This window comes from Ammospiza nelsoni, chromosome 6 (assembly GCF_027579445.1).
Source record: "Ammospiza nelsoni isolate bAmmNel1 chromosome 6, bAmmNel1.pri, whole genome shotgun sequence".
In the NCBI taxonomy this organism is placed as follows: domain Eukaryota; kingdom Metazoa; phylum Chordata; class Aves; order Passeriformes; family Passerellidae; genus Ammospiza; species Ammospiza nelsoni.
This window is the reverse complement of record NC_080638.1, coordinates 28,759,485-28,992,150: the sequence shown is the minus strand read 5'-3', so window position 1 is coordinate 28,992,150 and position 232,666 is coordinate 28,759,485. Positions and strand designations below refer to the sequence as shown.

General features: G+C 37.7%; 6 protein-coding genes across 11 annotated transcripts; 4 read left to right on the top strand and 2 right to left on the bottom strand.

Annotated features, from left to right (window-relative positions):
• Positions 1–11,116: 11,116 nt before the first annotated feature.
• Positions 11,117–25,554, top strand: PTGR2 (prostaglandin reductase 2). Of its 3 annotated transcripts, XR_009418605.1 has the most exons (11): positions 11,117–11,178; positions 16,115–16,183; positions 17,358–17,476; positions 18,505–18,696; positions 19,618–19,788; positions 20,778–20,987; positions 21,393–21,514; positions 22,740–22,827; positions 22,923–22,947; positions 23,545–23,584; positions 24,754–25,554. XR_009418605.1 is itself a non-coding variant. In XM_059474079.1 (10 exons), exons 2-10 carry the CDS (start codon positions 16,147–16,149, stop codon positions 24,816–24,818), a joined length of 1,044 nt encoding a protein of 347 aa, XP_059330062.1. In that variant the 5' UTR covers positions 11,118–11,178; positions 16,115–16,146; the 3' UTR covers positions 24,819–25,554. The 3 variants fall into 3 exon arrangements, 2 of the variants coding, with proteins under 2 accessions (XP_059330062.1, XP_059330063.1); XM_059474079.1 differs by lacking the exon at positions 22,923–22,947 and having other exon boundaries at positions 11,118–11,178; XM_059474080.1 differs by lacking the exons at positions 11,117–11,178; positions 22,923–22,947 and adding an exon at positions 11,334–11,564.
• A 3,704-nt stretch (positions 25,555–29,258) lies between these two features.
• TMEM62 (transmembrane protein 62) lies at positions 29,259–47,912 on the bottom strand. 2 transcript variants are annotated; one of them, XM_059474232.1, is made up of 14 exons: positions 47,814–47,912; positions 43,915–44,026; positions 42,889–43,026; positions 41,811–41,856; positions 40,472–40,613; positions 40,149–40,273; positions 39,893–40,015; positions 38,869–39,024; positions 37,250–37,409; positions 35,548–35,661; positions 34,506–34,590; positions 32,875–32,979; positions 32,006–32,124; positions 29,259–31,125 (listed from the first exon to the last, which is right to left on the bottom strand). In XM_059474232.1, the coding sequence occupies exons 3-14, from the start codon at positions 42,926–42,928 to the stop codon at positions 30,799–30,801; spliced, it is 1,542 nt and encodes a 513-aa protein (XP_059330215.1). In that variant the 5' UTR covers positions 42,929–43,026; positions 43,915–44,026; positions 47,814–47,912; the 3' UTR covers positions 29,259–30,798. The 2 variants fall into 2 exon arrangements, with proteins under 2 accessions (XP_059330215.1, XP_059330216.1); XM_059474233.1 differs by lacking the exon at positions 47,814–47,912 and having other exon boundaries at positions 43,915–47,714.
• Positions 47,913–50,924: 3,012 nt separating this feature from the next.
• On the top strand, positions 50,925–109,966 carry UBR1 (ubiquitin protein ligase E3 component n-recognin 1). Of its 3 annotated transcripts, none has more exons than XM_059473673.1 (47): positions 50,925–51,064; positions 61,288–61,544; positions 63,652–63,730; positions 65,030–65,140; positions 66,483–66,613; positions 67,623–67,761; positions 68,280–68,342; positions 68,639–68,762; positions 70,486–70,593; positions 71,043–71,131; positions 71,831–71,929; positions 72,617–72,774; positions 73,417–73,516; positions 73,790–73,918; positions 74,131–74,311; positions 75,167–75,228; positions 75,444–75,554; positions 76,521–76,586; positions 76,696–76,797; positions 77,419–77,482; positions 77,896–78,020; positions 78,940–78,992; positions 79,976–80,078; positions 80,611–80,659; positions 82,186–82,340; positions 83,231–83,330; positions 84,977–85,086; positions 85,734–85,823; positions 87,381–87,568; positions 87,684–87,889; positions 89,839–89,932; positions 92,225–92,377; positions 92,801–92,898; positions 93,478–93,571; positions 94,987–95,135; positions 97,444–97,499; positions 97,806–97,902; positions 99,068–99,135; positions 99,981–100,131; positions 100,968–101,055; positions 101,731–101,864; positions 103,039–103,147; positions 105,203–105,259; positions 105,744–105,821; positions 106,479–106,649; positions 106,800–106,901; positions 107,350–109,966. In XM_059473673.1, exons 1-47 carry the CDS (start codon positions 50,984–50,986, stop codon positions 107,489–107,491), a joined length of 5,274 nt encoding a protein of 1,757 aa, XP_059329656.1. In that variant the 5' UTR covers positions 50,925–50,983; the 3' UTR covers positions 107,492–109,966. The 3 variants fall into 3 exon arrangements, with proteins under 3 accessions (XP_059329656.1, XP_059329655.1, XP_059329654.1); XM_059473672.1 differs by having other exon boundaries at positions 67,620–67,761; XM_059473671.1 differs by having other exon boundaries at positions 67,620–67,761; positions 97,444–97,505.
• A 4,622-nt stretch (positions 109,967–114,588) lies between these two features.
• On the bottom strand, positions 114,589–120,349 carry LOC132074962 (photoreceptor outer segment membrane glycoprotein 2). Its single transcript, XM_059475070.1, has 3 exons — positions 119,769–120,349; positions 115,853–116,099; positions 114,589–114,855 (listed from the first exon to the last, which is right to left on the bottom strand). The coding sequence occupies exons 1-3, from the start codon at positions 120,347–120,349 to the stop codon at positions 114,589–114,591; spliced, it is 1,095 nt and encodes a 364-aa protein (XP_059331053.1).
• A 15,438-nt stretch (positions 120,350–135,787) lies between these two features.
• LOC132074856 (uncharacterized) lies at positions 135,788–139,318 on the top strand. Its single transcript, XM_059474893.1, has one exon. It carries the CDS (start codon positions 135,788–135,790, stop codon positions 139,316–139,318), a length of 3,531 nt encoding a protein of 1,176 aa, XP_059330876.1.
• Positions 139,319–151,044: 11,726 nt separating this feature from the next.
• TTBK2 (tau tubulin kinase 2) lies at positions 151,045–232,129 on the top strand. The gene is made up of 17 exons (XM_059473477.1): positions 151,045–151,159; positions 151,630–151,988; positions 173,332–173,491; positions 177,313–177,460; positions 182,982–183,055; positions 184,070–184,210; positions 185,962–186,066; positions 197,660–197,725; positions 198,291–198,383; positions 199,370–199,495; positions 202,445–202,602; positions 203,548–203,764; positions 205,170–205,381; positions 206,549–207,137; positions 212,294–212,542; positions 222,287–223,548; positions 224,541–232,129. The coding sequence occupies exons 3-17, from the start codon at positions 173,423–173,425 to the stop codon at positions 225,007–225,009; spliced, it is 3,978 nt and encodes a 1,325-aa protein (XP_059329460.1). The 5' UTR covers positions 151,045–151,159; positions 151,630–151,988; positions 173,332–173,422; the 3' UTR covers positions 225,010–232,129.
• Positions 232,130–232,666: the final 537 nt, after the last annotated feature.

Sequence of the window (232,666 nt, the reverse complement as noted above, 5' to 3'; positions counted from 1 at the left end):
TCTCTCTTTGTATAACATTGATGTTATTTACTAGGAATTAGTATTACAGACAATAATCTAGGCTGTTTTTTTAATACTCTGAATGGACTAATTTCTTATTGAAGCATGCAGAAGTTATTTAATTCTATCAATAGGTTATTTAATAAAAGGAAAATAAGATCTGCCTCATTGACATCAAGTAACTGGTAATAATTAATGGTGCATTGTGTGTAAATATTTGCAGGATTCTGGAATAATTGTGTTATGTATTATTTATATGTGCAAGATTTATATGTCTATGTATGTATGTGCATATACAGAAGAACATCCTCAAAGTCATCTCTTACAGAGAACATCAGCTAGGAAATCCTTCTGAGCTTCAGTAGCTCATATATTACAAGCAGCAATCTCAAAGCCCATTTCAAATAATTTGACACTTACAGTCATTCAAGGAACTTTCAGCCCAAACAGGTTTTGGTGACAATGACTCAGAACCATTGCAATTTAAATTCAAACATATGCTGCATAAATCTAGGGCCATCAGGGGAATCAGAAAGTTAGCATTTGCTAACACCAGGTTACATTGGTAGCCCATGGTACTCTCTCATGAGGATTCTTCCCTATTCCATCACATAAATAAATTACAGAACAGCAAGAGAACATAAACCACAGTGGGAGACACAACATATATAAATAAGACATATGTGACAGGCAGGTACCAAATACAGAGGATAATCTGCAACCACGTAATTACGCACCTTGATGACCTTATCTGTCCTTCTACTCCTTAATTCTTCTTTTCTGTCACTCTGTGCTTGCCTCTGCTGGCAGTTTGCATTGGTGCACGCCAGGCTGCAGCTTCTTCTGTCACCGCCATTGCACTGCAGCATTTTTGGTGAATTGCTGTGCAGTTTTTATTCTTCTCAGATTCACAACCAAGTTGCATCATTCTGATTTCCATACCTGGAATCCAGTAGTATTTTGGCAGTCCTCCATGATTCCTTCCAATACCAAGTTGTGACCTATCCCAACCAGCTGGTCTGTTTATCTCTGTGATCTCTGAATATTCCTTATTTTTTGCATAAAGTACATTGCATATTCCATTATAAGGAAAATTAATTCAGCTACTCTCTTTATGTTTATTAGTACAAATCTCATTATGGAGTTTGTTCTTTTTTCCTCCTTTTATAATTTTTTAATACAAAATTTACAGGGGTTTTTTCTTGTTCAATGGGAAGAACCTTAAAAGGCTTGTACTTGTAGTACAATCTACAACAATTTTTTTTCATTTTTACATAGGGCATAAACCACAGTTTCATAGCAACAGCCCTACCTAGAACGTGGTACTCCAAGGCAGGAATGCTTCCCAAATATGGATTTGGTTATATTACATACATGGTCCACAGAGCATTTGAGTGTTATTTATGTTTTCTGTTAGCCAACAGAAATATATATCTTCATGGCTGCCACAGGACTGCCAGCCTGAAAGAAATGCAGCAATTCCAACAGGAAGCAATGAAGTTTTTTATCAGTGCATCTTGGACATTTTGCTAGTACTCTCAAAACCCTCCCCTCCTACACACTAAGGAGGATGTTTCCTCCCTTGCAAATGCATGCTCCTCCCTCATCTCCCTCGACCCCTGCTCCTGCAGAGATTTCTCCAGCTCCTTGAAGGCACAGTGCCCTGAGAAAGAAAAGGATATTATCTGGAGGAGACTAATATAACCAAGATCTACAGTAGAAGAGCTAGGAATACACATGATCCATGAAGGCAACCATGGAGAAAGTATTCAAATCCCAAGCTCAAGTATTCTGTCTCGGCTGGATTTACCATAGTTTCTGTTTATATGTACTTTTTAGTTTCTGCACTCTTTTCTCATATGTATGAGAGAAGCATCCTCCAATATCACTACTGCTTCAAGCAATAAAAAAAATCAATCACGGTTGTTTTCTCAGCAGAATCTCTTCCACACAATAAGTGTTCTGAATATGTTGTCTTTGTTGTCTGCTAACAAGAAAAAGCAGAAATCCACTGTGCTCAAGGCAGGGAATAGCAAATCCACTGTGCACTAACAATCACCATAGAATCATGACATTGGGCTTCACATATCAATGTACATCACAGAAAAGATGGAGAAAACTTCTGGAATTTCTCGAGAATGGGAAGTGGTTTAGGAAATTTGCATCCAAAAACTGCAGGAGGAAAAAAACTGCCCAACTAAGAAAAAAAGCAAAACAACCCTTCCCAAAAAACTGCACAAAACATCAAACCACACAGACAACCCCTAAACCTCCTCTTATCTTGAAACTATGAATAGTGAGAAAAATTACCAAGTCATGGGATCATTATTCTTAACATTTGTACCACTAAGAAAACAAATGTTACTGCTGTTCATTTCAGGCAACTAGAACAGTTGGATGTTTTTCCTTTTGGTGAAAGATTAGTGGAAGCTCTTGAAAAGATGTATATTGGCTGAGGAGCAGAAGACATCAGAAGTCCAAAGCAACACAGAAGACAACAAAGAGAACTTCATAACAACAAAACACTGTCACAATTGATTATGAAATCTGATTTTCTAATTGCAGAGTGGAGCTTTGCTGTGCAGGAAGCACACATAGAAATCGACATGGACATAAAAAATTAGGTAATGGAATTAAACAGGAGCATATTTCTGGAGAGTATTGTTATTAAAAATTACAGCTCTCTCCTACTGCATGCACTTCAGTCTTAGATTCATCAGCTCTCATTCAAATATTGCCAGCAGACCCTCAGCTACAATTCTCTCAGTTTGTTCCAGAGAACAGCATCCAGACTTCATTTCTCTGACATCCAAACAAAATTCTGTCAGGTCATTTTAGCCTCCCAATTGTAGTGCTTGAAATGGTGAGAAAAGTCTATTTGTAGAAATAATTTCACAAGTTCACTTGGACAACCTCACCTATCAAAAGCTCCTTGATTTGTAGACCTGGTATCTCCAACTAGTCATGTATTGCTATAATTAAAATACTCAACATTTTTGCCAGAACTAAGATATAGCCTATTTATTCCTGTCAATTATCATTCATGGTTATATTTAAAATTAATGTGACTTGCAGTGCTTGCAAAGCCAGTATGCATTAAGTGATCTAGAGGTGTGTACTGTAAGTACTATCTTGCATGGCACACCACAGAAAGCTGCACAAAAAAACAGAAAGAAAGGCATCCAAACAAGCTCTCATTTCCTCAGTAGATGTAGAAACAATACCCTCAAAATGCCTTGAGAGGCTGTCATTCAGGAATGGCAGAAAGCCTCTTACTGCCTACCAGCTATTCTGGGTAGGACACAGAGCACAGTGGTAATCTGAGCCAGTTTTGATGAGCTGCCTCAGCCCTTCCAGTTACCAGTTGTTGATCACTCCCTAAAAGACAGCTCTCACAGTTGTCCTGCAGCTGTTTAGCAGAGTGAGAAGAGTCGTTGTCTAAGTTTCACATGTTCAATAAAATACTTTATCACCCATGATAAGAAGGGCAAGTACAGTCTCCTAGAACACAGTAGCTGGCACCATTAATTCTGTTCAGGCCAGTTGTGTTTACTGATCCCTCTTCTTTTCCTGAGAGGAAACAGCTGAATGTATCTGTAAATGCTCATTCCTAGGCCAGCAGAATACAACAGCTGATTTACTGATATCATAGTCACTAATAATTGACTGATAACAACCAAGTGCTGTAAATTTCCAGAATGTTCACATACTGAATGGATGAGAAGCTTTCTACTAATATCCAGCAGCCCTGAAATATGCCCTACACAAAGCTCCAAAAATATGCCTTTGGTTATCTTGAGGCTTTGCAAATCTACATAGTTCTTTTTGACAAACCAGTACTTGCTTTTCAGAAATAGCACTGCAGAAACATGATGCTAGTGCAAGAAAAGTTCCTTCAGAAGCAGCTTGCTCCTCATTCATTTTCCTCCTTGTTTACACCTACATTTATTCTCCTTTCATCAGCTTGCATCTTTATCTACGTCCCAAATGTGTTTTTCCACAGTTAGGTTGAAACCCACAGCATGAATTTTTCAATTCTATTTGATCAAGGATTAGCATTCCAAAGAGTCTTACAAGGAAGCCATACTACATATACTGCGTATGACTTCCCACAGCCCTACACACATCCCTCATATGAACAATTTTTTTCTGATTTTAGAAGACCCATTTATTTTTATGCTTCTATAAGCCATTAGCATTAGTTCTTCTAGCATTAGAGTGCATTAATTAAAAATACAGAGCAGTTTTCCAATTAATTTGAACTTCAGTTATGAAAAAGAATACAAATACTATGAAGTGATCTGTTAATATTAGGATTTCACTATGCAGCCCATACTGTCACCCACGGCTGCTCTTGGCTGGATGCAGCAATCAGTAGCATTTTCAACAAATTGTGCTCATATATTTTCTGTCCTTGATTCAGACAGAAACACTTGTCTTGACCATTTGGTGTCAGCAATTTGAAACTAAAGAAACTTAGCACAGTTCAAGTTTGATTGTACAAGGATCATTTTGTGTTCTGAATAATTCATTTGAGCTTTTGTGATCACATTTCTTCCTTCACCACATTTTTCAGGATGTCTATTATGTTGTAATCTCACATAATGCATCTTAGTTTATAACAACTTCAGTTATTTCTAAATGACAAATTTAGTTTTCTTTTCACAAAATGTTGCAAATTTCCATGCACATAGGTTGTGAAACAAATAAAAATAAGGGATAACTTGCATTTAATATCTTTTTTCAAATTTGGCAACATATTTTAAAGAAACTGGAAAAGCCAGCAGTAAGAAGAAATACTTTCAAGCTTATCAGTATTCTTCATTTAAAAAGCCTTCAATTTTTCCTGGTTTGAATTACAATTTTGCACTACAAAGCATATACAACAACTACAGGCCATAACAACAACATTTCAATTTTAACTTTTCAGTGGTGATGTTTTATACTATATTGGGAAAATTCAAGGTCTTTTTGTTGTGGAACAGACATCTTAGAGTATGACAGAGAAACCATACTTATATTAATATTCACTGGTTGCAGATTTCAGAAAGAGTACTAGTAGAACCTTTTTTTTTATAATGTGTAACTGGGAGATATCATTAAATGGAGATGGCACACAAGGCAATAAAGAAAGAAACCTCCTACACAGACGTAGGATGCTTATCTAGTGGTGTGGTTCTAAAATAGAAGTTCTTAATTTTCCCAAGTGTGCTGCAGTAGAAAATGAAAGATATGATTCTGACATGATGCTGCACAAAAACAAGATAATTTTCATCTACATAATGCTTGGATCATTTATAAAAAAGGAGTATTTACACCAAAAGAGATTTAAGCAACTGTAACTATCAAAATGAAGACAACAGGAAGATCATTCTCTGCAGCAAGCATTTCAGTATTTTGTTTCTTCCCTTAAGGGTGAAGAATAGGCACAGACTGATAATGAACCAAAATCCTGAATAAAAGTTTATGATGATCAAATAGTAGTAATCAGTATCAGATTAAACTGATAACACATTGTAGTCACTTTTTATGGTATTAGAAGTTTTTCTAAAATACCTAATGGTTAAAGATCAGGCCCAACATTCATGGGAAATACTTTTGTGCCTGTGTTTTCTTTACAGAACTCACATCTCAAGGTGTGTTATTGTCATAGGATATTTTTCTTAATTTACTAAAGAAGCATTTTTATCTTAAAATGAATGTGATTCTTCAAGATGTGTCTTACAGATAGTCTTCTGTGTAAACCTATGTCAAAATCAGTAGTTTTGACTAGCAAAGTATGTTTATAGAGCAAAGCTTCCTTACCGTCACAAAAATTGTTAATGACAGAGCAAATCCAAATCCTTCCTATGCCCTTTGGCCTGTCAGAACACAGATGAAGGTTTTGAAATGATGACAAAGAAAGATGGGTTGAGACATTTCCGAGCATGAAACATCAGGAAACCGAGTTACCGTTAAAAATAGCAATTGTTTCTTATCTGTATACTTACCTGTACAGATGAAGCCCACTTTGTGATTAGGCAGCAATTAACATCAGAAGGCATTAGTCTCATATGACATCTTAGTGTCACCTGCAAAACTCCCCCACAAATATCCCTGCTTCAAGCTAATGCTCAGTCCATAAGTGATACATTGTGGAGTTCGTTTCTTTTTACAAAAGAGGACCTGCATAAATAAAAATTGCAAAAGCAGAATCAACTCAGAAGTGTATGGCATAACTTGAGTTGGATGATAATTTGCTCTCCCCAGCTGTCTACCCTTTCTAAAATCTTCAGCCAACAGGGAGTTGAGCTGGTCACAAATCACCTTTAAACTGGCTCCACAGCATGGAATGTCACTCTGACATGAAATCAGCTGAATAGCTCAGTTCAACCTCAGCAGCTGTCTCAAGCTAAAATTTTTTTATTCGTATATCACTTACACTGATTCAGAGTCACCGCACACAGCTGTAATGACCCAAGGTGTTACTGTCCTCTCCTGAAGTTACTGCCTCCACAACTTTGCTGCCAGAACAAATCATCTGTAAACTCCTAAGCTATTTCATGCAAAGGTGTGTGGATTAGCTCAAGTTACACTCAATAGCACTCCGTGCTCTTGGCTGACATTGCATGGAGTGAACAGGGGAGGTTTCTCATTTTCTGGTCTCCTGGCTCAGTAACAAGAGCAAGAAACTTAACTGAAGTCTAGTGAACTAATAGTTTAGAAACCCACAAACATCTAATCTACCAGGGATGACTTTGCAGTAATTTTTCTTACTGCAGCCTGAAATGGTGCTTTAGAATTTGTAGCATAAGTGAACTGGTTTTGTTACTCAAGAACACGGGGTTCTCCCACAAGGCCTCCTCATCAGTGGAGAAACACACCTTTTCTCAAGATACCTTACTTCTCTGAAGAATAAATTAAAAACGTTTCCCTAACTTTCTGTATCCTTAGAAAAATGCTTCCCCCCAGCAGAAGATGAATCTTTCTTTCCTATCATATAAGAAACATAATACATAAAAAATAAAGATTTAAATTGTGCTGAGCATTTCTATTCACAGATTCCATGAAGGACGTTCCTTGAGAGATCTCATAGACCACTCTGCTCCCTACACACACATGCTAAAGAATCTGCTGTCACTTTGAGCTCATGTACATCCCAGGGAATTTTTACAGCCAAAACACACCTGCACTTCAGTTACATAAGCAACATCTGCATTATTCATCTACAGAGATTTAAAAACTACTTATTATGGTGACATTAATTAAAAATAATAAAGAAAAGGCACATATCTGCCAAAAATGAGCTACCCATGAATATGGCAATGTGTAAAAGGAGAATTATTATGGCTTACACTCATAAATATGACACATCAGCCCATCAAATCCTGGAATTTAGATTACTTTGTACTTTAAAAACATCTAAGCCTCACAGTGTAGGCAGAATATGTAAGTTTGTTGCTTCTATATTAAGAGCAGGTAAACATGAAGAAATAGGTGGTTTGGAGTCAGACATAGTCAGTTAATCTTAAAGGAGAGGGAAAAAGAAGAAAGCCTCCAGACTTTGAGTTCTATTTTAACTATTAGCTTTGGTTGCACTGAAATTGATGGCAATATGATTTTAACCACTCTTAACAAGACAGCTGTTTCACTTTTACACTTTGTCCAAGCTCACACATGATTTTGGGAGCCAATGACTTTTTATCCATGAGCCTCATCCCCCCCCACCCCCCACCCCCCCCGCTTTGTTTTAAAAGGATCAAATGGGGATTTTTATCTCACCATGTGGTTAAGAAATGTTTTTGCTTTCTCAAATTTGCCTGAAGTTGGTCAGAGGATACCTTGAGGATCTGTTCAGTGATGTAAGGCTCCCCTGAATGACATTCCCTATTTGGGTAGGCAACAGTGACTTGTTGTCCATCACCACAACCATCTTCCAGCTCAAACACATCCTCCATTTAATCTCTGCCCCATCTCTGACTGACTGTAAAATTATCACATCAGTGTCTGTTTAGACTTGTTTATAAGTGGCAGCAGCTGTTAATATCTCTTCTGTAACAACTATTCCACAATGGCCAGCTTGCATAGACGGTTTTATTTCACATGTGGGGTGACTTTGTGCAGCTTAGTTGAGTCTGAGGTGAATCAAGCTAAACCCAAAAAAAGCATTTTTAGAGTAGAAAAAGTGTCCACAAGCCAAGTCAGTGCAGAATAGCTTTTGAACTTTAAATTCACACCTAAGTTTATTTTACAACACCTTCACTTAACAAGTACTTAACAAAAGAGACGATGAGGGGTGGGTGTGTGTGTGTGTGTGTGTGTGTGTGTGTGTGTGTGCATGACCATAAAGGTTAAACAGCAGACTACAGATGATTGCTGCAACTACCTCCAGGATAACCTTGTTTGTAGAGAAAACACAGCCACCCTGTGCCAAGCAAGAGAAAACAGGGTTGTACAGAGATTTTGAAATACTATTTTATGTGTTTGGGTTAAGGGCCTTGGGGTTTTTTCCATACTTCTATCAAACACCAGATGTTGTATTGTCATTATATTATATAATACCGGTATAAAAATATTTGTACATGTGCCAATATACAACATATTTTTGTCTTTCCTCACTTTCCTTTTAATTACTACTAGTCATTGAGATACACAACTTCTAAATGAACAGGAAGTTCTCCAGTAATACATTACATAATATGTTCCTATTTGCTCATGTAGTGACCTGTGACATTGTTTTCTAAATGAATTATTTTTGTAATTGTGCTGCTCTTTTCTTGCACAAGTAGGAGGCAAGTCAGTGCTCATTCTCTTGAACACAGGCCTCCTACACACAAGATGTGCCCATTTGAAACTCTGAAGATGATTTCAACCCTGATGACTTGCTTTCAGTGCATTACACCCGCAATCACTGCACCTGTAATGAGGTCAGATGATACAAGTTGGGGGAAAAAACATATGGAAGTATAAATCCCTTTATTAACATACATTAACATACATAGTTTTTCCCTCTCTAGACTATTCCAGTTCCAATGATGTTATTTCAACTAATGTGAAATGCAAAGTTTTGTATATTGTGGTGGAACAAATATAAGATATTACAGTGCTATGGGTCAAGCTACAACAGAAAGGTTTTGCCTGTCTTTATGTGAGAGGCAGAGTACAAAGTCATCATCATCATCATTCTGGAAGAGTTTTTCCAGGCTGAAGCAATCACTTCAGGCTGCACAGTAATTGCCACCAACTCAGTGGCCATTTGGAAGACCTGTCTGTCCTTACAGCGCAGTGAATCACTACAACATCGGACGAGTACACAGAGTAATCACGTCAGGCAGTACCATGACCTAAGCCTCATCCCAGGAAAGCTTTGGGTCTTGCTACAACATGTTTTCTAATGAAAAAAACATCTTCATCTGTATTCAAGCACAGAAATAGCACATATGTAGTAAATACATTATACTGCACACAACAGCAACTTCAGTGGAATTTTAGGAATAGCTATCAAACGACCCTGTATCGCAGCAACGAACAAAATCTCATCCACTGGAACATGTGAGGAGCAAAAGTCTCTCAGTGTTACACGAAGAAACTGTGCCCTCAAAAACTGTAAATGCCTTCTCCCAGTACCTCAGTTTAACAAGGCTGTGAAAAACACTAATCACTTGTTTTTAAAATTTTAAAAGTTTGATAGCAATAAAATGGTTATAAAAATAGTAATACAATCAGAGTAATAATAATTTGGACAGTTTGAATTAGGACAATTTGAGATAATAGAAACAAAGAGTTACGGACATCCGAGTACCTTTTTCTGGGCAGCATAAGCCCAGAAAAGAGGATTAAGCCATTAACAGAGGATTAACCCTTAAAAGCAATAGCCCGTTGAATATTCATACATCTCATACATGATGCATAAATTCCATTCAAACAAAGGACTCGGTCTGGTCATCGTCAGTTTCTTCCTCTTAATCCTAATGGCGTCTTCGGTCCTGAGCAAGGCAGGAATAAGTTAGTTTCTTCTGATACGAGAAAAATAAATTCTTTTTCTCTGAAAGATTTAGGTGTCCTGTGGCTGGTATCTGGTGTGAGTACCTCATTCCTTTCTTAAAAAAATATCCCACTTACATAGTTCCTATTTTAACTAAAAAAGTTACCTTTTAACTACAAAACTACATTTACCATACTATTAAAATGTTAATGCAGCACTACTAATCAATACAACAAAATACATAGTAAATATCTGTGTAGAGCCTTATAACATGCGCTTTTCACAAAGGCCAAGTGTCAAATCCTGCACTTGGATTACAGCAACCCCATGCAGCACTACAGGCCTGGGGAAGAGTGACTGGAAAGCTGCCGGGAGGAAAAGGACCTGGGGATGCTGGTTGGCAGTGGAAGGAACATCAGCCACTGTGTGCCCAGCTGGCCAGGGAGGCCAGTGGCATCCTGGTGTGTGTCAGCAGCAGTGTGGCCAGCAGGAGCAGGGCAGGGATTGTGCCCCTGCACTCAGCACTGGCAATGCCGCACCTTGATTTCTGTGCCCAGTTTTGGGCTCGTCACAACAAAAAAGACTTTGAGATGCTGGAACAGATCCAGAGAAGGGCCATGGAGGTGGTGAAGGGTCTGGAGCACAGGTGTGATGAGTGGCTGAGGGAGCTGGGGGAGTTTATCCTGAGGAAAAGCAGACTCGGTGGATGGAGAACTTTATTGCTATCTACAATTACCTGGAAGGAGATTGTAGTTGCATGAGGATTGGTCTCTTCTCCCAGGCAGCTAGAAACGGGACAAGAGGAGATGGCCTCAAGCTATGCCAGAGAAGGTTCAGGTTGGACATTACGAAGAATTTCTTCACTGAATGGTTTATTAAGCATTAACTGGAATCTGGCTGCCTGGGGAAAGGGTGGACTTGCATTCCCTGAAGGCGTTCAATGAGCCGTATGTGGCACTTAGTGTCCTGTCTAGTAGACAGGGTGCTCAGTGAAAGGTTAGTCTCGATGCTCTTAGAGGCCTTTTCCAACCTTAATGATTCTGTGTGATTGTGCGATTCAGGGGACATCCTACCACAGCGCCTCACACCGCCGTAGCCGGGCTCGGGCCATCGCCGCTTTAAGGCTGGGCCTCCCCGGCGTTTCCCTGTTTAAGGTCGGCGCGCGTGCGCGCGGGGCTGGGCCGGGCGGTCTGGGGCGCTCGGGTCGGCTCAAGGTGAGCGGGGGCTGCGGGCGCTGAGGGGATGCAGCGGTGCCGGGCGCGAGCCGCACTTCGGCCTGGGGGCCGGGTGCTTGGTAGAGCTCGTACTCCCCTTCCCAGGAGTCGTATCCTCAGGCATTAGCACCTTCTGGCTGCGGGGCAGGTGGGAGCACAGGTGCAGAAGAGGTTGGGAGAGGCTGCTAGCATTTCCCGGTCCCTGGAACGAGAGCTGGAATCGGCCTTTACTGAGCCCTCTGATCAAAGCGCGTCCCGGGGCGGTGGAGGCGTTCCTGGGGAGAGGAGCGGAGCCCCCGCAGCCCCGGACCAGCCTGTAGGACTGAGCTCCCTGTGCTGCCTCTGGGTTCTCTCCTGGGCTGCTCTGTCTGCGGCTTCCGAATCTGGTAATGACCCGTCTGCAGGGCTCTCTCCAGGGCTCTTCCACCTCTGGCAGCGCTGCTTTCTGCCTTGGTCTTTGGGCGTACCTGACAGCCTGGGTAGTCACTAGGCTCTCTGAGGGGCTCTCACGTCGGAGCCTGCAAACTGCATTGTCGCCTTCTCAAAAAACCCATCGGGTGATGCTCCTGCCACCATGGGAGCAATCTGCATTCCTTACGTGGAATTTTGCCAAGAAGGAATAGGCCTTTTGTATATAGACCATATACAGATATGGTACTTTAAACAGTTTTCAGCAACTCTAACACAGTGCAACTACTTTGTGGGGAAAAAAAAATTTCAAGATGTGGTACCTAAAAGCTTTTAGGGTTTTTTTTTGCACCTGAATTTGAAAAAGTAAAGTTTATACAGTCCTATTGTATGTAGATATTAATGAGTATGCTTACTGGAACTTTTGATTTGTAGGTCAGTGAAATCTGATAAAAAGCTGAAAGATGTTAGGCTTCTTGGGGATATAAAAAAAAGAGATGCCTGGATCAAGATCCTAATACTATTGTCTTTCTTTCTCATCTGCTTCTTGGAGGAAAGATTGGAGCCTGCCCTCAACACTTAGACTGTGTCAGAAAATCCACATGAAGAAAATACTATGAGAGAGAGACTTCTCATCAGAAAATTCAGTGATGAAACATGTAACATTAGGAAATCTAAGTTTATTGGTTCAATTCATAAAAGTACTTAGCTTTTTATGGCATGTATTTTTCTCCATTCATGACAGTTGGTATTGATTCTGGCTTACCATTAATTAGCATTCATCAAATGTAGGACTCCTTAGTGGAGCTGGTGGAAACTTTGATACTTAATCCATTACATTTGCTTTTCCATTTACCTCACCTTGCCAGTTACAGTTGTCTCTTCTTGTTTTTTAGCCAGTCATTCCCACCTCAGTTTGCTTGGTTGTCTCATTCATTGTTCCCACTTGCTTCAGTTCTCTCTCCTCCTTCTGTTTCGCCCTTCTCTGTTTTACTGGCCATTAAGTTGCTGTTCTTGTCATGTTCCTCTGTCCTTACTGATTCCTAGTCCCAGCTCTTCCCATCTTTTCTTCCTGCATGTTCCTCCTTCAGAGTCATTCTTGAAATTTCTTTCCTTGAGTTTCCTTTGAGGATCTTTGCTCCAGCCATTTTGACATCACAGTTTCAGAGGACTTCCAGATCTTTTTCTCTGTTTAGATGCCTGCCTTCTTCCTCCTTGTGGCCTGGGCCTGATACAGGACTACCTGTTCTTCCTTTTGCTTTTTAACTGAACTGCATCTGGCATGGGCTGTAATAACTTGGAAGCAGGTGACTTGTTTTGGCAAAGAGTATAGGCAGTCACAGAAACAAGAAGTTCTGGGAACCAAGCCCAGGGCAAACAAACTGGAGCATTTTAGCACTGAGGAATTTATTTAACTTTTTGAAAGGAGTTGTCACGTGTCTCTGAAACAGTGGGGAAAGAAAGGCAAGGGGAGAAGTAAAACTGGGCTGAAACATGCTTGAGACTCCCCTGAAGATGCTGCTGTTGTGCTGGTTAATGCTCCTGATCTGCTCATAGGGTGGATCAGGTGATTGGCTTAGCACAATGATGTTAAAACTTGGAATTTTTACTCTATTTAATTTAAAGAGTTAAACCAACTCAGATTGATTTTTTTCTGGACAAGCTAAAAAATAATAATTGTGTTGTCTTTTTAAAAAATAGTCAAAAACATCGTGCACACTGGCACTATGTGTGTGTTGAAAAGAATTGTGTATATGATACAAATCGCCTTTATTTTGCTTTTTATAGGAAATCTGTTCTCTTTTTCCAAAAGTTTTCTTTGCTGTACAGTGCTAAAAGATGGTGCCTCTACTTATTTTCTTTAGCCACCTCTGTATTGTTTTCAGTGTGAGGAAAGTTTGATTCTTACTGTGTTATGGTGTTACTGTGACCATTTGCTTGTGTAATGGTGCTGCTGACTTCCACTGTAGGTGCAGTCCTGTTTAGAAGTGAATGTCCATCTGCAGTGTTGTGTGCTGTGGCAGCTGTCACAGAATTGGAGACAATTCAGTTGCCAGTTTCACTTTTTGTCCACCCACTCGTAGTATCTGGAAGATCTTCAAATTGAATCAGTACACAGGCTCCTCAAACAAAAGCTGTGAAAACAAATTGGGAAATAAACAGTTTTTGTTCCTTCAAAATGTCAGGCATTCAGAGAAGTAGTCTAAACTTACATTGGATAATTTTTCTACTCATATCTATCTATGCTGCTCTGTATTGCTTTGTCTTCCTTTTAGTACATTAATATCTTGGAATTTTTTTTTTCTTTATATAACTGGGTTTTTCCCCCTCTGTATAATCATAGAAAGCAGATATTTCAGGAGTATGTTAGTCACAATAAAAATTATCTTCATCCTCTCTTGTTCAGATTGGGGCTTTGTGTTTGCATAATACACATATTTAGTTTTAGGCTAACAAAAATGGAGGTTTGACAGTGGACTGCTCTGTAAGGCGTGAGCTGTACAGCAATTCTGCCTGCTCTGTGCGGTTTAAAAACAGAGGCTCAAACCCTCAGCCATGGGTGTGGATGCTGTGTATCGAGGAGTGATGTGCCCAGATTTCATGTCAGATGCTGTTGGCTTATATTCACTGCATTCTTAACTCATTGTTTGTGCCCAGAGCAGTTTGATCGGTGGTTATAAACTTCAGCTGAGTTGCAAATGTGTGCAAATCATTTACTAGAGTGGGCTTGTCCTTTTAAACTGCGCTGGGCACATCTGACAGTTTATAAATGCTTCTTGTATTAGCAGAAATTCTCAGATGCTAAATCAGTTGCTCTGGGAATAATAGTTGTGCTACTTGAATGTAATTTTTTTGGGCAGATGTTATCAGGAAGAATTTGGAGTTTTGTTCTGAAAAATATTCTGTAAAATAAATACAGAGATGGGCCCATGATCACACAGGAAGCCTATAGCTGAACCTACCAAACTTTCTCTTAATCCATCCTTCCTGTTAGAGTTTTACATTATTCATGTTCTAGAGATTATATCAGCTGTGTGGGTATAAAGATGGATTTCTCTTTCACTTTTCAGTTGTTAAGTCCTTAATTTTCAATGCTCATTTTTGTCTATAAACAGTAAGTAGCAATTTCATCAAAGTGTGGAGGTTTTTCCTTTTGTTGTAGACTATTGTTTTACCCTGTTTTGTCCAAAGAACTCTGCAGGTCGCTTGTTTTTCAACATTTTGTGATGCTGTAAAGACACATTTGAGATTCATTCCTTGTAGCATCCTTAGGTGTTGAAATACTGGAAAGAAGTTCACTTTTTAGTAACTTTTCTCAAATAAGTAGCTTTTCAAGTGCAAACACAATAAAAGCTTGATCTGTTTCTTTAACAAGATACTTGTGTTTTGAGTCAGCTGTGTGTTTTAGATGGGAGGGATGGCCAGGGATATGCGCCTTTTCTCCTAATAACTTTTTAGTTGTTTTGTAGCATTCCAGACTGTAGTTCTTGATGGTTTGTGAGTGCTGTTATGTAAGCACTGTAGCAGTACAGACAGAAGGTTCTGTATTTTGCAGTGTTCAGAGAACAAGGATGTCGGATAAGTGGTGATGATGTACTCTTTCTGGGCTCATCTTTTAGATTTACTCCAATTTGCTGTTCTTGTCAGCAAAATAAACATTATGACAAAGATGTTAGCTATCATGTTTCATTCTTTAATGTCCTTTGTTCGTATGGAGGTTGGTTATTTATGGCTCTTGGCTGAAAATAGTAGTCACATTTTTATTTTGTATTAGATCTGAAAGCATGTGAGATCATGTTTTTTCTCCTGTTAAATCAGGGTAATTTCCTCTTAACAACTTTGGGTCTTACAGGTGCAAAATCACAGATTTGCAATCCTCTTTTAAAACTGTTGAAATTCAGGGACAAATCTTTCTGTAGAACAGATTGAGTGATGATCTCATTCTTTCTCATCTTGGAGCACTGCTAATAGAAAGAATTGCCTTTTCTTACAAAACATCTTACACAACAATATCTTTTTATCATGTACCTGCAGACTGCTATTCTGCTGTGCCTGTCTGCCTTTTATTGAGTGGCACCTGACTTTGTGTGCAAAGGTGCCTCTGTGTCTGATAGGTGGGAACAGAGTGCTGTTCTCAGTCAGCACAGGAAAGCTAATCAGACACCTCTCCTTCTGCCTGGTAGGGGCTGGTGATGGTCCTACAAGGAACATGGTGCATTACAGTTTTCCTTCTTTCCAATAGTTGCTACTGTGACATTGTATAAATCAGAGCTTTAATAAGATAAACAGGGAAACTCCTTATTCACATGTTTGTTTATGTTATGATTGAGGTTGGTTTATATGATTCTTTATATGATATATGATTTATATGAGGTTGGTTTATATGATTCTTCCTTGGGCATTGATCCTGAAGTTGGGGAGGTCTGTATTTCATCCCCAGTTTCCAAATTACTGAGTACTTGGCCTCATGTTCTTTTTTTTTAAAAAATATATATTTCAAGCCTTCAAACAACATTTTCTTTTGTAGAAATCCAGTGTGAAATTGCCGCAAAAGCAGAGATGATTATACAAAGAGTAGTGCTGAATTCACGGCCTGGTATGTATTTCTCTCCACTACAAAAGCAATGTGTTTGTTCTGATTGCCTAATGCTCCAGAATGGTGAGGGTAGAAACAGACACTAATTTGAGATATTGACATTTATATATCTTAATATTGTATGCAGCAAAAAAGTTTATTTAAAGGGCATTTATTTATATATAAATGCATTGATTTCCATTAATATAAATACATATATTTGTAATAAATTTGCATTTATTAATAAATGTAAATTGTGTTAGTATAGATACATTTCTACTGAAAATGTAACATATATTCAAACAGCATTTGTTTAGTCTGTAGATTTCTAAACTGTTGTGTGAGAAAAAAAGGGTTAACATGTAATATATGAGGAAACTCTTAAGTGTGGAGGCTGAAAGTGAAGAAAGATTAGGGCACATGACTTTTTAGTTCTCACATTTATTCTTTTTGCATTGTAAGAGGTGTCTAAAATATTTGGTTACCATTAATTTTTGTTTCCTTGTAGTAAATATTGAATCTTTTGCTCCTCTCATGTTTCAAAGGGTTTGGTGTTTAAGTTTACACTGTTGAGGTTTTGTTTACTCTCTTGTTTACACATTTGCCTTGTTGTGGATCAGCACAGTATTTTGAGTAGTGAGTTCATAAATCTGGTGTAGAAGACATTAAGTTTTGGAGAGAGTATTGTATGCTGCTTAATGCTAAAATAGTTTTAAGTATTAAGAACTATTGTGTGACCTGCAATTAAGTCTTTCAAAGGGTGCAGCAGGAGCCTGCTCTAGCTGTGCAGTCACTCTGACCTAAAATAGGCAAGGCTGTCTGGCTGTCTCAGCACTGGTGGTTCCAGTTGGCTGATTGACCTGCTGCATGTGGTACCAACCTGAAGATAAAGCCTCCAGTTCTGGGGTCCTTGCCACAATTTTATGGATGTTTCTGGGAAGCTTTAGTGTAAGGAAGTCTCTATGAAGGGATGCCCTTGCAGAATGTGCATGTGTAGTGGCTTCTGTATTCCCTCAGTCTCACTTGAGTCGGAAGAGGCAGAAGGGTGAGAGTAGTTGGTTCTAGTTTTACACCTGAGTAAATATTCCACCTAATTTATCCTAAAAAGGGCTACCTTAAAAAAAGGCCTTCCTCTGTTGGTTAAGGAAAGTTCTACATTGATTGATTTATTTGTTAAATTCTAATATAACTGTAGGTAAGAATGGAGTGCCAGTGGCTGAAAACTTCCGACTGGAGCAAAGTACAATAGCAGACACAGTCCAAGCGGGACAAGTGCGTGTTAAAACTCTCTATCTCTCAGTGGACCCCTACATGGTAGGTGATGGACTCAGAGCTAAGCCAGAATTGTTCTTTTAAGTACCTTCAACTCTTTACCTGTCATGAGGTTTAACACCAAAGTTACCAATTACAGAACAAATATGTATCTAGTGTAACATAGTAATTGTATTCATTCTGACGGAGTTATATCGGGAAGGAATTTGGCATTAATATGTTTGGGATATGTATATATAGGAATATGACTTCATTGGACCAGGAAGAGACTGTAAGCCATTACAGATTTGTTTGGATCATTTTTTTCTGAACTTAGCCTTTTTTGTATTCTTTTTTTCCAGTCATGCAAAATTACAGAAATCATGTGGTTGAGAGAATTGTGGGTTGAAATGGAAGTGAAGGTAGAGGAAGAACCAGACAGATACAGTCTGTAAAATTCTGCTATACAGAGAATTCTGATGATTTATTCCCTCCATAGATGGTAATAGTAGAAGAAAAAAAAACCAGTCTAGATTTCAAGAAAGTACATTTAGGTTGAGAATTAAGAAAAAGTTTAAGAATCTTGAAATACTGGCTGTAGCTACATGGGAAACTGGAAAGAAAATGTGTCCCATTTCAAGATGTTTCATTAAACAGATCTCTGTCAGGGGTGGTCTACATATACTTGACTGCTCTTCAGTGCGCAGGTGTAGACTAAATGACTTGTGGGCATTCTTTTTCAGTCCTGCATTTCTAGGATTCCTTCAGTTGAGGAATGGCATTTGTAGGGTTCTCATCAGACCCAAGCCAGTCATTGTCAGTTGTGCTAGTGCTTTTGAGCCACCATCTATAGAATGTGTTGGCTTTGGTAACACTGATGGAGATCAGGATGGTCCATCCTCCTTTTGTACTGAGCAAACAAGGGGAAAGAGGGATCTAAGAAAAGATTATGAATACTTGGGGCTTGTTGAGAGATTTTTGAGTAGCCCTTTGTGTTTGAAGTTCAGAACCCATCTTTGTCCCCCACCCAGCTTGAACTGGTAAACCAGCTATGTTCCACCAGAGCCTTTCATTAGAGCCTTGTCTTTCAGCGCTGCCGAATGAATGAGGACACGGGCTCAGATTACCTGCGGCCCTGGCAGCTGTCTGAAGTTGCTGACGGTGGGGGCATCGGGGTGGTGGAGGAGAGCCGGCACCATAACCTTGCTAAAGGAGACTTTGTAACCTCCTTCACTTGGCCCTGGCAGACAGCAGCAATTCTTGATGGAGACTCGCTGCAAAAGGTAATAGAAATGCAAAGCCCAGGTGGTCTGTGACTGTTTTTTTCCTAAATCCTTTTTTCCCCCCCCAAACTTCTATTTTTTCCCCCTAAATAGCTGCTAATGACGCTATTTTTTTTTGTGCAAAAGAAACATACTTATTGAAGCAATCAGTTCTCAAAAGGCTGATCAACTCATAGGTGCCAAGATTTATGTATTTTTTTTTAATAACAATTTTGCCGGTTAATATATTAACCTTAATATATTAAGGCCAGTATTATTTTAATTGTTATTTAAAAAAAAATCCCTGAAGCTACTCCAATAAATAATTCTCTTAATTATTTTAATTCTAATAGAACTTCTTCATGAGAGTGTAACTGTAACACATGAAAGACTTTAGGTATATTTAATCTATTTTTCTAACTTATGTTAGTAAAAGCTTTTACCTCAGGTTTTACATTCACATAAGAAAGGGTATTTAGTATTAATTTGGAAGTGGAGAGGTTTCAGTGCGTTAGGGATATTGTGTTGATTGTTCTCTCATCACAGAAAATTACTGTAGTTTGAGAATTTATACTTTCCAATAAACTCCTTCCTTTAGGACCCTCTGTTACTGATCTGCAAACACCATATTTGATTAAATGGTGCATTTTTTCCTTTTAGGCTAGCATGGAGATAGTTCACCATTGTTGGAAACTTCATATCTCCCAACTGTTTTTTAACACTTCCATAATTTAAGTTTTTGTGAGTTACTTTGCTGAAAAACTTTTTCTAAAACCACAGAGACATAACATTTTTGTACAGACTTGTTTAGAGATAGCTCATCCCTACCAGTTTTACCTTGCCTGGTAAATATCCTGAATTAGTTTTCTACCCTCAGGCAATCTTAAGAGCAGAACCTCACCTTAGAAACAAATGACCTCCTACCTACTTTCTGTTCCCTAGCTGGAGCCACAGCTTGTAAATGGACGCCTTTCCTACTTCCTGGGTGCCGCTGGCATCACGGGACTGACGGCCCTGTTGGGAATCAGGGAGAAGGGACATGTGGCCGCGGGTGCAAATCAGACCATGGTGGTGAGCGGGGCGGCCGGTGCCTGCGGCTCTTTGGCCGGCCAGGTAGGTGCAGCTTAGGGCATGCAAACATACTCTGTTAGCAAGTTTGCTCTTCTGAAACATGCTGCTTATTAAATATACGGATAAAATCTTTGTAAACGTGAGCAGATATCATCCTGTGGGACCGGCCAGTTTCACAGATTTGGCACACGCTCTCAGTGTGAAAGACTTGACATGTGAAAATCAAGTTTCATGAAATAGGGAGAGGAGAACAAAGATGGTGGTGATTACTTGTTGCTAGCACAAGTAAACTAGATGGTGTATATATACATGTATTTATTATACATTTATATGGTAGCCTGCCATCCCAACACTATTGACTGGGGACTTCCATTTTTTTTCTCTATTAGAAAATAGTAATGTGGTAAAGCCTTTGTGCTGTGTTCCATGACATCCTTTGTGTTTTGAGATTTACAGTCCTTTTATCCTCCTCTGCTTTGCAGAACCTGTTTGTGGTGTGTATGTGCTTATCTACAAATATCTCTCTCTCTCTCTCTATATATATATATATATACAAACAAAATTGATATTAAGCAAACTTTAGACCTACTAATAAAGAGAAGCTATGAAGAAACAATGCATGAGCAAATCTATGAAGGTTGTATTTAAATCAATTATTGTCTAATTTTTTTTCCTTTTATTAGTTATGTTATGGTACTCGGCAGATGGTCATTTTCTACTATATTTGGTTCTCCAGTACTGGCAGTCATTGTTGATTCCACAAACATAGTCTGCACTCAGTGGGTTTGAAAAGATGGTAAATTTTGATTGTGCCCTGTGTGTAGTTGTGAGGAGAGAGTGACAAGAAGTGGTTGTGTCACATGAGATGGGAGTGTTTGCTGCCAGGGGTTTAGTGGGATGGGAATAACTGTAACACCCCTTAGGACCCCCTTTCTTCCACTGGTACTTTTATGCAGATGGATGATCTAATTTGTGTTTGGGGTTTTTGGTTGGTTTGTTTGGTTTAGTTTTTTTTAACTGTGTGCCTGCAGATTGGCCGTCTGGAGGGCTGCTCTAGAGTCGTGGGGATTGCTGGCACAGATGAAAAGTGCTCCATTTTGGTCCAAGAAATGGGGTTTGATGCTGCTATCAATTACAAGAAGGGGGATGTGGCAAAACAGCTACGTGAACTCTGCCCAGGTGGTGTGGATGTTTACTTTGACAATGTTGGTGGTGACATCAGTGATACAGTTATAAGTCAGGTGATTATTCCAGCTGTCAGGTTTATTCTAGTTATTCTCCAATGTCTGCATGCTCAGCTTTCAATTAACTCATACTGGAGTCCAGCCTGTAATACAGCACAGCTTTCCACTTCAGTAATCGACTTCAGGTGCTGATTCTGGGGGCCCACAGCAAGATAATAATTTCCTATATTCCTTCTATTTTGTGCCTTTTTAAATTACACTAGCCTGAATAGCAGTTATTTACCCACTATTACCTTGCATTTTTACCTATTTTAATGTTGTCATAGATTCTATGGGACTGCATGCAACTCTTACAGGAAATGTGGCTAATGAAAATTTTGCAATAACATCTATTGCATCTGAAAAATTTAGTTTCTGAGACTGAGGAATGCCATTTTTCTCACTTTATGCTGTCCTAAACAGATGAATCAGAACAGTCATATCATCCTGTGTGGACAGATTTCTCAGTATAACAAAGACGTGCCTTATCCCCCTCCACTGCCTCCTGACACAGAAAAAATACAGAAAGAAAAGAACATCACAAGGTACAGTTCTCCTCCAGAACTTGTGACCAGGTTCCAGGTAGATTGTTCATATGGTGTTTGGACAGTAGTCTGTAATCTGCAGTAGCTACTTGTAATTGGAACAGAATGTTGCCATGCCTAAAAAGGAAAATATAATCATGGTATCATTAGATCTTTTCTCTTACATTTGTCTTTATCAGCATAAAAAATGGGAAAGGATGTTTTTATATAGAATCATATAATATATGATATAATTTGTTACATTTTGTTTGAGGTTGCTTGATTCAGTCCTTTAATCCCTGACAATTCTTTAGGACAAGGGAAGGTGTTGCCATAGTTCTGTTCTCAGAAGTTTTGCAAAGTGCCTTCTCTCAAAATGTTGTAGTTCAGGCATAAGGATGCAGCTGATGCAGTGATTTTACTGAAGTTACATTTTTAGTATTTGGGGGTTTATTAGATAATGGAACTGTAGGTGTGACAGATATATATGGGTAGAACATTTTTATTATGTTCTGACTCTGGGAATTGCTGAATTTCCTCTTAGGGTTCAGATGGAGCTAAGGCAGAGATTAGGAGGAGAGTCTTGGATTTTTTCAGTCATTGCATTGCAGGACATTTGGGAGACTTGATTTCTGTGCAAATCAATTCATCTCTCCTAATTAAAATCTTTCCTTGTCCCTGTTACAGTTGTCTGCCCTTGTAAAACAATGGATAAAATTAGTAAAATACACCATGTGTAGTAGAATGCAGTGGAAAATTTAGTCAATAGGTCCCTACAAGTAATTATCATTTTTGATGATAATTTCCATTTCTCAATTGCTATGGAAAGCCATGACAGCAGGATATGCAAAATTGTGGGGAACCTGAAAGTTAAGTTAGTCTCACCATCTGGTTGCAGGTTCACTAATTATTCTCCCTACCACTGAAAAAAAAGAAAAAGAAAATGTAAAAAATAATAGTAATTTGCTCACATTTTATGGATATTTACTTATTCTGGTGATACTACTTTACTACTTGATTTTTATTACTCTTCTATCTGATACTTGAAGAAATCTTGGTAAGACTGATGTTACTGTCAAGCTCCCACTGCAGGAAGTTGTCACAACAAACTAGCAAGGCCCTGAGCTACATTGCTTTATAATTTGTGCTCGTAACCCTTCAGTTTCATCAAGGCTGTTTTCTGAAAAGATTTTCAAGGACATTGATCAAAGCTTCTTAAACTAAAGCTCATTCTTTTCTTTCACAGGGAAAGATTCTTGGTGTTGAACTACATGGACAAACAAGAAGCTAGTGTATTACAACTCTGCCAGTGGATCCAAGAGGGTAAACTGAAGGTGAGAACTTCTAGGTTTAGTCTATGGCCTTTGATACTATCTCCTACTACAAGAGGACTAATTTCTTTGTCTCTGGCTCTCTTACTGTGCCTCAGGATTGAACAGACCTTTAAAAAATGTGTAAGTATAATTGAAAGCTTATTAGGTAGCACTGTTTTTTAAAAGGTACTTGCTGAGAATGGTCTGACTGTAGTATGACTGACTTCTCTGATTACATGCTGCTCGTGTCTGTGTTCTTTATTTCAGCATAGGGTGGAAGTGCTTTTTTACTTAAAGATTCAGACTTCCAAAAGTATTTTTAAAAAGTACTTTCAAATACCTGCTAAATTAAGTGTCCTGAAAGCTTTTGAGGATCTTGTTGGAAATTTTACTTCAAGCTTTATAATCACCATTTATTACTTTGTAATGAGCATATGCTTAACTGTGCCTTCCGTGTGAGGTCTGTCTGAATTAGTTTTTGGTTCTTCAAGTGATCAGTAATTTTCCAGGAAAAATAGCAAGACACTAAATTTTGGTAGGGGCAGGGATCTGATTGAAGAATTAACCCACCTGCAAATTTATCAGAAAATATTCACGGCTCTCTTGATGAAAGAATCTGGTCCAAACAAAGCCCTGTCCACTGTAGCGAGAGAAGTCTTTAGATTTGGGTGGTTTCTATGGCAGTTTCTTGGCATGTTTCTAAGAAATGTGAAATGCTCCTCTTGTTTGCATTGACAGGTCAGAGAGACTGTGGTAGAAGGCTTAGCAAGCATGGGTGGTAAGATATTTACATCATTTTTGAAGAATAATGACCTGATTATATACCATGACAGAGGTTAACTTTGTTCCATTTGTCAGTTTAGATTTTTGTATTTTATCAAAAACATTATTTTTGTTACAATAATTTTTCACTTACTATTAAAATGTTCTGTAAGAGAAATATTGTATATTTAAAAATAATTTAATATAAATTTAGATTTTATTGTTGTTGTTGTTTTAGTACTGAGGAGAATTTATTCTTAGACTGCTATCTTAGCAGCTGGTGATAATCATCCTAATCTTAGAGGTTTAAAGTGCTGCCCCTTTCTTTGAACTTGTGTATAAGGAAATGGTTTTTTAAATCCTTGAATTTATACTTTAAAAACACAATATCTAACAAGTTATTATATTTGCTAACAAAAAAAAATTAAAAGTATACAGAAGAAAGGACAAAGCATCTTACTAAAGAAAGTAAAAATTAATTTCTTTTAATAGAACAAAATGTTCTGTAGTTTGTTCAAAGTATCTGTAACAAAGGAAATACAAAAGTGAAGGGAATCTGGTAATATGAACCATGTGATGTGTATTAAAAATGTGTCCCCTTCAAGGAAGAGGGAAGAGTGTGATTAGTCCCTTTAGCCATTAGTCCCACAAGATTGAAAACTAGTAGAATTAAATAATAACTAAATCTCCTAGATTTCAATTTATTCTAGTCATTGCTAATTCCTCCTTACTGGTATACATATGTATTTTGAAGTAACTTAGTATGATATATGACTGATATATTTGACCTTCATACTTTGTTTACTCAGAGATTCTTTTGTACCAGCTTCTCCCACTACTGTACAATATTTATAAACATTTTCTTTCGTATATGTTTGTGACCTACAGCATTTGTGAGCTGTCCAATCATGTCTTATGTAGCATCAAACTGTTGCTTACAAATAATTCTTTTTAAATTGTTACACAAAGCTGCCCTTAGCAGTTTATTACAGGCTAGCTTTTTTTGTTTCATCTCCTTCATAATTTAACACATAATTAAGGATAAATATGATTCGGTCCTAAGTGGTGTGTCACCTTTTTTGGGAGCTGCTTAATACATTTGCTTCTACCATTTTTGGTTTCTTTTTTGAAAGCTACTTGGCTTGTTTTGCTTGGCATAAACTTACTTCATTATTTCTCTTGAAGCTGCTTTCCAGTCCATGATGAACGGAGGCAATATTGGAAAACAGATCGTCTCAATTTCGAAGTAAAAGTCATTGGTTGGAGAAAAATAATTGCATTCGGTCTCTAACAGTGGGCAAGTTTTTACTTACTAATTTCCATTTCTTAAATAAACCGTTAAGTTGTTCTCTATGTACTGAAAGCGAGATTTTGGGATGCTAATAAATTAAATTGAACTGGAAACAGCAATGCAATAATTGATACTCAAATTGAGTAATAAGTTCTTGACATGATTTTGACAGTTGCAACCTACAGTTGCAAATATTTAATGGGTGTGGTTTAAAAGAACATTCTGTGTTGTCCCAAGCATAGGCTTATCACCTGGTTGGTGTGTGACAGCACTTGACACACCAAGGTGAGGAATTCCTATTTCTTTATTGTATTCTGTACAAACTAGAAAATTGGGGAGCAACTCACAAAAGTCTGGCTCATCACCTGTGGAGAGCTTTGTGGACAGTTGGTTAGGTGAGAAAGGTCACGTCGACATAATGCCACTGGTTAAGCTTGAAGGGGACAAGTATAGGAGTCAGTAGTCAGTGTCCAATAACAGGCAAGGACATTGTGCCCTTGGTGCAACAGCAGGATAGGGGAGAACATCTTTGGCAGAAATATGAAGAAAAGTTTCAATAAAATATCCACAAGAATGCAGAAGTAGGCGTAGTTGGCTGATAAGTACCTCGCCTTTGCAATATGTATGAGCCTCATTAACAGTGACACAAAGATGTGTACCTATCAATAAAGTTTGAGATTTGCTGATCACTCATATTGCATGCCGCATTTCTCCCGCCGATCCCAACAACCACCATCAAAACTTTACACCATTTGCACATTTTAGCAAACAAAGCCATCAGCATTCATTGGTTACAATTGATATAGCTTTTTCATTAATTAGTACTCAGACCCTTATTTGCCAGTTCTATCTCTTGCTTCTCATGCTAATTATTCCACATGTGCACTTCTTCTCCCCATTTCATTTGTTTGTTTTAACTTGGTGGAGAGGGGTTGGTGGTTTCTATCCCCTGCCAGGACTACCTTTCCCCCAGTTACTGTTCAGTCCTGCTGATTTCACTCCAAGGGCTCTTATCCAGACAGCCCAGTTATTTTGGGATTGTGTTCCCTTTTCCTTAAAACAAAGGATTAGCCATGTCTACAAGTTTCACCTTACAATTGCTTAATCATAACTGCCTAGCTATAGGTACTGATTAACAACAAAAAACCTGCAAATTTTGATTCAAATCTTGAGGAAGTAAATATCACAATATTTGCTGAAGAGCTACTTGAGAGTGAGTTCATCTCTGGCACCATGAGTTGACATACCTTTCATGAGTAATTGTCCTCTAGATGGTTATTTTTTACAACTGGAAGAAAATATGATAAAATTATAATATTCCCAGCAGTATTAATTTTATAGGAATTGCTTAGTAATAATCCACATAAGTCAGCAGTCTGTTAAGGGCTGTGATGTGAGGGGTGATTCAGAGTGAGATCATGCTGAGATACTGATTCCTTACCATAATAAGGGTAGCTTGATTGCAGTAGCATTCTGGTAGTTGGGTAAGCTGGGGAGGGCAGTACAGGCTCTAGCAACATCAGTCAAAATGGCTTTAAGACAGAGAGATAGGGACAGTGAAAGTAAACCTCACCCGGATAACCCCAGTGTTTACTATTCTCATAGAAGTATTCCTTTACGTGTGAATCCTGGTTCATGTCACATCTTAAGAATAAAAAGCCAAAAGGAGAAGATTCTTTAAATTAAGTGCCATCAGTTATAGAAACTACGATTTTTTTCATCTTGTCCTAATTTCTTAATATTTGTAATAGTGTAGTTCTTCAGCTATTATATATTTTGAGAGGTGACACTGTGAGAGGTGTCATTTAACAAAGGGTGACAAATAACTGGTAAGAAAAATCCAGTATGCTTTGGAGGTTGCTTCTCATGGTAATTAGTCTACATGCCCAGTCTTTCACTTCTTTTGGGTTGGTGGGTTTCTTGACTCGGTGGTTGTGATCTGCCTGTGTCAGAATTACCTTTATCCAGTCAGAGCCAATTTCAGCACAGTTGCTGAGTTCTTTATTAGTTTCTTCCTTATCATGGGAGTTCTTCCAGATGTCCTTATGGCCTATAAACTGTGCATTCTTTGTGTCCTTTGTCAGTACTACATTCTTCCCAAGCTTTGCTAACCTCCCACTAGGCCTGAGGTCAAGCACATCAAGCCCTAAACTTTAAGGAGGCCAACAAGTACTTTGTATTTAACACCTGGGCATCACTTACAACTTGCTTGTTAGCTCTTACCTGCTTTGTGGGTTGTATCTTCTTTCTTGTTAATTAGGCTTGAAAAGATATAAATATCAAATAACATCCTTTCTTAAGCGAATTTTTACATAATTCACATTTTACAACAATAAGGCAAGACCTGTAACTCTCTGGGCAAATGGTAATTATTTCTGTCTCTTGAGATGTCAGCATCATAATCAGTCTCTTCCCTTTTATCTCATTGTCTTAGTTTCCCTTTATTGCATTCCGTGTTTTTTATGTCAAGCTGTTCTCCTTTTCCCAAAAGCACACTCATACATCTGTTTCTTATCTCCATCAAGACAGCTGGTGGTGTTCCTCAAACAGGATTCAGTACCTGCAGTGTAAAGCCAGTATCTGGCCCAGAGCCAAGATACTTGGTTTATTTCATGTTTGGGTGCTAGGTATTAATTCCACAAAGCCATCTTGGAATGTGTCCATTTGCCTCTCTCTCTAATACATACTCATTTTTACTCATAATTGACTGGCATCATATTTGCTAACAAGGTCTGTGTGTGCATAACTGCTCATCTTTTGAGTCAGTGGGTTTCTTGAGTCCCTGGTCATGAGCTTGCACTTCCAGATTTACTTTTTCTCTAAGAACACCATTTCTGAGCCAAAGCAGTTCACCATCTTGTTTACCTTCTTGATTTAAGATGGGCCCCTTAGAACCTATTGGCTGGGGTCCTTGTTTCTTTGTTCCTCTACTGATCTCTTTAGGTCATCTTGACTTTCTGGCATAATCCAGCAGTTTTTCCATGTACACGGAACAGCAGCTCCTGTAACTCACAGAGCCCTGGCACAATTTCTAGGAAAAAAGTACAGTCTTTTATTCAAAAAGGTGTTAAGGGAAGAGTCATATAAATACTGACTAATAGTCACTCATGCTAATTACTGATGCCTATGACAAAATTCCTAATGCACATGTGCAAATCTGGGCGCTGTGCATTGTATTATCATTTACACAGACAAATTTAAATTTTCTGGGGTGGGGTGGGGGGGAGATGTCTCTGAGTATTACAGTCATCAAAGGTAATTCTAAGTTACATTTTCCTTCTAACAGCTAACAAATTGCTATTTAACTTGTATTCTGTTACAGTTTCTGCTTGAGCCTCTCTGAAAAATTGGTTGTTAACTAAATAACGATTTATAGTATTCTGTTGCTTGGGCCTCTTCACATAGCATTCTATTCCTGAGAACTCTTCACTGCTCTATTACTCCAGCCCCCATTGTTATGGTTTCAAAATGGACCTACAGTTGTTAGGGGCCCTTATGCATGTCTACCTTCATGTGGCATAGTGACCACAGTAAGGCAGTTCAGCTACAATCTTTATAAATAAACATGTGCAGAGGATAATAAAATGTAAACAGTATTGGGCAGAGACACCTTTTTTCCTTAGTTTTGGTTAAGCCAATATTCTGCTTATTTATTAGTCTTGTGCATTTCCGTTTCCATCCCATTTCCCTTTGTACCTTGAAGTATTGCTGTTGTCTGCCCTATATTTCATTTTCTTCCTTTCTGCTTTTTTCCCTTCCATTTTCATCCCTTTCCTGGTTGTTTTTGACTTTGTTTTTTTTGTTGTTGTTGTTGGTTTGTTTTTTTTTTGGTTTTTTTTTTGGGTTGGTTTAGTTTTGCCCTTTTTTTAGTTGATCTTGTTTCTTGTCCTCCTTTTTGTCTTCTTCATTGACAATGAGAAAAACATGGTGTTTTTCATAAGAGCACCTATTAGTGTTTAGTGCTAAATTGTACAGTTACGTGTCAGGATTTCATGCAAAATGTCACCAACACCATGAAAAGACCTTTCCAGCCCAGACATAAATGTTTCTTACTGCAGTTTATAGTAGCTGTTGTTACAAAAGTGAAGAGGAAGCCAAAGGAGGTTGTGTGTCAGCTTTCCTGGACCCCCAGAATTTTCTAGACTGGTAAGTGCGCTTTTGTTTCTCTTCTTAAAAAAAAATTTTAAAAAAAATCAGCCTCCACACAAGCCATGCATGAATGCTCAGTGTGGGGGGTTAATCAAACAGTGGGTTCAAGTGTGTGCAGTGCAGACACTATTGGAGAGACCAGCCTAAGGGTGAAAGTATTGGGTAATGTTATATTTAACAATGGTAACAAGTCAAAAGATCTGAAGTATATTATTGCCACTTCCTGTTCTCGCTAATCACATAAAAGTAATTTAATTGTGAAATGTCATTTTATTATCAATTTTTCAGTATTGTATCTCACAAATAAATTTTGTGCCATCCCTGATTTTTTAACAGCTTTGCAAAACAAACTTTTGTAGCAACAAATTACATTCTTTATTCTCTTAACAGTGTATTTACCTCATGTAAATGGGTGCTTGCTCTTTTCCCTATTACATTGAAGACATTACATTATTAGTAGTATTACATTACTATTTTCCTATATCATTGAGGAACAGAAATGAAGGAACAGGAAAACTGTTGCCTGTTAGAAATAACAAAAGTCCTTGTTGTAATCAATATTTTCTTCTGATTTATTTTTCTGTGTTCTACTACAGTTGCTGCTGGTTTTTTCCAAAGGGACCATAAATAAATTAGCCCTCTTTTTTTCTTGAGAAGCCATAAGTAAGTTACTGTAAAATTACCTAAAGTATTTTAAATGTTCCACTCACAGCTGGTCTTTTGTGAAGCAACGCAGTGCTCTTTACAGATCAAGGCACCTCAGCTTTCTTGGCTCTGGATAATCCCATTCTTCGTTATTGTAACTAATTGTTCTATAATTTTTGAACATAGGAAAAAAGTGAAAACAAAGAAGTAAGTTTTCTTAGGTCACTCTTTGGTGCATTTGGCCAAGACCCAGAAACACAGCTGAGACCCAGAAAAACAGAAATTACAGACTTTATAGGCATCAGACCATAGTATTCCTACAGTCTCTCCCATCCTGAGGCTATTGTCTCTATTCTTTGCTTTGAAGCTGAAAACCCCAGCACCACTGATAATTCACTGTTGTTTCACCAGTCATGGGTGGGAGGACTGGCAACCTTAGTAGTGCAAAATGAAACTCCTTCCTTCCAGAGAGTGAGCCTGTTAGTTAGCCAGCACTCCCAGGGCAAGAGCTATAGGCCACAACTCAGGTAAACATGAACACAAATACATACACACACCTATGATCTGCTTGTATACAGCATTATGAACTGAAAACACGTATGGGCATAGGACTCTGGCTGTGAAGGCCACTATAGCACCTTGGCAATCACTATTACTTCATAAAGACATCTGGTCTAGTCTTGTAAAAACACATGTCAACCCTGAAATAAAAATCAAGGAATCACAAATCCAGAAGCTCATCAGGTCCTATGCTCATATTTTGCAGCATTATAAAAATCAATAATTAATTATTTTTCTATTCACAGTAGTAATAGGCAAACATTTCCATTTGTGATCCATATGGACATATCTATCTCTGTATCACTAAAAAAACCTCATTGATGAGATTATTCCAAAGTTGACTGTACTGATGTATAATCCATAACTGTATTATATAACATGTATTATACAGTATGTTGTATAATAGAAGGAAAGTGTGTATAACATATTGTACATTACCTATTTAATACAGTTCTGTAGCAGTGCAGGTGCAGCTTTGGGTCTTACCACTTAACGGTGGGGTGTATGGAATTCCAGCATCACAAAATGATAAGGTTGTACCTTGAGAGTTTTTAAGACAGAATTTGGAGTACTTATATTGTACTTCAGGAGCTTTGACAGTTTTTTATCTCTGTTATGTAAGTTCTGAGCTGTGATGATTTCAGTGTCCAGGTTTTATAAATGAGAGCTGCGGTCAGTAGCACCAGCCACGTTCTCATTGGGGACAGGAAGAAGGCCAAGGTGCCGTATGTGCGCTGCAGGAAATAGCAGGAGTAGACCTGCCAGGCCAGGAGCAGGACCATTGCCAGGTGAACAGGCACGGCCACGAGGCGGCGGACGTGACGGAGGTGGGAACGGAAGCTGTGGCCATGGCAGCGCAGCAGCAGGCACCAGCACAGATAGGCCATCAATGGCAGGTTGAAAAACATCATCTGAAAGGAAGAGTGAAGAAAAATAAGACAATGAGGAAGTCAAGGGTTCTGGGTAACATCTATGACGGCTTAAAAATGTATGCACAGATAAAGCTGTCCCATTCTAAGGGCTGAGTACAATTCCTAGAGATGGAATCTCAGGACGCATCTCCACGACTGCAGCTGATAAAGCTGGGACTGCCCGGGCCTGAGTCCCAGGCCAAGAATTCCTGCCCATTCCCTTGCAGTAAGAGGCACTAACACACATCTGACATTTCCTGGAAATGATTCAGGGAGCCAGACTTAGCAAAAAATTAACATGGCAAAACCAGACAATCTGTATGTCAGCTTAACTCTGACCCAGCCCACTGCAGTGTCCCACTGGTACAAAGGAGACACCATGAAGAAGGAGGCAATGCTGCTTTGATCCTCTGTCTTAAATGCCAAGGAATGACACTTTGTCTTTCAGATTAATGGGGAAAACACTCCTGGGAAAACTGGACTCGTGTGCTTAGACAGTGACACCTACTGATCTGAAGAGTTATTAACACTGCAAGGGCTACCCTGGCCATTCAGTTTTTTGCTTACATTGTGTGAGCCAAGGGCAAAACCAGAAAATTCATTGAAAATGTAGAGTTATACATCTGTAGAGGCAGCCTCTAATCCAGATAGCCAGGGAGTCCAAAGCAACATCATTTTATTAGAGAAAAAGAGAAGTTTGTGAAAATAATGCACAACCTCCTTCCTTTCTTTAAATCTGCAGAAAGGTAAGAAAGACCACGGTAGTCAGGCATGGTCAGTCTTTACTTCCAAGACTTCTTTCTTTAAATCTATTAAAAAATGGAAAAAAGCCCCTGAGAAAAAAGCACCAGTTTTTAGCCTTTATTTTATAAATACTCACCTGTAAAATCCCAACCACAAATGTCATACTGCCCTGTAAGAAGGAACCACCAACAAATACTCCAAAGGAAAAACAGGCCCCCATCTGGCCATCTATCAGTTCACCTACAAACCATGGTCCTGCAAGAGAGGAAACCAAACATCACCATCAGGAAACAGAACAGAGACACAGCCCTTTCCCACACGGCCCTTTGTACCCTGAGACTTCCCTATTGCTTGTCCAGAGTAATCAGCCTCATGTTTTCATATGCAGCAAACAGCAGTCTGGTGTGAAAACACCACAGTTTGACGGGGTTGTGGCATGCAATGAAAATACTTTTGAATTAGTTTCATCTCTCTGTCAATTTTCAACACCACACATAATACCTTCCTTATGAGAGAGGTGAAAAGGGTAGCTTTTTCCCAGAATTACAGTAAGATATATGAAAAATGTGGTCACAAACAATTCCAGCCTGGCTCAGCATAGGAATTAAAACAGGCAGGCTGCTCTGTGTTATACATACTACACAGACTAACAAGAAAATAGCTATTTCAGTAACATGTTATCAGAGGAGAATAAGCTCAGATTGTTAGCTCTGATGCCAACAATCAAAAAATAAGTGAAAACCAAACTGAATTTAAAAATAATCACTTTGCTTTTAGAGTAATTTAACAATCTAAGTGTTTAATTAATTCAGGGCTTCTAAGTTAGGCTCTTACAAATAAGCCTTTAGTCTCTTGGACATTAACTTTTAAAGTTCCACATAGCTTTTTTAACTTCAGTAGATTTTCCCCATTCTCTAAGATGTTGGAATTCTTAAATTTTCATCAGGATCTAATGTGTAATTTCAAAATACCAATTTATGTCCTCCAGTACTCTAGGCTACTTACCCAGAATGGTGTATAAATTCAGAAACAGAATTGAGTAATAGAAGGTGTTTGTTTTACTGAAGACATGAAGAGAATATGAAGTCAGAGTAAGTAATCCCAGCTTTCCTAAACAGAGACAACATTTAAGAAAAACACACTTAATTCAGTTTGCAACACCTTCCCCAGATATATATGTATGTATAATACTGGTTTTTCTGAAACAAATCTGGGTATTATTTACTCATTATTTTAAATAAGGAATATAAAAATAATATTTGGTATGTCTACAGAAAAATGCAGAGGAATGCATTACTATTACTGTGATAACTGAAAGTAAAGAACCAATAAATATAACAATCTATATCAAAAACAGCAGAGGAACCTGTCATTCTAAAGGAATACACTTACTGTATGTAAATAATACTGAACGACCATTCTATACCCAGAAAATGAAGTTAGCTAGAATGAAAAACATGGAGAAAGTATGTATTAAATTAAAAATAAGAGAATCAAAACAGTAACTTTGCAAACCCAGAAAGGTGGGTCAGCGTGGACTAGATTTGTTGGATTTCTTTAGATTAAATCTACTTTACTGAGATCTGATAGCAGCTCAAAATTAAGTCTTGGCATTAAAATGACATTATTCTGACAAGTGTGTGGTGTTAGCAGAAAAAAGCAGTAGTAGCTCTCTAAATGAAGCAGGCAATTCACAGATCAAGAGAACCTCCCTAAAAAGTTAGCTTGTAGACTTACATCTATTATGTGGCCTTCTCACAAAGAATTAACCCCTAGAGGGCAAGCTTCACCTTTGGAAATCAACAGCTCTAACAAATTTGTTCACTAAGATGTCAAACATTTATCATCGTCCACATGGACCTAGATGACCACAGAGTCAGCTTTTTTAATATTTAGCTGCTGAGTTCCATAAAGGCAACTGAAAATCTGTTTCTTTTCTATGTAAGCAGTTGCTGTAGCTACCTCAGGATGCTACACAATTAGGAGTATACAGGAAGGTACAAACACTGACATGAATAGGAAGGGAGGTGGCTTCCAGAAAAATCTCATTAGTAAGGTGTGGTTCAAATGACTGTTTAAAGGATAAATACCATGAGCTTAATAGTAATAATTTTAATTTACTAGATGTATCACAAACAAAGTATCAAGTTATGACAGAAATGGCCTTAATCTTATTTTGAGAAAGACCCAATCCTGTTAGTGTTCTTTGCAAAAGTTAACAAATGCTATCTTTACAAAAGGAAATCTGTTTCTCCACTCAGGCAAGAGAGAATTCTGTAAAGAAACAAGCACACATACAGAACTAATACAAAACAAAACATTCCCTATGTATTGGATTCTTCAGTGAGAAAATTAAAATGAAACCTTGGACTTCAATCAACTCAACTTTTGTTTAAACAAAGATACCTGCTCAAGTTTCTAGTTTACTTTATTTGATATATTGGAGGTTTTCCAGCTTCCCTTAAAAGCGAAACAACAGCTTCTGAGAAACCAGTCAAACCCCACAGTAGGAGATGTAAAATGCATATGGTGATTAACAGCACAGTTACTTACATATTGTTAGCACACTGGTCAACAGTAAAAAGTTTAGGGAAAAACAGAACTACTAAAAACCACAGGTAAATGTTAGTTGATACCTTTGAGTGCTGGCTTTTGGAGGTGTCGGAAAACAACAAGTAAGGTAATCTGAATCAGCACAGTCAGTCCAAAGAGCACTCGGGCCTGAAAAGACAGTTTTGACTATAAGCCAGCCCTGGAATAATTGCAGTCTTGGAGCATGCCTTATGGACACTGAGAGAATGGTACAAAGATCCTCTTTGAAACACATATTCAAAGCTTGATGGTGTCACTGAACTGAAGAGTAAAAAAGGAAACTGAAGAGTTTCTCAGATTTGTATTGTACTGACTTGAATTCTGCTCAATATCTGAAAGCAATAGACCTGAATCTTTAAAAATAGAGTTTGTAAACTCATCCATTGAAAAAGTGTAGTTACAATTCCAAGGCAAAACATTGTCTGAGCACTGTTCTGAAGAGAAATGCAGTTCAAGACATGGTGTAAAATGTGTGACTGATTAACAAACCTAAGAATAATTTTGAACCAATTATGATAAGAACTACTGTCACGTGGACTTTCTTATGCAGTTCTAGAAGTGCACCTAGGCTACTAAGACATGACATCCTTCTTTGCTTGTACTGGGCTGTAACACATCTGGATATGACCTGGCACTCACTAAAGTCCATGGGGATTTTGCCCTCCACTTCACTTCAGCTAGTTATAATGTCAGCAGCTGACAATGAGAATATTTGCAGCATTTTTTCCAGAAAACATATCGCAACAGTTCACAGTGAATTTCTCTTCAATTTAATGTTTCCTTTTTCTACTATCTCCAGTAGCTCTTTTTCAATTTCTTGCTTGTACAAAATGTGTGTACACTTATGCCCAAAAATGGATAATTGGGACTAAATCCAGGATGTCAACTGTTTGTATAAACCATCGTTGCACATTTGTGGTTGAAATGTGCAACTTGAGAAACTTAAAATGTTTTGGAATTCCAAAAGAATCATTTCTGGAAAAAGTAACTGCATTCAAGTCTACAAATCTTCAGGAATTATGAAAAACCCTACTGCAGACTGGGAAACCAACATGAAGTAACAGCTGTTTTGTTGAAAGTACTTACTAGAACATAGTGGTCAGTGAGAAGAATAACAGATGACCAAAAGTCAAATCTAAGAGAGAGGTTTTCTTCCATACCAAATAAATGGCCCCGTGTGCCAATTCTTCCTGAAGCATCCTAGATTGACATAAAATGAGAGCAATTACATAGCAGTGGTACAAAAAACTGTCAAGTAAAGTTAATAATTATCATTGCAGCTTTTCTAGAAAGATACAATTGATGTATGCTTCTCTGCATAGTGCTGTAATAAATTCCACCAACAAAGGATTACTTACAGTCAATTCTGCAGTTTCAAGTAAATTGGTGATTATAAAATCATAATCTGAAAGTGCTACATTGAAGTAGAGCCTGTCAGAGATTCAGCAACTTAGGGAATACTGTGACTGTTTACTGCCCCTCCCCACAATTGTTTTCTGAAAGTTCAATTCTAGGTAATAGCCCATATTAAAATATTTTCAAATTTTGTTGTGCTTCATTTCTGGTGTATTGTCATAAACCCATATACATAAACAAACATTTGTTTATTGTTTTTTGTCATTTATTCAACACTTTGAGCACAGTGTTCCAGATGTGGCCTGGCAAGCACTCAGTAGAGCAGGATAGTGACCTGTCTTGGCTGCTGATGCCCTTGTGGATGCACCCCAGCATCCAGTAGATTTTCTCTGCTGCACCAGCACACTGTTCATTCACACTGAGCTTGTGGTCCACCAGGACACTGAGGTCCCTTTTCACAGAGCTGCTCCCCAGCCAGGCAGATCACAGCCTGTGCTGCACTCCTGGATTATGTTTTCCCAGGTTCAAGTGCTTACACTTTTCCTTCATGAACTTCATAATGTTCTTCTTGGCCCACAATTTGCCCTTGATTAATCTGTATTGGGTCTTCCCAGTGATGTGCTTCATCTGACTTCAGAAAGCCCCCCACAAGGATTTATTTCCTGAATTTCCCAGAGACTGAAATAAGACTAAGGGGCCTATAATTTCCTGGATCCTCCCTTCATGCCTTCCTATACACAGGAGAGTCATTAGCCTTCTGCCAGTCTTCTGGGATGTCCCCTGATCTCCCCAACTTCTCCAGGACTATGGAGAGTGGCCTCACAAAGATGTCAACCAGGCTTCTCAACACTCTGGAGTGGAAACTGTCAGGGGCCATTGATCTGTAGGATCAAGCTCCTGTGCCAGGTCTCACTCCAATTCTTTTTTCATTGACAGTGGGTCTCTGTTTGCATCAACCTTGATCCTTGCTTCCAAAGCCTGAGGCCCAACACTGCTGGTGAAGACAGAGGTGAAGAAAGTGCTGAGAACCTCTGCCTTGTCAGAGCTGTTGGTGACTAATTCACTTCTGCTGTTTAACACCTGGCCAGTATTTTCCTTCTGTTGCTGCTTGCTGTTTATACACCTTTAGAAAAATTTCTTGTAATTTTGTACATCTCTGGCCAATTTCAAGTTTGCACTTCTGTCATGTCTTATTCTACTTCTTATGAAAAATAATATTTCTTTCTTTATTCCAGCAGCTTTATGAATATTTTGGTGCTTAGCAGTCTATGTTTATTCCTTTATTAAATCCTTTGGGTTTTGTTATCAGACAAATATGAAAGTAAGTCTGTTATCATGTATTTTGTTCCTAGTTATGTGAGGCAGGAGGGTGACAGAGAAGCCGTGATGAGAAAAAAAAAATCAATACAAAGAATGCCAACAGGTACCTTACCTGGACAGTCACATCTATGTGATGGAACCCTTCACTGTAGTTTTGTGGGCTCCACTTCAGCACATAGAGAGGGCCAGACACCTGATGTGCATTCCCCAGGTGAACTCCATCTATGTAGACTTTGACAGAGATAATGACAGAAGGAGAGAATGCCAGAATTCTAAGGAGTAAATAAAGAGCAAAAGAAACAGATTTGTTACTGGACTTGCAGGTATGTAATTACTTCCTTAAGAAGAAGTCTCTAAAGGTTAAGCTGCCTTGTAGTAAAGGGTTCAAAATATTTAGAAATTACAACAGTGAAATATCTGTAGGCTAATGGTAACATGGTAGGTTTTTCCTACAGTTAAAGACAAAGTTGTTCTGTATGGCACTACACAAAAGAACAGGGTAGAAAACTGGATGTGGAACAGATCAAAAGGTGGCAGAAGTTGTAAGACCTTGACAGAAATAATTTTAGAACTCTTGCTTCAAAACATCTCCTAACAGAAGTGGGATGCATCCTCCAGCACACATAGACACATAACCAAAGACTTGCAGATGTCTTCATAAAAAATTGCCAGGCTCTCTCTCTAAAGTCCTTTGTTGTTGGGAGTGGGTTTTTTTCCCTTTTTCCCCCTTTTTTTTATTTTTGCTAGTCAGAATGTAACCTCTCAGAGTTTGTTACTGCATTTAGGACAAATGGAATGGAGTGCCAGATCTCAGATACCAACAAACGTATTGCCACCTGGCAGTAGTGCTTATATTCACAGAAGCAGTGATACTAACACAGACTCAAAAATATTGTAAGTGCAATTCCTTTCATTTCTGGTAATATGAATGGCATTACAGAGCATGTTTTAGTCAAATGAAGGTGTTTCATACAGTTAGGGTGAATAAATCTATCAGTTCCTATATTTAGTATAATCTTAAGATTGTTCAGATAAGGTTCTGAATGGGAAACTGGAAAGTAATTAGGACATCTAGTAGGATACTGCTCCCTAACTGAAAAGTATGACAAACTTCTTTTTATTGTAACCCTGTGTAGGCAGTATTTCAAGCAGATTAGTCTTACAGCAAATATAAAATGCTGAAAAGGGCCTAAAAATATGAAATATAAATGTAAAAATTAAATAGATAAATAGATTAAAAGATTGAGAGATTTAAAATGAATATGAAAATTGGCAGATGCTTCTCATGTTTTAGTATATAAAGGATGTAGAATTGAAAAGACAAAGCTAAGAAGTCTGAAGTGAATAGAGAAAACATTTAGAAAAATACACAGACAAAATTCTGAAATTAGCAGAGTTGATGTGAACATGTGAGATAAATAACACAGATTACATAACAATCTATGCATATTGATTACATATGAATCTATTTTAATTACATATTAATTGATCAACTTTGGTTACATAAAGTTCGTTTGACCTTAGGGGAAATAACTACATAATTTAAAAAAACCATGAATTACTACTACCCAAACTTTTTATCACAGATATGATACAAAGCAAGCTCTCTGGAATGATCTTCCAGAGAAAAATTAATTCTGAGAACAGTAGACACATATATTAAAAAAAAGGTTTTGTGTATATACATATAAATATAATTAAATATTGTGAAATCAAGACATTACAGGGTACCTGATATGAGTGGAATAAAGAATTTTGACTAGTGGTTCATGAGTAGAACTGCTGTAAAGGAAGGATTTGGGATTGGTGATGAGAACTACAGGCCACTCTTCAAAGTTGAGATCTGCAAAGCTGAGGAGGTCATGATCAAACGCAAGGATCCTGTATCTATAAAGAAAGGAAACAAATTTTGCTAATACAAACTGCTTTGTGAACAGCTGATTTCCAGCTCCTCAAATTCCTAAAGAACCTGGCATTATTTTCTGTTTATTCTCTTCTGTAGTTGATCTTACATTCTCCAACTCTGCTATATTAACTGTACAGTTGCTTACCTCTGATGAGGTTAATTTTATTATAAATCATGGAAGCAGTACTCAAAGTTCCAAGTGTGAAGATCTATGGAATTTTGCACATGAATCAGTCAGATGAACATTACATTAAAGAACTCAAATATAATGTACATTTCCATAGTGTCTGTGTAGGTACTCTAGTTCAGGACAACAACCCCAGTGTGCTCCTCCCCTGTATCCATACCTGTATCTTTCTTTGGATTACTGCAGAATAAAAGCTAATATACAACTATCCACTCCACATAGCATCAGACACTTCTGGATATGCAAGTAAGGTAACATTTCTCAGGAGGACTATTTCTGTGTCAAGAATTCTAACAGCTATTGCAGAGCATGTAGAGAAGAGAGATGCTGAATTAGTGAGAGAAGTAGTGATGCTGAATTTTACAATATATTTGTCTACATTTAATACTAAATACATACTATCTGGATACACATTTAGATGTCCCCTTTTTAGTTTTTAAATATCAAGAATGAATAAAAAAAATTAATTTATTAGCACACTGTTGATATGGGGAAAAATCCCAAACATACACACAAGGCCTTTTTTTCAAAAGCACTAATAATAGTAATAACCAGTCAGGCTGATCTCATGCTTCTTTCAAGTGCACCACAGAGCATAAAAGAGAATCACAGTACAGCAGGTAGGTTTCATATAATAATTTGCTCATATGGGCTTTTCTTACCTCCTATTATCCATCCAGTCTCCCAATTCAAGTTCCAGAGTGCCACCACGGTGTTGACTGTGCAAGACTGGCATCAGCCCACCCATTGTATGGAGATGTCCACATAAATAGGCTGTGGCAGAACTAATAAGAATTGTGATTATTTGGGTAGGAAGGAAATATCACTGCAGAAAACCTGAAAAGTGAGAGATGAGCATGTGAAGACAGACAAGAAATGTACTTCATGCTGAAAACATAGAGGGCAAGAAGATCTTACCTCATTAGTGTTCGTATTCCAGGGGATGGGGAGATGATTGTGGAGGTGGGGTAGTGGCCAAACCAGATAGTATGGTTGCTGTGTAGACTTTCTGTTGCCATCAAAGACAGCTCTGCCATTTGATTCTGAAACAGGCAGGTGATAAATCCATTTTGCTAAATAAATGTCTCACATGCATTATAACTTAAAAACCTAAACACACTTATAGAGGAACATAAATCTTTCAAACAATTTTTCTATATTTAAAAAAACCCAAACCTCCAAACAAACCACTACAGAAATAAAACAGCCAGCAAAATGGAATGCAAAGACTTATACAATACCATGTTTAAAATCCCAAAAAAATTATAGGGTCTTTTAGGGCCTGGGCTGAGTGTGGCATCCACGCAGATGAATGAATAGTTCCCAAAAGAGGTAGTGTGGATGTAATGGAAAGAGCCATCTTTATGCCAGGCAGAGTATTTCCTAACAAAACAAGATGGAAATACTGCTGTTAGGAAAGCTTGTACCCATGACAAACATGCATTGCTTTCTCTCTTTCCATTGACAACAGCAAATTTCACTATTTCTAACTGACAAATTGGGAGTGCTTTTGATACTTTATGCTAGATGGGAATTGTACATATCTTCCACTGGCAAAGACATGACATTTCAACTAATAGTACCACCTAAATTGCAATTCTGTAACTAAAATGATTGTGAGTTAAGCTGAGAATCACTAAAATTAATTAAATTTAGGTTGGGTTTTTTTTTTATTTATTTATTTTGGGGTTTTGAAGTGGTCCTTTTGTGTGCATTTGGGGTTTTTAAAGTTGTTTTAGTTTTGTTTTACTCCTTGCATGATTTGTGGAAACTAAAACATTCCTGAGTTCAGATGATGAGTATAATTTGAGCACAGCCATCCAGAAATCAGTTCATGTCCCTGTTCCTCCACTAATCAGAACAATAAAATTGCCAGAAATGTTGACCTGAATACAATACAAGCCAATATATTAAAACCAAGTTTTCAATACTTCTAATGCTATAAAACCCCTTTCAAAATATTTTTTTAAGTTAGCAGTATCTTTATGAACATCATCAACTTCAATAAAATTTCTTCATTTAGTCCCACTTTGAGTATGTATAAGTTGATTAATCCTCTGCTAATGCTGAGAACATATAATAGGAACCTATGTTTTTGTGTAAAAATATTGTATTTCAATACGACCCATTGCCCTCTTTAATTTTAATACATAATGAACACCAGAATGTGGTACTGAATAACTGTTTTTCCTAGCTTCTATTTTTATTTCTGCAAACAATTTTTGTAGTTTTAATATTTTAAAATATATTTTTATATATTGAAAAAACAACTCCATTTCACTCTTCCATCTTCTTTCTCCTAGAGTGTGACTGAAAATTTTGTAGACATTGACAGATTTAACACACTCAATTACAAAACAAAGAGAGGTAAGAGATAAGAAATCTGCACAAAGAATTCTCTATTTTCTCAATCGATTGTGCTCTACTAACTGACAATGCAAAAGACAGAGGGAATAGTAGATATGATCCTGGGCTAGAAGAAGGTCAGTGAAAAAGCATATATGTAATAACTGAAAACAGAGGATTGTTTAGTGAATTTGACCTTGGATATAGCTGCATCTGTATGGTAAATAAAAGTACCTGTAATAATTCTGAACACTATCCAGGCGTGGAATGTTGAATGAATCTGTAAGGGAGTAAAAAAGGAAATAAGGAAATTTTCAGATCAAATTGATCATTGGCCCCTGTATCTAACTAGGTAATGTGGAGATAAAGCAGTCTCAGCAGGTGCTGAAGAGCTACTTTTTAAAAAATGCATGATTGACAGGCAGACTAACTGTGCAGAGGAGACATTATATACTCAATGCAGTTAAATGGCGATAGTTTTCTCATTCAAGTTTCAATTAAAAAATAAAGGCATTGTGGGAATATAAATTGTTATTTAGCAGCCAAAAACTAAACCTGTCTCCATTTTGACCACAGAACCTTTCAAGAGCTTTTCTGGACTGGGTGCATGCTCTGTAAGTAAGACTTAATTCTTTCATGGAAAATAAGGAGCATCTCATCTAGAGAACAGCATGTGTAGAACAGACATCAGCTTGGGGAGGTCTGTACTGCAACAGCTCCACTTCTCCTAATAAATGCTGGTGACAGAAGCCTAACAGGAAAATGAGTCTATATGACAAAGCATGCACTTTCCCCCCTCCCAGGGCAGCTTCCTGTACAGCCTGTTTATACAGCCTACACGACTGTCAGCTTGTGTTTGAATGCTTACAGTGTGGCAACAGCTGATGGATCTAAACTCCCATGACTCCCTTCTATTCAAAAGAAACCAAATTTCCTTTAGCTGCTGGACATGTGACACCCTTTAAACTTAAACCTGTGAGGGGGAAGTCTATGAAAAGTAAATTGAAACCATTTCTTCAGTATGGTAAGATTACAGTTTGCCCCTCCATTAAATAATGTGGTATATAAAATAATGACGTGGAAACTAACCTCTGAAGTTCTACCACTTGCCAGGTAAAAGACTCTTACCTCTCTGGTACTAAAACTCACTCCACTAAGAGCTTGTAAACAAAGTGTGTCCCCAGTAGACATGGATGGTAAGTCCTTCTCCTAATTCATGAATACTAACACACTAGTGAGTACTAACATTTTACCTCTATATTCTGTGATCTGCAATCACAGGAAAGATAGAAATGTTTAATTTTCTTCTTACCATGATTCCCTTTAATGTCTATCCACTTGGTTTTTTCCATGACCCTTGATCTCTTCAGGATTGACTGATAAGTTTTCCACTCATCTTCTACCTGCTCAGATCCCAGTTTATCTCTCGTCTTAGCATCTGTCAGATCACCTGAGAGTGTACAAAGGTGAGATATAACTAGAGACCTACACAGCTTATACAAATACTGTAACTAGACAAGCATGCCATCCCTGCCTCCAAGTCTAAGTGGCTGCAGGCCTGGGTGCAATCTGCTTATTTCTGTATCTGGTCCACATGATCAGTGTAAATGCCTTCTAAATGCAGATGCAGCAACCTCACCAGACATCTACTGACCACATCACTGCAGCACTTTCACTAATTAGATAATAACTTTCTATAGAAGCAAAACTCCAGGTCTAGCATTAAGATTCTAAAACCTTGCACACAGCAACGGCTCAAAGTTTTTTCAATTATCTTGTCAAAACTTCATCTATTTCAATAGCAAGCTGTCATATGAAGTGGCAAGGCTTATTTCACCTCTCTTGGTATGATATGTTCAAATGGAAACCAGCAATAAAATCCTACATTAATTCACAGGTGAATTTCATACAAATGAACAGGGATTGTTCTGAGGGGGGAACTGTATCTTAGTGGCTAACTACAGACATTGCTCACTTCTGTAATTTCAAACATAAAGAATGTAGAATCATGACCAGAGCAAGAGGGAGGGTAGCTGATAGCAAGGGCTATGATGCAGCAACACCTACTGAGAAAACATTAGCTATCTTGTGTGATTGTGTCTGTTATGCATAGAACACACTAAACTCACTGAACAAACTGAATGCTCAATAAAATAATAATAATTCCCTTGTTGAGAAGTTATTTTTTTCAGCTTCTAGCAGTCTCCCTTCAGCTGCAATTCAATTTCTATTACTTAAGATATGTTTAAAGTTCTCTCTTGAGATCCTACAATTTTGCCTATTTGCTGCACCTTTGACAGTCCACTCAACAGGAAATTTACACTTTTCAACTGCTTACCTGTTGCTAGAACAAGTGCTGGCTGAATTACATCAATTGTTTCTGAACAAAATTTCTCAAAGTCAGGAGCTCGTTTGGGATCCCGAAATTTGCTGATATGAATATCTGACACCTGCCAAAGAGAAGACTGAAACACTGCCCCAAGTAAAAGGGTTATTGCTACCAGGCTGTTCTCCAAAGCCAAGTATACATTAGAACGCAACATAAGAGCAGTCACAGTGATTCATGTCAGTGTAAGGGATACAGGGAGAAACAAAAGTGGATGACTAGGGGAGAAGGAAAGCAGTACAAGCAAATGATATTGCAACTCTAACCCCTAAAATCACATTTACATCAAGAAAATTTCCTTAAAACTAAGAGCATACAAAAGTATGAGTAAATACTTAGGTATCCACAGTAAATTGTGATGGCTGCAAGTGGCCTGTTGCCTTTCAAATTCTGGCGGTTTCTGTGCAATACAGTGGTCCTGCTGCAAGTAAGAATACAAAGCAGTTCTGCAAAGCAATAGGTTAAAGCTACCTAGAACTTGAAATGTACTGAAAATTTATTTTGTACCTGGTGTGACATTTCCAGTAGCTGAGTGAAAGGATTTTTAACATTCTATCCAAGCATTTTAATGGATCAAACAAGTGTGTTTAGATCTCATTCCATGTGCCTTCAAGAAGGCAAATATTGCCTAAGAAATGATGATATGACTTGTATGTAACTGTAGAAGATGCTGTTCATTTCTGAATCAGTGAAAGCCCTCACATCAGAAGAGCCATTTGGGGAGAGTAAGAAATGTAAGATTTTTCTATTTTTTTACATTTGTGGTTTTTCGGTACAAAAAAGACCCTTATGTATTGCTTCAATTCCACTTTCCATTCTACTTCAGTCAATTAATTAATTGTCTTCCTTGGTTTGAACAAATGGTATTTGATGCTCAAAAAGCAGTAAGCAAATGCTCATCTGACAGTATCACTTGGAAAGAAAAACATTAACTTTTACATTCAGTTTAATAAACCTGTTCTCATAAAGCTTTTAGTTTTTGAAAAATCCAGATAAAATATCTTGGAGAAAAATTATTTACTTCTACTTATTCAGTCATCTCTATACGAAGAAAATATTACCTGAACACAGTTTTTAAATTCTGCTTAGGAAAACTCCCCATTCGGAATGACATGGAATTTTTGCCTAGATCAGAATTGCATGCTAAGAAAGGCAAACACTTTTAGATATAACTTTGTCTTCACTTTCATTGATGTATTCAAACTAGTGTGAAGCAAAGAGCACAGCAAAACTACCTCGGTACATCAAACCTCATTTAATCATTGACAACAATACAACTTGTTTTGCTTCTTTTCAGCCTATGGATTTGCAATTAATTTATCTCAGCAATCAAACACAGAAAATCAAAACTTCTACAGTTTTCATTCTTGAGAAAAAACAGTCTTAAAAAAAACCTTAGCCATGCTCTACCAGTAGCTACAGCAAATGTAAATTTCCAATTTTAGAGCAGAGAGTGGTTTGGAAGCCTAATTTCCTACAGTGACCTTGCCACTTTTCTTCCCCATGAGTTTAAGATTTTTAAAAGGGTTCAACTTGTAATTCCTAAGAGTTACAGTGTCTTGGGACTTCTGAGAGCTGGGACTAAGTTTCTTTCATCGTTAACAGCCATGACATATGAAGATCTCAGAAGTGGAGCTTCTTCCTTTTTTTTTTTTTTAATTTTGAATTCATTTCAGATGATATCCCAGTAGATAAAGAAAAGATAAAAACACAGTGGGCAAGATGAAAAGCTTGAAATGCTCTTTTTTACTTTCCAAAATGTAGGTGAAAGCCCATTTGCTGCTCCTTCCCCGGCTCTGACTGATGTGGATACTTGGCCTCTCATTGCTTCATAGGCAGTTACTTTCATTAAAATGGGTTGGAAGAGATTCAGGGATGAGGAAAAATCACTGTCAACATTCCTTATCTGTAGCAAAGATGTGGTTCAGGAAATGCGGGTGTTACCAAAGGAGAATTATAAGGTTAGAGCAACAGTAGAATGCTTTCAGCTGAGAAAAATGGGAGAAATAATTATATGCTTGTCAAATACTGAACTAGAGTGTCTATTTGGCAGTGGGTAAGAAAGGAAATTCTGCCACAATAAAGATGGATGAGCCATTAATAGAAGATTAAAGTAGAAAGACTGTGATTTAGTTCTTTTAAGAAGAGACAGTCATGTGTTTGGGAAGAAAAACAAGGCAGGAACTGCTGGGGGCAGAACTGACCATCTTGAGCTCTATTCAGTGACCTAGGCTAGACCCATGTAATCACCAGGGACCCTGAAGCCTGGTTCCCATAACATCATCAGGCACAAGGCTGGATTTGGTGCTTGATTAGTTTCCAAGTTAGGTCAATGATAAAGCAGCTGTTTAAAGGGCACGTCTGAAAGAGAACATAACCACTTGAAAGTAAAGCCAAGTCTCAAATTAGCTGTGCTGTGACCTATCCTTGGGAGAACTCCACTTGAAGTGACACAACCAGAGAGAACACAGTAAGAGAAACATGGGCCTGTGCATGCTGCTTGTCAGCATAGCTCTGCAGCTGCTATATGCTGCTCTGACTCTTCACACAAGACAGCAGCTCAGGACAGGGGCTTTCCTTACATTATTTCAAGCATATCACTTGATATTTGTACTCTGAAGTAAAAATAAGCCTTAAGTCACTTAAGGAAAAATTACTGGAAAAAAAATTACACCACCAATTAGAGAGAACCAAAGGACCAAACATATGCCAGCTTGTCCACTAAGAGCACTGCCTGCAGCTAATAAAGTCAGGCAAAGTGTTCTTGAGATTGAGAATGAAAACAAAACAGTAAAAGCAGCTATTTGTTGGAAGGAAATGCACAGCAATCCCTGGGACATTTCAGCCACAGCTGAACTACAAATACGTAAACATCTTTGTGGCTAGTTCTACACCAGGTGCTTTGGGAATACTCTGGGGAGAAGAGTCAGAAGAAGTCACAGAAACGCTAAGACGTGACAATTTGCTTCCAGGACAATGCCAGGTCAACCTGGATTTTATGTTTAACCTGGAAAAAAAGCAGTGTATATTTAATTTTCTGAATACTGGCACAGTACCTTCTACTGCTATAAATCAGTAAAGCTATTTCCTTAGCCACACAATTTTTCTGAGTTTTGGGATAGGGAAAGGGACAGGCAGAGCCTGTATTTCTCCCTCCCCAGGATATCAGATAATACCACATCAGGTACTGATGCAATATATAGGGTAGTGTAATAATTAGGTGATTTTTAATTACCAACTTCCACTACACACATCTGTGTGATAAGGAAACTTCTCTGTGCAACCATCGAGGAGCCACAGCGGCAGTCACTCACACCACCTTTGACCGAGGCCCCTTCACAGCTACACCCCCCACACTCACAGTCAGACCAGGTTTCCTTGCCAGCTGTGCCCTAAGTTTCCTATAGCAGGGTCTCAGACTTCGGGATCATTAAAATAATTTAATCTTGGTGCAGTAATTAACAAAATAACAGTCTGACTTGGGTACCTCTGAGAAGGTGCCCCAAAGAAAGGAATCTCCAGGCTTTTATACCGTCACAGTCTGGGAGTCATGGGCTCCTGCCGTCTCTGAGTGTCCTGGCCGGGCCACAAGTCCCCGTGCCCGGCGCCCTCCGCCGCGTAAAGGGTCGGGCAGGTCCCGGCCTTTCGCCTCGGGCTCTCGCCCCCCGGAGCTCAGCCTGTAGCCAGCCCTGCAGCTGCACATCGAGCTGCCGGCACTGAACATATTCTTCAATATGTTCAGTGCCCGCGACATTTGGGGCAGCCTGGCCAAACGCCTGTAACCTGGGCTTGGCTGCGCGCCTCCGCTGTGCCCGCGCTCGGCGGCCCCTGGCCCCCCTGGCCCCGCTTACCTGCACGACCCAGAGCAGGCTGGCGGCCGCCGCCCCGGGCGCGGGCTGCGGGGCCCAGCGGCGGCGCTGCCCCGGGGCCGGCGGCGCCCCCGGCGGCCCGTACCAGTCCAGCAGCAGCGCCACGGCGGCCGCCGCCAGCAGCCCCGCCGCCAGCCCCAGCATCGTGCGCCGCGCCGCCACCGCGCTCGCCCCGGGCGAGCCCCGCGCCGCCAGCCCCGACACTTCCACGTCCACCTCCCCGGCGGCCGGGCCGGCCCGCGCTCGGCCGCGCTCGGCTCGGAGGACCGATGCCGGCGGCGCCAGGGGTGGGCGCTCCCCTTGTGCTGGAGGTTTTGTCCGGCGAGGCCGGGGGATCCCGGCTCTCCCCCCGCTGCGTGGGCCCTGAGCGCTCCCGCTTTTCCCTCCAGCCTCAGGGGTGCCTGGAAATGCCTAGGTTAAAGCAGAACGAAACCCAGGCGTACGAAGAGATCCGCGTCTCATCCTGCTTCCTTACAAATACAGCGTGAAAACTTTCGCTTTTCTTCCTTACGGTATTATTATTCTGCCTGCTCGGAAATCTAGGCAGTTGACCTATTTTGCTCCTGACAGAAGTATTTTTATGGTATTTTGAATATTTTTATATATATATGTACCACAGTTTTAAACCTTTCTATAGCAAGTGCACAGTTTCATAATTGCTATTCTTTGCTGTCAACTCAGTTTACTAACTGCTGCCCATTTACTGTTGAGATTTTTTCTTCCCATCTTAAGTATGAGTTTAGGTGAAAAAGCTTCTGTCAATTCACATCACTCTTTGTTATTTAACATAATATTCTCAAACGACTTCAGGTATTAGAAGTTTCTAATTCAATGTTGTTTAGTTGTAATGATATTTTCTCATATAATTTGTCATTGGACAAAGATTTGCTTTTTAACATTGATAATTATTAGTTTTGATTGATCAAGAAAAAACAGTTTCAGATCAATTAGACTGCATTAATATAAGACACATCTTTTTAGATGTTCTTCATAATTTAGTTACTCTTTTGCAGGACTTCATGTAAGTTTGCTTTGTTTTTTTTCAGCTGCCTTTCATCTTGCTTGTGTACTCTTCCCTCCAAAAAAACACCCTGAAGAAATATTTGTAAATAAACATCAATCAGCAACCCTGGTAATCTTCAAGAGTAATCTTGAGAACTGGGGCTTGCTCACTGTCTTCCATTTATTTTAGCTCCACCATTTTATTTTAGCTCTAGCAAGGCTGTCAAGCATTTTGTCTGTATTAAAATTGATCTGAATTCCTGTTTTGTTCTTCTTCTTTCCTGTATTACTGTAGTATCCATGGAGATCTTGTTTTGTCCCATTTCTGCCTGGGCAATGGTGCCAATTTGTTTTTTTTAAGACATTTGCTGACACTTTCTTTGCTCTCAGTGCATGTAGGTTCCAACTTTTTTTTTAATAATAATTTTTAAAAATACATCTAACAGTAAGTCTTGTTCAATTAAAGCAGTTGATTTACATTAGCATAACTTCTAAAAGTCCCACAGTAAAGCAAACCCACACTGACAGTTAGCTAAAAGAGGTGGCCAGGCAAGCTGCTTGCCTTGCAGCACGGGGGGCTGCAGGGAGCCCTCCTGCTGCCTGACTGGGTTTGTAGCTGTCCTGGAATTCTGCCTTGCTTCTCTTGCTCAACTACCTTGGAAGCTGGATTATACAATTGCTAGTGTTGAAACCAAAACAGGTAGAAGGACTCCAGTAATTACAGTCCAAACTTGGTTGTTGTGCAAACAACACTTCTGGTTCGCGGGCAGCCATGCTACTGAAAAGAATTGTGTACAGATCAGCAATACAGACAGTCAGAACAAGATTAAATTGTTAATTATCTCATGGCAAAATTCACTTTGTATTTTTTACACTTCATACTTAAACCTGTCTCAGTGATGGTGATTTTAAGTGACAGATTTCAGTAATATAAAAAAGTTTGCAGGACTTCTTAATATGAAGATGACTGGTAGATATGGCAGAGGAACTACATTCAGATGTTCTGAAGATATAAAAGAAGAACTTTGAGAGTACCTGTGGCTGTGTGCAGTGCAAAAAATTATTGAATATACCTGAAAAAGGTTACCTGTAAACTTTATCCCATCCATACTGATAACTAAAGAAAGTCGAAAAGCTGCTTGGAGGTTTGAAACAGTGGGAGGAGGCAGTCTTCCCAATATCCAAGATATCAGGCATTCGATATGGACCTCAAGATCCAATGCTATGGCTATTTGTCTATTTCCTCGGCCTTAGGTGCAAACACAGGGAATTGTGGAACTGGACTGCAACAATCTGGAAAACTTCCAGCAATGCATAGGCCTTGTTTGTCACCTATCAGTCAAGATCCTAAATGCCCCAATCTGCCAAATCTGCTAAACACCTAGAACAGTTATGAAATGCTGTTGGAAGGAGGTGCGGTGGAAAAATTTTGATCTTGGAGATCTTTTGGTCTTTAGGCATTTGCCTAAAGCTACTGTTGCCTCCTACACCAAGTTAATAAAATTTTCCCTTTGCTTAGCCCATATGGGAGCCACATGGAAGTGGTGTGACTTTGCACCCGTGTAGATGAAATTACTTGTGCTATTATCTTGCTAGCAATAAGATGAGGGGACATAGTCCCCTGCACCACGGGAGGTTTAGGTTAGACATTACAAAGAATTTCTTCACCGAAACAGTGATTAAACATTGGAATGGGCTGTCCAGGGAGGTGGAGTCAGTGTCCCTGCAAATGGTTTAGGAAAGAGTGGACGAGACACCCAGTGACACAGGCTGGATGATGAGGTGGTGTTCGGTCATGGCTTGGATTCGATTATCTCAGAGGTCTTTTCCAACCTAATCGATTCTGTGACTCTGTGACTCCGTGATGCAGGGCGCGAAGTGCACAGGCAGCAGACGGTACAGTTCAAGCGCCTGCACAGGAGCCCCACCGCGTAGCTCAGCGCACAGCCCCCACACGAGCTTCGCGTGCCGGCCGTTCCGAGCGGCCCCGGCCAGGCCCTGCTGGGCCTCCCGCAGGAGGCGCTACCGAGGCCCCGCGCGGCGGCGGCTGCGCGCGGGGCGGGCCCTAGGCTGCGGGCGCAGCGCCCGGTGACGGCGCCGGCTCCTTCCGGGCCGTGACGGCGCCGCCGGCCGCGTCCCTCGCTCTCAAAATGGCGGACGGAGTCGACAGAAGTCCTGTGGCGAGAGCGGCGGGCGGCCGGGCCCCCGCGCAGGCCCCAGAGCGAGCTATGGTGAGGCTGCAGACCGGCGCCGCGGCGCGGTACCCTTTGCCCGCCCTCGGGAGCAGCCCGTGCCCTCCCCGCGCTGCCGCCCCGCCGCTCGGCCGACCCGGGCTGGCTCTCCGCGGCTGCCGAGTTGCGCCATGGAGGGCTGGGACGCGCCGCTCCGCACCGCCGGAGCCAGCGGAAGGCGGCTGCTCCAGCCGGGGCACGGCCTGGGCGTTGGGGCCGGAGCGGGCGGCCCGGTGCCCCCGTGCCGGCGGCGGGCGCGGCTGCGCACCCGCTCCCGGCGGCCTGCGCTGGCTGCGGCTCTGGGGCTCGCCGCCTCTGCCCCGGGAGCGGGGAGCCAGCTGTCACGGGCCCACGGGGACGCGGTTTGGCTCAGTTCCCCGCTGCATCTCTCAGCCTCTGTCCCGGGTCTTCAGTTGCGCTTAATGGCTGAATTGAATGAGATCAAACTTTGGAAAGCTTCAGAAGTTGTCCTTTAAACCTTGTAGTGTATATGCGCATTTTAACGATAGTCCTTTACCTTTCTCAATTAAAGGTGACTCCACTGTGGAACAAAAAAGGCTGAATAACAAATTATTGTGTGAAGCAACAAATAGTATAATTTAGAAAGAACATAGGAAACGGTTATTTGTTGAACAGAAATATTGTTTCTATTTTCGTTCTGCAAAATAATTGTATATGGATTTCGTACTTTGTTATTGAACACAATTTGCTATTGACCCTGTCTAATGGTAGCCCATAGGTGCCTTCTGTGGTTTCCTCCACAAACTTGTGTAGTGATTACTATTTTTGAAACACTTTATTAGGAGGACTTTAAAACCCAGAGGCTGAGAACTTAAGAAAGGAAGGCAGATGGATGTGTATGAGGCACTTTATATTTTATGTTTTATTTTCTGTAACAGTCTGCACACATAGTATAGTTTTGAAACTGTTGACTGCTGGTGTTTAAAAATTGGGTGCTGGCAAGCCTGTAGAATAGCTACTTTTTACATGATGCTACACACCACTAATAAAAGTAGAAAGCTGTTTACTCATGGAACTTGTCTTACATGTGGCAGCACTAAGCCAACAACCATTATTCCCTGTACCCTTCTCAGAATTTTAAGTATCTGCAAATCATTAGAAATGGACTAATTAGAATTTAGTCACAGAGTTCATTCTTAAGTGCTGGATATTTCTGTAACTGAAACAGGCCTATGTGTGGATTTTTTTTGAAATCAGGAACAACTTGATTTTAAACTAAGAAAAATGTGATTTGACTGCATAGTGTCAAAAATTGCAGCCCAAGACAGGCGAGTTCTTAAGCTTGTGAGCTGTGCCTAAAGTCAGTGGTACTGAGGGTAGTAGAGGCAATCAGCAGCAAAGCAGTGCAATCAACCTTCATTAGTTGGGGACATCAGAGGCTGAGTTAGCCCAAGCAATCCATACAGCTGGTAATAGTGGTATTTGGAAAAACGGGGAGAGAGTTGTTGAAGAGATCCTCAGCTGCTCAAAGGTGATGCTGGTGCACTAAGTTGTCTTACTTTTTATGTGATTTCAGCCAATTGAAAGTGTCTGGACCAGAATTATCATTCTAATGAAGGTAGCTGGCCATCCAGACTGTGTTGCCTGCCATACATCCAAGCAAAATTCAGGGATTTGACAGGGAGCAGGGGCTGAGGGTATGTTATAAGAAGGGAGAAGAAGAGCCTGAGATGGGTACTTAGGTTGTGTCTGACAGCATTTGTGATGTCAGACAGCAAACCTGGCTATAGTGATGCTGGAGACTGCTGTAATCTGGAAGTAGTATCCCCAATTTATTGCTGTCCTAAAGATGGTACTAAGTAGCTAGAATTAATATATCCTGCCCGACTTGTGCTTTCCCTGTGCAGAACTGTTCTGAAAGTCACTGTGGTGCTAGAATTGGACAGTGGTGTGGAGTGGAAAGAACTGGTTAAATAGGGTGAGCTTGGGCTTGTCAAACTAAACTTGTCAAATCTGTCTGAAGATCTGAGCAGTCAGACAGACTCTGGCTCCTCTGTTCATCTCTGACTTTGGGTGCTGTTGGCTGCCGTGCAGCACCACATGTGGCTGCAAGCCTTCCCAGAATGCTGGGTGCATGATGCAGGATTACCTGAATGGTTCTGCAGGAGCCAGCCTGATTCTGGAATGGATGGTGATGGCTCGGGTAGTAAACTCTTCTGCACCCAGCCCAAGTCAGTGGTGTCTTCTCTGCATTTACCTCCAGCACTTCAGGTTGGGTGACTGTGGGTGAAAATACTTAACTTGGTGTTTCACTGCATTAGTTGGAATTCAGGTCCTGTCTGGGCGTCTGCTTCTCCATAGTGGCTGTATTGCTTTCTGAGCTGCCCTGGAGGAAAGTGGGCTGAATTTAATGCTAATTAAGTAGTAAACCTTGTCTACCAAACTTGGGTTTACTTTCTTTCCTTTCCCAACAGCATCCACAGTTTAGATGGCTGATGGGCTGGACTTGGCTTGTCCAGTAGTTGGCTAGCAGGCATTGCTGGTGGCTTGACAAAAGCCTGCTTTGCAGGCTGGATCTTGCCCTTGGTTGGTTGTCCATTTGTATTCTAAACAAATTCTGGTTTGACTCCTGCCTGCTTTTGTGTCTGCTACCTGGAACAGGGCCTTGATATTAAGCTATTTGAAGGATTTTAAATTTACACTGAATCTTCAAATGTTCATGTGTGAACCTTCTCAGTAATATTTGCAAAGAAAAGGTTTTTTTTTTAAATGTTCTTTCTTTTGCCATCAGTCACAACTCGTAACAAAAGGTGAGATGTAAGTGGTGCACAAGAAGAGAAAAGCTTTAACTATTAGGATATTTTCTTTAAAGACAGGAAAATTCCAAATTTCAGTTTCATAATGTAAAGCACGATATAGGCACTTGTGCATTTTAATGTATTTCAGATCTCTTGTGTCATTCAGTGCTGTTACATAGTTGAGGAAATGTTTATGAGGACTCCTGCTACCCTGGATGTGTCCTAATCAAGCAGTAATATGGAGGGGATATTCATGTGCAGGTTGTTTCTTGAAATTAGTGAAATCTGAGTCAGGCCTCTTATTTGGAGTTGCAGTGTCTTCTAAACTGAATTGACCTGCTTAAACCAGATGACATGTCCATATAATTTTACTTTGCTAAGCCAAATTTGTTTAAAACTTTGTTTTAGGTAAGCCATCATATCCTTTATCTAAGCTCTGAAATGCACATGGTCAAAGCTGCTGTATTTAGAGCCGTGCAGCATATTGGCAGAACAGTGTTTACTGTGCACTTGTGTCAGTGTCCAAGGAATGGAGCTGTGAAAGTTGCAGCAGGTAACTGGAGCCTGGCCCAAGTCCTGTTTGCATCCCTATATGTTTACTGAAGTTCTTTGACATTGTTACAGCATCTGGTAGTGCTGTGGTTTTTTCTTTCCTGTCTACTTACACTTGGTAATGTTTGTGACTTTTGTTAGTGCAGGGGTGAACTGATTGTAAGGGTGGTATCTGTTATCTTTGCTTGAGTCCACATAAAGTGCACAACATATGGTTGCTCTAGTCCCATTACAGTATTGCAGTTGTGAGAGGTATGTGGCTTCAGGAGAAAGCAGTGAATATTCCTGATAGCATGTAACTGTTTCAGTGTCTCCTAGATGTCACAGCAGCAGAGAAGTTAGGAATAAACAGGTTCTTGTATAAGGGAAAGTGTTTGAGGGATGCTGAGTGAGTGCTAAATATGGATAGAATCACCTGGATATTTCTGCACATTCTTTCAGTGCAGAATTAGCGTGTACAGTGGACCTTAAAATTGATGATAAATGGAAAACAAGTGTGAATACACAGAGAATTAACAAAAAGCAGTGGGGTTGTTTTCTACCCCCTGCACCCCCCAATCCTTCCATCAATGAATTACTTCTTTGTAAATATTCACTGTAGTTGTGTGTTTTGAAGTGCAGCCTGGTGCTTGCTGAAACATTTCATGGATGTTATGTTCCTTCAAATGTAGGAGACCACAGGATGGATGTTAAGGATTAAAGAAAGAATAAAAGTATTTCCTTTGTTTCTCTAGAAACAAAATTAAAATTATGTCAAATAAGTAGTCAGAACTTCAAATTCAATTTCAAAGTCTCACAAAATAAGTAACTCTGCAAAGATGATTTTGTTATTTTTATAGGGAGAATAACTTGTCCCGCAAAATATTTTGCATATTGTTTTGGCTTACGGTGTGGTACTAGATTTCTGCTTCCTCTGGTGTTAATTGTTTGTTGCTATCTATCAAATGCAGGTTTCACCAAAAAACTTGGAACATAAAAAGGTGATTAGATTGCATGTCCCAAAGACTTAAAAATTAGTTCCAGGTTTCCTGGCTATTTTTCCTGTTGCAACTACTTAGTAGTAGTATCCTGCTAATTTTGCAGCATATTTAGGCTGGAGTATTCATTTGGTAGGGAGGTACAATAGAGATACCTCCAGCACAGTGGCGAGAGCTACAAGCCATGATTTGACTCCAGCTGTCTCCTTGGGCAGCAGATTGCTTTCAGGTGCTTCCTCCCATGAGCTGCAGCTGTGCTCTTGGGTTTTGAAGGTGCCTGTGATTTAAAAGTGACCTGCAGTTTCCAAGAAGTTGAGCAGCTTAGGTCTGTGTGTTGTTTACTCTGAAGAAGACCTTAGTTTTAGCTGTCCAGCAGCTGAAACAGTAGCAGATAGTGCTGGTGGTTGCTTGTCCTTCTCCGGTATTTGCGCTGGTGACTGCTGGAATCGAGGTAGGTTGTGCTCTAGACAAAGCTTTAGTAGTCTGTGATGGTTTTGAGTCTCATTCCAAGAGGGCAAACACCTGCATCATTAAAGCATCTTTAGGCATGGATTGGCAGCCTGCTTTGGCTCAGGGGCCAAAGTTAAATGACTGAAAAGATCAAAAAGTTCTTTTATGTCTTCATGTTGAAGTTGATGTTTTGTTAGGACAACGTTAGACAGTCTTAAACGTTACCCGTGTTGTGCCAAGGGAAAAAAAACTTTAGAAACCTAAGTTCCTTCTTTTAGTGTAATTACTAACATGTAGAGCAGACTGGATACTAAAGTGAGATGACAGATGCATCAGAAAACAGATATTTTGTATTTGAGTTCTAAAGAGTAATTTTTACAACTTAGATTCTCTACTAAAACATTGGCTGTGCTTTGTTGGAGAATGTGAAACAACATAATTCCTGTGACAAAACAAATTAAGTTTCTGTTTTAACTCCCTGAATTGTGCCCTTCCAGAGATAGAATTTATACTCCTAAAAAAAAAACAAAAACACCTTGATTTAAGGCAAGGAAGAAGAAGTATGTAAATTTCTAGTGTTTATTTTTGAAGCCTCTTCTTTTTGGTATATATATGTTTGAGGCTGAAATGGATTGCCTTGTCTTCATGTCGTTTTTACTAAAAATAATGCCTAGGTGTTCTGTACTCTAGTTGGATTTTATTTTCAGTGCATTAGAAAACTGGCAATTTTAAACCAAAATAATAAGAAGGAAAAATGGAGCCAAAATGTTGAAAGCAGAATCTTTATATGAAAATGTTAGTTCAAGAATCCTTTGAACTTTCCTTTTCAAAGAAATTTTTAGTATTCTGCTTACTTATCAAAGAACTTGTGCATATTTATCCTTTTAAAATGTCATATGTTTCCTCAGTTAGATAATATCAGAATAAAAGTTTTCTGAGATGCTGTTCTGCTAATCGCTATTTAACTTGTACAAGTGTTCTGTGCCTTAAAGTAAAGCTGCCTTTTGCATTTGGTATTTATGTTGCATGGCACTGCCTGAAATCAGTATGCCCCCAGCATTTCAAATATTTACTTTTAAAAGCCTGCTTTTTCTAGCTGCTTTGACAGGCAGCTGGTATTGTCGTCTCGTGCCTGACAGATTTTTGCTATACATAACAAAGGATTTTATTATTCCTTTTAACTGGAATGCTGGACCAGGTACGGGTTTTAGCTCATGCTACTGGTAGTGTCTGTTCCTTCATAATTTCTTGTTTTATGTTCATAAATATTAATATTCCTTTTCACTGGTTAATTTATATATCTAAATATAGTCTTGAAATTTAGGCAATCACTTTTGCACTAAAAGATCAGCTTGTCAATCAATGCAGTTAAAGTACAGCTGCTTTTTGTAATATTGCCTCGTGCAAGCTGTTATTTGGAAAAGACTTCAGAGTTCCAAGAGAACTGTGCTTAAAAGGTAGATTAAAAATTGTCGTGGAAGAAACAGCTCCTGAATTAGTGCACATAATAAACCTCAGCAATGATAAGGAAATTTTGTCGTAGGGGCGAGAAATCTCATTTGATCCTTGGTTAGCAGCTGAAAAGTGAATTGAGTGTTGTTAACTTTTCCTCCCCTTTTTTTCTTACACGCTTCTTTCTTTCTCGTTCCTGTTATTATTGGTAGTATTCTTAAATGGAATGTGTTTGTGAAAGACAAAATTGGATATGGCTATATTTGCTATATCCATGACAGATATTTTGCGTATTTTATAGCAGTATTTGTAGGCAATTAGAATTTCTCTACCTCTGACCTTTTGGCATGAGGCTTATTTAAAGGGTTTGGAAAAAGCTACAGACAGTCCTTTTACGTGTAGGATAAATATGCATGTTTGGTTGAAATTGACATTTGGGAAAAGCTCTATGTGGTTACACATGGGAAGAAATATTAGTTTGATCCCATAGAGGAGAATATGATTCCCATGTAAGACAAGAAATTGTTTCCTAATGGTTTGCTCTCAAGTGGTATTGTGAAGCAGTGCTTGTGTCACAGTATTCTTCTGAAGAGTCAATAAAGATGACAAATTACTGCTTTTGTTATAATGCACAAATCACATGTGATAGACAAAATGATTTGTGTGTCTGCTCTTCTGACAAAACTGCTAGCTGTCGGGATCATTAGCTTGTCAGAGTGACCCCAAGAAAAGTTTGAAAGTCTGTTTTCACAGCCTGGTGCTTGAAGAAGGAGTCAGGGCTCTTCATTTCTCGGTCTTAAGGTTGTTTATTTTATCTTATCTATGAAATTTTCTCCTGCCCTGCCGAGGTCAGCTCACCAAGACAGTCCGAGGCACTCTGCCTGCCCACAGGGCGGTGTTATGTCTTTATACTACAAACTACAAATACAATGTTTACAATTACTTTCCAATTCCCATCACCTATGTTAGACAGTGAGCTTCTACTCTAAACCAATCTTTAAGTGCCAACATCACAGCAGAAGATGGAGGCCAAGAAGAAGAAGGAGAAAGGCTGGACACACCCAGTTCCCTCCATCTTGCCTCCTGAACCCCCATACCAAAAACCCTGAAATCTACTTTTCCACCCTGTGATAACTTCACTAATATTCTACTTAAACTGTTGTGGCTTGCTGATCTTCATAGAAGGTTGGTAATTTGCTCCACAGGTCATAATCAAAACCATAGGCATTTTGGGCTCTGTGAGTATAATGGATATTTCCTGGGTGATGTACAGGCTGAACATATATTTTAGTGTTCTTATCAGAAGGCAGACAGCCTGCTTGAGAAAGTTCTCTTGCTTCCTTTCTTCTCTCTTCTTTCCTACTTCCTGTCCTCTCTTGGAACAACATTTAAATAGAATTAAAAGCTTTGCACAAGAATGCTTGAAATGCTTGTGAGTTTGACTGTGTGAGAACCCATTTTATACTTCTGGCAGGTTTTCAGGGAAGCTTAGCCTTGTGTTTCTTGAAGCTATGACATGCTCTGGACCAACAGTGCAGATCTAAACTTGCACCATCTCCTGGGAACCTGGGTCATTGAGCTAGAAGGGGACACATTGGGATTCTCTTGTGCTCTCTGTGTAGCACAGAGTGTGCTACAGGGCCCACATCCCACCCTCCTGCATTTAAAAAATACAGTGACCAAATTGGGAGGGGGATTTGAAGAAGGCATGATGCAGTATAGGTAAGATAAAACAAAAAGTAGTTACAGGAGGAAACATGTTTAAGCAGAAACACTAAATTATGAAGTTTAATTATGATAATAATAATTCACTTCCACTCATTTAAATCAGATGCATAAAAAAATAAACACATGATCAGGTAATTCAGTTTTCAGCTACCTCTTACCATTGAATATCTTTCTCAGAGCCATCAGCTGTGTGTGATTTTTTTGTTTGTTTTGTTTTTTCAGTGTTGATATGCAAGTATCTGATAAATTTGGATTTAATTTCTAGTTATTTTTTGCAATTTAGTGTCTTTATGCCCTGGGTAAGCATTGCTTTTATTTAATAAAAATGTTGCTAGGTGGTTGAAAAATTTGAATAAATTAATTAAAATAAAAAGGCACGCATTTAATTTGTTTCATTTTCTTTTTGTTCCTTAGATCTGAATATGTGAAAATAAATGCATATCTATATATTTGAGTGCATGTATGTATATGCATACAGATTACGTATGTATTATGCATGTGTGTATGCTACAGCTTTTATGACCAATAATTTCTGTGGTGCTTACTGTTCAGGTGAAATTCTGAAACAAAACCAGATTTATTTGTTAGCATTGGAATTAAAATAACTGTCTCCTTTCAATTAATGGATGGGTCTTCATTTTCAGATAATAAGGGATAGGTTTGAATGCTTTGTGGTTCAAGGCATCTGATTAGACTGATCAAGCTGCTGCTCTTACAAAATAAGAATATTCTAATATGATTGTGGGCAAATCTGCTGTTCTGCTTGACCACATTATCCATGGCTTATCTTTTTCATCAGCTTCTGCCGTGCATTTTCACCATGATAAATGAGGTAATGGGCTACCTAAGGGTAATGCTGAGGAAGATTAATGGCCAAATAAATAAATAGAGGATTGAGGATTTTTTGCTTTTCACATAAAAAGTTATGTCATCTACTTCTTTGACCCTTCTTTCAGTCTGAACCCTTTGGTGGTTGCTTTGCTCGCTCCCTGCTTGCTGGCCTGGAAAAAATACCCTTTAGAGCTTTATGAATTTACATATGTATTTTTTTTCTTGCGCTCATCTTTAATCTTTTGTGCAGTTTTGGGCCCCACAATATAAGAACGATGCAAACCTATTGGAGGGCAGCAAGGATGGCAAAGGGCCTAGAGGGGGAGGCTATATGAAGAGCAGCTGGGGTCACTTGGTCTGTTCAGCCTGCAGGAGACTGAGGGGAGACCTCACTGCAATCTGCAACTGCCTGGTGAGGGGAGGAGCAGGGGCAGGCACTCATCTCTTACCTGTGGTGACGAGTGACAGGACCTGAGGGAACAGCATGAGATTGCATCAGGAGAGATTTGGGTTGGATATTACGAAGAAGTTTTTCCACCGAAGGGTGGCTTGGTACTGGTCCTGGAGAAGTGGTTGTGGCTCCAATCTTGCCAGAGTTCCGGAAGCATTTGGACAATGCTCTTATGCACACACTGTGGTTTTTGGGGCTGTCCTGTTTTGGACTTAAAGATCCTTGTGAGTCTGTTCCAACTTAGGATATTCTATGATATGTGGATTTTAACCAAGGTTGTGTTTGAAAGGATGTTCTCTTTTAGAGCCTTGACTGTTTTGCAATAGGAAGAACCAAAAGTTATTTCTAAATCATGGGAATAATATGAAAAAATACAATTCCGAATTGAAAGACAGAAATAGGACAATTGGAGAGAACTGTTTGGAGAAGTAAAGAAGTTGGAAGTGAAGTTAGGAACTAAGAACCTCAAGTCAAAATACAAGTACTTTCATTAATTGTTTTACAAAAAAGAAATTGCATTTTAGCCTGGTTTCATAATGACACTAAGCTTCCATGAGCATTTGGGCTCTTTCTTCCTCAGCAGCTATTGACCTCTGATGATCAGTCCAACAAGGCTTTCAGAAGACGTTTTGTGACTATCAGCAGGCAAAGGAGTGAATCCCAAACGTTTCCCAGCTTTCCATTTGTCAGCAGCTGAACAGACATCAAGCTTTGTGTATTGGTTGGCCTGTGGGGGAAGAGTGTAGTTGAAAATTATTCAGTGCATGGGTTTCTCTAACACTGTAACATTGCACTTGCCAGCTCTTGGCTTAGAGTGTTTTTAGTAGAAGACTTCAAAGGAACAGAGGTGGTGAAAAATAGCAGAGAAATCACTGGAAATCCATGGTTTCTTGGATTTTATTGCTCAAAGAACTGACTTCTGATGTAGAGAAGAATTCTGAACTCACAATAGAAGTGTGTAATCCTATTTTCTTTATATTTCCTTATTTGTTTGTTTATCCATGGGTGTACTTTTTGTTGCAGTGGTGTGATGAAAGATTCGACTTCCAAGCTGCATTTTTACAGTGCTTGGCAAAACATGTGCCAAATATTTACTCAGCTGAAATGGACCCCTTGGTGGAGAAACAAGAAGAAATGGTCCAGGCAGCAATATTATACCCCCTGGAATGTTATTTGTTTGGGGAGGACCCAGATATGTTCCTGGAGAAACTACAGCAGAGTGGAACCTCCCAGCTGTGTGGAAAGGTGTTCAAAGGAGGGGAGACAACGTACTCCTGCAGGTGAGGATGAGGGTGTGTTGTTATCAGTGTTCCCATCTGAGGTAATGCAGCAAAGTGCTTTAATAAAATCAGTTGTGCTGCTAACTAGACATTGCTTGTGTCATGGGACTTCTTTGCTTAACTAATGTTGGCATTTGTTTCCCATTTCAATCCACTTTAGAGTGAGGAAAATTGTGTATGAAAAGAGGCTTTAGTGGAGAAATGGGGAGGGAAATGGAAAAGTTACTAAAAGTACTGAAAGCTGTTTGTTAAAAGTGTTGGATGATAGTGTATGAATATGGAGTCTGTGCCTGAATTGAGGGATACAGTACTCACTCACCCTTTCAAAGTCTGAAAAAGAATCCAGCATTTCTGAGCATCATCAGTCCTTTGCTTTGGGAATAGCTGGATGAGCAATGGTAATTTTTCACCTTTTTTTCTCATCCTGCAGTATATTAAAGGTGGCAGCTCATTGAATTGATAGAATTAATTTTATTAATTCCTGTTAATACAAATACATTAATGAGTATCATGAATAAAATATATTATTATTAAAAAGCTAGCAGTTTTTGTGGTGAATGTAAAGATTGCAACAATTCTGGCAATTGATGAGCATTAATATGATGTTATTGCCATAGTTTATTCTAATTTTCAGTTTATTTTAAAGGCTTAGAAGATTTAATTAGAAATAGTAAGAGAATATTATTAAGGATGAAAAGCACGATCAGTAAAAAATCCATTCCTTAGAATTTAGGAAGTGTCAAAATAAAAGCTCTCTATATATTTTATTTATGAATTTCCCTGTAAAGTTTTAATCAATCACATACTCTTCAGCCTTTTCTAGAAATCAGCTAGTGTTGTGCATGAAAGGAGAACGATCTTTGAAGAAGTCCTGCTGTGTGTACTAGAAAGCGTATAGGGAGTGGGACAGCTGCATGAAGGAAAAAGCAGGACAAGGCAGTTTAGTGCTGTTAGAACAAGAATAATTCTCTTCCTACCTCTCCAGAGTTCATGTATGGTAGCAGGCAAAAAGACAAAGCTAAATGTCTGAGTTGGTCTCTTTCTTATTTTTTTGAGTTGCAGTCTTGCAAAAATGTGGTAGTATTTCTACAAGGTACTGTATTGTACTTCTGCAACTGAAGCTAGGTATCTGTTTGCTTTAAGCTTCTAAAATACTAAAAATAAAAGATACTCTGCAGTTTCAAAATCTGAATGTCTTGAATTTCAGATCTAGCGGGCACGCCTATCTTCTGTTTACTTTGATTAATCTTTCAGTAGAGTTATGGTAATAAATTAATGTTACAGAAGTATTAAATTATTGTAACGATTATTATAATCTGAAGGTTTGGAAGGAAGCTATTTCTGTAATCAGAATTACCTTGATATTTTAGTTGTAAATGAGGCTTGAACTAAATGTTGAACAATGGTTTAGAGTAAAAAATTTGATACTTTGTCATTTAGCACCTGTCATCCACATTTTGCATAGAATAAAGATGCATTTAAAGAAAAAAATGTCCATGTTTTAAGGAACAAGGCAATGTATAAAACTATGTATGTGAAACAGAGGATAAAATGGAATTAGATTGCCCATGAGTGTAATTCCCTATTTTCAGGTTATTGAAATGCATGAGTGAAACTTTACATTTCAAAGTATGCATTCCTAGCTTATTTAGTAAGGAATTCATTTCAGACTTCAACTTCTGTTTTAAAAGTTAGAAACATAAACTTATAGAGGTGTAGCAAAAGTTTAATGAGCAAACTGACTACTGACTGATGTTGGAAACAATAATAAAGGTTAATTCAGAGTCCTCACTGGTTTTCCTAGCTGCTTATTCTTAGCAAAACCAGAAAAAGTTTTGCTAAGCAAGTTTTGAAAGTTGAAATTGAGCAAGTTTTTGACTGAACTTGATGCAAGAGATTTCAGCACATGGTTCAAACTTAACAAGACTGGTTATTCCGTGTCACAGAAGGATGATGAAAATCAATGTTTTTATAATTTGAATCTGTTGTTAATCTCAATTTTTTTCTTTTCTTTTTTTTTTTTTTTTTTTGAGCAACATATTCTTTTGTGCATGAAAATTTCAGGTGTTTGTTTTAGAAAGTTTTCCACTTATCATTTCTGTTGCAGAGACTGTGCAGTTGATCCAACTTGTGTGCTCTGTATTGACTGCTTCCAGAATAGCATTCACAAGAACCACCGGTACAAGGTAGGAAAATCTTCATTTAAGAAGTGATACTTGTAGCTTTAGAGGCTATAATGAACTGCATATAAACCATTAGTAATTTTACTATTGCAAAATTAAATTCTGGAATTTATGAATTAATCTCTCTCTCTTGTGTTTTTAGCTATGTAAAACTTCTAAGAACGGCAGCTTCTTAATTGAAGAAACAAAGGAGTGTTTATTAATGCATACAGCATAATTCTCTTTGGCAATTTCATGGAAGTGTAGGTCAGAGCAAAGAGCTGTGACTGAAAATGGCAGTTGTGTCCTAAGTCCTAGTCAGTTTTGTTGGGATACAAGTAAGGTGAAAACCCAGGGAAAGCAGACAGTAATGATTACAGAGCGCTTTGGAGCCACAGCTGGGCTGAGAAGCTGTTTTCATTTTTGTGTTTTTCAGTAAATTCTTCAGGCAGAACATCAGCTATGGAAGTAGGTAGTTAGATGGGAGCAGATTTGTAGCATTTTCATCTAAAGAATAGAGAATGTGCCCTTTATAGATTCATAGAATAATTTATGTTGGCAGGGGAGGTCACCTAGTCCAGCCTCCTGCTCAAAGCATGTCTAATTAGATCAGCTTATTTTAAAATGTTTCAGGTAAATAACAGATTTTTTAATGTCTTTTTATTGGGTTGGAGGTTTTTTAGAGTTATTACAAGATTGGGGATTTAGAGGAAGCTAAGGGTAATTGGTTTTGCCTGAGTTTTGTCTGAACTTTTTGCCAAAATGGAGGCTCAGAATTTGTACTCTTCTGAAAGTGCAATGCAAAGTTAAAGTTATAAAAATGTGTTTAGATGCTGATTGTGTCATCTTTTCTTTGGTTAGAACTACTACTAACTGTCTGTTTAATGTGCACATTGTTTTTTTATATTATTTTCGAACTTGGTGAAGTAATTTTAAAGAATGCATAGCTTTGCTATTATTTTGTGAATAAACCCAGAAATATTTTGCCATTTATAAATAAGAACACTCAACAGCAAAGGCTTTTTCGCTTACTTTCAAGTTAAATTTAGTTTGGACTTGCATAGCTTTCTGTAGCAGCAATTTATTTATTTCTTTATTTTCTGCTCAAAAAGTTTATCTTTTACCCCCCTTCTCCTTTGCGAGGGGTAAAAGATAAACTTTTAACAGATAAAAAGTTTCCTTTTATCTAAAAAAAGTTATGGTAAGACTCTTCTGTTTTTAAGTAGATATTTATATTTGTGGTTGATTTAAATAATTCACAATGCTATTTTCCTCTTGCTTTTTATGGCCATATTTCATGACTGAAATACATGGGTTTTCCAGATGCATAGCTCCACTGGAGGTGGATTTTGTGACTGTGGGGATACAGAGGCATGGAAGGCTGGACCACTGTGTAGTAAACATGAGCCTGGAGCATCAAGTTCTCCAAAAGAAGTAAGAACATGGCTTAAAGTGAAATAAAAAAATTTATAAATGTTACTTTGTTATTTTTAAAAGTGCTTATTTCTGTATATGTCTTGTATAACTCATGTAACAAGTTCAGTCAAGTTGAATCAGGATTTCCTTGGTCAAGGTGTTTGGGTTCAAACATGTATATTAGACATCCTTTGAACTTTTTGCTTTTTGTTTGCAGGCAGTTTCATCTACCTGTCTTGTGTGCTTGAGTCTTTCATTTGGAATTGAAATTGCAGTCTCTTGTTCTTTTCCTTGCAAAGTATATTAGTTCTTATTTACAAATAATCAGTTTCCCAGCAGTTAGCAAATGTTTAGAAGTTTGATTTTATTTTTTCTGTTTTCTACATTACTGCATTAGTGAAAAATTGAATTTGTCAGTTACTTCTGGTGTGTGATCTGTCACTATGACTAAAAAGAATGTTCTGTGCCTTGAAACTAACCTTTTATGCTAGGATGTCTCATGGTTATTGTACCTGGTAAAAGAGCATATTAACAAAAATATGCCATCTTACAAGGAATTCTAAAGACAATGTACAAAAATCAGCTGCTTGAGGTAAAATTTGGGGTTTTTTTCAGAATCCTTCATTCTGAGATAATTTAGGATGAAAAAAACCTCAGCATTTGTCATTGTAAGCAGACCCCAAATCCCTGATGGTTTTGTAGCAGACATAGTTATTGATGTTCCAGTCCAAAAGTTGAATGGAAAAGGAATAAAAAAAACTGGCCTTACAGAAAAATGAGACAAAGTTTTCGTTCACATTTTTGTCCTTCTTTTTGAAGAAAGTTAATGGATTTCAGAGATAAAAATGGTTGAAGCTGCAATAAGGAGTGATTTGTTTACCAGGGGAGCTTGTTGCTTGGTCTGCAGTGGAAACTTTTAATATCTATGGGAATGCAGAAAGCTTTTAACAGCTTTTTTGAATGCAAATTTAAAAAAAAAACCAAACAAAATTTTAAAAATTAAAAAAAAATTAAAGAAGTATTTTTAGAAAAGAAACTAACACATTTGATGAGGCCTTTCATATTCTAGGCCTGGATAAAACATGGATGCATAGAGACAGGTATATGAAACTGTTGGAGCACTACTGAGAGCCCTTGCAATGAAATAACTTTGTAAAGAAGAAATTAGGTGAGGTTAATTTGCTTGAAAATTATGAAAAGGATTATTTCCTGATTGTAGTACACATATGTATATATAATTTACAGTATATATGTATATATTATAGTATAATTTCCTACAATATTAATAAGGTACTATATCAAACCCCATTTAATTTTTTTTAGATTCTTTTCCATATTAATATTATCTCATGTTTTACAGAATTCTGAATGTCAGTTGAATGAAGAAATTATGGAGCATTCTAGAAGAGTGTTTCCCTCTGTGATAAAATACATTGTAGATATGCTTATCTGGGAGGAAGAGAAGGAACTGCCTGTGGAGCTCACCATTAGGTAGGGAGTATTTCCAACTTTCTTTTCAATTCATTAGCAACTTGAATTATAATGTTGCCTGAAATAATATCATACTCATGCAGACATTAGTGCTGAAATCCCTGTAAACAGCATTGTGGCATATATGACCTAGAGTTATGAAGAGAAAAGCTTTTAATACTTCATGGGAAAAGTAGTGTGAGACTGTCCTCCCTCAGTCACTGAAGGGAATTGCTCCTGAGCCAGCCTGATCTACAGTGAAATGGCAGGTCTTCATGCAGGGGAGGAAATGTCAGGAGTGGAGAGACTCACCAGGTGCCATTGGCTGTCTTGGGAGACACTGGTGGGGTGCTAAGGGGCAGGGGAGCAGAACTGAGCTGGCAGATTTTCAAGGATACTTTCCACAGTGGTTGAGAGAAAGATGTGGACAAACCTATTAGCAAGGTCTGTTGCAGTAGGACAATGGCTAATGGTTTGAAACTCAAGGAGGGTAGATTTAGGATAAATACAGGAAGAAAGTTTTTGCAATGAGGGCGGTGAAACACTGGAACTGGTTGCCCAGAGGGTTGGTGGATGCACCATCCCTGAAAACATTCAAGGTCATGTCGGATGGGACTCTGAGCAACCTGATCTAGTTGAAAATGTCCCTGCTCATTGCAGGGGGGCTGGACTAGATGAATTTTAAAGGGCCTCTCCAACTCAACCATTTTGTGATTCTGTGAAAATGGAAAAAGGCTGTGTATCACATTAAAAAACAAATGGGTTCATAAAACAGCAGAGAAAGGAAATTATAATAGAATATCAAAGAACTTCAAAACTTCTCTTTTGTACTTGATACATAATTTCTATGGCTTTTTCTGGCACAGATGGTGGGGGATGTAATTAGCATGAAGAATATGCTTGATTTATTTGAATAACTTTTTAAATTGTATTTGGCATTTATCTCAAGCTATCAATTAAGCTGTATTTGAAAGGATACTATTTACAATTTTACTTTCATTTGTATGATATGTTACCTTTTTCCCAGCAGAGAGAAGGTAGACAGCTACTACTGTGTCCTTTTCAATGATGAACACCATTCTTATGATCATGTCATCTACAGCCTGCAAAGGGCACTTGGCTGTGAACTTGGTGAAGCCCAGTTGCATACAACTGCTATAGATAAAGAGGTTAGTGCATTTGGGATATCAGAGAGTCACCTTCTAGTCATTAAGAGTTACTACTATAGTCACTTGGTTACAGAATCTTTGTTTCTGGTTGCTGGAGCTTGAGGAAAGAAAGACGCATGGCTGAGCAACTCTTAGGCAGCACTTGTTCCCCAGGTGTGGAAAACTTGTTTAGGAAGCACGTATCTCTGGTTATATTCTGCTATTTCATGTACTTTGTGCCAGGAGGAAAGTTGATATGGTTTGTGTTCAAAGTATTGTGCAGAAATCTCTTTCATCTTTTTAATGTGTACATGAATTTTCCTTAAGATACCCACAACTTGGTCGTTGTGTTGTTGATTTTAGTGTTTTTCTTACAGACAATGATGTTAATTTTTATTTGCTTCTTGGTGTTTAATAGCGCTGTGAGTGGTGTTGGGCCCTGTTTTTCCTATTATGTATTAAAAGCATAGCAAGGATCGGACTTGTGATGCTTTAGGTTTGCTTTGTATTGGTCTCATGCTCAGTATTTTCTTAAACAGGGTCGTAGAGCTGTTAAGGCAGGACATTATGCCTCTTGTCAGGAAGCAAAAGAAGAAATTAAGGTAACTTCCTAAAGTAATTTTCACAAAAAAACACCCCATACCAGCCTAATTAGTATTGACACTGAGCACTTTTTGTCTGCCATACAGTCTTTAGCTTAGTACGTCCATGGTTTTATAATTTGCCTGTGAACTTTTTTGAATTGAATTTACAGTACCACATTTGAGATAGATATCTTCAGAAATAGATCATCAAACTGTTTTCTTTGTTTTGCTTGGGAGAGATGGTGGGGAGTGAAAATAAATAATTAAATAATGTTATTTTATTTTATATGCACTAATATTTACCTGACTCCTAGAGGCATTCTGAAAATGTTTCTCAACGGCCTCTTCACGTGGAGGTTCTGCATGCTGATGTTATGGCACACCAGAAGTTTGCCTTGCGCCTTGGTTCTTGGCTGAACAAACTCATGAGCTATTCAAGTAAGCATTGCTGGGTTTTGTTAAAATAATGCCATACCAGTATTTGAATAAATTAAGCAGTGTTATATATGATATTCCCTTAATTAAAATACTTTGATGTTGTTTCTAATTAGAAAATTATTAGTGCAGTAGCAAGGGTGATGATATCTGTTAGCAAGGTTATGAATAGCAGTACTTTTCTTTCTTGTTGAAATAAATGTGTTTGTTTCCCTGATGGAACACTATCTCAAAATTTTATTATTTTCACTTTTAGCATCACATGCACTCAGTGTGTGACTCTTTTACTTAAAAGCTTCCCTCCTCAGTGCTGGTGCAAACCCACAGAGCATCTCTGTCAGTGGAAACATACATCCTCTGCTTACATCAATTTCTGCTTCAGATTTGATAGCTGTGATTCATTAGGAAGTGCCAATAAAAAAAATATTAAAATCTTAATTAATTTTTTTTCCAGTACTGGAAAGTCTATTTGAAGCTTTTAAACATTGTGCTGGTGTTTGATGATGCTTATAGTTTTAAAGATTCCTGAATCAATGTACTTTTGATTTACTATTTTTTTTCATACCTGTGTCTTGCCACACTAAAGCCATTATAAAATTTCTCCACACAATACAAATATGAATAGATTAAACTCTAATAACTTCTTACCCTCCTCCTTGATAGGTTAATCTGGTGGTCTGCTTTAGCCCCTTTGTAAACTTCAATGAAGTGAATGTCTTCTAAGATTTTTTGAACGCTTGCTTGAAATACACAGATCAGAACTGTACTTTTTTTGTAATTCTTTACAGTGTTTTACAAGTTTTAGTGTTCTGTTCTTTTCAAGTTTGTATTTATTTTGCTAACAGTATTTTCTTGCTGTTCTGAGTTCTTCAGACAGTTCTTCCAGTTGGTGCAAGTTTTTTGAGTGTGGATTATTTCAAAGTTTCTAGTGAAAGTTTGATTTTTACTGAGGTCAGTTAACGGATACTTTTATGTTTTAGAAGAGTCTCTAAGTACAAAGATTGAAGTCAAACGTTCCTGTCCTTCTGGATTATATACACAGAGGCTTTATGAGCCTGATGTTCCATACTCAGCTGGAACCTTTGCATGGTCAGGTGGTTCCTGTTCTTCTCATGGTTTTGTTTCAAGTGGTAGAACATGGATCAAGAAACATTTAATAATGTTTATTTCCAAGTTGTCAGGAATTTGATTCATGACTCTTCACTTTTCCTTTTCAAATTAGTAACATAAGGCCTCATTTTGGAACATTAAAAACCCGAGGTTGACAGCGATAAGTTGATCTCCAAAACTGCTTCAAGTACTGTATCTACTGATAGGTGCAAGAAAATACTAAAGAATTTCTGAAATTCTACAAAAGACTGACTTTCAAGGCCTGAGGCAGTGGCCAGCAGAAACTTGCCTAGTCCTGAGCATTTCTATGCTGACATAGTAAAGGCTTCTTGTGGATCTGCTTTGCAAAGCTGTCTCAGTTATTTTCAGTTTAAAATACTCTTCTGCACCACAGGATTTATTAAATTAGGTAGGCAAGAATAATAGGAAAAAATTAGTGAGGCAAAGCGTATATGGAAGTATATTCATTGAGAAAAAATGTTAAAAGTAATTCTTACTTAAGTGCCTTCTTTTTTTCTTCTTTTAAGTAATAGATTTATGTAATTGTAAATTTCTTGTGTCATATAATTTTATTATTGAAACATTCTTGTACAAATGAGTAGTTTCATCCCTACAGGTGACTTTCGCCGGATCTTTTGTCAAATATGTCTCAAGGAAGAAGCTGGATCTGAAAAGCCCTGCTTTATAAGCAAGTTGATGCTATGGGATGCAAGGCTTCATAAAGGTTTGTTTATCCATGTTGCTAAAAACGAAAGATTTGTCAAATTAATTTTTCACGTGTGTAACATATAGATAAATGTGAGTGCTATGCATGTAGAATTACAGTTCTTTTTTTTTATTACAGTTTTTATACAGCTTCAATTTTTACAGCTGAGCTAACTTATATTTGGGATATGTATTTGCCACCTCAATTTGTCCTGCTTTATGTATCTTGAAAAATCTTTTTACAAAATGCAACCTGACCCTGAGTGACTTGATTACTTGATGTTTTAAATACATACCAATAAATGTCAAAACCCAAAAGTAATTAATAACTGTGTTCGTATGCTTCATAACCATGTCAAGACTTCCAATGATTTTTTTTAATCATAGTTTAGTAATTGGTTCCTGTTTTTCCACAAAATGTGCATCTTAGTACAACAATGTGACGTGCATTGTATTGGCTCTTCGCAGGGGCGAGGAAGGTTCTTCATGAACTTATCTTCAGTAGTTTTTTCATGGAAATGGAATACAAAAAACTTTTTGCTGTTGAATTTGTGAAGGTAAATGGTTTGATTTTTATGCTATGAATTTGTACTAACTTTATGAAATTTCCCCCCTAACTGAAAATTGTTTCAGTATAAATAGGGAATTTTAAACGAGCAGAACCTCAATAACTGTCTCAGCCTTTATTGGAGTGCAGTTAATTAATTCCCATATCACTGGTTTGTTCCTTAGGATATGCTTGTTTGATTGCCATATTGTTATTATTCTGTGTATATTTTGAAATGCCAGATGAACTGCAACTGAAATTGGCCTTTCTTTTTGAAAATTCGATACAATAATTAAGACATATACAAAACATAAAACAAAGTATGTTTTGTTTTAGGGTGATACTTTTTAATTCTGATAAAGATGATTGATACTTTTTGATTTTCTCTGGACTGAAACAAAGCAAACAAAGACTTGCCTTACCCATTGCACATGTCTTTTACACACGGTTGTTGAACTATCCATGCAGTTCATTGCAAGAAATAATTCTGTTTGCAGTCTGACAAATCAGTTACATTTGTGCTTATCTTCAGTATTAAGGCAGTGGGGGCCATACTGACTTGCTTTGGTGTATTGAGGATATTGTGCTGTTTTTCTTGGATGTGATTCTATTAGGTGGGAGAGACACACTGAGATGTAATTCTTGTGAATAAAAAAGTAAACATTTTTGCTAGCATTTGTTTAACGTCCTCAATACTCTCTTTTTCTAGTATTACAAGGCATTGCAAAAGGAATACATCAGTGATGATCATGACAGAGTTCTGTCTGTGACAGCGCTCTCAGTTCAGATGTTCACTGTACCTACTCTGGTATGTACAGCTTGGCTCTGCTCGAGGTGTAAAATAAGTTGGAGAATTGCTAGTAGTACCACCTTTGCAGATTGTTGTGTTTGGTAGGGAGACTTTAGCATTGCTGGGTTGAATATGAATGATTTTGAGATTTGTGAAAGCCAATATGAAAGCAGGAGCTTGAGTTGATGTGAAAATTCGTTACAGAACATAGAGTGAATGCAAATAAGTATAAGTTCCTGGCACATTGTACTCTGCATTAACTTTGTGTATTTATTTACTGCTCACATTTACCTGTCTATGTGACTTTCAAAAGAGGGCAAGGGGGTAAAAAATAGTTAAGTGTCTTCTTGTGGGGGTGAAATATGGGGAGGAAATATATCTATAACTTTTAAAAGTTATATGTTTCTTAGCTGAAGCACTAATGCAAAAATTCTTTTCTACATGATCTTTCTAGGAAAAAAATGGCATATCCATCATATAGATGCTCTCAGAATTGAACAAACATACGTAGTTGGTGAACAAACTTTGTAGTTGATAGCAGTTGTGTTCCTGTGCAATAAATACTGTGGGAGTTTTTTTTATTTTGTGCTCTTTGCAAATGCTTCAAAGAATTTTTAATGAGGAAGAGAGGGATTCAAAGGAAAAATACTTTGATGATAACATTAACAAAAACAGGAAGAAAAACATTTCACTTTGTTCTTGCAGGCCCGACATCTAATTGAAGAGCGAAATGTAATCACCGTCATAACAGAGACACTCCTAGAAGTGCTTCCAGAGTACCTAGACAAAAATGACAAGTTCAACTTCCAAGGCTACAGTCAGGACAAACTGAACCGGGTATATTCAGTAATATTTGACCTCAGGTAAGTGTAAGGCTGAGAAGCTAGAGCAGTTCAAAAATACTGGTAGCATGGTGAGGTGTTTCAGTGCAGAGTCGGATGATTAAACTGCTTTAAAACCAAAGCCAAACCCCTCAAAAAACATACATGATATCTTAACGTTTTCTTTTCAATGGAAATTTAAAATTTTAAAATACTGAAATTACATTCTGTAAAAACATTTTTGATTTTCAATTATCAAATTGCATATAATATTTACATTAATAAATAAAATGTATCTACTCTAAGACAGTATGGGAAATTTATCTCTCATTTGCTGCTATTCTAGGAAAACTGTATAATCCTTATCTGCATAGGGTTTTCTATTTTACTGGTACCAAATTGCTCTAATAAAGTGAGTAATGTTTATTACTCCGTTTATTACACCCCAAACACCTTGGAATTAAAAAAAAACCTGTTAATTTCTAGTGATGGAGTCACACCAAGGTATTAGTAGTTCTAGTATTTGGGAAAATTTTCTGAGTACTTTAAGATGAAGAAGTGATGAAATTTGATTATGTAATTGATGGTATTAAAACAATTTAATTTCAACAACTCTTGACGTACAAGCATAAGAGAAGTCTGAGCGAAGTATGAAAATTTTTTCTTTTTCTTTTTTTGGGACAGGTATATCTTAGTCAGCAAACCTACAGTATGGACAGACCATCTGAGGGAGCGTTTTTTAGAAGGATTTGTTTCTTTCCTAAGGATTCTAACTTGCATGCAGGTACAATATATTTAAATAATTTCTTTCTGATATCCTGTTGTAAAGTGATTACAGCTCCTCTTTTTCCCATAGTATTATAATGGATGTAAACATGCAATTACACTGTTGAATTCTTCAGTCCCTGTTTTGGGTGGGTGAAGAAGACATGTTTATACAAGTAATACTCATCAGATTTAGTTACATATGTTTTATCTTTTGACTGTGGAATTTTCTGTTGTATTAAGCCTGTGATCACTGATTTAGACAAAGTATTTTGTGGGATTTCTATTTCAGGGAATGGAGGAGATAAAAAGACAGATTGGTCAGCACATTGAGGTAGACCCTGACTGGGAAGCAGCTATTGCCATACAGATGCAGCTCAAGAACATTCTTTTGATGTTCCAGGAGTGGTGTGCCTGTGATGTAAGTATATACATTTTCTGTGATTCTTGCCTGTATACCTTTTTGGAATCTTCCTGACAGCTTTTGAAATAGCAGCTTTTAGAAAAGCTCACAATTGTTCAGTATAGTTTTCCACAAAAAAATTGGTCTGAAAGAATTAATCTGGGTGTGACAAAGAGAGAAAGGAAGAACTGTAGGATTTTTTTTTATTCTGCATGTATTTTTAATTCTAGGAAGAGCTGCTCCTCAGGTCTTACAGAGAATGCCATAAAGCTGTGATGAGATGCAGCACAAACAGCCGCTCTCGGGAGAAGACAGTGTTTCACTTATGTGGCCATACCCTGGAGAGCAGACCTTACAGAGTGTCTGCAGATCCTGTCAGCATACATTTGCCACTGTCTAGGACTCTTGCTGGTAAGTGATCTGTTTTGATTGCTGTTTAAACCGTGCTTGTTATCCATCTGTTTCTTTACTCCAGAAAACATTTGGGTTAAGTGCTTCACAGATGAGTTGGTCTCTGACTTAGTGACATTCTCATGATCAGGAAGACATGTTCCCCATATGTGCCACTAATGGAAAGTTTTTTCTCAAAAAACATTACCATGGAGATTGGAGGATGTCTTTTTAAATGGAAAACAGAGAAGTCAGTCACGAAGGAAAAAAATTTCTTGTTAATGAGATCCTTAGTTTTCTCTGAAGTGTTTCTTGTTCTGTTTCTATCTCCTTTATTTAAATGAATGTCCATTATTATTTATCTTGAATTTAGTTTCCAACCATATATATCTTAGGATGGTTAAAATGTTCCTCCTTGCACAACGCCAGGACAGGCTTCCAGTCAGAGCACAATCACTGCTTTCTATAGAATACAAATGAAATCATATGCTATTATTAAGCTGTAGATTCTTTATCACGTCATTGGATACCAGGATACCATCTGTTAATCCTTGTAATCTTGAAATTAATTTACTACTGATATATGATTCAAATATGAAATAAAAATTTTATTTATTGTATATTATATAGCATCTCAATTTGGATGGTGTTCACTCATTCATTTAGTATAAATTTATTAATGAAATAATGGTTTGTAAGCCTAGTAAGAACTATTGTGATTAAAAAAAGGAAAGTATGAAGTCTTTCCTAAACAAACTTAGACTTTTTTTTCTATAATTCTCTGAATTGTAAATGATTTAGCTGACATTAAGAAGGGGTTGGAGAACCTTCACTGATTTTGGTTTATTTTCTGATTTTTCTTCCTTGGTTTTGTAGGTCTTCATGTACGATTAAGCAAGACTGGAGCCATCTCAAGATTGCATGAGTTTGTTTCTCCTGTAAGATACTTCTTTTTTTTCTCCAAATGCTTTTATGATTTATACTCTGGAAAGAAAAAAGCCTCAATCTATATGCTCTAACCTTCATGACACACATACGAGTTATTTTTCAGCTGTCAATACATCTCTGTTCTTTAGGACTTACACTTTTAAAACCACTGGCAGATTTATTCTGAGGGGGTTTTTTTGTTTATTTTTCCTTTTTTAAATTCTAGGAAGAATTTCAAGTGGAGCTGCTAGTAGAATATCCTTTGCGGTGTCTTGTCCTGGTTGCACAGGTTGCTGCAGAGATGTGGAGGAGGAATGGGCTCTCCCTGATAAGCCAGGTACTCCCTGGAGTGTTCAGTGCTGAGCTGATCCCCTAGGTGTTTGCAAGGGTTGTTCAGTAATGCTGCCAGGGGTTCATCCAGTGCAGAGAGAGGTCATGGGGTCACTCCTACAGTAAATAGAAAGTTTCTGGGTGGAAATTTAGGTCACATGGTTTTATTTCTATCTTCAGCAATAGCTTACCTCCTTGTCTTAGAGGAGTATTTTCATCTCTGCTATGACTCTTTCTTCTACTCTGTCAAATAGTATAATGTTGCTGATGTCTACTTGTAAGCTACTTTCAGATCCCATAATCACTGCCAAAGTACTTGTTGAACTCTTGCTTATAGCATAAAAAGTTAGAAGTTCCTCATGGTGTATGGACATTATTAGTGAAACTATTAGTCTCACACTAAACATTTGACAACCCTATAGCTAAACATACAAACATTTTCTAATACTTGTGACTTCTGTTGCAAGAGTAAAGGTAGAGTCTGCCCTTGCATTTACCTCCTTTGGCTTCACTTTGGGGTGGTTTTGGTTTTGTTGTCTGGTTTTATTGGTTGTTTGGTTTTGGGTGGGGGATTTTTTGTTTGTTTGGGAGTTTTTTGTCTGTTTTTATTCCCTTTGATGGCAGAAGTTCTCAGCTAACCTTGCACAAGACCCTTTGATGAAATCAAAGTAAATCTTGGTAAACCCCTGTAGAATTATCTTTTTGAGAACTGGGGTAGGAGAAGGAGGATGTTTTGACTTAACTCCAGTGGCTGCTTCTGAATTATGTCCTCTTGGAAGGGGGTGTGAAGTATGGCATAGACTTTTTCTGGATAAGTGAAAAAACATTTTTCACTTCCATTTAAGTACATATTTATTTTGAAAGAAATGTGGACTTTCTTTTACTCAATAAAGATGTGGTACAGTTTGAAAGGTCTCAGAGATTAACTGATGTACATTACTTTATATCTCTCTCTTGTTTTTGCATTTCTTAGGTATTCTATTATCAAGATGTTAAATGCAGAGAAGAGATGTATGATAAAGACATCATCATGCTCCAGGTACAATGTTCTGAATCACTGCATACTTGTCATTTTAAAAAGTTCAGTTTAGTTTTCATTGATTTTGAAATAGCAAGTGATGTTCATATTAATTTGGGTTTTTTGATAGATAGGTGCATCTCTTATGGATCCAAACCAGTTTCTCCTGCTGATACTGCAGAGATATGAGCTTGCTGATGCTTTCAAAAAGATCAAACCCACCAAAGATCAGGTAAGTAGCAAATTTTTCTGCTGTTTAATTTGTCAGCTTTGAGTATATGAAACATCAGTAAGAAAAACTAGCTACTGTTGAAAACTGCATTTTTAAGGCCACACTACCAGTCAGTAAACACCGGAGCTTGTGGTTAGGTAAATATTTTGGAATTTGTAGAGGCTTCCTCAAAATTAGCAAGCAAGTTTTGCCCCTTTTGGACCTTTATTTTGGGTCTATAGAGACTTGTCTCCACAGGGAATCTACCACAAACCATGTAAATGACTTTGCTATAGCATTTCTATTCTCTTAAGCCATGTTATGTGCTTTTATTTTGGTTGGAAGTTTCTGGGGTTGTTATGCTTCTTCTTGTGGCTTGAACTTTGATATAACCCTTCATTTGGGATACGTTTTTTAGCTGTTTCTTTTCTTGCGTGTGAATCTTGCACTTTAGTTGCTGTATAATATCTCCTCTGCCAGAGCAGACACTTTTTCCAGCTTGTTAGAATGGAAATTTCTTCCTAAAGTACAATGTTTTATCAGTATAGTAGATATGAAGGCTGAGCTCAGCGTCATTTAGTGGATGGATTTTCTTGCACTTCTGTTTTTGTTTTTTTAACCTGATTTCTCTCATTCTTGCAGGATTTGATTAAGCAATATAATGTTTTAATAGAAGAGATGCTACAGATTCTCATCTATATTGTGGGTAAGTTTCATTTCTCTGTGTTGTTGTAGTAATGGAGGATTGCTTTGACAGAGCAGGCTTGATGATTTTGTTAGACATAGTATAGAGAGGATACTGAGGAATATCTCTTTTAAATAGATGATTCAGTATCACAACTGTTTGTGAGATGGAAACAATAGGAGTTGGACAGTGAAAAAAGCTGTTAGGTAGCTTCATAATTGATGTTAAAGTAGAATATGAAGAGAGTCCATCTTGACCCATGTTGTTAGGAATCTAGGCTGAGAATCATTTTTACTCAAACACTTGGGACAGGCTTCTGACAAATGCAAGCTTATACAATGAAACATCCCAGCAATACCATTATGGTGAAAAATTCAATTTCACTTCATACCTGTCATATTTGCCATTCCTCTCCTTTTGGTTCATTCTGACAGGGGAAAGATATGTGCCTGGAATCAGTAATGTGACAAAAGAGGATGTAATAATGAGAGAAATCATCCATCTGTTGTGCATTGAACCAATGGCTCACAGTGCAATTACCAAGTCCTTGCCTGAAAACGTGAGTCCTGATTTATTTACTTTTTTTCCTTGATTTACTTTTTCTTGTTTTATGTCTTTCTTCTTTAGCTTTCATATCCTTATATGGAAGCATTTCTAATATAAAGCTTAAATGTTGGTTTGAGAATTACAAAATGGCATGCCAAAGAGGTTTACACACCTTACTGATGTAAAGGTAAATGTCATAGATTCAAGTATGGCCTGATCTGGAAAGACTTGTATGGGAATTACACTTTTTGTTTAAGAGGTGAATTTTTTCTAGAATATTCAACTGTAGTTCTCCTAGGTTCAAAAATAAACGTGAAATTTTCTGGTTTGGCCCTGTAGGGTGATGGAGCTGGATTCCATTCTGGCCTGCATACCACTGATAAATTTAAGCTGTAATTTTGATGACTTAAACCTGTGCAGATCCATTTGAAGTCAAGTATTGTTCATGTCTATTTGAAAACAAAGACTTCTTGACATCCCATTACAATTGTGGAAGATTGAAGCAAAGGCAAGGGATGTGGATTAGATTTTATAGTCTGGAAGTGTTCAGGGCCCGCAATCAATGCAAAAACCCTAAATTTTTGTTGTAAATGAAATAGCCTTAAATATTATCATAGTATCCACAGGCACTGTTTAAAATATCTAAACCTCTTTTATTCCCTTTGTTAAGGTTGGGTGAGCATTGACCTGTTTCTAGAGATCAGCTCTGTTATTAATGAAGTTCTACATTATTAAGTGAAAGTATGATGTCTCTTTGATACTTCCTTGGAAAATGCCAGTTATTAATATCTGCTTTCTGATTAACAGCGGGCAAAAGATAATAGTTCATGAATTAGGGAATTATCTAAATTTGTCTATTTTTGTTACACATAGCATAATACTGAAGATACTTGAATCATTATATGTTTATCCCAAACTAAATTTTTTACCAGGAGAACAATGAAACTGGCTTGGAGAATGTAATTGATAAAGTGGCTACATTCAAGTAAGTTCTTAATGTTGTTTTATAAATAGCTTGAAAGTGAAATAAAATTTCTTAAATACGTTTGGGTTAAACAATATGAACAACTGTCTCTGTTCAGCTTATATTTTGCTATCTTGAAGTAAATATATTTGCAAATATGCTTAGGAAAGAACAGTGTGTGAATATCCTACACTGCTGCTTTTTCTTTCCCTTTGCCACCCTCTTTCTTCAAATTTGGGTTGAGGAGTCTTGGGAGTTCAGTAATCTCAAGTCCAAGTGGGAGAATCTTTGAAAGTTCATTTTTTTTCCTAAGATAGAAATTTAAGAGGTCATTGTACCTTTGACAATCACTATCTAGTAACTGTTATGTTACTTAGGTGCTAATTTTCTGCAACTTACCCTTTTTTCTGGAAAATAATTTAATATATAAATATATATGTTTGTGTGTATGCAAGTATAGAGAAATAGATTGTAGTTGAACAAAACCAGTGCAAATGTCTGCTACTTTTGTGAGAAAAATGTCTTATTTTAGTATACCTTATTTTAAATTTCATGTGGTTTGCTTGTTCATGTTCAGTTAAGAGCAACTGTAAGTGTACCTGGGAATCTTACTTGGGAAATTATATGAACAGTTAAAAAAATCTCACTGGCTGGAAAGCAGCAAGTATTACTTGTTTTATACTTTGGTTAAAGAAAGGATTGAATTTTATGCAGCAATATCCAATGTCTGAAATTCTAAGCCACACAGTTAAAAAGAATTTTTAGAGGCTATTCGGTGTGCTTTAGATGGTATAGACTAGAAATATTTTGCTGCTGAATTGTTTACTCCTGTAAATCCTGTATTGAAAATTTAAGGGTCCTAACTGTGCTCACGCTCTGCTTTTAATAAATTAGTGAGTAGCCATTATAATTCCTGCTTCTTTAGAAAACAAATTGTGTTTGCCTTTAAAGATGTGCTGAATGTATATTAATAATCTGTATATTATGAAATATTTCTCTGTAAGGAAACCGGGTGTCTCTGGTCATGGAGTTTATGAACTGAAAGATGAATGTTTGAAGGAATTCAATATGTTCTTTTATCACTACACTAAGACCCAGCACAGCAAGGTAAGCAGTGTAAGATTCACTCTAAAAGGTTAAAAAAATAGTACATACTTACCAGTATTTAAAGAATTTTGCTGAATTAATGCAATCTAAAGAAATTGGTTCAGTAAAGAGTGTCTGCAGCTACCTTTGAAACTAAATGTTCCACGAAATTAAAGTTTTCAATACAAATCTAGATGGTGTGGTTTGCATTTGTGTTTCCTTTTTGGCACCTTGTGTATTTACTCTGTTATCACATTTTGATCTCAGCATAGAGAGTTAAGAATTACCTTTGTACTGGGAACCCCCAAATTTTGTTTTTATATCTCTTAGTGAGGAAGCAAATATGTCCAATTATTTATCTTTACTACAAATTTAAATTCAAAACATAATGTTAAACATGTTTCAGACAAAATTCTAGTTCACAACCAGGAATTTACTGGTATCTCTATGTATCTCATCATATTTCTAGTGTAGGGTTTCTTATAATTTCATTAATCTCATGATTATGTACTTCTATAGAGGTGCTGATACAGCAACACTCCTTTTTCTGTAGGCTGAACATACACAAAAGAAAAGAAGAAAACAAGAAAACAGAGATGAAGGTAAAATTCTAAAATTAATGATTCAACAAATGTGCTAATTGGTAGTATATGTAGTTGTATGTATATATTGAGCTTTGGGAGATGTCTTGTGACTTCACAGTGGATAGGTGAGTTCATATTAAATTTGTTGTGATTTGTAGTAATTGTCATTAATTAGCACCTGGCATTTCTTTTGTTTTTTTCTTCATCATGGACAGGAATTCTGGAATTTTAGTTTACGTTTAGGGAAATAAACATGGCACTGTACCTATTGAAAAACCCATGAACTCAGAAATTTTATGGTGGAGTAACTAAGAGGCAAAAGTTGTGGTGTTTTTTGTGAGCAGTTTCTTTAGACAATATTAAGACATAATAGTGGCATGTAGAGAAGGTTGCCACAGGAAATAATGCTCATATCCATTCTGTAATATGAGAATGAGACTTAACTTTTAGAAAGAATTTTTTATAAGCTCTGAATACATAAAACAATGAACCCCTGTGTTTCTATTGTAACACAAATATTGTTTCCCTTTTGCGTTTACATTTACCCATTTAAGTCACAAGCATTTAATTGAGTTGATTTGAGAAAGACATCATAAGCTGAACAAATAAATACAGTGAACAATTTAATAAACTCAACTTTGCTCCTTCCCCTTTCAATCTGGCAGCTTAAAATGTTATCAGGGGAATTATTTCGTGGAAATTAAAAAAATGGGGTTATTTAGAATAAATTGTCAGAGACTCATGTAATTGAACAGTACAGTTCCAAAATACCAAGGTATCTGTTTACCCTGATTTGTGTTCTCCTGAGGCTGCATTTATTGTTGCAGGTACTTCCTGTGTATTCTTTTTTGTGGCTATGTTGTCTTTGTCAGTAACTTCATTCAGCCAAAATTGTCTAAAGAATGGTGGTTTCAGAAACACTTCATTCACAGAAGTCCTCTGAAAAAAGGCAATCTGAAAATAGGCATCCAGGTACCTGAAGAAGACTGGAGTCAGTGGCTCCTGGTAGGGAGAGGCTGTGGCATTAAATGAGGTGCTGTCAGTAGATGCCAAGATTCCACATCAGAGTTCCAGTATTAAGTCAGCAAATGTACATAACCAGAAATGACTGGAATGCCAGTAGCAGAAAAAATTTAGAGCTCCATGCATGTGATATTGTGGTGTGGGACTCTACAGTCTGGAAACTTCACTCCTCAGTTTTGTTTAATTACTTGAAAACCTTTTATCTGATGCAAAGCACAAACTGTACATTTAATAGTGAGACATAAATCAGGCAGTTCAGAGTGTTAAAAATTTGTGTTTACAGATGTAACTAATACTTGTGATTGATTAACTTAGCTTGTACATGTTTTTTATGTAAATACTTACTAAAAGTACTCTAGTTTTGCCAAAGATGAAAGTTGACTTACGCACACAATCGTGTTTGAGCATGGTTTTACTCATTTAAAGGTCCAGTTTTTCTTTCACTGAAATTAATATGTTTGTGCTCTCTACTTCTGGGTGGGATGTCAGTTCATTGATATGTTTGCACACCTGTTTTCTAGCATTGCCACCACCTCCTCCTCCAGACTTCAGTCCTGCATTCAGCAACGTGGTGAGGATTCTGAACTGTGATGTCATGATGCACATCCTGCGCACCCTCCTGCAGAGGGCAGTGGAGCTGGAAACTCACTTGTGGACTGAGGCAATGGTCCAAATGGTAGGGTTAGCCTTGATCATCTTCCCATGGTCCCTCCTGTGCTGACTGCTTATGAGAAGACCAAAATATGTAAAGATTACTTGGAATGATTTTGTCCCCAAACCTGTTTTTATAAATCTTACTGGCAAAGAAAATATTTTTATTATTAATTATCTATCTCTCCTGTAAAATAGAAACATGATGCATAACAGTATTAAAGTTTTCTATTTTACTTTCCTCCCTGTGTGACCTCATTGCTGAAGCTGTTTCAATATGTAATCCTCCCTGCCTCATATTTTTACTGCAAGTTAATGAGTAACTGTTTGATAATTGGAATTCCTTCATTTTTTGAGCTGCAGTCTCCAAATACATGAGGCCTCTTTGGGGCCTCAGTCATGAAATAATAGAATTTTTGTAAGTATTTAAACATTTAATTTTACTGCAGTGGCTTAAGTCTTTTAAAACATTGTTGAGATGTTCTTTGGAGGCAATTTTTTGTTTGTTTATTTTAGCAGGGTTGTTTTTTTAACATTTATAGAATTAGGACCTGAAATTATAGACAGTCTGAATTAATCAGTTTTGTAAGAATGTATAGATTGTTTAATTGCCTTGCCAATCCTGCTAATCTTTGGATTATGGAATTAGCCAAGTACAGATTTTGTATCAGCAGACGGACAAGATTTCACATATTACTAATATAAAAGCATGTGCAAGCTGATGAATTTTAGTGCAACTAATATGTAGTAAATTTGCATTGTGCTTTCTTTTATTTCACTTTCCATGTATGATCTCTGTATTTTCATGTGTTTTATCATTGTGTAATACAGAACCATATTAAGCATCCTAATCTTTTATGCCAGTTTTCCATATCTTAAACATTGAATGAGACTTACTATTTTTCTTTTTTTCAGGTTCTTCATCTTCTTTCTTTAGGGTTACTAGAAGAGAAGCAGCAGTTACAGAAGTCTCCTGAAGAAGAAGTAACCTTTGATTTTTATCACAAAGCAACACGTATGTTTCATTTTCTTTAAACCACAGAGTAAATTAGACTAACTTGATCTTTTAAGGACTCAAACTAGAAGAAATTATTCAGTGATTTAGTCAGAAAGGTTTTATTTTATGCTATATAATTAAAACTTGGTAATTTAACTTTTTTAATAATTATGAAACCAGGTTTGGACTAGCTTCCTCTGTTCCCAGTTGTCAGGTGGATTGAAGAGGATATGTGCTTCTCTTCCTGGGAAAGAAATGAAAAGTAGTTCTAGTGTTACATAATTGAAAGTGGTTTTTCCTTCACAAGAACTGCATTGAAATGGAAACTAAGAACTCTTTGAAAAATGGCAGTGGATTTAAGTGAACTGTGTCCATCTTTGGTTCTCTCGAGCTGTACAATTAGTGATTTGCTTGGAAGTTAGTCTTTTACTATGGTAATGAAAATAGAAACAGAACGTAGTGGCTCTGGATTGTACCCTTTTCTCTCTATTGAGCATTTCTTAATATTACATTCAGGACTACTCTGTGGGAGTTGGAATCTGCATTTTCTAAATAATCTTCCATCTTCTCTAGAGCTTCTGCTTCACTGTGTAAAAATAAATTTTAAAAATCCATTATCAAGCTAAACATAACTGCCATTTGTGAGATGCAACAGAGATAAGAATTGTGAAGTCATGGAATCATAGAATTGTTCATATTGGAAAAGACCTCCAAGCTCATTGAGTCCAAATGTTAAGTCAGCACTGCCAAGTGCACCACTAAACCATATTCCTAAACATCATATCTATGTATATTTCAAATACCTTCTACAAGAATAAACACATAAAACTACTGAAGTCTCTTTATTTAGTTCTTTAAAAATTTTGTGTTTGAAAAGCACTCCCAATGCACTTTATTTTTAATTTTTTTCTTATTGTTGAGAAAGAAGTGTCATCATACTGAAAGTGTTAAGAAGCTTCATGTAAACTATAGGAATACAATAGAAGTAATAATTATAACTGAGATGCTAGAGAAGGCTTTTGCATAACCAGAAAAATCAAATCCTGATTTACATGAAAGGGATGCAAAAATAATCAGTATTTTTGTAACAAAGCTCTTATCGAGACACAATTCATTAAAAGTTAGTTTCTTTAGCAATGTATTTGTCTCCCTACTAAAAATTTAAAATTAATTCTGTATGGTAAGTGCTGCAAAAGAAATATCTTTGAACAGAATGGTCTCCATTTTAAAGCATTCTTTTGTTAGAGAAGAGCCTAGAATACTATGGACTCTCACCAAGTTGTGAGGGAGAAAATAATTACTGTAATTACAATAGCTTTTGTGATTAGAAGTAAACGTGTACACACTAAGCTGTTAGCAAACACAGGTAAGCTCTAAAGAGCTTTACTGCTTCCTCCTGAAGTGAAAGGCGATTCTTTTTTAAGCAGACATTAAGCAAAGATTTTTTAAAGCAGAAATAATTGATCTACAAGGGGATAAATTATACTATACATAACTGGAATAAACAGATGAAACTGTAACCAAAATGTAACTACACAGTTTGTGTTCATGTATGTATATTATATAGTCAGCAATATTTAAAGGCATGTCCATGGCTGTAAGTACATTAAAGTGTTAGGCCTTTTTTTCCCTGAATGCCCTTTTCTATTTTTCACTTTGTAAAGGAATGGGAAGCTCAGCCTTGAATGCTGTGAACGTGTTAATGCTTGTGGAGAAATTGAAGAGAGTTCCCCAGTTAGAGGCACAGAAGGACACAGTCAATTGGATACTGCAGGTACACAAAGGAGAGATAAGTATAAGCTGATTTCAGTTGTGTAGAAAGTTAATGTGAAAGATGTTATGATTCCTATATACAGTTCCTACATATAATCCGTTTACAGCTGCAATGATTTCTTGAGAAGTTTAATCTGTTGCAACATTGTACTTGCTACTTGTACTATGAAGTATTGGATCAATTTTTGCTTAGGTAACTCATTCCAGTAATGACATATTTACACACATTCCTTATATATCTGTTGCAAGTAACAGCAAATAATGAGTAAGGCAGTGTTCTGGGAGTGCACATAGAGTCTTGGGTTTTTCTGTTATTTAGGAGTTTTGAGTGGTTGAATCCATTTGAAAATCTGAAAATAATGTGAAACGAAATACCAAGAGTTTTAATCCTGTCCATCATAGAATGGATTGAGTTGGAAGGGACCTTAAAAGTAATGTAGCTCAAAGCCTCTGCCATGGGTAGGGACACCTTCCAACAGACCAGAGTGCCTACAAGTCCAGGCTGGACTTGAACACTTCCAGCATCCACAAATTCTCTGGGCAGCCTGTTGCAGTGCTTATATATTGTAACATTGGAAATGTATTAATTTACATTGTTATAAGAGCCAAATTGTGTTTTATTTTTAACATCTGAGTTTCTGTTTTCAGATGTTTGACATGGTGAAGAGATTGAGAGAAAAGTCTAGTTTGGCAACAGTAGGAGCTACATCAGGCTCAGAAGCTACAAAAGGTGATGAGGTAATAATAAAAATAAAGCTTCAGTAGAAGCCTTGTATTTAAATGTTTTGAATAGCTATTTTCAGTGATGTGTCTAAATTTATTGTTGCCTAAAATGATAATTTTTCAAAAAACTGATCTGTGATATGTTGTGTGCAGCTAGGGTTTAGTTTCCAAGATTAATATTTTTAGTACATGAAATATGTGCTAAACATGTTTCATGGAATTATTAGCAGCTATTGTGAGAGGCTGTACTTCTGAGTTAAATGAATCAATTGACGGGGCCGAAGGAAATAATCTGTGCTCATCTTTCCATTTCTTGTCTTTGTGAATTGACCACCTTTTTCTTATACTGTCACTGCACAATAATTAGAAATGCAAATCCACTTCAGATGATGTCTTGTAGTTATCTGTCAAGAGGTTAATGTCCTTTGTCCTGGTTGTATAAATGCATGAGCCTTAAGCAATTATTCTGACTGTCAGTTTTTTCGCCCTTCCCTCAAAATAACTTCTGAATCTAGTGGTCAAATGACACAATGAAATGGAGATTTCAAAGATGACTTGAGTCCTAAAGAGTGGCTGTGTTTTCAATTGACATTGGAACAGAAAAGAAGAATCTGATTACCCTTAGGCAGTAGGTGAAGACAGACTGGTTTGCTCTTAGACGTTTTGTTTGGCCTTAGCTTGCTGCCAAGCAATCTCTTGGCTCATCATTGCATGCCTAGTTCTAAACTTACCACACAGCATATGCCGTGTCTCTTTTTTCAGGCAGGTGTCATATGGGATTTGGTAAGGTACCAAACAAAATACAGTAGTCCATAAGAAATTAATCTCTTTCAGTTCTACTTGTGGAGCAAGTTGTTTGATTTCCTGGAAAAGTCATGGTACTGTGAATGGAAACCTTGTGTATAATGTTACATTTGTCCCTTAAGTAATTGGATAGGAAGAGTTAGGTTCTATATGTTTTAATAAAGTCTATCTGTGTTTTTTGAATTCTGGATTTCTAAAGCATAGAAATTCTTTTTTTATGGTTTCTGAAAATATGATACAAGAGTAAATGTTGGAAGAACAATAGCTTTCCAGTGTACCATAAAGAATAATGAAAATACAATAGACAGATGTATAAAATGCTGACACATTTTGTTGTGTCATGGATAGGCAGTTCAAGATGAAATTTTCTTCAATTTCTGTAAGGAAGATACTGAATACTCAGTAGGGTTTCACTTATGGGGAGAATAATAGAACTCTGGAGAAAACTTTGACGTACACCTCACTAAAATTTCTTAAGAACAGACAAGTACCTAATTGAAATGACTCAGAGATTTTTGATCTTATCTTTGAACTAGGGATTGTAGTAGTGACCTTTTCTAGACCACAAAAGTCTGTCCAGTCAACATGTAAAGATTTGAGTTCTGTTCATTTCTGTTTCAGATAGCAGTTAACTTTTTTCCCCTCATTAAAGTGTTGTCAGTTAAGGGAATTTGATGTCGGTGGTTCAAATGCCTATACTGGGGAAAGAGTCTTCTCATTTTTTGATGTTCTTAGTTGCCTGTAATTTCTTTATTCTCTTACTGTAAGACACAGAGCACTCAGGATAAAGAGAAGGCTGAGCGGAAGAGGAAGGCGGAAGCAGCGAGGTTGCACCGTCAGAAGATAATGGCCCAGATGTCTGCCCTGCAGAGGAATTTCATTGAAACCCACAAGCTCCTGTATGAAAACACACTGGAGACCCAGGGGAAAGATGATGCTATTATGGAAGAAGAAAGGTAAGAGAAAACAGACATATTTGTAGTCTATGACTTGTTAGATGTCAGGAAAAACTCAGTTCATTTAGAAAATCCAGCTGGTTATTTTATATCTTTGTCACTTCTGGTCTTACAGCACCTCTTCAGCAATTGATTACTCCAGAATTGCTTTGGGTCCCAAACGAGGTCCATCTGTCATTGAGAAGGAAGTTTTGACCTGTATTCTTTGTCAGGAGGAACAGGAAGTAAAGTTTGAAAGTGCTGCGATGGTATTATCTGCCTGTGTGCAGAAGTCAACTGCCTTAACTCAGAATAGGAGCAGAATTCTTGAACTCTCAGGAGGTATGAGATTTTTTCTTCTCTTATAGTAAAAGCACTTCTGTACCTGGAGCTCAAACTCCTTCAACAACTAAACTCTTTTCTTTGATCAGGTTGCTAATTGGCTTACTGTACTTAAGAAAAAAGGATTCAAACTTCTAAATTGCTTTAAAATTCATGTCAAATTTAAATGAGAAGTATATGAAGATTTAGGTTTGTTGGTGAAGGAAATCATAAAATGCTTTGATCTCACAAGACTTAATAAAACATGTAGATTTAGTGGGAGTAGTTAGTTTGGAGAAAAGCTAACACTGTTTACAGTTCTGTTTATTCAAGTACAAGTGCAAATTTTCCCAATGTGGACGAAATAAATGAATGTTATCAGAGGCCAGTATGCCAGCCTGAAAAGGGTTAGGGTGTTTGGTTTGGTTTGGGTATTTTTTCCTCTTATATGTCTAGGAAATAATAAAAACAACAATATAAAGAATGATAAAAATCTAAGCAAGGATCACATGATATCATCTGATGAGTGAACAAAAAATTGAATACAATAAAGTTATGCAATCATGAGAGTTACATTTGTGTAATAGCATATTGGTAGCAGGGAGCACAAAGCCCAGCAGAATTTCTTTTGTAAGTAGCAGCTGACTAAACATGATGGAAATTTTGGTCTGTTACTTAAGGGAAAGAAGAAAATAAATACAAGGATATGGGAGAACCTAAGCATTCACTGACATTTTTGTTCTCTTTTTGAAAAGGGAAGTTAATAATGTTTCAAGAAAGATGCTGTCACAACTTGTAAATTAAATTCTTTCTTATTTTCAGATGTGGGGGTGTTTTTTTATGGTTTGTGGTCAGCTTATAGATCAAAATGAATGCTATGTACTATTTTTTTTTTTAATTGACACTAATATGTAGAAAATAGCTTTGAATTATGTTTGTGCAGTTCATTATTCCTGCTTTAGTTCAGAAGCAATCAAACTCTTGATTGTTACCAGAGGAAAGTTCATAATATTTTTCATATTTCTCCGTGGTATTACCCTATTTTTTATCATGCTTGTAAACCTTTTCCAAGCTGTTTCACTAATAAGATATTTTGGTTTTTTCCTCTGGGTCATTAAAAAGTACTGAATTGTCATAGGCCTAGAACAAACTCCTTCAGAATCCTGCTTGATCCATTTTTCTTTATCAGCAAACTACTGGTAATGGCATTTTTGAGACAGTTGTATAGATTTTTTTTATCTAGGTCATATACTAATTACATTTCTTTTTTCTGTGGTACTCTGAAGTACAGATTAAATCCTACAAGATACACTTGTATATTTTCTGTAGTGGCATGTTGAGCTATTGAAATAATTGAAAAAAGAAAAGAATGGAGTTCCTTTTTCTGAGGCTGTTTTTGGGCATTGTTTATCGTACTTATAATGCACAGTCCTCTGCTGCTCATATAATGCACGGTCCTCTGCTGGTGATCAGTTACCAGGAATCCTCTAAGAGCTTTTTTCTTTCAAGATCTAAATAAATGTAAAAATGCTTGATTTTTGTTATTCAGCAGTGCTTTCTGTGTTAGTGTTTTGAAAATATGTGGGATTAATTGGATAAATTATTCATCCTACTTGTCCTTAGTAGTTTCATTTTCATTTAAAAATAAAGTAAAAGCTTCAGTGACAGTGAATCCAACCACAGATCTGTTCCAGTACAGAAGCACCCTTTTTTCTTCCTAACCAATTTGAAATTTGACATCTTTCTCTGTATGGAGAACCTTCAGTAGTTTAATTGGGTATTGCTTGTCATTGCTCTGCTGCATGATTGGTCTGGAAAAGTTAGCCCAGTGAAGCTTTAGTATGACTGTGCAAACTGTAGGAAAATAAGATCTGAAGGTTCATGTTCTGTATATATTGTTGATTTCTGTTCATACTGATGGGAAGTTACATTACTGTTCATTCCATAATTTTTCTGCTGTGTGTTTCTAGATACACTAGATCCTCTCTTCATGCACCCTGACTTACCTTGTGGGACCCACACAGGGAGCTGTGGTCATGTAATGCATGCGGCCTGCTGGCAGAAGTAAGGATGTGTCTTTGCTGCCTTTTAATGGTTTTTAATTAATCTATTTTCCAAATCACCTTAAGAGTACACTGAAAACAAGGTACAGTAAGTGGATATTTAATTAAGGGATCAAAATTTTTTGTACTCGTCTAAAAATCAAATACGGAACAAGAGATGTTTTGACTTGATGAAGATAATCATTGTCAAAAGTTTTAGGGCCTTTTATGACACAGAGAAGAATTTCTAAGGATTTATTAATTTATGCAAATATAAACAATGGAGTGAAATTGGTCAAGAGTAAGAAACTATATTGAGTAGGTTTACTTTTAGCAACAGTACTCTACAAGTTTCTCTCCAGGTCAATACTTCAAGGGTGAAACTGATCTATTCTAGTGAGTGTTTAGAAGAGATTCTAGCGTCTAGAACAGAATATGAGGAATATCAGTGGTTAAATCTTGTGACTCCTCCCATATCAGCGAAGAAACTCTTAATGAAAAGTAAGGGTGTAGAATTGATGCAATTGCTGTAGACTTGATTGGATTTCTGTGGTTTGAGGGACCCACAATTCAGACCAAGTGTTTTGGATTTGAATGGAACCTGGACATTAAAAGACCAAGGTTCCTGGCTTGTGGGATACAATCATCCTACGTTTCACTCCACGTAGGTCTGGCAAGTCTAAACTATGTAAGCAGTGTGAGGTAATAATAGAAATAATCCCACTGAAATATTATCAACAGATAAGAGGTGGGTCATGCAATCACAAGCTGATCTTGTAACTGTCTCTTTATACATATGACATATGTTATAAACACTCTCTTGAGGTTTGTTGTTTGTACTTGCACCATTTTACTTTAAAAAATCTTACTAAACTTCTAGTGTTTACCATTCACTTTTTACATTCAATATGTGTGTATACTGCTGGTTTTTACAATAAAACATCAGTACAGAGTAAGTAGGTGCACACACTTAGAATGAAGCTCAGGTGTGTTCCTTGGGTATAACACATCTGCTCTTGGCAGATCCATCTACATATGCATAGATCTAAGTTGTGCAACATTGGAGCTCAGTTCCTTTGCTCTTTTTAAGAGAAGATGACTTGCTGTATGGGTTAATGGGATTAAAATGAACAACAGGCTCTTCACATACAGTATGGCACAGAAGGTTTTGAGTATAGTCTTTTATTTAGTACATAATATTCCTCCAAACTATGCCTGCCATACCTTTCTATGTGCAGCCTACAAGTGCTGGAAATCCCCTAAAACAGAATAAGTCAAAATGAGTGGAATATCCTTGTAGTTGCCATGTATGAGCAAGAGGAGTTGCTTGCAAAAACATAGTTGTGTGAATGTGGGGAAAATCAATGTATGGGTTTTCGTTTGTAACAAAATACTTCCCAAATATTCTATATTCATTAGAATTTCTGCAGATGCCAGTGCATATACACTTTCTCTTCTCACATAAATGGAATTTTATTTTATTTATGATACATGGTTTAAAGCAAAAAAAAAAAAATTTAGTTATTACCTTGGTGTGGAAGTTAGAAATTTTCATATTTCTCTCTAAGATCCTACTTACTTGATCTGAACATTAAAACTGAATTTGTATCCAGAGAAGAAGATGTAAATGTTTGATGTTTTTGTTCCCATAAATACCAATGAGACAATAATGACATTTGAAAGCTTACTTGCATCCACTGAGGGGGCAAAAATTATAATGAAGCCTGTAAAATATCATAGTTGTTTCTTATTTCCTTTTTGTTTAAAATAGTTGAAATATTACATTCTAATATATATTATTCTCTCTTCCTGTTAAAAGAAGGCTGCAGTTCCACTATCTAGTCATGATGCCCAGTAATTGCAATGAATAGCTGATTAATCATTTGGGAAATGTTACCAGTAGTGTTTCCTAAAATTAAATAACCATATGTTCAATACCTGTTTCAAATTTCCTATAGTAAGTTGCATATGAGAGTTACTAGATGCAGTATTTCATTATGTTGAAGATAAGAGGGAAGAGTAGAAAAATGTAAGGACTGCTTGTCTGCAAAATTTTAATGAAATTTGTAAGGGTAATATAAGTGAGGGAAACTTGCAATCATTTTCCCAGTAGTGACGCACCACGCATTTTTGCATTAATTCATCTGTGTGCTCAAAGGTTTTATTTTTTTCCCATCCAGGCATGTAGAAGAGTTACAAATCAAAGGAAAAGACTCCTTTGTTGCCTTGGATAAATGTTTGCTGTACAATTATGCTTGAACCTTTGTGTTCATGTTGCTTTTGAGCCATTCTCCTTTCATTTTTAATGTTGTAGGTACTTTGAAGCAATACAGCTGAACTTCCGACAACGTCTGCACGTTGAACAGATATTTGACCTGGAGAATGGAGAATATCTTTGTCCCCTTTGCAAATCTCTGTGCAATACTGTGATTCCTATTGTTCCACTGCGGGCTCAAAAAATAAACAGGTGAAATACCAGATTGGTTAACCTCTACTTTAAAAAAAAAAAAATAAAGGAAATATTATAGGGCTGATCAGCTTTTCAAATTTTTGGAAAAAAAACTTCAAAAAAACTCATCTGTATAAAATACTGCATATCTTCTTATTGATTGCTTAGCCAAATATACATCTTTTGGCAGTAAATACTTTATTTTTTATAAAACATTTTTGAGTTGCCTAATTTTTGAAGCTGAAATCAAATGAGAAAGTACCTAGACCTAGTATTTAGCCTTATGCTTCATTTTGTACTGTTTGCTCAAAATTTCTGAAGCCAGTAAAACTGAGCTAATACTGTTTGGATGGGTTTGGATCTAATTGTGTCCTCTGCTTTTTAAGTTAAGGTGATTCTTTAAATGTTAAAGTAAAACCTGCTTTCTATTTTTTTTTTCAGTGAGGATGCAGAGGCAGTAGCTCAAATCCTGTCCCTAGCTAGGTGGCTGGAGATTGTCACAGTCAGGATATCAGGCTACAGTGTGAAAAATGCTAAAGGTTTGTTATCTTAATTTTTAAGCTATTCTGTGGGATAGACATCAGTGCATGTCTTAACTAGTACCAGTAGAAAACTTCAAATAAAGAATTGAGTTTTGCTCTCAATCAAGACAGTATCAAATAAAGCTGGGGATAAAAGTTATTGCCCGCCCTTTCTGAGTCGATATCTTGATTTCAGTCCCCTCACCAATTTTCTGGCTTTTGTTAATTATTTTCCATCTTTCCTTTGGAAAAAAAGGCGCACTTGGAGAGGATGCCAACAGACTAATGCTCATGGTTAATAAACTTTTATATGGACTGTGAGGTAGTAAAAAAGAGAACAACTAAATTATAAAGGACAAAATGAAAGTAGGTATGAGTATTTAGAAAACAGGAGGCACAGAGAGTCTAGTGTTTTGGGGAATAGAGGCAAAAGTTATTTAAAGGGGAATCATGGAATATAGTCTAGCTTGTGAGGTATGTTTGCAATTATTTTCAAATCAGTTTCAAATAAAAACACTACTCCCTTTTTTTGACTGCTTAAAAAACTGTAGCAGCTTCTTTGCTTTTTAATGCAGATGTATTTTTTTTTTCTGTTAGGAGAGAAACAAAGTCTTCCACCTTTCACCAACAAGGGAACGGGGAACTCAGCTTTGGAATTCCATTCCATCCTTAGTTTTGGAGTTCAGTCGTCGTAAGTGTTACTAGCAGTGTTCTCTGCATTATATTAATTTTCCCTTCAATATCTCAGGTATACTTCAGAATGTGTATTGAAGGAAAGCTGTGCTTTGTTTGGTCTGACTAGGGGCTTGCTCATTACTTTCCATAAGCATTCACTGAATATTGAATCTGTGAGGAGCTAGGTGGACCTTTGGTCAGGTCCAGTCTGGTATTTCTTATGTTCTTGGTACAAAGCTAGAAGCCTGGAATCTTCTAATCTACAATTCCAGTGATTTGGGTTACTTGCTGTGCCTCTAAGCATGTTATTTATTGTTTGTCTGCCTTAATTTTTCTGCCATGCATCTGTTTTGGGCATGGATTTCAGGTGGTTTTGGACATGATAATGGGATGGGGATCACTTAGAGGGATAGGGCTCTTGTCTTGTTCTGTTTCTCTTCTATTCTAAATTAAACTCAATGCCAACATTGAGTTTATTTGAGACAGCAATTGGTGATCATGTTCCACATTACTAATTGTAACACTAAGCATGTTCAATTCCTGTGGGCAAAAGCATTTTCCCACTAAAACAGAATGAATGGTAGATGCTTATCAAGTGAGCTCAGCTGTCCCTTATCTCTTTTTAAATCATGCTGTAAGTACTCTGCTACTTCAGACTGTCATCAAAGCTATGCAAAATACCCATGTATATCTTTTATTTGTACAAAAATAAAAAAATGTTCTGTTGTCAGAAACCTGAATCAAATTTTTTCTTGATAACTGATCTTCATGGGAAAGATTCTGTAGTTTAAAGTTAAATAGTGTTGTTTAAGTGTGAACCTGGCTAAACCCCAGATTTTTGGCTATAATTGTTTTGTCCATAGAGATACAGAGAATTAATATGAATGTCATATATTTCTATTAGAAAATCCTATGTATGACTTGGAAAAAAACCCACAAGCCATTAAAACTGCTAAACACTTGTTTACATAAAACTACATTTACAGAAACTAACCTGATGTACTTAGGAAGGAGCTTAAGTGCTAAAAAATGTGTTTAAAAACACACTTCCATTTTTAGCACCTTACTATTTTCACTTCAGGACTTAAAATTACTGTTTCTTACAATGTTTATTTTCATCATATTTTACTTTAAAATATTTGCATTTTTCTAATGTGAATTATAATGTCATACACAGAAATAATATCTTCCAGCCTGGCAGCTCTTAATCTCTCAATTTGTAAAGTCTTTTTTGTCAAAGTCCTTGGTTTACTACTGAAAACTAGGGATTTTTTTTTCATCTCTGTCCAGACAAAGGGTCTTTGTTCTCAATATTTCTTTCATAAATAACAGTCCTGGTTTGGACTTAGACTTTGCTAGTGATTGATTAACCAGTAAGTAGTTATCACTATTAATAATTGAGACTGAAATTTTCTCATGTTGGTTTTGCAGAGCCAAGTACTCAAGCAGTATCAAAGAGATGCTTATTCTCTTTGCCACCACCATTTACAGAGTTGGGCTCAAAGTTGCTCCAAATGAAGCTGATTCCCGGATTCCTATGATGACCTGGAGCACTTGTGCTTTTACCATCCAGTGTATAGGTAAAGTATAATTTCAGCTTATTCCTTCTCATTAATTTAAAATGTTACAGTTGCTTGATTGTTTAATTTTATACAATGTGATTGTACAAATAATAGTTCTGCATAAGTACAAGCCATATGTAATAGTATAGCGAATTAAATGATATGTAATTACATATGTAATAGCAGAATTATTATCTATAATCCAATAGAAATAGTAGGATGTTGTTCTTACATAGTAGCTCATGATATATGGTATGGAATGCCAACATTGAATTTAATTTGAGACAGCAGTTAGTGATCATTTTCCACATTACTAATTGTAACACTAAGCATGTTCAATTAATATTTTCAGGTTGTTAAAGATCATTGACTTGCAGGCATCTCCTACACTAAATGTCCAATAGCTGTGAAATAGTATTCTGTCTCCTTATTTGGTTTTATCTGTATTATTTAAAAAATTTTCATGGGATTTGTAGAAGAAAGTCCCTTGTATTCTGAAACTGCTAAGTAGATACCTGGTAGAAAAAGAAACAAAAAACCCACCAAAAAAACTACCAAACATTCTCTGCCATGTATCTCTCAAGGCAAAAAAATTAAACAGAAAAAAAATTTTCATTGTGTGGGATAATTTTATTTTGTTTCTGTACTGCATACACAATTAAGTTTGTGTAATGAACATGAAGCTGTGGATAAATCTGTAGATGCTTCCAGATAGGGAAAAAAGCAAGATCTAGGTCTAAAATGCATGATGAAGGGATTGAGAACATAATTGTACATGTCCATACATGTGATTTGTCAACTATACCAAGTATTTCTTGATGAAGATGTAGAAGTACAAGTTTAGTCTACCTTGAATCTCTAATGGAGTATCAGGAGTTCAGAAGGTTTTTAGGTGGATTGGGAATATTCTGATAAAGCAGAAATAGAACTGATTGCATCTTTAGTGATGGATTCTATATTTTCAAATAGGTTAAAATTGGTCACCCACTTTATTAACATTACTGTACTTAACGCTGTGCAGATTGGTTTTGTTTGATATATGAAAAAGGATATTGGTGGCTGTCAAGGAGGAGTTAGCCAGCAAGTGCATAAATGCAGTAACTGTTGTCACAGGTCTGATATTGAAAGCCTGTGTTAGTAAAAGAAAATTCAGGTACTCTTGAGGAGAAGAGTATAAGGCCAGAGGGATCACTGTGACAATTTGACTTGGCCACACCACTTCCTTGGAATCATTTTTGTTTGCAAATGGAGCAGACTTTTGTGGAATTCTAAAGCAAAACTGCCTGCATAGCTTCAGTATGCTGGTCTAAGAGTCTCGTTATAGTGTATTATTGAAACCATTTAATGGGCATATAGCCGAGCTGCCTAGACAAGGAACTTCAGAGGAACCTCTAGAGGAGGTTCAAAACATCTTTGACCTAAGTGAAGTGAATTGATATCATTGCTAAAGGCCAGACTCCTGAAAAAGAAACAAACTCAAAACCTGCCAGAACCAAAACCCCTCAACAAAAAGCCTCCAAACCAGAATCTCCCAATGAAATAAAATTTTAAAAATTCCAGGTGTACTGTTTCATCTCTGGAAAGTGACTGAAGTACAAAACCATTTGAACTGATACCTTTTTACTCAATTGAGTTAATTTGATTTCTTATTTTTTATTGGCTTATTTTTTCCTGATTATTCCTTCAGAACCAAAGCACTTAGGGAGTAAAGATGAGCTCTATTCAAAGTTGGGAGTTTTGTTTTCAAAGTATTTCTGTTAAACTGCATTCAAATGCAGTAGTGCAAATTTTGCCAGGTTGCCAAGGCAAATTGTGGCTGCCCCAACCCTGGCAGTGTTCAAGGTCAGGTTGGATGAGGCTTTAAGCAATGTGGTCTAGTGAGGGTGTCCCTGCCCATGGCAGGGGAGTGGGAATTAGATGAACTTTAAGGGTCTATTTCAGCCCCTTAACATTCTATGATAAATATGAGGGTAAGATGGCTGCATAGCATCTCTGTAAATGTAACTTGATGGTTTTGAGCATTGTATAAGTGTAACTGAAAATAAATCTGAATCCATAGAATGAATGTTTTATCATCATTCATGTGAAGCAACATTCCTTAAAATCCTTAGTTTGCAAAGGCTGAAAACTGAAAATTTTAAAATTGCTTATTGCAATAATTTATCTTGGAAATGATCAGTGCCATTTAAGACAGATTTGGTTTTTTCAAGAGAATTCTGTTATAGCAATTTGGGTGAGCTTTAAAAAGGAGTGTATATAATAAGAATAAATTAATATTAGGTTGTGTAGAAAAAAAACCTTATTTTTTTCTGTGTTTAATTTTAAGAAAACCTCTTGGAAACAGAGGGCAAGCCTTTATTTGGATCCCTACAAAATAGACAGGTATGGGTGAGTAAGACATGCAATATATTTTAAACAAAAAAGTATTTATAATATACATGCATCTATAAACCTGTCAAAACTGTTAACATCAAGATCATTCTCTGCTGAGGGAGAACTCTCAATGTTTGGATTCATAGCATAAAGAGCACTTTGAAAGAATAATGTCTGCTTGTATATGGATGTTCATATTAAATTAATTTATACATGTCTTTTATGTTTATGTAGAAGTAGATATGTTTTTACAGTTCTATATCACTCTTATATTTAGCCTTTTTTCCCGTTCAACCCTTTTCTCTTGCGCTCTAGCACAGTGGCCTTAAAGCATTAGTGCAGTTTGCAGCTGCTCAGAGAACAACATCCCCACAGCTTCTGATACAGAAACACCTGATTCGTCTTCTAGGAGGTACTGTAGTCCTTTTGTTTCCTGCCTTTTGTGTTGTGGAAGTTTCTGTTGCAAAGTGGCACACAGGTTAGTGCAGCACAGAGGCCAGGGCTGGAGTACTTGACAGCAGTGCTCACTTCAGTTGCCTGAAATCATGGGGTGTAGATGGAGCTCACCCCACGTTACCCAGACCTACAGATACTCAAGTCTGGAAAAGATGGGTAACAGCTGTCTCTGGCAATGTTCAGAATTACTCAAATTCTCTTCTAAACAGATGAATAAAGCCACAAAATAGGTTTTTCTTAATTGTGAAACCTCATCTTCTTAGCATGGAGAAGAGCAGGCTCTGGGGAGGCTTCATCACAGCCTTCCAGTATCCTACGAGGGCTTATAAAAAGGAGAGAAAGGGACTTATTAGAGAGGTAGATAGGGGCAGGACATAAGTGGAATGATTTTAAACTGAAAAAAACTAGGTTTAGGTTAACTATTAGATGGAAATTCTGTACTGTGAGGTGGTGGGGCACTGAAACAGGCTGCTCAAAGAAGTGGTTGCCCCATCCCTGGAAGTGTTAAAGGTCAGATTGGAGGGAGCTCTGGGCAGCCTGATGTAGTGAGTCACACTCCTGCCTTTGGCAGGGGAGATGGAGCTGGATCATCTTTAAACTCCCTTTCAATGCAAACCATTCTATAATTCTGTGACTTTCAATACTTTCAAAAGTCTGCTTGAAGCCTAGCTTAAGATATTTCAGTCCCAGGGAGAGCTAGTTTGAGGCATGTAGTTTCCCCCTAGTTTCTTATTGATTGGGTTAGTCTAAGAGTCTTATGTGGTGTTCTTAGGCTTTTGTATTGGGCAAGGTTGTGAGGCATCTAGTGCTGAGGTGCCTAAGGACCTTCACCTTTAACACTATGTGTGATTTATTAGAGGTGGAGAAATAAAGATTTATGTCGCAGAATTTTGAAGATATATTAATTAAAATTGTTAACTGTTAGTGCATGTGGAAATAGCTAAACATGCACAGTCAAACCAGTGGTAATCAGTTAATTAAACAGATCCTTAAGGATCTGGACCTTTGTTTGATGAAAACACAGAAATTATAGAGGCTCTAAAATCAGATTCTGATACTACAGTTCAACTCAAAAGAAGAAAATACGTGCTAAATATTTAACTGATACCTTTATTTTGTAGTTCTCCTACCAAGCTATAAAGGGGAGGACACTCCATCACTCTTAGAAGTAGATATGTTCCACATTTTGGTAAGCAGGTTCATTTTATTCTTCATGTTAATACTTTCTTTTGAGCACAAATTTTTGTGTACTGTACTCTGTAAATAGTATCTGTTCATTTGCATGAGTCAAGTGATTATATATGAGCAACAATCAAATGATTGCCTATAACTGCTGTGTTTACTTTTAGTTCTGCTGACTTTCAAATCTTTGCTGTCTTGTTCTTATTAAATTTCCTTCTTGCAATCTCAATCTTCTTTTTTCCACTTCCATTGTTACTAAGGATTAAAAAAAAACAACTTAAGAAACGCACTCAGTTTCTTTCCCTCACTTTCCCTTTGTCTCAATCAGTATCTCATACTCTGATTTCTTTACATCGACTCTCGTTACCTTCTGTAATTTTCTTAGCCTCTTCTTTCTGTTCTTAATACAAATATGCATTACAGATTTTTCTGCTGTTCAAAAAATCCAAAGCACGCAGAAAACAGCCAATAAAACCAGACTCACCAAATAAAATCTGTCTTGCCCTGGCTGTCCTTCTATCTAATGCTTGGTCTCACTTCCCACTTTTTTCAATGTGCTTTGACTTGTGTCAAAGAACAGAAATCAAGCTTTTTAGGAACTGGGCATGGTATATCTCTAAACTGACAATTACTATTCAACTCTGTCTGAGTTTCCTACATGCCCTATAGTGCTCAAATGGTTAATATTTTCCAGTGAGTTTTTGCTACTTTGCATTAAAACAAGTAAGGTAGATTAACACACTCAGAATACAAAAATAAAATACAAATGTATAGTGAGAGTATAGTTGCTACCCTTGTATCTATTACCAAATTTTTGGCACTTTAATATTTGTCTATTCCTCTTCACTGTAGGTGGGAGCTGTATTATCCTTTCCATCTTTATACTGGGAAGATGCTGTAGACTTGCAACCTTCATCAGTTAGTTCAGCCTATAACCACCTCTACCTCTTCCATCTGACAACACTGGCACACATAATGCAAATAGTCATCTCTTCAGCAACAGGTAGATGTGTATTTGTGTTGCATTTTTCTGGCATTTTTGCACAGTTTCTTAAAAATAATGGATTGATACCATTAATGTCTTCCATGTATAAATGTCCTCATAAGAGGTGACACTTAGGCCTAGGTAGTAATAACTGTTTTCTGGTAAAAATGAAGTAGCATTACATCAAGTTCAGAGCATTTTATTATATCACTTCTGTGTGCTTAGGCTAAGAAACCAAAATAGTTATTGATATATCAGTACTTGCTCCAGTCAGTCATTTTAGAGGGGTAACTTTCCCTTCTTCACTCCTTGTAAGAGAATCAAAGTTCTGCCAGCATCACTGAGCTGCACAGTGATAACCCATATGGATTTGGGAAATAAAATTTTCTTTGCTCTTCAACTTAGTAAATACCCAGATCTGAAATACAGAATCCTGTAAACCGATAGGAGAGAATTAAATTTTTCTCTCTAATTCATAACATAGTTAAAAATTGCCTGCAGACTTTCTAGCTAGTACTTTGTTTTTTCTTCAGTATGATAGGAATTTTTAAAAAATCTAGACATTTAAAAAAATTTCTGTAGCTTAAGCTGTGTAGAACAACTTCAGAAGTTCAAGGGAAGGAAGCAGTTCTTTACTGAGGATGACCAATGAGAGTGTAATCCTGATTCTTCCTTACAGCATTAAGTCTCAGGAGAACATTTTTAAGATAAAAAACAGCAAATAGAAAAGAATTAAGCAAATTAAAGTGGAATTAATTCTATAATTGAATTTTAAAAAAAGGTTTTAGTATTTGTAAAAGAGAAGTGTGTCAGGATGTAGTGCATTTACAGTGGACTCTTCTTTTTGTGTGCAGAATCCCCTACTGCTCACTCATCTGACAATAGTGAGGAGGCACAATCTGCACAGTCTTTCTGTAGAGAGGTTTGCCAATACACCAGTGGGTAAGTAACAGTTCAATTGTAGTGTTAAATTTTCTTGGAAAGACAGCAATCTACAGGATTGACCAGGACAACAGAAAAGACAGGAAAAAATTACTTATTTCATATAGGGAGTAGCACAGTGCCTTGTGCTTTCTTCCCATGCTCCTGAACACTGCAAGTGGTAAAAGAAATGCTTTTAGTTAAAGTGGCTGCTTTTTGTGGACAGCAGAGTGAATCATTAGCCTGAGGATGAAAAAATACCTGTATCCATTGTGGAGAGAAATACATCCAGCTGCAGTGTTTATTTTTTCTTTGCTTTGATTATTTTGGTTTAGATCTCTTGTGTTATAAATGGAAATGAGAAAGAAGGAAATGGTCCTACTACAAAAGGGGGATAAGTGTAAAGCCGAACATTGTCACTTATTTGAGTGTTAGTGCCCATTTTCAGACTTTTCTGACAGGTACAGCTGTCTAATTTGAAGATTTATTACAAGTGTGGTTCATAAACTCAGTACTCATTTCTTGTGAAAAGGGGAAGTTGGAAGTCAAGTGCTGGTGGCTGTGTTTTACAGAATTTGGGACACATGAGGGTTGCTTCTACACAGCTACAATTCTACCAATGCTAGCCAAAATATGATAGTGCTAGAATGATTTGCGGTATGACTACTGCAGCTTTTTCTCATTTCTGTTTTACAGTTGCTTCAGTCAGGATATTCCAGGCTGGCTTGTGTGGGATTGTGTTAAAAAAGGCATCGTGCCTTACCTTCGTTGTGCTGCTTTATTTTTTCATTATTTGCTGGGAGTTTCTCCACCTGAGGAGCTATTACAAGGTAAATATGAGAAAACAAATGTATGACCTTCTCTGTCTTGAAAGAATTTTTAAATGTTCACAATAATTTAACAATATTCAATATATGAAAGTAAGACTTGGAAGGTAAAGGAATTACTAATTCGTAGAGGAAGGGACAGGCAATTGAAGCTGAGTTGTCCTGACCTGCATAGAAGATGCAAATATGTGAATGGTCAGTGATGTATTGATAGTGAGTACTTGTTGATAAAGATTCAGCAGTGTAAAGATAATTTCAGGAATTTAGGTTACATTGCCTGAAATGTATTTTGAAAGCCCAGTGTTTTTCTGTAGTGCTAATGTTGGTAAATGCTAAAGATACAGGGATTGAGCCAAACAAAACCGAACAGGTACAAAGCACAGTATAAAACTTAAGCCTCTTCCTTGAAGGATCCTAATACATTACTGTTACTAACCCCAAAAATAAATATTTTGTTATGTGTCAAAATCCAGTGAAACACAGAATCATCAACTATTTGAAAACAAGAGCAGTAATTTTTGTGATTAACTGAGACAAAATATAACACATATATAACAACAAAAATGAAAAATTTATTTGTATAAACTGTGAACTAAATTAGAATTTTATTAGAATATGCAAGTCAAAATCTCTGCACATTGGGATATGCCGTTATCCTTACCAGGGGTCTGGATCTTTGATTCTGTAGGGAGGAGTCTTTCTGGTGAACCAACAATGTAATTTTCTGTAGCAGAGACAATAAATGACCACCCAGCAAACTATAAAATTAGCCCAATTTCATGTAATGTTAGCACTGACTTGATTACAGCAAAATTTAATATCATTGAGGACTGTCAGAAGGGTAGTGAAAAAATAAAATGCAAGTACAGAAATCTTCTGCACTTGTGTGACATATTATGCAGTAATTTAAGCAAGGAATTTTGTTATTACAGTAACTTATGTATTAAAAAATACTTAATTATATATGTCAAATTTGTTTAAACAGATCCTCAACTAATCCAAATGATAGCTCTGATTAAGTTGGCAGAATAATACCCAGTTGTACGATGTAGGCACTATGATGAAGCTGTAGGATACAGACTATTCAATGGAAAAGGGATCAGGAGATTTCTAGTTTTGAGAGAATTATTCAGCAGTGCTGAAACACTTGAGCACTCATTCGTGTTTTCTTTTGCAGTTTCTGAAGAAGGGCAATTCAAGGCACTTTGTAGTTACCTCTCTCTACCTACAAATTTGTTCCAGCTCTTCCATGAATATTGGGACACAGTAAATCCACTGCTTCAAAGGTACTAACTGGGACTGGACAGGCCATGTTCTTCTACTGTGATGGCCCTGTGGGAATTCTAGACCAAAATTGTTAGTGAATGACTAAGCTCAAACTCATACTGAAGTTCTAAACATTTTGTACAGGTACACTAAATCTCTTAAAGCACTTCAGTAACATAAAGCACTCTCTATTTTATGATAGTTACAATATTAACTAATTATAGTTTAAGGGACTAGTGCTTGCAGACCTATATGAAACCATACAGACAGAAGTTATTTTAAACCATTGCGTGTTTGATATGGCACTCAGTGCTCATTTGCCTATTTTTAATCTGTCCTCAGCAAAAGTGCTGATTACACGAGCTATAAAATGAGAGTGTGGAAAATCATGTAGCTGGCAGGGTGAGGCTTTGTATTATTTCTTCTCAACATTTGCAAAATAGACCGGTGGATGTTGAAATTGGCTTAATGGTTAAAAGATACAATTTGAGCATTATGTACATTGCCATCTGCACTCATGGAATCATACAATGTTAGAGGGTTGGGAGGAACCTTAAAGACGATCTGGATCTCAGCACCCTGCCATGGGCAGGGACACCTTCCACTAAAGCAGGCTGCTCCAAGCCTTATTCAAGCTGGACTTGAACACTTCCAGGGTTGGGGCATCCAAAACTTCTCTGGGCAACCTGTTCCAGTATCTTACCATCCTCAGAGGAAAGAATTTCTTCCTGATTTCTAACCTAAATTTCACTTCTTCCAGTTTGTGAAAGTAGCAGTAAAGAAAACATTTTCTTTAGCAGTAAAGAAAGAATCGGTTAAATTCTGCATTCAAAACCTCAAATTAAATGAATGGGCGCACCATACCTCATCCCCAGTTAAGACTAGAGCAGCTATATTGTGTTGGAGAATGTGTATTTAACATGACCATTTGAGCACCTGATGACAGTAATGATTATTCCTGGTTCTTGGCAGAATTCTCTGACTCACATTAGCTTTTACTTCGTTGTTGTTTGGTTGGGTTTTTTAACCTCTAGTTGTTTTAATCTTTGTGGTCTAGACAGTCCATATAGCTGACCTAAACAGTTCCCTACATACAGTTTTATTATCATCAGTTCCATTTGTAGTGTATATTATTACATATAAATTTATAGATTTGTTTTTACAAGTAAACTATTAAATGACTTTTTCTTACTTGTTCTTACATATTTGCTTAAAGACATAGAAGTTTTTCTAAGAGAACACAAAAAATATGATGCTTGTGAACATGGGGAAAGATCACTAGAAGCAGGATTAACAAATAGTTACTGTGCTACAGAAAAAGAGATTTCAAGTAGGAGGCTGCGTATTTAACATAATAGTAACAGTTGCCAGATCATCATGCAGGTTTCCGTATGTTTTTTCACAGATTGTTATTTCAGAAGGCTGAATTTGATGATTGTTGAGAAATGTGTTAAATGAAGCATACTAGATTGACCATCTGCTGCAGTTTTTCTCCCTTCTCTTTTTTTTTTTTTTTGGTAGAAATAACTTAAAAGACATCTTAAACATATCAGTTCCTCTCTTCTGTAGCTGGCCACTACCTGCCATTTTTTTGATAGACACATTTGGCCATTCTAAGCAATTATGTAATAAACCATTGTAAAATAGCCATTCGGTGATGGTTATTTAATAAAAGCAGCAAATATTTTTCTATTAGAATGCACAATATTTATTTCTGCTGTATCTTCTAGCATATGTATTTCAAAAGGTGCTGTGTATTGTAGCCCTCGTTGAGGAACTGAGTATGTCTGAAGACTACTTGCATTGTTTAACTCTGTGTAAATCTAGTGGTTTTATGTGCATGATAGTATTTTTAAGTCTTTTTTCACATAGGTTTTTCCTCCTGTATGCAAAACATTCTCCTGATGAAAACTATTAAAAAACACCCCTGTTTTTATCTTGCAAAGTTTTAGGTAGAACTGTCAGTGCTTTTTATCAGTGTTTTGTGTTTGCTTATCACTTACTAGTTTAATTTAATGAACCTAAATGTATATTTTTATCAAATACTGTAATCTGCAAATGTTTGTTTGAAATAGGTGGTGTGCTGATCCAGTGGTGTTAAGTTGTTTGAAAGGGAAAAGCATTGCAATAAGGTAAGCTTGTTGTTGTTGTTTTCTTCTGGTTTTGACTTAAAACACTTGAAAGAATGAAATGCTTATTGTGGGCAAGTCAGAGACTTCATGTTTTATTCCTTCTGCCCTACTGCTAGAAGTACATTTCTCTTTAAATCTCTTGTTTATTATTCCTCATACATTGACTCTTTATTGAGATTGTACAACATTGTTAGACAAGTAATCTGTCCTGCTCTAGGAAAGACCAAAAGCTAACTGAAATAGGAAATGTCTTCATACATGTATGTTGTATGTGAAATTTAAGTTCAGCACCTTTGCTAGAATATAGAAATGTTGAAGCTCCCATGTGGAGCATCTCATTTGGGATTCCGGGACTGAAGAATTGCTCTAGAATTGTAGACTTCTGCAGAAATGACCAAAAGCTTAGCAGGAGTTTGTGGTTATTTAGTCCATTGTTTGCTTTGATCTTTTTTATTCTCATAATACTTGTATTCCACTTACCCAGGTATCCTAGGAAAAGAAATCATTTAATAGAGCTTCCTGAAGACTACAGTTGCCTTCTGAATCAAGCCTCTCAGTTTAGGTAAGATGTGGCATATTTAGTTGTTTTCTTAGGAGTTTTGTCGCTTTTAGTGAATTTTATATTCTTGCAGTTACTGTAACTGGTATTGAAAGAATACAGAAATTATTTTATAGTGAAGGCGTTGTTATGGTTATACTGACCTATACTAGCACCTGTTCATTTTAAATGTGAAGCACAACAGCTTGCTAAATGAAGTCACTTGTGTTTGATAAGGCAGCATATAAAATTTTTATAGCTTAGTCTGCTGGTCACTTTTCTCCTGCAGAATGTGCATTTGGTTTGGCCATAAGCCCAAAAATTATTTTTGCACTGGACACAACAAGCTCAGATGATGGCACTGTTTTTTGCCAAGAAGTGTGAATCATAGGATAATTGAGGTCAGAAGGGATTTCTGTTGATCATCTAGTTCAACCTCCTACTCAAAGGAGACATCTTGCAGATAATTATTTCAAACAGTGTAAAAATACAACATGAGGAGGCAGATATGTTATTTGATTGTGATATGATATGTCTTAGGCTTTTGTTTGATTGTGATTTGGGGTTTTAAATTGGTTGGATAGGTCTTTTTGGGGTTTTCTTAAGGAACATAAAGCTTTAGTTAAAATTTCTTTTAAACTTTTGGTTTCTGCTGTGACATGCTGGTTACGCTTCTTTTAGATGCCCACGGTCTTCTGATGATGAGCAAAAGCACCCAGTATTGTGTTTATTCTGTGGGGCAATGCTGTGTTCCCAGAACACTTGCTGTCAGGAGCTGGTGAATGGGGAGGAGCTGGGAGCCTGTACTTCTCATGCTCTTCAGTGTGGAGCTGGAGTCTGCATGTTTCTCAAGTAAGTAGCCAGAAGTCACAACATTGTCAAAGCGTTTGCTTCTTTTTGTCTGAGATAAAGAAACAATACTTTGACATAAATTATAGCTCACCAGAAAGGGAAGATCCTGATTGGAGTTGTATTTTAAATGTAGCTATTCTTTTCTTTAAGAATCAGGGAATGCAAAGTTGTCCTCATTGAAGGTAAAACCAGGGGCTGCTTATATCCTGCACCCTATTTGGATGAATATGGAGAAACAGATCCAGGTCTGAAGTAAGTAAATGCCTGACTTCCTAATTCTCCATTTTTATCTTTTTTTCCTTCTTATACTCATTGGACAACACATTCTTCTGGCTAGTGTGTACAACACTGTATGTAATGCATATCTTGACCTGGGGAACTGATGGCAGTTTCCAGTCAGAAGTGGGTAGTTTATAATGAGAAAATACACTTTTTTAGTACTGTTAAACTTTCTTACTTGTCTCAAGAATGCTTTGTATGCATTTCATCAGAAACATATGAGAACTGCCATTGCTGAAATATCATCACAGAAATGGCAGTCATTGCTTGTCACAAGTAGAGATATTTTTGCATTTCCGACAGACTTGTTTGGAATTTAATTAGTATTTAATTAGTCTAGAGTTAATGTTAGCCTATTAATTGGACAGTTTGTCAGTTGCTATTCTGATATGCTAACTGGTTGTTCTCTTTTCCTCTGAAGAAGAGGAAATCCCCTGCACTTATGTCAGGAGCGTTACCGGAAGCTCCATCTGCTGTGGCAGCAGCACTGCATCATAGAGGAGATTGCCAGGAGCCAAGAAACAAATCAGATCTTCTTTGGATTCAACTGGCAGCTGCTCTGAGTCTCTTGATTTTAGGGAAAACTCTGACCTGTGGCAATGCTTTGGAAAAGGAAAGGAAGGTGGCAGTAAAAAATCTACTCAAGTGGTTTCTGTAGTTCAGACAATTAATTGATGGATTCTCTAGGTTGGATGTATCACTGATGCATTGAAACAGAAACTCGTATCACATATTTTCCTCTTTTTTCCTTTCCAAAAAAAGGAAAATCACATTCTGTAATTATTACTGAACCAGAAATATTTCCATTTTTTTCAGAAGTTCAGATTGTTTTATGTGTTTTCATGAGGACAGTTCCCAAATGCTGTTTTTCAGAGCACACACCACACTTGTCTCTTCCATGACTTGAGAACATATGTAAATGGTGTTGCCAAGAAAAAGCCTCCTTTACCTTCTTCCTGGGTCTATTTCCCAAGCTTAGTGAAGCTTTAAATAGATCGAGATCGTATTGGAGTGGAAGTGGTGCAAGGTCTTTAGTCACCTGCAGCAACAGGTAAAATAAAAAATAAATTTTACAGAAAAAGCTTGTATTCAGATATACCTTGGGATTTAATGAAGAATTTTCATTGATGAATTCTTTAAATGAGAAGTGTGGAATAGATAGTGCATGGAGGGATTACCATCTTGCTTGTTGCATCAAAGAATTAAGTCTGTGCTTTTTGCATTGCCAGAACTGCACTTTATCTAATGAAATTATCCTCCATTAGTGTATATCATAAGAGGTCTGGGGCTTCACCATTTGCCTAGGTTGTGGTTAGTTTTACTTCTTGTACAGTTTATCTTCTGAGGCCTTCCCCAAGAATCGAAAGAGAAAATACTGCAGGTATGTAGTTGTGGTGTAGCTCCGTAAGCTACCGAGCCAGAGACCTCAGTGAAGTAAACAGCCTTCAAAGCTGTCACTGGACTTAAATCAAGGCCCAAAACCAGCAAGTTTTAGAATCAGAAATAAGTTTGCCCTTATCTAAGGGATTTTCTGCTCGTTATCCTCTGTCACTGTTGTTTGAGCATGTTTTGGAGTCTGCATAAATGAAATTGTGTTTTGGGAGGCATGTTCAGTGGTTCAGTGCCAGGTAGAGCAGAAAAGGGAAGAAAAGGTGGCTAAATCTGTCTCTTTGCCCTTCAGTAGTTAATAGCACATTGTGATTGAACTCTCTCTCAATGATATGTGATTGTGCTTCAGTTCTAAATGTTTGTTGTTCTGTTTTCTGAATTTCAGCCATAATATACATGAGAGAATTTGTAATGTGATGGATACAAACTCTTTCATATGGAAATGGCATCTCCCGAGAAAGTTTGAAGTTGTCACTATCCTTCATTTCCCTGCCCCTTTGCTATTTTTAGATTCTTTGGTGCCATTTAAATCAGGCTTTCAAGGGGACTTTTTCAAATTAATGTCTGAATGTTTTTGTGTGATTTCTTTATTGTTTTCTTTTCTTTTCCCACAATTACGTGAGAGATAGTAGAATCACAATTAATGATTTAGATTTAAATACCATTCTTCTGGGTTTTTTAAAAATGTTTTTTGAGTATGTATGTATGAGTGCACTGCACAGCACCATAATGAATCTAAATATGGAATACCAATGATCTCAAACATTGTTCTGGTTTCAAATACTTTTTAAAAACTTCTGCTGTAATCCTTCCCCAGTGATATAAAAAGTTGGCTTTGATATATTTTCCAGGTATTCTCTTACTTGAAATTAAGACCATTCTCCTTATTTTGATTCTGTCAGATTTTAAACCTGAATATTAAACTCTTAGAAGACAAATATTAATGCTGTTAGTCTTCTCTAAAACATGTTTTAGAGAAGTTTAGAACAGTTGTCATGAAAACTTGCATGCGCTGGTGATTTTTATATCATCAAAACACTGCTTACAAAGAAAAATATTGAATTAAGACTGGCAAATGCCTCATTGGTACCAAACCTGTATTCTCTTACTGTTTCCCTCTGATATTTACATATTCAGTTATCAAGACCTTTCAGTTATCTTGCACTTCACTGATACAAAATTTCCATTATCCAGTATACAGTGAGATCACTTTATTTTGTTTTCTGTCTGAACTGTAGTATACAAGGACAGGAGCTGGTAAGGGCAAGTGAGCTTCTTTAAAGCTCTGGAAATCTCTTTGTAGTTAAAGAAGTGGGAGAGGAAAGTTGAGTTTACATTTGCACATACTAATTTAGCAAATGGGCTCCCCTATAGTTCACTGACTAGCGTGGTCATCTTTCATTTCATAAATTACTATGCAGTTTTGTTCACTGTGAGTATAATCTGTATTTAGTGACTGCAAGATGCTTATGCCACTTATTTCTGTTCCATCCAAGCTGACAGAAGTTATTTGATAATGCACATACTGGTATCTTAAATTGCAAAAATGTAAATTTGAAACTTGTATAATGTTCTTGTGCTTTTGAAATAAAATATCTTGTATATGTATATTTAAAAAAAAAGGAAATAAAGTAACTTCTTGTAGATTATTCAGTTTTTATTTGGAGGCACTTTGGCACCGCACAGTCCATTTTACCAAGTGTGTTATAGTGGTGTCTGTCAGTATGGGAAAGGAGAAGAGCTGGAAAATGGTTGGTAAACTATCAGTTATCCATGTAGGCTGTATCTTGGTCATACTGTAAGGAATGGTAGGATGCCTTTTCTTATGTAAAGATACGCTCCACGTGAAACATGTCCTAGTATTTTACAGATGCAAATTCCTACACTGTCCACATAAATTTCTAAAAGAAGTTAAAAGTACAGAATTTAATATTTATATGCCCTGAAACTGATCTAGTTGAGTGCATCTGGTTTTGTATCTTCTTGAAGAACTGGCTGTACTGTTTGGCAGATACTTAGTCTCTAGAAAGAGAAACTTTATGGTGCTGGTCTCACGTGCTGTGTGATACATACTTTTTAAAAAAAAAAGTGACTTATTATAGACCTAAACAAGCAGTCAAGACATCTTTTACATAGATATGGCCAGTTCTTCTTGCTCTTAAAGTTACAGGCTGCTGGTTGTCATCATGTTCACTGCTTTGTTCAAGCTTTGGGCACCATTTGGGTGTTAATGATGTTGCTTTTTATACTTATTCTCAGTAAATGGTTTTTAAGAACTGATTTCCTGAAAAGGCGACAGGTAGAGGTAGATAGGTTGAAGTCTACTAATAGAAATTTTCTGAAGAAAATTAGAAGAGGAATCCTGTTAATTAAGGGAAAAAAGAAAAGACACAGCAGTATTTCTTGTGTAATAAAAATCTCAATGTACAAAGTTATGTAGAGGAGTATTTTCACTATTATATGCTCTGCATTATGGTTGAAATCCACTTATTTTCTAGACAACAACCTTGAATAATCTCCAATGTAAACTATTCAGATTCATAATACAGCATCTATGCTGTTACTTAGATTCTTCTAACCTATTACTTGACAAGGTGTTCAAAGATTTTATCAAAAATAGAAGTAGTTTAATTTCTGTGGCACAATCTCTTCTCTTTGTTATTATCAGTGTTTTCCAGGTAGGCTAAATTGGAAGGTTCATACAGGAAAAAATGGCTAATAATGAAAATCCACTTCCTTACATGTGTCTCAAATCTAGTTGTTTCTAATCCTAGCTACATTTCTCTGAAGTTGGTTTCAGTACAGTCAAAATCGTTCACGAAAGTGAAGTAAAGGAAATTTGCATTGAAGGAGAGCAAGCTGAAATTCCAAGAGGTGATATATATGTGGTTTTGTGTAACCATGAGTAAGAGACCAGGTACAGAGTTAAACATGAGATATTGAAGTAGGACCTGACTTTTGGTTTTGCTGTTCATGAGATCAGTGTCAAAAAGGAGTATAGTTTGTGCTGTATAAGTACAGGTTGTCAAACAACTTAGAGTCCATCAGACTTAATTTTAGATTTCTAGGCTTTATGCTTGAGTGAATGAGCTGCAGCAAAATGTTGTGAAGCACAAAGTGGGGACTGTGGATTTCATGATCATTTGAAGTCCTTGCTGTATTTGTGAAGATGTGTTGTTAGCCTTTCTCAGAAGACTGCAGAACTTTATCTCCTCCTTAATTGTGCCTGAAATTTAATATTGGCCTCTTTGGGTACAAGAATTGAGATGTTCATCCCAAGGTGATGAAGATCTGCTTGAACTATGTTCATTTAAACAAAATCCTAGATGTGCTGCGTGTTTATATTTCGTACTATTTTTCTCTGTGATCAGCATAGAGCAAGTGTTTTCAGTGGCAATGCTCAAGCTTTTAAGGAAGAGCATGGTACATGCAGTTTCTAAAGAAACTCTCATTGTGCCTTCATCAGAAACTGAACATTACAGTGTTTATTTTATTTTTTAAATTAATAACTTGATAAAGAAGACAGTTTTATGCATAGGTAAGTTCCTTACTCTGGCATTTTCTGTATTGTTATAAATTTTGACTGGATTAGGCATTAGTAACAAATAGGATAACAAGTGTCCCCTGAATCGTATTTATTTCTGTATCTGAGCAGATGCCCTGGCTTAAAGGCTTGGCTCACTAATGCCGTCTCTGTCTTTATGAATTACGGAGAGTTAAAGATGGAGTCTGTGCTGCTGCCTGAGTTTGTTTCCTTGATCCAGTGCCTCTGGTGTTAAATACTACAGGAAACCTAAACGGTCATGACAGGTGCTAGAAAGGAAGCTGGGATATGTAGGGTGTAGCACTTCCCATGTTCTGAGGAAATCAGTAAATACAAAGCAAAGAAGAAAGCATTTATTAACAAAAGTAAATTTTATCCTGATACTGTGAAGTGAGCTATTATCTTTTTGTAATGTATCCCTATCGGGGGAGACTCTGAATGCCTAGACAGGATAGAAATTAGCAGTCGAATGACTTAGTGATTACTGGTAATAGGTCAGACAAGAACTGTTGCCTGTGAGATGTATGCTGAAAGTAAGCTAATTTCAAAACCAGTCACATTCCACTGCTGCAGTTTAGCTGAGAGACAAAGTTTAATATGCTAAATGCTGCTGAATCCTTTACGGTAAAATGTGTTTTGTTCATATGCAAGTAAATTAGCTGTGTGGGGGACAGAGAAAATTGTATAGCTGGATACTTACACCTCTGCTCTTTGTGGTAATGTGTTACAGCTGCTGCTGGATGGCATTTTTTTGTCTTGATAAAGATGCTGAGGCTGGCTCATCAGTTCACTCTTCCTTCCAAATGTATTTTTTCAGAGCAGACTCTTGACAAACCCATTAACTTGAAAGCTATCAAATGAGTGAGCTTACGGTTCTTATAATTCTACAAGCTTTAGTTATTGAGGTCTAGGACTGTTGTACCAAAAATAGAATAAAATTGTCTTGAGGAAGTGACTATTGACTCACCAGATGACACTTGGCATACTTATCTGAAAAAAATTACACTGTATTTAAAGAAAAACATGCAAAATCTGATTAGTTAGCAATACAAGGAGTGTCTTTTCCCTGATCTCTCAAGGAACCACAACTCTCTGCATTCATTCATTTCCAGCCTGTATCATCAGCTAATTATAGAGCTGCTGGTAAGTACTTCTGGCTTCCAGAAATGGCTGAAGGAATTACACACCAGTTAAGTTTTAATCACCCACTGGGCAAAGTGATTGCAAGGAAGACAAGAAGTAGGCATACAGGTAAGTGCAGTGCAAAGGGGAGAATTAAGAGTTCTTGTAGAAAGAAGTCTCAGTTTATAAATCTAGTTCTTTGAAGGGGTTTTAATATACTTAAGTGTAGGCCTATCATGTTGGGCAGTGAAGGAATTACAGTTGAAATTATGGTCATGCACATAGACTCCTGGAATTACACTACAGATTATTGCATTGCACAATTTATTTACAATATATCCTTATAGTATAATTTTTGCTTTTTCTCATGGGATACAACAGTATTTAGGTAGAGAAATTTTTACTGTTATTTTGAACAGTTTCAAAAGCAGGAATGGTTTTATTTAAAATATTTCAGTGATAAAATTTTGTTTACTTCATTATCTAAAGAATGCACTCCCAGCAGTAACATGTAAAATATTTCATTTGGTCTTTCCACCTCTGTTTTTTATTGGTACTTTTCTCCTGCTGACTATTAATGATCAGTTACAGTCCTAGGGCATCCTGTAACTTCAGGTGTTTTATGCATTGAAAGCTTTCACTCCATGCATTGACAGAGCTCCTGAGGACTGTAGCAGGGGCATGATGTGCAAGCTGTCAGTCTGTCTGCCTTCATTGATTACAAACCTCTTACCTTCCCACCCCTGGATCAGTGTGCTAAGTACTTTTGAAACTAGGAGCTTTCAAGCATCTAGGATCGTCAGCGTTTGTTTCATAGAAAGTATCTACTTGTTTTTAAACTTGTGCTATCACATGCTAGTTGGAAGTTTAAATACCCCTGCACAAGCCAGCAGTTTTCTTAAGCAGAGAACTCCTCTCAGTTGTACTCTGACTTTCAGGGAAGTGGGGCAACTAGCATTGCCTAAACTATTGGAGGGGAAAGTGAAAAGGTACTTCAGACATTTTGGGAAAAACAAGTGAAATACTTTTGTGGTAACTTTTATTGACTTCACCTGAATTTCATATACATGGTGGATTCTTGTAGGCTGTCATATATGTATATTTTTGTTAAAATTTCCCCTTTCCTAACTTGCACCAGCAGAATCTTCAGGTTTTATCTTCTTTTTTATAAATAAGCTTTTTATCCAGTGTAATAATTTCTTTTGGGATTTCCCTGCTCCTGAGATTTTATAGGTGTAATGACATCTTTGGTTCCTATTCAACTAATCTGTATGTTTGTACATGTAGACTCACCTTGTCTGAAATATTTGCTTGTGCATAATGATTATTGTGATGCATTCAGACCATGATAGAAGTCTCTAAGTAAAGTAGAGAAAGTGGGGGAGATTCCAGAAATTTCTTGCAGTGTTGAGAATCAGGAATTTTACAAGTAAAAACACATCCATCCAAAGAAGTATCAGCATTTTTGGAGCTGTCACCAGTCTGGTTTGTTCAACTGTTTTACTAGTTTTTCTACTTTTTTTTCCCCACCAGATAAAATCTGGTGACTGTAGGACTGTAATAGAGCAAAGCTACACTTGTGATGTCATTTCTTGGAAGATTTGCCTACCTAGCTGCAGGGATAGATTTTGTTGTAATATTAGTTTTGTCACAGTCTGTGTTTTGAACATTAATGTTGGGGTCGTTCATGCCTGAGACAGTGGAGATTTGGTTGGCTTTGCCGAGATTCTTAATGATGTTGATGTTGTATTTGGCAGTTTCCACAAAACTATTTTCTAGTAACCAACCATCTGATTCACCCTCCAGATCTCCTAGCAGAAGGACATTCTTCATGGCTGTCTGCAGGTACCGGACACCAATGAGTACAGAGAGCTGTAAGAAACAGTTCGTGGTTAAACAGCTGAAATTGCAGCCTGTCCTATCGCTCAGTTTTCTGACTTGTGTGTTTACAGGCCTCATAACTGTGTAAAGCAGACAGACTCTTTATCCTAACAATATGTCTAACCACTTTTCCAGTTAATTACATTTTAAAAGAAAGATAGCGGGGAGAGATGGATTGATTCTCTCTTCATTCTTCAGGTAGCAATCCTCCTTGCATATAAATACCTAGAATTCCTTGTGAACCTTGTGGCCTCAGAGACTGCAACTAACTGATGTCAAATGGATGATCAACTAATGGATCCATCAGTCACTAGGAAAGAAAAAATTGTAGTATGTTAATTTCAGTGGATTTTTTTTTCCACTGACATAGATTAAATCAGTATTTCTTCTGAGGAGGTTTAATTATTCCCTTGTAAGCCATATGTGTCAAGCATGCCAAGGCATGAAAATTAAGAAGGATGGCAGAGGCTGAAGTCTAAGCTTAGGAAAAAGTTCCACTTTCATTGTTCTGTTGGAATCAGGATCAGCTTGTCAATATTTAAGGGAACACAGAGAGCTGCCTCACAGCTTTTCACATGCTTCAGGTTATTTCTGCCACCACAACCCCTCCTAGAACTGCCTGAGGACTGTTGTGAACTACTTAAATTACAATGTTAATATTTATGTAATAAAAAGAGCAATAGTCAGAAAACTAAAACATGCTAAAAAGGTAAGAAAACTATTGGAGCCTGTGCCATTGGGGAGTCCTTTACTTGCAGATGACAACATCCAGAGAGCTCTTCCTTATAGATGTCAGCAGGAACACTGCAGCTTTGCAGGCGTGTAGCTTGCCTGTGATGTGCTTATTTTGATTGCATAACCAGCAGCCCAATCTACTTCTAAAGGGATGATATGCCACGACTGCAAGTACTGTCTATATGGTGAAACTATGTGATATGAAAAGGAGGCTTTGAGATATTAATAAAATGCTCATTTTTGTGAGACTTACCTCGAACAACCAAATAAGCAATGCTGCAATGCCAATGGATCTCATGATACCAGTGTAGTAATCCAGCAGGGCCTGTCTGCACCCCTTCATCCAGATATTGAGCTCCTCTGTGAGGAAATCATAGTTGTAGTGAGCGCTGTTGTTTGTCAGCTGGTACTGGATGCAGGGCCGTGGTGAGCTGGGATTGCAGCAGCTGAAGGGGACTCCATCCACCAAAAACTTCCCGTCAACGTTGCTCTTCAGACGGCTGCAACAGGACAAAGTCTGGGCATTACAAACCTGGTGACAGCAGCAGGCAGTGCCTGTGATTTTAGAATAACACAACTCTGTTGCAATGTAGGCCTCTCCAACATAACAAAAGGAAAATGAGGATATACTTTCGACTGGCAAAGTTGTTTACTGCAGGAACACTGAATATTGAATTAAAGTGTGGTGTAGGAGATGTTGCCTTTTTAGGTATCTTTGTGCTGAATACTAAAGACAATTTTTGGACTTGTTTATCTTGGTGGAATTCTAATGGAAGTTATATCCCTGTAAATCCTGTATTTCACTACTTCTGGATTAATTTTTCAGCATAATCATTCCATGAGAGGGATCCTAATACAAGAACAACTTTGTATGCCACAGGAAGCACTGGAAATCATCTGCTGGCCTTTTGCCACTGTACCCATTGCAAGGACTGGTCCGGCACATGTTTTGAGACTAATTCACAAGGAAAATTCTACTTATTGTAACTTCACTTTCTGTAACTTTAAGAAATGTATTTGTTGCTAAAAATACTCATTTCCCTCCTCTATAAATCAGGTGGAAAACAAGTGGTGAAAGAAGAAAGATAAAGGGGAATAGGAAAAAAAATTATAGGATGGGCAGAGAACACAGTCTCAAATTAACCAAGATTTTCTGGAAGATAAATGAATCTTTGGCATCTGTTTTCTTCCGAGAAAGAGATTTTTCCAGAAACTGGACAGTGTCTAAGATGCTGAGAGACACACTCACACCTTGGGGAAGCAGCCTCTAAGCATGTATCTATTCTTATGCTTGGTGGAAAAGGCTAATTTCCTGAGACAGCCCTATCGGTGAAAACCATGTTCTGGTTTATCAAGTCCAGGCCATTTACCCTTTGTAAGGGGACCGGAATACAGGATAGATAATTCCACTTAGATATACAGCATTCACTATTTGTCAGTAGTAAATTTTCTATTATTTTCCAAAACTTACTCATTTATTAATGTTTGCAAATAATATTTTTCTGTTCCAGTACAGCTGATCTAAATGAGAGGGAAGGAAATCATTAAAAGAAGCTCATTAGGTAAACAGAGCAGAAACACTGTGGTCCAGTCTTGACCTGGAATTTGGGGCCTTCAAATGTAACACAAGTTGCTAGGAAGCTCAGTATTTGTGTCAGTGCTATGATGGCAGAAAAATTGCTTTTGTTTTATTGCTGTGAGCCCACTAAATACAACCTCCCTTTTTGTTTCTTCTTCTTTTCTTCCTCTAATTTGGGTTGTAGTGGGGATTTTTTTGTTTTACTTAAAATTCTCTCAAAAAACATTTTCCTCAAAGTTCTTTCCAGGTAAACCAGGAAGTTCACCTGCCATTTCCTGCTCCAGTAAGGAGTGGGATAGGCATGAATTTTTCTCCATTTTCAAGTCTAGCTTTTCATTTTGTTGCCACCATATCCCTGGCTGAAGTGCGTGAGCCATGTTGTGGGCATAGGCAGAACCAAGCACTGGAAGGGAAGGGAGCCAGAGAGGCACAAACCAGAGGGCTCCAGTGTGGGAGGAGAAGAGAAAGTTCACAGAGGAGAGAAAGACTGGCACATTGTGAAAGGGAAGATCTTACCTGGGATGGCAAAAGGCCCTCCATGTTTCAAGGTATTATATATATTTAATGACCCCAATATAGTACAGCATTTAAGATGGTTGAAATACAATCTCTTAAACTCTTTTGATTTCAAGCATCAATTAAAACACTTTCTTTTGTTCCGGGAGTGGTATAAAGAGGAGTCCTTTCTACTGCCAACAGTAGCAGTTTTCAGACTTGGGTTATATCCTCCTGCCACTGTGTTTCCTCTGCTAGTGGTAAATTAAAAAAATATTTCATTTGTGTCTTGGTACTGTTAGAAGGGAAGACTTCAGTAAAAGAATTGGTGGAGCTACACATTCACTGCTATTTGCTGTTACAATTCAAAGTAGTTATGGTATTGTAAAGCAAATCTTTGCTTTTGAGCAAAGATGGTTTTTACCCAACCAAAGCAATGGTAGCATTGTAGTGCCGTAACCTCATGTTCCTACTGTTCCCACTGACTGTTTCCATGCCTTGTTAAATTGTGGTGTTGGCAAGAGATCTGTAGAAGAGGGTTTTGCAGGAAGGTGAAAAGTTCAGTTTTGCAAAGCTTACATGTGAGTTCACAGTATATCAGATCTCACCTGCTTTGCCTCTTGATCTACAAACTACTGACACAGAGTACAAGTTGAAACCAAGAAAGACTTGGTTCCTTCTCCATCCTTTCAGAACATTACCAGCTGGGCTTTGCTTCCAAGTATTTCATATCAAATGTTTCACTAGTAGATTTTTGGAAGTCATGGTATAGTTTTGTTATACAGTACCAACTTGGATTCTGCCAGTCAAGATAAAATTAAGCAACTATCCACAGCAAAAGACATTTACAAATTACTTTGCTCACACACGTTTCACTGCCACCTTCTGCCTAAATGGGGCAAAACCTAACTGACAGTGTATTCTCAAAACAACGGCAGAGCACAGAGGAGCCTGCAGAATAAAACACAACTTAATTAAAACCCTGGGTAAAACATTACTGTTTCTGCCTCTCTCACAGAAATAAAAGGAAGTATATTTTACTTTTGACCTCACACTAAGCTACTACTCCTAAATTCCCAGGGATAGTCTTTGTTGTCATGTCACTTTTCAGCATAGACCCAAGACTTGAAACAGCTCTGGTCAGTCTGTTTTGTGTGACACTTTCTAACTTCTCTCTCTTGAGAATGCCTGTATTGCTTTATTTCCACAGACAAGTGTCTTCTGTATGCTGATGCCCTCTTGTTTCTATTCTCCTAGGTCCTGCCCTCTGGTATATTTGCAGCTCTCTATATATGCTTTGCTTATGCTGGCAGTTTCAAATTGCAAATTCTGTAAAATTAAGACCTTTGGCCTCCTTTTCTCTGGCTTTAAACTGTCACTGATTTTTGAGTTCAACAAAATGTAGCATTTACAAATGCCAGTCAAGCTCTTTCCATTTGTCTTTCCTGGGAATACGAAGCTACTACTCTCTTGTCAGTGAAGACCTTTTTCAGCTTTAGAAGAATTATTACAGACTGGATTGTTTACTTTTGTAAGTAAATTTTTTTTTTTAATTTTTACCTTTTCTGTAAGTATTACCACTCTTCTTTTTGTGCATATAATTTCACAGTTGCTACATCATGTGAAGCACCACCAGCAGAAAGAAATGGGGGATTTCTGCTTTTTATGCAGTATATGTGGTGTTTGGCAGTTTCTCACATGTGAACGTACAGATTTGAACTTGGGATTGCAAAGTCTAATACCTTGAAGAAGAGGGGTCTTTCAGTGCTTAGAATTTACTGTGCAACGTACTGATAGTACAATCCTTTTTTTCTTACTGTTATCAGCTCACAATAAATGAAATTCAAAATTTGAGGTAGCTAATTCACCACACTGAAAAAGGAAATACATCTTTGCTTTGTTTAGCATCCCTAAAGGCTTAGCAAAGGGCAGCTTTTGATTGTGCATGTATTTAGCATATTTTAGCATATTTTGTGAGTAACCTAGTCATTCTACATTTTTTGAAATTATGATGCAAAGGTCCAGAAAAAAGGGCTTTCCAGTCCCAAAAGAGTTTTTCTTCTAGATTTTTTTGCTGTGACTGATAAATACTTACTCCAGAACCTCCTTGGAAGCCATATTCAGATACCGAGGAGATACCCACTGAATTTCAAACCAGTCTCTAAAGCCATTGTTTCCACAGCAACGGAATCCAATTTGTAACAAATCCACTGTTTTCTTTAAGAAACATCGCCCAGGTATGTCTGTGTCTTTATAGAACTTAATGGCATCCCTCAGTCCCAGATAGAGAGACTCTTCCAGCTCGTTCCTCATGGTATAGCACATGAGAGCACCCACCAGGATGCAGAAGGTAAAACAGAAGGTACATACGATGTAGGGCAGCATTACTAGTTTCCAGCGAGAGAACTTGTTTGCATCTGAGCAGTCATAGCAGATTTTGCCACCCAGAAAGTTGATGATACATGCTATGACCCCTACAGAGATCAGCATGTTGGGGACAGAGTTAATGTCCCCTTTTGCCATCACTTCATTGCGCTTCTTGATCTCTATTTTCAGAAAGAGGCCAAGACTGAAGAGAATGATCCCACTCACTACAGAAACCCAGTTGAGGATCCATAAGATCTGAGCCAATTTGTCCCTCTTGGTTTTGGTGAATTTGACTTTGAGGACAGCCATAGTCAGACACGCATTAGGAAAAGAAGCGTAGGTCAAGGGAAGCTCATAAGCTGATTACGAGCATGGATCCAAGGCGTGCAGTGGAAATCTGAAGAAGAGGGAGAGAGATTACTGTCTGTTTGACCAGGTATTTATAGAGCCTACAAAGAACCTCCTGTACAGCCTCACGCACTCTGAGTCCTGCCAAGGGAGTGCCCCCGTGATTTTTTTTTTAAGTGATTCACATTGTTACAAAATATAAGTAGTAATTTTTAATTGCTGTAGTTGGTCCTTAGAACTAAGCGAATATTATGAACAGAGACTCTGAATTCCTATGAATTTTTGTCAAGACCAATTTTGTGTGCAGACCTGATATCTAAAAGTGAACTGGCCTGATGTCCTTCCCTTCAGAAGACTCCCAGCATCTTTCCCTTCTACTTGTTGCCTGTACTTTTTTTAACAATTACACATATTTATTATTATTAGATTCCTGTGTTATGGTCAGGTTTGTGTTCAAAAGGTGAATAAACATATATACAGCCTTTTTTTTTTCTTTCCAGAAATCTTGCTTGTCTTGTTCCTTTGGCAACTTTCATTAGAGTGATTTTATATTGTAAAATTCAGCATTATATAATTATACGGTAATTTAATTCCAGTAATACAATGGCATTTATAAACAGTAAAATGTAATCCTGTAAATCTGGGGAAATAGAAAATATCATGCTGCTTATATATCTCTAAGTTAGTGGATGCTATTACTGAATAAAACTTATATCAGCAAAAACAACATGAAAAACACCTGGGGCAGACAAGCTGGACAGAAGTAGGGCTGCACTGACCCAGTAGAGGGTCCCCAGCTGCAGTGAAGCTTAGCATTGGATAAGCAGATTGTTGCAGAGTGCAGTTGGAAAAGGTAACAGAATCCCAGCATCTTCATGTGTTTATGTCGGAAGGAATCAGTTCAGTTTGTACAGGCAAGGAATAGGTTGTGTGATTCATATTAGGATATGGTTAAATATCTTCATACACTAAGATTTTAAGGCCTGTGATATCTAATTAATTCAAGTTTCATTTATTTACTCCTGCATTTACAGAGAAAACTAATTCCTCTTAAAGCTATTCAGCTCTGTGTATCTTTTGTACAATACAGAGAATAGTGTGCAAAATGTACAGTATTTTTCCTTATCAGTCTATTTCCAGAGGTGTTGAGGCCAACAGCTTTCTGAATTTTAAAGTTCAGAAATATGGTCCTAATTGTAATGATTGTTAAGGTTGATTATTAATTATGACTGAATATTTATTGTGATCATATTGTGATAATCATATAAATTATAGACACCTTACAGAAATGTCCAGAGAATAGTCATTTATAAAATTCCACCACTTGCTTCACACCATTTTTCTCCAGTACTGTTCAGACCTATTTGAAGGGATCATGCTCTGGTGGTACAGAATTAAGCCTCCCTATGAGTTCAGCTGACAGCCTGAATAAGCCTGCTAAGCCTGGAGACAGTATCTTTGATTGCTTCACCAGTTAAGCAGTTTGTGACTTGACCTTAAATAACTGTAAATGGTGGCTGCTAATAGATCTATTTGCCCCTGATGCCTAGGCCTCAGAGCTCACAACAGCGAGAATCTGTTGTGAAATTTACTGATTGCTGATACACAGCTCATGTTCAATGGCCAGCACACATGAATGCATCACTCACTGTTCATTTCTGAATGCTATAACTGTGGCTCACCTAATTGCCTGAAGAACACCACAGATGCAACAAATGTCTCAAAATTGTTCAGCACACATTTAGTTACAGTGTCACTGAAAACACCCTACTTGCTAAACATATTTAGTTTTACCATTTGGACAAAAGTTGTAAATAGTTCTACTCTACTTAAAATTAATCTACTCCAGAGGCATTGTTGCTTTTGGAAGATACAGATTTGAGACTTTGTCATATTCTAGCTGTAAAGAAATTTGAAGTTTAGTTCCATCAGCGAGGATACATTCAATCTCATGGAGCTATTCCATCCCCAATTTTCAGATGCCTGATGTTTAAAAAAAGTTAAAAACTTCCGTGCAAGAAAAATTCTCCTAGTAATTCCTTGTCTCCAGACATTCTCATGAGGCATTCTTAGCTTCCTTTGTGAATTTTTAGTATTGTTGTAGGATCATATTTCATGGAATATTGACATTTATCTTACAGTGCTACCCACACCAGCAGCATAAGATCTGTGATTTCATGGAGTCCTAGTGCCAGATAAAGGGGTGGAATGACTGGTTGTTGTAGTTCAAAGGCCACTTGTTGACTGACCCTGGCTGTCACTGATATGCTTGGGATTGATCTTTGGGAGACACTACTACTCATGAAATCCTGAGTGCATTGAGTCTGGGACAGAAGAGCAAGTGATCTATTCCATTCCTTGTTCCTAGCATTCTACATGGATACTTATGTTAAGATTTTCACCTGTGCTGACAGTTTACTGAATTTATTACTGATAATAAGACTCTCTTCACATCAGGAAGAATTTTATAAATGCATCATAACATTATTCTTTCCCTGTTTAACAAAGTATTGAATACATTTATCAGTGTAAGATCTATTGTAACACATGCACAGCTGTGCAGTATAATTTTTTGAGCACCATGAAGAAAGTTTTTCCAGCTGAAAGAGCTGAACTGCAGTTATGAGCTAAAAATGTCAGTCTTGCTCTGCAACATGTGTCTGTTCTTCTCCAAGTCATAGTTGGCAGTGGGTTACTGTAAAGCCACAAATGCTCCCAGCATTTCAGTGGAACTAACGCCTCTGTCATAGTTCTTAAAAACCTGTGCATGTGAGCCACTTCCGAGTTATGAATCATATACACACAGACATACTTTCCCCAGCTATGGGACAGTAAACTGGCTTTTATTCTATAAAGGGAGAAATACTTCTTTCAACAAAAAAAGACAAATAAATGTGGAAATCTCTCCCATACATTCAATACTGTTCTCAAGCTTTCTTTGTCTAATTAAAATTGATTTAACTTTAAACACAGCTTCCATCACCATACAATTTGCTTCCAAGATGTCACCTAGCTGTTTCTTTGCTATCAAATTCCCCTAACTATATTGAAGAAGACTTAGCATAGCTATTTTAAAATAATATTTACTTATTAGATACAAATTGTTCACAGAAATTTTGCAATTTTGTCATAAACAAGTCACATCTTATCTTACCGATTTTGCTAAAATCTGCTATTTAACTAAACACACATTGCCATTTGTGACATTATAAAAGAAACCACTAACCTGCTTCAGAGGACTGAACAGGATCTTGAAACTGGAAACTTGTTGAATTCAATGGAGAAAATACCTGAATTGGACATCCTGAAAATGGCTGAAATACTGATTTCCTGATGTTTCTGTAGTTGCTCTGTCTTCACACTGACTCACCAATGAAGATGGAGAAAACCACTTCAACTCTCCTGCCTGTGGTAATCTCTCCTTCATCTCTAATCGTAGGTAAGAGATTTATTTCAAGGTTCTAATGCCACCAGATTAAATCCTACAAAACAGGCCACTTAACTGAGTGTGAACTGAGATCTCACCAACAAAATGGTTTATAGGACTTTGTTTGACTGTTTTACCCTGCTGGAGATTTGGGCTAGTAAGCAACAGAACTGTTTTTCAGTACCTGCCAATGTCTTCAATAGCTCTTAACTTGTTTTTAACAATAAATATGCCTTCAAAGGAGGGAAGAATGAGAATAATGAAACTTTGTGATTCTGTGGGAAGGGAAAATCTATCTTAGGCAACTATTATTTATATCCATTATTATGCTCCTTACCCATCATTCCATACTTTGTTGTTTTGGATGCAATTTTCTGTTCTCTGTGCATTGAATGTGATTGTCCTAGAAAAGAATTCAAGTATCCAAGAGCAATTGGATCATCTGTATGATTCACGGTAGGTTCTGGCTTAGGAAGCTTTCCAGGTTCAAGAACATTCTAGTAGAAACCTCTGTCCTAGTCTCTTATCTAGCTCTATTCCAAACCAGAAGCAAAAGCAGAAGTGTCATGTCCTCTGGCATTTCTGAGCACAGCATGTAGCAATCTGTGGGACAGACGTGGCTGGTTTGAACCCGCAACAGTGGTGGCAACAAGCTGAGTCTGCAGCAGGACTTGGTCAAGTTAGAGGTGATGTCAGTATCAGAACTGAATCCCTAAGCAGGACCAGGTTTGAGCTGTAGGCTTGAGCTTAGCACAGCAGAGAGAGTTCAGTGGGCACATGACTAACTGCAAGAGACCCTGCACCAGGCTGTATGACACACTGTAAATGTGTAGAAATATTCTCAGAAGCATAAACTGTCATCTCCTGGCTTATGATAAGCAATGAACCAGTAGCCTGACAGGACTGTGATACTAACTCGGTGTTCTGGCAGTACCTGCTTTATCCTGCCTGGGTCCGAATGATTCAGAGCATCTGTGACACATCTGGGACCTGTTGGACCAACTGCATATGAGCCACACAAATGCTTGCATATGATCAAATACACCCCAATAGCATCGAATTAATCCTGTGCATGAGTCATTCATGCTTTGGAGTTGCAGCACTCCTGCAGACCACAGGGAATATTTTAGATCTGTTCAAATGTGTTGGTTTGTGTACAGATTAACTCCACGGAACTATATTCAAAGTTATAATGTATTCCTTGGGTATAGCACAAGCACACAAATGTACACATTTTGACCTATTGTTCAGCTGGACTGTGATATATCAGACCTGACAAATGGTTGTAGTACTTTCCTATGTTAAAAAAAAGTTCACTTGTGACAATTGTACCCATCTGCAGAACTACAAAGGCGTTATCCCTGAGTGTTAGAAAATGTTACTGCCTCAGTTACCTAGTAGCAGAAAACTGCACCTTCCCTGTGGCTGCTTTGCAACATAAACCACGTACTGGCATGCACAGAAGCAAACAAGCAGCAGATGGCAGTGCTGCTGTATGAAGGCTTTTTGTACAATACAGAGCAAGAAGCTTTTTTTTTCTTTCAGTTTGCATTAGAGATTAGAGGTCATTCACACAGCTAATGGAAACTCAAGAATGCCCCATTGTAAGAAATTACTTAAATCCAATTGTAATGCAGTTAGAGGCCAGTGCTACCTGTATTTTTTGTTCCATCTCATATTTGGAAATGGCTTCAGCTGCAAATGTAATATCAAAAGTTGAATTATTCAGGAATTAGTTCTTTGTCATGGCAGTTTATAATTAACCATGATGCACTTTCTTGCAGACCTTTGGGATGCCTGGATGAGCACAGAATAGCATTTTGTAACTTGCAGGAGTACATGGGGGATTTAATCTGTCACCCAGTGGTATAGAAAGAGATCACACACTTTCCTGCTAGCAGTGGAGATTGCTGTGGATCCAAAACATGTAAATTTAATAAATGTTTGCCCAATTACTTACCTATTTAGTACCATTCATATATAAGTCCCCAGGCAAGGACAGATGTGTTATGAATCAGCTTAATGAAATAACTAGTTGGGATGTTGCAACATTTAATTTTACATAGTTTCCAAAATTATTTTTTTTTTTATATTTGGATGGCTTTTCATTTCACCTTGTATTTAATGTAAATGACAACTAATGATATGCGATTTTGGAGTACTAGATTAAAAGGCACTTGATGAGTCTGATGGAACTAAAAGCTAAACAACGTTTTCTTCTGAGCTGGGGCAAGTCCATATTCAGGAGGAGATTCTCACTGATATGTGATAATGGAGAGAGGACATGAGCAACAATTTGCTCTTTTTGGCTTTTGTAAAGTTGTGAACCACATGGTAGACACTTTGAGAAATTAATGTTCTTCAAAGACTCAATTACTTCTATTTGTTTAATAACTTAATCCTCTATTACATTTCTGAACTTTTAGGAAGGAAGTATAGTGGTATTTAGATGATTATGGTTGTCACAACATCTGAAATTCTTATGGAATTGCAGAGTTGGCAGAGCGAATGTTGAAATTTAAAAACAAGAGGTAATGGCACTAGTCAATAATTTAAAAGGACCCAGTTTGTACATTAAAAGGACACAAAGCTTATTGAAAATGAAGTAATTTATATTTTTTTACAACTACAGCTCTACGCTGTACTACAGTTGTACCAGAAGATCCGCTGTACTATGTTCCATAAAAAATGTGAATGCTATAACTGTGGCTCACCTAATTGCCTGAAGAACACCACAGATGCAACAAATCAGAAAACGAAGTACTACATTTTTCAGATGTGTAAAGGTTGTACCAATAAGGATGCTGAAAATCATTCTCAGGCAGAAAAGGAAATTATAGCAGACCTGCATGAACTGCACTGCATGTGTACAGCTTGTCATTCAGGGTCCTGTGCATTGCAGGAAAATCCATATCAGTACCTTTCAGGCTGGCTCTGATTTCAATCCATAGGAGCTGTACTGTCCACAGCTCTGAGTCATCCACTCATGACTCACAATGAGTCATTACAAATGGAAGACCAAGGCACAGAAATAGTGTATTCACCTTAAAATCAGACCAGCAGTCTATAGTACAGCTGGAAATGAACATGTATTTTATATTGCCTGGTAACCTAAAACTTCCATCCTGGCTGTAACTTCTTTCTGAAGACTAGAATCCATTTTTACAACTTAATGAGACCATGCAGCAATCCTGCTTTTCACTTTTGTACCTTATTCACTATGGATCTTATCCTCACAAGCCAGGTATCAGGAAGCTTTTTGCAGAATGGAATTATACACATACTAAGCGGCCTGGCAGCAGAATTCTCTTTATATAATGAGGTAAATTTTCCTTTTTAAATTCCATATCTCGTAGCATCAATACTTTCGTCCACTATACTACCAACTGACCCTTCTTCTCCTAGCAAAGTAGGCAGACATACACTGTCATATTTCTCCTCAAAAGACCTCCTAAATTAATCAGTACCTCTTCTCAGCTTACTATAAACCTGATGTTGATTCTGTTTTTCACACTCCAGACATCATTTGAACTGAACAATATTACTTACTCATATTGTAGGGAATTGGAGATTCTTTTGGAAAGGAAAGACAGTTACCAAGGGGGGGGGGGGGGGGGGGGAAGAAACTCATGGGCGTTTCTGAAGCTGTCAAATAGACAGAAGCCAGAACCCAGACACAGTTCTCTTAGAACTTTTCCAAGATCCCTCTGTCCCTTGGATGGTGACTTCATGCTTATTGACACTGTGTTGAGAAATCACAATTCATGGAAAAAGACTGAAGGAACTCAGGTGCCTTAGTGTAGAGATGAACATAGTGTACAAATAATTTTATAGGTAGTTGCACAGAAGAAAGGAATAAATTCCTTTAGGTGATAGGATATGAGTAGAATAATGGGTGAAATAATTCATTTAGTGAGAATAGCAAAACAGCCCCTAAGAAACTCCTTGATTTCATCGAAGTACTTTTACAACAGGTTGATTAACACAGGCCAGGAGTGTTGTAGAGACAGTTGGAAAAGGGACTAAATGTCTCAAGGTCTGTGACTTGTCATTTGCAATTAACTAGATACTTATTTAAACATCTACAAAACTTGGTAAGAGCTTTTTCATCTTTGGCTGATAGTTCCTTTGCTCCTTGACTTTTGCCAGAAATGTGAGCTTATGAAATGTTTTTACCTTTCTACTCTTCAGTGAAAGCATTGTTTGTGCCTCCATTTATATATTAATTTTAGTTAAAATTTTCAACGGTTTTTCAATTCTAGGATATGGTATATGTTAACTTACTGACTAACCAAACCTCTGAATTTTCCATCACTAAGGTCTGATCATTCTGCTATCCACATCCTCCTTTTATTTTTTCTTTCTTTCTCTCCCTTCTTTTTCCTGACATGTGACTCTCCAAAAATGTTTGTGGAGCTTTGTCTTCTGTAGTCAACAAAGCAGAAACATTATTCAGAACTTCTGACTCATACAGAAATAAATAAGTACCACCAAGACCCCAATGTCCAGGCAAGGAGGTTCCAATGGGAGTGTTTGAAACCAATGAGTCTGGACTTTGCAGGATGTGTCATCTACTGCCATACATGTTGATTTGAAGAAAATAACAGTAGAGTTCAGAAGTTCTTCCACATTGTTAATCATGTCACAGACCATCACTTCTTCATCACACACCTATGACTGTTTGTGTACAGGTGCAGTTTTAAATATTTAAAGATTCCTTGAAGAAAAATTTGATCATACCTTTCAGACAAAAACTGTTGATGAAAATTCTCACATCTCCCTTACTACATAAAAAAGGAGATTTCCAGGAAAGCAAACTTATTTTTCCATTGCTACACCTTATGAAGCCTAGTAGCTGGTAGCATTAGAAAGTTGTGTTCCATCTATAGACATTCCTGGAAATTCTGATCTATTTCTTCAAACAAAAAAGATATTAGAAGTGGGTACCTCATTAGATATGTGACTATTTTCTCATTGCTGTTCAAAAAAAAAAACAAAAGCCAAAGCTATGTCTAGTCATGCCCAGAAATAGTTTGCTGTCACTTTGGTCTTTACTGGCTTGTTTCTATATTTTTTTAAAATTCAGACCAATTCTATTTTTTGCCCCATTACATGATTTAACATTTATTACATTTAATCTTAAATAATTATGGATAATATTTATAATTATGAAATATAAAATATCCATATTAAGATGTAAGAATATCTTTACATGACTGGAGATTATTTTTCATACAGCCAAACTTCTTAGGAAATCATATTCATGGCCATGCACATGCCAGCATAATTAAATTTTTTTGTTCACATATTTTCATAGCAACTATGTGGTTATAATAAAGTTTAGTCTGGCAAGCCTTTTGGGATTTGGAGTAATTTCTGTAATTAATCCTCCTACTCTCTAATTTCAGAGTTTTGGTGTGCAGTACTTTCCTTCTTGCAGTCTACAGCCAAGTGAGACATTGAATTAAGACAACACACTGTGTTGTGATTTAACCCCGGTTAGCAGCTAAATCCCAGCAGCTGCTCATTCACTCCTCCACCCCTCTCCCAGTGAGGAAAAAAGTGGATAGAAAAGGCAAACCTCATGGGCTGAGATACAAACAATTTAATAATTGAAAAAATATGAAAGATATTAATTAGACACTACTACTACCAATTGTATTGGAGAGAGAAATAAAACCCAAGAGAAACAAGAGATGCCCACTACAATTGTTCACTACCCACTGCCTGATGCCCAACCACTGATACCTCATGGCCAACTCCTACCCCATTAATATACTGGGCATGGAGTTCTGTGACATGAAATATCCATTTGGACAGTTTGGGTCAGCTGTCCTGGCCACGTTCCCCTCCATTCTTGTGCACCTCCTCACTGGCAGAGCACAAGAAGCTGAAAACTCCTTGATTTAAAGTAAGAACAACTCAAACCCAGCTAAAACATCAGCCTGTTGCCAACACTATTCTCGCACTAAATCCAGCAATGTAGCAGTTACTATAAAGAAAATTAACTCTATCCTATCTGAAAGCAGGACAGTTTGCTTTACTGATTTATCTTGCACTACCTGGGATACTTAAAAACCTCCAGAACAAACAGAGAGGTGCCCGTTTGCTGTGGTTCACAACTGCTGACTAACAGCTGCAAAAAGAGACACACTTTAACATTGAGAGAGACAACTAGAACTAACAATGTAAGAGCTGAACAAAGGGCATAGGACAGGTTTTGGCTCAGGGAAACTTTTTCCAAGGGAAATCAACACAATGCATCTGAGCTTAACTACATGTACTATCCAAAATAAAAAGAAAAAAAAGAATAAAGAAAGGGGGGAAAAAAGAAACTAGAGTAGCTCAATTTCATATTCTTATTTACATAGAGATTTTAATGTGCTGGTGGTTTTCTGGGCTTGGTTGTTTGGGGTTTATTTTGGTGCGTCGCAAAGATATTCTGCAAGTCTGCACTGACAGAGGAAACGCTGGTATCTGTTATGCTTACCAACATCTCTGAACCTAAAATAGTAGAACAGAAAGCCTTGAAGAACTTCTTGGTCTATTTCTGGAGTAGTGACTTAAAAAAGATTAGATCTTTTCTTTAAGGGCTTCCTTCACATAAGTGGAAACAGATTTTCCTTTTGAAAAGACTCAGTTTTAGTTTATTTTTTTCTCTGCTTGACTTTTATTTGAACCATCCAGGTTTTGTCTGCTTATAAAGAGCATGTGGTAATTTGGAAACTTACAGCTCACTATACTTTAAGTGATGATGAAGGAAAGGCTATTTGGTCTTTTAGAGCTTTCAGTGTGCAAAAAGACATGTACACCTGGTGTGATTCCCATGATAATGTGCATGTCAATTGTATTAGATAATGAATTAACTTCCAAAGTGATGAGAGAAACTATGTCCCCTGGATCTGAAACGATGAACAGGTAAACAGACAAACCAGATAAACAAGTTTGTTAAGGTCTTTCCATTCTCTTTAATTGAATCAGAAAATTCTCCTGAAGAATTGTACACCGCAGGCAACATGTCAATTATTTGGGACACAATAAAGTACTCTTCACAAATGGATTAATACTCATGAGCTCCTCATTACATCTAGCATGCGGCAAGTTTTCTTGGCATAACTTATTACTTAAATTAAGAGGTGGTTAGGGTGTTTATCTACCCTGGGAGGAAAAGTACTGCCTACTTTAGAGTGAATGTGAAAAAATTATTTGTTTGGTGCATAAGAAAAGGTGCTTATGCTAGAATAACTGTCACCTTTGCAGTGCCTTTATGGCAGATTTGAAGGAATATGTAGTTCCAGTCGAATATTTTCCATCTGAAAAATTGTAAGTGCCTTTCAAAGGTAAGCAAAACCCGTAACTCCTTTTCTCTTTTTTGTAACCCAGGAAAAGATCTACTATTGTGTATAAAAAAAGCAACTCTCTCCATCTATTGCCATCAACATTGGTTCATTTCCATTCACAAAATGAACATTTCTTCACTCCATCAGCTTGCTTATTACCTGCTTCAATTGTTAGGACACATAATACACATATGCATTCACTACATATAGAGAAATGTATGCTTATCAGCAGTGTTTACCCACACCACTATGACTGGTGGCCCACTGGTTGAGGCAATTCCCTTTGATAATGAAGAAGTGTCTTCCTGAAACTGACATGGAGAAACTCGCAACTGTTTGGGTTCACCGCTAGGTTTGGTTCACAGCTTCCACTTCTGGGTAATTCACTTGGTAAACTACAAGAGCTAAAATCTTCCTTTTCATGAAGTATCAGGAGGAGATACTGTTTCCTAACCCTACTTTTTAATGATGATCTCCTAGTGATGAATGAAGAATGGGCTTAAATTATTCACGCTATCTACTTATCCAGCTGGGAGTAGGGAAATAAAGGCACTTTTATTTTTTCCTGCTTATACGGTGTGTTTACTCAATTCATACAAGCTGCTATGAGCACAGCAAAACTGTACTTCCTCCTTCCCGCAGGCCTCCTGCAATTGGTCCCACAGGTGGACTAAGCCACTGCGCTGGCACTGTGGCCTGCAAATGCGTCCTATGGGCTGCTCTGCGATGATGGCCCCAACGAGGAGTACCCGCTCCGTGCCCACACAAGCCTCGAGAGTCGTGCCTGCAGTGAGGAGTCACCTGTGAGAGCAGTGAAGCCCCAAAGCAGATAGCCTCCAAGAAATAATGAGTTAAAACATAGAATGTGAGGCATTTGAAGAAGGCATAATATTAGGAAACACATAGAGCAATTAATCAGCTAAAGCATGAAACACAAGGACAGGAAGGAGATAGGGATAGGGGGAACTGATGGGCTAAGCATGTTCAGAGCCAACAATGTCAAACTGACCCTAAGAACTCTGCCAAGCTATAGAGACCAAGCCAAGTACACCGGGAATTAACCAAATTAGGGAAGAGGTTCAAAAGTTTAAAGAGGAAGACTCATCGGAAAGACCCCATCTATGATGAAGGCAACAGGAACGACCACCTGAAAATTCCCCAAAAGAGATGTCTCCACCTACGCTCCGCCCACGCTCCGCCTACACCACGCCCCATATGAATATGCATGATTATGTATCTGATCTGATGTAATCTTATACCCAAAATTGTATATAAGGCTTGCTTTTGCTATGTGAACTCAGAAATCCATTTCGTGATTTCTCCGACGCGTCGTAATAAAATACCTCCTGCTTATCTGACTTATGCTGAGTCTCTTAAGCAGTTATTCTCGCCTTTTGGGGCAAAATTCGGCATCATTTTCTGGCGACCCAGATGGGACCAGACAGGAGATCCGGGCCCTGAGGTCCTCCCGGGCCGGGTCCGGGGTCGGGATTCTCTGGGCGCCCCTGACGAATTTTTTTGTCAGAAGAGACCCCCCTGGACTGGCGCCTTGGTGGACGGAGGGTTCCCTGCATCTCCTGCTTCAATTAAGAGGTATTTTAATTGTTTATTGGTTTTATTGGTAGGGAAACGGGGGTCAGACGTGACCGCCCGAAGGGAAAGCTGGGGGACGCCCCGGTAACGAATCCCATTGGGTTGCTAGCATTGGGTTGCTAGCATTGGGTTGCTAGCATTGGTTTGCCAGGGTTGTTGCTAGCATTGGTTTGCCAGGAGATTCCCGGCATTGTTTTTGTAGAGAAAAGGACAAAAGTCCTGCTGAAAGAAGTGTTTGTTTATCTTGGTATTTTTTGGTCTGTATGGGAAACTGTTTTAACATTGTGTTTGATGTTGTAATACTGTGAATTAAGGGTTAAGAACTGAAACTGCTATCTGAAGAGGTCTGTCAGCCGGTGATCTTTTGTGTCTGTTTTATGTGTTTGTTGCAAAATCTTACAGAAAATATCTTGCTGCTCTCTCTATAATTTTTAGAAGAGAATAAGTTGATAGATATCCGGAAGAAAATTGTGACCTCCTGCAATTGTTGCACTGTCTACGGTTGCGATTGCACGAATCTGGCAAACTGGTGTCTCACGGTCTGTAGGTGACCTCGCGTGACCAAACCCGGTAACAGTCTGTTCTGATATAGACCATAAGGTAGGAATTCCTTTATAAAGGTGTGAGTGTATGGTTGAGAGTGAATGAGACGCAGCATCGCTGCGACGCGAGAAGCCAGGACAAAAGCGACTGAAAATTGTGTGTGAAGTGTTAAACCAACACAGGGAATAACTATGGGAAGTCAACAGAGTAAGGACGTAAATATGAAAACCCCCTTAGGATGTATCCTAAGACACTGGAAGGACTTGGGAGGGATCCCGGGGGGAAACATAAGTAAAAAGACACTCCTTAAATATTGTACGCAGTGGTGGCCGTTGTACAAGTTAGATGACAATGAGAAATGGCCGCCGGAGGGAACAACTAATTATAATACTATTTTGCAATTGATGCTTTTCCTTCGCCGACTTAACAAATGGGACGAAGTGATGTATGCTGACATGTTCTTTACCCTAAGAAATAAACCGGAGTGGCAAAAAGAGTGCGGGGTAAATGTAGCACCTCAGGACCCCCTAGTGCTAGCCCTGGAAAAAGATAAGAAAGGTTCAAAGCCTAAAGAACGGTGCTGTGATGCATGTAGCATTGGGCAGCAATGTCTTAAATTGACAAGAAGGGATAGTGGAAAGGAGAGCGAAATAAGCCTGTGGGAATACCATCCATTCGCCCCAGGACGGGAAGGGCCTCTTCCCAGGCCAAGGGAGGAACAAGGGGATCCTAGCCCCTTAAAGGAGCTGGAACGATGGTGGAAATCTAAGTTTGGGCACAGTTCTCAGAAACTAGATAACACTTGGGAGGAGGATAGTCCATTAAAATCGGGGATGGACAAGAAGGAAAGCAGCCCGCAGGGACCAGATAGTCCACAGGGGTCGGGAAGCTACAAGGATGCTGACAGCCCACCCAGATTAGAAGTTGAGAGGGAAGAAGGCAGCCCACATGGAACAGAGAGTCGAGGGGAGACACGCAGCCTCCCCAAACTAAGTCCATATGGGGATGGTAGTACACCCAAAAGTGGAGGTTTTGGGAAATCAGGTACCTGTAGAATAGAAACTAGCACACCGAGGACTGGGGATAACTCACTGGGAGGCAACGTCTCTAAGCTAAGGTATAGTGAGAAGAATGACACTGAGACATGCGAAAGGGAGGTAGAGAACAACTCACAGAAGCTGAATATAATAATTCAGATAGAGGATAAGAGAGATGGAAGGGGAACAGAAGATGAGGACAGTAGCCCGGAACAGGATAGGCGCCGGCAGATGCGGGAAGAAAGGCGACAGATGCAGAGCGAGGCGCGGCTGGACTGTGTAAACCATGCCAGGGGGGTAGTAGAAAAAGAGTTAACAGAAATAAAAGGTGAAGATGAAGAACAGGGAAAGGGAAAGAGAAAAGAGAAAAAAAAAGAATAGGGAAGACATTGAGGCACAGGAAGATCCTGGGGAAGGGACTAGTCATTCGTATTATACCAGATCTGTGGCACGGAGGGAAGCAAAGCAAGAAGAGGAACGGAACCATACAATAGCTCCTCTCCGACAACTTATGCCAATGGTAGGAGAAAGGACCAGGGTAAAGGTACCGTTCTCCACAAGTGATCTGAACAATTGGAGGGATGAGGCAAGGAACTTCAGGAGGAATCCAGAGGGAGTAGCGAAGAGGTTTGAATTAATGGCAAGGAATTTAGATATTGATTGGGAAGATATAGAGGTGATGTTGTCAGAATTGACAGATACAGAAAGGGAACTCGTATTGGAAACAGGAAAACGACATGCTCAAGTATTATCAGGGAGACTAGAAGATAATTTCCCCAGTAGTAAACCAGAATGGGATCCGGGCAACGAAGAGCACTATCGACGATTGGTGCAGTACAGAAAGCTGATAGCGATGGGCTTGCGTAATGCGATCCCTAAGGCTATCAATTGGTCGATGTTATATGACATTAGGCAGGGAAAGGATGAGACCCCGTCAGAGTTTTTGGATAGACTTAGGGCAGCCATGAGACAATACACACCCCTGGACCCAGCAACGGAAGAAGGGAAACAACACCTGTTAGGATTAATGATGGGACAGAGTAACCCAGACATCAGAAAGAAATTGCAAAAGCTTGAACATCCAGAAAATAAAAACCTGGAGGCCTTGCTGAATGAGGCATGGAAGGTATATAATAATAGAGAAGTTGAGGAGAAGAAAAGGGAGGACAGGAGGATAGCTCGAGTAGTGGCTGTGGCAGTGGCAGCTCAGAAGACAGGTCACTCGGAACCTGGAACCAGGGGTAGGAGTAGAGGCTACCCGGTGAGAGGGGGAGGAAGGTTCCAACCCCACCCAGCTAGAGTAGGGCCAGATCAATGTGCATACTGCCTACAGACGGGACACTGGAAACAGGAATGCCCCCAGTTAAAGAGAAGGCTAATGGCCACCACTACCACCACACAGCAAGAAAGTGAATGAGGGGGACCGGTGGGCCATACCCTAGCAGACCCACTGGTTAAAATGGAGCTAGGGGAAGGTAAAAAGGAATTGGACTTTTTGATTGATACGGGAGCAACCTTTTCGGTTTTAAATCAAGAATTGGTACCTAAAAGTGATGAATTTGTACAAGTTGTGGGAGCAACAGGCCAACCAGAAAAGGCTTACTTTTTGAAACCTATCAAATACAAAATTGGGAAACAAATGGGAATACACCAGTTTCTGTATTTGCCAAATTCGCCAAAGCCTCTACTAGGGAGAGACTTGCTAGAAAACTTGGGAGCCATAATAAAGTTCAAAAAGGACAGATTTGAATTTCAAGTAAAAGAAGAACAACTGATTACAGCCCTAAGCCTAACAATCAGTTGTGTGAAACCTAAACCTGAGAATCACAATTTTGAGCGAATCCTGAGCGAGGCATACCCATTAGTATGGGCTACTGATATACCTGGAAAATCAAAACAAGCAGCACCGATTGTTGTTGAACTTAAAGATGGGGCAAGACCGGTGGTAAGAAAACAATACCCTTTGAGAATAGAAGACAGGAAGGGGATTGAGCCCATAATCAAAAGGTTTTTGGAACTGGGGTTATTGGTAGAATGTGAATCGGATTTTAATACACCAATCTTGCCAGTAAAGAAACCTAATGGAGCTTACAGACTAGTTCAGGACTTGAGAGCAGTAAACGAAATAACCAAGATATTACATCCTTTAGTTGCTAATCCATACACGCTTTTAACTAGACTCAAGGATAATTTGGCCTGGTTCACTGTATTAGACTTGAAAGATGCATTTTTCTGCCTTCCCTTAGCTCCCGAGAGTCAAAAGATTTTTGCCTTTGAATGGGAATCTGTAGATAAAGGAAGAAAGACCCAACTTACCTGGACGGTATTGCCCCAAGGATGGGCGAACTCCCCTACGATTTTTGGGAATCAGTTAGCCAAAGAATTAGAACAGTGGGAAAGGCCGCTGGGAGATGGCACCCTTCTGCAATACGTAGATAACCTCTTAATAGCAACAGTGACAGAGGAAGAATGCATTGAATGGACTATTTCCTTGTTAAATTTCCTGGGTTTAAGTGGATACCGAGTTTCTCAACAGAAAGCACAGCTGGTGCAAAAAGAAGTAGTGTACCTGGGATACGAAGTCTCCAGAGGACAGCGATCCCTGGGAGCAGCTAGGAAAAAGGCCATCTGTCAAATGCCCAAACCAGAGACGGTGAGAGACCTGCGCGCCTTTCTGGGGATGACAGGTTGGTGTCGGCTGTGGATCTACCAGTACGGGATACTTGCTAAACCACTGTACGATTTGTTGAAAGAAACCAAGGATGTTCTAGTTTGGACTCCCGAGGCAGAAGGGGCCTTCAAGAAGTTGAAGCTGGAGCTAATGAGAGCACCGGCTTTAGGTCTCCCAGATGTATCAAAACCATTCTGGCTGTTCTCCCATGAACGACAAGGGATGGCCCTAGGAGTCCTGGCACAGCAGTTGGGAACACACAAGAGAGCTGTGGCCTACTTCTCCAAGCGATTGGATGAAGTAAGTAAAGGATGGCCAGGCTGTCTGAGGGCAGTGGCTGCAGTGATAATTAACATAGAAGAGGCCAGAAAGCTCACACTGGGCCAAAAGATGACTGTGTTAGTATCTCACACTGTGTCGGCTGTGCTGGAACAGAAAGGCAACCATTGGTTGTCCCCATCCAGATTCCTAAAATACCAGGCCATCTTGGCTGAATCAGATGACGTAACCATTCAGGTAACTAACATTGTGAACCCAGCTTCATTTCTAGAAGGGAGAGCCCCAGCAGAACCCATCGAACACGACTGCCTGGAAACAATTGAAGCCGTCTATTCCAGTCGCCCAGATCTCAAAGAAGAGCCGCTCGAAGGTGCGGACAACTGGTTCTCAGATGGCAGCAGCTTCGTGAAGCAAGGAGTAAGAATGGCTGGCTATGCAGTCACCACTACAGAAAGGGTAATTGAGTCAAACCCCTTGCCTGCAGGGACTTCAGCTCAAAAGGCAGAGCTGATAGCTCTGACCCGAGCCCTGGAATTGGCAGAAAACATGCAAATTAATATATGGACAGACTCTAAATATGCCTTCTCTGTTGTACATGCTCATGGGGCCATCTGGAAAGAAAGAGGACTATTGACTACAAAAGGAAAAACAGTCAAACATGCAGAAGAGATTCTGCGATTGCTAGAGGCGGTCCAACTCCCAGCACAAGTGGCCATAATGCATTGTAAAGGACATCTGAAAGGTAACACTATACCAGAGATAGGGAACAGGAAGGCAGATACAGAAGCTAAATTGGCGGCCACAAGAAATAGGGAAGCGGAAATAGCGGCCCTAATACCAGGGGAGCTGGATATTAATATCCAGCCAGATTACCAAGAATCAGATCATAGATGGATTCAAAGGAATAAGGGCAAAATACTAGAAAATGGTTGGGGTCGATTAGAAACAGGACAGTTAGTGATACCAGGAAACGTGATGTGGCAGTTTGTGAAGACAGAACATGAGAAGGCCCATTGGGGCCTAGATTCGCTTTACCAATATTTGCAGACCAGAATAGCAGGACCAAAATTATTTACTACTATAAAACACGTTACGTCCCAGTGCGAGCGGTGTCTGAAAAATAACCCGAACACAGGAACCAAAGTACATCAAGGAGCCATAAATCGAGGTAAATTCCCAGGTGAAGTATGGCAAATTGATTTTTCTGAACTCCCAAGAAAAGGGGGGTTTCGGTATTTGTTGGTACTAACTGATACGTTTTCTGGGTGGCCTGAAGCATTCCCTTGTAGGACAAATAAGGAAAGAGAAGTGACCAAAGTACTGTTTAATGAAATTATTCCACGGTTTGGGGTACCAAAGAGCATTTCTTCGGATAGAGGTACACACTTCTGTGCAAAAGTGGTGAGAGCAATAAGCAAAGCATTACAAATCAAATGGCAACTACACACACCTTATCGCCCACAGGCCAGTGGGCAAGTGGAAAAGATGAATCATCTCATCAAACAGCAAATTGCCAAAATATGCCAGGAGACTAATTTGCAGTGGTATCAGGCTTTGCCTATTGCTTTGCTTAGGCTGAGAGTCAAACCAAGATCAAAAGAAAAGTTAAGCCCATTTGAAATTTTGTATGGTAGACCTTATGCTATGCAAGTTGTAAATGGGGACGTTATAGACCAAATCGGTAATCAGTATATTTATGATTATGTAATTACGGTGGGGAAACAGTTTGATAAGAATGCTACTGTGGTGATAGAGCACCAACCTAAGCAACCTGATTGCAAATTGCATCCGTTTAACCCCGGTGATTGGGTATATGTTAAGAATCTTTTAGGAAAACCCCTACAAGAAAAGTGGGAGGGACCTTTCCAAGTGCTGCTGACTACCTTCACCGCGGTTCGGATCAAGGAGCGACCTACGTGGATCCACTATTCACGGGTCAAGAGAGCTCCGGAAAACAAACAAGAGGAGATCAAACCTGCCCTAGATGTACAGACTTCTGAGTCAGCTGTCTCCGCAGGATCACGTGAGAATTCAACATAAACTAACATTGACTTTGCCAAAACCTTTATCCCTCATAGCAGAATTTAATGCCGAAGCTAGAGCTGCATTGCGTAGCACGCCAATACAGTGGATAGGGTGGGTTGAAACATATAGTCAACAAGGACCTGACCCACAGGACCCTATTCACGATCAGCCGTGTTTTGGGTGTGGGGAAAGAAATTGTGTGGGACTAATTGGATTTCTTTGTGGAGGTTGTGATAGAAAATTTTGGAACGTACAAAGTTGTTTACTGGACCTCCAATGTTATGAGTGTAGCTGCAAAGAAGCAAGGGAAAATGACGACTATTTGGCCTTAGAGAAATTCGCCAACAGACCCATTTTAGAGGCTAGGGAATTGTTTGAAGCACCCGAACAAATTGTATTAGGGTGGTGCCATTGGAAAGTACACCGCTGGTTACAATATTGTTTGAAACTTAGTCGTTCTAAGGTTTTATCGACCCGTTGCTATTCTTCTGTCCCACGACATCCACTAACAAGTGACCAAATTGGACCTTTTAAAAAACAAAGAGATTTAGACACTGAACTAGAAAAGACTATTTTACGAGTAAAGCAAATTCACACCAAGCAACAAGAACGCCAAAAGAAACAAAATTGACAGCCAGACATTATGACCCCGACTCCACCCCAAACCTTTACAACTCTAATCATTGGACTAATGATAGTGCTTCCCCAAGGCTCTGCCCCAATAGACCCATGGTCTCATGCGCACCAGTGTATCCACCCAGAGTTGGGAACGAGAGGGCCCTATTTCGAGGTTTATGCCTTACGAAACAATCAGCCATATGCAAGTGAGGTGTGGGATCAGCCCTCCATGGTAGCATACAAGGGAGACCAAGTCCAAATTGGGTGTCGAGAACTCGACCCAGAGGAAGGGAAAACAAGGCGGCTAGTATTAACAATTAAACCCTTGATGCCAGCCTTTAAACATAACCTAATTACCTTTAGTCCAGTGAAAATGGGCAGGCCCACAGTTTGGATCCAGCAAAAGGGCCCAATTTCGTGTCAGTGGAGCGACTTCAGGGAGGATCCACCTGGATCACAACAACCGATAAAGGGGGTGATTTATAGAGAAGATTCACTTGGGGAGCTACGCCCTCAAAACATAACCTATGACCCTCACCCCCTTCTCCATTCTCCGGGAGAAATTGTAATATCTAGTGGTCCTGAGGGAGAAAAAGCACTGTGTGAGATGGCATTTAGATTGGATCAGTCAATGATGTTCACATGTGAAAGGGAGTTGAAAACACTGGGACAGGATATTAGCTCCCTCGGGCGTGCTCTCGGGCGTGCTGTCGATTATAGGATACAATTACCAGAAGACGTGATCCCATTGTATCCAGATCTAGACTTGCCTCAAGAAACCACCCTACCAGTGGAATATAAAGCAGTACACAACCTAACCTTTATAGGGCCTCAGGTGATAAGAAAATCTAACGAACTAAAATTATTGTTAGACCCCACTTATTCCCTGAAAAAGGTGCAAATGAACATTCACACCGATATTACTTATTTGCAAAAGGATTGCCGACCATTTATACAGCAAAGCCTTAAGGGATGAAATGCATGGCTAGCGACAAGGTTTCATCACAGAAAAACAAAAAGAGATCTAAGTGGGTGGATTGGCACCGGATTTGGCATAGTAAACACAATAGATCAAGAGGTATTAGTAAACAAATTAAGTACCGTCACATCGAGCTTAGGAAAGCTTAAGGTGCCTCTCAGTACATCCATGCTTACATTAGCTGAAACACAATCGCTAGTGGTGAAATTACTAACCATGGTAGCGAACCACACTGCAGAGGATTTTGTGAAGCTCGCTAACTACACAGGGGAGCTTGGCAAAGACATTGCACTCGCTATCCAATGCTCTCAGACGCAACAATGGGTACAGTCGATAGCGGCAGGAATAATGAGAGAAGGAACGGCAGGTATATTACCTCAAGAAATAAGGGAAACAATACTAAAGGACAATCATACTACACGATTTGAAAGGGACCATCAAGCTTGGTGGCAGTTAGTAAACTTCACTTATGAACCTCAACGAGAACACGTTGAAGCTTATGTCCTCACCATTAGTGCGGCAGAGGAAAGAGGTATCTTTCCCATCCTCACTTTAGAGACGATGCATCAAGATGTCATTGTCAGGCCAATAAACCATAACGTTTGGGCCAGTTATGATTACACCAAAAACAAGTGGCAATCGGTTAGCACAGAAGCATGCATCCCTAGAGGACAATTAGGCTATGTTTGCGAAAATGCTGTGGTAGAAGCCGAAGATTTATGCTTAGATGCTGAAAATAGTGTATGCACCTTAGAAATGCTTCCGCATGATAAAACACAATCACAAGTTTATTATATAGGAAATGGGTGTGCTTGCGTAAGGACAGCTTGTGACAATGTCACTATAGATAATTGCCTAGCAGAGACTAACAATACTAACTTTTGTGCATGCAACTTTACCAAGATCATAGGTTGTGATTTTCATTACACTGTCCCAATAACTACCCAACAGCTAATTAACGCAAATTTCAACCTATATCAAGAGATACCGAAATTACAAATAGGGATGGACGTCAAAATTCTCAAAGCAATGCTTGCACACCCTGAAGTAAAGAAATTGGTGCAAAAGGTGAATCAAACAACTAAACGAATGGTATGGCAGATAGAACACAATTCAGAAAGGATAAAGAACGTCCTGACCGAAGTAGAACAAGTAGGCCAGCATCACTGGTGGGACATCTTTACAGGATACTCCCCAACAGCTACACAGGTCTTCCATTACCTAGTGTACCCAATGCTAGTAGTAATTATGGCCTTGCTATTACTAACTCTTACAAACATTTGCTTGTGGTGGAGACTAAGGGGCATAATGAAGAGGACCCAAATGATTTGGGCAATGGCACAAGCCTATCAGTGTCCTGTGAGACCAGAACTTGACGAAAGAATTCGTAAGCTATAAGAAAAGGGGGGAATGAAGCCCCAAAGCAGATAGCCTCCAAGAAATAATGAGTTAAAACATAGAATGTGAGGCATTTGAAGAAGGCATAATATTAGGAAACACATAGAGCAATTAATCAGCTAAAGCATGAAACACAAGGACAGGAAGGAGATAGGGATAGGGGGAACTGATGGGCTAAGCATGTTCAGAGCCAACAATGTCAAACTGACCCTAAGAACTCTGCCAAGCTATAGAGACCAAGCCAAGTACACCGGGAATTAACCAAATTAGGGAAGAGGTTCAAAAGTTTAAAGAGGAAGACTCATCGGAAAGACCCCATCTATGATGAAGGCAACAGGAACGACCACCTGAAAATTCCCCAAAAGAGATGTCTCCACCTACGCTCCGCCCACGCTCCGCCTACACCACGCCCCATATGAATATGCATGATTATGTATCTGATCTGATGTAATCTTATACCCAAAATTGTATATAAGGCTTGCTTTTGCTATGTGAACTCAGAAATCCATTTCGTGATTTCTCCGACGCGTCGTAATAAAATACCTCCTGCTTATCTGACTTAGGCTGAGTCTCTTAAGCAGTTATTCTCGCCTTTTGGGGCAAAATTCGGCATCAGCAGGAAGCCTTCCATTCGAATGCCGTACTCACCCAGGCACAGGACACATCATATCCACCGTTTCCTACTGCCACTGTGCAGAGCCCAGGGGTGACAACCCTGCCATGCCCGAAATGGACAGCTCCTCCGGAGACGCGCAGTCACCCGCCTGCCCTTCCTCATTGCTACCCGTGGCCGGGCAGCGGCCTGCGCCCATCGGGCCCAAGGCACGCTGGCAAGGTGCGGAGAGCGACAGAGCCCCGGCTGCTGAAGTGGAGGGAGCACCACAACGAGGACCCAGCAGCCCGCCGGCAGCGGCCCTGGGGCAGTGAGCGCCCACGGGCAGTGACGACCGCGCACGGGCGCTGCCCCTGGGCAGCTCGTCGGAAAGGGGGATGCCGCTGCCCATCCCGCTCGGCCTTGGGGCTGCGGTTATACCTTCTCTCCAGTTGCCGGGCGCTCCCTACTAGCCGGGCGGGCGCCCCACACAGGCTGCCAGCTGAAGGGAGCACAAAGGCTCCCAGACCCGCAGCCTGCTTACAGGCCGGTCCACACCCAGGGAGCCACAGAGCTCGGCCTTCCCCCAAGGCAACAGGAACCTGACTCTAGAGTCAGGCAGTTGAGCTCACGGCCTAAAGCCGAGGGGCTCGAGGGGCCGCCAGCCCAGCCCCGAGGACAGGGAGGGCACACGCCCGGCCCCATGACTCCTGGCCCCACGCCTCTGAAAGACCGGGGCCAGGGACACCGGCCTGACTGTCCCTCCAACCGCCCGCCGAGGCCAGGGGACGCACAGAACCCCACTTACGGGGCCGCCCCCTGCTGCCCGGCACCCCCCAACAAGCTTATGGAGCACAGGCTCCGGCCTGCGCCCCACTCAGGGACAGGCCGGAGCCCGGCCGCAGCGCAGCGCGGCAACACAGCCGTCTGCAGAGCCCCGGGAGCCTCTTCTACGAGGCCGCCAGCCATGTGGCGCCAGCCCGAAGCAGTGCCAAAGGCGGGAGCGTGCCCTGCGGCACAGCACTTCTGCAAGCTGCCCCCTGGCAAGGGCCCGGGAGCACTCGTTCCTGTTGCCTGGCTAAAGGAGCCTCCGCAGCCCTGCTTACAGGGACCGGGGCGGGGCTGCTCCTGGGGACAAAAGGTGCCGCCAAGGTCCTGACACGGGCCCCGAGTACAGGGCCCGCACGCTGGCAGCTCACCAGCATGACCGGCAGCGTGGGCACACGCCCTGGCCCTGGCTACAGGCGGCTCATGCTGCCCACGCCACTGCTAAGTGGCTTCGCGCCGTCCTCAGAAAGCAGGGGCAAGGCCGGATGCTTTCTCCACCCGTGCATTTTGGGCACCCGCCTGTGGCTGCACAGAGCTCTTCTGTCCGTCCTGGGAAGTCTAAGCTACACTGCTCTGTATCTAAAGCACAAACACACTTCCTCACTCACACCAACTAAGGGGAAGACAGATGAAGGGGAGACAGGGGATGGGGAGACAGTCCCAGAAGAGGGAGCGAGTTCTGTGCAGCCAACCTACTCTAGGGAGCCATTCGTAACGCTGAGCGGGAGAGGAAAGCGTCAGACCTGCCCGTGCACTGAGAGGAGGCCGCAGGGGCCTCAATGCGCTGAAGCGCTTCAGGACTGGCACCAGGGACATGGGCTGTGACACGCCCCGAGTACAGGGGGTCACGCTGGCCAGGGGCCAGCGGCAGGCAGAAAGGGGCTGGGGAAAAGCCCTGCCCTGCTTGCAGGGTAGCTGGGCTGGGGGCCAGGAGAGCTCCGTTTCCCCCCTGTGGTGCGGAGACAGGGGCTCTCACCCTCCTTTACAGGGCTGCCCCTCTCTCCGGGAAGCCAAAGGAGCACAAGGGCAAAAGGCCCAAGCACAGCAAAGACCAGCCCTGCACACAGGGAGGTCGCCCAGTGCAAAGCCAGCTGTGGCGCCCTGAAGGTGCCCTGGTCTGGAAAAGCCCTTTGCCCAGAGGGCCCCTTGTGTCCCTCTTCAGCTCCCAGCTCGCTCTTCCTCGCCGTTCCACTCTTCAGCTCGAAGACGCTGTCGCTCTGGCCTCGTCGTCCCACGGCTTCTGCCAATGCACGACAACACACTCAGGCCTGAGAAGCTCCAGACCCCGTGCCTGCAGGGAACCGCCACCCAACAGCCTCAGTTGGTCACCTCCAAGCCATGCAGCCAGAATTACTAGCAGTTGGCTTTTCAAGATATTCATTTTTGGAGCGCTGTGTGTAATGATCCCTCTCTGATTGTAGACACCCCTCAGTTCTGTCTCCTATATTTGTAGATCAGAGTTTTCCTCTCTTTGGCATGGGTGTGTTATATTACGTTTCATTGTTTAGGGTTTTTTTGTAGATTTAATATAATTAGTGTTCCTTTCAGATAAGGCATTATACATTACACTACACTAGTTTATTTATACTACACTAGTCTTTATGGTAGTGTAAATATTTCTGATTAAGATACTTTTGAGTAGTTTTTATCTTAATAAATTTTATCAGTTTACCTGAATAGCTTTGGTCTGCACTCCTTTATTCTTAGGAAGAATCTTGAGAAAGATTCACTTACATGTATTAAATCTTTCATGTATAAACCTGTGATAATGGGAGATGGTAGGATTGTATTACCCTTACCTAAGTTCCTCTCTAAGGAGTTTGGAAAGCCATGGGGCAGTATTTTGCACCTCAGGATTCATCAAGAAGGATTTTCTAAGAGATTCTGTCTTCAGCTCCCACTATGCCCAGGAGAATACCCTTCTAAAAAGTTGGAGGCTTTCAGGTAAAATTATAACCTCTTTCCCTTTTAAACTATCTCAGATTGTCTATCAGAGATGCTGCCTTCTACTGCTATGTTACAACAGACTGTTCCTCAAATGTGGTCATTTTTCCTTTCTAAATTACCCTAAACTCACCCGTCCAGAAAGTGTTAATTTTTTAGCTAGGTGTTTTAGCTAGATTTCCTCAGGTTTTCTGAAGAGAAAGTCACTTTGGTACCCCCAAAAGAGAGCCTCTGATTTTCCCTCCACATCATCCCCTAGCCATGTCCTATACGTCACCTAAATTTTATGCCAAAAATGTTTTTTTTCTTCCCCATACACTTCTTCAGATTTTCCCTCTAGAATATCTCCTACAGATTAACACAGACTTTGCTCCTCAAAAGTTCTATATCATAGAAATTCCTTTTTTACTTTGATTTATTTCATTACAGATTAACTGAGATTTCAAATGAAAAATGTTCCTTCTGGCCGTTCAAATTACCTCAGGTTTTATAACAAAATTGCCTCTGCCCCACCTCCCCAAAACACCTCAGACTTTTCCCCAAAAGCCATTTTGTTGTCTAGAGATCTGTAATTTTATTGCCAAAAAAATATCTGGTCTATGACCTCCTATATGACCGCAGCTTGTGTTCCCACACTACTCAGTTTTACACAAGAATGTTCACTCCTTGCCCCACAGGTGAAGCCAGGCAATTCCAGCATTGGTCCCCTCTGCAGTTCTTGCTGCCCCTATGAGCTCCCTCATCTCTACCCCTGGCAAACAGAAACACCGTGCAGGCCGGCCGTCCATTTCTCCTCTGTCTCACTCGAGGGCGCCTCCCGACCCGCGCATGGAACCCCGGCCGGCTACCCGCCGACAGGGGCGGGCGCAGGGACCCGCCCGCGGGGCTGAGGGGCCCGGGCTGCGAGGCCGCTGCTGCGGGCGGACGCAGCGGGTTCGAGTTCCCGCCTCTGCGGCTGACAGAACCGGGGGCCAGGGCCACCGCGCATGTGCAGGAATCGCGCCCCGCGGTGCCAATCGGGAGGCGGTGGCCGCACGACGGGAACACGCTCACCCCTCCCGACCCTCAGGGAGGGAAGTTTTTACGGCGCAACCGGATCCCCATCAGGGACTCTCCCCTGCCCGCAGGCACAACCGGCAACCCGCATTCCCCCCTCAGAGATCCTCACACCCCCTCAGTGGCAGGCTCGGCATGTGCCAACACCTCAGTTACATGCAGGGTACGCTGCCTACCTCTCTCACAGGTCCTCGGCCACACCGAGTCACCTGCCTCCCTCTCAGCAACACGCAGGGCATTTGACATCCCTTCAGCGACTCTCAGGTCCCCTCAGAGGAACACGAGGCACCTGCCTCCCCTCAAACGACTCTCATATTTCCCCTCAGAGGAACACAAGCAGCATTTGAATCCTAAGCCGTATGTAACAAAAGGCTACACGTTATATTGTATCAAGCAATGGCAACAAGTAATATTGTACCAAGATGTGCGAGGGAAACAAGCAAGACACCAAAGCCAGTGACATAGCATGCACCATCAAGATCAAAACAGCAAATCCTGATAAATCTTGCAAACTGCAAAATTAGCTAAAACCATAATAGACTGAAAAAACCCAAGACGCACCAGACATGTCCTGAAGACTGAGGTTAAAAGTTCAAACATAAGGAAGACTAAGAAGTCTTCATCAAAAGACCACCAGAAGACTGAGGATCACAAAGAAACTGATGCGGGTGTGAAATCAACAAACTCTCATAGAACGATGACACAGCTTTACACAAATATGGGTATCCTAATGATACCTTGTAACTGTGACTTTACATTTTAGAATCAAACAGAAGCCAAAACAACATTGAGTGAGGTTTGGAAGAGAGATTCACCTCACTCCCAGCTGAATAAAGAAACACCTGCGCTGTAGCCCTCTGAATATAGAGTTTTGTTTTCTTACCCAGCTTTGGGCTTCACATCTACCTCCCCTCAGGAACACTCATGGTCCCTCAGCAGCACATGGGGTTTACACTCATATTCCCTCAGTGACCCTTACATCCCCTCAGCATCACCTGGAGAGCAACCTCTCCCTCATTGATCACTGTGGTCCTTACAAATTACCTCAGGAGTTCTTTGCAAGTATTCTGTCAGTCCCTTGCAGATTACCTTACATTTTACCCCCAAAAATGGTCATTCTGGCCATTAAAAATGACCTCAGGTGTTATCACAAAATTTTCTCTGCCCAACCTCTCCAAAGTACCTCAGACCTTTCCCCAAAACTAATTTTCTCCCCTAGAGATAGGTTTTTCTTCCAAAAAATGTCCACTACATGATTGCCCCAGATTACTGCAGCTTTTGTTCCCACACTCCTCAATTTTACTCCAAAATGTTCACTCCGTGCTCTCCAGGCGATGCCAGGGTATTCTAGCATTCCTCCCCCATGAAGTTCTTTTTCTCCCCTCTGACTTACCTCATCTCTTACTCCCGCAAACCGAAACATCGTGCAGACGCGTGAGGGCCGTCCATTCCTCCTCTGCCTCACGCCAGGGGCTGCCCGAGGGTGGCTCCCCGCCTGACGCCTCGCCGAGAGCGGCAGCCACAGTGGCTTCGAGTTCCCGCCCTCAGCGCTGAGGGGACCTGAGGGGCGAGGGCACCGCCCCGGGCGGGAACAGCGCCTTGTGGTGCCCCTCAGCAACACAGCCCTCATCCAGCTGCCCTCACAGATCCTCACACCCCCTCAGTGACCCTCACACCTCCTCATCATCACTAGGGTCACCCCCCTCTCCCTTAGTATTCATTCTGGTCCGTCTAGATTACCTCAGATTTTTCATTCCAAAATGTTCTATTCCACTGAGATTATCTAAAATTTTCCCTTCATAATGTCTTCATCTACATCTGTATACTACCTCTGATTTAAACCCCAAAATGCCACCTAATGATTATCTTGGGTTTTATCTCTAATATGTCCAATATTTTATCTCCAATATCTCCGATATGTCAAATATTTTCCCCCTACTGATTAGCCTCAGATTTTCCCTCAGAAATGTTCCTTATTGGTCCCGTAAAAATTATCTCAGATTTTGCCTTTAAACATATTCATTTACTCCCCCGCTGATTACCTGAGGGTTTACCTTTAAAATTTTCTTTCTGCCCTTTAAAAATTACCTCAGGTTTTTGTCACAAAATTTTCTCTACCTATCCTTCCCAAGTTACCTCAGACTTTTCCCACCTTTTCCCAAAACCAACTATTCCCCCTAGAGATTCTCTTAGATTTTCCCACCAGAAATGTATGTTAAATGTGTTGCAGTCATTGCCACTGTCCAGTGGATATAAAACTTCTCAATTTTACTCCCAAAATGTTGATCCCCTGCCCTACAGATGATGCCAGGGAATCCTATTCCTCCCCTCTGAAGTTCTTGCTGTCCCCTCTGAGTTACCTAAGCATTTCCCCTCAAACTGAAACACCATGCAGTCCTGTGACAGTGCAGGCCATTCCATTTTTCACCACAAATTCCCTGTTCTTGGTTTTCCAATTGTCCACACACATTCCTCCCCAGTGTGACATTTCTTATAGTTCTTTCATTCCCACCCCCAGGTTAACAATCCCTATTTTACAAATCCATTTCAGCTGTGCCTCACAGTTTTAGTTCTCTTCCTACCATGTGTCTTCTTCATTATCCTGTCCTATTTTCTCCCCTTAGCATTCAAGTAACCTTCTTCCAGTGTGCTCTGTCATTCCCTATAAGCATCCCCAATGACATCAAAAGCTTTACTTTCCTCTTCCTGAAAACAAAGCACTTCTGGATACTTTCTGGACAAACTCAGTTTGGGAACGTAGCAGGGGCACTTTGACCCTCAGTCTGGGTGACAGCCTGCAGCCCTCACAAATGACCCCAGAGCCATAACCACAGTGTTCTGTCATTCCCATGACCAGAGATCTCAATCAACATCTTGAGAATATTTAACGACTGAATTCATTACAAATCCATTACAAATGTGCAATTATTATTTTTTTATTTAAGGCTGTAAATATAAACACTTATGTAGAGTTTTGGTACATGAAGAGAAGGAGTGTTCATCTGAATCAAAGGCTACCATCTTCTTCTCCTGATAACTTTTAGCCTTCACTCCAGACTTTAGGAAAGTTAGAGACAGGTTTACCATAGTGCTTTGAAGGCTTTTTTGTACCTTGAGAGCATTGTTTAATAGCCTCATCTCTAGGATGGCTCTCAGCCAGAGAAACTGCCAGAGGACTGTGGGGAGACAAAGGCAAACTCTCACACAGCTTCAGAGCTGCTGGGAGAAGAGAATCTCATCCATTGATTTGCTCCCAAAATAGCACCCGCTGGCAGGTGCTTGCCGGACCAATACGTGTGGTGTTTCCATCACTTATTGAGATGAAGTCTGGTGCCAGGAGTCCTGGGGTGGTTTCTCTGACAACCAGAAGACATGCACAACGGAGGTGCACATGACTTTTCAGGTGGTGTTTTAACTCCTCTGAAACACTGAGCTGCACCATCAGAACTCAAGATAAATAAAACCTAGGCGTACAGCCAAATGGTGAATGGCATTTATGTTCAAGGGCAAATTTGGGCTGAGCCTGAACACAGCCGTCTGCAGTGTCCCGAAGGGGAGAGAGCTCCTCCCGGAGACGCGCGGCCACCCGCCTGCCCCGCCCCGGCCTGTCCTTCCTCAGCCCTACCCGCGGCCGGGCAGCGGCCTGCGCCCATCGGGGCCCGGGCAGCCCGCCCAGGTGCGGAAGGCGGCCAAGCCCCGGCTGATGAGGCGGAGGCGGCACTGCAACGAGGACCCAGCTGCCCGCCGGCAGCGGCCCTGGGGCGGCGAGCGCCCAGGGCCAGCGCCGACCCCCACACGGGCACTGCCCCTCGGAAGCTCGTCGGAAACAGGGACTCCGGTGCCCATCCCGCAGCTCGGTCCTGGGGCTGCGGGGGGGCGGCCACGGTTGTACCGGCGCTCGCTGGCTCAGCCAGCCCCGCACTGCACAGCGCCGCGTCCAGGTGCGCCCGCCCCCGGCGACCGGATTGACAGCGCTGAGAGCCAATCGCCCGTGACGAATATCGCCAGCTGCCCAATCACCGCTCCGGAAATAGGATGTGGGCGGTGCCCCGGGGGGCAGCGGGCTCGGTGGCGCCGCGGCCGAGGAAGGGCGAGCGCGGGGGCGGCGGCGCGGGCGAGCGCGGCCGGGCTCCGGCCGGCACTGCCGCAGGGATGGCGGCGGCCGCGGCGAGGGGCTCAACCCCCATGGGGAGCGCTGCGAGCCGCCCCGTGACCCGCTGAGCGCCCTCCGCCTGCGCGCTGCCGTTACCCCTCCCCGCGGGCCGGCCCGGCTCTGCAGTCGCCATAGAGACCGCGCCGCGCGCCATGGGGCGGAGGCTGGGCCGGGGGGCGCCGCTGTAGCCCCCGCCCCGCGCCGCTCACACCATCTCCTGTGGGGCCGGGGGCGCCGCCGGGACTCGCCGCCCCGCCTCGAAGAGCCGACGCCTCGGCCCCATTCCAGGTGAGGATTCGCGGTGCTGCGCCGCGGCCGCCGCTGTTACCCCGCGCCCCGTCCCCGCGGGCGCTCTGGCCGCCTCGGCGGGGCGCGGCCCGCGGGCTCCGGCGGCCGTCGGCCCGGCCCCAGCGGCTGCTGCGTGGGAGCCGCGTCGCGATTTCTGTCCCCGCGGGAGAGGGAGTTTGCCGGGCGCGGGAGCTCCGGGGACCACGGCCCGCCCCGGGAAGGGCTTATTCCAGTGGGGCAGGACGGGGCGATCCCCTCCATGGAGTTAGGTCGGCAGGTCTGGCAGGCTCCAGTAGCAGTCACCGCTGTCCCGGCCTCTACGGAGAACTCAGATTCATTGGCATGGGATTTTTTTTTTTTTTTTTTTTTGTCCCTCCCACTTGGTGCAAGAAGGCAAATGGTATACAGAAATTTACGTGTTCTGACGGCGAAAGATCTCTGTTTTAAAATAGCTGCGTCTGTATTTCCAGCTCTGGGTTGTGGCATGCGTGTGACGGCTGCTGTGTGGGCACGGCTGGATGGGAAGCGGGCTGTCTGTCGCCTGGCGCTCTGAGTGCTGGAGCCATTAGCGGCACTTGCATCGATCCGTGCATACAGATATTCCTGGCTAGGCCGCGGGTGCGCGCACCACGGCGCTCCGGGGAACACAAACTGCGTGTGGAACGGCGTTAAAAAGACGTTATTGCACGTACTTTTAGCTTCACAAAGAGGAAGTAGGAAAGCACCTGGTTCCCAAGTCTTCTGATGATCTCTGGAGCTGCAGCGGCATCCTTAGGCTTCTGTTGTCACTCTAGAGCAAAAGCAATGAGAGGACAAAGCTTGCTACGAGGTTTGTAACCTCTGCTGTGAGCCAGAGCAGTTGGAAACAACTGCTAGTGTAAGTGGGGGTGGGAGTGCAAATAATTATAATATTGATGTAGTGTCGTGGGGGGCGGAGAGAGATGGACACAAAGGAATGACCCTGGAGCATACCACAGCATTTTGAGAACCTTCTACTGTATTTATAGTTAAGCTGAAAATGGCTATAGAAAATTAGTTGCAAAATAGCCTGTAGTGGCTCACTTAGTTAGACTTTATGTGCAGAACCAGTGTAATTTCAGCTTAAATGTTCTGAATTAATAAACTATATTGCGGGAATGTTGAGAGCCTTGAAATAAATCATACTCTATTTATTTAAGTATCTTGTTAGCCTTAAAGTGTGTGGTTAGTTTTTGTGTTATGGTTCTGGAAAGAAGGAGTAGATTTTTAAAATTCATTCTGTGTAGTTAATGCCATACCTCTGTTGAACACATGCTAGCTATGCTTGTAGGTATGTTAGTTCATTTTAAGAACAGAAGGGTTGAGAAAGCAAAAGGTTAGGATGTATTTTGCTACTCTTGTTTGATTTTGGTAATGTTTTTTGAAGTCTTTATTGTATGAATTCATGACAAAAAGATACCCAGCATTTTTATTTTGTGTTAATGTTGTCCTGAATACTTTTTTGATGATAATTCATTTGCTTTACAGAGTGAATTATGTTTAACAAACTTTCTTAACTCATTAAGCCAGAGGTATACTTGTTAACATTTGTTTGGCCTGTCAATGAAATTATTTATAGGAAAGTTTGACTGCAATAGTATGAGTAGTCATTTGTCAAAAGTTATTTTGAAAACAGTTCATCAAGATGCAGTTTAAAAAATGTGGAGATGGAACCAATTATCCCTAAAAAATACTTTGTTCTTCTCTAATATAATATATTCCTGATGTACGATTATTTACTTGAAACTCAGCATCTTTTTAAACTTCCTGTTTGGGAAGGATGAAGTTAGAATAAGAAGAACAAATTGAGTGACTGAAATATTGTGACATTGCTTATGTTTAGTGTGGTCACTGTACTGCTGCTGCATACTGCAGGCTCTGATGCTTCTAACATCACAAATTCCAGAGAGGCTTTTCTCAATCTGGCTGATTATATCAAGAAGATTTTTGAGTATGACAGATGAGAGATATGAGTGGGGTTTTCCTTGTTCAAAACTGGCTTCTAAACGATCAGTTTCTACCAGTGCTAGATATTTGTGTACAGAAGGTTAAGCATTTGTTTAGTGTGTCAAGTTGCAGTATATGGTATGTTAATATACTACTGTGTTTTCTATTTTATTAAGGGCTTGTTTATCTAGTAGGAGTGAATTGGTACTTTACAAAGGAGATTGACAGTTTCTGTGTGTTCCTGTGTCTTGCCTTGTCTGTTTCTTTTTCTCTGGGGAAGCACTACACAAAGCCTTTGTGTTAGGCTGGAGGGGAGGAGAAACAGCTGCCTTTTCAGTAGGAGACCCCAGGATTAGTTGTGGTCTCCCAGGGATGTGTTGTGGTACACGGACCAGCCATTGTCCTTCCTCCTTCATTCTGCGAAAACGCTCTCACCTCAAAGGAGAGCTTCCTTTGACTGATCTCTCAGAGCAGCGAGTTGTGCCATGGATCTGTAGCAGATCAGTCTGAAGGGCCGATTGTTAAAGCATTGGTGGGCAAGAATTAAAACATGCAAAATTGCCAAAATACAAGGTTTATCTTAAGGAATTTAAGAGCTATGGGTCATGTGTGTTTAAAATTTTCTTGTTATGAACTTGACTTCTTGTTCAGGATTAGGGTGAAAAAAACTTTCTCATATCTTTTACTTGGCTTTTTTTTCTTTTTAAGAGTATAGTATCTAGGGTAGTTAAGTGGTAATTAAACATATTAATTTTTAGAAGTGGAAATAAAAGCTATTTCAGTTGGATAAGAGAGTACAGCTACATGGAGCAGTTTAATTTTTCTGCTTTCCATGCACAAGTAGAGTGCTCTAATGCTTGTACTGTATTCTCTGTCATGCAGTGGCAGAATGAAAGAGAAGTTGGCTTGCCTTGTTTTGTTAGAAATATTGAGTACTATTTCATGTGGATTTTAGTAACTATATCTAGTATGTTCTTTCATAATAACTTCTTTAAGAATATCATCCAGTCTTTACTTATCCTTTAAAACTTTAATTATTTATTTACATTTTAGAGTCAGAATATTCCCCTCTCCTTGCTTCAGGGCTAGGTGTTCAGTAGTGTTCTTTTGAGGGAATCTAGTCACTTGGATTTTTTTTAAGCTGCTTGTGAAATTGAGATGCCATTCTTTGCCATTTAAATTTATAGTCTATCATTCTCTGTAGGAGCTTATAGGTCACTAGTCTTGAAACCTAAGTAGTGGAAAATTCAAGCAATAAAATCTGGCTTTCTGATACTTCGCCTCTTGATCTGGTTGAGAATTCTTTTTCCTATTTTTGAGATGTTGTACAAGTAATAACTTTTGAACAGTTATTTTTAAAATTATTTTTCAATTAATGGAGATGAATCCCGGAAAACTTGAGAAGGTTTTTGGGGAGAAGGGAAAGATTTAACCTGAGAGGAGTGAGGAAAGGAGGGCAGATTGAGAAACTGAAGAAGTCTCGGGTGTTTTTAACGAAACTATTTTGTTAAAAAGTTAAAAATATTTTTATTGTTATGTTCAGGCATGTTTTTCTGTGGTTCTTGTCCTGTGTGTTTGAGAACTTTTCATCATAGAATTGCATCATTTAAATGTTATTTTGTGCTGTTGCTTATTGTCTGAAGAGATTAATCAACGATTAAGAATTGCACTGATGAGGAACTGTATCCACTAATTCTTTCTTTTGGAGAACTGTATGTAGCTTAGACTTGCATTTAAGTGCAAGTAGTAGTTGGAAGAGATGAAGGCCTCTTTCAGGGATGAAGTTTGCCAGATCACTGATGGTACTGATGAGGAGAGTAATTTTCTTTCCCGTACAAAGCTGTCTGATGCATAAAGGAAGAGTAAAATATGCTGAACTCGCTTTGAGAGCTTGTAGACGATGTCAAGTTTCTTTAATATGTAGCCATATTTTTCTATTAGGGTGTTACAAAGGGACTTGTTACTTGTTGCAGGGACAGGTTACTAATGTGGAGTTCGCACGCAGAAAAATGTAAAAAACCAGATTTTGTGTCATCCCGGTCTGTTTATACAGAAATAATTTTCTTATGTTTTTGATACACTTCTCTCAAACTGAAGTTATACAAAATTTGTTCCACTAGTCTCATCCACAGTTAGGAGAGATCTTGCCTTTCAGAGCTTGCATCTTTTTAGTAGTTGGGAATTGTCTTCAGTCAACAGCTGCCTATTGATTCTGAGAGGGGGTTAGTTCTGCTCTCTGTCACTTCCCAGATAATTCTTAGATAGTATTTGTTACTTTTGTCATGCTCTGTCTCAGAGTACTAACGTTTGGTGAGGGTTTTAACCACACTTATTTGATACAATGTTGTTCAACATAGTAAGACTTAGATTGCTCGGTTACATGGTGTATCAGCAGGATGTATCTTGTAGCTGTCAATTTACTTGTTGCCATAGTGATGCTTCAAATGCCACTCGTGGCAAGCAGTGTGACTTTGAGCGCATGAAGTATGACTCTAGCTTTGCAGTGTTGAAGAATTAGAAAAAAAGGGAGACAGTGATCTGTAAATAGAATATACTTTTCAGCATCAAACTGGTGACTTTTTAGAATGTATTTGTATTCTTGAGTTATATGCTGCCTTGAAATAATTATTTTCTTGTCTTTCATTTATCAGCATCTTGAGCTTAATAGATCTAGAATGGGCATAATAAACTGATAGAAAATGTATCAGATGAAGAATGACTTCGTATTCCTTGAGTTTGATTGAATTAAATGCCCTCTTCATATGTGATGCTTTGATTTTCCATCTGCAGTAGTCTATAAATAAAATCAAAGTATAATTCCCTGAGTCAAGTCAGCCTAGAACAAACTGTCATGTTGCACTCTGAGAGTTAAAGAAGAGGATTGGATCACTGTTCTTTTTCTGTGTGACGTTTTGTGCTTTTTCATTAAGATCTAGAGATTATTCTGATAATCGTGATGGTTATAGGTGAAATTACAGTTCTACAGTTTTGAGCAAGACAATGTATCCAGTGAGAAAGCCAGTTGAATAATTCATCTGGTTAGACAAAAATCTTGAAAGACTCACAGGATTGATTAGTATGAAGAAAGGATTGACTGATCTTGTGGAGCAACGTGCTAGCTAAGCCAGTCAGGTCTCATCTTAACCAGCCAAGAACTAAGAAATTGATGCTGAAGCTGAGGAGCAAATCCCAGTAAAGGGTTACCCCTCTTATAGTGAAGGAGATGTGTGCGGGAAAGGAGCTCTGTTATTGACTGACTGGTGATACTTGTTATTTATATATGGATGAACATGGATATAAGAATATTTTTCACACATTAGCTCCTGCAGAAGAAAATGTGCATTATTGTTAAACCAGTCTAGCAGTTGGCTACTGCTTTTAAATGGAAAATTATGTTCTCTGCCTGAGCCTTTTCTAGTGCCCTTTGATCTCTGAGCTACACTGAGTCAACTCACTAACTTGGCAGAGAATGATTGTAAAAATGGAGTTGTTTGTATTGTTTTTTGGCTGATATCTGTTTGTAACTCTTGCTAGGTCATGCTATTATGTGCAACTTCACCCTGAATGCATAGCTGAGATAGTCATAATCAGATCCTTTTGTTTACTGTAGCCTGCATGCTCAGCTGACAGGTTTTCCTGCCTATTGTCAGTTCAGGGAGGACACAAGAGAAAGAGGAACATTTTATGTGAAAGGCTGCTTTGAGGTGATGGTGCACTTTCTTCTCTGTTAATTTGAAGGAAATATGGGCAGCATGCTAATTTCAGACTGGACATTTCTTCCTGTTGTTCTGATATATTTCATTAATTTTGAGCCCAGGATACCTCAGTCATGTGGCAGTGCTTCTGTAAGTATCTTTCCTTGATCAGTCCATTTTCCTCTCGTAATCAGGGAGCAGCTGTACTTCGTCTGGCTTGTTGGAACTGGCAGTTAATACTTCAGTTCTATTGTAAGGCCCTGCTCACTGAAATATTTCTTTTTCCTGGAGTAAAGGTTTGGACAGAATTGATTTATGGTCTGAATCAGGACTGTGACTGACATACAAGTAGCCATGCAGTAGATGTTGGTCATATTTGGTGTTCGCATATTATGGAGTGCTTTTATATTTCTTACTCTGAAACACATAAAAACTCAATCTTGATCTTAATAAATAAGAATGTAGTTATTACTACTCTTAACTGTGTTATTTCTATTCTATCTTCTGGTATTACAAAAAAAAACCCCACCGACTGTACACAGATTTCACCCATATCATTGAATGTGTCCTCTTCCTCAGCAGAAATCTCATAACCCTGCTTGCCATATGATTGTGTGTCTACATTATGCTCTTATAGTTGACATTAGTTGTTGTTTAAATAATAATTTTAAAATGCAGAAGTATCTCACCACAGTTTAAAGCTGAATATGCTTCAAGCAAATGTAATGACTGTTGGTGTTTAAAAAACCACCATAGAACTGTATTTCCTTTATGTAAATTCAAGAACGTATAGAATACTGCTATCAGTGTAGGGTTATTACGCTTTGCCATAATGATGTCATGTGTAACTGTTTCCATATCTACAAAGTTAAATCTCCTCTCAGTCAATCTGAAGTAAAATTTCCAGTGTTAGACAAATTATTTCTATAGATCAAGTGTTCAAACATTTAAAATATACAAATATGGCAGGTTATAGATCAACAATACAATCAGGATTATTTTTGTAGCCTGGCTTTAATTTGGAGGGATTTGGAACTTCATGTCTTTATTTACATACAGCCCATATTTCCTAAAACATGTAAAACTGTTATTCAGTACTATTTATTATTTAAGTAAGGGATAAACTGAAAGCCTGTAAAGGTTTTCTCAGAAACTTTGCTCTTTTGTTTTTAGGAATAATTGTACATTTATTTGGAAGATAGTTAAAATCTGATCTTGCACTCTTCTGATGTGTAGGAAGTTCCTATAATTTTTGAGAACCTCTTGAAGCCCATGTTTGTAAAATATAAACTTACTGATTTTCATGCCTCATCGTTCTGCCATGTTTTATTTTTTCAACTGATCCCTGGAATGTTTTTTCTGAACTTAAGACAGTCCCAGCAAATGAAATATGCCTAGGATAATTGTATTTTCATAATGAAATATGCTTGTATAATTAACTTCCAAAAACAAAAGCCTCATCACTTTACTCAATCTGACCGTGTGAAGACCAAAGGAATTGTTGTGATTGTTGAGGCTAACTTTATGTGTAAAACCAGCTTCCCTAGGGCTTCTCTGAATTGTGTGTGCTAGTAGTAGTTGAATAAGAGTATATAGTGTAGAAAATCATTGTGTTGTCTTTTAAGAATTGTCAGTAATGAGGAATCCATTGAAAGAGTTAATGAGATATTCTATTAGTAGAGTATTTTTATTAATGAAAGCTAAAGATCTTGGAGATATTTGTATGCATTTAAGGAATCTAAAGATTTGACTTTTAACTTGTATGATTTGTGTGTCAGAATTAAGACCTTTTGCAATTTCCTTGACTAAAGCAATTTCTATTAGATAATCTGAAGGAACTGAGCTTCATAATTCTGAACACCAGAATGGGATATAATATTGTAGCAGCAATCCTACAATGAGGATAGAGAGGTATTATGATCTCTCTTAGTATTTATTTGCCTATTCATCCATAATTTCCAGAACTTTAGTAATCCAACAAATACATATATCAGCAATAATGGATTACTCCTTTGTGTTAGGTAATGTTTCCATTTATTCTTTGTTCCTTGATGGATAAAATCTTGTTTTATCTAAGCTGGCACGTGTGTAGTTTGATTGCCGTCTGTGCAACCTCTTGATGTCATTTGTCCTTTATCACTTCCTGATCTCAGTATCAACTACAAACTTCATAATTTTTTCCTGAGTAAAAAAATGTTTCAGTATTAAGTAGGAAATTGATTCCTGTGGGAGTAATTAGAGAGGTATTTGTTCAGTTCACTTATATTTTGGGACCTATTATTTTGTGTATGACCTGTTGATTTTCTGGCAGAAAGACACTACAGTGTGATATAAACTTAGATGTCTTACAGAAGTAGAAGTTCCATAATAACTATTACCCTTACAGACCAAACTTGTAATGCCATAGTAAAAAGTTAGTTTGATAGGACGGGGAACTTAATTAAATGGCCATAGCTATAGTGTCTTCCTTTAGTTCTTTATTAGTCAAGTCCCCTTATTTGTCTGGAATTGATGTTGAGCTAGTGGCCCATAGTTACCAAAGTAGTTTAATTTATCCTTTCCAAACTTTAATATCAGTTATCTTCTGGAGTGTTCTATGTTTCAGGAACCTTTAAATCAGAGATCTCCTTGAAAATTCCTATTAAGATACAAGTTATTCAAATGCGTCCTTCTGAACGTTCTGCCTGACCTGGCAGCATCTCGCTAATATCTGTGGTCCACTGGAAGGCAGCGGCGGGGCTCGGGGCGCCGCGCCGTCCTGGCCCCGCTCGCTGCCCGGCCGGAGCTGGCCAGGGTGCTGAGCCGCCGGCGAGCCCCTGATGGCTTCGGTACTGAGAGGGGGCTGCCACTGACAGGAGTGTCTCGTCTTCTATCGCTGCCTCCTGGGACTTGCACGGATAGCCTGTATGCCTTTGCTGCTTATATCAGAAAAAGACTCTATTGTGAAAGTTTTCCCTGAGCCACAGCTGCTGGCTTTTTAACATCTCCAGTCATGATAAATTCATCACTGGGACCAGATTCTTTGCTGTCCAAATTATACGAAATGCACCTATACCACCCACAAGCAAGGCACTTTTACAAGTGCGTTAGCATTCACTGTGCATTATGGTGAATTTTCAGACAGTGTATAAAAGGCAAAAAACATTATTCTGCCTGTAGCTTAACAACTTTCACCCAGTGCCTCAAGAGAATCCTATAGAGCAGCCTCCAAAGATGAATCTGGAAAGTAGCACTAAACATCTATAAACAACTTCAGTATTATTACAGATATTAGTTTAAGTTTTTCCTCCATGACCCACAAAGTTCTGCTTTTTTGTCTGCACCACTTTTTTTTTTTTTTTAATATTGTAAAGATGATCAGTGATAGCACTGGTTTAAATTATTGTTATTAAACATGCCCCTCTCCCATTACTTTAGTAATTCACTTTTTAAAATATCATACCCATTTGGTAAGTGTTAGGGCATATTCATTTGAATCTATATGTAGCTACATTCTCAAATTTGCTGCCATTTTTTGTAAGTAGTTGTGGTTGAAGACATGAATCCTCATTGATACAAAGTTCTGTATTTCTGTAAAAAATATAGCAGTGTACATGGAATAAATATGTAAATAATGTAAGCATATATGTGTATATCATAAAAACACACATGCACGTAATGTATATATATATATAGATATGTATCAAAAAGTGTTGTGTCATATTCTTTATAAAAAAGTATGTTAGCATAGCAGTATTATATATAATCTATGTTTCTGATTCCCTGAACTAATTTTTGCTTTGATGTAGTTATACCTGAGAATCTTGAACAGAGAAGAAGCTCTTTGATGGCTGCCTCCGCAATTATGAGGAAGTAGAAACAAGAAATGTGAGAGAAGCATGAAGGTGTTAGTTAGAACATGTAGCACCATCCTCCTTCTCTCCCCTTTTCCCATTTAATTCCTTTTCCTCAGGCCCTTTCTGGTGAGAGGTTTGGATGCCCTTCTGCTGTGCTGCTTGGCTCTCAGGCAAGAGCTGGGATTTCTTGACATGGCTGCTGTTCTGTGTAGTGTGAAGGCAAAGGCTAGAGCAGAGTATTGGACCTGAAATGTAACAGAACCTGAAGGAGGCAGCTGTTGATGTATTAAAGGCAAACCCAGAGGATTTGTTTATTTATTTAGGCTTCATGTGTGTGAATTGTATGTTATAGTCTAAACATGGTGGTGGGAAGTAATTTCCATGATTTTTTTTTTAATCTGTTGCATGTTTTGATTAATATGCCTAATTTCTTATGCATCACCATATGCATGGCAATTTAAGTTCACACACACACAAAGAAAGAAATCTCTAGCTAGTTGATTGAACTATTTTAATATTTTGAGAATATGACTATTGCTCTATCCATGAGTGCTTTTTCTCTTAGAAGTAAATGTAAGCCTCTCTCATGATTTTTTTTTAAATTTTCAGCTTTAAAATTATTACTGAACAATTGTTAGTGGTTATTGAGATCTTATTTACTAGCTGCCAGACTGAAGCAAAGCTGTTGGATGGAAGCAAATTAAAGTCACTTTTGCAATTCAATACTGCAGCCATCAACACTTAAATAAAACTTCTGAAAATGCACTTGAAACTTGAATCTCTTCTCTTGTTCCCATCACCAGCTACCAGCTCAACAAAATGTCCAGGAACAGATTGTCCTTTTATCAGCCTTGACAACTGATAGTGACCAACAAATGGATTAAAAAGCATACTTTTGCCCTGTTTTTTGCTGCATGCTGTAGGGTCTTGTATGATTTTAAATATTGCATGATGTGGTAAAAGCCTGGTCTCCTTGGGGAAGGAAGTTCTATGTCACTAAAAGTGTGTGATCACTTCTCTAGCAAACAATGTAGAAATCTTTGTAGACTTCTTTCTTGTATGCAAGTAGTGCCATGTCATAAATAGGTGTATATGTGCTGAATGAAATGAGGGAAAAAATGCCTTAATCCAAAACAAAGCAAGCTTCCATGGTATTGGATGTAGTCAGGATTTGCCTGTAATGTGTTTTCTATGGGAAAGGTAGAAAATACTAGAATTTAGTTAAATGTTGAGGAATATCCAACCAAAACCATTTAGAAAAGTGAAAAGTATATTAAGAGATGTGAATATTGTATCAAGTGGCAACAAGATTTTGGAATTTTTGTCCTTTTTTTCATCAGTTTTACATAGTAACTTATGGAAAGAGAGTCATAAGTCTTTGCAGTTCTTTTACAGAAATTGTTTATGACTACTCATAAGAGATTTAATTTTTTTTTTGGTAAAGTTAAGTATTGAGAGTTCCTTGAAGTAACAAAGTAGATACAAAAATCACTTTTGTTGTGGTTTTTAATATGTTTGTTTCTCTTGAAGCTCGGGCATTTAGCAGTCTAAAATTTTTGTCCTGTCACCTATATAAAAATTACTGTCCTATGTTTTGCAACTGCCAGAAGTAATAATCAGTTTTTACATTAAAGTTTTCTTTCTATTCAAACTGTAACCTTGCTGTATCTCTGACTGTCAGTGATTTAAAATGTATTCTGTGAATTTTCATTGTCAAAAATCTGACCCTGGATATCTGCACCAACTTTATTAAGATAGAAATAGTCTTGAGGTTAGGAAATGTGTATTAATATATTAGTTCTCTGCATTCAAGCTATCAAATTATTTGAGTATAAAGATTAGAGGCATTTCCAAGTATTTTCTGAAGTGAGGCAGAGGGAAGAAAATCTGTATGGAAACACTGAGACAGCACAAAACCCAACACAAAGTGGAAGGGAGAACATGTGTAAAATAGAAGTTGAAGTGATAGAACAAATGATATTTGGAGTTTCTGAGTGTTTATAATACATTTTTTCAAAATAACTTCACATAAGTGCCAGAGAAGAAGAGTTTACTTGAGTTGAATTGTTTTGCTTTATGATGCCACTCCCGTAACAGCTAGCTAGTCAACACTTTTAGGGTGGAAGCTTCTTTCAAGTAACTGACAGAAAATTATGCACAATATTTTGAGTTGCATCTCATCAGTTCAAATAATTTAAATATATGTTGTACAGGGAGAATAATTTCTCTGTCCTTTCTCCATCTTCCCAAACATAATGTATGAATGTAAAATTCTAGAGTAGAGTAGATATGTATTCAGCAGTAGTCATACATGGATGCCTAAGGAAAAGTACAAGACCACAGATAATATAAATTATACTTCCCTCTAGTTCTTTTCTGTTTTTTAGTAAGGGACTTCCTGCACTAAATATATTTAATATGTATTTTTGGTAACCTACAGTAGTTTTCTTTTTCATGTAGTTGACTGTTGTTCGCTTGAACCATTGTAAACTTTTAGTATTCACAGTATCCTTTTGCAAGAAGTTTCACAGATTAGTTTTCTCTGAGTCTGGCTCCTGCTGACCTATTTTGTTTTGTTTTTTTTTTCTTCCTTTATTAAATGACATCATAAATGGCTGATTCCTAGCTAAACTCTATATCTCCCTAATAATTTTGTAGATCTCTGTCAAGTACCTCTCTCTACTTTCCATCATCCTTTGAAAAAAATTGTAAGTCATTAGTTCGCGTGGAAACTAGTTTGTAGCCCTGATTATCTTGTTCTATTTTCTTTTTTCTTTCCTTTTTTTTTTTTTTTAGATAGGAAGGGCTATTGTATACAATACTCAATATATTAGTGAACCATGGATGTACACACGATCTTCATGTTGTCGTCTGCTTTGTCTGAATTCCTAAGATTTGATTTTTTTTGGACTGCTATTTAGCATTGAGTTGCCATCTTTTCTTTCTGAATATTTACTTACAATATTTCTTATATCATAATAACAAGATCTTATTCTTGATTGCTAATAGTTTCTCATGTGTTTAGTGAACAGTTAAGATTTGTTCATGTGTTTAATAATAACAGTTAGTTATTATTTTTCTGATATACATAATTTTATATGTACACACATAGAACCTCATTTGCCTTTTTATCTCCTGGTCATACAGTACCATGAAGTCACCCAGCAGTTTGTCTCAATTGTCCCTTTAATAGTTTGGATTGGAGCTTTAATGATCATCTAGATCCAGCCCCTGCCATGGTTGCCAGGTTGTTCAAGGCCCCATCCTGTCCATCTCCTTATTTTGAGGGAGCATTGTGTTTAGGTACCCAAGGAATCCATTCCAAATTTGAAAGCAGAGCTGTTAATGATCCAGATGGAAAATGGTGAGTCAGGTTTTCTATATGTGAACACTTAGTGCAAAAATATTTTTTAATGGAACTTGAGTGAAAATATTGATCTTAATAAATGATAACTCATCAGCCTAAAAAGGGTAGCTCTCTGTACTGTACTGTATATTTACAGATGATCTCGACACGATGCAAATACTGAAATTTCATAGTCTGGTGATACAAGGGTATTAAAATTAGCAAAAAGGAAGATGGAGAACTGGAGAAAGACCTTGCTACTCTGAGGTAATGATGAATGAAAATAATCATAAAGCACTTGACATAGGATAAATAATTTTAATTTTAATAAATAATTAAAATAATTAAAATAATAAATAAAATAACTTTTAATTTTAATAAATAATTTTAAAATGTTCAGTGGTGAACTTCATTCTTTTGAATGTGGTTTTGCAGGTTCTGTGAAAATAATAGGTTAGTGCTTACTAACAATGCTGGTCTCTGGATCTCAGAGGGGATATAGTACAACTGGGAAAAATACACAGGTGATGATCAAAATCAGTGAATGACCAAATAGTTGAAGAGGTAAATGAGGGGGCATATGGTAGGGGTGTATTCCTTGTGTAGGACTGAAAGGTGAACAGGGAGCAACCATACACTGCTTTCCTGTACAAGGGTTAATGAATCTCAAATGTAACCAGCGAAAGGCAAACTGGAAACAAAGATGTGCTTCCTACAGCATGGAGTTAGGTTACAATTTGCTTTATGAGCATTACGAGTGGTAAAGTTTTCATGGTTCAGAAAAGTTTTGATAAACTTGGAGACAAAAAATGTTAAATACCATCCTTGGCACTTTGTGTTTTGTGTCCCAGCTTGCTATATCCTCAGAAAATATTCTGGCAAGGGTAATCACATGCTTTGTGTGTCTTTGTATTTTTCCCTAGCCATCAGCTGCTGGCAATAGTCAGGGACAGAAGATTGGACTAGGTGGATCTTTGGTCTGATGCAGCCTGTCTCCTCTTCTGATTAGCTGTCCATGCTATCTGCTTTTCTCCTGTCTGACCTAATTTTTTTTCTGCTGCAAATTAAGTTGATATTTTTGGATTTGTCCCAACTTTAAATACCTTTGCCAAAGTTCCATTTTGGTTCTTTAATGCACGTCTTCCATTTCAAACCTTGAAGGACCTTGGATTAGGAGCTCAAGTTTCAGTCACTGTTGCTTGAAGCCACCTTCAACTGCAGCTGTAAAACAAGTGCATACTCTGACCAAGACACATTGCTGACTGAAGCTCCTGTACCTTTGTAGTTTCCAGCACCAATATTTTTTAGGGACAAACTGGTTAGGCAGTCTTAGATGAGATACAGCCATCTCCTTTGTTGTTGTGTATTGTGCTTGTAGATTTGATGTTGCCTGAGCCCATGTGATGATTGTGGAATATTCTGTGAACAAGAGAGGCTTCCTGGCACTGTACAGAACCTCTCTCTACAGCCATGCCAAACTGAAGATAAAGTAGCAACTTGTGCTGCTCTGCTGGCAGTATATCATATGTTTATTCACCTGCCTTAGTGCCTCCTTCCTTCACCAGAGCCAGACACCAAGCTATTTCCCACCTCTCCTGTCATTTGGCAGTGCATAAGGACCCACTTATGTGGCTGTGTCTTACTCTCTGGTGCTAGGGGTGTTGGCAGCAGTGTTGAATTGGTCTTGGCAAGAGTGTCACTGTGGTTTTTCATCTTTGTGCCTGACTTTTTTAGTGCTCTTGATCTGCTGCTGAAAAGTACAATGCTCCTTGAACAACTGAGGTGTTACTGCATAAACTGTAACGTGATGCTGTGTCTTCCCTCCTTAACTCTGTCAGGGATTGCTGTGTTGCGTGGCAGAATGGGTGTGTGTTCCCCTCACTGAGGAGTCCTGTCAGAGTTGGTAGATGTCCTGCACTGTGTGGACTCCCTCATGTTCATCCTGTCAGCTAGGCTCTTTTGGAGTCATCCTGCTTGGTGTAGTAGTTGCTGTCCTCATTTCACACATTAGCAAAAAGCAGAGCTTTATTTAAGACCTGTATTTAAGGAGATGGCACACCTATCTACTCGCAGCCTGTGTCCTCTCTTTATCACAATACTGCAGCAGATTTAGTTATGTGCCCTAAAGATAAGGATGCTAAGAGATCAGACATTACAGACTGAAAAAAGATCTTTTCCTCTGTTCTTTTTCCTGTTCTGCTTAGCAAGCTGTCAGGCTTCACTCACCATGTCTTTGTGATGTGCTTTATACACTGATATATCAAGAGAATGCTCAGGTTTTGTTCACGAGTCCAGGTCACTTCATGGCTGGTGCTGCAGGCTGAGCACAATGCTTCGAGAGCAGTCATGTGGCTGCCAGCTGCGCTGCTTCTGTGCCACTGGCAGCCCTCTTGATCACTTGAATGTGTCAGTGCAGACAACATTTTGCTATTCACATGCTATCTGAATGTCTCATCAAAGTTTCTCTGCCAATTTTCTTGTATTTTCCAAAAACTTGTGTTATTTCCATTTATAATTAGAGTTTGCCCTGAACTTTAGTTGTTTGGATTAAGCATTTAGCTGTATATATTCCCTTGCATCATTCTCACACAGTCCTTAGCAGCAGCTCTTCTCTGTAAATTGCTGTGTATCTACTCTGAAGAGTTTCATAGGCTTTGGCAGAAGTTCTTCAGAGCAGTGTATTGATTGCCTTCTTGTCTCCTCTAGTTGTGTGTTGTATGCACATGCTGGGCATTTATATTTTTCTTTTCTCAGAAAATGGATTTATGAAATACTATATAGTACTAGTCAAAAGGTCAATAGTTTGGAGCATCTTAAAAGATCAATTTCTGTTATTCCTTGGAATATAAATGGTGAACTATTAATATTCTGAGTTTATCCTAAAAGGATGACTTAGTATTCCGACATTTCAAAAAACTGGAAGCAAAGATTGTAATTTTGCTGGTAAATCCAGACTATAATTAGTTTGATATTATAACACTGTGCCACTGTTTAAAATATCTTAACTGTTTGACTTCAAGCTGTCTTTGTTCAAAACCACACTTCACTACCACTTTCCTACAATGAAAATTTTCTTAGGATCTTAAAAAATTATTATTGTAAAACCTTGTAAAATTAAGGTAATTGCAGAACAGAATTTTCAAGTTTCTTTGAAGAAAGCTTGACAAGTAAAACAAATTTTTATTGCAAAAGTCCATGGTTCTAGTTCTATTTAGGTATGTTGTCAATACCACAACAATCTTGGTGAATCTAAGACAGAGAAATACAGGTGCTTTTTTTTTAACAAGTGACACTTTTAGGGTTTTAAAATTAATTTTTGAGTAATTAATGATGTTTCACAATCTGCTTTTTGATTTGGAACTCACTCGGAGTTGTGGGAAAAAATTGAGAGTGAATTTCACTTTCCCAAGGGTTAGGTTCCCACAATACTACTAAAGGCTTTGCACCTGAGGTTGAAGTTCAACAACTGGTTTCAGTTGAAAGCAACACAGTTGTCCAGCCTTTCCCTGTTCCCTACAGCTAACTTCTATTCTTTCTCTTATTCTGACATAAGCCTTTGTGCTCTAGTGGGGCAGATCAAATTAGGAAATTAACTCAAGCATCTGAAAAATGTCATGGTAAAAATGTCATGGATTAAATAGAGTTTTTGATATATAACTCATTCTAATTCTCCCCTGACTGAATTTTTCTGTTTTTCTAAAGGTGATAAATTACGTTCTGCTTCTCTGATAGGTGTCACAACCATATAATCTCCTCCTGTCATATGCATGCAGATGCTTTCCTTTCTCTATGGCAAGATATAGAGTACCCTTATTTTAGTTGGTCTGATCAAGAAACACTGAAGTTTACTTCAGTGCAAATGCTTTTAAGTCCAATTTAATTTTCAAGTTGTAAATTCTATTTTGGACTTGAAGAGGGTTTTGTGAGCCTAAAACTTGTATGGTTTTGCTACATGAATTAGTTGGTTTAGTGAGAGATAATACACTCCTTTGATAAACATTGCCTTACTTGGGTTTTCATAATATTTTGGTACTTAATTCTCTTGCAAACTGAAAATAGCGTGGTAGCTTGAAACATATATATTTTTAAAATAAAACTGGAAACTAAATGTTATATTTTTAACTCCATCTTCCAACTGAGAAAATTTCACCACCTTTGTAATAACAACTGCAGAAGTTGCCAGAAGGAAATACAGACTCTTTGGCAATAGCACACAAGGCAGTTGGGAGCTTTTCACACCTGGAATCTGCAAATGGTGATGAGTATTTTTGGCACCCAAGCATTTGAGAAAGGAAAACCTAAAATTACATTGGTTCTGTGTTGAATTTTTAAAAAGATTTTCATCACAACCAGTACAGTTGGAAATTTAAGTCAAGATTTTAAATTCAGTTTTCTCATTGATGTGATGAATGATGATTTTTCAAAACACCAGCTTTTAATGGATGTATTTAGAAAATATTCAGGTTTAAGTGTAGGATGGCTTTCTAGTTTGGATGTTCAAATAGACGCATTTAAATAATTTCTATCCCTGGAATTAACAATTTGAACATGTTCTTAGCCTTTCTAAGACAGTGGGGTTTGCTGTAAATGTGGTGAAATTAGGACCTTTGAACATTTCCTGCCCTGATTTTCCCTTTATGCTGGCCTTTTAAAATGTTCTTTGTTCTTTAAGTTCTGCTTAAAAATAGAAAATACAGAAATGGAAACCATCTTAGGCAGATTTCAGTTGGTTTACTAATTTTTTGAATGAGTTGAAGGCAGGCAGGTAGGGCTCCTAGTATGCTCTGAGAGTTCCCAATAGCAAAAGGTCGATACTATTCCATAGTGGAGGCAACACGACATATGTTCCTTTCTATGGAACAGAAGTAATCTTCTGTGCTCCCTTGCTTTGTCCTGGAACTTACAGTATCTACATTAGGCCAAAATTGTCTGTGCTACTTTTTCAACCTTAGGTCTGAATTTAAGCATCTATATAGGCTGGTAAGCAGAGGTTGGCTTCAGTTTAGGCTATCTCTAAGGGAATTATAGACATGTACACAAATTACTTTCAAGGATTGCCCTTTTTACTGGAACTTTTGCACTGTTATTTTCAAATACCATATAATCTCTTAGTGTACTTGGATGGGGTAAATTCATCTTTTGCAAGGCTAATGTGTAGTTAAAATCAGTTAAAGTGAATAGAAAGGTTTTAAATAATGGATGTCTGTACAGCATTCTGGATATTAGCTCTAATGCTCCTTTACCTGTTCTTGTTTTATACTGTAATCATTTCCCAGCAAAGGCTTATGTTATGGAACAGTCTATCCTCATTCTCTTGTCCTAGTTACTCCATGACCTCTCACCTGGAAATAAATTTGACAGAGGGCTAATTGTCTTTCATTGTAGTTGTGTTATCTTGAAAAGTGCCTCTGAAGTGACAAACTGATGAGTTCATGAATACAGAATTTAATTATATCTATTGCAATTAGAGTGACTGTTATTTTTTTAGGAGAATAGTAAAGACATGTTTTTGTTTTGCTGAAAATAGCCTTGCTGCCACCTAAAAAACTGCACTGCTAAAGGATTCATCTGCTGAATGAGTAAGGGAAAGCTTGCACCTTAACTGTGTGTCATTAATTATTAATCTGCTTCAGTAGAATACAGAATATGCTGCAGCTTTCTTAAATTGTTAACAGTATTATAGCCTGTTAAAGAGCTGTGCCGAAAACAATGTATCTCAGTAATACAGATGCAACGGTATTTACTTATATGAGTCTTTAATTCATCTGTGAAATTTGGAATGGGCCAGTCAGTCTGAATTCTTCCAAATTCTTCCAATTCTTCCAATCCTTCCAAATTCAGAGAAATTTCAGTTTCAGTCTTGACCTGAGAACCACCTCCAAAGAACGCATATTTATATTTGTCCAAAAGTCCTTTAAATGTAGTCATCTCTAGTAATGTCCTTTTCTTCTGTATAAATTTGGGGAAGGTGATTGTAGTCTAAATTGCATGTACTAGAATACATGTTATCTGTTACTAGGTAAGGAATATAAAGATATTTATCCACTGCAGTACATCAATAATTAACAGATTTGCAGATTATAGAGTTTTAAGACCATTAGAGAACACATCAGAGCAACGAAACTCTGCCTGGGTTAGATTGTGAATAAGGTCTTTAAAAACCATATTTTTGTAGCAAGAATATGCCTGAGTGTAAGGATGGTGGTATTTAAGTGTTATAGGGTATAACTGTATAAATATATAAGTGTCTGATAGTGTTGTGGTTTAGCAAAAGTATAAAGCATTTTCAGACTTAAATTAGGGAAATAAGACTTCTACCACAAAGAAGTAATAAGAAAAACTTTTCTCCATATTAGGAATTGGTATGATAGAGTCTAATTCAGTGTGGATGTCTAACTCAATGTTGTTGTCCGCACAACAAGAAAAATGTGGAGCAAGGAGAGGGGTGTTTTGAAGGAGGACCATATAAAAGACCCATGGCTGTGAAGGAAGACTTAAAACTAAATGTATTTAGGTGTTTAAATGAAGTGAAATTACTGGAAATGGAATTTGGTTACCAAAACTGTAACCTGTGGTAAAAAGTTAAAATTAATTGCATTAAACCTTGAAACAAAACAAATTATATTTATTGTGAGGAAAGAAACATACTGGAATGTGTTAGCAGTGAAGAACATTTGGAGTCTTACATATTAGTGTGTGCTAATTCACTGAAATGGGTTGAAGCTATGAAGCAGCCTGATCAGGTAAAGGTTTGGGCCGATTTCAAGCCTTCTGGCCTTGAAATTTGTCACTGAATCCTTCTTCTGCTTTACTTAAGTCTTGGAAAAAATAGGATTCTTCAATTTGACATCAACATGTTTGTAATGCTTGCAGTTGATTATTAAGCTTCAGGAGGAGCTTAGCACCTTGTCTTCAGGGGCTCATGAGAGAACTTTTGCCTCCCATGCAGGACAGTTCAATGGATCCTGGTGTTTTATGGCTGTGAATACCTGGTTTTGATGATATAGAATAGATATGGTTGCTTTGTAATGATCTAGGATGAAAGAGATTTAACAAGGAATTAGTGTATTAGAATAGGATTGAGGAATTGTATACAAATGAAGATTTTGTTACCTTGGCCATGCAGATATTACATACAGCAATAGAGTACTTCTACGACAATTCTTAAAATACAGGGTGGTTCTTTGAATGTATATGTTGGACCTTTGCATTCTGGGCCAGTTGCTGATGCTCTCTTAGTCTGCTCAAGAATTCACAAATGCACAGCTGCCAGAAATACTTGTCAGAGTTGTGACTATAAATTGTAAAGTTAAATGTATTAAAAAAAGAAAAAAATAAGGATCAAATCCAGAATCAAGGCTGATAGCAGAATTAACAAAAAACTCTGAACTGTCATATCTTTGATTTAATAAAGCACTTTTCCTACAGGTGATGAATTTTGTTCATGTTTGAAAGCTTCAGCAAAAATCTTACTTACAATTTTAGATTTTGCTCTGGTGAGATGAATAGTTTCACCATTACTTGTTTTAAGCAAATATCAGGAAAAAAATAAACTTTCTTGGAATTCCAGTATAGAAGTGAACAATTTGTCAAGACCAACCCATGCTTTGATGTAACTGACAGGTGGTAGAAAGAAAAGCAAACATTTGAGTTAAAATGGGGAGAAGGGGAAGAGCCACTGTATGTGCTTTAAGTATGTAATTTTGGAAATAGATCTTTTCCCCTTCATTAGTGGGTTTTTGTTTCATCTTTGTTCCTGTGTTATGATAATTCTGTTAGAAAAGACAGTGAGTGTGGTCCGTGGTTAGTAAAGTTAAGGGGTTCACATAAATGGCTCTAGTTCTTTTTAGAATTTTGACCTTATCTGCAGGGGAGAATTTACTATCACCAGTAGAATTTGAATTGGTTTAGTTGAACCTGATTAAATTGCAGGATGGATGCTGTTATTCGTAATACACAATCTTAATTTGTTTTCCTTTCATTTGTTTGAATTAAATCAATTTAGGCTATGTATTTTGAATGAACACTCCTTTACAGGCACATAATGCACTCTCATTGGGTGTAAATTTAGATCCTCAGCCAATCCAGATTAATGTTTCTCCAGAGGGATTTCTTTTATCTGGAGTTGGTTCAACTGTCATCATGTCCTATTTAAGCAAAAAGGCATAAATACAACATGAAAAAGAAATATCAAAAAACCATGGAAAACAACCACAGTTTCTGTTGTGTCAAACAAACGTTTGTCTTAAAAAGCCAGGTTGTTCAAGCAGTGGAATGTTTACTAAAAAAGCATCTTTTAGTCCCAGTAGTAAGATTGGCAGTTAGCCACTTGGAAGGCCATACTGCTGATTTAAATCAGAATGATTTTACCAATTTTGCATATCATTTGTGTGTTGATTCAGGGAGAGAAGCATTGTTCACTTGTAGTTATGCTATTTTGAAAGCCATGGAAATAACCTAAAGCAAACATACTTTTCAAAGAGTGTTGTCTTTGGATAAGAGGGCTTATAGAAACTGTTACATTTGTATAATTACACCAGTGTAACAATAAGTCCAGTTCTAGAAAAGCTCAAAGAATTGAAATAAGCTTTTAATGGGTTGTAGTAGTTGCTGATGGGAGCCATTATGTATATGTTAATCTCCAAAGTACAATTTTTTATAATACTATCTATAAACCAATTCAGCAATGATTGCTAAAACCAGAAAATAAAATAAAAAACGAACTGTCAAAATTACCAAAGACAGGGTTTTTTCCCTTACCAAAACCAGTTGTTTATAGCCTGAGATAATTGTACTTAAGATGTATTTAATCAGAAATAATCCTAGCTATGTGAAACACATTGTAAAATGTGAAGTAGTCTGTATGCAGTGCAACTGAAACTTAAGTATCTATTTCTAACATAGTAATTTTTTGCTTAATGTTATTTCAATGTTGTTATATATTACTATAAATTAATTAAACAATTATTGAATAAGTTATTAATTAGATTATTTAATTAGTTACTAATTTTAAAAGGGATTATTAAAATTAGGTTTAAATGTAATTATGCCTTGCAGCAATTTGAAACTGCTTGTGGAATATACCTCTGAAAATGTTTAAGTTTATTAGTTCTATATTGAGATTGGTATTGGAGATTTGGGAGAGAGCAAGTTGGAAAATTAAGGAAGGCTATCCTTGATTTTTTTTCTGTACTGGAAACCGTTTGACTAAAATTTCAATGTTAGTCACTGTGGGATACAAAAACTAGTTAAGGTGCTGGATGAGAAACAAAACTTTTGCTCTATTTCTTGTTATTCTGTTAATCACTGAGTTCTGCTCTATTTCTGCAGTGACTGGTTAAATGGAAGCCATTCCTGGGATCTGGATGGTTTCTACTGACACTGACTTCGCATAGCGGCTCCATCACCTCAGGAGGTTGCAATGAGTGGAGGAGGGGATCAGCCTGACATCCTCAGTGTGGGAATATTGGTCAAAGAAAGATGGAAGGTGGTGAGTATGCCTTCCTGCAATTCTGTGTCTTCTTTTCTTTTTAGAAAGAAGTGGTTTGTGCTTTGAAATTTAATTTGAAAATTCTTATGAGATATATTTTGCTAAGTAATTAAATTAATTGTGAATGAGCTTTAAAACTACTTGTTTCTCTTACCCTACTTTAAAGAAAAGTGATGAGGATTTAGAGTGTTTTTTTCTTTTTTTTTTTTTTTTTTCCTGATAAGGACCTAGGAGAGCTCTTAAATCCCAATGTAGTGCCTGATCCAAGCACAATTGGAAGAGTACTGTTAGTATATTGAACCCAATGAGCCAGTGATTATATCAGTCCATTTTGGAGATGAGTCAGATGCCCTCCCCTGAAACCAGTAGGTTTGTGAGATTTGTTACTCCTTATTGGAAGATTTTTCAGGGCCTTGCTGCTCTTCCTTTTGTTTGTTGGATTTTATGGCATAGATTTATTCTCAGCTGATTTGTATTCATTTGATTGTGTGCCAGCATTGACTTTGCCATAAATAGCTCTGTTCCCTTTTGCTGTTCATATCCTTGATTTGCATCTTGAGGGAAATAGTGTCCAGTTGAAGCTATTTTTGCTGGGAGAAACAGGCTGAGTTCTTGTAGTTCCTTCTCCATTCCTCTTGATCGCTTTGGTTTTTTTAACTTAGAATTTTAAAAAAGGGAAAAAAAAAGACCAGTTCACAATAGAACATTTAGAGTATCTGTGTGTGTGTGTAGTGGGCTGTGAATGGATTTTGAATTGCTCACTTTATATTACTCTCCTATTTCAAGTTTTTCAGAATTGTAAGACTGAACATAGAAGATACAAATTCATCATTAATTTTAAATTCATAAGAGAGAATGATTTCAACTGTCTTGTACCCTATCTTTCATTTAAATATGCAGAAAGCTGATATTAATGTTGTGTGGGAAAACTTTATATTTCCTTTCAGGTAAATAGAACCTAAATAGCTATCTCTGGAGTATAAGTATTTGTAAAATACCTGCTTATATTTAATCTCAATACAGCAGTGAAGTAAAAACAGAAAGCATAGTCTTGAATCAGAGCAAATAGTATAAAATACCATTTAAAATACAATAATATACAAAATATAATAGATAATAACATGCATATCTCTAGCCACAAAACCACTTAGTTGTCTGATCTATGCAACAGCGGCTGTGTTTTCTTCAGGTTTATTTTCTTTCCTATGTAATGAAGACTGCTGATGACATAAGTGTCTTCTGGAAAATTTTGCAAGTATGCTGAAGTTCATTTCATGTAATTACACATTTTCACTTTTATGTTTTCCAGATACAGTATTACAGGTAGATGAGTGCAAAGTATTTCCTGTGGGTAGCTCTTCAATTTCTTATCTTCTGTAGCAAACATTAAGGATTTCTTGATGGCATCTAAGGCAATAGACTTACTGAATTCAGGATTTCATAGGAGTGGCTCCCAGCAGGAGAAACTGAAGTGTGGTTTTTGGATTTTTTTATTGTTGAGGACCTTGTTCATTGCAGTTGTGAAAACCAAATCTAAAATTTTTGGACATGAACGTTTTAAAAAACCATGTTCAATTTAGTTTAATTTTAACCTAGACATTAATTAGGGTGATTCTATTTTGAAAAGTAAGCATAAAAAAATTATAAAATATTTTTTCCCCAGTGACAACCCCCTTCTCTAGTGTTGTCTGTTAGCTTTTGCTTTTATTCTTTGTTGATGCCTTTCCTCGTGCCTCTTTTTTGCCTTTGAAACATTACAATCCCTGCTTGGAGAGACTTGCTTGTAATGATAATTGATTTTAGATATATTTAAGAATGCCATTCAATATGTAGTGTAAGCAAAAAGATAAAACTTGTTCAAAATTGTATGCTTTAGCCTGGAAGCATATGAAGGCACAGAAGTCAAAGAGAGAATGGAGAGAAAGAGTTTGGGGTGTGAGATGCTAAATTCAAAAAGAGAAGGCTGAAACTAAAGAGCAAAGTGGGAAATTGTAATGCAGGTGTAAACAAGGACAATGTGGTCTTCATCAAGGTAAAAGATGTTGAGCAGGTGTGGCAGGAGACCAGTATGGTTGAGTGGTCACCACCTGTGTGAACTGGACAGCAAAATGCAAATTAACAGAAGGTGGGAGCAGGGATGGGCTGCCCAAGATTATGCTGGAAATGTTGCCTCAGTGTGATGAATATATGGGAAAGCCAGAGCTCAGTTGGCAGTTGTGACTGGTGAAGGATGTGAAAAGCAACAAGAAAAGCTTCTATAGGGATGCTGGCAGCAAAAAAAAAAAAACACCCAAAGAAAACATGGACTTATTCTTGAATGTGTGTGACTCGGTGACAAAGGACATGGAAAGTATTTTTTTCTGTAATCAAAGAGAGGTTAATTTGTGCCTGGAACTACTGAGTGGTGTAATTATTGGGTGTATGTTAATGATTCTTGTGTACTTTAGCTGAAGATATAAATTGATCTGTTTATTTTGTTACTGTAGTGATGGTTTTGTTTGTTTTAAATTTATTTTAAGCACATATGTTGAGAAACAATGCTTTCAGTGGCAGTTTTTCGTAGTCTGGTCATTTCTCAAAGCTGGCAAAAGTTAGATGATAAATGTGTCTACATTTGTAAGGGGGTGAGGATGGCTGTGTCACCTCTTTCCTTTTCCTCTCACCTTTTTCACCGTGTATTCTCACTGGTGTGCTTGTACTATGCTGAAAATTCATGTGTTATCTGTTACCTTCTTTATTCATAAAGCCTAGGCTATTTTAAAAAATGTTTTTCCTGCTCAGTCAAATGTCTGATGGTGTTAATTAGGAGACATTAGATTACTTTTCAGAATCTGAAGATAGGTCAGCATATTGCTGCTCTCTAGAACCCTGGACATTTTAGATGACATTTTATCCAGTGTAGTCATATAATGTTAGCAACTGTATGCTTTCAGATGACATTTAGAAAACCATGTTAGTCTTAGGGTAAGTTCTTTTTTGTCTCCTTTTCTCTTTTATCAGCTTTAGAATGTTAGCCAGGGGAGGCATTTTGTGAAACAGCATTGACATTTTTTGATATTGAAAACCAAAGAGGTGCCTGATCCCCGTGACCACTTAAAGCAGAGTGAAAGAGACACCTTTTAATATTTGCTCTGAAGGTAGTGCAAACTAATTAGTATGCTATGAGCATTCTTTTTACCTCTTTCTTGCACAGATGAAACTTTCAGTGCTGCAAGTTTCTTGAGTCTGTCTGTTAATAAGAATGATATTGGTGAATTTTAAGTGAATGTGAGTAACATTTGAGATGTATATTCAAAGATAATCTTAGTCATTTCTCATAATTTATGATTTAGCCACTGTATAAAAGTCTTTCCAGGAAGTCTTTTCAGGAAGTCCAAAAACTGGTATGACTTTATACCATTATTATTCAGTGTGCTTATTTCTGAAAGGACAAAAAGATGGTATATTTTAAAAATGTCACTGTGCATTTGTATTTAAAGATCTCTGGGCTGTGTGTGACTATTTGAGGAAGGACTTTATTCAGCATGCTGGCTTTGCCCAGATTCATGCTGGGAATACTACTGCACTCTTCTATTATGCTACATACAATAGTGCAGATGGGGATCAGGTGTGTTCTCTTTCAAACTGTGGTTAGCCATACCTTGGTCAATTATTCAGTAGCTCTTTTATGTACTGAAGGATATAATTATTACTTTTAAATCTATTTGTAATAAAACAGCGTTTGCAGTATGACAGGCAGAACAAAGAAGTATTGCTGTTTTATTTTCTTTCCTCTCCCCTCTTTAAAATATGTTTTTGTTCTTTCTTTTTCCCCAATATAGTTGAGGAAAATAGGAGGTGGAGGATTTGGAGAAATTTACGATGCACTGGACTTGCTTACTCGGGAAAATGTTGCACTGAAGGTCGAATCAGCTCAACAGCCAAAGCAAGTGCTGAAAATGGAAGTAGCTGTGTTGAAGAAGCTGCAAGGTAGGGCTATACCTTGAATATGTGAGAAGTAGAATGTCAGTGTATCTTCTTTAAAAAATAATTGTCATTATAATAATATTTTTAGTAAATATTTCCTATATTCTGCAGGTTCTTGGTAAATGATTATTAAAAGTGGAATAGAAGCTCTTTCAGATGCTGAAAGTTTTGCTGCAGTGAAGCTTTTGCTTGAAATGGGATGAGATGAAAATAAAACGAACAATAATTCAATTGCTGCAAAAATCTTGGTTCAGATTTAGTTTATTCTGAATCCATATCTTCTCTTTGTTTTTTGCTCTAGACTTTGTTATTCTTGTTTTTATTTTTTCTTCTAAGATTTTTTTTTCTGTACTATGTAGCATTGAATATTTGAGGGTCCTTCACATAGCATATGCGTTAAGAATATTTGTTTGTTTTGCTTTGCAGGTATTGCTGAGATTTCTAATATTGAAATAGGAAATGTACTTAAAAAATCCCCATGAGCAAAAGCCCCAGCTTTAGAATACTGTAACTTGTATGAGAAAACTACTGGCATATAAAATCCTGAAATACTTCCAGGGTTCAATTCCTTGAACCAGAGTTTGGATAGTCTCACTTTCTGTATGTTTAGATACTTTAATGAAGTTATCAATACAGAGAAACATGCAGTGACTTCTCTTCATTGGTTTTTGCAACACAAGATTACAGAAAGATAGTTTAAACAATTACTTTTTCTTTAAAAATTATTATTTTTATTCTGGAAGGTTTTGAATAATACATGCATTCCTGTCAGCAGCTCAATTTTTCCAAAGTCTTACTTTGTATAAAACAAAGTCTGCATGACATATGGTGCTGCCTAATGTGCTGTAAAGGTCACACTGCAGCAGGAATTGACAGCCTCTATAGATTTAAGAGGGCAAGCATGTCACATGTTATGATGGTAACAAACTGTTCCTATGCTTTTGTCTGTTTCAAGGATTTCACTAAAACATCTACTATTATATAGCTGAGCAAGGAGATTTTCTTAGAATTTTAAAGTTTCTAGTCCAGAGATGAATAGGAAATTTCAATATTGCCACTTGAAAGTTTGGAAAATATTTGTCAGGATTCTTGAAAGAAATTATCCTGAAGACAATGAGTTTTGAAGAACAAAATACTCTAACTCCTGGGGTTTTTAAACGCTCAGAATTAATTTTTTCCAAGAGTTTGTGGGTCTTTGTCTGTACACAGGAGCTTGATTCTATTTTACAAAACCCAGAGTCCTTAAAATGGAATAGATGAAAGAACTAGATGATAAGGAAATTAGTAGAGCTGAAAGAAAACACTGCAATTTGGTAGCACTACAATGCTAATGGATTTATAAAATCATAACCTTATATAGGACTGTGTAACTGGAGTGCATTTTAACTTTCCACTGTTAATTACAGTATGGTGGAATTTCAGTTAAGATATTAGAAAATGGATTTTTTCTTAGTCAAAACTTTTTTATCTTTTAAAATACATGCGGAAAAAAGTTGATGAAATAATAAAATATTTATGTGCGAAAAATTGCCATAGGGCCTTAGAGAAGTTATGCTCTCCGAGGAATAATTAGGAAACTAGAATTCCAAACAGTCCAAGTCTTCCTACAGAAGAGTCTTTGGTTCTATTCAATAATGGGAAACATCTAGATAAAAAGAACAGAACAATGAAACACATGACCACTGAGACAAATAATCCACAAAATATGTAATCCAAATAAATATTTGTTATTTATTTTCTCAGTATTATTTCTCTGAGCAAATAATAAATGGAAGCTTTTGTATAACTGAAAATCAGATTTTATGAGAGATCTTTAAAAATAACACTTTTTACAATCTTTCTTATAAGAAAACAATCTAAATATATTATTCCTTACCTTTTATAACTTCTTGCTCTGTTGCACCACAAAAAAAAAAAAAAAGAAGTTGGTGGTGAAGGTAACACTAGAGGTGACCTCCAGTCATTGTTGGGGAAGTTTACACCTAACACTGTTACTGCTCTGGTTTTAGACAAGGAATATTGTCAGTGATCAGTAAAGAAAACTTAGTGAATAGATGGGTCAATGAACCTTTTGCATATATTGTGATTTATAATTTGCATAGATACAGTACTTTAGTTTTACATGCAGCTTTTTTTATCCATACTTGGAAGGTTTTTTATTAAATAAGGTTATGGTAGGGACCATTTTATGTTTTTTATGGCTCCTAGGAGCCATTTGCATTAATTTCTTTACCGTCACAAATTTCATTATGGAAGGGCTTAAAATTTGAAGCATAGAGAAAATGAAGAAAAGTGGATGAGAATGGGGAATAGAAAACAACTTTATAATTACTTCTTAAAGATTTTTTATTATTATTTCTAAATGCTTTTTTTATAATGTAGAAATTAGTCTTATTTTTGACATTTTTTTTTCTTTTCATGAAGATTCTGACCAGGTGAAATTGTAAACAGTTCTTTTAGGATATTTTTGTAACAACTTTATATTATCATATGTTCTCTAAGACCAACTTTTATCTTGTTCTTCTACCCCTTTTTGGTGTATGTATGTATGAGTATATATAATTACTCTTCTCTTCTCTATGGCTTTAGGTTCTCTTCTTGCAAAGTGTTCTAGTTACATTGGTCTAGAGAGGAAGGAATAGAATTGTCATGAAAATCCTTTTTATTTCAAATTTTGGAAAATTTCCTCTGTTATAAGAGTCAATGAGCTTGCAGTGTTGGTGAAGATTTTCTTCATGTGTGGATCTGAGTTTTAAAAAATATTGCACAGTTTGTGGAATATTATAAAGAAACAGGCTTTTAGAAGAGAATAAATCAACAGGTGTGTTCTTCTAGTGTATAGTAGTCCTAGAGACATTTTTATAAATATCCCTATAAACATGCTTTTGAATGTATCTGTACTATAGTCTTACTTCACAGAAACTGTGAAACTGATATAAGAATAAATGTTTGCAGAAGTAGGGATGCACTATTTCTTACCATTCCTCATTTCCAGAAACTTTTGAAATTAAAACAGTGTGGTCATTATTGCAGGGGTAAAATGAGTAATAACTATGTGGTATAATGAAGTATATAAAAGTAGTATCTTTGTACATGGTACAGTGACTAATGAAAAACTTCAAATAAGTTCTTTTTAAGACTCTGAGCTAGCAAAACCTGCTGGAATATGTGAGCAATTGTATGACTTCTCTCTTAATTGTGAAGGAGGACTAGGCTCACTGATACGGCCATTTATTGCAGCTTAGTCATCAATTACATCTTAATTTTTCTTCTCCCTGCTGTCTCCTAATTATTGTTGCAGAATATTGTTTAACTCTTTAAGTTTCTTATTTTTGCCTTAAAAAAAAAAAAAAAAAGAAATCTGCTGCAACAGATGGTTGTTTTGTTTAAGCATGTTTTTAGGCCATCTGTTCCCACCATCAGATGGGAGAAGACAGATTTATCACATCTCACTCAGTGAGAGTGAGACTCACTCAGTTGGTTTCTGTCTCACACAACCTTACAGACTTCTCCCTCACTCATTTACAGCTCTGGAGTGTAATTTAGTTATGGGCTGTGTCTGGTGTAGGCTGTAAAGCTGCTGTAGTGCTACACTGCAGCAGCCTGAGGAATGGCACACAGGATTAGCACCCTCCCTAGGATATTTTTCAAGGGCAGAGTTGTTCCCTGCAGCCTATTAACATCATCTTCTCACTCTGCAGCTCAGCAGTGTAGCTCACAGGTGTAAGAAAATACTGTTTTCCTGCTGAGGAAAAGGCTGTAGTAGGTGTGCGTAGCCCCACTGGAGTGGTGGAGGATCATTCCATTTGAATAAGATATTTATGTTCTACTTCTGTCCTTCCTCTTTCCTCAATTTTATGTAAAAATTTCTAGGAAATTTACCACACAAACTGAGTTGGTGCTCTTGTCAAAGTGGGATTTCTCTGACTAAACTGAGTTTTAGACATTTACTGAATTAGTCAGATAAAATCTGACTAATATACCTTTCTCTGAAGATGCTCCTTCACAATACCCACAAGTGGCTGTAAAATTAATCATAACTATTTAAGATGAGACTTCATTAATGGAAATTAAAGGAATGAATATACAAAATTTCATCTTGATAAATTTGCTACTAATCCTTTTTCTTCATAAAATTATACTGTCTGTAACATTGCCTGTCTTGAACAAATGGGTGGAAGGAAAAAGTGGAGAAAAAATGGTGATGCTTAAAGTTTAGCACTTACATGTTTTCAGAAATGTATAGATACCTTTTAAAATAAATTATTTTGATGAATCTTGTCAGATTTTCATTGTTTAAGAGAGCCTACTAACCTGTTTTAATTGGATGTTGCAGGCAGCTTCCTGAGGAAGCAAGAAACAGGCGACCACTTTTCTCAATTTTGAAATTGAATTGAAACCATTTAGAAGCTGTAGGGTCAAGTTTTAGGGTTTTGATGGAGCTACAGTGCAGCAGTAGCAAAAAGTGCCCTCAGATCTGTAGCTAGACATTAGGGTGTTTTGAAAACAGTCATGAGTGGGATGGGGATTCCCTGGTTATGGGATGGGTTATTCCCTGGCATTCTTGTAATCCTAAGGGTAAAGATATTGGTGATAGAAATAATAGGTGACAAATTTTACGCATCTTTAGCAACCACTTGAGATCATCAGCTTTCTGTTGGCTGTAGCTTCCATTGGTGTGAGAAAGGAAGGTAAATGGCCTGAGGAACTTTAATCCTATAGTTCGCTGTTCTGTCATAGAATGGGGCAGATTGGGATCATAAGGGGTCACAGCTTTTCTCCAAGTCAATGAACACTGGTACCAAAATGACAAGAGGTTTGCATTCCCATTCTGTTTCCAGCTGCAGCCTTTGGCTTGCCTTTTTCTCTGTATTTACCTGGGGAATCTTCTGCTTTGATTTACAGCTGCAGGATAGCAAGGAGATTATTTTTGACCTGTCTTCTCTGCAGTTTGCTCCTAGGACAGGAGGAGGCTTTAAAGAAAATCGGCTTAAACAAAACTCTGATTTTTTTTTTCCCCCTTTTTCAGTATACCTGAGCTGAATTTATCTTTTGTAGTTAAACAGCAATGATTGTGTTCTAGAGAAAGATATTAATAAATTAGATTAGTTGAATTACATTTTCTACAGTTTTTTAATACAAAACATAACTCACAGGTAGTACTACTGTTTTCTTTCATCATGGCATCTGCAACTTGGAGAAAAGAGGAATATTGGCTAGGAATATTGTCTATTACAAACCATTAGATTTGTAAGAAAATAACCTTTTCCAGTCCGAAATGTCTCCAGTTTGTGGACATTTAGGCATGATGTTATGCATTTTTTCTTATGGAAGAGTGAGAGCTGTGGTTATGGGAGAAAGCTTCTCTTTAATTGCAGGTAGAACTAACTTTGGTTTTATTGCTGTTGAACTGTGTGGGGCTTAATTTATTATTTTACATATTTTCCAGTAATTTCCTAGCTATTTACAGGAATAAACCACAAAATTTCATTATTATGGGCTAATTTGCTTTTTTTTCTCTTAGGAAAAGATCATGTCTGTAGATTCATAGGATGTGGACGGAATGACAGATTTAACTATGTGGTCATGCAGTTGCAGGTTAGTGTATCAAAGTGTTCAATGTTTGCCAGTGTCTTTAGGTTTATTAGCCAAGTGTATATAAATATAGAAGTGAAATTTTAGAGGATACTAAACAAGCAAACAAAAGACACCCCAAAGATCACAAATGCATTGTAGTAAGTGAATGTAAATTGAGCGTATCCTTATATCTTTTTCCTTTTATATCCTTTCCATAATTTTCTCAAAAGGGAGAAAGCTTGCATCCTGAGAAAGACCAGACTGTTAGAAGAGTAAACTGTGATGTCTTCTGAGATATTTTACCTTCCTTTTTAGTCTTCACTTGAAGATAGTCTAAAATGTATTATATGAGTCTCTGTATTTTGTTAGCTTTTTTATAACAATGAAAAATTATCCTATGCAAGTAAAAGAAAACACTTCATTTTACTAAAAGACTTGTTCATTAAAAAGGTATAAAATAGGTGCTTAGTACTTAGAGTTATGGGGTAATGTCCTTGGTCATCCTGGTGAATATTAATAGTGAACAAAGTGTGTTCTAGTGCCTACTGTTCATCTGTTATTGTAGAAGAACAGTTTTATGATGTCATGGGGTTGTATTTCCTACATGATATTTTTTTCATCTGTTTGATATAATATGCAATTAAATTATGTACTTTTCCTTAAAAAAGTGAGTGTGAAGAAGTCTTCATGAGCATTTTCTCAGGGGCCTTTTTTGGGTGTGACAAAAATACAACTTTAAGTAATTGTGTTTGTACTGGTCTTCTAATAGAGATTAGTTTGTTCCATGTTTTCAGGAATAGACAGGTACTAAGTTTGCATTTTCAAAAGCAAATTCTAAACTTAGTGTTGGAGATACTTGCGGACATACAGTCACTACATTTAGGTGTGATGTGTTACCTGTGAGTGTGAAAATAGGTATTGAGAGTATTTCATGGTTAATCATAAACCACTAAAGAAGAAGTAGGAAGACTTTACAGCATCTGTGAATCTTGGTATTAGTATTTTTTAATGAAAATGTCCTTTTAATTTTATCAGGGTCGGAACTTGGCAGACCTGCGTCGTAGCCAGTCTCGAGGGACGTTCACCATTAGTACCACTCTGCGGCTTGGGAAGCAGATTTTGGAATCTATTGAAAGTATTCATTCTGTGGGATTCCTGCACAGGGACATAAAACCAGTAAGTCTGCCCATTAAATCAAAACAGGCAAGTAAGATGTGGTCATTAGATAGCTGCATAAGTAAGAATAGCTTCTATACTCGCTGCTAAAATGCAAAAATGAAAAAGGATGGAAAATTGAATGTTTAATCATCAGATAGGGCAGATTTTTGCTATTAATTAATGTTGGATTGCAACAAGAGTAACTTTGGTATTTTTCAGTCTTTGTCTCCAGTTTAGGCCTCCTTGCAATTTGCTGTAGTTAAAACTTCCAACCCTTATCTTTAGCATTATGTAACCAAGAGTATTTGCCATGAGATATAACATAATGTGCTTGACTAATGGCAATTAATATTGTCATATAATAAATCTAAAAGAATAGATACTAACTGTAGAGTGTATTTATAAGTCCTTCAATAGCAGTTTTTATGTATTTAATATATTTTCAACAAACAAGAACGTGAAAGACAGACTGTATGAGGAAACTATTTTTTATGGTGAAATTCTTATTAGATCTATTGTTAATAGGTTAGTATGAGGAGACTGCCTTCCTGGTAGTATCATGCTTTTGTTCTTACTTTTTTCTATTTTTCTTTGAATTTATTCCTGAAATTCAATCACCTATTTTTGATATTGCTCTGTATGACAAATATAATTAGAACTCTGAAGTGCCAGAATTTGTAAATGAGGAAAAATAAGCAAATTTTTGTGTTTTCAATAGATGCAAATATAGTTTGTTATTGTATTTGAGGGGTTCCCAGACAAAGGGAGGAAGGAATGATGAATCTGACTCCATGTTCTCAGAAGGCTAATTTATTATTTTAAGATACTATATAATATTAAAGAATACTAAACTAAACTATACTAAAGAATAGGATACTTACAGAAGGCTAACAAGATAATAATGAAAACTCATGACTCCTTCCAGAGCCCCGACACAGCTTGGCTGTGATTGGCTATTAAGTCAAAACAATCCACATGAAACCAATGGAACAATCACCTGTTGGTAAACATTTCCAAACACATTCAAAAGCAGCAAAACACAGGAGAAGCAAATCAAATAATTATTGTTTTTGTTTTTCTCTGAGGCTTCTCAGCTTCCTAGGAGCAAAATCCCGGGCAAGGAGATTTTTCCAGAAAATATGACAGTGACAGTTTGTTATATCTGACATATATTGCTAACTTTCCTGTCAGCTGAATGATGCTTACATAAAACTTCCAACAAGTTTCTGTACATTAGGAAAATTTCATTTCCATCACTTCTTCCTGGAAACTTTTTATAAAACTTGTATTCCCCCTGACCCATCCCCATTCAAGCCTTCATTTAATAGGAAAAGAGCATAGAGGCAGTGAATGTCAAGTGAAATTGGAGAGAAAAAATTAGCTGGAGCTAACTCTGCTTTGTGCTGAACTCCAATCTTGAAATCCTTGATTGTTTGTTTTCCTTAAGACCAATTAGGCAACACTGAAATTATGTGAGTAGGTGACATGATTGGAAAATTCTTGCTAAAAATTAATATATTCTACATGATAAAGTAAGATGACAAGTTCTTTGGACAATTTAGGCCACTGTTCAGATATGCTAAGTTGGATGCCTGTTTCTCTTAACAGCATTTTCTTCAAATTTATTGGGAGTTCAGTAGTAGTTAAAACATGGAAGAATAGAGAAATAGAATATTAATTTTCTGGTTGTGTTATTGCATTAATATGTAAACATATTGAAACCTGTGTGTATTCATCTATTAGCTGTCTGTATTTCTTTTTCTTCCTAGTCAAACTTCGCAATGGGACGTTTTCCAAGCACCTGTAGGAAGTGTTTTATGCTGGATTTCGGCTTAGCACGGCAATTTACCAACTCATGTGGGGATGTCAGACCAGTAAGATTTTTTTCACAGTTGAAACCCAAATTCTTGAGTGTGGTAGTATGCTGTCTTTTCTTCTGGAGAAGTGTTGGAGTTGCATTGAACTGGTAACTGTTGTAAGCTTGACAAACACCATCCCCAGTCAGAAATGCCATGATTTATTAATTATGTTTAAAGATTTGCAGTAGGGAATGAGTTGGGTTTCTGGGTTTTGGCTTGAGACAGAGGTGTACATCTAAGATACTTTGGGATAATCTGTTATTTGGTTTGGAAAATCAAATGATAAATAGGTCTTCATTAAATAGCAGAAAAGTATACCAGAGCTGAATTTCACTTGCTGTTTTATACTGCATATAATTATATTTATATTTTTAAAAAAACCCCAAAACCCAACAACAAAAAAACCCGAGGAGAAAATGTAAAATCAGACACTAAACTGAATACATATAATCTGAAAGAGAAAGTCTAAAACAGTGATAGGACACATAATTATTGGGACTGTAATTTCAAATTTAACTTTTTCCTTACAGGAAAATATTGTCCCTCTTAATAAAGAGAGGTAAAAGGTCATTTCAGGAAATTACAGGAAGGAATATTTTGAGGGACAATTTTACATAATGAAAATGTGTTCAAGCTTTATTAGTCTGCCCCAGTGTCTGAGCATGCTGTCAAAAGCAAATGCCTTTATTGCTCATCTGAAGGATCCAGGGATTTTACATTATCTTGGGTTATTCAGTTAGCAGAGACAGTTTCCCACTTGTTCCAGATATCAGCCTTAAAATTAATTTGTCATAGTTGCAGTTTTCTTCTTGTAGTATCATTTTACTATAGTGGTCTATGTGAATCCTCAAAACTGAAAGAAAAACGTAAAGCATAAAACAAAAACAAGGCTTTGCAGACTTTTTCATGCTACAGATAGTTCTCTCTCAGAATTACTATTGTAAAATAAAACATTTTTAACTGCTAATTTTGACAGATTCATTTTACCAAAGCTGCCCTGTCTTCCAGCTGTCTGAATGACTATGCTTGTGAGGAGCTGACTTCAAGGAGAGAGGGATATGTCTGTTGTATTCACTAATAAGATATTTGTAAAGTGAATAAACACGTTGAAGAGAGTAGTGAAGAGTTGCAGTTTATTAAGTAGTATGATCTGATGCTATTACCTGGCTAAAACTTAAAAATCAGAAACAAACATTTATTGCATTTTGTATGTTTGTGAAAGATGAATGAAAGGTAACAGCTTCTGATACTAAATTCTATATTGTGGGGACCATACTAGGATGCAGGTATTTGGGATACATGTAGAATTAAATGATAAAATGGAGTTTGATAAGGAACTACTAATTGGTGGGAGGAACCTTCTCTGGGAACGGAAAGGATCAGAAGAGAGAAAACTGAGTGTGGGAGGAACAAAAACTGCTGGGGATGATGTAGGCTGTTAAAAGAAGGAAGGATGAAGCACAGGCAAGCAAATAAATTGTTGGAGAGAGGAAGCCAATAAATGAATTAATGATGTAGATAAGAATTGGTTACTGCAAAGCAGGGTAATTAGAATTTAATTGTAGGGATACTCTAATCATCAAGCAAATATATTTAGCAGGATGCAAATTTAGTATATTTATGAAATTCATAGTCTACTGTTTATTGCTTTTTGAGGGTGTAGTACCTAACATTTTTGTTATTGTTTGCTATTGTCTTAAAGATAGCTGAAGTAAATACTAGCATATTTTTGTTTTTTTAATGGAGGCAAAGAATAAATGATTCTTTTTGCATGTAAACCTAACTTCATACAGCCATCAATTTCCATGTCTCTGTTTACATGCTGAAAATGGAAAGTGAGGGTGTCAGCTGTGGTACAGAAATAGAAAACCTTGAGGGACAAAATGCGAAGGACATTTGCATTCTTAACATGATCAGTACTGCAGCCAGCTCTTAGGCAGTTGTCATCACTCCTGTTTTAAAGGGAACCTTAACTACAACTGTTTTCTGAGGTACTACTCAATTTAATACAAAGAAAGCAAAATAAAATAAAAGAATAAGCCATTAGTCTTTGCTGTTAAAAAGATTAACCTTTAAAAAAGAATTTTAGGTCATAGTTCTTCAAAAGTCCATAATTTCAGCCATCATATATTATCATACTCCTGAGTTTTGTGGTCTTTTATTTATGTAGATTGCAAATTATAAATAGGTGAATTTCATTTTTTTTACAAAGAAGATAGTACAACATATATATGCAAGCTGAGGTGAAAAAGCTAGGGAGTAACAGAATTAAAACCCTATCCATAAGAAGGTGGCATTTAGATGAAACCTTTTCATCTAAAACACCAGTGGTTTTCTACTCGGTATACAGGTCTTACTGACTGGCAGCCTAAAGAATTGTTCAGATTAACAGCCAATCCCCTGAATCTGATGATTTGGACTCAGCAAAGAGATTTGAAGGAGAAATTTCCCTTTTGCCCAATTTGGTATTTAGTTTGGAATGTGGGATTCCTTTGTTGAGACTATCGTGACTAGTGGGTTGAAATGTAATCAGAGGAGAATAGTTTTTTTGTGAAGTTGTTGTATTTTTGATAAATAAGACTTTTTAGGTCAAGGGGAGAGCTACCCTATGACTGCATCCCCCCATCTCCCCACCTATCTCCTGCTCTTCCCTGTGACTACATTTTAGGTCGTTCTTCAGTGGTTACTTGAATAAAATGAAGAGCTTCATCAGAAATCTCATTGTCATATATACAGCATGACCTCAATTTCAAGTGTCTAAATTTTCCTATATTTATTTGAAAACAAGTAAAAAAATCAAAATTGCATTATTTTTAACATTAAGTAGATTTAAAGTATTTTACTGTACTTACTCTGAACATTAACAGAAATATTCAAATCCAAAGGCAACAGAGTATCCACTAAAATTTTCTGAGGCACTACACATGCTCTTTACTGGTGACCTGTCAGTGACAAAAATTGTCTTTGACTTCTGCTAAAGCAGGAGATGCACCAGCTGCTGTACAGTCTGACCCTTAAAAATGCTGTGAAAGCAGTTGTGAATGCAAATGTCTAGATTTTTTATTGTCTAGGGAAGCAGTTACAAAGCTGTTCACATCAAACAATGCACGTTATTCCATATCAGGTGTTTCTGTACAAATCAGCTAAATGCTGCTTGCCTTTCATCAGTGCCCCCAGGTTCTGAGGATTTTCCAGCAAATGGGGTTTTATCTTCAAGTTTCACTTTAATGTACAGATGGTGTCCTAGAAATGTAGTATAAGAAGCTGAATACTTTAAAAAAAAACCAAACAAAAAACCAAAACAAAGAACCAATAAAACAATGGAACACACCCCCAACAAACAAATAAGCAACCCCAAACAATCCTCCACAGAATACTTCACAAAAAATGTATTGGTAGATAAAAAAGCAGAGTGTTATATCCATTTTGAAAGCTTTGGAAGTCTACTGTACTTCAATTACGTACAGGGACAGAATGTATAAATTTCTTATATACTGGAATTTTCATTTGGTTTTTTACTTGTGAAAATTTGGGAATGGTTATGCATTTGAATTGCATGGATGCTTCTTCTAGTAAGATTCTGAATTATCTTGATTGCTGAGGAAGTCTAGAGAATACTTCCATGTTGTTCTGCCCTACCTCCTCTCATCTTGGCAGAAGAATTGCAGATTGTTCATTTCTGTATTTGGAAGAGAACATTGTTTTTATGATGCTGAAATAGTGGAAGCTATATCCAAAAGCTATATTAAATGCTTTTTATGATGAGGGAAAAGGAGTGGGATAGTTTTGAGAACTAAAGGAACCAATGGTGAAGTTAGACTATTGTAAACAAAATGGTCACTGCAAGTCTTTTGTCTTCTTTGAAAAATGTTTGGACCCATGGACAGCTTAAAGTTCTCAATCTCCTTTTTAAGTAAATGCTGTTATAGCAAACATTGATACAACTTTGGGTAATAAGACTTATAAGTGGTCCATAGATAGTGTTGACTAAAACTGGTGCAGGTTTTTTTGTTTGCCCCAGTGCTCTTCCTGATCTAGAATTTATGCTGGTAACTACTGAATAATCCCTTGACTGTGTGAATTTATTATAAATAAAAATCTGTATACTGGAAGTTGTTCAAGAATAGTTACTGATGGCATTCCTAATAAAATTTGGAATAAAATGAGACCACCCATTAAATTTAAATGATTGGCAGCACCTCAATCTGAAGAAAATTGTGAAACTGATCTGGTTTTGGTGTTAGTTAAAGAACACTAAGATGTAGTAGTAGATGTAGACTTTCTTTAGCAGTTCCTTGACACACCTTTGTTTTGAGTGACACAGGTTAAAGCAAAGTCCAAGGACAGTTAGGATATGTTTATGAGTACAGTATTAAATGGCAGCAGATTTCATGGAAAATAATTAAATAGTACAGGAGACTTCCAGGGAGCTGTTTGATATCTTTGGGCACCGTATCATGACTATAAAAAATAATTAGCTCAAATATGTCCACTGTTCTAAAGAGGCCTCTCTTCCATACCTGACCAAAACTGTTGAAAGCGCTGTGCTGCAGGGTAATGGTGCATGTCATTTTGTTAAATGCACTGTTCAGTTGCTCTTTCATCCTGTTGAGAAGCATTTTGTTGCTGGCATTTACCTTATGTTATCTCTTCCCAGTAATGGCCTCTTTCAGTGCTGAACAGTACGTTACAGAGGGATATGATTAGCTGAGGATTACATGTGTACACCTAAACAAGGAACAGAGAATTTATTTTTCCTCTTGAAATATTTTTCATTTTCCTCAGAGCTTTTTGGAAAACATGTGTTAATAAGTTTCTGTGTAATAGTTCACTGAGGCTTTTACACATTGACCTACTTCAAAGGGGACTTTTTATAAGTTGTCTCTTAAAGTGAATACACCGTTAGCTTGCAACAAAATTGTTTGGAACAAGATTGTGACAAAAAGTTACTTTTCCTCCTCAACTGCATGGAAGCTATGCGTGATGTATTGGACACCTCTGCTCCAATGCTTACAAAACAAAGACATGTGTGTGCTGAAATTTGACATTAGAAGTTCCCAGGATCAAATGTCTGTAACTGGGCAATCCCAAAATAATTTTTTTTATTAGTTTCTTCACTGTTTGTTTAACAAAGGCATAAAGTAATGAGAAGAAGCTGTGAACAGATAGAATTGTACAATGGTTTGGGTTGAAAGGGACCTTAAAGATTACCTGGTTCCCACTCCCTTGCATAGACCAGGTTACTCAAGGCGTACCCAACCTGGCCTTGAACACTTCCAGTGATGGGGCATCTACAGCCTCTCTGGACAACCAGTTTCAGTGCTTCACCACCCTCTGAGAAAAGAATTTCTTCCTAACAAAGCAAAACCAAGTCCAATTTTTCATTGTTACCAACTTTCTGCAGACATAGGACAGGTATCTTAACCATGTATTTTGAGAACAGCTTTCTTAATAGCCTTTTCTACTTCTCTTCAGGACTTCATGTGAAGATGCAACAGCTGGGATTGTAAAGCATTAAAAATATGTATTACATTTGTACTGAACTCTCTATAAATCAGCAGAAAGACATAGAATGAGCAAGAAATCATAAACAAAAAAAAATTAAATAATTTTAATGTGTACATTTTTGTATTTATTTGATTAATGTTGATTTATAAGTGGTATGCATGAGTTGAAAGAATTATGACAGAGATTAAAGTAATTGTTAGACTGTTTGGTTTCAAAGGTTTTTAAAGTAATGCATAGCTGTAATAACACCTACCAGTGACAGGCCCATACAGCGATAATGATACAGCAGTGTTACACCTGCCAGTGTAACATTAATTATTGTGTGCTAAAACCTCATTCAAGGACATAGAAGGAGATTAGTAAGGGCACAAGCTTATAGTGTATATATAGTAGCTATATATGTATATACAGTGTAGATATAGTAGTATATATAAGTAGCATTTTCAGCATCCACTGAACGTGATCCTTGCAAGTTTGGTTGTATTACTGACAAAGTAATGAAGTAAATCAGTGTTACTGAGAGAGACAGCTGGTGTCTTGTGTGTGGTAATACAAGGTGAAAAATGCAGGTGGTGAATTAATGCAAAAGATGAAAAAAAGAGCATTATCAATCGACTTGGTGACAAAAGCCGAATGGATATACAAATTTCATGTCATGTGACATTGTTTTGTAACACCTCAGTGGAATAATCTTGGAGTTAAATAGTTAAACAAAAACTTAAGGAAAACGAGTGTGGTTATATTTGAGAGGAAGATTCTTGATGACCTGTAGTTTAGGGTTTTGGGGCGAAAAATAGAACTAAATGCATGATATCCTGCCTGAACAAACAGTTTGATTAATAGCTGAGATATGAAAAATTATGATTAGAGAATACTTTGTTAGAGGGTATATTGTTTATTTTTTTTTCCTTCTTTTCTGTTGTGTGCAGAACACTGGTATCATATCCAAACAATCATTAAACAATTTAACTATAGAAATTTAAATTTGACATTCTGAAAGGTGCTTATAGCTGTTCTATATTCTGATGCAGCAGTTCTTTTATTTTCTGTATAGCTAATAGATGCTCAGGGGAATGGGCTGTATCAGCCTTAAGAAAAAACAAAGAAAAGAAATAATTTTTCTAGTGATATTTGATCTTAGTTTTGAAAGAAATTATTCTATGAATGATGAAACTTACAGTTTTTCTGTTCTTTTGTGCACTGCTTCCCTTATGCCCTCCAAATTTCTTAGTATTTTCAGCTTCATGCTAGAGCTTACCTTTCTGATTACTACCTAGTTGCACCTTTGGGACTGGGCTTGTATTTACATGCCATGTAAAACTAATGCTGGTTGACCAGCTGATTGGTGTCTCTTAAGATGGATGTGAGCCATTTTAATTGAATTTTAACTGTCTGTCTCTGTGTCAGTGTACTAATTTGGGTTCTGTCTTTAATCACCAATTTTCATTAAATTTGCAGGAACTGAAAGTCTTTGAGAGCTGTCCTATTTGTTTGAAATTAAAAGCTATGGTGGTGGAAAGACAGATGGTTTGGTCCAGTAAAATTTGTTTTCTAGTGAAAATAGAAGCAAATGAAAATCAAACCAGAAACTCTGGTTTCCAGTTCTTTCTGAATTATGGGCTAAATTCTCTGCTGAGTTATGAAAAAATACTTTGAATCATTTAAAAGGAAGAAAATGTGTTATTTTATTTTTATAGTTTAATCTCAGCTGGCTACCAACTACCACAAAGCTTCTTGCTCATTTCCCTCACCCCCTTCCTGCCCCTGTGGGATAGGGAAGAGAATTGGAAAGAAGGTACATGTATGTACATTAGCTTCCTTGAGACTTTTTGCTTTCCATCCATAGCTTAAATAAGCCTACTACTCAAACAGTCTACTTCTGGATTTATGCAACTCTTTAATATATGATATTATCATTATAAATAATATATTAGATATGTACAAAACATAAAAAATAACTACAAAACATTAAAAAAATAAGGTCTCCATTCTCCAATCAGCTAAGTCCAGAACAACTGTAAAAATTTTTCTTACAGAGATAAATAAAACAATATTCTGCTCTGTGGGGAAATTATTTGCCAGTGCATAGCTGGTTATATAGATAGTATTCTTCTTACAGTTATCTCTGCTTCAGTTCCTGGAATAAGAGATAGAAGAAAGATTCCAGGGAGCAAAGCAAACACATGTGGCAGACTTATCCTGTGTGATTTTTCACAGCAGTAAGTTTAGGTTTGTGACAGACATTAGTAGGTTGTTACCCTCTTCAGCCCACAGATTTTTTGTCTGCTCATAAATGTGCTGTGGAGTGACTATAGTCTTTAGCTCATGCATCATTTTGGCTGAGTACTCCAGACTGAAAACTGAGTAGCTCAGGAGATGTTTTGTGTATCAAATACTGCTGTCTTAGAGATGGTGTTGCTCTTTATTGCACATGCAGTAGGCGATAAATTTTCATTTGTCACATATCTATTAGAACTCAAAATAGTGAAATTTAATTGTATTGTTAGTTGCTAACTTACCTTGATACTCAGCTTCTGCTGGAACTAGGTAGCATAGGATCAGACAGCTGCAGTGAGTTTTTGGAAATCACAACATTTGTTTAGGTGTATCTGAGGCCAAGTAATGTGTCATACCAACAACTAGCAGGAGATGGGTTGATGAAAAGTTCTAAGTCCATGTACTCAATTATTAGTGTCTGATGTGGATTTTAAGATAGAGCTGAAAGTGTGGATTTGAAGAGCTTATATGCAGTGAAAATCAATTGAGAACTATAATATATTGTAATGGCAATTGTATTTCAGCTGCTTGATCTTTCCTTACTCAAGTGATCCCTGAAATTTTCACTTGTTCTAAACTGGTGCTAACATGTGCTAGGCATTACATTAGACTGCAAAGTCTATATGTTCAAAAAGGGGAGGATTGGAATATGAATTGTTGAAGCTATGAAGAAAGGTTTCAAAGAATTGAAACTGTATGTAGTTCCAATCAAGGAAATAGATTTCTGATGGAATTTGAACTAAGAAATTATCTTTTTTGAGGGAAAATATAAAAAAGGAGAAGTCTACCTTTAGCAAAGGAAAATAGGGATAATGTAGCTGGCTGCTTCTCTACCCATCCCCTATGGCTTTTGAACCCTGCTCTAGAGGCAGCACTGCTGACTTCTCAGTGCAAAACCTAGACACTTGGGAATACTCAGTCATGGCCTGATTGATTGGGAGAACCATGGTGTGTCTCAGATATAATCTAAAGAACCAGTATTGATTTTTTTTTTTCATGTTGATTTTCTGGTTTCTGTGACTGCGGTAATAAATTAATTTTTTTTTCTGTGTAACCTTTCCAATATTGCCTCGAGCAATAAACCCAGAGCATTTATCTAGAGACACTGAACTGAGCTAAGGAGAGTGATTTTCCTCCTCCACAGCCACTCCAAAAAAGCAACGTTCATAGGTTTGTAAGCATACTGTCTCCCAGGAGTCTGAAAGCTGTGTGCTTAGTGGAAATAGTTCACTTTGCTAGGAACTGCTAATTTCCTGCATGCAGATTATCTGAGACCTTCCCAAGTGTTTCCAGGGCAGTGACATCTCCAAAGAAAACTGATGTTACATTTAAAAAGTACTTTTATAAGTAGAAAAATTCATTGTAGTCTCTGGATAAGCTTAATTCATCTGCATGTATCTTAAAAAAATTTTTTTTAACTTAAATTTGAAGGATTTAGTATTTTTCTTTGGCTACATGAGATGTTGTGAGATGCATGAAAATTTCTGAAACAGTTTCAGAAGTTATGCAAATGCTCAAAAGTCTATAAGTTCTGTTCTGAATTGGGCAAACTTGATTTGACCTACAGAACATCACTCATGTCAAGAAAGACATGATAGAATTATTTTATTATTGTTGTGTGGCATTGTAATACTGCTATTGAAAAGTGACCAGCTGCATTACTAAAGGTATTTTATTGCATCTTGAAATAGAACAGAGTGACATATGCTTTTACTTCTGATTATAGAAATGATACTTTAAGGCAAGAGACAGTGAAAGGTTTTAGATGCCCTTGCTGGAATAAAGAATTCAGAATTTACTTCATTATAAGCTCATAGATAGAAACAGTTTTCATTCTTTTTTTGTTTTTTTCCTTCCCATCCAGGTGATTCTCAGATAATTGAAATCATGTTAGGGCAGATAAGGATGGCTGTGACTTTAACATTCAAAAACATTTGAATTGGTACACAGTGAATTTCCTCATATGGACATTTCTTCCCCAGGACAGAAGTGGAATAGGTCAGATTTTTAGTTTTTGTAAACTGAGTGGGATAATTTAGTTATCATATGAAATTTCTTAGTCTTTTTTCTTGATTTGTCCAGCAACTGAAGCATTTTTGTCTTAGTTATCAAGTAGAAATTGAAGTCGTGATGCTAGAAATGAAAGTGGCATTTCATCCTCAGTTTGATATTTTCCATTATTCTCAGAAGAACAGAAATATTTAACTAAGTAAAACTGAATATAGTCCTTCCTTTTTAACATTCATGCCAGAGGCAAAAGACAGCAAACATTTGATTTCACTTCTGAAACTATATGCTCTTGAGATTTATGGAATTTGTATTTGCAACTATTTTAAACTTAAGCTCTCAGTGCCTTCCTGAGAAAATACTATTCATTAAACTGCATATTTTTTGAAATTTATCTGCATTTTCATTGTCTTGGCAGTGATGCTATATTACCTTTAGTTGGATGATTTACCAACCTGCAGAACTACTAAGGAGATTTAGGTGCTTTTTAAAAAAAAAAATGTTTCTGCCTAAATTTAGCAGTTCCAAAGCATTTTGAGCTGTTCTTTTTCTAATTGCACGGTACTGTGAAATTTCTGCAACTACAGTGTAATGTTTCAGGGGTAATGTTCAGTGTGGAATATGATGTATAATTAAAAATAAGGCAGACAGACAGTTGAGTCTGTCCTGCTTGAACATGAAATGTGATCTGAGCACCATTTAAATTGTATGATGACATACAAAGTCTAAGATCTATGGAATATCATCTGAGTTCCTCTTCTTGTTAAGAACATCCTATAAAATATTCTCTGCCCTAACTAACACTGGTTCAGGTCTCATTGTACTACTCTAGCAGATATTGATTATATGGGCTGTTGAATCCTTTTTTAAAGATGTTGCTGTGTAATCCTGCTGGATTCAATAATTAGATTTATTGATGGTAATGGCAGCCCTTGATTTATTTAAATGATACCTCTGTATAGCATTTGTTGGTGGATAAGAAAAAGATATACATATATATATATATATATATATATATATATATAGGTAGAGAGAGGTGGAAATGTTTTATCTTCATAAGGTATCAATTATGTATTGTGGTTGTCTTTGTGTGTATATCAAACCAGACTTTTCAATGTATTGTGCAAATTTAAAAAAAAAAAAATTAAGAATTGCCGTGAATCTTGGGAGACCAGACAAATCACCATTACCTCTCTAAGTACAAGTCAGAGGTGAGGTAAATAATTCAAGCTTCTTATGCTCATTGTTAGAGGAAACAAAAACAACTATTTATTGGGAAGATAAGACTGCATAAAAGAAAGTCAATTTAATAGTCCTGGCAGTTTTGTCTATATATAATGATTAATTAAGGGGGTATCATGGATCGGATATCTGGATATCTTAGGCAAAGTAATAATATCACAGTTTGATTGAAAAAAATTAAATATCTACTAATTGTGGCTGTCATAAATTATATAATTCCTTCTCTAATACATTTATTTGAATAAAAAAAAGGATGGGAAAATACATTCTCTGATTATAAAACATCAATTGACTTAAGATCACGAGATCTCTAGAGTGTCAGGGAAGAAATGCTGGTTTTCAGAAAGTGAAAGAAATAAATATTTTAAATTGGTGTCTAATGCAACCTTTGCTATTTATTGGTCAGCCAGTTAGTGCCCACTTGAATTTCCACTGAGAACTTGTAGCAGCACAGTAAACCGAAATAACATCTCAAACGAGATATGTTGTGGCTCTGTACTCACTTTGTAGATGCCAAGTTCAGTAGTCAGAGGGTTTATTTCTGACAATGAGTCTCTTTCCTGTTCTCTGGCAGCCACGAGCTGTTGCTGGTTTTCGAGGAACGGTACGATACGCATCAATCAACGCACACAGAAACAGAGTGAGTATCACAATCTGGACCTAAACCGTCTCATGCAGCTAGAAGCAGTCAGTAACACAGTTACTATTAATTTCCTTTTTTGTATTCTTATCTATGCTTTTATTATGTAGAAATTAACAGCTATACATTTTGTGAAAGGATAATGTAATTTACAGTAGTTGAGGATAAAAAAGTTCTTGTATGAATAATAGTGATTCTAATACTTATCTTTGGTGTTCAGTTGTATTGCAAGTTAATAAGTTAAAAAAGTGAAGCTACTGAGTTTTATGAGGTACATAATGCCCAGTATATTGTCTTAACATCATACTCTAAAGAAATCTGAATTAACAGAGATTTGCCCTGTTATTTTAACACACTTCAACTTTTATTGTATTTCTCTCTGTCTTCTGTGGAAATGTACTTGTATGTTTCTCCCTAAAATAGCCACTGGATTTAATTAACTTCTTTTGCAGCATAGGTTATATTAAATTTTATATAATAATTTAAGTTTCGAGCAGTAAAGAACTTATCTTCCCTTTTGTTTAGGTATTTGTAATATGCTTTAAAATAATACTTCCTTTTACAGGAAATGGGTCGGCATGATGACCTCTGGTCTCTCTTCTACATGTTGGTGGAATTTGTGGTTGGGCAGCTGCCTTGGAGAAAAATAAAAGATAAGGTAAAGCTGAAGGTGAAACGAGAGCAAAAGGAAGGTTTACTTCTGGATTCCAGGGAAATGCTGTGATAAAGATTCCTCTTAGAATCATTAAATAATTTTAACATTACATTTTCCAGTTTTTTCTAGTGTTAGTTCTTGTGACTAGTGTCATGGTATAAAAAGCAATCAAATTTTACTAAGTGTTCTAGGAAGAAAGGAGGTTATACTTCTAGATTGAAATTATTGTGAAGGGCAGAAGTAAGTGTATATTTGCCACTTACTTCATTATTCCTGTTACCACTTGAGTACTTTATTTCAGCTATCACACGCTTAAAATGTCTAACCTGTTTTGATTATCTGTGAAATAGGTATTTCTTATTTGATCGTGAACGAAAGTGGATTGGGCAATATGCAGTAGTGCTTTAATCATATGTCATAGGTGAAGTATGCAAAGAAACAATATCTAATCAACCTGTTATTGCTTCTTCCAGCTTCTTTCGAAATCATATTGAAACCAGGTTACTCTCTGATGTGGTTTGTGTATTGGTAGATAACAGTGTGGTGTATAGGTAGCATCTCCTTTTTTGTTTGGATTTGTGCATCTTACATGACTGAATATACACTAAAAAGTGACTGAGCTTGACATGATGCAAGAACATGTTTAAACCTTTAAAACATACTGTTAGAAAGGGTTGGAGTGTTTAGTGACAGTTCTTTGTATCAGTCAGCATTCAAACACAGACAACAAAAACACAGTAGAAAACTAAATGGCTTTTCATATTGAATTTGGAGTTTGTACATTATTTTGCAAGTGTACTGAGGCCAAAACCTATAGAATCTCCTGTCTTGGTATCAGGTGTAGAATGGCCTTTCTGACTACCATTCAGTGTAATGTAGAGACCTGTCTCTCTGGCTAGTGGTGTATTTAATGGCTGTAACAGAGAATGTGAGTATGTTGTAACAGAGAAGGAAGATGTGCCAATGTTTGTTGTGTTACTCACTCCTAGGAGCAAGTGGGCTCCATTAAAGAAAGGTACGAACACAGACTTATGTTGAAACATCTTCCTCAAGAATTCAACGTTTTTCTGGATCACATTTCTAATTTGGATTACTTCACAAAGCCTGATTACCAGGTAAACATTTGTACTATTTTGTCTTTCTGTTTTATAAAGAAGAGAATTTTATGCTGTTTCATCTTCAATTTACTTTGATTTCATTGTGTAGTCTTGATAGTTATTATGGTTTGTGCACCACGAAGTTAATTTAATGACCATTTAGTGCCACAGAAACTCTGTGGTTCAAACATGTTATTTTTTTCCATTTGGGAAGGTTAAGACTTCCCTTAAAGTTTCTAAGAACAATTGACACCTGTCTTTCAGTCAGTATTCTTTTAGGGCTGGGAGCTATCCTACTATCACAGCCTATAGTATGTGCTCTGTAAGTTAATTGATCAGATTGTTCTTTCAGGGATTGTCATTCTGGCAGTTTTCCAAAGTCTGGAACTCAACACCTACAGCTAGAGCACAACATACAGTCATGGTATGAGTGGAAAAAAACTGAAGTATTGTGTATAGAGATCACAGAAGACCAGTCATATTTCTTTGTTTAAGAGAGTGTTGCCTGCTGAAATGGGCAGCCTCTGCTCAGTGGTAAGGTGGTATGTGCTGAGAGCATATGCTGTAGAATGTGTCTTAACTCACTCAGTGTTGACCTATGATTAAAGAATAAATAAATGTAGAACTTCTTCCCAGTTTGTGGAAAGCAGCAGAGGAGTGCTCAGGAGAAGCAGGGAGGGAAAGACTTGACATTTTCTTCAGCCTCACACACTGTGAGAAGTTGTACTGATTAAACTGCACACCATGGCAAGCTATCCCTGTGTGCCTTCCTTCTGGCTACCAGAAATATGCATTCCTGCTTCCCACTTGCAGGACCTATCTGCCTCTGTGCCTGTGTTCAACTCCCTAAATCAGTGAAATCAGAAGGAATGAGTTTCTGATGCTGTTCAAGTGTAATTGGTTCAACTGAATAAATAAATCTGACTAATTCTGGAATTGTAACTTTAATGAGAGCAACTTGTCTACTTTGCTTGGTAGAACAAAGAAATCAAGATATATAAGAATTGGAATAAGAGCTGAAAATCTCAAGGAATAACTGATTTCCTGTTGTAAGTGGATTTCTCTAAATCTACTGGTATATGATTCTGCACATTTGCAAAACAAAGAAATAATTTTTTGTGAAAAAATTTGAATGTTAAAAAAAACCCTTATTACCAATACAAAAAATATTCAGTATTGCTGAAAAATAAATACTTTGATTTTTTTTCCTCTTCTCCATTACAAATTTCCATGAAATTTATCCTGTAGTTTACAATTAAATGAGGAAAAACTTTCAATGTTTTGTGCGCCTAGTTATAAAGATGTATCAGATTTTTTTCCTATGGTAAAAAGTACTATTGCAGAAATTTTGATGTTGCATAGAAAAACTTGATTATAGACTGGTAAATACATTTTACATTGCAGAATCTGAATGATAAAGCATATAGACAGTCATATTTTTGCAAATCCTTTTCTGTGGTCTGTTTGTATCTAACACAGCGCATGCACTCAGCAATTAACACGATACCAGGAGAGAGTTTTTCCGTGATAGAGAAAGCCCAGTAATTTACAATCCTGTGGCTATTCATGGAACATTTGCAGTTGTGTAGCTGCAGCCTGAGCCTTACAACACAGTCTTGCTCATGTGCTTTAGAGCAGAACAGGGTGGTTTTATTTAGAGCAGTGAGAATGCTCTTTTAAATTCTGGTCTCTCTTAACTTGTGTTTGCAGTGGTGTTATTCCTACCTACTATACTCTTTGTATTTCTGGGTGGGCACTGAACAAGAATGTATGTGTATCCTTGCTTCAAAGGGTTTGTAGTCTAAAATGTTCATCACCAAGGTTGAGAAGCCATGTTTGATTTGGCAATATCAGATGTTTATTTTTTTCAAGTATGTATGCATACAGTGCTTCAGCCTCCTGATATCAATAAGCATTTGAGTTTGCATTTGGCTTATAGCAGAAATTGTTGAAAAGATTTAAAAGAGAATGGCTTTAAAAATTACTTCAGAGACACTACTTAATGTTTAGAGGAGGAGAAGAATTAAACACAGTACATAAGGGACAGAGTGAACTATGGCTTTGTGCTCTTCAGTAGGATTACAAAAATGATTGGGACAGGTGGCACACAGAAGGTTCTTGAGAGTAAAAATTACATGGGTGAGACCACTCTATACAAGAAAAATGATCCAAACTTTCCATCTATTTTAAGTTGCCAAAGGGTATGGCAAAGGAGAGTGTGGAAGAATTTTCAGCATCCTGGATTGGAAGAAACCCCAGATTTTTAGCTTCTAGGGGAAAAATCCTTAGAAATGCTGTAGAGTAAGAGAATGATATGGACACAGCCTTCCTGTCAGCTATTAGAATGAGACAAAGTTTGTTTCACAGAGAGAGGAAAGTGATGCCATTTTTTTCTCTGTCACGGACACAAATTTACTAAAGGCTTTTTCATAGCATAAAATGGGAGTTGAACACATAGACATTTATATAGTATAAATGTTAGCATTATATGAAGTAAATGATTATGGTTCTTAATACACAAATGTATTATGAATTAGCAGATCAGTATCCTTTTCTACATCTCATTCATTTCCTATGTTTCATGGTGTTACCAAATGTAGTATTTTCTCCTCCTCTGCTGGAGAGCCATTGTGTGGTATTCTGCAGCAATGTAGTTATGCTTCTCTGTGTGTATTTCTGTCTTTCTGTTAAAGTCTATGGTGTATCTTTGCCTCATGCCACTTAAAAACACAGTTGTGCATGGATTTTTTTTTTCTTCTGTTTCAATAAAATGTAATTTTTTATATTTTGGCCTCAAAGTCTTGAAAAAATGAGAAGTGTTTAATATAAAAAACTCTTTATTGTTGTTTTCAGTATTATATTCAGGATAAGTAAATAAATATCCTGATAATAAATATCAGGATATTTCTTAATTACTTGGTCTCTTAGACAAAAATCAAGCTTATTAACTTTTTTCTTTATTTTCAGCTTCTCATGTCTGTGTTTGACAACAGCATGAAAACATTTGGGGTTGTTGAAAGCGACCCTTTTGACTGGGAGAAGAGTGGAACTGATGGCTCTCTGACAACAACAACAACTTCAACCACCCCTCAGTTGCACACTCGGCTTACACCGGCTGCAATTGGGTATGCACTGTGTGGTCTCTTCAGTGGCAGCCACAGAGGGGCTTCCTACCAAAGGGAAATTGCCTCCATAATTCAGGTTTTTGCTGCAGGAGTTTGAATGCATAGAGGAAGGGAGGTTTGGGAGCATTTGAAGTATTTCCCTTTTTAGGATTCCAGTTTATACTGTCCGAAAAGACCAGCACTGCAGTCCTAAAATTATAGCAATAAAAATAGTACTCCAGGAAATTGCATGTAAATTTCCTCATCCATCTTTGCTAAATTGTATTTTGTGAAATTAAATAATGTGTCCTGAGTTTAAATGCCTGGAAATTTAACTGCCTGGAAATAAACCTGTTGTTTTCTGTAATCTTGAAATAAAATTCTAGCTGCAATTTCCTTTATAAGTTTGAAAAATTACTGGATCTTTATAAGAAATTTGGAAGTAGATTTTGGTTGTGTTTGAAATAATATTTAATATGCTGTATGAGACATTCTGTAATGAAGTAAGTTGGACAAGATGTGATGTTCAATAACACCCATACTCATCTCAGGGGACTGAAGAATATAGGGGGTGTTTATGGATGAACGTAAGAAGTGTTTATAGGTGCCATTAATTTTTTTTAATAGAAGAATACATAGAGAAGAATCAGGAGAGAAGTTGAGCCTGGACATGATCTGTGGCAAATTTTCTCAGAAATGGCTTCACAAACATTTGAATAAACAACTTTTATGTGATAGTATTTTTTTATTTGCATTTTGTTATGTACCTAAATTAAATAAATTGTGAAAGCCAAGAAGTTGGAAGTGTTATATTAAATAATTTCCAAGCTTTATTTTTCTGCAGAAATGTGATTTTCTTTGTAAGTTTTTGCTTGTTTCTTTCTTTTAAAATAGAAAATAATTTCTGTAAACACATGAGAGTATAAAAATTTTAATTTTCTGATTTTTTTTAAACTGCTTTTATAGAATTGCCAATGCCACTCCTATCCCAGGAGATTTGCTGCGGGAAAATACAGATGAAGTATTCCCGGATGAACAGCTCAGTGATGGAGAGAATGTTATTCCTGTTGGTGTATCACCAGAGAAAATACCTGGATCCCCTGGACATCAGCGTCCTCAGGAAAAAGATGTTTGGGAAGAAATGGATGCAAACAGAAACAAAATAAAACTGGGGATCTGTAAGGTATTTTCAAATCTGCATTGTGAAGACCATCTCTGCACAGCTTCATGTTCTTGTAGTGCCCATAAGATGTAATTAATAAGGCAGTTGTACTTATACTGATTAACCAGAATGACCTAAGAAAATTATTTATGTTGGAGATAACGCATTTTATATACTGAAAAAAGCAGGCAGATTTTTGAGACTTGTGTCACTTTATCAGGTCTTTATGATTAATAGCTTGCTGATAATTTGAGACTCTTTGTAGTTTACTCCTATTTGTTTTCTTCAGACATTATCTTCATTCCTGCTCACTGAGTGAAATCAAAGCAATTTTCCTGCATCTTGCATGTGTAGAAGCTAGATTCTAAATGTGCAAAAGATGATTTTAATGTTCTCCAGTCAACAAATCCTCAGTATGCATGGCAGTATCCATTTAATTCACTTGGTGGTTTTGTCTCCATAACATGTGATACCCTTGTACTGATTCAGAGGTTCATTGGCTGGTCTTTAGAAGAGAATACTGCTTTATTTTCCAAAGTGGTTGCTGAGAATTCGTCCCTCTCTTCCTTACTCACAATCACTGTGTTTCATACTTGGACATATGTTGCCTCTTTCTTAATATAACAGTGTTTTTAACATGAAAACAGATCTGGTACTAAAATGTTCTTTATCTAGGAGGGCTGTCTAGTTTTGAAGCTGTTACTCATTATTTGCTAGGAAAACAAATGTATTGTGGGAAATACCAAGGCATGGTGCCTGCTTTCCAATGTGCTTGTTTGTTTGTTTATTTTTACCAAAGAGAGAGAAAGGAGATTGTTTTAGTTCAAACAAAGGTACTTTCTGTTACACCAGTAGAAACCAAGGATGATCATGATTTCCCAGCTCTAAATCATATTCAGTTATTATTCTAAATCATGTTCAGTCATTATTAAGATAGAATGCAGCTGGGTTAAAACATAGGTTAAAGTCACAGAAATATTTAGTAGATTTAGTGTATAACAGTGTTATATGCTCCAGAGAATCAAAAAGACAGCCTGAAAGCTAGCTTCTCTTTAATAAGAGCACTTGATTGTGAAGCAGACCAAAGATGCTACCAAATGCTAGGTTTCAGACTATTACTGAAGAAAATTTCAGAGATGGGTTTGAAGTATCAGAGTAAATGTAACTGTATTACTGTGTCTTTGATACTCCTGTTCTCAGACTTACAAGAACCAATATATTGCCATTATTTTGTCAGCTATAGATGTGTGCTGAAGAGTATATCTAAACTCATAACTTAACTATGGCATGAACTTAAGGACCATTCGAAACACAAATTGGCTTTTCACAGTCTAAAAACTTGGCGGCTATTTCCCATGTAGTACCTTGTCTTCCTCTTGTTTTGCCTCTCCTAGTGAGTTACATTTTTACTTTACATTTTGCACAGGCTGCCACAGAGGAAGAAAACAGCCATGGACCAGGGAATGGAATGCTAAATGCCCCAAGTCTTGGTTCTCCAATTCGAGTTCGCTCAGAGACCACCCAGTTAGACAGAGACGTTCCACTGGTGCGAAAGCTGCGCTCCATTCACAGCTTTGAACTGGAGAAGCGTATGACCTTGGAGTCTAAGCCCGACACTGATAAGTTTCTTGAGACCTGGTAAAGAAATTATGGTATCATTTTGCTAGGATCTTTTAAGGATATGTGGTTAGGATACTGTTATCTATGCTGTGTGAAGAACAGGAATGGACCTGTTGAGTACGCTTATGCAAGTTACTGCAAAATATTTTTCATAATACTGCTCAATTAATGGATTCCACTACTTGTTAATTGCTTTAGAAAATTCTTAGTGCTTGAATACGGTTGGAGTCCCTCACCTGGGAATTTTTTATTTCAAACTTAGTGGTTGTAACCCTAGTATTTATTAAGTTTTTCTTCGATGGCATACTCTTGACAGTCAGTACAAGTCATTCTGAATAAGAAAGTTGACATCAAGTGCCCAATAGAGGTAGCATGAGATTAGGCTATATGATATGAGAAGGGAAGTTTACAGGAAGTGGAGTGAAGAAGTTAGAAATCTACCTGCATGCAGCAGGCTTAGTTATGTCCAAATGTTTTACACCAACATAAAAAAATCTTGGTGGAAGACAGATAACTTAAAATATAATTTGAAGGTAGAGAAGAGACAGATGTATGAAAATGGATTCAGTTTGCCTGTGTCTAGAAAGAATAAGGGGAGAGGGACACAGTGAAATCTGACTGAAAGGCAGAGGCCGAGTGGGGACAGAAGAAGAGAGCTGGGGCGATGACAGTGGCAAAATCTTTCCGAATACTTCATAGGGGAGCTAGGAATTTGAATTTGTTTGATGAAAGAAATTTTGCAAAGCATAAGTAAGGAATCAATCAAAGCAATAAATAACATTCTTCTTGAAAGTATATAATAACTTCTGCAGGAGACATCCGTTTCTTCTCTTCCTCTTTGAGTCTCTGCTTTGTAACAAATTAAGTACACCGGACATCTGTGGTTACCTCACGTTTGAGTTTTTTTCTCTCACAATTCTCCTTTCTGGTAATTATATTTACAATACAATGTCATGAATTACAACTAAAATTAAAAATGTGTACATTTCTAAGGCCATCCATATTTACTTGACATCTTACTTATTTGTCTCAAATTGTGGATCTTTGAACCATTGTAGGCTGTTCTAGAATATGACAACAAATTTTTATATAAATCTAATTTTCTTCTTCTGAAAACACTCAAATGTAATATAAATGATTTAATTAATTCTTAACTAATTCAGATATTAACTTTTTTTCTCTAAGTTTGGAGAAGAAGCAGAAAGACTTGAAAGTGGCAGAGACTCCTGTTGCTGCTGTTCCTCCTCTTTCTCAGAAAACATCTCTTCCTGCCCGCACGGACCATGTTTGGCACTATGATGAAGAGTATCTTCCAGATGCTTCAAAGCCTGTGTCAGCTAATTCTCCTGACCATGCTGATGGTGTTATGAGCAATGGATTTGTAGCTGTTAACCTAAGCTCCTGCAGGCAGGAGGTTGATTCTAAGGAATGGGTGATAATAGATAAGGAACGGGACTTGCAGGACTTCAGGACAAATGAGGCTTTAGGGCACAAAATGACTGGAAGTCCCTCAGATGAAGAGCCAGAGGTACTACAAGTTCTAGAGGAGTCCCTTCCAGAAGAGCAGTCTAAAGAGGGTGGTTGGGCAGGAAACAATGTCCATGCCAAGAACCAAACTTCGGGTGTGGAGTTTGTTCTCGACGCGGAATGTCACCCTGCTGCATCTGAACAGCTTACAGATAAATTGGAACTTCTGTCTGGAGCTGCAGGACAGCTTCTTGCAGCCACCCCTACAAGTCCTATGGAAGCTCAAGCAGAAGGAGCACTCACTCCGGTAAGAAAACCTCTTCTTCATTCAGAATTGTAAGAGGAAATGGTAAGGGTGGTGTAGCAGAAATTTCTAGTTTCAGCAGGTATGGGACTTGATTCTTGAAGACTGATCTTCTGTATTCTGTTACACAGCTGTTTACAGTCACCCATGGAAGTGCTAATTGTTCTGCAGGCGTGATCCACAAAACTGGCCACATTTTACAAAGAGTTATCTATCTATATATCTGTCTGTCTAAAGAAGCTCCTTGTGCAGTGATTCCTAATCAGTGAGGGACACACATGCAAACACATATTTATTATGTTTGCAGTACATAAATATAAAATTGCAATTGAATATGTAAAATACTGTGCTACCATGTTTCATGTGCTCCAGGAAAAATCTAAGTGGCTGAAATTAAAGAAACAGTTACTTGCTCTCATGTCTCGCTATTATTCCTGCAGTGTTTACTTCTGGAATTCACTTTGTTTCTCCCTGTTACTTCAGAGATTTCTAATGGTCCCTATACAAACAACTTGTTGCCTTTATATAAAGTGTTGCTGCTTTTCACTTCTTAAATACTTTTGCAAATCCTACTTTACTCTTATACTTTTTGCTAAAACAGATTGCTTTGCTTTCGTTGCATATCCTTGTTTTTCTTTTTCCATCTTTTCTGAAGAATTCTCTGTTGCACAATTTTTGAACATTTATTTTTTTTCTCCTGTCACTGTTTCTAAACAGAGACTTCTTTGCCTTTACTTAAGGAGTAAGTGAGGTTAATGGTTAAGTGATTGGGAATCACCTCATGGTTTTATTTCTCCCCTTTTTAAAGTAGATACTGTGGCATCTATGATCTAAAGGTCAGTTCTGTGAAGTTCCCTTGAGCCAAGAAACCTGACTATATTTTTCTTCTTGTATCACCACTTTTTGTGAAAGTTACTGCCAGCTCATTAGAAAAATTTGTCACCGACTAGTCATTTATTATCAGGTGTGGAATATCCTTTATAGTGAAAATGAGCTACCCAATGTAATTAACTATAGCAGCACAGTAAAATTTCAACTGTGCCTAGATTCTCATGGAAAAGGCAAGATGTATGGACATCATACTTTAAATAATGTCATTTATAGAAGATTTGTTTTGTATAATAGAAAATATAGAACTGTGTTAAACAACAGATTTTTGAGATTTAGTTTGAAATATTAGATGCATGAAAGAATTTTTGATGGTTAGAAACCTTTAAAGGTGAAAAATTATTTTAAATTTTTAAGTTGTTTGGTTTTTGTATTTTAAGGTCAGTTTTAGTAAAACAAACAAGAAAAAGCAGCACTTGGTCCTGTAAAAAATACTAATTATCAAGTGTCTTTATTTCAAGAGCCTTTAAAAACAGCTTGTAATTTTCTAATAAAATGCACTATACAATTGTACACTTTATGCAAATGTGGCTCTTTTGGGGGAAATAGCTGTTTTACTTTAAACTAAAAGTGGAGGTGGTACAAATATTACGTACTACAGTGCAAAAAATGGACAATATCTTTGTCTGTGAAGGAAGAAGTTTCAGAACATGGGAGCAGAAATGGTTGCAAACAAAGTTAATTACTATAAAATGCATTGGAAGAAATACTGGCTGAAGTAGAAACTCGAGTGAAATTATATTTTACTCTCACTTTGCAGGGAGATAAGTAGCATTTGTCATTACCTGAAAAAAGGGGGAAATTAATATAGTTTATCTTATGCTGGAAGATCAAGTAGTGTTGTGAGTGCAAGATGAATGGCAGGAAGGAATTTGGTGTTTCAAAGGTGAATGATGTACAATAGAAAATATAAATTGACCTGAGAATAAAAAAATGGAAATTACTTAGCCAGTTTAGTAGCTGGGAACAGAGTGTGCCTATACAGTGTGTCTCCTCCAACTGTGATGGCAATTTGGGGTAGTCTTCCATCTACCTCATTAGCCCTTGAAAGCCACACAAAGCCTAAGAGGCTATTTCAGGGTGAGTTTTTCTTTTTGGCCTTCATTGATGCATTCCACTTTATAAAGGATACTTAAATATTCCCTATGAAGGGCACTAGAACCTAGTTCTTATAGGTGAGTGTTCTTGTCACTTCACTGGGAGCAAGTGTGTGTGTATGCCTCTTCTTCCCGCCATTCTCTCTGTTCAAAGGTCCTGGTGACCTCTGAGAGCTGTTTGGTAGACTCCTTTTCTTTCTTCCTCCGAGTACTTGCCCTGAAACTACACATTGTTTTTTCAATGTGATCCTTGATTGTGCATAAGATGTTCTTGTTCTTTAGTATTTTTTACTAGGTAGCACATTCCTGGCAATAAAAATAATAGGCAAAGGTGATACTTTACTTTTCTGCTGATTTAATTATATTCCGCCAGTTACTAAGAGCAGGCTTGGATCCAAGAATGTTAATTTTAGAACTATAAATTAAATTTATGTTACTAAAAGGGGTTAAAATAGATGTTGAAATTGTAGTAATTTAGAAACTTAGAATTACTGAACTGGTTCACTCATTTCAGACAGCTTGAAACTCTAGGACATGCCAGCATTCGTGATCATCATGCTTATGAATATACCTCTCATATGGGTATATATATTCTACTGACCTGCTTCACTGTGACTTAGAACAAAGTATGGTTTTGCTTTTTGTGCTTATTTTGATAGGTTTGTTAAATATGCAAGCAATTACTTCAGTGGTGAAAGCATAAAATAGTTTTCATATCATAAGTCAAGTATTTTTTTGAATATTTCCTTTTTGCTTTGGTGATTCTTCTTTGTTCTTCATTTCTTTCAGAGCTTTATTGTGCACTATTTCATTAACTACTAGCATGGATGTTTCTGTGTGAGAAACTAATATTTCATACACTCACCCATAATTTTATTTTCTTTTGAAGGAAAGAAATTTCTAGTCTACAGTCTTTCCATTGGTAGATAAATATTCTTCCTGAAATTGTTTGTGTATGTGGACTTCCTGTAATTGTTGATAATATCACTTCTCACCTGTTATACACAACATCAGCATTCTATAAAAAATGTAGAGTTGCACCAGTTAAGAAAGGAAACTTGAACTCGAAAAATAAGAGAGAAAAACGTGTTAGTTATTGGCTTGGGGATGAGAAAGTCTTGGGCATAAAAAATTACATCAAATTATGCTGTCTATTATGAAAAAAAAAGGCCTGCAGGTAAGAGAAGCATTTTTCATGTTATCAGTCTTGGTTTTCCAGTTGCAATACAAATTCTGTGTGCAATCAGCAAAGACCAGTTTAATCTGGCTTAGTTGTGGGCACATGATCACATATATGTTGAATACTCAGAGTATGCTAAGGGTATATGTGCTGATTTTATGCTTTAATAATATCTTTATGTTGGCTTTGGCTGCAGGACAGACAGTGTGGGATTTACTGTAATATCTACTGGTATGAAGGTAATTTGTCAAAAGAATTTGAGCTGATCTAGACTAATAGTGAATTTATACTGGAGCAGCACTTTGCATCATACAGTTCTAGTTTTCTTTTCCTACACCTGGTACTAACAGCCTAGAGCTGGACTTTGTGTGTTATGGACCCACAGCTTCATTAATTTTCTGTGTTTGTGTTGAACTGCAAAGAACTCTATACAGTGCTTTCACAAATCCTTGCAACATATATTTATCAAGCAGATATTTCAGTAAATAAGAATTAATGGATTTGAAGTAATTAAGAATGTAACAGCTCTTTCCATCTTCATTTTCAGTTTAAATTAAACAACAGTTTGCTTTGATCTCACTTGGCTGACAACACGAATTTGTGTAGATGTATATGTGTGTATGTGTGTGTTATAGAAGAGGGTTTACTGTGTGAATCTATTAATTTTTGTTATTTAGAAATATTGCTGAAATGGAAATTTTGTATGTCAAGGTTATGTCTATCAAAAGCTTGCTCTTAAATATCTATTTATTTCTGAGTTGTAAGTAATTAAATTTTCATGTACCTTGTCTTCTCATTTGCTGCTTTTATGAGGCACTGGAAATACTTTTTTTTTCCAGTTGCAAGTCAGTGATGCATCATGGGAGCTGAAGCTTTAGTATTGACACACTTAAAAGATACCTTTTCCTTAGAAATGGAAATGCTTGCTAGATGGTCTTGCTTTCCAAAGGATATAGGTTAGAATTGCAATGGTATAAAACAAAAAGTCACCTTCATGAAGCATGAAGCTTGCAGAAAATTTCCTTATCTCTACTCTTCATGGTTTTCTCTAACTGTAATTGGAACAAAGAATTGCAAGCTATGTATAGCAATCTCATTTACAGGTATTTAAGTGTGTCACTATCAGATATTTATTCAGTACTGGTAAAGGTCTTGCAAAAAAACAGTGGATTTTACCTTTGTATATCAAAGCTATAGGTTTATTAGAATCATCAATAAGCAATTTAAAAATGTACTTTGTCTTAAATTAACCGTTTGGAAGAGGTTGCAGTTCTTATTCTTTTTTCTTACCTCTTATCTAAATGCTTTAATTAATGTAATTCAAGATGAAGCAATTGTTCCTTGATTCTCCAGGCCAATGTAGCCTTCTAGTTTGGTCTCATATTTGGGAAATTTCATCAGAATTGTTTAGTATTAACCTTAGTGATTAATCCTGTCAGGGGCAGTTCTTAATGTATGCTGCTATTGGCACAGCAGTAAAGCCTTCAAAGGGTGTATATGCTATCACTGTAGTAATCTCAGAAACACAGATACGATGTTGTGCGGATGTGCTAAGTGTTTGAAAGGATCAGTCAATGATCAGCGAGCCAGTTATCAACTGATGTACGCAATGTCCTTGAAACAACCTCTGATAGTTTATTACATTAAAAGCCCTACAAGCCCTAGACTGTTACTGACCAGTTATTATGGTTGCAGAGGTTGGACTTAAAGAATCTGATTTTATTTTCCAACCTAAATGATTCTATGATTCTAAGACTGAGTGAATGAAGAGTCCAGATAGATAAATTATAATTACTCTTGATTTTGATACTGGATTTTTGAAAATTATGGAAAATGTGAAGATTAGACTTAAGACACCTCTTAAATTATGACCTTTCAGGCTCTTAGGGAGTTGTGAATATGGTTTTTGAGGGAATGCATACAGGCGAAACATAAACAAGAATTATTAAAATATATTCAACCTTATTTTCTTCCCCGCCATGTTGTTCTCACAGCTCAACCCATGTCATATGCTGCATTTCTCCACTCCAAGAATTTCAAGTCCCATCCTCCGCACCATGAGCCCTATAGCCTATCTGTCCATCCACTCGGACCCTCTGAGGGAGGCTGCTTTACCCAGGAGTCAGTCAGCTGAGAGCCACTCCTCTTCCTCCCGCTCAACTGGCCGTAGGCAGCTTCCTGTCATTCCCTGTGGCAGCAAGCTCCCCCCTGTCATTCGCATCTCAAAAGCACAAGCTGAGCAGGTGAATAAGCCTTGTCTTCATAGAAATGACTGCGTTGTAGCAGTCATCTGTAATGTTTCACGTTTTCAGTTGCTCTGCACAGTCTGGTGGTAGGCATATGCTAGTCATACTGCTATACACAGCATCCTAAAAATGTTTTGAAAAATCAAGTTGGGGAGTAAGAATGGATCTTTTCCAGGAATAGAGTTGGGAATACTCTGTGAGGAAGATAATACTGTCCCACTTAGAAGAGGGGAATATTTAAGGAGCTGTTATTCAGGTTAAGATCTGGAGCACAAAGTGTCTTTGGATGTTCTGAAAGACAGATTCACTTCCTCAGATATTTTCTCTTGAAAAAAGATAGGATTATAAAATATAGAAATTTTTTTTTGCTTAATTTAAAGCAAAGAATAATGGATTCCTATAATCACAGTACTAGCTGAATTTCAAACTGGGATCACATATTAAAATTTTGACTGCTCTAAATGATTTTAATGTGACAAAAAGAGATCTAGAAATAGTCAGAACATTTATTTGGAAATTAGCAAATAATAAAATTTTCCCCTGCTTACAGTATTTAGAGTAAAGATGGCAATTATCAGGGGTCACAGATAATGAAAATGCCACTAAAGAAAGGGGACTTTTTGTAGTTTTGTATTTCCAGTTTCATTTCAATATGAAAGATGAAGGTTTGCAGTCATTATCGAAGTTAAGTGTAATTTTTGTATTACAAAAATATTGAGATCTGCTAAGTAGTGTGAGTTTGCGTTGTTGGGTAAAGCAGTATGACATAGCATTAATGCATAAGACTAACATATCATCATCATTTTACCATTAATGTTTCATTTGGATTATACTTTGTGTTGCCTTTCATTTCCAATGTATTTTTCAGTATAAAAAGTTCTATATTACAGTTTTTCTTTTCTCAAGGAAGAATGAACAGGAGTATTGATATTAAAAGTAATTCATTAAGCTTAGTTACTTTCAAAATCTTGTAGGACCATTGGTATGTAATAACAAGGTAAAACCCTGACTGTTTTTTAGCTGAATATAAAAAAAAATTATCTGTGTTTGATGTATAAAAACAAACAGTAGCTCCCCAATGTTCGTGACTGTGAATTTGATGGGATACCAAAATACCACATCTTGATGGCTGACATACTGATTAGGGAAAGGGACCTAGGAGAAAATTACTCATTAGGAGTTAAGTTTCAGTATTTTTTGGCATTGGTTTGTATCCTAGGATGCAAGATGACCTTAATTTCTGGTTGTTGGAGTTTTTTTGGGTTGATTTTTTTTTTTTGGTCCCTATAGCTACAATTTAAATTTTTCAATCAGAATCTATTGCAGATGTAATTAGCAAACTTAGTAAAATGTCCACAATGCTCAGAAAAAGCAAGTTGGCACAGAGGATCTTCTCTGGCTTCCTTAGTACCCAAAAAATAAATACAGCTGCAATATTAATAAGGGCTGCAAAGTGATGTACTTTGTCATGTGGAGAAGACCTGGCAATGTGCCAGGTGCTGCTGCTCAGTGGAGTGAACATTAAGCTTCTTCTTTCCTTTTACCTGGTAAGTGCTTGACTGCTGTGTTGCTTTTTGAGCTGTGATTTGAAAGTCATAACTGTGTTAAGAATGATCAGTTTTTCACTTTCCATGGAAAATACAAGCACGTGATTGTTTACTTCATTCCAACAATGAAAGCCTTGTGTACTTTATGGCTCACTGAAGAATTCAAAAACTTTTGCAAGTCATTCTCTTTTTGACATATTTTAAATATTTAAAAGATTTTTAATGTCATTCATGCTAATCTCTACAAATATTTGGTACTGAATATATTTTCATGTCTTTCCTGCTGTCTGCAATTTGGTTCAGCATTCATAACTAATGTATTGCACAGGTCAGGGATCTGTACTGTTGAATTTAGTTTCATGTATTAAAAAATAAGAAATTATACATTTGTTTCTGAAATCAAGCAAAGTGACTTTCATTCCAGATTTTTGATGAATGTGGGTTCAGGAGCTCTAACCTATCTTCCTGTACTTTGGTATCAGATAGAGGAGGTCATGAAATCTCTGTATATTCTCTGCACACTAGTGCAGATGTAGGTTGGTCTATATTTGCTCAATACAGGACTCCTGTCTTGCCATACATAAATTATGAAAGAGAATTGGAGTGTTTTGCTTCAGCTCTCCTTAGTTATTCAACTTGCAGCATAAAGAAAAGAGTGTGACAGCATTATAGCTCTCAAAAAACCCAGATGAATTCTTTGTACTTGGGTCTGAAAAGTGTGTCTGGAGTGCTATTAGTATTCTTCTCATCTACAGCATGGTCAAATTGTACAGCAAATCCTCTTGAAACCTAACATTTTTCTTTCTTTCTTTTCCAACCAGATGAGTTGTGTGCTTAGAGAGCGGCATTGGGTGTTGTGTGAGGTCAATGGTAAAGGTGATGTGAGTGCAGCAACTACTGGCCAGGGCTGTGTGTGAAGATACTGCTTAAGTAGTTTAAGTGCTAAATGTGCAGCTGTGTCTTAAGAAACAATCAAAATCAGTGAGTGCAGATTTTTATCTCTGGTTTCTCTAATTCTCCTATAAGAGTGAACACCTCTTTTAGCCATGGCAGCAATCTAGAATACTTCTAAACTGGCTGCTTTATAATATGATACAGTCCTTAACAAAGGTGGATTCCAGTTTTGTCTGTCATTCAGATGTTTCTTTTTTCAGTCTGCTTAATCAGATATGTGCAGGGAGGCTAGTTTAAATCTTATTATTTTATGGTTATTCATGGTGTTAGGGAAGGCTAATCTGTGTCTCTCAGGTTAAGCAATTAGAGTTAGTTGGCACTTATACAAATATTTTCTGTCTTAAAATTCTCAAATTTCTACCTTACTGGAACATTTAAAAAATATTTTTAAAATTATATACTATATAATTAGTTACAAAATGCTCTGAAATCTTCCCACACAAGAAGCTATGGAAATGCAAGCCATCACTTTCATATTCATATCCAAGATGAGAAATAATATACTGATCTGAGTTGAAAAGTTAAGTTTGTCTGTAGAAAAAAGGTTCCAATTTCAGATTTTACAGAATTGTTATGCCTCTTGTTACCTATCCTGATGGAAAATATATGGAGTCAGCATGAGGTTTAAGTTAGGTTCTTACCTGTTTCATTCAAGGCAGAAATGCAAGGAGTTAGTCCAGCTTGTAGCTATGAGAACTGTTTGATACACAGAAGGTTTGATTTTGTTAAGTAGGGAAAACGTGCAGATGGTTACCATCTCATTCATGATGGGGTAATTGTTAATAAGTGTTAATTTTTCAAAAAATTTTACCCTGGCTTACTCACAGTCTTTTAAGCAACTGGATTTTATATTGATAATGATGTTTCTAGAAGAATTTTCTTCTACACACTCTTTCTAATGTGAACAAGTAAAAATTTTTATTTTTTACTTTTATCCAAGTGTCAGAGGAAATTGGTTGTTACATAGAAATCTAAATGCTGCCTTTTCAGAGCAGTCTTTTGTTTGAAGGAAATTCTTCAGGCATACTTTTTTCTCATCTGCCTTTGGTGTAAAGAAGAACTAAAAGTACAGCCTGTTAAATTCTAACAATGGAAACTTTCCACATTGTAAATTAAGTAATTAAGAGTTGAGGACAAGCAGTCAGCATGAATGACTTAATTTTTCCTGAATAGTGTGTTGCTGTAGAGAAGATTTCCATTTGTAGTGACAGAACCATTTTGGCCATTCTGCTTCTGCAGGTTTCTCTACTAGAAGCAGCAGAAAAGTGATGAAAGTCTGGACTGAGCAGTGGTAATGGCATCTGCATACATTGAGTCAAAAAAACCCAAAAATATAAAGAGTTATAATTGTTTAACATGTTTGTGTTTCTGGCATCTGCAATGCTTTTATGATTCCCAAAATTTGTAATCACAACTTGCAGTTAGTCTTGTCTGTCCTTGAAGTTATCTTTTTTTTTTTTAATTATTCTTTTAAAATACCCATCCTATCCAAAACATGTGTGTTTTGTTACATTTTTCTAACATCATAATTTCATTAGCCTAAAATAAGTAAAGAAGTTTCAGGAAAGCTAAGTGGTCTGTGGGATTTCCCATGGAGAGCTGATTAACTCTGGGGTCAACAATTTTTTCCATGATGACACTTCATACTATAATCATCTTGAAATTATTAGGTGGTTACAGTTCAGGACATAATGACTCATGATTGTTTCTCCTGTAATTAAGTTATAATTTATCTAATTAATATAATTAACATTGTGCCTGTAGATAGGTCTACATACTGTCTACAGTATCATTCAGAAGATAATCTTTAATTTAGATGTATTTATTTCTTAAAATAATTGTATTCTATTATTAAAATCAGATATGATTCTAGTGCAACTGTAATTACAGGGAAAAATTCACACTTCTGAACTGTGCATTGAGGCAAATCAATGCTTTCTTTGAAAAGAACCATTTCTTTGGAACTCAAGAAAAATACTACAATACTGATAATTTTAATAGCAGTATCACAGGAGTATTATGTGAGTGTTATGAAATAATAGTCTATAAGTGCTTCTGCTTTCCTTTTCAGCAGTAAATTTCAAGAATGTTCTTCAATTGGTTTATGCAATATATAGAAGTAGTTTCAAATTGAATGAGTACCTGTTTTAGTCATGTTACCAATTAGTCACTTTTTAACAGTCACGGTCATTCTCTAAAAGGAATCAAATTAGTATTTTTAGAGCAGTCAGTATTTTCCCTGTATAGGATATAGCTTTATGTTAGAACAACAAAAAAAAAGTCGAATTTTGTCTGATAAGTGGTGTAGGAATAACTGAAAAGTGAAGCTCTTTAAAGAATTCAAAAGTTAAACCATGGCTAATAAGCCTTAGAGAAAGCCTGTACACACAGATCTCTATGTTCTTTATCCTCAAAAGCTATCTATCACATTAGACAATTTGAAAACACAGTTGTCCGTTTATAGCTCTGCGTTTATTCCATCCTCTTCCCATTTCTCACAACTTCCATGTAAATCAATGGCAAAATTAACATTATAGAAGAAATAATGTATCTGAAGAGCTGTGGAGACCAACATGTGTCTCTTAATATGTCACTTCTCTTTAGTCTAGGATTAGGGCCTGCCACATGTGAGTTTTTACTAAAAAATGATGGTGTCCTGAGGCCCAGCAGTTCCTACAAATGCCTGCAATGCTTGCAGTACTATATATACGGGACTATTGCTAAGGATTCAGTATCAAAATTTAGTCTAGTGTTCCACAACACACTGAATTAGAGCCATATGTTTCTCCTGTTTATCCCCATATTAGTCTATTTGTAGAAACAGCCAATATACTTTAGTAAACATATAAATAATTATCTTTAACTTCCCTGCTGTGAGCGTAATCTGGGAGTGGAATGTAAGGGATACAATGACCACATTCTAGAAAGTCAGTAGGAGTGACAGTAGTAGGGAGGGAGGATTTTGGGAGGTGGGTCTGTTCTGAACAGGTAACTGTGAGCTGTCTGCCAAGATGTGAGGTGTAGCAGTGGTTTACTTGTGTGAGAATGGCACTGGCAGTAAATTACAGGACAGTGCATTATATAACTTTGGCTTTTTCATACAATCTGCAGTTCAAATTTCTTTGCAGAGGCATAATATTGTGTGAAGAAATAGAAAGTAAGTAATGTAAGTAAAGAAAAGATCATGAAGTAAGAGGAAGCTGGTGAACTGGAAAGATTTAGGGAGAAGTTTTGGTCTTGCAAATTAGAGTTGCACTTCCAGACTTGTACTAATATTGGTTTTGTTCCTACTGGCTGTAGAGCTAACCATAGGTGAAAAAGAAGCAGGGAAAAGAGAAAAGATGTGGGGGGTTTATTCTCCTGGATACAAAAGCTTCAAGGTTTACAAAGGTAGCAAAGATGTTCTGAAGAGTAAACTGATTAGGTGAAGTGTCTTCAGAATGTCCAGTAATATAATGATGATGGTGTATTAATATGAAAAACTCCAAATAATGAAAGGTTTAGCAGGAAACAGAGCTACACACCATGTCTCTAAGAGGCCCAAAGTCCTGACAGCCCTTGACATTCAGAAGTATCAGACATCATGAGTGGAATGAAGAAGCTATTGCTGATATTATAAAATAATCCATATTCACACCTTTATGTCTTTCATTTAGCAATTTTGCAGAGCTAAACTCAGTGTTTCATTCCTCTGCAATTAGCTGTATATGTACACAGAGGCATTCATGCAAGCGTATGGCTTACTATTGCAGCCTGTCAATGGTTTAAAAGGAGGAAAGTTTATCAGATGCCATAGAGGATGTTTATGTTGTTGTTTTGTTCTTATTCCTTCTTGACATCTCGTAAAATTTCCTGAAGAAATGCATGGTAATTTCTGATCTTGGTTCAAGTGTGAATTTGAGGAAACAGAAAGGAATTAAGAAATTATTTAGGGAAGGCCAAAAGATTCAAGACTATGGTGGCAGTAATTTAAATGGAATATTTTGGAGTTAAAGGAGAACCTTGAATTAATTGTTCCATATATTGTCTCAGCCATTTTTAGTGATCTGTTGAGACACATAACTCCTGTTGAAGTGTGGGAATTGCAAAATCAGTGTTATAAACTAGTTATCATGTTGAGGTGAAAGGTAGGATTTTAAGTTGTATTCCCCATATTTCACTTAGATTAATTGTAATCTTTGTTCCTCAGGTTCAGTGTTTTACATAATTGGCATAATTAACCGTAAGAATCTCATAGGATAAGAGTGGATTTAGCGGCACAAGAAATAAAAATATGAGGTTAATGACTACCCATTTAAATTTCTTGAACACATAGGTGAAGGGTCAAGTCCAACAGGGATCTAGTTCTTGTACTTTGAGAAGACCAATAAGAAGTTTATTGACCATTTGAGAAAACAAATTTTTGTTTGTTATTGAATAAAAATCAAGAAAGTGATATATGTGTTCAAAAAGCCTTTTCTGAAAGTTTGAATTATTTAGTAGTACCAGATCTTTAACTGATACTTAGTCATCCAGTATCCTTTTCTTTTCTCCATTTGTTCAATGTTTCTTTTTCACAAATAGCTCCTGCCTATTTGATTGTAGGTGGTTCAACAAGCCTAATCTCCTCTTTCTTGAATGTAAGGGTTGAATCTCTATGGCCAAGATATGGTGGAAAGACTAGAAAATTCTCTCTCCACATGTGGCAAAGGATATGAAGTCTATTGAAAAATGTAAATTACCTTCATATCAGAGCTGCTTTCTTTTAGCAAAGAATTGACATATGAAAGAGGTGTCACAAGGAAAAGAGAGTTTTAATGTAAATGTATTTTTGCAAAGGAGGATTTAAATGCAGTTGCAGTTCTTCTAGAAACATATCAAATAAATACCCTTCTGAAAGCAAATGCATAAGGTTGTCTCATCTCTGTAAGTTGAGAGGACACCCCGATCATTCTGTTCTGAGGGAAGTCATCCTTCAGATATGTGGAAGATAACTCTGGTGTTTTAATCCTAAATTATTTGGATTGGCAACTAGATTAGCTCACCCAGTGAAAAGTTTGAAAAAGGAAATATTTACACATGCTTATTTTTGAGATGCATCTGCAGCCCTGGAGAACAAGGTACTGAAACAAACTATTGAAACAAGACAGAGCTCAGTGGACATCAAACGCCCAAGTGAGGTCTCCAAATTTTGAACCTCCTCTTCCAAGGATAATATTGCAATAAAATTTCCTGAACTCACTTTAACCCAGATTGTAGATCAGAATTTTTAAGCAAGCTGATGATTTTTGTCTGACAGGCCAAAATAAGTCCCTCTGTTGTATGAAAGCAAGTCCTTCAATATATAGGCTACCTTGAGCAGTGTTGTCTTCAGGCAAATTCCTATGTCTGGATGAAAACCTATGGGACAGCTCCCCTGTTTCATAGATCTTTTTGTTTTTATTTTTTTTTCTTCTCCAGTTTTTTCTTTTTTCTTTTCTGTGCAGAATTCTCTCTAAACTGTTTTTTAATACTCAAGATTAAGGCACTAAATGATCTAATCATGGAAAGGTGCCTTTAAAGACAATTCTATTTCCTCTGTTCTTTGTGTAGCTGAACTGATGGTCTTGGATTCTCTCAGAAGAAGTCTTTTGCACTAAGAAACATTTCACTAACTCAAAAGGGAAATAGTGTTTCTTTCAGATGAAAGAACTTGGACTAAGAGGAGATGAGTAGGACTGTTTTTCCCTAACCTCTAAGTAACCTCAGATTTTTGCTCAATGTACTATTTTAATTCAGCAAACATGGAGGACTGTATTGGCCCAAACTTGAAAACAAATTATAAAGGAAACAAAATATAGACCCTTACTGCAGGTCTCTGTGTGATTGTTTTTTTGTTTCGTTTGGTTTCTACTGCCAGTAATATCAATGTACTAGGCTTCTTGCACAAGCCTAGTAAGCTCAGCGCTGTGTACAATTTCTTTAACAAAATCAAGTAAAATCTGTATTATAACATAGCAGCATGCTAGCGACGCTCCACTTGGTTTCTCTTCTACCAGTAGTGAATCAAGAAAGTGTTTTTGCCAAACTCAGACTCCAGTTTCCACTTTCTGTTGAGTACAGATTGTGTCAGATTCATGAAGCTGTAGAATAGAAAGAGACACAGAGCTGAACTCTCTGTCCATGTAGAAAAAGATGGAATGGTATCCCCTTGATTTTTAATTTTTTTTTTGCTGTTTAGACCAACTTACTCGAACCAGTATCTATAAGCCAAAATGCTGGACTCCTCTTCATGTGAGAGTGCATTCCTCCCATGTCTCCAGAGACAAAACTTGTGTATGTGCTCTCTCTTGTGTATGTGTTCTCTCACCCTCTCACCTCATGATTCTTGCATTTTTGTCTGTATATTTGCCTGTCTTCAATGGGGAAGGTGAGAAACAACTCCATTTGGGTTTTTTCCCGTTTTGATGGGAACTAGAGGAAGTGGGTCTATACCCATCAAATAGGGAGAGATATGAATGCAGGTTTCCCATTTCCTGGACACATACTCTAACAATTATGCTGTGTGCCAAAGACAGCACTCATCATAACCAACTGTTTTTCAAAGAGTATCTGACTTAATGATATATACAGGTTTTAGGAGTGCTTTATGCGTATCTGTTGGATCAGACCTGTTAGGGGATTTAGAGATGTAAGTATTTACTTTTTGAATGTCTTAATCACCGTAGGTAAGGAGATATCCTAACCAGGTTACCTAGTTAAAATGGGGCATAAGCTTCAGTAGGAAAAGCTATAACTAATACAGGATACAGAGAAAAGCTCTTTTTCCAGACAAAAATATATTAAGAGTGTGGAATTTATGAATCTAAATGTCACTGTGTTCTTTGTCTTCTGCATTTGTCTAAAAATATTGCTGTGACCTTGTTAAAAATTTTACATTTATATACAACTTATTCTAGGAGTATTCAAACTAAGATTAAAAAAAAAACACCAAAAAGTGCCCGTTAGGATCTCATTCCCGGGGGGTTATACTTGCTAACTGCAACATTTTTCACTGATATGTTTTTTTTTACCTGATACATATTTCTATCTTGAGAAGATAGATTATTTTCCAGATTATCTACATGTACATCATGAAGTTAGGTATTATTTGAACATTGTGATTCATAGGAATCATTATATAATGTATGTTGAAGATGTGGAACCAAAGCTGCTATTTAAAGGATGTTACTTGTATAACATTCCTGAGTTTCTCACCTTTTTCTTTAATTTTCCAATGCAGATAACAATACCCAGACCTTCAGTGGCATCCACACAGTCTGCTTCAGAGAGCTTTCACTATGGTCATCAGCTGGAGAGAAGAGAGCGGGATGGTCAGTCTGTGGAACATACCATGGAACTTTCCTCTCCAAAGGAAAGTTTGCCAGGTTTGGTTGGGACAGAGGATGCACTTCCAGCTAGTGCGAACAGACCAGATTTGGTACTTAATATTAACCAAGAGGTGCTTGACAGGGGAGGACTTGTCAAAGAATCTGTCCTGGATTGTGACCAAAAGGACCTACCTGAACACAATGGGATACAGGAAGAGAAAGAGCTTGGAAATATTCCTGTGGAGGAGGCTGAGGAAGAAGGGCTCCCACTGGTTTCTGAGGATGCCATTGAAATGCTTAGCAAAGAACAGAATTCTTCTTTGCCAGGAAACTCAAAATCTGCAGAGGAGGAACCTCTAACAAATACTGAAGCAGCTCAAGAATCAAAGTCAAGGCCTATCTGTTTGGTGCCAAATCAAGATGAGGTTCTGAAGTCAATAGCACCTAAAACATCAGAATTGTCTCCCTCAAGACTTAATAACCCACATGTTAATAGACAGGGAAGCAAAATAGCAACCATTCAGGAAAATGGTTTTCATTCTGATAAGGAGGAAGTCCATAGCCAAGACCTGAAATGCCACCAAGTGGCCCTTACTACTATTTTGCAGCAGGAGAATAAAAAAGAGAAAAATGCTCCCAGAAATGGAGAGTTATTCCATTGCATTTCAGAAAATGAGAATTCTTATCGATCTAAGAAGGACTCCGTTAAATCTTCTTTTGTATTCAGGCAGAGTCGAATCCCAGTTTTAGCACAAGAGATAGACTCAATGTCAGATTCCGCTTCTGTTTCTGCAAAGGAAAAGCTTCTTCTAAAAAAGGCCCATCAGACGGACTTGGTCAAATTACTTATGGAAAAGAGACAGCTCAAATCTTTCCTTGGTGACCTCTCAAGTGCCTCTGATAAGTCACTGGAGGAAAAAATGGCTGCTGCTCCAGTACCGTTTTCTGAGGATGATGTCTTAGCTTCGTTTTCTAAATTGACATTGGACTCTCATTTCAGCAAGCAGAATGAAGATAGCTCTTTATCTCCAAGCAGCCCTCAGTCCAGAAAAAGCAAGATTCCAAGACCAGTGTCTTGGGCAACCTCTGATCAAGTTACCAGTTCAAGTTCAGCTCAGTTCTTTCCTCGGCCACCACCAGGAAAACCGCCTACTAGACCTGGGGTAGAAGCTAGGTAATGCAGAGAAAATAGAAATAGATTTTCAGGTTGAAATAGATTTTCAGGAGCTAGACTGAAGTTACTGTGCAGGATGTAATGCTGTAGAAGTTCCACCCTCTAACTAATTAAAAAAAAATGCTGGGCTTCAATTCGCTGAGGAACCTTACAATGTTGGAGAATGAATGAGGAGAAGCTGATACACAAAATGAGCCTGGTTCACTGTTAAAACTAATACATCGATAGATGTGCATTCAATTTTTTGAAACATGACAATCTATAACTAAATTTTTACACATTTTGTTAAAGTGGGGTTCCTTTTCCAGAACTGCTGGTTATTTAAAAACCCATAGAAATTTTTAGGAGGTCTTGTATTCAGCTCCCTTGAAAATTAATCTGTTCTTAATGTAGACATTGTAAATATTTGGAGATTCCAGCCATCACCATTAAGTCAATTAATGCTCAGATCATGTCTAAGTAAATCAACTAATTAAAGTAGGGCAGAATGAATTTTAGAATACCTCCCATTTGCCACGTCTATATGCAGACAACCACAATCTAGATTTTTCTGTCTACATTCCCAAGATAAGGATAATTTTGATACAGTAGTGCAAAATCCTTTCAAGGAAGCTGCAGTGGGCCTTGTCATCCCTTAAAATTGTGTATGGGAGTGCACTGATGGTGTGCAGGAATGGATGTACCCCTCTGAAATGGCGATAAGCACTGCTCTTCAGTGCACTTCTTCCAACACCACCAGGAAATTCCTGTTATCCTGTAAACACTGAGGCTATTTGTGGGAGTGAGTTTATATAAATATAAATACTATGTTGAGCTGAACAACACAGAAGCCAAAGCCTAGATCCAAATACCTGTACCTAACAGGAAAGTTGAGGTCCACATATCTGTTCAGCAATGCAACCGCCTCCTTAGTTTCTAGTGATATGGAGTTTCTATTTGAATTTTAGTGAATAGATGGAAATAGAAATAATCTTTCTTCGTTTCTTCTCAAGGTTGCGCAGATACAGAGTCCTAGGCAGTAGCAGCTCGGACTCAGATCTTATCTCTCGTCTGGCTCAAATCCTGCAGAATGGATCCCAAAGACCAAGGAGTTCTACCCAGTGTAAGAGTCCAGGATCTCCTCATAGTCCAAAAACGCCACCCAAGAGCCCTGTCATCCCCCGCCGCAGTCCCAGTGCCTCCCCTAGGAGCTCTTCTTTACCCCGTACTGCCAGTTCTTCTCCGTCCCGGGCTGGGAGATCCCATCATGATCAGAGGAGTTCATCCCCACATTTTGGGAGGAGTAAATCACCTCCTAGCCATTCAGGCTCTTCATCTTCTAGGAGGTCCTGCCAACAAGAGCACTGCTGCAACAAAACGAGCAAGAATGGTCTGAAAGGATCTGGCAGTTCTTTCCACCATTCCCCAAACACTAAGACTTCCACAGGAAAGAGCAAATCAACTACTAAGCTTAGCAGATAGGAACTGAGTCTTGACAGGTATAAAATCTCCTCCTAAATCTGATGCATGTTGTGTCTGTGTACTGTGTATTTAAAAAAATAATCAAAAAAAAAGTATATTAAAAAAAGGTGTTGAATCTGCACATTTTAAAGAAAGTAGCCATTGTAAACTATTCATGAGAAAGCATTCTATGTAAATAAGTGGCCAGGCTTTGCCTTAGAGCAGGCAGCAAGCAGATCCAAAAAATGGGAAGTAGAGGCCAGGGTAAGAATGGCTGGGTAGTCAAAGAGGTGCAATGTATTTAGAGTGAAAAAGTATCTTGAAGGTGAGTGTTTTAAAATGGTATTAATCTTGATCTGTTTAGTTTCCCTAGTTAGAAGATTTGGCCTAATTATTTAACGCCTTGTGTACTCGAGGGGTATGTAAGAAAGCCTGAAACAGGCATTCCCAAAATGATGTCACTACTTGGGAGATAAGTACTGCTCAAGCATTTCTTTGCAGTTTTAAAAAAGCACACACTTTAGAAGATGACATTTCTGCCTTATAAATTTCTTCCATTTTGAGCTGCACTCACCTCTGAGTCACTGAGTGCTTATTTTGTCCCCTATTATGGCACAGATTTCTTACCTTAGTATCATATACCTTACCCCTTCAAGACACTGATGAAATTTAAAAATCAATATTTGACAAGAAGTTTTTGTACCAATATTATTTAGAGATTTTCTTAGCAGTAATTAGGATCCAAGAAGCTGATTCTCAGTTCTATATCATACAGTTTTTTGGGAGTCATAGTGGGGTTTTTCAAACCACATTTGATAGGATTTGGAAAAGCATTCTCTCCTAGGAATTAAGAGAAAGGAGTAGATGTATGCCCTTCACTGTGTGTTGTAGATTTACAGGAAAATGCAATATAAGTTAGAAAATAAGAACCTTTCTTGACCCCCTTAATTCAAATGAAAAAAGAACCTTTGTTATTGCTGACTTTTATTTTCCATTATTTATGGATCACTTAAACCACAGATCTTGCAATGCAGACATGATTACCAATCAAGTTTTGGGTTTTTGGTCATTTGTTTTTTAAAATTATGAAAGATGAAACAGAGATGAGGAAATTGTCTACTTTATGAACGTGATAGGTTAGGGGTGATGGAAGTACACTTAACACCCTTAGAAAATCTGGATAAGAATGTTAATCATTAAAGCAAAATATACGGAAAGAAATCTGAGATATTTTCATATTGGATTATTGTAATTCAGTTTCCCAAATGTGTTTTTGATAGAGCAGCTTTGTTGACTCTCAGTAAAGTCCATGGTGTTTAATTCCTCCAGTTTTATTAGGTAGTTACTCAGTAACATCTTGTGCTCTGCAGGAACCCTGTAGGGAATGAAAGGTGTGGCACCTTTTGCTGCGTTCAGAAAAGCATAGTGGGTCAGAATAGGGACAGACAAGAACACAAGCCTGAGAAAGATGCAGCCAGCTCTCCTCCCTAATGATTCCTGTTGTGGGGACTCTGGATGCATAGGAGACTTGTCAATTACTGATCTGCTTGCTGTAGTCATATGCCTCTCCAGCCAGCATCTGTGTTTTTTATTTAACCTCTGCCAAATGAATATTTTTGGATTTAAAAGGGAATATTTTGTCTCTGAGCTAACACATTCTAATGCTGCATTAAAGCTGCCCTAGAGCTGCACTGAATTTCACTTGCTTTGTCAGACTATGTTGATTTTTTCCTTGTCTTATTATGTATATTTTTTCCCATATGTAATGTAGCACAGTGTGGAACCTTAATTTCATTCAGGTTTCAAGCACTACAGATGAATGCAATAGGTAGGGTATACCTGCTTTTTCTGAAGAAACTGTACCATTGCAAATCCTATTCCTTTGTATTATAATGTATAATAGGTGCTATACGAATAATTGCATGTCCTCATGGTAAATTATATAATATAAATATTTATATATACATATATGTATATGCTTATATAAACTCATTCTTTCTCATTTTTCATTTGTAATTTATGGACCACGAATAGTACAGTTCCCTTTCTGTTAGCTCTTGTATAATTACCTCTTCTATTCTCCCCTGCACCCCTGCCAAAAAAATCTGGAATGCACAAATTCTAATAGCCTTTATACCTTGGTACAAAATTGAAGGACTGCTGATTTCTCAACCAGCCAATGTTTTGTGTTGCAGCTTTGTTTTTTTTTTTATTTCTAATTTCATGTGCACATTTGCATATGGAACAAGAACAAAGACTCAAAAGATATTTTTATTTTTTATTACAAAAAGGTCTTGCTCATTTTTATTTCATTATGTGAGTTCTAAATGGTGAATACTTGTCATTTAGGAACAGTGACAGTCTATGAATACCTAATGGTTGAATGTGACAACAACAAATTCCATCTTTTCCTTCCTGTTTTCCACATGTTTCCTTATGGTATACCATAAAAAAGAATTTGGTCACATTGTGATGTTTTTGTCCTGGGCACTTGCTGGAATGATTTGTTAAGGTGGCGTGGCAGCATATGATTATTTTTCCCTTATTTCTGAAAAGCATTTATTACCATCATGTAAGTTTATTCCTATGTTACATTGTCAGTTTTCATAAGTACTAACTTTATGCATCCTTGCCTGAAAATGCTGAAGTTGAGGTGTTTATATTTTCTCTCTAGTGTAACAGGATCCAGAAATGGTAACTGCTTTACAGGTGAGAAAGCACATAACACCTCTGTTACGTTGTCTTCAAAGTACAGGCTTGTCCATTGTTAGACATTACTATGTAAAATAAACCAATGCTGTAGAAATTCACTCGTACTTGAACTACTTGCCAATGTAAAAATAGTGAACTATGCCAAAAAGAAAAAGAGAAATCAGTCATTATTGGTGACACAGGCTTCTTTTGGTGAGAAAAAGGTAGAAGGACTGTATACCCCCAGTTGCTTTTTTGCTGTAGATTTAACAGGATCTAAGGAGAAAATAATGAAGATGTGAATGGAGGAGCAATTGTGAATAACTTAGCTTGAACTACCTGCTCTTCTTGAGTTTTTTGTTGCTTGATACCCTTCTCCCAAAAGTTTACAGAAATGCTTACTGTAGTCTAACATAGCAATCAGTTAATGTTTTTAAGTAATGGTCAATTGATTAACTCATACATTAATGTTAGCTTAATATTTCTAGAGGGCCTATATAATCATTAAGGACTCTGTAAGCCTCAGTATTTGAATGTGGATATGGCTCTGCAGAAAACCACCAATGTACATGTGTGTGACCCTTGTGCAGAGTGTGTGTGAGTAGTTTATGGCAGGTTATCTGCAACACATTTTCAGGGACGGGGAAGATTTTTCTCCATTGTACAAAATGGCTGCCGTTACTCTGCATAGCACACAGCAGTTTATATAGGAATATTAGCTGGGAAATAATAAAATTCAAGGAGCTGTTGCTTTGTCTTCTCCCTTTCTTTGGTGAGCAGTGCAATGGAGCCATGACATGTAGCAGGTGCAGATGCTGCATGCTCATTTCCTCTTTATGGTGTGTTCTGTGTTGTGGCCAGCACTTTGGAGCATTTTTTAGAGAAACTGAGGCATGAAGCCTTTAAACTAAAATAGAACTTGAAATCACCAAACATTTCACACAGACTTTTGTGCTACAATATTGCATGGTAAAATCAATCTAAGTTACAGTCTCAAAAATCAATATTAATTAACCTCTTTATTAATTACAAATGCCAATTACTACTTAGGTAAAACCCTGTTAGAGTAATAGAAAGTGTGATACGGTAGAGCAACGTTGGCAAGTTGTATGATGCTACACACCTATCTACTGCTTGAGCAGGATCAATAAGCGTAGAAAATGTCACTGCTCAAAGGCAGGAGCAAGATGAGGTCTTCACTGCTAGTTATATGTAATTATACAGGAGGCAAAGCCCTGCAGAGTGACACAAGGCATTCATTACAGCCACCAGCCACATCCTGTCTTGGGAAATCTGGACATATTCTTACCTTGAAGTCTGCATGTTTGAGATCAAGCTTTCTTGCATACCTCACTAAACAGTCTTGATGTATAAGAAAGGATTTGGTCCTATATATTTAAAAATAGCTTGAAATATTTTTCATCTGAAAAAGACTTGCTGGAGCTCTATCATCTACAATTTGTAGTATTATGGTAATAACTATTGCTGGGAAAACACACAATTTTGATTTTATATATATATATATATAAATACACATTTGTACCTAAGTGTATCTTCATATACACTTATATAGATACTGTATATTATATAGAAATATATATATACATACATACCTATGTGTGTATATACATATAGATAGGAAGAGTCTCAGCTATTCCATCCTGTTCACTGGAATTCATTTGCCGGAGTGAGCCAAGGCCAGTTTTGCTTTGATTTACTCTGGTCTCCTTTTCATCTACTGCAATGTCCCTATGCCCTAATTCTGATTTTGTGTCTTTTTCATATTACAAGGTCTCATCCTGTAGTCCTACTTGGGCAAAACTCCTGTAGGTCCTTCTTATTGCAGTAATACTTATGCAATGGTTGACTGTAATGCTTCTAATTTTTTTTCTTTTTCTCTTTGATGAGAATGTAGATAAAGCCAGATTTACAGTACAGTCTTTTTCCTGTAAACAAATTTTTTCTGTAATGAATTTTTATGGAACACTTAGAGGCACAAATTCTGGTAAGAAGAATGTAATTATTCCAATTTCTTAAAAGGGTCTAATGGAAAATGAATTATATGTGCCTCCAATTTTTATATATATCTTAAATTAGAGATTAGTCTTCTGGAAATGAATAGGAGAAAAAAAGAGAGCTCAAAGTCAAACTCTTTCTCATGACAGGCCTATAATACATGAATTTTTTTCATGCAGGACTGATGCTGTGAGGGGACAAGAGCCATGTCTGTCTTGTCATTCTCAGTGAGTCAGGGTCTGCTTAGGTTAACGCTAAGCTTCCTGTGGTGCATTCTCTGTATGCTTTTCCACTTCTAGGAATGATCAGAGAACTCTTAGCTGGATAAAGGCCTTGACTTTTATCCATGAGTCCTCTCTTCAGCTGGTGAAAGCTTTGGCTGCTCGTTGGATGGTGAACATGGCAGTGCTAGGTTAGCAGTTGAACTTGGAACTTGGCAGTGTTTTCCAACCTTGATGGTTCTATGATTCCTCTTTCTGAAATTTATAGAACAGAACATAATATTTTTATTCAACTTCTTTTAGCTAATCAAGTAGGCAGTGAACAACTGATTGGGTTTGTTTGCTGTTTTGCTTTTGGCTCAAATGTCTTTCATTGTAATTAGTACCATTTTTGGTTACCAGAAATGCTGGTAAAAGAAGTGAGGTTCCGTGTTTTGACTATATGCAATACACAGGCATAGGTCATACATTTTTTAGCTAATCAAATTTCATAAACATGCACATCACATAAGAATACCTCACCTGTCTGCTTGAAGCCAGTGTTCCTTTTCCCTACACATAATATTTGTGAAAGAGAAATTATATAAAGTCAGCTTGGATTATATAATAATTATCAGGAATTATGATATTGTCAAATGCCAAAAAGCTTTTATCACTCATTTTCATATGGTTTAAATAATCAGGCTTTTAAATATATATCTTTAAGGAGGAGGTTTTGTTTGGTTGGGTTTTTTAAGGAAAAATGTACAGGAGTCCATTTTTTCAAAGACTGATGTATTAACTTTGCAATGACTCTTGCCATCCACGTTTGAACAAATTGGGCTGATTTTACTCTCCATTGATGATAACACATTCTCTCTCAGCAATGATAATGACAAGTCCAAATGCTATGCTCCTGTTTCTCTTCTACATTAAGAGCTTGGACCCGTGGGAGTTCTTGCTGTTCTTGTGCAGGTGCAACTTCATTAAAATCAGTATAGGGTCCTGTTTTGTTGAGGCTCTTTCCCCTGATTAGGAACTGAAAAGATAAACTCACTCTATGAATATCAAATTTGCTGTTGCTGTATTTTAAATTGGAAAATACTAATTTTCTTATTGCTGTTATTATTATTACATGACATGACATGCCTCTGGATCTCTCCTTTTCTGTCAGAATTACTGTTGAGAGCCAGCTTTGGCCAAGAGTACAATGTGGTTTCTTTTAAAACAGTATCCCAAGTGGGCTACTCATGTGAGGCCCCCATCATCCATAAGTGTCTGTGGGAATTCAGCTGGAATTAATTTGATGTTTGTTTTGAGATCACTTGATCTTTGACCTTTTACGTAAAGGGCCTATGGTAACAGCAGAACAACTTGCTCCAAAAGATGCAATATAATTAATTTGGTCTGCCTGGCTTCAAATCCTTTTAAACCGGTATCTGCTGCATGGCAGGCATGGTCATAAAGGTTTGATGCAAAGTGAAGTAGGATTTTTTTGACAATTTCACATATTTTTCTTCTGACTGGAGATCTGGATTTGTTCCCAAGCAGCCTTCTCTGCATCCTCTTTACTTTCATTGGCTAGGAAGCAAGATTGAAAATTCTTCCCCAGCTTTTAACTTTCTTTTTTATAGAGTCAGCCCAGACTCAAGTTGCAGTGCTTGTGTTAACAGATGCCAATTTTCAAATGCTTTCCTATGAACATCCAAACTAGTAAATTAAGGAAATCACCAGCAATGCCTTCAGACAAGTACTGACTTTTTGAAGTGGCCAACCAATGGCTGCTAATCTAAAATCCCTGGGCAATACCACAAAGAATTAAATCTGTGTATTAATTAAAAATACAATGTTGTAAACCCCATAAGAAATCAAGTACTCAATAGCAAAGTCTGCAGTGTGATTAAATTAAGTGGAAAGTAGTTCTGAGATTGTTTTTTACCATTGAGGAAGACAAATGTTGAGTCCTTCAAATTCTCTTACTCAGTAATTGCAATTCTCTTCCCCTCCTTAGAAATCCTCTAAGCCATTCTTTTCATTTAAGTTTGCTCAGGCACCCAAGAGCATAAAGAGTTAATGCCCTTGTAATGGTCATTTGTACATAAAGTTGTAATTATTTATTTTCTCATTTGTACCATATCAAGGCTTTGTACAATGTTTAAGTTTTGTTTTCAAATTATTTTGTATTTTATTTTTATAAACTGGTTCTAAATAAAATATTCATTCAGCATGCAAAACTTCAGTTCTTGATTGTGTTTGTATAATGATTCATTAACTTATAAAGCTTTAGCTGAAATATTTTTCAGTGTTTTTTACTACTGTAACCCTGTAATTTAAATGGATAAAGTGCTTCAGTAGTGATTTTTTTTTCTCTGTTTCAAAAAAGTAAAAAAAAGTGTGTGTTGGTACTACTACAGCATGAATCAAATGTTCATATTGCAAATTGAAATGATTGGATCAATGGAAGTTTAACTGATTTAGTAGGTTCATGTGCTGTATATTAATAACTACAGAAAAATCCAAATAGGCCACCTCAGAAACCTGACTTTCTATTTGTTCTTATCCCTTCTGTTTGTGTTCATCTAAACAATAACTGATTGGCACAGCCAGATCAGGTCAATTTTAGTAACAATAGGGTGGTCCTGAAATGCCAGCTGCTGATGGCATTTTTCCCTTCAAAATGGTATTTTTTTATTTAGTCAGAGGTCACTATAATTGACCTCTTTTGGGGATAATCAGCTGTCTGGATGTAGTCACTAAGCTTTTACAGTCTC

What these genes read in the sequence shown, in the direction of transcription:
- PTGR2 (XM_059474079.1), top strand. Translation starts at nt 16,147, where the DNA reads ATGATTATACAAAGAGTAGTGCTGAATTCACGGCCTG. An exon ending in GCGGCTCTTTGGCCGGCCAG is followed by an intron (nt 19,789 to 20,777) that starts GTAGGTGCAGCT and finishes GTGTGCCTGCAG; the next exon opens with ATTGGCCGTCTGGAGGGCTG. An exon ending in AAAGAAAAGAACATCACAAG is followed by an intron (nt 21,515 to 22,739) that starts GTACAGTTCTCC and finishes TTTCTTTCACAG; the next exon opens with GGAAAGATTCTTGGTGTTGA.
- TMEM62 (XM_059474233.1), bottom strand. Translation starts at nt 44,119, where the DNA reads ATGTTGCGTTCTAATGTATACTTGGCTTTGGAGAACAGCCTGGTAGCA. An exon ending in CCAAAAGCCAGCACTCAAAG is followed by an intron (nt 32,980 to 34,505) that starts GTATCAACTAAC and finishes GTCTCTGTTTAG; the next exon opens with GAAAGCTGGGATTACTTACT. An exon ending in GAATTTATACACCATTCTGG is followed by an intron (nt 32,125 to 32,874) that starts GTAAGTAGCCTA and finishes CCTCTCTTGCAG; the next exon opens with GACCATGGTTTGTAGGTGAA.
- UBR1 (XM_059473671.1), top strand. Translation starts at nt 50,984, where the DNA reads ATGGCGGACGGAGTCGACAGAAGTCCTGTGGCGAGAGCGGCGGGCGGC. An exon ending in GGATGCAAGGCTTCATAAAG is followed by an intron (nt 70,594 to 71,042) that starts GTTTGTTTATCC and finishes GGCTCTTCGCAG; the next exon opens with GGGCGAGGAAGGTTCTTCAT. An exon ending in TAGATATGTTCCACATTTTG is followed by an intron (nt 99,136 to 99,980) that starts GTAAGCAGGTTC and finishes TCTTCACTGTAG; the next exon opens with GTGGGAGCTGTATTATCCTT.
- LOC132074962 (XM_059475070.1), bottom strand. Translation starts at nt 120,349, where the DNA reads ATGGCTGTCCTCAAAGTCAAATTCACCAAAACCAAGAGGGACAAATTG. An exon ending in GCTTCCAAGGAGGTTCTGGA is followed by an intron (nt 116,100 to 119,768) that starts GTAAGTATTTAT and finishes GTCCTGTTGCAG; the next exon opens with CCGTCTGAAGAGCAACGTTG. An exon ending in TGCTTATTTGGTTGTTCGAG is followed by an intron (nt 114,856 to 115,852) that starts GTAAGTCTCACA and finishes TGTTTCTTACAG; the next exon opens with CTCTCTGTACTCATTGGTGT.
- LOC132074856 (XM_059474893.1), top strand. Translation starts at nt 135,788, where the DNA reads ATGGAGCTAGGGGAAGGTAAAAAGGAATTGGACTTTTTGATTGATACG.
- TTBK2 (XM_059473477.1), top strand. Translation starts at nt 173,423, where the DNA reads ATGAGTGGAGGAGGGGATCAGCCTGACATCCTCAGTGTGGGAATATTG. An exon ending in TGCACAGGGACATAAAACCA is followed by an intron (nt 184,211 to 185,961) that starts GTAAGTCTGCCC and finishes TTTTCTTCCTAG; the next exon opens with TCAAACTTCGCAATGGGACG. An exon ending in CATGTGGGGATGTCAGACCA is followed by an intron (nt 186,067 to 197,659) that starts GTAAGATTTTTT and finishes GTTCTCTGGCAG; the next exon opens with CCACGAGCTGTTGCTGGTTT.